The sequence below is a fragment of the Vidua chalybeata genome, chromosome 2, assembly GCF_026979565.1.
Source record: "Vidua chalybeata isolate OUT-0048 chromosome 2, bVidCha1 merged haplotype, whole genome shotgun sequence".
In the NCBI taxonomy this organism is placed as follows: Eukaryota; Metazoa; Chordata; class Aves; order Passeriformes; family Viduidae; genus Vidua; species Vidua chalybeata.
In genome coordinates this window covers 74,237,753-74,517,858 of record NC_071531.1, presented here as the reverse complement: position 1 = coordinate 74,517,858, position 280,106 = coordinate 74,237,753, and the positions used below count along the sequence as shown (strand labels likewise).

At 46.0% G+C, this 280,106-nt stretch overlaps 15 protein-coding genes across 28 annotated transcripts; 10 read left to right on the top strand and 5 right to left on the bottom strand.

The window, feature by feature from the left end:
* The first annotated feature begins 11,227 nt into the window (after positions 1-11,227).
* Positions 11,228-13,670, top strand: LOC128784551 (homeobox protein NANOG-like). The gene is made up of 4 exons (XM_053936262.1): positions 11,228-11,423; positions 11,787-12,061; positions 12,778-12,867; positions 13,248-13,670. The coding sequence occupies exons 1-4, from the start codon at positions 11,228-11,230 to the stop codon at positions 13,668-13,670; spliced, it is 984 nt and encodes a 327-aa protein (XP_053792237.1).
* Positions 13,671-18,722: 5,052 nt separating this feature from the next.
* LOC128784191 (homeobox protein NANOG-like) lies at positions 18,723-25,599 on the bottom strand. The gene is made up of 4 exons (XM_053935525.1): positions 25,437-25,599; positions 22,060-22,334; positions 20,662-20,751; positions 18,723-20,096 (listed from the first exon to the last, which is right to left on the bottom strand). Exons 1-4 carry the CDS (start codon positions 25,597-25,599, stop codon positions 19,734-19,736), a joined length of 891 nt encoding a protein of 296 aa, XP_053791500.1. The 3' UTR covers positions 18,723-19,733.
* Positions 25,600-45,026: 19,427 nt separating this feature from the next.
* LOC128784001 (solute carrier family 2, facilitated glucose transporter member 3) lies at positions 45,027-55,947 on the bottom strand. The gene is made up of 10 exons (XM_053935216.1): positions 55,768-55,947; positions 52,821-52,916; positions 51,373-51,533; positions 50,842-51,082; positions 50,511-50,673; positions 49,704-49,891; positions 49,238-49,342; positions 48,721-48,822; positions 48,284-48,487; positions 45,027-47,773 (listed from the first exon to the last, which is right to left on the bottom strand). The coding sequence occupies exons 1-10, from the start codon at positions 55,930-55,932 to the stop codon at positions 47,576-47,578; spliced, it is 1,623 nt and encodes a 540-aa protein (XP_053791191.1). The 5' UTR covers positions 55,933-55,947; the 3' UTR covers positions 45,027-47,575.
* Positions 55,948-86,302: 30,355 nt separating this feature from the next.
* On the top strand, positions 86,303-117,749 carry FOXJ2 (forkhead box J2). Of its 6 annotated transcripts, none has more exons than XM_053934508.1 (12): positions 86,304-86,782; positions 90,760-91,717; positions 106,280-106,632; positions 107,188-107,262; positions 109,169-109,237; positions 109,583-109,723; positions 110,142-110,340; positions 112,210-112,530; positions 112,918-113,019; positions 113,487-113,687; positions 114,439-114,537; positions 115,091-117,749. In XM_053934508.1, exons 3-12 carry the CDS (start codon positions 106,300-106,302, stop codon positions 115,177-115,179), a joined length of 1,629 nt encoding a protein of 542 aa, XP_053790483.1. In that variant the 5' UTR covers positions 86,304-86,782; positions 90,760-91,717; positions 106,280-106,299; the 3' UTR covers positions 115,180-117,749. The 6 variants fall into 6 exon arrangements, with proteins under 6 accessions (XP_053790484.1, XP_053790483.1, XP_053790479.1 ...); XM_053934504.1 differs by having other exon boundaries at positions 86,304-90,639; XM_053934506.1 differs by having other exon boundaries at positions 86,304-90,913; positions 91,593-91,717.
* Positions 117,750-118,736: 987 nt separating this feature from the next.
* On the bottom strand, positions 118,737-127,696 carry C3AR1 (complement C3a receptor 1). Of its 2 annotated transcripts, none has more exons than XM_053934332.1 (3): positions 127,628-127,696; positions 124,797-126,342; positions 118,737-120,259 (listed from the first exon to the last, which is right to left on the bottom strand). In XM_053934332.1, the coding sequence occupies exon 3, from the start codon at positions 120,250-120,252 to the stop codon at positions 119,146-119,148; it is 1,107 nt and encodes a 368-aa protein (XP_053790307.1). In that variant the 5' UTR covers positions 120,253-120,259; positions 124,797-126,342; positions 127,628-127,696; the 3' UTR covers positions 118,737-119,145. The 2 variants fall into 2 exon arrangements, with proteins under 2 accessions (XP_053790307.1, XP_053790308.1); XM_053934333.1 differs by lacking the exon at positions 127,628-127,696 and adding an exon at positions 127,357-127,444.
* A 2-nt stretch (positions 127,697-127,698) lies between these two features.
* On the top strand, positions 127,699-134,261 carry NECAP1 (NECAP endocytosis associated 1). Its single transcript, XM_053934334.1, has 8 exons — positions 127,699-127,882; positions 129,223-129,323; positions 129,474-129,578; positions 129,971-130,052; positions 130,451-130,559; positions 130,648-130,834; positions 131,975-132,068; positions 132,180-134,261. The coding sequence occupies exons 1-8, from the start codon at positions 127,785-127,787 to the stop codon at positions 132,226-132,228; spliced, it is 825 nt and encodes a 274-aa protein (XP_053790309.1). The 5' UTR covers positions 127,699-127,784; the 3' UTR covers positions 132,229-134,261.
* A 10,199-nt stretch (positions 134,262-144,460) lies between these two features.
* On the top strand, positions 144,461-152,784 carry LOC128783942 (C-type lectin domain family 4 member A-like). 2 transcript variants are annotated; one of them, XM_053935129.1, is made up of 6 exons: positions 144,461-144,818; positions 147,543-147,659; positions 150,255-150,347; positions 150,672-150,823; positions 151,034-151,155; positions 152,187-152,784. In XM_053935129.1, exons 1-6 carry the CDS (start codon positions 144,752-144,754, stop codon positions 152,329-152,331), a joined length of 696 nt encoding a protein of 231 aa, XP_053791104.1. In that variant the 5' UTR covers positions 144,461-144,751; the 3' UTR covers positions 152,332-152,784. The 2 variants fall into 2 exon arrangements, with proteins under 2 accessions (XP_053791104.1, XP_053791105.1); XM_053935130.1 differs by lacking the exon at positions 150,255-150,347.
* Positions 152,785-158,568: 5,784 nt separating this feature from the next.
* LOC128784098 (C-type lectin domain family 4 member E-like) lies at positions 158,569-163,160 on the top strand. Its single transcript, XM_053935393.1, has 6 exons — positions 158,569-158,608; positions 159,503-159,604; positions 160,976-161,068; positions 161,393-161,544; positions 161,757-161,884; positions 162,580-163,160. The coding sequence occupies exons 1-6, from the start codon at positions 158,569-158,571 to the stop codon at positions 162,725-162,727; spliced, it is 663 nt and encodes a 220-aa protein (XP_053791368.1). The 3' UTR covers positions 162,728-163,160.
* Positions 163,161-168,477: 5,317 nt separating this feature from the next.
* Positions 168,478-173,069, top strand: LOC128784102 (C-type lectin domain family 4 member E-like). Its single transcript, XM_053935401.1, has 6 exons — positions 168,478-168,517; positions 169,412-169,513; positions 170,885-170,977; positions 171,302-171,453; positions 171,666-171,793; positions 172,489-173,069. Exons 1-6 carry the CDS (start codon positions 168,478-168,480, stop codon positions 172,634-172,636), a joined length of 663 nt encoding a protein of 220 aa, XP_053791376.1. The 3' UTR covers positions 172,637-173,069.
* Positions 173,070-178,386: 5,317 nt separating this feature from the next.
* LOC128784079 (C-type lectin domain family 4 member E-like) lies at positions 178,387-182,978 on the top strand. The gene is made up of 6 exons (XM_053935356.1): positions 178,387-178,426; positions 179,321-179,422; positions 180,794-180,886; positions 181,211-181,362; positions 181,575-181,702; positions 182,398-182,978. Exons 1-6 carry the CDS (start codon positions 178,387-178,389, stop codon positions 182,543-182,545), a joined length of 663 nt encoding a protein of 220 aa, XP_053791331.1. The 3' UTR covers positions 182,546-182,978.
* A 5,290-nt stretch (positions 182,979-188,268) lies between these two features.
* On the top strand, positions 188,269-192,121 carry LOC128783733 (C-type lectin domain family 4 member E-like). The gene is made up of 6 exons (XM_053934761.1): positions 188,269-188,287; positions 189,182-189,271; positions 189,724-189,816; positions 190,865-191,016; positions 191,221-191,348; positions 191,622-192,121. Exons 1-6 carry the CDS (start codon positions 188,269-188,271, stop codon positions 191,779-191,781), a joined length of 642 nt encoding a protein of 213 aa, XP_053790736.1. The 3' UTR covers positions 191,782-192,121.
* Positions 192,122-200,936: 8,815 nt separating this feature from the next.
* TCAF2 (TRPM8 channel associated factor 2) lies at positions 200,937-214,997 on the bottom strand. The gene is made up of 7 exons (XM_053934373.1): positions 214,342-214,997; positions 210,905-211,875; positions 209,016-209,110; positions 207,847-208,060; positions 205,961-206,200; positions 203,716-204,053; positions 200,937-202,160 (listed from the first exon to the last, which is right to left on the bottom strand). Exons 1-7 carry the CDS (start codon positions 214,995-214,997, stop codon positions 201,915-201,917), a joined length of 2,760 nt encoding a protein of 919 aa, XP_053790348.1. The 3' UTR covers positions 200,937-201,914.
* A 9,484-nt stretch (positions 214,998-224,481) lies between these two features.
* On the top strand, positions 224,482-244,755 carry FKBP4 (FKBP prolyl isomerase 4). Its single transcript, XM_053934372.1, has 10 exons — positions 224,482-224,885; positions 228,326-228,470; positions 229,660-229,802; positions 233,601-233,721; positions 234,281-234,437; positions 235,479-235,569; positions 235,911-235,994; positions 236,662-236,847; positions 237,383-237,622; positions 240,840-244,755. Exons 1-10 carry the CDS (start codon positions 224,802-224,804, stop codon positions 240,936-240,938), a joined length of 1,350 nt encoding a protein of 449 aa, XP_053790347.1. The 5' UTR covers positions 224,482-224,801; the 3' UTR covers positions 240,939-244,755.
* Positions 244,756-244,877: 122 nt separating this feature from the next.
* ITFG2 (integrin alpha FG-GAP repeat containing 2) lies at positions 244,878-263,110 on the top strand. Of its 7 annotated transcripts, XR_008429382.1 has the most exons (14): positions 244,878-245,003; positions 246,272-246,367; positions 246,840-246,881; positions 247,718-247,895; positions 248,197-248,336; positions 248,750-248,898; positions 249,981-250,075; positions 251,847-251,897; positions 252,360-252,451; positions 252,957-253,074; positions 253,664-253,837; positions 253,987-254,966; positions 258,319-258,439; positions 260,926-263,110. XR_008429382.1 is itself a non-coding variant. In XM_053935482.1 (12 exons), the coding sequence occupies exons 1-12, from the start codon at positions 244,908-244,910 to the stop codon at positions 254,127-254,129; spliced, it is 1,374 nt and encodes a 457-aa protein (XP_053791457.1). In that variant the 5' UTR covers positions 244,878-244,907; the 3' UTR covers positions 254,130-258,123. The 7 variants fall into 7 exon arrangements, 1 of the variants encoding a protein (XP_053791457.1); XR_008429384.1 differs by lacking the exon at positions 258,319-258,439 and having other exon boundaries at positions 253,987-254,555; XR_008429381.1 differs by lacking the exon at positions 258,319-258,439.
* NRIP2 (nuclear receptor interacting protein 2) lies at positions 261,935-275,197 on the bottom strand. Its single transcript, XM_053935485.1, has 6 exons — positions 274,526-275,197; positions 269,777-269,953; positions 265,273-265,355; positions 264,717-264,844; positions 262,839-262,891; positions 261,935-262,027 (listed from the first exon to the last, which is right to left on the bottom strand). Exons 1-6 carry the CDS (start codon positions 274,754-274,756, stop codon positions 261,935-261,937), a joined length of 765 nt encoding a protein of 254 aa, XP_053791460.1. The 5' UTR covers positions 274,757-275,197.
* Between the last annotated feature and the right edge of the window lie 4,909 nt (positions 275,198-280,106).

Here is a 280,106-nt window from a genome sequence, read left to right as displayed (position 1 = left end):
TTGAGAATTTGAACGGCCTTCGGCAAAGCCAGGAGCTGGTAATGGTATCATACTGAAAGAAACACAAAAGGAGTGAATCTCAGCTGCCAGCGAGAACAGAACAGCCAAGACAACACCTGTACAAGATTCCTAGAGTCGTATTCAGTCTTTCCTTCGCAGAAAGGACAGTTGGAGCCTGGCTTGTCATGCTCGAAAGGATGCTAGTCCCTCCCACTGTGCAAACAGGCAAAGATGTGCATTTTGCAGCAATTAAGCTGGGCCAGCTTGCAGACAGTTACGTTGATGCCAGTTCATTTGCAGAGGCTGTGTCTGGGGTTTGCTGCCAGCAACAGGAAATCATGTCCCAAGCACAGGGGTGAGCTGTGAGCCTAAAGAAGGGAAGTCAAGGAAAAGGGCAGAAAGGCACAAGAAACATTTTGCTGGACAAGCTGCTGTGTTTTCAAGCTCTTATTTAGGGTGCAAAACTGTGTAAACACAAATTCCTGGATATAGGTGCTGTTGTGGCTGATATCACTGCACATCATGGTGGGGTTCACCACACCCCCTGCATGTCGTGTGACACGTCCTCAGCAACGATAATGTTATGAATGAGGTCCCATATGTCCAATTCCATAAACCACAAACTTAAAATTTAGCAGCACTTTTAATTGAGGTCAGCAATTTTAATTGAGATTAAATAATACAATCAGATATAATTCAATAGTTACAGAAAAGAAATTTGGCAGTGGTTCGGATAAAGCATAAGAAAAAACCAATCAATCAGGATACGGGAAGGGCTTCCCACCCTGCCTCCTGTACAAAGGCAAAAGGATCCAAACACAACTTATATACTCTTGAAATCTACGTCACCCTACTGCACAGTGCATGCTCCCATTGTTGCTATGGGGTCTTCTGGTCTCTTTGGGGGTCTTCCTGGAGGAAGGCCAAAGGTCTTCCTCACATGTCCTCTGGATAACCTGGCAGGAGGTGCATGCGCATTAAGCTTGGTGTTATATAAGTAAGCATTATGTTCCAATTAAACCTTATTTATTTTATAGATAAGACCACTGTTTTAGACTCCCTGCCTGGAATGGTCCCAACTTTATTCATATTCAAGGTCGATCCTGCTCTGGGAGCTGTCTTTTAACTCAGTTGATGTCAATTTTGGTTTGGGAGTCAGTTCCTGACTTCTTCCATTCCCAAGGCTGAATCCAACTCCTACTTCCCACATGTATTCTTGAAGAAACCCATCTGCTTCATAACACTAATCACATATACTTTTCCAATTATTTTCCCAATTTACTGGTATAATTACAATTTTGTTAGCACGAATCACATCCATTTATAACAATAAGGATGGCGCCGAAGCCGCTCGGGACCCACGGGGACTCGGGCAGGCAACGCTCCTGCTCTGCTGGCCGGCGCCGCCGGAGAGGCAGGAGCTGGGATGCGGGATGCGGGAGCCGGGATGCGGGAGCCATGATGCAGGACGCGGGATGCGGGAGCCTCTCGGCGCGGCTGTCTGCTGCCGCTCGGTGGCCGCCGCACGGTGAAGCACAGCAGGGCCGCGGCAGGGGGGATGATCCCCGGCCCTGCAGTTCGACCTTCCCGCCACCTGTCCCAGAAAGCGACCGTGCCATGCCGTGCCGTGCCGTGCCGTGCCGTGCCGAGCCGAGCCGAGCCGAGCCGAGCCGAGCCGAGCCGAGCCGGAGGACGCTCAGGTTTAGCAGAAGCGACCCGCCTGTGAAAGGCTGACCTCCTTCAGGGGCCCTTCTCCACCTGTTGCTGTGTCCCAGGAGCGGCTCTCCCTCACGCCAGGGTCACTGCCACCGAACCTGGATGGGCTCCCAGCCACGGGGTTGGGATGCAGACCCCTTTTCTTCTTTTTGGGTGTGGGATGGAGCTGATTGCATAACGCAGAACCCCCTGAGGAGCTGAGTACTCGGGTCACCGCCTTGCTTGGACTGATGTGAAGTGACTCATTCTCTGCCTGAAACGGCGCTCCCTCCGAGGATTTGAGGGTAACGCCAGGATGGCCCCTGTCCCCGGGCAGCAGCACAAGGCAGGAGCACACAATGAAAGCTCCACAGCTCCCTGAGGCTGTATTTTGGGATACGAACCAGCCAGCTGCCACACTGCCCTCCTGGCAGGGCATATCTGTCCCAGCAAGGGTCGGTGGGAGACGCTGTTTGTCCTTGTGACAGACCCAACCAGCCTCCTCTGTGCAGTGCCCAGGGCTGGGGCACAGAAAGCAGCAGTGTCAAAGCCTATACACTGCTTCCCTAAATACAAACGGCAGTCTGGCCAGGAAGTGATGCCATGGCAAATCCTCACTTTAGTAGAACAGGGATCTTCACTTCTGCTCAGCCTAAGAATGCAAGCTGTCAAAGACTTGTGAACCACCTAATGCTTGCTCCAGGCCTGGCAGGAGTGCTGGGCCATCACACAGCCTGGTGCCTCAGTTTCCTGGCATGTGGGTGGGGGAGAGGACTAACAAAGCAATTGCAGTTACACACTGCTATGTGCGCTGCTGAGGGTGGGGAGGTAGGCTGTGACCTGTTTCTGGGAAGCAATTAATTAAGCCTGTATTTTTCTTTTGTCAGTTATACTGAAGAGTTTCTGTGTTATTTTCAGTCCTTCCCCATACCCAATAATTTGACCATTTAGCTCACACCAGACCAGGCCAAGGATAGATCATTTTGCCACAGAACTACCCAATGTCAGCACACGGCATCTTCTTGCAGTTTAGATACCACTCTTTCAGATCACTGCCAGAGTGTTTACTTTTTTAGCTTCAAACTGTCCAAACTCCATCATTATCCATAACCAAACCAGAGAGTTAAGAGCTGGCTTGGAGATGTACCCTAGAATAGCAGTTCCTGATAAGGTAAGGTCTTTCTCTAATATGGAAAGTTCCCTGATGAACATGGGTTTGTGATGGACCCAGCACAGTGGAACAGCAGATATCCCTCAGTTATCTTGGACATTTATTGTATTCTAAGTACTCTACATCCCAAAATACTGGATCAGACCAGCTGGCCAGTTTTACTTCTGCTGACAATTAATATAAAGTGAAACTCTCCTCTCCTCCCAATATCAGCTGGCAAAGAGTGTAGGCAACCTCCTAAGTCAGTAGACTTCAGTGAGCACAAGGACAGAACTGGAGAGTGTTTCATCCATCCCTGTTGACCTGCTTTTTCTTGCAACTGAGCTGTGTTTTCTAACTGAGGCTGGCCCCTACTTGCCAGACTACCCAGCTCAACACCTTGATGTACCCAGTGGCCTCAGGCCAGTATGTTCCTTTATGTCTCTGAAGTTGACAGCTGACATCTACTGGTCTCAGCAGTTCCGCTGTACTGATAGCAGGGAGCTCCCTAACCCTGTGCAAATCTAGTCTAAGCAGGAAGCAGAGGTGTCTCAGGGATCATAATAAGCCCGTGCTACAGCATGCCCTGGTCTCACTGCTTCACCTCCGAGTAAAAGGTGCACATTTCCAACACACTTCTCAAATACAGGCAGCTGCAAGCATGTTATGAACAAGCCCCAGAACCAAGCCTGCTGAGCCAAAGTTAAATCTTCCACAACAAGTGCAGCTGTCTCCCTGAGGAGAGGATGAGAAAGAGACAAAGAACCACATGTGGCAGATCTGAGTCAGGCCACTGAATAATCCACCGGAAAATGCTCAGACACTATAACGATGAAGGCAATCTAGGAACCTGGACCTAATAAAATGGTTTTCTGTTCTCTTTTTCTCTTACCTCCCCTCTACTTATTGTGGCTCAGCTTTATCTCACTGTGTCTAGCTTTATTTCTTTATCCTGGAATGCATGTATTGCCACATGTAAATAAAGGGTCAGAGTGTGCCGTCAGGTGCACTCTTACAAGCACAGAAAAAAATCTTAAACTTCAGTGCTACCCAAGTCGATGTGTGTCCTTTGATTGTCATGGGACAGTCCCTCCCTGCTCCTGGTTACACAAAGGGAACAGAAATCAGCACCTGTCCCACTGGACGAACTCCCTCCTTTCTGGCCTTTATTTCAGGAGACTGAAACAAGATGTTCATGTGTTTCACCATAAGGGAAGTTTTAAAGCTACAAAGAGGATGTTACATAGAACAGCCTGATTCTGAGAATTTGCTTCTCCTCCTGTTCCCTGGTGCCATAGCAGATTGCTGTTAAGCAAGCTGCCAGCAGCCCTTGGCACTTCCATGCCTGCATCATTCAGCACCTCGAGGACAGCTCCAGGTGCTCCAAGCATCTCTCTCAAGACACAAGAAGGCCAATGAAGATGACAATGTTGAATCCCATGAGCAGTGTACATGTATTCTCTGGGGATCAAATCACAGGAAAAGAGTGCCAGCACATTGGTTCACAGAACAGGTGGATACTAATAGAAACTGAAATCTTTGGTGGTTTGTGTCAGTGTGCTGTCTGTGAACTGCAGTGGCTGAGGAGAGATGAATTACACCTCAGTTGACCATTTCTACTGGAGAATTGGTGAAGTTTGATGGATGCAGTGAGTGAAGAGAGACATCTGAGGCACTACCACATCAGAGGGCCCTGCTGGATCACAACTGACACCTGCATCTCTGCACCAAAGCCATTAAATACTATGCAAGATTACTTTGCATCTGCAAGCACTTTTGACACTATTATTAGGCTGTTTATAATTACAGCAAAACAATATGGTCGTGAGTGGGGTTAAGAGAAGTTGTTCTCAGGCTTGTCTTAACCCCAGAGTTTGCATGAAAGACACAACTGGGGTTAAACAAGGAATTTTTAGCAAAATGTTTTTCTCAACACAGTCATGGCTCCATCATGACTAAGCTCTGCTGGAGAAGCATTTTTATTTTTGTCACAGTAGTCTGGGGGTCTGGAGTTCTTCCACTGTATGATTCTGTGGCTTCTGACCTTGCACCTGGGGAGAGATGCACCTTGCAGCTGGGGAGAGATGCAGTTCATACTATTGTCTCTTTGTTTTGTTGCTGCCCCCACAAAATGTGCTTTCACAGCCTAATTTGAGCTCCATGGAATTTAAAGAAGATGAAGTACAGGTAATTTTAACCTTTACACCAATAATTGATGGCAGTGGTATGTTCCCCTACCCACTTCTCACCCTTCACTGGATTTAATTCCTACCTAGACAAATGACACCCAGTTTAAAAAGCTCCACTCTCTCACTGTTCGTCTCTTCTTTGTCTCTTTCTCTTTCCATCTCAGCCAAGTCGGCCATCTAAATATTGTCAGACAAAAGCAGGTAAATCTTTTTCTTCCGTCAGGCGGCTCAGACAACATCCACTTGCAGATCCCATTCCACAGCCCTGGGCTTACCCGGCTCTGCCATTGAGATGTAGAGCGGGTGCCAGCCAGGGAGCCTCAGGCTCTAACACTTGCTAATGGCTCATGAATGCATGTGCAAGAGCCCGTCTTGGAGAAAAGCAGAGGGTGCATAGGTGGGGACAAGGGCCAGGCAATGGGGGGATCCCTGTCTCAAGTCCTGACAGATTTGAAAACTGAGCACCGTTTTTCCTAATGCTAGCATTCGCTGTAATTAGACACTTGCACCACAGGTCATCTGCTCCTTTGAGGATTTCCTGGGACTTACAAAAACCCAGATAGCACAGATTTGGCACAGCGAGCTGCCTGAGAAGTATGTGCAAACTTGGAAGAATTTGGTTGTGGGATGTGTTAGAAGCACTTCCAGACTGTGTGCCCACTTATGGCCTGCACGAGTGTGATTACAGCCACCTACTTGGCACTAATCCTCATTAGCTCTGTCCTGACATTAATTTACCATGCGGACATACATGGGATCATCCTCAGATAAGAGATGTGGGAGAAAGCAGGTACCATAATACGTGGTGAACTTGACAGAGCACGAGACTCAGCCACCACGTCAGTGTCCTGCTTGAACTGAAGCTCTGGCAGCACTGGATTTTGTAGGAAGTAGGAAGGATACATAGGAAGGAACCCTATGAGAATGAGGAAGACAAAGATGTCTCAGTGGAGGGGAAAAAAAACCCTTCTGTGTAATTTCAGAGTTCACGAGTGGTGTGTGTTTGGAGAGCAAAAGACGAAGTGCTTGATATAGAGCAGCCTTTCGAGAAGAGTGGGGGAAGTGGCTCATGACACCCACAGGACCTTGGTACAGTGGGAAACACGGGATTTATCTTTCCCCCCTTAAGCTGGAAACAGCAGAAACCATTTGAAGACAGCTCTGTCTGTGCTCTTTGCTTTTAGTAAGAGGACTACTAACAGAGCCTGTGGGAACAACCACACCAGAGATAGCGGGGAGGGGGGAGGATTACAGCAGAGAGGGTGCTCGGAAGGTTTTTGCCCGATATGCACATGTCTCCATGTTCCCCAGGACTTCACATAACCCTGGCTCCAAGCTGCTTGCAAGACTGCTCCATATTCCAGCTGATGGGCACTCGTAGGAGAGGCTTCTTGAGATGAGTGCTTACAGCTACAGCACTCTGGCATCAAGGGCATGGCAGGCATGGATGAAGGACTGAGAAAGAAAGAACAGACCTATCATGAAAGAACAGACCTAGAAATTCATGTTCTCACTAGCCTACTTCCCACCTGCTTTTTGACAGGCAGCTTTCTTGCCTTTTCAGGGAGGCACTTGGCTTTGTGCCATGGATGTCCCGTGCCAGTCTGTCCCTGCACTACTAACAAAGGGCCACATCACCCAGTAATTCTCAGGGCATTCAGAGACTGGGCTGCCAGGGGGAGGGAGAAGATTTGTTCTTTTCTCTACCTACTCCCCTAAAGAGTCAAGAGAAAGAAAAACTGTATTTTAATATGAATGAGGACCTAATTTTTGTTATTCTTTCTTGATTCCCTTCTTTCTACAGTCTGTCATCTTGGGTCCAGACTGCAGGCTATGACCATGCTACCTGAGACAGGCTGTCCAGAGCCAAGGGCCTGGCAAGTACTGAAGTCTGCAGGACAAGAGTGTTTTCATATGCCTAGCTTGGGGAGTGTTTGCTTACAACATAAAATAAAATAATAAAATTTCACAAAAATAAATTAATAAAATTAAAGGTGCCTGCTTGGGATGAAAGCTCAGACAAGCTCAACAGAACACAAGGCAAGGATTTCTAGTTGCCCTCCCCAAGTGCTAGGGCTCACCCCCAGATTGGGGTGACCCTGAAAGATGGAAAAGTTTTTCTTCTAACCTATGCTTTCAAAGAAAGACTTAGTAGTTTTTAGTCGTCTGGTTTCAAGGTAGTTTATTGTATGTTATCTAAAATATTTTTTTTAACTGCTGTGGTCTATTCAGTAGGTCAGATAAAGGCACACATACACACTTTTTGACACACTTACTGACTCTGACTTTCTAGGGGGTTGGTGTCATCTTTTATATTATACATTACGTGTTAAATGTTTATGGTTTTTCTCTAATGCTTATTACTTATATTGAATGGAGATTTTCTACTCTAAACTAACTTGTGAGTGTCAACATTACTATGAACAGGGAGTTTAGGAAGGAGAAAGAAGGAGGACAGGGCACACTCAAATCTCTCTATCTTAGAACTTTTGACTCTTATGTATAAAACTTAGACTCCTCTGTACAAGGCCTAAACCCCCCCTGTAAAGCACTCAAAAATCCTTCCTTTCACTTTGTGACTACTTCTACTATAATATCTAAACTTTTGTGATTTCTTGTTCTTCCTGCAAGGTTGGTAAATTGTTCCATGGATCAGATTCAAAACCACAGGGGTTTCTGGCTGCATGCCAGGGTCTCAGATGCTTCTGACCTGGGCCCGGAACATCCAAGAGTGTCTGAGGGACATTCTGGGTTCCAACACCCAAGCACACACATCGCTGTCAGAGGATGGTGGTTCCCAGGAAAATCTCCGAGGCGCAGTGGGGCTCTGGCCGTGGTTCCCTGTGCAGTAATACCGAGCCAGCACCCTGCTGCCCCGCTGAGCACCTCCAACATGAGCAGAATGGCACAGCGACACGCAGTGGCACTTCACAACATTTACCAAAACACAGGCGACCCACATTACAGCCAGCTGCGGGAGGCAGGAGAGCACCTAATCTATGTAAAGTTTGAGACAATCTCTACCCCTACAGCATTATCCTGTTGATCAAAATTAGTTTAGCGATGTTCTGAGGTAGGAAAACCCCAGCATTTCTGAGCCAGTGGTGTGAGCTCCAGAGCCGGATTTACAGCATTAACCAGCTGGTGCTTCCCCAGCCTCCATCTATGTGAACTGGTGCTTTTGCATCACTTCAGAGCAAGCTTGAGCTCCAGCCCTCTGAAGGTAGGGACCCTACTGAGAATAATGGGAGATCCTTATAGGAGGAACATCCTGAATGAAACACATTCCAGGCACAGTCCCATCTCACTGTGCTTAGACAAAGAGGCCAAGACTGTGTTTGCACCTGAGCTTCTGTCTCTGCTGCTGAAGCACTACAGAAAGGGTTTGTTAGAGCATGCTACAAACCCAGTGGCTGCATTCAGTCCCATACACTTGATAGGAAAGATGTGTGCTGATGTCTTTACAATTTCATGGGTGAGGGGATGGGTGTCAAGAGTAAGCCAACTTATTACTCACCTAACTAATGTTCCACAGTACGTAATGAGTGCATAATGAGCTAAGAACTGAAAAAGAAGGGGGTAGCCACAGAATGAAGGGAGAGCGGGACACAACCCAGGGTCAAAACCCAAATTCTTCCTGCTATTTGGTCCTGTTGGAGAAAACAGGATTAGACTAGATCTGACCTGTGTTCCTGTTTCAGCTGAAAACAGTTCCAAAAGATACACAAGTGGATACTTGCATCTGCTCTGTGAGTCATTCCCAACACTTTTTAAAAGCACATAATCTCTAGAGATTTTAAAATTTTTAAAATTAAAAAAAAAATTCCCAACATTTTTTAAAAGCACATCACCTTTAGAGATTCATGGGCAGTATATCCAGTCTGAAGGCTGATGGTGCCACAGGCAGATGTTCCAGACCTGATCACCCCATGAGCTTCCCAAATGTCCACATCATATTTCCCATAGCATTCCCTGTGTCTGTATGACTTCTGGATTTACCTTTGCAATATGTTTCCATGTGTATCATTTATTTGAGGGAAAATAACTGGATTTCTTTTACTAAATAAATTCTGAGTTTAGATGGTATGGTTTTATACATTTACATGAGTCTTATTTCTCTCACAATTACATTAAAAATATGTTTGGTAAGCTGATTAGAAGTAATGTTGGGGTGAGGGAGCAAATTATCCTCACTGGAAGGGGATATGTGAAAAAGAGATTTAGTGGTTAAAGCATAAAACAAAGGGAATGGAGAATAAATGGGATGAGAAGACAAAAATATGAACAAAGACACAAGAAAAGGCGAGGGGGAACTAAATCAGCTGCATGCTCACTACAAAGCAGGTCTGACCCTGGGACAGAAGCTGATATATACGCAAAAAAACGATCTATGTATGAAAATTGCAGACTGTGAGCAGTCCTGCTGCCTTTCCAAACACACACACAGAGCTCTCCGAGGGAGGATTTGCTGGCAGAGGCGGTGTTACTCCGTCTGTAAAACTCTAATCCCTCTGCCGCGGTTCATCCTCCCCAGCCGTGTGTCCTCGGACGACTCGGGGGTTCCCGCAGCCTCTGGGGCCATGTAGAAACCCCGTGGGTTTTCCCGTCTTTGCAAGGGGCTGGTTTTGGGGAACTCGGGGAGCCCCCGCGGAGATCACGCGTGTCCCGGGGCAGCCGTGCCAGCAGGGGACACGGGGACCGGCGGCTCTCTGCCCCGCCAAGGGCAGCAGGACGGCTTCGCCTCCGAGGGAAAGTCCCTTTCCATTCGTGCATCTGCTCTGCGAGCACCGAGCGAGTGACCTGGCCGAAACCCACAGCCCGGCTACCTCTGCTTGCTTTGGGGCCAGAACCAGGCTGTGGCTCTAGCTCGGTCTTTTCATCCCTTACACTTCATTATAAGAGATTATAACCTCTTTCTCACACATTCCTAATAGTCCTGACTGGATCTTGTGCGGATTCTGAGAAACTGAATCATTATTTAGAAGGTGATCAATAGTAAGCCCGGCAAGGACCCTTCCTTGCTGGCTCAGGAGACCAGCTGGGGCTCATTTCTCATTAGGACTCAAGATGGGAGGCGGAGATAAATTGAAATCAAGGGAGCTATTCCACTGTCAGGTCCTAAAGGTGTTTAACAGTGCAGCGGGTAAGTAGCTACACCCCTGCCTGTGTTCTGTTTCCTTGCGCTGGTGGAGGTGGGGAATTTGCTTGGTGCGTCACGTGCCCTCGTTTGTACTTTTTCCGGGTGGTTTTCCAGGTTTTGTAACTGGCGGGTTTGAGATCCTACCGAGAAGTTTTTAATTTCCTTAAAGTAAGCAGTAATAGCTGGGGAAGGAGGTGGCAAAAGAAACAGTTTATTCCCGCCAAGAAGGCCGTAGGCCCTAACTTCAAATCCTTAAGATCTGTACAACTCTTTTACAGCTGCAGTGCTCGTCTCCTTTTGAATTTGGCCTGGTGATTCCCATCCCTCCCTGATGTGTAACTCTTTTTTTTTTTTTTTTTTTTTTTTTTTTTTTTTTTTTTTATTTTTTAAGACTTTTTAGAAAGCCTTAAATAGCGGGGAAAAGAAGCTTGGAATATGTGCAGAACAGGACTACCTGACTCAGCCTTGGGCGAGCCGCTGGGAGAAGCAGCCTGGCTTTCTTTGAGCCCTTTTCCCCGCCATACAAGACACGGCCATCCCCCCTTCCCCCCGTCCGGATTCACTTGCGGGGAGGTGAAGGGCTTATCTCTTTGCAATGATGGTTGCGATCTGCAATGCAGACGCACAAAGTCTCCTCATGCCCCGCGGCGGGCTCCTGGACCATTCTTTCTGTTTGGGTGGGGACCTGTGAAATGTGGGGGATGTCTGCCAAGCTCCGTCCAACCCAACGGGCGACTCTGCTCAGGCCTGCTGCCCCGAGGGGCGAGCAAGGACCTCCTTCCCACGCCCCAGCAGGGAGTGATGCACTCATCCCCACCGTGGCATCTACCAGCCAAGTTGGCAAGCGCAGCCCGGTGTCCCAGCCCTCCCCCGGTCCCTGAATACCGTCGAAATCCCTTCCCCCCAATCAACCAACTTTTAACATGACAATGGCCATGACAATACCCTCCAGCCAAGGCCAGGCCGGGGCGGACTTAAAGCATCCCCCCCATCTCCCCCGCACAGGAGTGCCTGTCCGCGGTCTGCCGGCAGTCCCGACGGTCACCTCGCGTCATGCTCGGGGCAGGGGGACCCGGCCCGGCCATGAGCACCCACCTAGCCACGCCGCAATATGTGCTCTACCCCGGCGCGGCCAGGTATGGGGACTATTACTGGTTCTCCGCAGGCAGCATGGACAGCGTGCCCACCGAGGAGGCTCCGGCGCCGGACGCGCTCCCGCTGCCCACGGCCAAGACGCCCAGTCCCTCAGGTAACGCGGCCGGCCGGCCGAGCGATCGGGCTGCCCCGGGCTGGCAGTGGCCATGTACCCCGGGGCCGGGAGGCGATGCCGTGCTGCGGACGGGAAGGGCGGCGGGAGCCAGGCGCCAGCGTGCCCGCTCTGCCCGGACGGGACGGGCCAAGCCAAAGGGGAGAGCAGGGGCGCATCGGTTGTGCCGCCATGAGGCGACCTGTGCCCTCCTCCCCGCGCTGCGCTGCGCTGCCCACGGCTGCGGAGCCCCTGCGAGTCCACAGGGCACCCGCAATCTTAAATTCTCCCGAGAAGCTGGGCTTTCAAGGTTTTTTGAGTCTTCCCTGACTTACTTTGCTCACCCCAGTTCTCTTTTCTCCTCAGTTGACTCTCCAGCTTCCTCCAGCTCTGGGACACTCACCCAGTACCACACCCCCGACTCCGCCACCAGCCCCACCGCAGCAGGGAGCCCGTCTCCCCACTCCTCTCTCCAGAAGGTCAAGGCGCAAGGCAAGGGTGCGGTGAAGACGGGCAAGAGCCGCACAGCCTTCTCGCAGGAGCAGCTGAAAGCCCTTCACCAGCGCTTCCAGAGCCAGAAGTACCTCAGCCCCCAGCAGATCCGGGAGCTGGCTGCTGCCCTTGAGCTCACCTACAAGCAGGTGAACATCTTGCTTTGAGCAGCAGCTGATTTGGGGTCTTTTTCTTTTTTTTGCGTGGTTTTCGTTTTTCTTGGACCCCAGAGAGAAATTTCTTTGATTATCTTGGAAGTGCTACCTCTTACGTTAGAGAGCAGAGGGTGTGAAAATCTATGACTCAGTCTTAGGTTTGGTTCCAGCACTATCCACCCACTCTGTGCAGGTGTTTCAAAGGGCCTGCAGAGCAGCAAAGCAGGGCTGTGCATAGTCAGGTTACTGTTCTGCAAGGACATGTGTTGTCTCTCAATGCAGAAAGGTACCGGCACTGCTATGCAAGTGGCCTTTCCTAGTCGGAGTGGCACCATGGTCTCTCCCTAGAGAGAGGGTCCTTGCTCCAGCAGCTGCTTGTGTCTGACTAAAGGAACGATTCGCTCCTGAGCCCTAACCATGGCACAGCAATGAGATGGTGCTGTACAGCCTGATTTCTGCAGTTGCCTTGGCCGCTGTTTTAGGTAGGGTTTCTGAAGTCAGGAAAGGTCTGGTGGTGATCTGAGGAGTAGGAATGTTAGTTTTCATGTCTTAGCTCTGTGATTTCACAGCCACCCGCATCTGCTGCACGTTGTTAGCTGCTGAAATTATTTACAGTATTAGAAAGGGGATTGTAGCAGAAACAAGGACGTGTAGTAAGCTCTTTAAAAATTAATTTCTAATTTCTTATGCCCTTTCTGCATCACTTCTAGGTGAAAACATGGTTTCAGAATCAACGGATGAAATTTAAGCGTTGCCAAAAGGAGAGCCAGTGGATGGATAAAGGGATGTATTTACCACAGGTGAGTAAACTTCCCCATCAGCACCAGTCATAGTTCCTCCAGTCTGCGGGGAGAAGTGTATCATGTCCAACCTGGTAATTCAAACAAACCACAGGACTCAATATTACCAAGCCAGTTGAATTCCTCGTAACAGGGCTTACAATGGCATTTCTTTTAAGCTTTTAAGTTTTCCCCCCAGCGTAGTTGTTCCTGGACACGTTGAGCTGGAGATTACTAACCGGTCATCTCTGAGATTACTGGTCTATTGGGAGGACAATGGGCCTGAAAAAGGCGCTATTGTTCGTCTTGGAGGGGGAGCTGGGGGAGAAAAGAGGACCCATCCAAAAGAATGGGCCGTTGGTGTGGTTCTGCACTGCTGAACGACTTTCTTTGTCTCCTAGAATGGGGTTCATCAGGCTGCCTACATGGATATGGCACCCACGTTCCACCAGGTCTTCCCTGCCGGTTCTGGCAGGAACTTTCAGGCTGTGCCCCACATGCACCAGGCTTACAGCAGCGGACAGACTTACGGGAATGGGCAGAACCTCTACTCGTTCTCATCTCTGGAGGATGAAGGGCTCTTTGGAAAAGGTGGGACAAGCTGCAATACCCAGCAAACCATGGGTTTATTAAGCCAGCAAATGAACTTCTATCACAGCTACTTTGACAATATAGATTATGTCAGCGTGGAGGTAGAAGACACCTTCAACTTCCAGAGCACCTCTGACACTGTTACACCATTTTCGAGCTCTCCTATACAGAATCAATGCCAGTTACCTTGGCACCCCATGGGGACCCAGAGTGGGTATGAGTCTCAGGTCTGAGTATATTTTTCTCCCACCTCTCGTGTTCACCCATGGGATTTCCAGGGTTTTGAATTCATGTTCTATTTGTTTTTCTCGCCTCTCCTCCACTACTGCTGTTTTAACTACTGGAGGGGCTCAGCACCCTGCTGCCTGGGGCTAGTTCCCTATTTAAGTGTGCCTGTCTGCTCATAGCTAACCCTTGGCAAAGATGCTTTGGGTATTGATGAGTTTGAACCTCATTCATTGAGGCCAGTGTGCAATGTTGCAGTTGTGAGCAGCAGAGGTTAAGTTCTGTTTGTTGTTCAAGTCTCACCTTCTTTGCTGCTTCTCTAGCAGGTGATCTCTGATCCTTGCCCTGTGTGTCTTGCAGCAGAGCTTCCACTGCAAAGGAGGTGAATATTTGTTGTTGCTGAATAATTTTTTCATAAAGTTTGTGTTTTGTAGTGTTACCAAGCATGTTTTATGTTATGTCCATGTTGTGTTTTATTGCTTTTTCTGGTTAATGTTCAATGTTCTTAATGTTAATGTTCTTACAAAGTTGTTTGAATTGAAAATAAATTACTTTATTTTAATGTTGTGATGCTGTCACCAGCTTGCATTTGAACAGCTGGCTACGAGAGTGGTTGTGCTACACAGGTTAGACCTGCAGTACTGAGGAAAGGGAGGAAAAAAATAACCCCTACTGTGTTTCTCCCAGGGTGGGATCAAGTAATTGTTAAGAAGGAGCAAGTCACAGAAGTCTATCAGTCTGTTTTTAATATGCAGGTGTATAGCCTACTGTAAGGAGGGCGGGGGAGGCTCTAGGACTAGGCAACTGGACAAGCTGCTGGCTTGAACTGATGTGCAGCCCTGTAACGTGCTTCTATTAGCCCTTGAACAGCAATGCTTTAAAAAAAAAAAAAAAAAAAAAAGTATTGATGAAGGAGGATGGAGCAAAAGAAAGTGTCCTGGAGATTGTGTGGCCTCCTGCTGGCGCTCCAGAAGGTCACAACTGGAGGTCTGGAATCCCGCTTAATTAAATATGCAGCTCTGTTGGGTTTCTTGTACTGACCTCAAATGGCACCAGAAGTCTGTGACTAAGTAACTAAATCTCCTGCCTCCAGCATTGAAACAAAACCAGAACCAAGTTGCTATTTAGTCGTACTCCAAACTAGCAGAAATTGTGTTTCGGTTTAATCCCAGGTACCCTACACCACTGAAGCCCTTCATCTGGAAGGGGTAATTCAATGGGTACTCGCACAGAGCGCAATTAGCTGAATTGGCAGCCGACTGCTCAGGCTCAAACTGCTGCAGGTCCTTTGCTGAACAGAACCTGCTTGTGTGGGTGCAAAAGCACATCCCCACTTTTCAGTTGCAATGCTGCAGTCCTCTGCTCACAAGGTGTAAGGTACAGTAGGTACAGGAAGGGAGAGAGGAGCAGAGGTTTGAGCCTGTGTAGAGAAGGACAAAAGAACGTGTCACTTCTGTATGGGCTACCAACCTTAACAGCAGAAAAAGGTACATCTGGCCTGTAAGAGAGGGAAATGCCAGGTTCACGTGGTTTTCTGTATTACATAACAAGAGCTCCCTTCTCATTTGGATGGGAGATTCATATCCCAGTAACATTGTATGAATTCTGGTTAATTCTCTAGCAACAGTATTAATTTCAACAATTACCTTGACAAAGTAAAGCTGAACCATATCAATCACCTATACAAGTCATACATACTATGCCTTGTCTTTCAGCTTTAAAATGAGCAGCTTATGATTTTTGGGGTTATTTCAAGATGCAGTCTTTAAAGAAGTAATATACAGATCTTTGCAGAACAATTGCAGAGGATGCCTGCTGCAGTTTACCTGTGCTGCTTCGTATGTTTTGTGTCTGCTGCAAGGGTAAGGAGGTAGCCAAAACTCTGCTGGCAGGTGTCCTTCTGAAAAAACAGATATTAGTGCTAAAACAGTCCTGGGGCTGAGAATGATTGCTCTGCATGTTATGGTTTGTTACTCCATGTACTATGGGAGTGTTCTGTGGAAATTGAGTGTTCCCTCATGGCTGTGTTATTCCCCTGGCTGCTCAGCTTGGGTTTTGTGCAGGTTTGGCAAGCATATGTAGCTGGAGGGAACATGTGGAGTTGCTGTTGTTCGAGTTTTGGAAGGTGGGCTGGAAAGAACTCACAGTTGCTCTAGTGTTTCTAGAACCTGTGGAATTAAAAAATCAGGACTCTGTCTTTCCACAGAGCTGGTGATCTCTTCTGTTACCCTCACGTGCCTGAATCACATCACCATGTGAAACAACTGCACAGGTAATTGGGCACTACCAAAACTGGTGGAGATGAAGATGCCTCCAGCCTCATACTTGCAGAAGTGTTGGCATTAGTTCCTTAGAGGAAGAAAGTGCATGCCAGAAACAGCTCTTTCTGCTAGGATGCATTACACCTCTGTTAGGACTGCTGCTTCCTGTAACTCTGCTGTGTACCAGTAAGTTCTGCACACTGCAAACATGATTTGCCTTGCCAGCAAATCTTTTTAAGATCAAGCTGTAAGATGATTTGGAGCACTTCATATGCATTACAGCTTGTGGGAATACACTCCTCGTTTACAATATCTGCAGTGACAAAAAAGGTGCAGATGTAGTTCCAGTGATGCAGAGAATACCACTTAAACAGAAGAAATTGGGTCTGGTACAGATTACGTAGACCAGGATTTTATTCCCTAGTTCACTGGGTTCCAGCTGTCCCACAGGTAAAATACCAAAATCAGTGGAAACCTCATTCCTTGCTCTCCATGTCAATGTGGCCTGCAGGGATTTTATAAGCTACATGTTTCTTCTGAGTGATCCATGAGCAAGGGCTCACAGCCCCAGTTGTCTCTCTAGCGCAGATAAAGGTGTAATAATCTTTGCTTTAATAGGCTCTTCCCTACGGGCATATGTAAGCATATTTAGCTATCTAACTGCATCGCATGACTCGAGGGCTGAGCTAACAGGGTTTCAGAAATTTTCAGTCAAGCATTGCCACACAGCATATTGGCTGATACTGAATAGTCATGAGGCATGAATGACTCTAAATCATTGCAATTGGACATTAAAATAAAAGGAAAAAAAAAAAAACAACTTAAAACCCCCAACAACAAAAAAACAATAACAAAAACCCGAGAAACCTCAGTCCTAAGTCTTTTCATACCTGTGAGGGCCATGTAGTCTTCATGCTGTCCAAACTTTTGAAGAGTATCCTCAGGTCCTATCTGAGAATCTCTTTCATAACCCAGCTAGAATTAATTTCTCATACTTGACAAAAGTCCATCTGCTGTCTAGCAGCTGGAGAGTGTCCAGACCATTAAATCTTTTACAAATTACAACACTGGGACTTCTGCTTTAGGGGAGCCCCAAGATCCAGCTAAGTCATTGCTTAGATACTAGAGAAAGACCAGAAAAGAAACTAAATCCCCAGTGTCCCTCTGGCTGCCTGGGGCTGAGGGACTCCCTCTAACAGTAGCTGCATTCCTGCTGTTTTTACATAGGACATCGGGAATGCAGCTCCTGATACAGCAGACATCAATGATCTCACTTCCTGGAAGCTGCTTACTTGCCTGTTTGGAATTGCTGCAGGTTTTTAGACACCAAACTGCCTGTGGCAATAAGGTCTGTCTTTGGATGATGACCTCTGAAAAATTATGTCTCTGAGGAAACCACAAGATTTGGTAGTGTTTGTTAGCACTACCTTGCTGAAGGTCAATAGCAGGGAGATCACAGCTGTTGCTCTTACAGACAGCAGCTTTCTGCAAGCCAGTCCCAGAGTCTCCACAGCAAAATCCTGCCTGTCCTAAAGCATCTCTGAAAGAGCAGGGCATGACACGTGACTCCTTTTCCAAAGAATTATTAGTGAGGACTGCCACAAGCTCAACTTTTTTCACCTACAGCAGCCTTTGATGGGTTGGCATGGAAAGGTTTTAGGTTATATTCAGGTAAGTAAACAGAACTGTTGAGTTGAGAAGAACTGAAAAATATCTTCATTCTGGTGTGAGAGCCCTGATAATTGCCACTATTATCCACCCTCCAATGTTAGCCAGCACCTTTTCAGTCGGCTTAATGGTTCCCCACCCCTCTGATGGTTTCAAGAACAGTCTTGCCCATCCTTAGCCACTTGATGGTTGCAAAAGGTGAGGGTGGGGGCTGTGCCAAGACTGTATGACTCACCATCCAAAAGGCCTTATCTTTCCCCAAATCATGCTGGCCACGTGATGTGGTTCAACGCCAGGCAGCAAAGAAGCACCATGCAGCCACTCAACTTGATCACTCACCACCAATGGGGGAGAGAATCAGAAGACCAAAAGTGAGAAAACTCGTGGATTGAAATAAAAACAGTTTAATAGGTAAAGCAAAAGCCGCACACACAAAGGAAAACAAGGAATTAATTCACCCCTTCCTATAGGCAGGCCACCTCCAGGACAACAGAGGCCCATGCTGTGTAATGATTATTAGGAAGACAAAGGCCATCACTTTGGATGTCCCCCTCTTCCTCCCCCCAGTTTTCTACACTGAGCCCAATGCCATATGATATGGAATATCCACTTGGTCGGTTGGGGTCAGTCGTCCCAGCTGTGTCTCCTCCTAACTCCTTGTACACCCCCAGGCTTCTCGCTGTCAGGGAGATAATGAGAAGCAGAAAAGGCCTTGACACTGTGCAAGCCCTGCTCAGCAGTAATGAAAATATCTCTGTATTATCAACTCCACTCTCAGCACAAATCCAAAACACAGCCCCATCCTAGATACTGTGAAGAAAATTGAACACCGCCAAAGTCAGCACACCATACAGTTTACAGTAGAGTCAAAGAGTGTCTGCATGAGTGGGAGAGGGAACAAACAGCTGTGAAGCACAGAGACATAAATCGGCTTTGTCAACAGAAGACCATGCCTCTTATTACTCTAGTCACAGAAATCACTGCCTTCATTTTATGCCCTTTTTTTTAACCATGGCAGCTACTTCATTGAATTAAGAGAAATTCGTTGTCATCATCAAAGAGTGATAGGAAACCTGTGACTCAGGGAACCGGAGGCCTGTTATTACATGTACTTTGCTACACACGTCTGGTTCTAGGTACTTAGGCACTTACATAGTCAAGTTTAGAAATTACAGTACCTCCATGACAGTCCCCATATTCAATACTGCTGGATATGGAAAATTCTTAAGGTAGGTAATAGTTACTCACCTGTTTCTTTGACTTATCTGGCATTGCCAAGGGCCATGAAGCTGATCCATTAATAATACAGAAAAATTTCCATTTATATTTTCAGCATCAAATAACAATGCATACGGCTGCTATGGCTATTTATGTTCCATCTGTTTTTTATATTGCAATGCTCTATTGCAGTGGGAAAAAAGAGATATATAAAAATACATAATGCATCTTAAAAAGTACTCTTTTTTTATTTGCCAGATTGAATGCACTGTTAGGTTTCCTCAGGGGGAAGCACAGAAAGATACAGACTACAAGGACGAGCTTATAAGATCATCTTACCAGCCTTTCTGCAAGCTACTTGTCACAATTCCCTTCATTAGACACTTCATCACTTCACCTCATGGCTGATATACAGAACTGATGGTTTACACTTCAAATGGATAACTGGCACGTGGCAGTAACTTCGCCAACTTCAGTTAAAGGTACGTGACCAGCACCTCTCCACACAGCCCCTGGCTTCATGTATTATGTGCACACAACTGTACAGCGATACATAAAAATGAGATTCCCAAAGGAATCTGTGCTTCCCCTTAAACAAGTTATAAGATCCAAAATTAAGAAGACCCAGGGCATAGGCTGGGTAGCCAGATCTTAGGCTTTGCTATAAGGGAGCTTGGTTATCTGTGCCAATCAAGAAAGGAATGTGTGTGTGCACGTGTACAGGCACAGAAATGAAGGGCTCTGTGTGCGTGTACCTGGGCAAACGGGTCTCTGCACAGCTGCATGTCTGCAGGCACACATCTGGATGCCAAAACAGGTTTTAGCTACAAGGTGTCCCTGAGGTGGCCAGCACACCAATAACAAAGGGAGAGATGAGAATAAGATTTGATTCCTGGCTGCCCAAGTACCCCACATCCACAGTGCTTAGGAATGATAAAGATGATGGCTGGCAGCAGTTGGGAAAGGAGCCCCCATAGTGGCTGAGTGGTGCAAATTACAGCCATCAGCTGTCTTTGAGCCTGGATATTCCACATTGCCAGGATAGCTGTGGTAAAAGTCTACTTTGTGCTGGGCAATGAAGCCCACTGTCTGCTGGACACTGCAGGTCCCCCCGCCTTTGCCAAAGACTCCTCCATCCTCGCTGGTCACAATTGTGTAAGCGTTCTGCCCAGCTCCATAGTGCTGACAGGGGGCAGGCATGGTTTGGATGTTGCCAGCTGTGGTGATGGGGTAGCCCTGGTGGAATTTGGGGTGCACATCCAGGTAAGTACCGCTCTGGAAGCCACTCTGAAAGGGAAAGGCCGAGAGTCAGAACACATAGCTTCTCCACTGGTGTCCACAGGCCTAACGTACTGGGGCTCTGTCCCTTCACATTTCATATTGTCTATGGACCAGCAGCAATGGCATGGAGGGCAAGAAGAACTATGTCTATTCCCATAGCTATGGGGTGGATACACAATCATATATATATTCATATATAAATAAGAGGAAAACAGCTTTTCCCTGGAAACATTTCTGCAGCAATGGCATGGAGGGGAAGAAGAACTATGTTCTCATAGCTCAGGGGTGGATACACAATCATATATATATATATATATATATATATATATATAATCATATATACATAAGAGGAAAAGAGCTTTTCCCTGGAAACACTTCTGTGGTATAGCCAGCCCACTGCTGGGCTACCACCAATACACATGGTGTGGTGCCAAGTCTGTGCCCCTGTGCTGAGCAAACCAGAAGGCCAGGTACACTCACACTCATATGCTCAAGTTGCCCCCATGGAGGAAATATGGGACTGATCTGCCCAGACAGAAGAGCCATGATGAGCCATGTGCTGTGTTCTTACTTGCGTGAGACACTGAGCACGTTCGCTCCACAGGCTCTGCTTCTGGCACCTTTTCAGCTTCATCCTCCGGTTCTGGAACCAAGTCTTCACCTGGGAGGGGAAGGGAAAGCAAAGAAAATGTCAGCAAAGGAGAGGGAAGAACAAATGTAACTAAATTCACAAGCAGGAAGAACCAGAGGGAGTGACCAGATGGCAGAGATACATGGGCAGCAGCAGATAAAAGCCTTTAAGAACTCCTGGGGGGGTGTTGCCAAGGGGAGAGGTCTGTCTAGCAGCCTCAGCAGGTGGCTAGTGCAACTGTGTGGTGGGGGAGGGGGTGGCTCGGTGTCAAGAGACAGTGATAGTTGGGACGAATTGACTCATTCCAAACATGGAGGTGAATGACTAATGTAAATCAGATCCACCGGCACCTCTACAAGCCCCTGCAACTACAGGCAAACTTCTAAGACGCCGTTTCTGCATACTTGCGAATAGAGAAGGGACAGATCTGCTCCTTGTCCCCAGCAGTTCCCAAATTCAAAGCTCCTTGCTGGGGCGAATTCCAGGGCCATTTACCCCCGGGCTGTGTCTGCACTGTGAAAGCAGCTTTTGCAGGGATGTGGATTGAAGAAAGAGCAGACTGTCCCACCTGCCTTGTTCCTGACAGAACCAGTTTAGTCTGTGCTGTACGTGTGGACTTACAATGCACATATAACCTTTTTAGTCCCAGGGCATCCCGGCCATCATGCCCAGCTCTGAGATTCAAATTTCAGGAAGATTTTGGACTTGTAACTGCGAGCTCTTGTGCCCATCGCCCAGCCTCCCCTGCTTTAGTAAGGCATCACTGGGTAAGGCATCATTTCACTACACACAACCTACCTGGAGATCAGCAGAGACCCTAAAGGGCAGTGATGTGTGAACCTAGCAGCACCCAGGGGGAGGAGGGAACGGTGTCAAGCAGCCAGGCAGTGCTGAGTGTGGAGCATTATTAGATACTGGACAAGATAAAACCCGGGAGACACTAGCAAGAGCTTTCAGCAAGTCGCAGCAGCCCTGTGATTCAGGGAACAGGGTTTCTGAGAAGTTTACAGCCCATGAAAAAAATCTGTGAAGTGCTGTCAAGCCCAGGGTAGAGACTGTTTGTGGCGAACAGCATATTCATCGCTGGGTTTGCAATTCTACTACGGGTGCTGGCAACAGAACCCTTAACTGACCCCCGACTTGGGAGGCCCAAATGAGGTGCCACTGACCCCTCTATCTGCAAAAGTGCTTCTGATCTCTGGGCATGAATAAGCAGGGGAGCAACTGTTAGCTTGCCTCAGTTCCTGCTGGGGACTCATCTTTCCATCCTGGCACTCCCTTAAGTGACCACTCAGCCACTGTGAGATCAATATACTGTGGGTCAAAGTCTGAGTTCACCTGCTTGTAGGTGAGCCCCAGGGCAACAGCCAGCTCCCGGATCTGCTGGGGGCTGAGGTACTTCTGGCTCTGGAAGCGCTGGTGCAGGGTTAGCAGCTGCTCCTTGGAGAAAGCTGTCCGGCTCTTGGTCTTCCTGATCCCCTCCACGCCATATTCTTTGCCCTTCTGAGACTTAGCTGTAGGCTGTGGGGATGAGGATGAGGAATGTGGACTGGTAGCTGAATCTGGTGTGAATTGGCTGAAATTCCCAGAACTGGATGAAGCTGGGGATACTTCTATAAATAAAAAGAAAATGAGAAGAGGTGTAAGAGACAAAATGTTTATCTGTAAGGGTATGAGCATGCTCCCTGCCTGCTGTAGAGCTCCTTGCCTACCAGACAGGAGCTTTCGCAAAGGCTCCTGTGACCCTCCTTTCTTCATGGATCTGAGAGCACAGACATGTGCACTGAGAGCGAGCAGCTTCCCAGCTCAGTCTCTTCTGGGATGTTTATGACTCCCTTTTGCCAGGCAGAAAAGGCAGGGCAGGGAGTGATGCTAGAGCTTGGTGCACATTGGTTCACAGTGAGCTCTCCTCCTCCAGATGGCCTCAGTAATATTTCAGTCTGACTGTGGTGTAAAAAGGCCTTGTCATGACTGCAAGCATAGCTCTGGGTGGCTGGGTGGGTTCCCCAGAACTGCCTGCCCAGCAATACCAAGGCACTCAAGAGAGACAAAAAAACCTCTGACCAGGGTGTGCGGTGGGACAGAGCAGCCAGTGCTCACAGTGAGGGCAGCAGGTGGAGAACATCAGGCATTGGATATTGGCTCAGTCCTGTTTGCCTTTGTCTCCCACCACAGGCCATGCCACTGCTGGAGACACTGTAGGTGGAAGGACCTATTTGTCTGAGAGAGGCTTTTAGTGAGAGAATGATGAAGGAGAGAAATTTCACATGAAAAAGGAGAGAGAGAGGAAAGGTGGATGTGTGAAACAGGTGAAAGGAGGCAGCAGTCCTGTACCAGAAACATAGGAGACAAAATACAGGAGTGCAGAGGAAGGCATTCAAGCCCTTTTCATTTGTCCTGGTACATGTCTTAAGGGATCTCTGTGGATGGCAAAGTTGAGATAAAGACCTAAGGGAAAAGTTTCCTGAACAATCTGGGCTCCTAGTGAAGACAAAACCTGCCAAGATGTAAAGTCACTCAGGCTGCAGCAATAAGAAAACGTGTCACATGCCAGATTACTGGGGTCTGAGAGAGGCTGAGACCTTCTCAGGGCAACCTGACTGGTCAAAGGGCTGTGATACCAGTCATTCCTCTTTCCCTTAACTATAATGATGAATCTGCCCATCCCTCCCTCCTCCAGCTACTCCTCTACAAACTATCCTGCATGGTCCATCCCCTCTCCTCCTACTGGAAGTGTAGTGAATGAGGCAGTGCCATTTCAGTACACACCTTCTGACTACTGAGCCCAACCAATGTCTCCCAACCTCCTTACCAGTCACCCTGAGAGCTGTGACACTGAGACACCCTCCTCAATCACCAGAACATATGTCCAGAGCAAAGTACTGATGTCCCCTGGAGGAATGAGCTTCCCAACCATCCTACAAAACCTTTCCTTCTTCTGTCCTAAGCTAAGAGTCTACTAAGCAATCACTCAAAAGCCTTCGACTCCTTTTGGACCTCAGAAAGGAGGCCACATCTGTGGTAGTGTTCCCCTTGTTATTCTCCTTACAGAGGCATTCCTGTCTCTGTGGTGCCTGCCACTGAAGGCCTGCCTGCTCTGGGCCATTTGCTATCCCTAGGAGACGACACCACCCAGAGCAGGGGCTGGGTGAACAGCCAGGGATGTAGTGGGGCAGGTTTCCAGCGCTGGGGAGCGAGGCCATGAGGATTGCAAAGGGATTCTGTCTGCAAGCAGAAAGAGGCTGTCAGCAATAGAGGTGCAAGGGCCTGCTGTGTTATGTGCATGGGGGTAGACTGCAGAGCCTTCAGGAAGCTGAACATCAGTGACCTGGCTGCATGGCAAGCTAAAACTTCGTGTGGTATCACAGGGTGCTTGGCCCCTACAGGCTGTGCAGTAAAAAGTTTATAGGGAGAAAATGAGTATGCTGGGAACATGGGCCTGGAAAACAGGAAAGTCTCCTGCTAGACAGGAACCACAGTGAGACACTGTAGAACTAAAGCTCCCCCAGGTTGCTGCTTGACCTGTCATCCCAAAGCCCCATGAAATGTATCATGTGCAGCTCAAGCTCAGGACAAAAGTGCTCCCTCTCCCATGAGAAGAGAGTAAAGGAGAGAGGAAGCGAGAAACAAACAACAGTGCAACAGACATGAACATGAAAGCCTGTGACAGACCCACTCCCACAAGGTCCTGACATCTGTAGGCTTTGACTTCCACAACAGGGCTCTCTCTGAGAGAGGTATGAGGGGAGACTCTTTGAAGATGGGGGTTAAAGTCTATATACCAAACCCAACAGGGGCGCACAAGAGTCCATCTGCCTGCTGCCTTTGTCAGGCAGGCAGCATGCAGAAGCCTACGTGGCAGGTAGCCACATGCCGAGTAGCCATAGGCACTCTGCCTGAGCCTGTAGCTTTCCATAGTAAATGACAGCTTGAAAGTGGCACCCCAAAACCTAGCTCTCCTCCCACCCATTTACCTTGCTAGGGTGTTGCCCTGCTGACCATAATGTGAGGCTGGGAGAAAACCTGCTCTTATCAGCTCTTCTATTGCCCCTCACTGGAGTGGGAGAGGAATGACAGGAACAGAAAATGTCACTGTGGTGAGGCCTGGGACTTTTTGGTTAAAAAGGGAAAGGTGAAACAACAAGAGCACACAAAGAAGAGGGAAAATAGAGGAAAATGGCAAAATGAAAGAAGCAGTGTGAGTAACAATGCTCGATTTAAAGGAGCATATCTCCCAGCACCCAGGCCTTGGCTCATGATTAACAAGCACATAAAATGTGCAAGGAGTTTGTAAGGGGACGAGGGATACCACAAGCAGTATCTCCAGGATCCGTTTTTCTCGATGGCACACATAACAGCAATTAACTAAAAGGAGACCCAGACATTCCCGAACCAAGAACCATGAACTTCCATAAGACCAAGTTGTCACTCTTCCCCTTCAGCCTGGAGCACAAACCTGACAGTGCCTCGACTCTTGAAGGCTCTTTTGAGGTTTAGGAAACCGGTTGGCAGTCACCCAAGAAAAGCAGCATGGAAGAGTGCTGTGACTGGCCAAGGTCACCCCTCCTCCTTGCCTACCACACCGCAGTTGCCTAGGTCACACACTAGGAAGCCAAGACAGGGAAAGAGAAAAATCCGCTACAAGTCGTTTGAGCCTGACCTGGGAGCAGAGTTATCCTGGGGATCAGCTCCAGGACTCAGCTGCAAGGCCTTACCTGCTGTGTGCCTCCTCCCCGCTGCCTCCGGAGAGTGCCTGGCCCCAGCCGCCGTGGGCGCTTGTCCTGCGTCCCCCGCCGCGTTCCAGTAGAGCTCCAGGTACCCCCTGGCAGCCCCGCCGGGGTACGCGGGGTACGGGGGCAGCGCCAAGTGCGCGCACATGGGGAGCGGCCGGAGGGGCGGATCGCCCCCCTCACACCAGCAGTCACCTCCACCTGGGGGGCAGGTCTCACCACCGAGCCGAGGCAGCCCCGGAGCGCAGACAGGCCTTTATAGCCGGCCATTCCCTGCCTGGGACCGCAATATTCACCGCGGCCCGCTCCTCCGGGCTCTTTGTCATGTTAAAGAGCCTGATCGGTGGGGTGGGGACGGAGCAGGGGGGAGGGAAAGCGGCACTTGGAATGGCATCAGAGCTGAAATATGTCCCCTCTGAATTCTTCCCATTCTGCAGGTTCCTCGGTCACACCTGAGTAGGGTCTGACCCAGAGCCCCAGGACAACTCCTCCTGTTTGCTTCTGTGGGCTCCGCTGAGCTTGTCGCGGCTCAAGATCCCGTGAGCGCGGATGTCCCGTACAAGACGGCCATTCACTGCATTGGGAGAGCACATCCCGGCCAGTCTCCACCACGGGGGAGTGCGCAGCAGCTAAATCTGGTGCTGAGCTGCTCCGTACCGTGCTGGCCAAACCCACACCCTGCCCTGGGGAGGGTTCTGAGACCTTTTACTTTGTGGCTTGTGTCACTCCGACACCTCCCCAAGACCCACAGACACCCCCTACTGACCTGGCAGCACTTCCCATACTCTTGCTACAGAGATGGGAGAGGGGGGAAATGAGTAAGAATTAGAGCTGGGGATAGAGCTTTTTTTTTTTTTTTCCCTTTTTTTTTTTCCTTTTTTAACTGAGAAGGGATTTCCTTCATACAGGCCTTCGAGGGAGCCAGCTGAAAATGTGTTTGGCCCATCTTCAACAAGCCTGTGCCAGAGCAAACTCAGAAATACTGGGCAAGTCACATCCAACACCAGATCTCACTTTGCAGAGCAGGCTCAGAAATCTCAGCTGGCTGGTCTCCAGGGGGACAACCAGCGAAGGCATTTTCCCTGTGGAGCTAGGAGAAGATCTGCTGTATGTAAGGTCCACAGCTAACAGATTTTCTTGCCCATGGCCTTTCAAAAACACATCCTTTTATTTGTGTAGCCTTGGCTGTGGCCTTTGCTAGGCTGCTGCATGATGTTGGTTGGAATAAAGGAGATTAAGAGTTTCCTTTAAGACAGGGTTAGCTGATGTTTCCTGACATATGGCCTACCCAAGGGGAACAGGCAGAGCTGTTCATTAAATAGCTAAAGGTAAGTGAGTGACATACAGAATTCAGCTGTCAGCCTGCAGATTGGGCTTGTTTCAGTCCCCTCTCATCAGCAGGTTTTGGTCTACCTGTATTTAGTAAATTTTATTGGTTCAATTTCAAAAGACATTGTCAGTTTTTCACTAATGTCCATTTCTCAATAGAGAGATAGGAGTCCCAGAGTTAATTAAAATACTTCTTGCTAGAACCAGCCCTGCTTTGGCACCAGGACACGTACATGCCTCCTGTCAGAAGCTCAGAGCTGAAGTGTACACAGAAGTGTAAAATTATTTCAAATGGACAGTCCTTTCACTCCTCTGTACCTCATTACTTCACAAATGCTTGTTGCTGCTTTCATCCCAAGCCTGTGCTCATCCCAAGCATCCCAGTACCTGCCAGGAGGACAGAGAGGGGCACCTGCTTGCTGTCAGTGCTCAAGTATCAGCAGGGAGAAGATACAGACAGGTGGGGGAAAGCAACAGAAATAGGAAGTAGAATTTAGATCAGTTTAAAAGGACATAGAGCACCACTTCTACCAGGACTTGTGCTGCTGCTCTGTGCCCCATGGCAGGTCACTAGTCCTGGCTTCCCTGTCTGTAGAGACACTTTCCTATGAGGTGCAGACTGGAGGGAGCTAGGGACCTGGCTAAAGTCGCTTTAACTTGGCACTGAGTTTTATGTTTTCTGTTTGCATGAAACATTTTTTACTTTACAAACTGCAGGGCTTGACATATCTCTGCACAAGAACAGCACGTTTTTATGTTAAATTTACTTGAAAAAAACTTAAAGCAAAAAAAGTGCTTTTAAGCATATCTGACTCAATAGAAACCCAAGAGCATCCTGAATATGTCAATCATGCTGCAGCAGCCTCTACAATTTGCTTTGGCTCATGTCTCCCTTCTGAATCATTCTACATTTCAGAGCTGCAGTGCCACAAGAGCTGAGATCACTGTCCCTCATATCTGCCCTCAAGCCCTAGCTAATTAAGCACCAGTTACATGTACAGAGCTTGGGGCCCCACTGGGCAGCTCTAGTGGCACCAGTCAAAGAGGATGTTATGCTCTCCTTCCTTATTACTCATGCCTTGCCTGTTACCGTATATTGGTGTTCAAATTTGCATGGCCTTAGGTGCTGTTAGGATATGAAACCAAGGTAGCAGCCCTGGAAGATATCAACATCTCTTTTAGGATTGTTGAACCTGAAGACCTGGCAGAAAACACGGTGTGGGTGCTGGTGTGGATGGCACTGGGGGTCTGTGTAGCTGCTGGGAGTTTCACTGGCTGAGCACTTCACACTTGATCTCATTGATTTCAGCTGCTTCTGAAGGTGTCTGCGATCTTTCCTACAAGGTGCCCAGAGGCCGTAATAAACCAGCTTAGTCACTTGCACTACAGAGTCCCTCTGAGCAGCAGCTGGGGAGAAGGGTGGTGTCACTCCTGCGGGCAGGAGGGGGACCGAGGGGCAGAGTTGAGGGAATCTCAGAGCCTCACTCCCTGTGGTTTCAGAGCAGCAGCACCTCTGAGGGAGCTCCTTATGTCGCCCACAAAACATGTGGCACAGATGTGGCTTGGCATCAAACCAAGCCTGGTTGGTCAGGAACTGTTTTGTTCCAGACCCGGCCCAAATACTCACTGTTATCTGACAATCCTGAGTATGGTTTCGGTTAATTATTCAAAGATTGTTAATATAGTTGTTTTAAGAAAAAGGCATTGATAGTACTGTTTCATAATATTTCTCCTTTTCTTTTTTTAAGCCTCAAACAAATGCCCTGCTTTGTTTAAACATTTGCAGGGTTGTTGTGATCGCTATTGATACTAATGGCTTAATCAAAAGACATTTTAAGAGCAAAATCCAGGAAAAATAATGCAGTTTGAAGGATAAGAAGCAAACTGGCTAAAACATTCCCAGATTGCACCATTACCTCTCTGTTCCCCCTTTAACCACTTCGTTCAGCATTTTAATTCTTTAATCATAAATTGAACTTGAATTTGCCTCTCTTAAAGCACCATACTTTTCTCAGAAGACTTTTCGTGACTTACGATTTTCTACATTTTTTCTTTGCTTTCTGTGAGACTGTGCTGTAATCTAGTTAGATCCATGTGCTTGCCTGGTGTCACAATGACCTTGTACTCTTTATAAATATTGTTAACAAGTCTGCAACAGAAAAGGGTTTTTTTTTCCCCTGCTAATACACATGGCTTTGCTGAACTGAGAGTGGGCAGGGGAAAGGAGAATTTATTCCAAAAAAATCATAAATGTGCTGCTACTTTCTAGGGGCTTTAGGTATGTCATACTGAGCTGAAAAATTCAGAAAAGGGTAAAATAACTTCCCATTGAGGGAATATAGCCAGATTTCATTTGGGTGATCATAAAAAGAAAAAAAAGGAAAAGGATTAATTTTTTCTTTTTCCACTGTTCTCAGCCTAAGGCTGGTCAGAACAGGTACTTTGCTGTACATAGCAGCCATCCAGAGCCAGAAAAAAAGTTAAGATCCCTCAGGGCAGAAAGTTGTAAGGGGATCTATGGTAACACCTACCTAAAAAGACTGGGGGAGGGTCTAGAAAGCCTGCAAACCTTAAATAACATTCTTAAGTGTTTCCTAGCTTCCTTCAATTTTTCCTTCTGTAAATGTAATTTAGGACACAACTTCACATGTTAAGTGGTTTTGGTTCATGAAGTAAGGGAACAGAAGGCTCCTTCTCTTAAATTACTCAGAGTAATAAAACTCCAACTTATTTTACTGTGCAAAATTTTTAGTAAGATCAGTGAAAGATAAAAATTAAAATCTATTCCACAGCCATAAATATGTGTATACATATACATTTAAACCCTCTTCCTCCCTCCCCTCCTCTTTTTTCTTCTTTTTTTTTTTTTTTTCTAGTTTTTTTCTTTTTATCTGTGCAGTTAAAAAAATATTAAGGGTCAAGAAATGAATGGGCTTAGTTTCCAACAAAACAGTTTAGGACAAGCTGTTGATCATTATTGTGAGATGGACTTTTCTGCTCATACATCCTTCCTGGAGTCCTTCACACAGTCAGACCCTCAAAGAGAAGTATAGTTTGACACTTACACCAGGAGGAAGATGAAACTGGAAAAAATGATCTGTCAGTGTTGCCAGCATTCCCACAGTCTCCTTGGTCTCATTTGTAGGCTTTTACTTCCCATTTGGCCAGAAAAAGGTGTGATCAGTGTAGGCAGAAGAGAAGGCCTGGACAATATTACCACATCTACCACTTTTAGTCTCATTTCAACATACATCTCTTGGAATGTAGTAGACTTGTCTGCTCTCACACATCCTTTATAAAGCCCAGTCTAGCTTCTCTCCCTTGTCTTCAGGTTTAAAAGGCACGTGTGGTTACTAGCCAAAGCAATTGCCCTGGCTGTATGGCTACAAGTTATGGCAGATACAACTAATTCTCATCCAGCCTGATGCTGCTGTGTGTTTCCCACTTCCCAAAGTGTCTGTCAGTGCCAGGCATGGGCCAGACATGAAATGGAAGGTGGAGTTTTCTCCCTATTCAATACGAGTTTTCACTTTGAAGAAATAAGTTTGCATATAAAATTACAGCAAGGCTTCACTCCAGATCCACCATGTCTAAATCCCCTGCAATAACGGATCTTAACTGCTGGTAATGTCATCTGTGGTATATTTTCTCCCAGAAAGGAGGGGAGGGTTTTTATAATGCTTACTTCTTTTTTGGTACTTGAACTGTTTCCCCTTCTCTTTAACAGAAGTCATGAGGATTTTTTTATGGTGGTTATTTCCACAGTACCAAGCTGTCTGAAGTCTTGAAATCTCAAATCATATTGAACCATTTTGCATCAAGCATAGCATTTTAATATAATTGTGCATATGGAGAAAACACTCCCCCACCACTGGAAAACTCATCTAGTTCTACAGAGAAGTGGTCCCTGCATGACATTCCCCATACTTGCTCCTAGGCAAATTTTCCAAAGAATTCCCACTTAAGTCTAATTTAGAAAACCGCAGGTCCCCATGGCTCCTCTGCCAGTTCAGCTGTCAATACCTGGGAGTACATCCCACTCATCCAACACTTTGATATTAGGTTTTGACCATAACATTTGAATTGGACTAGGCTCAAGATATGTTTTCTGTGTTCCTTCCATGGTTTTCACTCATCTTGCTCCACGACCAGTGGGTCGGTGCACAGTCTCAAAAGGGAATGGTGAAAGGGTCTTCAATATCTTGTGAGGATGTGGCAGACAAGTAGAGGGTGAGCTGGCAGGGAAAGCTGCCCACAGAACAAGGCATAAAGAAACTGTTGGGACACCTCTGTAAGGGTGTAAGTTATAGAGAGAGCAGGTGATGGATTTTGGTGGGGGCGGGGGAAGAAAGTTAGAGGTTTCTCAGTTGCATTAAATGCAGACAAAAGCTGCCTTAAGGGGGTTATAGGCCCTGGAGTACTAAACCTTGAAGACCCTTTGACATATCTAAGGCTGGAAGAAGAATGTAGTGGTCTCCTTTTCCAGTCACCGGCTCTGGTATCTGGGATTCCACCAGCCCAAATGTGCCAGGAATTAAGTCTCCCCAGACAGAGATAACATAGCAGAGCTCTGATCAAGGGACTGATATCAAAGGAACAAATCTTTCAGCCCCGGGGATGAATCATCAGAGCAGTTTATTCCAAGCTTTTCTCCTCCTTTCAAGTATCAGGTTCAATTGCAGCAAGGGCAGCACAAAAGGCTTCGTCATTCTAGGTGCTGAAAAGGCAGGGAAAACACAACCAGGAGGAATGGAATTCACAGGTGATACAAGGCTGGGAGGGTGTTGCAAATACCACAGAGAACAAACTGATGTAAAAGGAACCTATCTTGCTTGGCCAGGGAGAAAGAAGAAAAGATGGGGGCTGGTCATGCACCTGAGGAGAAAGGATCCCAAAGGTTAAGTATTCAAAGGGAGATGTCTAGAAAGCACAGCATGGGAGGAAATGAAAAAAAAAAAAGGTAGGCAAAAGAGTTTGCCAGCTGAGGTATACCAAATTTAAACAACAGCAGTATTATTTTGCAGACATTCAAGCACTTGACAAAAATCCTTGTAATCTTATTTTCCTGAATGGGCAGACTGAGGCTGCATGTGGGCTCAGAAAAGGGCCTGTAATTGTACAGCATTGGCCACTCCTTGGCTAAGCAGAAACAGCTTGTCATTGCAAGAAAACTGTGCTTAAAGCTAAAAGGCACTACTAATACCGCCCACAGTCATGGTGAGGTTACACAAAGAAGGTCACATTCTGTTTTGTATGCCCTGCAAAATGTGGGGATGAGGAGGAAAGAGAAGCCCCAGGGAAGAGCAGCAAGCACAGGAGTGTTATAAACCAGCTTCTCTCTGCCAAGCAAATATCAAACCAGAATTGCAGCATCTCAGCCTCTCTGCTTCTCAGCAATATGTGGATCTAATCTCTGTCACATGCAGGGGGAGATCTGTCTTGTCTGAAGGCATTCCCACTGCCTGTTCCACTCAAATTGTCCTACCTCCTACAAAGCAGGTGAGGACAAGTGGAAAGGGCTGAACTGAAAGGCACAATTCTGGGAACTCTGATGAGAGTAGATGAGGTTGTGTGTCACTTCAGCTCCACCAGTTATTCACAGTCATCTCACCTGAACAGAGATGAGCTGGAGGGCCAAACTAGGTCTGGTCCTCTGCCTCATCAGTGTTGGTTATGTCAGCTGATCCTTCAACAGGTTTTCCTGGGACATCAGTCACATCACTGCTGGATCTCAATAAACTATGTTGTCAATGGGTCTGCTTCCCTTATGAAGCTGAATTAGCTCTGCAGGGAAAACAGGACCATTGACTCTGCAGAAAGATCATTTATATCTGAAGCCTGTAGCTCAGGTGCATGCCAGGAGCCACAGAACTGCTGCTGAGCTGTAGTCTGGCTTGGGCTGTGGTTTGGTGCTTAGGGATTTGGGTGGGAGGGAAAGAATTGCATGTTTTGCGGGGTGGTGGCATGGCACTCATATTTCAGAGTGCCATGTGCTTTGGCATTACATGATTTACCCCTATGAGTTGTCAGGTGCCCTAAAAGATGCTTAGTGATAATTACATTGCAGATGGATCTAAGCTTTGCAAGAATTGTGGGTGCAGGAGTGAATATCAGTCATACATTATATGTATACATATATATGTATACACACACACATGGCCTCTTTCAACCTTGAGGCATCTGGGAAACACATGCTGCCAGTGTGTTGCCACATAACCAGGCACGTTTCTGTGCCTGGAAAACAGGGTAACACAGAGTCAGCACACTCCAGTAAAACTGCACTCCTTAGCTTGTCTTTCCCCCAGGGCACTGTGCTGTAGCAGGAATGAGGCACCTCAGGAGCAAGGAAGAAATTCATGGCCCAAAGGTAATCAGCTTGTGGGGATGTAATGTTAAACTCATTGGGAAGGCAATGGAGTGGGGGGGGGGGTTTGGGGTTGGTGGCCTGTGAAAATCTCAGCATGAAAAAAAGCAGGAAAGATTTTTAAAATGAAATTATGGTATTATTTTGGGAAAATACCACATAGTAGAAGGAAGGATCAAATGTGTTCAAGGGCACAAGAAATTTGTTGAGGTACAAGAGAGGACCCAGAGATGGCCGGGTAATGCGAGCCTGTCTTCATCCATACTTTCAGTTTCCACATCTCTGTGCTGTTTTGGCCCCTTTTTTTGTGATAACTGGGCCACTGATGTAGACAAATCACCCAAGACAGTGCTAGCAAGGAGCATTCAGTCTTTTCAACTCTAGTAATAGAGGCTTCCTTGGGCAAACACACGGCCTCAGGTCTCTGGCTGCTACTGGAAGAGACCTTGGTGCTGCATTGCACTCTTCCTGCAAGGCACCAAGTACATCAGAGGCAAATCACAGGCTCAGCAAGAATTTTGTGTTCCCTTTGCTACAGAGACCACTGAGAGTTTTGTGTAGAGACTAGGTCATTCAGGGGATCTGGGTGAAAACCTTGACTCTGTCTGTTGCAAAGCTGGGCTTGTGTGCATGGCTATATGGTTACAGTATTTCAGCTTTTGCCTTTAGTTTCCCTGCAGAAGAAAGGAATTTACAGATCTGTAAGCTGTGATCAAGGCTGCCAGAAGGCCTCCCTAGATGAGGCTGGGCATATGGACTCTTTGTACCTTTTCATGACACTACTGGCAAGAATCAAGCAAGCAGTGTTTGTACAACCAGAGTGCTCACACCCACAGCTCACACATCACACGTGTGTGATGGCTGTGCTCCAAAACCTTCCTGGAAGCCCCCAGTTCAGAGAGACTGGGAGCAGGGGCAATACAATTGCTTTAGCTCTCAGATCTTCCAGTCAGCTGGCCCTGAAGCTGCCCAGCACTTCCAGTCATGCAGTGCTTTGCACTGTGCAGGGAGACTATAACCCCTTTCCCTTGTGTCCCTCTTTCACCTTCTTTCCCTTTCATGTCAGGCATGATAAGGAGATGAGGAACCACAGTCTGTGTTTTGCCTCTGCAGTGTCCTCCATGTCAGGGCACTGCACAAGCCAAGGTACCCAGTACCCTGCACACCCAGTGTGCACCACAGCTTCCCAGGAGCTTTGCATTTCCAAGGTCTCTATTTTTAAAGTGTCACTAATGTGCCCTGACCTTGCCTTCAGCAGGACAAAGCGTACTCTCTCAGCTCAGTTTAGTTAATAAAAAGGTTAAGTCCCAAGAAAGGACTTTTTTCCCTTAAGTCAAGGAAAAAAAATGAAACTATCTTTTCAAGAACCAACACTGTGCACTAAATCTTTGCTAAAGCCTTATTTCTAGTCAGCCCTGGTGATTGTGCTTTGGCTACTCTGTCCTCACATACACAGTCAGTCAGGAAGTGAACTTTCCAGTCACAAGGAAAAACGTTTCTCTTCCCTTACTTCTACTTTTTTTCCCCCATTTTAATTTTCTTATTTATTTCCTATTTTTTCCCCAATTACATTTGGAAAAAGAAATCAGAACTTGCTCACAGAAAAAGATGGCTCTAAACAATCTGCTTGGAAACATCAAAACTTTACACTAATATGACACTTTTAATTTTTGTGTGTGTGTGACTACAATATTGCAACACACACCATTACCTGTGGTCTACATATGATCAGTGTGAATGTCACCCTTGCATCAGAATGAGAAAAAGGAGGAGCACAAAGATGGTGTGGTGCTGCTCCACAAAAGCTTTGCCTCTTTTACTAAATAAGGAAACATACTGGCAAGTATTTCTGTCAGCATTTCTGCATATCTTATGGATAAGTTTTTCTGAGATGGACAAGTCCCTGCAGGTTTCAGCACCAGTGGTGTCTGCCCACACTGGGCTTTGCTGACATTGGCCTTGGCCAATTCTGTTGGGATCTTGTCTTGCACTACCAAACACAGGTAGGAAGATACCTCTGCTTTGTGCTTATGGCCAGGCTGCTTCTGATTTGCCACTGTGAGAGCTTCAGTCCAGCTGAGCCAGCTGTATCTTGCATGCCCATCAGTTTTACCTGCCTGTGGCACTTAAAAGGTCCTGTGCATTTTATCAGTTTCCACTGAGCCCTTTATGCAGGTTGTTTTGAATGGCAGCTGTCAATAAATTCCAGCGGTTGATACTGTGTGTAAGATGTGTGGTTTGGTCATGTTTCTCTTTGGGTTCATGTGAAAAATCTCATTCTGCAGTCAGTTGTGCATACTATTTTCTGTTTTGCAGGATGTGAGTAACTTTCTGAAGATGTTGATTGCTCGCATCCTGTGGGGCAGTTGCAATCTAGTCTGTACAGATCTAAGACACAGACTTAAATGTGTTGCTTTCATAACCCAGAGAAAATATACCTATGGTGTGCTTAATTGAAAGTTTCAAAGGCTACCCGTCATCTCTCACCACACCCAGCTCCCTCATTGTGGTGGTTGTTACAACTTGACGGTGCTGAATTTACCAAATCAAGTGCAATCTCTGTGCCAATATGATGCAACTACATGGCTGAAAAACTGCTGTGATGCAGCTGGAGATAGCAGCAGGACAGGTCCCTACTGAAAAAAAAAAAAAAAAACACCCCACAGTTAATAAATACACGTGGGTGTAGAAACTTGGTAAGAAATAGCGAGGCAACATTTGTCCTTCCTGCTCTCCTCCAGCAGTGACTGTCAACCCGAGTGTAGCTCTGCACTTTTATTTGACAGTGTGAAGATCTCACTCAGATGGGCTTGAACTTTGCTCAACGACTTCCCTCGGGCCATCCCTTTGCTAATGAAAAAATCCAGGTGCAAGGAAGGGCAGTGTTTAGCCCAAGATCACCCAGCCGGTCAGCAGGAGAGTGGGATGCGAGCTGCTCCAAGTGCCTGCTCTGTCCAGGAGGTGGCACTGCCACCTTTGCTGCCTGGACCTGGCTCTTCTTGCACAAACACAGCCCGGCCACCAGTTCCTGTTCGAACCCCGCCTGCCAAGCACACCCCGTGATAAAACCTAAGTCATCTACCCTGTCTGTGTGCTCTGCTTTCACCCTGATTGTCCCTTCTTCCAACAAGATTGCCCAGGTCAAAAGCCCAGAGAAGACATTGCACACTGACACAACTTCTTGCTGCACTCAAAATGCCCAGCCACCTTTCCTTTCCTTATCTTGCCATCCCCCTTCCTTTCCTGTCTTTCCTTACCTCTTAGATCTGATCTGTCAGAAGTAAGTAGATGCTCCAAACATTTCCTGTGTTTTGTAGTATTGCTGTCTGTTTTTAACTTGCATATCCAAAATTTTTGCAAGTGCACTGGTGTTTTCCCAGCCTCCTCATCAGTGGCTATCAAGCTCTGCTTTATCCACAGGACAGAGAGACCCAGAGCACACCAAGTCCTATTTCTAGCTGCCGAAACAAGATTAGCCTTCAGCATGCCACTTATTCCAAAGCTGTCAGCATTTTTTGTTCATTCCCACCACCTCAGTGTGCTTGGCAGCCATCTCTGTATCCAGAGAACATTCTTGGATGGACATGAAAGAACTCTTTTGGAGGGAGCATGGTGACAAAAAGACAAAGGCTGCTGGGTGACAGCAAGTGCTGATCTGCACATTCTTGGTGGATATAGGCTAGAGTTTATTTACCTCATCTGCCTCATGGCTGCCTGTTCCCAGCCCACCTTGCAGTCATGATGCCATGACTAAAAAGTGGGGTCTCACACCAAGACACCTAAATAGTTAGCTAAAACTACCTGATGGCCACTCCACCTCACTTCAAACAGCTCCACTCATAGCCACACCACTTTCAAGGATTCTCCTATAAAATGTCTTTTCAACCACCATTGCCTTCAGAGATCTGACCACTCTTCTCTGCATCTCTCTCCTTATCACATACAGCTCTCTCCTGTCTCCTGCTTTAACTGCCAGACACACTGCCAGCAAGTGAGCCAATGCTCTGGGTATATGATAATCCTTCTGGCTACCTCACTACAAGGACCATTTCCTCACAGCCCTAGAACTCCATTCCAGAGTCACTCACTGTCTCTGCCACATCTTCTGCTGTGTTCATTGCTCAGTGCTTCACTCCATTCCATCCTTCCTTGGCTTCCTCTTACGCAGTTCCCTCAACATCATCTTCAGTATCAAATCAACCACCATCAAATCAATCCACCTGACTGCTGACTGCTCTGAGATGGCAGAAAGCACTTGCTGGGCTTTGGGAGTGTAGTAGCCTTCCGCATGGACAGCCTCCCTTGTGTCCACATTCATGTAGCACCAGAGAAGGAAGGTAGGCAACTATTTGTGTGCCAGAAATCCACAATTCCAGTTGTGCCATCAGTCACTCTTCCACTGATTTGCAGCATCAGAGCATTGTAAAAAGACAGTGGCACAGCACAACTGTTTGCCCTGGCCATTGTGCAAGACAGCATCTTCAAACCTTTTTTTTTTTTTTTTTTTTTTTTTTTTGGTGCAGGGAGTCATTTTGCTTTTTTTTTTTTTTTTTTTTTGTGCAGCAAGTCTGGTAATTTTGAATGAAACTCATCCTAACTAAGGAAGGAGCTTCACAATGAATTCATGAATTCAAGTGCAAAAAGCATGTGTGCAAGAGCTGGAAAAAAGATAGGCTGTGGAGAAGGAGGATGGAAGCATTGCTTGGGTACAGAAGGACAAAATCAGAAAGGCCTTAGAGGCCAGCTAGAGGAGAAACTTATATGGAATAGGATGGGTGACAAAGGGATTGTGTAACTATCCCAGTAACCAGTCCAGGAAAATACAGGTCTGCTGAGGAATGAGGAGACAAAGTAGTGACCAAGTGTCTCATCCTTAGATGAGGCTGAAGTAGCCAAAGCCTTCCTTGCTATAGTCTGTAGAAGCAAAGCCTGCTCCAAGATTTCCAAGCATATCATAATGGTTTGTAAAACTGAGGGACAGCAAGGAGTAGGGCAGGCTTGATACTACTTAGGGAAGTTAAATATATTACAGTGCATGAGATTGAATAGAATACATTTCAAGGGTGCTAGAACACTTCTGAAGCTGCTGAAAAAAATTGCCTGATCTGATTATGAGACCAGAGTCTTTCATGTGTCATCCCTGGCAATTGGAAAAGTGCTAATGTTGCACACAGCTCTGCAGACCAACTAGGATGAGTCAGTGAACCCCAGACCAACCATCCTTACCTCAGTGCTGTGTCCTCTTGTCACCCAGCGCCACATGCACCAAGGACAAGGATGTGGTTAGGAAAGGGTGGTGCTGATTTACCAAGGGCAAACTGACTGCCTTTTGAAATGAAAGGACTGGCTATGTGGATTAGGGGAGGGGGGGCTGATGTGATGCACTTTGACAGGAGTTACACTGTAGGCACAGCATTCTCCTTTGGAAGGAGCGGGAGGTATGGCAGCAAAACCACTACTCAGCATACTGGGAACTGGGAAGATGAAATATATCCCAGTGACTGTGAATGATGCCATCAGCAGCTCCTCTAAACTCCAGGCTGGTGTCGTCTGATATTGCCCAAAGGCTGCCCTGAGCACCCTGACACATGGTAGAACACATCAGAAAGAGTAAGTGTTGCACCTACACAGGCTGGTTGTCCAATAAAATATTCTGTAGCACTGAACGTTTCTCTGGAGACAGAGAAAAAGCTTGACAGACTATACCAAGGCATAATTAATTGACCAAATTTTAGCAAATTTCCCCCAACCTTTTCATGAGCAATAGCTGGAAACAAAAGAAGCATCCCTCATCTATTAACACCACATACTTCTGATGTTCTGCTGATATTCTACGTCCACGGAATGTTGCTTTACTTGAGCATGTAATTTATAGAGATGCACTTGCCCATGAAATATTTGGCACCTTCAAGAGGCCGGAGGAGATGTCAATGGAAAATGCATAACCAGGGAGACAGAGTGAGGAAGAAAGTTTTTACACTAGTTTCAGCTTATGCATAATGGTTATCAGCTATTCCTTACAAACTATCCAACAGTGCATCTATCTAGGCAGAAGCTGCTGGGCCCACATGGCCACTGTTCTGGCCATGCTGGGACAGCCAACAGGATGCTTCAGTGCTGAGGGCAGGAGCTAAGAGAGCAGGCCATACAGGTTGCCTAGCATTTTTCTGTCTACTGGGGCGTGGAAGTGGCTAGAGCGATACTGGGAGAGCTGGGTCAGACACTGTGAGGTAGAATGGCAAAGTGCATCATGCCAATATCTGCTGGTTAATATGGATCTGGAGTGGCTGGAGAAGAGACCCCACAGTAGCTATTCACCCATTTTCTGCCCCATGTGACAGGGTGCTTCAGAGAACGAGGCATTGTTGTTTCCTTACTGCAAAGAAGTGCCACATTCAGATTTCTGTCCCAGTCCACTGGGAATGAGGGCTTGGTATTACAAGCACAGACAGGAAAGATGGAAAGGAGGAAGCTTATGTCTCGGGTTCTCAGGTGATCAAGCTAGAATGGGAAAACCCAGGTAGCAGGACTATTTTGGAGGAACAGTTGATTTTAACAGGCAAATAGAGAGAAGGAGATGGGGTAGAGTCATAAGAAATTTCTCCAGTGTCAACACCTCCTCACAATTCACTCATAAAAACCCACCACCTGCCCCTCGTAAGCTTCCCTTAGAGACACCGCTTCTCTTCACAATAAGCACAAGCTCAGGTGCTAAGCACTCATGTTCAGTCCCTCATCACCACTCAGACTCTGGAGTTCTGTAAGAAAAGCAATAAAAACTGTTCTGAGGGTTTCATATCTGTCCATCAAGGTTTAAGTGTGAATTAAGGGAGCAGACATAGGGGACATAATTTCAGATGATGTTGTTTTTAACAATGGGAGTGATAGTCTGGCTTAATCATAGAAATATCTTCTATCCCAACTGCACTTTTAACACCGTACTACCTTGAGCAAGCAATGGTATCTGTGCAACCAAAGTGTTCGCGCCCACAAACCACACATCAGATAAATTTTTATTTCATAAGAAAGACGTGGACTCTAATATGAATCTCAGCTGGGGTTTGCAGTGTTGGTGGGAAGCCACTTCAAACATGGTTTTCATGGCTGTGCTCCAAAAACCTTCCCAGGAGCACCCAGTTCAGAGTCCAGCAGCAGAAGCAGCATAAACCCTTTGGATCCATCTAGATCTTCCAGTCCTGCAGTCCTTTGCATTAGTATCAGGAGGAGACCATCCCTTTCCTTTGTGCTCCTCTTTCCTCACCTTGTCCTTCCCAGTCAGGCAAGATAAGATGATGAGCCATGCTAGGCCTCCACAGTCTCCCTCAGAGGCCCGCACAAGCAAATGCACCCGGCGACTGCATATTGGGTACCAAGTGAGTGCATTTGGGACAATTCCCGTGTCCCTTTTGGCCTCCAGTCCAGAGAGGGCTGCCAGGGAACTGAGGCGTGTCCAGCCTGGCCAGTTCAAGTTGCAGTGGCTGGTTCTGGCTCCTAAGAGCTGTCAACATTTCCAGGCATGAGTCCCATCCTTTCCTCCCTGTCAACCCTCTCTGCAGAATTCACTCCTTTAAGTCTTCCCATGAGCTTTAGATTTCCTCAGTCTCTATTTTTAAAGTTTCACTAATTTGTTTTGAGCCTGCCTTCAGCAGAACAAAACCTGTTAATAAAAATTAAGTCGCAGTCAAGGAAAAAAAATGAAACTATCTTTTCAAGAGCCAACTGTGTGCACTAAATCTTTGTTAAAGCTTAATTTCTAGTCAGTCCTGGTGTTTGTTCCTTTGGCTGCTCTGTTCTCACACACACAGCCAGTCAGGAAGTGGATTTTCCAGTCACAAGGAAAAATGTTTCTCTCCCTTCATTTCTATTTTCCCCCCTATTTTTGGTTTTGCCTGGTTTTCTTTTGTTTGTGTGTTTGGAAACACCAAAACCTTACACTAATACAATGCTTTTAACTTTTTTGTGTATATGTGTGTGACCAGAGCATGACAACACACACCATTACCTGTGGTCTACATATGATCAGTGTGAATGTCACCCTTGCATCAGAATGAGAAAAAGGAGGAGCACAAAGGTGGTGTGGTGCTGCGCCATCACTCCAAAAAAATTTGGTCTCTGGCGCAAAATAAGGAAGCTGAACAGTATTCCTCTCAACACTTCGGCATGGATAAGTTTTTCTGAGATGGACAAGTCCCTGCAGGTTTCAGCACCAGTGGTGTCTGCCTACACTGGGCTTTGCTGACATTGGCCTTGGCCAATTCTGTTGGGATCTTGTCTTGCACTACCAAACACAGGTAGGAAGATACCTCTGCTTTGTGCTTATGGCCAGGCTGCTTCTGATTTGCCACTGTGAGAGCTTCAGTCCAGCTGAGCCAGCTGTATCTTGCATGCCCATCAGTTTTACCTGCCTGTGGCTCTCAAGAGGCATTTTTAGATCCATCTTTCAAGCAAGCCGAACCCAATCTTTGTGGACCGAGAGGTGAGGTTGTACTGCAAAGAACACTGTGACTCTGACATAGCTGCTTGTTTCAGCTGCAAAGATACTTCTGGACTCATGGTGGAGGTGACATCTCTATTTCTCTTTCTCTGAAGAACCAATGACCTCTTGCCTGTGATTCACAAGCTTCTGGAGTCCTATTGGGCTTTATTTTATTTTGTGTGCAGGTCAAGGGCCCATACTTTGGTTGTCTTCAGTCTTTCCTTCTTCAATCTCTCACCTGCTTCTTTTAAAGTTCATATTTCTCTTTTAGATCCTGTTCCATCTTTTCATACTTATAAACATCTTACCTTCCTTACAGATCTTGGGTATTATTTTGGGTTTTTTTCTCTTCCCTATTTCTCCTGCTACATGGCTGTGTTCGTGTCCCTCCACATTTTCACCTCTGCTCCTAGCTTTCACCCTCTCCTGGTTCTGCATCCTTATGCCTTCCTCAGTGGAAAATTATTCTGGTGACTTTCCTCTAAACCTTGAGAACTCTTTAGATCTTATACTGGACTCAAAGCAGAGTTATTAGCTTAAGACTTTCACTGTGGGTTTTGATCCATACCAGAGAAGAGAGCATTTTGCAAGAAATAAGCAGAGCAAAGGACTGGAAAAGCTAGTCCAGACCCCAAATAATTTAATGCAACAAGATAATATGCAGTCTGAGTGACAATGGCACTTGGTGACAGGAATATAAAGGAAGCAATAAACATCTGAGTTTGTTTGTGATGGAGAATCAAATTTACTAATGGAAGGCAAATTTGTTCACGATGGAGAAGACTGAAAACCAGGACAAAACAGAGACCAGAGATGGAAAACCAGGGTGCTGTTTGATCAGGTTGATCACTACATGACCAGTTGCTAGTTCAGAACAGGATCTGCAGTGGTCCCACAATGCATGTCACAGTGACTGGTGCACCAGTATGACTGCCTTACACAAATCCATGTGACCTCTTGCTAAACAGAAAATGGTTGTGCAACATGAGCAGAAAACAGACTTAGCAGGTCAGTCATGTGTCTATCAGGCCTGCTGAAGCTTATGGAAAAGGAAGAGACAGTTCTTGTAAACACTGTAATTTAGTGAGGTATAGCATAGAAACAAGATATATCACAGCAAGTGGATTGCTTTACAGCCTGCCTCCAGCAGAAATGGAATACTTTCAAGTAACACCATTTAAATTGTGGTAGCAATATATATTTTAGGAGACAAAATCATATTCTTTCCTTGTCTGACAGCCTGAGTGCTGCCTTTTCCCAGCAGCATATTACAAAGACAACTGTCTCTTGTCTGGTAACTCACATTGTAAAGACAGAGCCAGACTAAGTGACAAACCAGACCCCAGGTTTTCCAGCAAGCATCTCACATATCTTCAGAGTCCTTCTAAAAGTGAAGAAAATGTTAGAATTGTGTCCTTGGTCTGATCTGCAGGAAGTTTAAAAAAAAAAAAAAGCCAGAGAAACATAAATTTTCTGTGCAACAAAACGTGCATTTTATTTACCTGCTGGCAGGACCTTTCTCACAATGTGTACAGTGGGAGAAAAGGTTGTGGTGAGTCACTTCTTGATGCTGCTCCATTGTGGCCCATCACAATGACATTGGCAATGTGTCCACACTTTCTTTCCTCTCAAATGAAAGCAGTGATGGCACAGTCCCCCACCAAACTAGCAAATGTTCCTTCTTGAACCCTCAAAAAAGGGGTTAGTGACTTTGCATGGAGGTAAGACTGCAGTCTCCTGCTTGTGCTCTCACCCAGATAACTTCCCAAGGGAGAAGCTGCCCCATATCTCCCCAGTTACTGAAGTGTCTAGAATGTGTCCTCTTTTCAGAAATCAAAATCAAATAAAAAGATTTTTGCATTGGACATGGAGCAGGGAAATATACCTCCAATAAAATGTTGTTTGCTGGAGGTTTTTTTTCCCATATTTCTTCTCACAGAAATAAACTGCTGTTCTTGGCTATTATGCAAAGACATTCATCAGAAATAACACAAGCAGAAAGCGACAAATGTTGGCAGTGATGCTGTGTCCACTCAGCATCAGTTTCATTCCAAGAACTCCCCAGTGATGCATTTCTGTGGGGTATTGTGGTGGCCACAAGAACTGCCTACATGCTCACTTGGATGCGATAAGCACTTTCAGCTGAAAACAGCCCATCCTCAAACCATTAAATTGCATTCAAACCATTTAATTGGGAACAGGTTTTCCTTTTGAAGCTTCCTTATAATTTTAAGAACTAACCAGATCTAAACCAAAGCCTTGTTCCCTAACCCAAATTTTATCACAAACACTACACAAAAGACTAATTTAGTGCTCAGTGAATCACATGCTTTGGCCACAAATGATTTTGTTCTCTGCTTCCACTTTTGATGAAGAACACTGAAACGTTAACAGTTAAGTTTGAGCTGGATATGCTTATGAGTTTGGATAGCTGGGCTTTATTTTTATAGTTGAGCTAGAATTGAAAAACAATCCTAGACAGAGATTAGCCCAGGGCACTCCCCAGCTCCAAGGTTGGTTGCATACCAAGCTCAGCAAAACACAGGCATGAGCTAGGAAAACACAGCAGCCAGAAACAGCAGCTTTCAGAAAGGCTTCATGGGACCGCTGCTCTGCTGAGCTTTTTCAGACTTTACATTGCTCCCTATCTTTTCCTTGTTTTAGGCTTTGAGCAGCCTGCTGCATACTGGAGTTATATTAGCCATATTCCTGCTCTAAGGTACTCTGGGGTCTGCCATCTTTTCCTTCCTTTCACTTAATCCCATCCTCTTCCACTGAAGGATATTTTGTTCACATATTTTTTGAGAGCAGCCCAGAGACCTGAGAGTGCTCCAAGGAATGCTGTAGTCCCTGAGCTATGGGATCAGCTCCTGGGGCAGTGGGGTTTTCTCTCCATCCCCCTGCTCCTTTCCAATATCCACTACTGAGTGTACATGGGTACGATCTCACAGGAGGACATGAAGGTCACATCCCAAACAGGGAGGAAAGCATCAGCTACAGGGGAAAGGGGTCCTCCTCCTCCCTCCTAGCAGAGAAGTTGAGGAGTGCAGTGGGAACAGAGCAGGGGCAGAAGTCTCAGGATCTTTAGCTCTGGGCAGGATTCATAACTTCCAGCCACTTCTCTCCCTTCCTGTTACACTGGGAAAGTATTTGCACACAAACAAAAAGGATTTGGGCAAACAAGAATCAGAGAAGCACATTTTTTAGTTTAAGAATTGATGACAAATGGTAGTAAGGGAATTAAAGGTGATTTGCATAAAGGCTGAGCGGAATTATCACTTCCAGTAGGATAAACCAGCAAATCCAGTGTTCAGGTACCCAAAAAGGTTGCAGGGTAGATGGTGGTGACATTTGAGGGGGCAGTCCCAGTCTGTGATAAAGTAAGAGAACACCTACAGAATAAAGGTAAAATCCAAATCAGGTATTTATTTCATATTTTTTATTTCAAAACCAGGAAACAACCACATTAATAAGCATATAAAATCCATCCAAAATATTCACAATGCCGCTACAGAAAAAGAAAATAAAGATACCGTGTGAGAAAGGCCTACACATTTCGGTCCAAGCCAACACACATCTGATGCAAAGTATGGAATGCTCTTATGCACAGCTGTGGGGGGAAATTCCTAACATACAGATACCCATATAGAAATATCATGTCTGGATGTGCTGGAGGGTCAAAGGAAGGGCACAGAAATCTATGTAACTGAGCCAGAATATCAAAACTGGGAGAGACGTCTTACATAATACTTTCAAGAATAAATATCTGGAATGTAAGCCTAAATAAAAAGCTTGGGAAAACTGGATGTAATATGATTGCATTGTGCAAAGCTGGGGCATTTCAAATTTATTCACAGGAAGCATTTAACAGCAGCAAATTTAACTGATCTCTGCAACTGTTTCTCATTAGGGAAGGTAGAAATGCCATCACTAGTTACTGAAAATGTCAGACAGACCCCCCAGAAAATACATCAATGGGAATTTCTCTAACCTGCTCTGAAGCATTATGTTGGCAAGAAAGCTTGGGCTATCCATGCTACACAAGTCTTACTGTCATTTTAACCTTTCTAAGTCTTTCTTCCTTTTACCACCTCAGAATCCATGGGCCTGCCTCTCTTCTAGGCTATCCAGTAATGAATTCCAGCAGGTCGACCTGAGTTCAACCACATCCAAAAACTGCAGCTTGACCTCAGAAGAGCAGGAATTTAATTGGACATACCCTCTGTGCTACCTTTAGATATTTTGTGCAGGTCTGGACAGACACAGGCCTGGAGCCTGTCACAGAACACTGCAGTGATTAAAGCTGCCCCTCCTTGATTGCAAGTGCACCCTATGTTCAACTTTTTGCCTGCCTGACCTGAGCTGTGCTAGCTCGGCAGCAAGGCTGGGGGACACACAGACTCAATTGCCCAGCGGAATGACAAGCAAGGAGACCGACATTTACTGATGAACAATTACTGCCTGCCACATCCCTTTGAACAGAGGCACTGTAACAGAGCTGTACACATCTACAAAGCACACTGGTGAGCACCACAACATCATGCAGACCTTCCAGAGAGGATATATGGGGCAATAAACACCTGGCCTTCAACCAAGCAGGGGACTGAGCACTACAGACCTTTTGCACTGCTAAACCAGCAAATTCCAGTAGCTGTGGTGTCTAGTCCTGCATCTCTACTCTTATGAACTTACATGTACCACAACTGACCATGCCTGTGTCCAGAAGGGTCATGCTATATGCCTCTGTAATATTTATAGGAACAACTGCTAAGAAAATACAGCTTTGAAAAGTAATTTTTTATCCTTGCACTCTCCTTTGAATGACAATCGGCAAATTTCAGAATTTATGACAGACTATAACAGAGCAAGCCAAAAAGAAATAAGAGAAGGCAGGAAAAATTACCCTCTGGTTTGCAATCACCATCCTCAATCATCCATAGAATGCTTAAAACCATGTCTGAAAATATAATCCAACAAAACCCATTGTAAGATGCAACATCACACTCTCATCAACACTTGAGAACAATTATTTAAAATAGCCACCAAAAATCCCTAATAACAGAGATTTTAGTGCAGAAACATACCTCTTCCCACAAGTACACAACTCGTCAGATTTCTTTCCAGAGGGCACAAATAACTTCAAGGTGATGTGCATAATTGGCTCTGCTGTACATGCCACCTAAAATGCTCAATCTCCTTTTTAGTACATTTCTCCTTTACAGTCTTATTGCACCTCAAGTCTACAGCATCTTTTGTTAGATAGCTATTTCTCTTAAACGTCTCCAATTTCTTTATCTGTACATTTTTGTACACCATTAAAAAAATAAATATTTACAAAGTGACATACAAATAAATAAACGGAAGTAAAAGTATGCTTTCAGTATGTCTATACAAAAAATAAAAGAGCAGGAAAAAATATGCATGTGACTTGGTCCCCTTTTTCCTGAGGCTAAAAATAGTGTACACTGGATAGGAAAAACCAAGATGGCTTTTTGGTAAACTTGCTAAATTCCAGTGTAACACCATACACACGCACACAGAGTAGACTCAAAGGGCTGGGGACTTGTTTAGCAGGTCAACTTCAACTCACTACAAAAATAGTAATTAGATTCAAATACATAATGATCACTGTGTGCATAAGTATGTTAACCCCAAACAGCAATTTTATGGGAGAAAAGTAAAAATATTGCCAGCTCTTCTCTGTTCTCCTGATGTTTGCGGCAGGAAAGATGAGATTATTTTTGCAAGTGCCAGGTGCTTTCCAGTACAGCAGATCACCCGTATCTGATTTGCTTAATGCTGGCAAGCCTGGCAGAATGGGCGAGCATGTGGATAAAAAGGATATAGCAGCAATTGAGGAGGGGAAAAACGTCCCAGTTCTCATGGTTTTCTTTGCTCATTCCTTTAATGACTCTTTAAGCATGAACGAGTTAAAGAACGGGTGTGTCATGGATCTTAGGCAGCTGTTTTGTTCAGCTCCACCATGGGGGTCTTCTGGGGTGACGAGTCATTGTTTGCTCCTCGTCCTTCAAAGCCCCTAGAGATGTCTTCAAAAGTCCTGCCCTTGGTCTCTGGCACTTTGAAGAAGGTGAAGACAAAGAAGATGACCAAGAACACAAGGAAGATGAGGAAGACATAGGAGCCACATAGTTTCTGCAGGGAGGACAAACACAAAAGGTTTTATTTTTCAAATTACATGTAAGGTCATTTGCTGTTGAGAGGTTAAAATCCCAACACCTTTCTCCAACAGTGCCCTTACTGACTTTTTTCTCATCACAGCATTTTTAAAATTGAAATTACATTCCTATGGACTTCTAAAGGTCTTTAATCTTCCTGAGGGTGATCAAAATTAATGCTTTTAAAGCAAAAGCCCTGATGTGCTAACTAAGATGGCTCTTCCAAATATTTGCAAGCTGCAACCAGTTAAGACAGCAGAATATAAGGTAAGCAACAGCCTCCAGTAACAATAGTAACACTGACTCAGACCTCTGGAAGACTCACCAGCCCTCTTCTCAAAGCCAGGACAACTTCCAGGAGAGGGTGAGTTATTAAATGTCATATAGTCATGTGTCAAAGTCTTCAAATATGCAGATTCTACCACTTTTCTGGACACCTATTCCAATGCTGCAGTGCTCTCACAGTGCTTTATAAACCAGGACTTACCTCTGCATAAGGGAAGAGCATTCCCACCAAGAAATTGGAGGTCCAGTTGGAACAACCAGCCACTGCCATGGCTGCAGGTCGTGGGCCCTGGCTGAAGAGCTCTGCCACAATGAACCATGGGATAGGGCCAGGACCAATCTCAAAAAGAGCCACAAAGCCAAAAGTGGCAACAATGCTGATGTATCTGATCCAGTCCACAATGTCCTGCAAGGGAACAAAATATGATCAGCACAATGCCATCTCCAGCGCCACAATTTTCTCAGCTGCACTGCAAACACTGTAGCAGTTCCCAGAGTTATAAAATTGCTTTCTCCATTGCACACTTGGCTCTAGCCCTGGCTCTACCTGCCTACAGGGCAGCATTGCAGAGCAAAGCAGACGTGTTTTCTCATAGGTTCCTGCTGGGGTGAGCCTGGACAATAACACTGATCACTCACCTTCAGAGCTAAAGCCACAGTCATAATAGCAGCACAGACAGCCATGCCAGCCAAACCAACTAAATGGAGGGTCCGGCGCCCTGCACGCTCCACCAGGAACAGCTGGAAAGGAGAAGGCGGAAGGAAAAAAGTCCATCACTTTGGCAGCAAAAGTAGGACAGACTTCCTTGCTTACTATCTCCTGCATCTCTTCCTCATCTGCCTGTAAACCTCAGAGATCATGGTGATCCCAGTGCAGGTCACCAGGCTGCTCCACTGTCAGCACAAGTTCTTCCACTCTGGTTCTTGCTACTGCTTTCTCTCATCACTCTTTTCCTCACATGCACTCCTTTTCCACCTTCTCTTTCATCTAAGATAACAACAACATGTCCTTCTGCCCACCTCTCCTCCCACCATGCCTTTGATGCACTCTGGTCTTTGTTCCCACAGGTCAGTGCATTGCCACCACCTGGCTACTTGTCTGTAGTCCCATCTGCCAGGGGCATGACCAGGCAGACATCAGCCCTGTTCCACTCACCGACACCACAGTGAAGACTGTGTTTACCACACCAGCTCCAATGGTGGCATAGACAGGCTGTGTGATACCAGCTCTTTCAAAAATCCCCGTGGAATAATAGAATACCTGGGAAGAGAAGCGAAAGTTGGACACAATCACAATTCCATGTTTGAGAGCATGTCCCTCATCCTCTGCCTAACTGCTTGCACATTCAGCAGGGAGCTTCTAAGCAGCACTCCACGCTATAAAACAGCATGCTTCCAGTCAAGGTTCATTCACTTGGTGCAAGGCCAGGGTACATGTGGGGAAAGTGAAAGCCATAATATCCACTTTCCATTTCAGCATTTTTGCCAGATGACAAAACAGTGACCTCCAGTCAAGGCACAAAGATGTTTTGGGATTTAAGAGTTCTCTCCACAGCAGTAGCAAGTGCAAGTTTAGCCAAAGATAAGGGAGGCCCAGCAGATGGGACAGCAAGATAACTCACAGCATTGATGCCTGAGAGCTGCTGGGAGAGCTGCAGCATGATGGCGATGATAATGGCTTGGCGGTAGTTTGGAGAACGGAAGAGCTCTGGCACAGTTGCTTTCTTTTCCTGGGACATTTTAGCACTTTCTTCTTTCATCTCCTGGATGTCTTGAGACACATCTCGATCACCACGGAGCTTCTGGAGAACTGGAGGGAAGAATCCAAAGAAGTGAGGTATGAGACACACACCTACTGGCCACAGAGCTGTGTCTGTCCCATCTGCTACTGCAGGGAGGGCACAGGAGGAAGACTGAACACCCCCAGTTGGTGTTGAGGCCTGCTGCATGGGAAAGGCCAAACCTCTGCTGGCAGCCTTGCTCTTCTTTTCAACCTAGAGGTCAGGGTGCTGTGAACAGCACAGAAACCAGGCCCAGGTCCTGTTCACGTTGATTGAGCTCCACGCTTATGTTCACACTCTTGCCAGAGCTGACCCCAGCCCTCCAAGCTCCCTGTTAAATGCCAGCTATTTCCTGCCTTTCAAGAGGAGCTGGCAGAGTGGCAGCAGCTGGTCCTGCCACATCCCACCAGGCTAGGTGCCACTCCTCACATCTTGATCCCACCTGGAGCCTCTGTTGGGATGCCAGGTTTCTCATGCTTCCTGGCACTGGTGCAACCTAAAGGATGGGAAGGCAGGCCAGGCCTGATGCCCTCCGGGAGTCACACCCTAATTCACCACAGGCACCAGGATCAGTCCTGGCCTCCCACTCAAGTTCAGTGCAGGCTGGGAGCCAGAGCACTGCCCTGCCCCTTTGAGATGAGTTCTTACCTGCTTGGGCTTTCTCCTCCTCCATCTTGTTGATCAATAGGAAGCGGGGGCTTTCAGGGCAGAACAGAAGACCTATACACTGCACAATTGCTGGGAGGACCGTGAACCCCAAAAGCATTGGCCAAAGTCCTTCAGTGCCCATGATTGCCTCCAGTCCAAAGATCTACACCGAGAATAGAAGAGAAATAAGAGTGACTTCAAACCCCTCCTCACCCCCACCCCAGTATGACAGGAGCCACACTCTGCACCTGATGGCAAGTAAAGCCCTCCTTGCCCTTTCCCAGCCCTCCTTCCCCCACCTGAGGGCAGGATCAGGTTGTACCAGGCCTACCTGAGCCACCAGGATGCCCACAACAATGCCCAGCTGGTTGAGGGTGCCGAAGGCTCCACGGACGCTGGTGGGTGAGACCTCGCTGATGTACATGGGCACAAAGCCGGTGCAGAGGCCACAGAAAGCACCAATAACAAAGCGGCCAATAATCAACATCTCCACTGCCTTTGCTGCCTTAGAGAAGGCCATGAGAAGGCCACCGGTAAAGGCCAAGACATTCACCAGCAGCATGGAGTTCCTCCTGCCAGGGTAAAGATGTCAAGACTGAGCTTAAACTGGCAATACAGCAGGAAAATCACTGGGAGTGGGGGTAAAGGTAAACCTGCCCATGATCTTCCATCTCAGGGGTGGGAAGAGAATGGAATAATTCCCATTCAGCTCCTGCTTTGGCCTGCAATCCTTCTTTTTGCAGCCCACACATTCTTGTTTCCTCCCCAGACATCTCTTCCCACCTCTGCCCTCTTCCTCCCAGTGCTCCTTTGTAAAGGGAAAAGTTCCCCAACAGCTTGCATCCTCCTCTTCCCAACTTACCTGCCAAATCTGTTTACAAACAGACTGACTGAGAAGGAGCCAATCATGCCTCCTACTGAGAAGATGGCCACAGAAAGCGACCATAGAGAGGTGAGTAGTTCTTGGGAGACAGCCTTCCCACTCCTTTCTGACAGGGTTTTGTTGAAAAACTTCCGGATGATCTGCAAGAGTGATCAGGTAGCGAGAGTTACAATCCAGAGTGAGGCATTTTATGCTGGGGAGAGGGGAGACTACTGTCTTCCTTCTGCTGCCATGAAAACATAGAGAGACCCAAAAAGGCAACAACAAGCTAGACAAGGGGAAGAGAAGGGCACAGAAGGAGGAGAGCTTTCACTGAGAAGTAGCTCAGTATGATGAGGGAGAGAGCTTCACTGAGTGGAGGGGCAGGCAGGGTACCCACAGGACAGCAGTGTTTATTAAGGAAAACAGGCTTATCTTCTGAATATTTCAGATGATGTGAGTCACTGGTGGTTCCTGGGAGGAGGCGGGAGACAGTTGGGAATGAAAGGGAACAAGAAAACATGACCAGTGAGTGGATGGGAACATTTCTGGCAATACCAAAACACTGACAGCAGGGACAGGATTTCTGGTATAGAAATAGCTGGAGACACACAAGGCTTCATTGAAGTAAGCGTGAAAAATAGTTTATATTTTACATAATGCCATCCCAGGGGATGTGACAGGGCCACGTTGCTGATTTCCCAGGCATCCTCTTAGCTAGTGAGGTAAATTGTGGCATGGGCTGCAGGGGCAGGGGGACAGAGTGCCTGCCCCCAGCAGATGGCAGCAGGACATGAACTAGGGAGGACTGACCCCATCCCCCAGCCAGTCGTGAACATCTCTTCCCGGAGACAGGGTGGATGTGGTATTCGTGACTCAGTTCTTGACAGGAACCATCTTAAAGTTACATGAAAACCACATCTCTCATTTTCTTCAGCTCTTGTTTCTTAGGCTACAGTCCTAGGATTATTTGGTCAAATGTCCAAGTCACAACCCTTTTACAAGCACTGAATATAGACTTAACACAAGGAATGAATAAACAAGTAAAATAAACTTGAAATAAACTAAATTAGGGCAGCTGTAATTCCTACCAACCCTTAACTGTTTTCTGCACAATGCTCCCTACATTCCTTCTGCCATGGTTGGTTTATTCTGACTCAAAACTGAGGCAGCTCACATTCCTCCACACACCACATATGGCAGATAGAGCCCTTCTGCCCTTCCTGTGCTCCTAATTATGAGAATTAACCCATTTGCTCTCTCCCTTCCCCAAAACTTTATTTTTCCTATTCAATGTTGTATTTGAACGGGGGTTTTAAATGCCTTACTGACTTCATAAACCAAAACCAAATTACTGGGTGCTTGGGAGACAATCCCTCTCCTTTCTACATCACTGTCTTCCCATCAGCCCCTCACCCAATCCCACCTCCCCAGCTCATTCCTCTCACCTTCTCAGGTGCATTAATTACACCAGTGTTGTAACCAAACTGGAGAGATCCAATGGCAGCAATGCAAACAGCATAGACAAGAGGTGCTGTGATTTTCTGTGGGAAGAGAGGGAACAATTATTTAGCTAATTCGGCTTTCTACACAACTTCAGCTTCTCTTCAGCATAAACAGCAGCTGCAGCTCATAGGTGCCATGTGCAAGTGCTCTGAGGGCAGGGAATGGGCTTTTATCCAGCAAGGGTGAGTACCAGTTGCATCCCTTGGATCCCCCTCCCTGGAAAGGGAGATGCAACTGTACAGCAGGAAAAGTTCTGTGGCTACAAGTAGGAGGGCTTGTCAGGGCCTCCCTTTTATTATCGCCTGACCTTCAGCAACTATTCTCAGCTCATTAGTAATGAATACACTGCCTGCATTAGTGGCTGTTATTTTGGGTTGATCTGCTTTACAGGAGCTTTTGCTGATCTCTGGCATGTCATGAAAGAAGGGTCTAACTCTTCCCTGAGCCAGCTGACAAGTTCCCATAAATTGAGTCTCAGATCTGCCCATGAGCTACACTGGCAGTCACTCACAACAGTTACAACACGCACTCTCTTCGGCAACAGGCTTGTTTTTCCCATGCTAGGGCTTCCCAACCCTGCCCCAGGGCACTGGCACAGCAGCGTGCCTCAAGAGGTGGCAGCAGTAGCTCCCCGTCTATTTTTCTGTGGCAATAGTTGGTATCTTAAATGAAGCACACTCCCTGAAGTTTCAGTAGACCTGAATCTCCATTAAATTAAAATAAAAACAGCAGAGCCCTCAGAGCCATAGGGAAAGCTTAAAGGTCCAACCTCAGAAGTCCCACAGACTGAGAAATTTAAGTATCAGTGAAAAGCATCTGACATTTTGTTCATTTTTAAAGCTTGTGGCATTTAAGCCAGCTCCGAGTGAGGGAGGTGTGTGGGGGGGCAGGTGACTCAGGAGTTGGCACTTAGGCAGCCACTGCCTGAGTTGACTATTTGGAAAGATTGTGTTCCTTCCCATCTCAGGAGGTTTGGAAGCCTTTCCAAAAATATTAACAGTTCCTTTTCCAAGACTTTCCAATTATTGTACTTAAGCCTGGCAGAGTAAACTACTAGGTGGGGCCTACTATCACAGCTCTTCCAGTCTCTCACTTTCTAGCTCAGCACCAGGAGTAGTGGCTCTCAAAACTGCCCAAAGTCTTTCACAATAACCTTCTGTCAGTGCTCATTCCACCTCCACCAATCTTTCAAGCCCAGCACGAATGTGCTTCTGGCCTGAACAACCCTCAGACACGACCACTTCTGCCTCAATAAACAGAATTTGGGGAAAGGACTCCCAGGGATGGTTTCCTCCACCGACCTACATCATGTAAATGTCCTCCTGCCCATGTCAGTGGTGGAGACAAAATGGACAGGGGGTAGATGAGCACGGAGGTAGCATTCACACCTGAACACACCCTAGGTAGTCCAGACATTCTCCCTGGCACCCTGTGACTGCTCCCCTCATTTTTATCTCAAGGAAATTTGGCACAGAACCACAAGGACACAGCTCTTTCAAAGCATCTAAGCAGTTTTGGGACTCTAGGCCAGGTCATCTCTAGCCAGCAGGTATGGCAAAGCTGCAGATAAACCCTAGCTGTCCACATGGCTCACACAGGAGCACCTTTCCCCCAGGACTGTGCTTCGTCATGGCTTGCAGTGACCACAGCTGGCCTTTTCCTTCTGGGTGCTGCAGGGACAAGGTCCCTGCTATGTGGGCACCCCTCACTTCCATGGTACGTAAATGAGCTACAGGATTAGTTGTTCTACCCAGTTTCATACTTCCTTCTCCTGGCTGTTGCCTGCTATTCGTCTCCTGCCCAGCCTCCCACCACCTAGACATCACATGGCATGACCCATCCCCTCCAGTGAGCCAGACCGTGATCTAATGTATGGATCATTTGTCAGTACTGCAAGCGCCTCGCTTCCCAAAAGGCAAACAGGGAGCTCAGAAATAGTACAGCTACACCCACTCTATCCAAAGGCTCATGGCTGAGGTCTGTACACCAGCACGGAATTCAAACCGCTACCCCTCCCTCCGACCACAGGCGTCGGCAGCATTCATTTTCAGGAGATGCTCCGCACCCGCTCCCCTCCTTCACTGCCTCCAACCCCAGAGCTGTACAACTTGTTGAGCCCGGCAGGAGTGGCCTCTCCTCGCTTCTCTGAACGACCTTGACGAGACGCTCTCCTTTCCTCTGCCTCATCCTCTCACACTGCCCCCACATCCCATCAATATGGCGATGAGAGGCCCGGCCTTCTCCAATTCTGGCTGTTCCCGTGTAATTCCCCGGCATCCCGCCGCAGGTCCAGGTGGGTACGTGCTGGTCCCCCTTAGTACGTTCAAATACAGGCAGTCATGAGCTCACGCCACTGCTGCACACCTCACTCTCTGCTGCAGACGAGCAGATACCGACCAATATCCCCTGCTCTCCATATGAGAAGGACATGCTCTGCCACCTTCTTGAAATTTAAAAGTGCCTTTATAAGTCATATTACCACCACCTAAAAAAATGTCCTTAACATCAGTCCCCCGCTTAGCATCCTAAACCCTGGGACCAAGCGAGTGCGTCGCCGCCAGCGAAACAAACCTCGTGATCAATATCCTACAAGGCGGACAGCATCATGTGCATCATCAGGCCACGCGCACGAAACCAAAATCGATCGCGCGACCTGCGACAATCGCTCCCAAACTGCGCGGTCCGCCGCCCCCTCCCCCCCCTCCACAGACAGAGCCGCCAAAGGACGACCAGCGGCCCTGCCGGGGCCACCAGCGCATCCATCCCCACGGCGAGCCCCAGGCGAACGCCGGCCGCGACCGCAGCCCTCCGCCGAAGCGCCCGGGGACCCGAGCGGCGGCCGCAGCGGGGAGAAAGAGGGCGGGAAGGATGCCGCTTTCGCCTCCCTACCTTCTTGGTGTCCATGGCCAGTAGGTCCCGGTGCCCGACTGCCAGCGAACGGCCGCCCGCCGCACCTAACGGAACCCGCGAGAGGCGGCGGCTCCGCGCCCGCCCACACCCGAGACTGCTGCGAGCCCGCCCCGCGCACGCCTCCGCCCGCGCCCGCCCGCCCATTTATGCGCTCAGCCATGGGCGGGGAGACGGCGGGGCGGGGCAGCATGCGACCCAACACCAAAACACAGCAATCACGGAGGTCGAAGCTCACGCCCCTCCGTGACGGCAATCTGCGTGCGGGGCTGCAGGGCGGTGATGGAGCGGGCCGGGCGGGGACAACGGGGTGGCCGTGGGGCGGTGGCCCCGCTTCCCCCCGCCGCAGGGACCGCACAAGGACCCGCCACACCTCGGATGCCACGCGCGAAGCGTTGGCTAATGGCACAATCAGTGCTTTGGGCGGTTTGCAGCGGCTGCGTGACGTAAAGCGACGTCTTTATTTATTATTTGTTGTATATAAAAATAAATTTCTTTATTATTGGGTCAATAAGCTAAAGCAGCAAGGCGGGCAGTGACGGTGCAGAGGCAGGCACACAAACAGCACGGGCAGTGCTGCAACCGAATGCTGTGTTCTGCGGGTGCTCCCACCACCTCGCAAAGCTGTGGATGAAGTACAGTTCTGGGTAGCTGCGTTTCGGGAATTTTTTGTTTGTCTGGTTACCAAAAATATATTTTTCATACGATGCTAGAATCTGCGGGGGCAAAGCTGAAGCTGGATCTAGTCCCAGACTTAAACCCTTCCTTACAAGGGCATGTAGTGACAGGACACGGGGGAATGGCTTCAAAATGACAGAGGGCAGGTTTAGTTTAGATAATAGGAAGAAACTCTTTACTGTGAAGGTGGTAGGGCACTGGCAGAGATTGCCCAGAGAAACTGGGGATGCCCCATCCCTGGAAGTCCATAAGGCCAGGTTGGATGTGGCTTTGAGAAAAAAAAAAAAAATAGTAGAAAGTGTCACCACCACCGCATGGCAGGGAGATAGAAGCAAAATTATTTTTAAGGTCCTCTCCAACTCAAACCATTTATGAGTCTATAATTCAATCAAATGCTACTGTGCTCCACATTTACTATCCATCCTTCAGGTCAAACACTTGCCAAACTCCTGCAGGAGAATGATGAAGAGCTGTTCTTTGAATCAAACAAAAGTGCTGCCAAGCAATAAAAGTCTTCACTGAATTAAGAATCTGTCAAGGATTTTGACTTCAGAAAACAGCAGCAGCTGGGGGCAAGGACAGTGAGGGAAAAAAAGCTGACTTATCCTGTTTCTTATTGTTAGGCAAAATACCTTGAGACCAGGCACCACTTTTGCCGTCAAATTCTGGGGAACTGGAACAATCACATTTTAAATTCGATTCTGCTGTTTATTTGGTGTCGTCACCTGGCCACACATAACTGAAAATTAACAGGGCAAAGCTTTCCTTCACTCACTCTCAGAAATACCCGTTTATTTTATGGCATTCATGAGGGTGAGTGATAAATACCGTCACAGGGTGTTTGTATGTTATATTTATTTGATAAATATCTCATGGGTATTCTGTGTGTTGTTGTTAAAATATTATTGCCAGCAGAAAAAGCGTGTAAGGGCACGGGATGCCTGCACAGTCCTCCTCCTCCGGCTGTGTGACAAAAGCGCCACTTCACACCCACAGGACAGCACAGCACAGCACGGAGGGACAATGGCAGAGGGAGGGCCCCAGCTAACACTCTGCCCCAGCTACTCCCCGACCCCTCACGAGAGCCATTAGCACATCAAAGGTTCCATTTTCATACACCCGGAGGAAAACAGGAACACAATTGCCAGGTGACAACCCGGATTAAGGACACCCTGCCTGGGCCAGCAGCTCAGGAGAGCCATCAGCCCAGGTGTGAAATTCATCACAAAGCCAAAGCTGGAGCACCTTTCAAACTGTGAAAGAGGAGGTGCTGTGTACAGGGGCACAGACACCTTACAGGATGCACGGGAAGAGCATCTGGGGCTTGTACAAGACTTACTATGGGATGTTTAGGGGAGGAAACAAAGAGGGGAGAGATATGGGGGAAGAAGGGCCACTTGCATGAAAATTCTTGGTTGACCAGCAAAAGTGTCCAGCCTTGTCCTGCTCTTGGTTAGCACAGTTTGCCCTATCTCGTTATTAAATCCTATTTTTAGCTGTGAGGTGCTCTCTGTAGGGGTGAGTACCACTGGTGTCTGCTTGTCTCTAAGGGTGAGGCCATGCCAGGTTGGCTCTGGGGGGACCAGGAGTGCCCTGGCCATCCGTGCACACAGCTCTGTGTGTGTGTACCAGCAACGGGAGCGGGGCTGCAGCCTTGTGCCAGCGTCAGAGAGACTGGTCTCTGTAGTCAGACTGTGTGAGCCCAGCTCCTTGGAAGGATCCACCTTATCATATTTATATGTCTATTCCCCTCCAGGAGCTGGAGCTCCCTCCTGCTCCTCCTGAGAGGTCACTGGTGCTGTTTGTGTAGCTGCACCGTGTGGGTTTATGCACGTGCCTCCAGGGAATACAGGGTCATTCGTGCTACTGGGAGTAAGGAGCTGTGTCAGCCTCACCTCTGTCCAGCCTAATCCCCTAACACTTTGTTCGAGTAATTCTGGCTCGCATTTTTCTTTTTCCTAGCTTATTTTCCATTTATTTGCAAGCATAGCAAGCTCCACGTTGAATCTGATCACTCAGCTGTCCCAAACTCTGGCATTAGCTCTGGAAATATTAATTTACTTGTTAGTGTGAGAAGTTGCCGTATTTCTGGAGGCTTTAAGCATATTCACATTTCAGAGACAATCTTTGGACTGCATTCCTCTGAAATGTCCTCATTCGTTGTTTATTCTTAACACACATAAGTCTGTTGCAAATACTGAGCAATCCAAACTCCAAGATTAGATTAAATACATACATAGCTACCGGTTCAATTTAGAAGCAATAAAAGTTTAGCTGAAAATTAAATCTCACATAAACACATAATGCAGAACGTCATGGGTAGCACGTCTTTATTTAACCAGAGCTGAGAAAGTAATACAAAAGACTGTTTCTTTCTCAAGCTCAAAATGCATCACTGAAACCCCAATTTCCATAAGGAATGTGCGGGAAAATACCCATTTCAGTGAGTTTTGCCCCTGTGTGCTGATGCTCAAATATTTAGATTTGAAATTTGCATCACACCCTGTTCCTCCTAAATACCGGTTTTGTTTCTGTCCCAGGACACACACCTACCTCCCACATCACGGCTAATTCTTCTGAAGATCAGCTGCTGGGGGAAGTACCTTAACACCTCCTTAGCAGAGCTATCTGGTACTGCACCAAAACTATCCATCCATCCAGTCTTTTTGTGAATATAATAACCGTGTATTATGCAAAGTGCAGTAACTGTGCTAGGATGACGGTCCTTGGCATGTGGGCAGCCAGACCTAAGGTTGTTAGGGGAAGGGCCAGGCAGAACTGGTCCCAAACAAAACTTGATGCTGGCTGCCCCACATTAAACACCGGTATCCTAACCACAGAGCTGTGGGGATTGGGAAAGGCTTGTCTTTTGCTTAACAAGCTTTTTTCTTTTTAGCTTTGAGAACACTTGCATGTCTAAACTAGTACATGACAACTAGCATTTCACTTCCAGGGAGCTTACATTTTCTGAGGAAAGCTGGTTTAATCAGAGAATCTCTATCTAACATTAAGCAAGAGCTCCAACAATGAGCAAGCCTGTTTTTATTTTAATTTATCTCAGGGACTGGAGCTGGCATGTGACCCCACAGAAGCACCCTGCTGTGGCTTTTTGAAAACGTCAGTGGAGGTCCAGCAGGTACAGTTCTCTGGCAAACATATTCCATATACACAAGGCCTTGGCTCAAGGCACAAATGAGGAGAAGGTGCCAAAAATTAGGTAAAAAAAAAAAAAAAAAAAAAAAAAAAAAAACCAAAAAACACTAACATTTTTGTCCTGTCCATGGCTCTACAACCTAATAGGAGCACAGACAGATCCACAGGGATTGATGAACCACAGGATCATCACATTGCTGTCCAAAATCCTGGCAAGCTATATTTCACCTACTTTATTGAATCTGCCCAAGTTGCAGTTCAGTGGTGCTGCCCCATATAATGAGGCTCTTTCCATTCTCTTTCGCCTCCAAATTTGGCGAATCCTATCTCGTGTTTCTTCTTATTTTGCCTGGAGAACAAATTCTTCAGAGATAAGAGGAGCGGGGACAAGGAGGATTATTATGCAGTGTTTGCCTTGAGAGCTGATTTTGTGCTTTACTGTTTGTTGTGTTTATAACAAAAGAGCATTCAGAACAAAGGAGAGAGAATGAGAGCCAGCATGGGCCAGATGCTTCCCCCTCAAGCCATGAGTAACTTTTATTGTTGAGAGGAGGTTAGGAGGAGGGGGGGGAAGAAAAGGAGGAAAGATAAAAGAGAGAAACAAGATGATGGGTGGGATGTAGGTTGGCCTGTAAACAACAGGAGGTTAAGCGAGTGAGAAAAGAACCAATGGAGACACAGAAGCCAAAAACAAAAGGACATAATGAGGTGAAGAAAGAAAATACTAAAGCAGATTAGAAGGGCAAGGCAGAAGAATAGAAGAGAAAAGGAAGGAAAAGACAGCAGCAAAATATCAGATGGAAAAGGACAACTTGTGAATAGTCAGAAAAGATGAACAGAGAGGTACAGGAGGAAGCTACAAAATTACCCAGCTAAAAAAGCACAGACATAGCACTGGAGAGATCACAGCAGTAAACCCAAGGCACCTTTAAATTCTGCCCTCAACCATGGTGCAGTGTAGGCTGAAGCTACTGTCTGAAAACTTTGGTCATTAAGCTGGCTGGTTAATCTAAAGTAAAGCAAAGTTAAAAGTTTTAATACTTTCACAGTTGCTTTCAAAAAGGGAAGTATCTGTTGCTAAAAAAAAAAAAATCAGCGGAAACCAATATTTAATGCTTTAACAATGATTCACAAAGAGGAACTAACCTTATTAAAAGAATGAATAGTTCTGCAGAAACCCACATGCTGGAGAGGAAACCGGCATCCCCTTGAAAATTATATCCTGGTGTATATGAAAGACGTGACAACCCCCTGGAAGTCCTCAAAGGTTTCCTAGTCCCATTTCCTATAACACTTCAGGCCTTGTCCTTTTCTTTTGTTCTGACTGGAAGAAGACTCCTGGCCTGCATCTAGGCCACAAGCCTGCTTTTTTTCCTGATTGATTTTGCCTTGTGAAACCAGGCTTTCTAGCAAGAGAGGAGCTATATACCTGTACATTTGCCTTCCCTTGCACTATTTATTTATCTGATTTTATTCTAACACTGGTTCGTATCTCAGAATAGCAATAATTAAGTATGTGCATGTGACTCACAGAGAATGTTCTAAGTACACTTTTTTTTTACCACAAGCAAATACCCTTCTTATGATCTCTCTTTGTTTTTGCCTCCTTTCCTCTGGAATGTACAGGTGAACTACAACTGAAACTGCCCCAAAGCCCATGTCCCGGTCGTGAACTGGGATGCTGCAGCATCTGGGGTGGAGGAGACAGCAGCAGAGCTTTGATGGGAGCTCAGGGGTGACCTATCAGGAGGCTGCAGGGCTGCAAGAGCAAAAGGCTTTGGCCAAAACATATGTGCTGTGGGTTTTTTCTATATCAGTCACCTCATCACACTGTGTTTGTCTCCACCCTGAGCAAGAAACTAAATTTGAAGGGCAATGTAAGAAGCCAACCTGGCTAATGAAGTTCAATTAAAGCCCAGCAACATAAGCAGAGGAAAAAAAAAATTGTACCAAGGTGTGAAATTACAAAGGGAATTTCCTAGCAAAGTACTATAAGAAGATAAACCCAGCTCAGGAGAGTGGTTGGACTAGGGGTCAGTTCATGAGGATGTCTGGAGAGGACCAGAAGGTATAGGATAGAAGGAATTAGGGTTGCCAGTCATCATTCCCCCTTGCTTCCTTCCTTTCCCCAGGGGCTGAGCAGTATATGTGTAAGGACTGGGTTGTTTTTGCTGAGTCTTCACAAAACTAATCTTTACTTCATATTGGTCAAGAAGTGACTATATTCAGATGGTAAAATGTAATGTCTTAAGGAGGGTGGGAAACATTTTTCCTCTGAAGGCATAAGAAGAAACTCTCTTTGGTACGTGCGGGGCACTGTGCCAGCCTGAGGGAAGGATGATGGGAAGTTTGAGGAGTGCAGCTCAGCAATGTGCTCTAGCTGCTTAACCAGCTGCAGTGTTTCAGTCACATAGATACCGATCAGAAAGCACAGGCTTCCTCACAATTTATGCCCAGCCTGGTCAATCCAGCACCAGTGGAATGGGTGCTGGGGAATGCTGCCTGCTGGCACGCAGAGCCAGTCTGGGCCTGCACCCATGGCACGGAGTGGAGGCGTTTCATCAGGGTGAGCGGCTTTATCTCACGTCCCCTTTTCGGCGTATTTCTCACACCCCAACATTAGTAAGAGAAACCTACACGCAGGGCCAGCACATACACACACAGAGTGGGCAGAGCTGAACCCACCCACTAGACCTACACACGCCCCAGCAAACACACACATTAACACACGGATCTTGACACGGCAGCTCTGACATAAGAACACAGACACACCGGGCAAGCAGAGCTGCGGAGTCACAAACACCACTTCTGGAGGTGTTTCTCACCAAGCCATGTTCTGCTCCCAGGGAGCTGACCCGAATCACACTGCATTTTCCAGCAACAGAATGAAGGATTGTAGCCTGGGGTGGAGGGGAACAGAGACTAAAAATGGCTGAGATCACAAGTAATTACAGCAGCAGGATTCCCAGGAAAAGAACAAAGCCCCTGGCTAACCCTTCTCTACTGCCCTCACTATTGTAATCTAAAGTTAGCTGTAAACACTCAGCGGGACCTGAGCCTCACCCTTATCCCTTTGCGGGCTAACAAAGGCTAAACTGGACTAGCGCACCGGGGTTTATCATTCCTCTCGCAGCAGGAGATGCTCTCAGCTGCCCCGGGGCAATTCCCCTCTCCCCACAAGCACAGCACCCCTTGCTTGCTGCTCAGTCACCAGGAGCACAAGGAGCAGCCCATGCAGGTCAAAAAAGGGGGCGACGGGAAGAGTGTCCCAAAACCCCGCACACTGCTCCTGTGCTGAGATCCAGGCAGAGCAGATGAGGAAAGAGGAGATTAAACCGGTCCTCAGGAAGAGCTGCCTTATGCAGTCAGTCCTGCTCTCTATTGCCATCAGGGTCAACCACCAGAAAGGGAGCAGAAGGGATTCTAATATGCAGCCTCATCATCCCATCCCATCCCATCCCATCCCATCCCATCCCATCCCATCCCATCCCATCCCGGCAGTTCTGCCCACGCCCCCTCAAAAACAGGTGCCAGCAAAACAGGGTGGGTATCTCCCCTAAACTGTCCCCTCACACTTCTTCCTTTTCAGGGGAGTAGCACATTTCCTGATTCGTGCTCTCTTCTCTTCCCCAGCCTCCTTTCTCACCCTCCAGTGATGCTGCCCTGCTCATGTAAACCCATCTGGCTCTCCTATTGCTCCCTCTGGGTTCTCCACAAGCCCTTTGTCCTCCCCCAGGATCATTCCTTCACCCTTTCATAGCTCACTTGCACTCCCACACACGCGTGTCCCTGCTTGCCCGTGGCCCTCCTCACCCCTTTGAAAACTGGAGTGGTTGCATTCAGCCAGCCTAGCTGTGCAAGAATGCTGTGCACAGCTGCCCAAGTGTGTTTGGTGGGCAGGTGGAGGACTCTCTGGGGCCTGCTGCATTACACTTGCATTTCTATATAAAATGTTCATATCTAAGTAACTACGTTCTGATAGATAAACAGACACATAATGTGTGACGTTGCATATGTGTACAAACATTAGCATGCCTGAGATTACCAATGCATGAATTCATAATATTTATAATGTTACCATATTAAAATTTGTACATATTTCTTTATCTCCATATTTATGGACATACTTTTATTTCTGAGCTTACATTTAAATATCTGAAGATATTTGTATACATGCTACTTCGTACATACAAAGGTATGTAGATACACATATGATCATGAGTGTTTACATAATATATAGCTGTATTTTTGTTTCTGTTTGCATATGTCTGCTTGCATTCATATATATATATATATATTTGGTTTTATATATGCATCTCTGTGTACTAGTAGTCACCTGTTCCCTCTTTGAAAGCCTGCATTTTTATTGTTTATTTCTACTAGGCAAAGTTTACCCAAACTCCAGCTTTCACAGTCATAAAAATAAAAGCAAAATCCTACAGGGGAACTTCTGTAGGCAATGAAGAAGGGTTTTTTTTTCCTTCATATTTTGTTTTGCAAAAAATATCACTCCTTACAGTGATAAGGTCTCAAACCCGGAAAATGGGAGAGCTTGAACAGTAAAGATAAGATTTTGCTGAATGCATTAAGAAAGTTAATGCTATTGAACAAATCCTCAAAAGAAATCTGTACCTTTCCAACCAGATGTGAAGGGCAATACTTTTAATATTTTACATGACCATTTGCAAAGGGTGGGTCACAAGTGCTGCTCTGCACAGCTTTACAGTGAAGTGGAAGGAAAGCTCCTTTGTACTGTCCAGTGGCAGCTCCCTGCAGAGGTTCCTGGGGGACTCACACCGGAGCTATGGCTGCTCTGGCCCAGGCCTCTCCAGAGAAGGCTCTGGAAACTGGAGAGGTCACAGATCTGGCTGCATGGTCTCCTCCTTCCAATCCAAGTCACTGCAGCAAGTCCTCTTCCCATAATACTTTTGTTTGATCTGAAACAGCTCTCGCTGTGGCCCTGTTGCTCAGCAAGGTACAGGCCACTTGCTCAGAGCTCAGGGACCAAGAATAAGCTTTGACAAACATCTCCAGTACTGAGAAGCTTTGGACTCAAGTTCCCCAGAGACAAGACAGCTTGTAGGAAACAGGCTCAGCACCACTCCAAGGCTTTTGCTCTGTGAGAGCAACAGCATCCCCGAGAAAGCATGGATACCACTTGTTCCAGGAGAGGCTTCCTTCAGGCAGGCTGTACAGGGATGTACTGCATGGGAAACACCATCACAGTTGGTTCTGACCCCACTGCAGTCCGCCTGAGCAGACCGGCAGTGGCCAGGACAGCAGGGATGAGCTGCCCATCCCAGAGCTCCAAGTAGGGCTGAGGTGGTGTTCACAGGGGAAGTCACCACACATCTTTCCAGGAGGCAAAGTGCTTGGCCTCAGGTCAGTGCTTCTGCACAGATTTGTTCCAGTTTAATTGACCAGGTGGGAACAGGGTGCACTTTGAAAGACATTATACTGCTGAATTAGCTCTCCTGCCAAGTGCATTATCGTTCTACAAACAATGTGAGTATGGGGAAATGCACCTGGGAAAGCAGAGACTAGATGCATGAGGAAGAGTGTAGATTCCTCTGTTGATGACACAGATAAGTAGAACTGGCCATTGAAGTAAATTGAACTATTGAACTAAATTGAACTAAAGAAATGAGATGGCAGGTCTAAGATAGCAAGGAGCCACAAGGCAGGGACTACATAGTGGCCAATCCAAAATCTCTGGCAACTGACAGAGCTACAAGAATGGTAATCAGGGAACATATGGTGGAAATCACCCACATGGAAAGACTGAGGAACCCACACAGACTTTGAACTTTGCATCTTCAGCCAGTGGTCTTCTCCCCACTAAGCACCAAATTTAAACATCAGTAGTTCCCCTTCTACAAAAGTCTGCCCCAGGCAGGCCCAGATGTTTGTAGCCACTGTCCATGTGCCTTGGTTTCAGTATGTCCCATAACCCTCTTTTAGCCAGCTCTTGGCACACCTCCTGCATTTGTGCCTTCATCCTCTCAGGCTGACTGTCTTTTTTTTTTTCCCTTCTTTCTCTTTTGTCAAGTCTACTTCCATCTCTTTGTGGTTTCTCCATCTGTCCTTTCTGTCCTTTTGCCTACTCCTGTGCCTGTTTCCAAGCAGTGTGCATCTTTCTATATGCTCCCCCTCAACATGTATTTCCTCTTTGCCCTTCACATCAGTGGTCCCTCCTTTCCCCAGCCACACTCCCTCTCATCATTCCCCCCATCATTTTTCGTTGTGTGTGCATCCCTATTCCTCCTCCAGCCTTTGCTGCTGCGATCCCTCACTTGCATCCCAAGGTGAAAATACATCATGGTCCCCACAGGGTTAAAAGCACAAGTGGGGGTGGAGAGCTGCCCTTCTCTGTCCTTGATTAGTGCCATCAGCCTTTTGGGAGGCAGCAGGTGCCCCGAGGGCGCTGGGCTGCATCCTCATGCAGCCTCTCACGTCCTCAGCACTTAGGGGAGTGCAGCTGTGGTATCAACTGCACCAGTGCCAGGCTGGAGGGAAGGAGGGAGGCCATGTAAAGCAGACTTTTTGGCAGACACAGCCAGTACCACATGTGGAAACCTCAAACATGAGGTTTGATATGGTGAGTGACTGTACTTTATGCAGCTAGAGGATGTTAAGTGTAATTTTCCTTGTACTCAGCTGGTCTGCAGAGGCCCCTTGATCCCCCATGCTGCTTGTGTGTTCCTCTGGGGTGCAATGAGGCTCCTGGAGATCCTCCTAGTAATCCTCATTCTGACCCACCTATTCACACATCCGTATGTGCATATCTCAGATCCCCAAGCAGCTGAATTTCTAAAGAAGGGAACTACTCACAGCAGTCAGTCTGACAGACATCCGCCCTGGAAAACCCAATCTCCCTGGGAATGTGAGTGTGAAGAGACAGACAAAACAGAATAAGATTTTTCAGAAGTAAGAGCAAGGAGCAGGCATCTCCTGTAGAGACATTCACATACCCTCCACCCAGAAATACAGCAGAAGAATTTAGGGGGTAGAAATAAAACATGCCAAAAACAAAGGGGACCTGGCTGAGTGACACTAAGCCTTGACATTTAGGTGTGATACCAGAGACTATGCCTTTGAGCTAAAGTTCCCCAGCTGAAGGACTGCTGTGTTACTTCTACTTCTGGTACAGCCATTTGGAACCTGATATGGGATAGGGCAGCATCTTGCCAGATCCTCAGTCTTCAGGGGATGACAGAACAATATGTTAAGTGCTTCAAAATATGTCACTAATTGTACACCCTCTCCCATCCACAGTGCATATACTCATTACACCACTCCTGGAGCACTGAAAGATCTGGGCATCTGACAGTCTTGATTTTTCACAGCACCCCACTGAATGGAGGAAAGAGCCTTCATCAGATGTAGAAGTAAGACAAAGAGAAACAAAAAGCAGATCCCAGTCTCAGATGCCACAATGCTGAGCACTGCAGCATTGGGACTTTCTCAGTCTCTTAAATGGAAACCAAAAGCCCAGAAGGAGAAAAACTAAATGCCCTGGGGAGCCATAATACAAAATGACACAGAAGAAAATAGTAAATCCCAGCACTCTTCGGGTTACACTGCAGAAGTCAGAACTGCTGAGAGGTGCCTTCCTTCAGAGGGGCAGCCTGCAGCCTCTGCTTTCCTGAACCTGCACTCACCCCTCTCTGTACTTCTAAAAAAACCCACATTCTTAGTGGTTGCTTTTTCTCCACTGACAGGGTAGCTCTATGGTTAGTGCAATACCCCAGAACAAGAGACCAGTGTCCAGATTCTTCATTAAGGGAACCATTTTTTATATTCCTAGACACGGTGTTCATGGATCCACAAGTTGCTATGGAAGGACAAACCCATGCTGCTCTGATTGCGTGATTACATCTCAAAACCACCTGCTGTAGTCCTTAGAATATACCTGTGCTCTGTCTAATGAATTTGACTATGCTCATGGTGAAAAAAGACCAGGAGCCAAGATCACCTGCTTTCTGTACCTATGCCAGGTAAGGTAGGAATCAGGCTGCATCATACCCAATGCATGCTTAATTATCCTTTGTATGGGGAGATGTCCCACTGCTAGACTTAGAATTTACAATCACTAACTTCTTAGGGTCTCCACCATTCCAGCTGCCTCCAGTGGTGAGACAGGCTTCCTATGGAGGCTTTTTAAAATGAAAACACACTGATCACCACTGCATTTCATGTCTCTAGTAGGGATGCAGACAGTATTTTCAGAAATAAAGCAGTGACAAAAATTTGCCTCCAGCACATGAGAATCACTGAGTGTAGTTTTTTGGAACATGTTGTTTTAGGTGTAGTTGCCTAAATGCTGCCTCTATTCCCCTTCAGATCCAAAAACCACTGTATTGATGTCTGCCTTAACTAACAAGCACTGCAGTACCTGTCCAAAGAACAAGCAGTGGTGGACTGCAGCCTGTTTACACCAAACTCTTAGCTCCAGCCAGCATCCTGGCACTACAGCCACTGTTACACTTCTTTTCTGCAACTTTAACTCATCTGTTTTTCTAGACCTTGTGGCAGCACAGTGACTTGAGACAATAAAACAGAAAAAGAGATTAAGAAGAATTGAAGCAAAAAAAAGAGGAAGGAACTATCTGTCTTACAGAAAAAGAAAGAGAAAACCAAGGTGCAGATTAAGACAATGTAAGAAATAAATAGCTAGGCAAAATAAATATATTTGTGAAAGAAAGTACAAGGATGTAATAAAAATTAAGAAAAGGAGAAACAGAAAAAAAAAAAGGCTGATACAGAACCACATCTCTTTCTAGTAGGTGATACATATTCTTCTAATTCTCAGAAAGTTGCATTTCAGTATAAGGGAAGTATGTTCTTGCAGCATTTTTGTGTCCAGTGAAGCAACTAGTGCAGCACTGGGTGACAGGGACAGAATGTGTGCAGGATTCCTCCACTGCCCACAGAAGGATTTTCTTGTTGGGTGAAAGACCACTACATCAGCAAGTCAGTAATCTTCAGGTCTTCAAAGATTCTCTTGGTTAAGAACAATCTCCTGCACTATCCATGATGTTAAGTGCAGACTGTGCAGCTCTTCCTGTCACAAAGGCACAGGGCACATTCAGCTACCCTATGCCAAGAGTTCAGGTTTCCCTGGGAATTTGGGACCCTGAGCCAAACCACCTTTAACAGGTCCAAAGATTTATCAGATAACACATTCTTTAGCCTTTCAGAAGAATCACTGGATCAGACAGAGAAGACAATGTGCTTGTCACATGAGACCCTAAATCCTGAACTGACCTAAAAATGCAGTGAAGCTCAAAACTCTCTGAATAACATATTTATCTGCAACTGATTCCTAATCAAGCATTGATGCAAGATTTCTGGGAACACCTTAAACTGCAACGTGAAATGTAGTAGTAAAATAAATGTCTGACCACTGTTGCCATTATCTGATGTTCATACAACAGACCCAAGCCTCCCTAAATTCCATCCTATTCTGTGTCGGGCTCAGTGAAAGATCTGGAATTATTTTCCCATGGCAGCCACTCCTCTGATTCTTCCAGAGCTCACCCCACAGAGCTTAGGATACTGCAGAAACCAACAAATGAAACTACTGATGACATGATCTTCAGAGCTTGGAGCCAGCTAGAAATGCATTATTAATAGGATTAATTAGTCCTCCTAAAGGGTCCAACTTAAATCAGGATGACACTGTAGAAAGCACTGTATAAAAAGAGAGAAAGAGAGACTATATCCTGAAGACTTATCTCAAGGTCTATATACATAAGGCAACAGAAGAAGTATTAATTCTGTTTTGCTGGTGTGGAAACCTGACATGTAGTGACTACATTGTTTGGCCCAAGAGAAGATCTGTGATGGAGCCACAAATCAAACCCCAATATCCAGAGAACCAGACCAGTGCTTCACCAGCTAGGCAATCCACACTCTCCCTCTGGACTAAAAGCAGAGACCATGACACAGGCAGCTGCCAGGTCTGCTAAACAGAGCCACAAGTGCTGTATGTTCAGTGTTGTTTGTTTTCATTCTTGATTTCATGCTCCTTTACTTAGTTGAAGCCTCTGGCACCAACAAACAATTTTCTGGGATGCAAGAAAGTATAGTTATGGATCATAAACCCTCACTTGCCTGCTGGGAATGTGCATAGCTGATGCTATCGGGGAAATATACACATGTCAGATTCTGTCCATCTAGCCCAGACCAGAAACAAGAAAATGACCTTCAGAGTCACGTGTCAAAATTTTGTGGTTAGATGACTGAGAAACTGATGTTGCAGCATGACACTCTTCCTAAACTAGGAAGAAAAACAAAGCTACTCACTGGCTGGTATGATACACCAAAAGAAGTTAGGATACAGCCTTGGGAAATTGCTGCACACAGCATGAAAGTATTGTTGAGACAGCCTACGTGGGCCTAAGCATATTCTTACTTTTTACTGAGAGGAATAAGAGCTGCTGAGTACTGTGACATTGTTCCTAAAGAGACAGATTGCCTCCTCCCAACTAAGAGAGGACCAAGCTAACACTGAAGAAATCTACTCTTACAGCCCAATGGCCTATTCTCCCTCCTGGAATTTTCAAAATGCTAAACCAAACCTCAGTGGCTTGAAAGGCAGTAAAAGGCCTGCCAATCACAGAGACACAATATGACATGCTTCAATACTGTACAACCTTTTCAGTCTCTAATTTTGGCTCCCTAATCACCTAATATCTGGACCTGATGTAAATTGCTGTGGCAAAGCAGGTTTATACGATTTCAGTGTGCTCTGTGGAGATCAACTGTCTCCTCCTGCCAGGCAGCAGGTGTGGACATTAAACCTGCCCAGCCCTTTCTATCCATCAGTTTTCAAGGTGCCCAAAAGACAGCAAGGAGGTAATTTGGGGTCTTCTGTTTTCTTACAAAAAGGCTACAAAGATCCAGAGAGATGCAGATGACAAGCTCAAGTGGCTCTCAGGCAATTACTGGTGCCCATTATCCGCAACAGGTACCAACTTTTCCAGTTCCACTCTGTTTTCCTTCCCATCACAGGCTCAGCTGCTGGGCAGTTATATTTCAACTTCCCCAAACCAATGAAGGTCTTTGAGATACCTCAGTGGGGTAACTCTATAGGCAGAATCTCTGATGGGGAATACGAGGCTGATTTCCGTTATATAAGGTAGATAACTTATTCCCTATGCTTTACATAATGAAAAAGCTTATCCTCCTCTTCTGTTGCCTCTGCACCCCTTTCTGTCATCCTTCAAGCAGGAAGGCACAATCAGACTAGGAGCAAGTGCATATGTGCACCAGATGTGGGGGGCATGTTAAGCAATAGGAGTAGGACACATGGAGCAGAGGTGGATTTGATCCATGTAGGGAGGATCTTGCAATAGCCCTGACTTCACTCTGGCTCTTCCCCAGATGGAAAGGTGCTGGCACATCTGCCAGCAATGAAAGGCATTCAAGTACTACCAGAGCTGCCCCACTTTGTGACCCAACAATGGGAATCTGCCAGCTTCCACCAATGTGAAATTAAGACAGATCCACAACAATTTAAGTGAACAATAAATTAAACTCCCTTTCAACAAGAAGAGGAGATGTAACCTATCCCACCCAGTGCACAAATCCTGCAAACACAAGTTATCACAACCTGAAAAATTAGCTGGAGACTAAGCACAGCAATCCAACACAGGCAAGTCTGCATCTGCTCACTCCAGATACCACTTCTGTCATTCCTACCTTACAACAGATCTCCCACCAGCCTCTTTCCCTTGGGGCCCCCTCTGCCTGCAGCATCCCTCTCTTATGCACTCAGGTAATCTTCATGGAGGAGCTCTGTTACCATTTGAAATCTCTGCCCTCACCACTTGCCCGATGACATTTTCTTCCTCTGCCTTCCTAACTCCCTCACATGCAACTACCCTCCCATTTTCTAAGCACTTCCCTCAGGGCAACACCTCCCGCTCTGCTCCGGAGACTGGTATCTCCCAGGCTTCCAGTCTCACCTGACCTGGCTTGATCTCCAACCTCCACACAACCTGCCAGCCTCACTCACTGAGGAAAAGGTGAAAGGCAGCACAGCAAAAGGGAGAGCTACATCTGGATGAATGCACCAGCTGTGTCATCTCATCCTGTTTCCAGATCTTCTCCCCCATTGTAAGGAAGAAAGGGGCTAATTTATTTATACCTGTCCCCTGAGAAAGCTTCTGTTTGCTGCCCTCCCACAAGCACTGACCAAACAGGACTGCTCATCCTGGTGAAAAGAAGGCCAAGGAAGCTGGAATGAGGCTACCCTGAAGACAGTAACCCAGACTTTAGCACTGCTGCTTCTCAGATCCAGTCCAGGATCAGACCGTCAGGACCTCCTCTCATCTTCCCTCACCTATGCTCTCCCTCTTCCCCCAAGAGGCTGGGGTAGAAGTGCTTCCAAGGGGATCTCACTGTCACAGGGACAGAGCCAACATGCCAGCACTGACCTGAGACTAGCAATCCTGGATAGATGCAGTGTCTGCAAGGTTCCTTGGTTTGCTGTCCTTTCCTTTTTCCCCAGAGAGGCTGGAGGGACAAAATCCCTAAAGGGTTAGGCTGGCTCTTTAAACCCAATCGGGCTGCAAGGTTCCCCAGTGCCTCTGGGATTGCCAAAGGGCATGGTGAAATGCATCTAGGAAAATCTGGAAGCAGATAGGGTACTTCCTCCTCTTCAAAGCTTTCTAGTTGTCTTCTGTTCACAGCTGAAGCAGCCCAGATGTCCTGACTTGCTCCACCCGGGACAAGGAAAAGGACGCTGCCTCTATGTATATGCAACAAAAGTGACTACTTTGGCATTACTCTGGCTCATGACCTCTGTAAAAGACTGACAGTTTTCCTTCTTTTGGACGAGGTATCTGCAAGCATGATAAAGCTTCTGAGTTCTTCTGACTACACTTCTTTCCACCCCATCATGGGACAAACAAGCACAGAAAATGTGACTCTTCTGTTGTGCATAGGATAATTTTAGGCTTTTTATCTGAATTTGTTGAAGTGTAGGTCACAAATGGGCAGCTTTTGAGAAGGGTAAACAAATTCTTCTTGTAGTTTTTCATGTGAGTCACTTTGTCTCAGATCTGTTACAAAAATCTCTTATCAGCCAGTTTCACAGTGAATGGTTATTTTGATAGTTATATGATCTGGTTTTGGTGTGCATGTTGTTTCAAAGTTCCAAAATTTTTTCCCAGACTAAAAATTTTTTCCTTGGCTTTGAAAGTGTGTACTTATTACTGATTGAGGTAGTTTTTATTTTGTATAGAAACAAATGTAAGGATAATCATAGCAGAATAATTATGTCACTGAGATATACACCAGTTTATTTCCCTTCATAAGTTAGGTACAGCTGGGTTCAATGACAACGTGAGCCATTGTAGCCAGCAAGGCCTTAGAACGAGGGGATCTTCTTGGGCATGTTAATATCACTCTAGATAAAGTCAGCCTTGATTTGTCATTAAGTCCCTTACTAAGAACAGTGTGTTAAGGATTGCACAGAGAAACTTCCACAGCACAGCAACAAATATTCCCAACAAAGGTCAGAGTTATTTAATGCCCCTGCCATATGACATGGATCAGTCATGCTGGACCTGGAAATAGACTTCAAGCCTTCTAATTTTATAATCCCATTATCCTCTGCTCCCCACCTCTTGGCACTTCTGTTCTTTTGCACTTTAGCATCTTTGCAGTGAAAACTCCAAGGCAGGTAATGCAATGGAAATGTGTAACTGGATCCTCCAGCCTCCCCTGCTTACCTCATGCTCTTACCTCTGCCGCGTACTCGCTCACCTGTCCCCTTTCACCCCAAATGTTGTGCTCTGCTCTGTACCCAGCATTGTACATTACACATCTCTCTTGCCTTTGCAACCGTTATTTTATGCATAATCTCTTCTCCATCATCCTTCTTCTCTCTAGCCTCATTTCTTCCAATACCTACCTCCTCCTCTCTCTCTCTCTGAGTTAATCTAGTCTGAGCTTAAGGTGTGATGTTAACCACAAAGGTTAATGTGGTCATTTAACCAGCCTGATATGGACTCAGCAGACTGGCTTTAAGTGATGTCAACAATCCTAATTGAGGCAAGAAATCAGTGAAACACTGATTTACCACTTTGCATATTTATTAGGTTTAATCAGTTTCTGATAGCCTTTCCAAGAGTCCCTCCTCGTTTTTGAAACGTATCTCTTTTTCCTCCCTTTCTGACCAAAAAAAGGCTGCATTTCACAACTTCATCATCACCCTAAACAGGATACAAGCTGCTTCCCCTTCACATGTGTTTATGTTAATGTGCTTGCTTCTTATTCCAAGTTTATCGCTCCTGCTCAAAGCCAAATATGATTTTTTCTTTTTTTTCTGGAAGAACAAAGAACTTCTTTTCCGTCTTAGATATGCATAAGGTGAGGCCATGATCCAGGAAGGCTGTGGCTAATCATACAGGGAGGCAAAGAGAGAACAAAAGTGAGACTAGAAAATAAGGCTGAAGTGAAAGCATGAAGGCAAAAGGTTACAGATAGGGCTGAGTAGGAGCTAATATCAAGAACAAGGAGGAGGCCCAAGTCCACCTTCTCACTGGTGCCTTTGGTACCCAGGAACAGGAAGGTGCTGGCAAAAACCGGACTGTGCAACAGGATCCAGCTCACTCCAGCACCTCCCTCTGCTGGCCGGTGTGCAGAGCCCCAGGCAGGGCACCCAGTGTAGGGGAAGGAGGGCTCTGGATTGCCCCACTTTGTCCTGGGACACAAACCATGTCAGGGACCCGAGTGAGCACCTGAATCGCCTCTGTTTGCTGAACCACAGCGTTCTTCCACGACTGAGGATGGCTGAACCATTGGGGGAACTTTAGGTCAATTCTAGGTATCTATATTGTGTTCTTATTCAACTTTAAGGTCAATTAGTAGGTCTTTTATGTCTTGAAATGCACACAAATCTACTGCAATATCCTGCATCCTTATGGCATGTAACCATTTCCTCCCATGGCTTCTATTTTCTTACCTCACTGCAGTTGAAAGAGGGCAGAAGCTACAAGGAAATGCTAAACAGGAAGCCCCAAATTGCCAGATCATTTACAAAACAACATGTAGACACATGTATCCATAATATATGTGGATAACGCTAAATAGCATGGAAAAGAGTTATTTGTTTTGCTGTATTCTTTTGTACTTAAATACTGATGTATGATCTTGGTTTAACGGGCAGCACGAGCTTCTTGGCCTGCTCCCCAGATGTGCACAGATCTGTAAAATTTCCTAGAGCTTTTCTGTTGACAGTGCAATATAGAAGGCACTATTTGGCAATAGCAGAGATCTTGCTGTTTTGTTGCAGGGGTTCTGCAATGTATGTCATGGCTACTGTATGTGTATTGAAGAGTTTTTAGATTTCCTTCCTACACTGTAAGACTGCAGGCTTACAGCCAAGTCATATTTTTTTCCTAAGGTTCCCATCTCTACATCCTTTTGCATCTTCAAATTTCCCTTATCTTGTTTTTAGCTACAAGTTTCAGATGGTTTTTCTGGGGTACTTACATCCTAATAAGCGTTCATTTCAACATGTTAATTCCCCTCTCACCTCTGGCTGTGCCCCACCCTCCTCTCCGGTGCCCATCACGAAGCTTTCCAGCTGCCCTCCCAGTCGATCCATTCTGCTGTCTCTCCTCGCCACAGTTCTTCCAGACACACCATTTTTCCCTGTTTCCCTCACCAGTCTCCCCTCCTTCGCCCTTCTTCTTCCTTCTTTCCTTTCTCTTCCTTTTCTCTTTCTCTGAATGGCTGTAACGCTGCCAGGACTTGGCAGATGAGCCAGCCGCTGTCTTAGAATTAGCTAAATTAGCGCCATCAGCTGTGTGCGTGACAGGGAAACCCCTCTTTCTTTCGCAAGCTCAGCCCTGCCCATCCTGGACACGAGAGGGCCCTTTTTAGGGATTCTGTTTTCCTGCAGCCACTTATCTGTCTGACGCTGTTTGCTTCTGAGCCGAGGCTCTGAGGTGTGCAGTGATGTACCCTGACAGTTATTTATAGGATAGAAAACATGGGCCTGCTGCCCCAGGAAACAGCTCAGCGCTCAGGCAGGCAGGGTTTGCTAAGCGGTGTGTGCTCATGCTTGGGGGCAGGGGGAAGCAAAGCTGAGGTCGTGCAGCGCTTCCCTCACCTGTTGCAGAGACAGGCAGGACCACCCGCCGCTTAGCGGCAGAGGGCACGGGGGACGGCTGATGTATTGTAGTGTTTGACGAACATCTAGCTGCTTCTTAGAGACAAGGAATGGAGGGGATGGAGGGGACAGCAATGCAGTTCCCATGGCAACCGTGCTCAAGTCATCTGAGGTCAAAATGATGACCGAGGCTGCCAGAGAAAACGAATTTTGATGTGAGGATAAATCCCACATCAGTGACCGCATGGATCGGTCTGCCAGCTCTGGGTGCCCTAGCAGCCCTGCACTCCCCTTTGTCCACCGTCCCCCCTAAACTGGACTGCACTGCTCCCCGCTATGATGCTTCTGGGGGCCCTCTCAAAGCCTGATCATCTCTCTCAGTGCCTGCCCTGAATTCACCCCCAGCTATTTCTGTTTCTGGGTCACCGAGATCACATCTGCACAGCCACCAGAGGCTGACTGCAGTGTGGGCTGGCACATCCTCGTTCCTCTTGAACCGTGAGCTGCCCACAGCCGTGAGGCTCAGGCCACCAGCCCGCCACCGGCCAGCAGAGCCTCAGCTGGCCAGTCACCACCCCCTCGCTGTCCTCAAGGGTCCGACTTCATCGAAAGCCATCGCGTACGCGCCTAGTGACGACAAAATCACGTCAGCTTTCATCTTTTTTTGGAAAGCAGCTGGAACTGAGCAGCAGTCTCTGCAGGATGCTGCAGCGCTGAAACGGATTTCTGTTGCCATCTGGTGGCAACTGAAAAGTACTTGGAAGTACAGACAAATTACCAAGATCCACGCCCCTCTATTCTTAGAGAGGGGCTTGCTCTCTCCACTGGATTGGAGGGAGGTGCCCAGGGAGTCACCATCCCTGAAGGTATTCAAGGAACGGCTGGACGTAGCATTAGTGCCATGGTCTAGTTGACAAGGTGGTGATTGGTCAAAGGTTGGACCAGATGGTTTTGGAGATCCTTTCCAACCTAAATGAGGATGTGATTGTTTATTCCACAGGTCTTTACTTGGGCCGCATCAAAATTTCCTCACTTTAAAGGGGAACAGGGGAGAATGTTAACGCTATTAGATTTGATTTGATATATAGATTCCAGATTATAGCTGCCATTGCAAGTGTTCTCTACAGTTTTTAATTACACACTGGCAATTTTCTTGACTACTGCACGTACTGTAATCAAGACTCTCTCCTATTATCCCCTAAACCCTGAAGTTTAGCTCACCCTAAATTAGAAATCTTCCTTCTGCCTCTGAGAATTGTGGAATGAATCATCCACAGTTGGTCAGTTAATGAATGTACAATTACCAACCCCATCTGGCTATTGCAGAAATCTCCCTAAAGGATTGCACCCCTGCTTATTGAGGAACATATAAACCAGAAGGCAGACTCAGACTCCCTCTCTGTCTAGCCCAGGGCCCCATCCCATCTCTGGCTTAAGGGCAGAGGCCTCATGAAAGGCAGAGTTCTCTCATCAGATGGTTTGCCCTGACACATTCCTTTTGTGGGCACTATTGCAGCTTCTGCTGGAGCCTGGGTTACACTGCAGCACCAGCATTTCTCAAGGCAGCCATAGATTCGCCCTCTTGTCAATTCACTTTTATCTGGTAGAGAATAATTCCCTTCCTTTTTAAGGAGGGCACCAAACCATTGGACTGAATGGACAATGCCAAAGCAGGACATCCTAATGGTATTTGATTGTAGTCCTGCTTTGGTTTTTGCTCCTACTTATGCCTAGCCCTGCCTTTGTGCCTTCCCTCATGCCAGTCTTGCTCTTGCCCCGGTCCTCTGCTCCAGCCCAGCCACATCTGCCTGCTGGAACCAGCCAACTTCCTTCGTGATCATGTTGCCTAAACTCCAACAAACCGCCTTTACCAGTCAGGCAGAGAGCCCACAGAGAGTTTCCCACTCTGTTTTTCCCACAGGCAGGGGTGACTCACGACATCTTGTCACTCCCAAGTAACTGAGCTGATGAAATCTCAGGAGGAGCCAGCCACACTCCAGCTCCATACTGGTGCTCCAGCACCAGCTTCTCCTCCATGTGAAATAATCTGAGGAAGTGCAGTAGCTCCTTCACTAGCCCCATCTCAGAGCTGAACCCTCCCCTGCCACACAAAACGTACAATGGCCACTGATGTTGTGTTGGTGCCGTTAATCTTTCTCATAGGATGGTTTTAGCCCAGTCTCCTGTGTGTGCTCTTGCTTGCCAGACACAGGATGTGAGTGAGGGCCCCTCACCGCAGAAGGTGAGGCATTGCTTTTAATCCTTTATGTAGATCCCAGGAGAGAGCAGTGAGCAGAAGCAGCACTCACAACATTAAACCAAAAGCAGAAGATCTGTGTGGATATCTGGCAGCACTGTGATCCTCAGCATGGTCCCAGAAAGGAGTTATGCAATGGAGCCACCCCACTTCCAACAGGAGCCAATTGGAAAAGCCCTGGTGCAGCTGTAAACATCCTTCACATTTGTTAATTATTTTTTTTATTCTCTACATCAGTTCTGACATCCACTTTCAAGACAGGAAGGCTGAGTGTTTGAAGGGCTCGTAACTTGTGGTGATTTTCTAATCCAGTTCTCTACAGCTTCATGTTTCATCTTCATGTTCAGTGCATTCAGAACTGTTACCTCAGGCCACAGAGCAGAGGCAGGCACTAGAGAGTCACACCACAAATGTAGGCAGCCCAACCGACCTGCTCCGAAATGAGGAAACCTCATCCCACCACCACCACCACTGTATGGTGGCAGTGAAACACATAAATCTGAAAGACACAGGAACCTCTACAAACTTCATAGACACAGGATTTTATTGAGAATGTGAATGGTTTTTTACAATTTGGAACGGTCACTGTACCCTATTTTGTGAAAGAGATTAGTTGATTATACAACAGCACTAGTAAATGAAACGGTGGCTGGGAGTGTTCCCCACTAAAATTTGATGATTAAAGTTAGTTTGCAGCCCAATAGAATTGTCCTAACAGTTCTGTACACAGTTTAGAAGTCAGAACATGGGAAGGAATGTTCCAGAAGGAAGTCTGCCCACAGCCAGACTGTTATAGAAGGTAAGAATTTAACACTATGGCCACTCTATGTCCAGTAGCCTCAAAACCGAAGGAGTTTAATCTACTGCCAGAGTGAGCCTTACTCTCTGAGTGGGCATTGAATCAATTTCTCAACACTTTGTTCACTTTTCATGTGGCCCAATTACTTTAGGCTCTCTGCATGGTACCAAAATAATTTGAGTCAAGAGCCTAATGCAGTTTAGGTTCAAAGTCATCTTTCACTAACGTGTCTCTACATGTAATATTTGATTCACTATGATGACAGAGTCAAGTTTTTTTGTTTTTTTTTTTTTTTTTTTCTTTAGAAAATTAGAGCTTGTTGCTGGTTTTGAGGATCCAAGTTACTGGAAACACTGGTCAAGTGTATTGCTTTACCACATTTGTGCTCTTCCCCACAACTCCCATTGATTTGATCCCAGACATGAAGTCTCCCTAGAACCACCAAAGCCAATCCTGATTTGAAACAAAGCCATGTTACTCTCAATGCTTAACATAGGGATCCTTGTTCCCAGAGCTTCATCTACAGATATCCATGTTCTTTCACAGCTGGAAAGGAGAGCTTCCTTAAATCTTGTGCTGCCTACCAAGAACTGAAGAGGAAATACTGGGAAATACCTCTTGCATTGCATCCCTGACCTATTGGCTTGCATATTGCAAAAATCACCAGAAAGCTGGAGTCAGGAAAGCATAGTTGTTCTAAATCCAATATAATACAAATAGTAAACAAGTCTTCCAGGCCAGAACTGGTCATTTTGGGTATATGGCTACTCATCTTGTTGACAGTAACTTTTCCAGAAGCTGCAGACTAACTTACCTCTGAATATTTTGCATCATCCCAGGCTGCATGCCACAACCTCAGCAATGTCATTTTAAGCAACCCAGAGCAGAACTATTGGCTCATACAATTTTTAAAGAAGGACTAAGAATGATTCACATTAAGATTTCAAAGCTCATAGACTGAATCAAGCCTACTGCTGTTCAGGGACTCTGCAAATGCTTCTTATCAATTTGTTAGCAGGTATCAAGTAATCTCTCTTCCTGACACAGACTCCTTAAGAAGGGGACAGTATTTTTGGGACAGCAGCCATTCAGAAATGCACTGAAAGCCTTACAAAAGCCTTTATAAATAACTCTCCCCCCTTCTATTAATCCTGTGTTCCTCAAATACTTGAGACAAAAATCTTCTGATTATGCACAGGAATGTAGTTGTCCCAGATCCTCATTCCTTGGACAGAAAGACATCTGATCCTGGCTATTCCTATAAACCAACAACTTTCAAACATAATTAGCAATGCTGTCAAAAAAACCTGCAACAAATTAGGATCATGTCTGGCCAATGGTAAACACCACTTGAAGGAAAATGTTATGTTTTCAAATGTGGACTGATCAGAAAGCTTGAATAGTTCAGACAAGAAACTGAATTAAGTTAGAGTTAAATGGCTGTTTCCTTTTCCTGTTTCCACCTCAGGCTGAGTGAAAGAGTAGGACAGCAGATGACCGTCCATGAAAGGAAACATTAGTCAGTCCCCTTCTTGAGCTCTGTATCTTCATTTTAAATTCAGTTAAGTTTTAGTGTGACTCACATATCCTTGGGACATTCTTTGCTGTCGTCTCTCCTGGGCATCAGTAACCTAACAAATAATTAGGCATCTGTAACCAGGATGTTCCCCCTCAGAACCTCTCAACAGCTTGTGGGGACACAACCCTAACACATACTCCTGCCCCAATTCTATTGTCACCAATGACAGCACTAGACACTGATGAGAGCTGTATAAATTTCCAGTCCTTTCTGAAAGCTAGTGAAGCATTTGGCCCAACCACTTCCTTCAGCGATGAATTCTCCAGTGTAATCTCATGATATGGAAAAGTGATCCCCAGTTTTCACTTCCCAGTTTAAATGAATGGTCCTTTTGTTCTCATGTATATGATACAGGCAAAACAGAAGCTAAGTCTCTTTTCCTACTCTAGCAATTATTTTATAAACTAGCTGTCCACTTTTATATCTCTCCTTTTCAAAATAGCAATCTCAGTTTTTCCAATGTCTCAGAGTTTTTGCATGCCTTAGTTTCTCATGTCACCATTTCCTGAGGTCTCCTATTTGAGGGCAGACTTCTGTGTTGTCTCTAGAGCATTCATACAACATTGTCCTCAATGGTGATGAAATCTCATGCCTATAATTATTACAGAGTTAATTTAAACCCCACAAGGGTAACATCAGCCCTTGCAATTGCACTGTTGAGACTGAATTTCAAATATTTTTGTGTTGTCCAGTCACCTTCCATGTACGGGTCATTTTAGGGAAAGACTTCGCAGAAAGTCCTTAATTGACACTGGATTTTTTTTCTTGCTGGTCACCCTCACTTTGGGACTTATAAATTTTTAATTTGTAGCATCCTCCTGACTGAAAGCTCCTTTCTCTATCTGTTGATTACCATCAAGTGTGTCTCTGGAAAACCATCAGATCCTTTCCCAGCCTTAATTTTACTAGGCAAAGTTTTTAAAGCTAAAGTTCTAGGAATAGGTTCTTCATTCTCCGAAAGATCCTAAATGAAAACACCTGTTTTCATTTGCATGAATCTTTATTGAGAATGAATGATCAGAATTATTTGCAATATTCTCTATGAGACTTTTTACATAAAATATTCTCTTGACACTTTTCTGTATACCATTTACCTTTTAGCAGTCCATGATGTGTGACCACCTAATACTCAAAGATCCCTTTTTCTCCTTCTCTCTCATTTCCAGTTGCTGAGTTCCCAGGAACAAAAGTTATTAGTCTCTATATCCATGGTAGTAAATTTTGCATACTCAAATCTCGTCCAAGATTTCATTTCATCCATCTTTCAGTATTCATTTATAACATCCTGATCATTCTGTCCTTGTGCCATCAGCAAATTTCATCCAAATGCTCTTTTTATTTATGCCAAGGCCATGAATTCAAATATGAAACAAGATAAGGCCCCACAGTGACCTCCATTAGTAATCCCTTTTCCCTATCAAGATTCTGCCTTTGTGGAGCAGTCTCAAAGGCCTTTTAAAAATCTAAACTTATCAGATTAAATGTTTCTCTTTTATTAAGTTCTTTGTTGATGCATCCCGAAAACTGAGCTGAGGATTTATGAAATACTCTTTGCTTAAAGAATTAATCTCAGTTATCAGGATCTTCCAGGTGTTTTGACATATTTTTAATTACCATTCCAACCAGCTTTCAAGAAACAGATAAAAGCTTCACCATTCTACTTCCCTGATTCATCCCTAGCACCTTTTACAAAATCGTGGGTACAGTCTGTGTTGTGTTCCCTGAAGCTCTGGTGCCATGGCAGCTTTTCATGGCAGACCATATATTTTCCTAATCCAAGAAGCCCCACTACTACTCACTTGAAATTTTCTGGAATTCTCGGAGGTATAGCATATTATATTTTAAGATTATCAGTTTGGTCCAACATTTCTCATTATCCACCGTCAGTCCTTGAAAGCTGCTTCATTATAAAAAACAGAGTGCATGCAGGACAGGAATACAAAAGTCTCAAAACTGAAAGTGTATGTGAAAAAACACATTGATTGTTCTCTTTAACCACCCTTGATCCAACACATCCACTAATTGTTTCACAGGCTTCCCATTTCTCATTTATTTGTTTCATTCATTTCATTGCTTGCTCCACAACTCCCTGTTCTGTCTTCCCTCCTAATCATTAAATGCGGCAAATTCAAGCTTCTCCCTAGTGTATATTTTGAAGAACCTCTTGCATGACTCTGAAATTATAAGTTAAGTCACACAGGTATCCTATTTTCCTTTTGATCCATAGGAATGCTTGTCATCCAAGATGATTATTATTGCTGATATCATAGGTATCTGCCAGCACTTCTAAGGATTTTAATCTTTTACTATTAACTCTGATGTCTGCTTCTCAGTCAGAATGCAATGGCATGAACTGCTCATTAGTTTGAGTTATTGCGATCAAACTTTATATCCTGTCTGCATTTTCACACCATCTGCTTTTGAAGTGGCAGATAGGCTGTTAATCAGACTCACTGTGCTTCAGTGCCTGTGAAGTGTACTGGCTCTTTGAAAAGTGACTTCAGGTGGTTCTTCATTTACTGTTTCAAGCAACTTCTGTCCACACTTACAGGCAGCCAGAGCTTTCCTAGCTGCCAGTCCTGGGAATGTGTCCACAGCTTTCCTTTCCTGGTACCAATGTCCAATATGAAGACCCAAACTTTGATGCACAAAACAGGGTTTTCCTTAAAGGACAGCTACCAATTGATTTTTTGGTTTGTTCACTATAAGCATCCAAAACTTAGAATACAATTTTGTCAATACAATTCAAAAGGAAGGAGCAGTATCCAGCTTCCTCTTTCAGAGCTATTTTTATTCTGCAGGCCTAACAAGCAAGATAAACAGTAAAAATTACTTCTGCCTATCAAGTCGAAAGAGCCAAAATGCACCTAAGCATCTTAACTCGTGTGTAAGAAGGTACCTTTTCATGTAGGCATTTCAGAGAAGGCTCACTTTATAACTTTGCTGTACTTTGTATTCATTGAACCTGTGGTAATACGTGACAGTACCTCTGTGAGCTTTGGGGCCCTAGAATCTGACCTTCGATATCAATTTGTCTGTCTGTCCAACAACTGAAATGTTTCCCTTGTGAGTACTTCACAATTCTTATCATAGTAACATTATGCAAATCTTTTGAGTCAGGAAAGTGCAATTATCATGGAAATATTTTTTTTCATGGAAAACTCTTTAAATGATCTACACTGAAGGAAAAACAGCATGACTTGAAAATGTATGCAAAACAAATTTATTCACTGACACTCCTTTCTCTTCCTAAAAAAGTGCCTTTGTCTCACCCAAGTCTTCTAGAATAGAGCACAGCAGACCCTAAGCCACCAGAAAAACTTGTGAAGACCTCGACACCCTGGTCTGCCAGACGACAATGGCCAGGAGTCCCCTCCACAGGGGTCCCCAGTTCTCTATCCTTACAAGCACTGAGATCACACAGGAGTTTGCATTTAAGTACTACTTAGAATTGCATAGGCTCATGCAGACTCTGACAGCTCTGACTTTACCTTCCAGGTTTTTCAGTTTGAACAGAAGCTCTAGAACAAGACTCCTGTATATGATCTTCCTCCACGAACCTTTCCAGATGCCACTGTTCCCAGAGGCCCATTCACAGCACAACTCAGCCACAGGGAACCCATAGGAAGGGCTGGGGCAGACCAAGAACATCATGGTTAAAATATTTTCCCCAGTTTGTGTTAGATCTGTATCCTGACTCCTGCCTCACTGCTCTGATTTCTGTCAGAGATACCACAATCTGAACACATAGTTAAGCATTGTGCAGCAAGTATTTGTCATTTTGTATCTCCCTGGTATCTCCCATGTACTGACTGAATGTCCTAATGACTGGGGTTTGTAATCCACCTATTTTTGTCTCTCTGAATATTTAATCAATCATTCACACAAAGAGGATAAGCTTCAAGGGGAAAAAATGCATTAAAAACCAATTACCTCCAATTATCCAAAGCTGAATAAAAAGAGCATTTGCCTAGGATACACTGGCACATCTCTCTTTCAAACAGGGCATTTGACCTCTGGACACAGAAAGAGCAGTCTCCCTCTGCTCACGATCCTTGGGAATAAGCCCTACTCTGTTCCCGTGCCTACCTACAGCCACTGTGCCTGTCTGAAAGATCAAGGGAAAAATGGGTGAGCCAGGTTTAAACCTCTGCTAAAAAGCCATGAAAAGAATGAAGGTCCCTTGCAGAGATCTAAAAAACCAAGAACTCATGTAGGGTTCATGAAAATAAGAGACCAGATACAGGAGACAGACTTTATTTTTGTCCTTGCAGAGGGAAAGGTCACAGCACAAACTAAAGATTTAAAAGGCTTAAGAGAACCAGAATGAAAAGAGACATTACAAATGCACCAATTAGGGGAAAAGCTTCAGTTAGAACTTGTGCCTTGTCACTCATCAAAGAATCCAATTACAAGACCAAAACCAGGCTTTGTTAGTACTGCAATTCACAGCACTACCTGCTTCAAAGCACATTAAAGTGCAGCTGCTGCCTGAAAAGTGACTATCACAGCTACGTGGGATGGCATGGAGCCTGCACAGAATCTTGGAGGAAACAAAGACCCAACCTTCAGTCCCTAAGGAATGAACACAGCGACTTTCCTTGTTTCAACAAAGCCTCATTGTATTGGAAGTACAGCCAGTGGCCCTGTCTTGGACTTCTGAGGACTTCAGGGAGAGCCTGTACTGTTTGAGGTCCTATTTGAAAGCAGAGGTGGACCTGGAAGAGACGGGACAGTCCATGTGGAAACCATTTTTGTGGGTTGCAAGAGACAGAGGGGCTTCTGTCCACCTAAAATACTCCACTGCCTTTCCCAGTGACTAAACCTCTGGAGCACGACTGGTTTGGGTTTGGCTGGCATTCCTCAGGCAGGGAATGGCTGAAAGACAAAACACACCCCACTGCTGGAAGCCCGAGTGCAGTGTGTGGGAAGGGTGCAGGGCAAAGCTCTCTTCACCCTGAGAATTCTGTCCTACCCGCTGTGCGAGTAACTAAATTAAACTTAAAGGCTTCCAGGATGAAAGGACATACTCTCAAGATGTGCCAGGGGAAGTTTAAATTGGGTGAATCTAGGTTGGAGGAATTACTTCACCAAAAGGGTGTTTAGACATTGGAATGGGCCGCCCTCAGAGGTGGTGGAGTAACCACCCCTGGAGGCGTTTAAAGAACACTGGATGTGGCACTCAGTGCCATGAACCATTGCCACGGTGGTGTTCCGTCACAGGATGGACTCGGAGATCTCAGAGGTCTTTCCCAACATCACTGACTCCGCGTCTCCACCCGCAGCCAGAGGGGCGCACACGGGTGAGGGCAGCGCGCGGGGCGCGGCCCTCACGCACAACATGGACCCCCCGCTGCCATTTTGCGGGCGCCGCTCCCCACGTGCCCCGGACACGGGAGACGGCCCCGCCCGCGCCCTGACGTCACGCCAAGCGCGTGCGCCGAGCGGAGGCGGGAGGGGGCGCCACCGCCCGAGGCCGCGGGGCGGGCCAGCCGGAAGCCGCCGAGCCCCGCGCAGGAAGTGGCCCCCGCGCGCACGCCGCGACCAGCAGCCCCCGGCTGCGGCCGCTCGCGCGGCCCTTTGTGACTCATGTGACTGACGCGCGCGGCGCTGACCAATGGCAGCGGCTCCTCCCTTGCCCGCCCGGCCCCGCCTCCTCTCGGGCCTCACGACCAATCGGGAGGGCAAGTTCGCCTCCGCCGCCCTCTCCTCCTTGATGGATGGGTGCGAAACCCAATGAGACCGCTAGCCCCGCCCCCGCCTCCCGCCAATGGGCGCCGCGCAATGCGGCGCTAGCGGGCCGGGGGCAGCCAGGGAGGGCCCGGCCGGACGCCCCCGCCCCGGCGGAGTCGCCGCTGCTGCCGCCGGCCGCGTTCCTGCGCCGGGGCAGCCGCCCCGCCCTCCCCACCGCCACCGTGAGGGGCTGCGGCCGCCCCCGGCCCCGGGCAGCCCCGCCGCCCGCCACACGTTCCCTGGCTGGATGCGACACGGGGCGGGGAGGAGCCGCCCGGCTGCTGAGTGCGGGGGCTCTGCGCGCTCTTAAGGTGGCCCGAGAGCCCGACGGGAGCGGGACCGGAATAGCCCAGGGTGTCCCCGGTGGGGCGGAGGAGGGGCGCGGCAGCGGCGGTGGGAGCTGCCTGGTGTGGGGGCGGCGTGCGGGGGCGGCTGCTGGAGAATGCCCGCTCGGCCGTCAGGGTGAGAGAGCCGGGTGGAGGTTTATACCGGGAGATGAGAGCCTGTCACATGAGGATTCCCACTGCAGAGACGGGGGGCGGCGGCTGGAGACTGTGTGCTTTCCTGTGTGTCCGAGGCTAGGCCAGCAAACACGTTTCTCGACGATTGTCCAACCTTTGAAACTTCGGAGCTCCCGGCAGGTGCGGTTGGCACTGGTGGAGATATCAGGTACACTGGCTTTCTTGTAGTTAGGATCCTAAACGTCTAATTGGTGAGTTTTAAACCACCAGTTTTGGCTTCTCGATTGTGCAAGATGCATCATTACACGCATAGGTATGTCATTTACATAGAACACACCAAGAAATTATTCAAGATACACAACGTGAGGAGCCAGTAAATTTTTACATATGTATGTACATAATCACAGAATCTGTGAGGTGGCAAAAGACCTCTGAGAGCATCGAGTTGAACCTTTGACTGAATGCCACCATAGCAACTAGAGCATGGCACTGAGTGCTACATCCAGTCTTTCCTTAAACACTTACAGGGACATAGGCATCACTGCCTCCATGGGCAGTCCATTCCAGTGTCTAATCACCATTTTCTGTGAAGAAATTCCTCCTGAAGTCCAACCTAAACCACCTTAGGCTATGTCCTCCTGTCCTGTCACTTGTTACCTGGGAGAAGAGGCCAACCCCCACCCAGCTGCCCCCTCCTTTCAGGTGGTTGTAGAGTGAGAGGGTTACCTCTGGGCCTTTTCTACAGGCTAAACAACCCCTGTTCCCTCAGTCGTTCTTGTACTTGTGTGCAAGTACATAAACTAAGATTTTCCTGGCTAAGAAGGGTTTTTTTAAAAAAAAAACCCAAGCCAAACACCTAACCCTGCCCAGGGCAAAAACATGTTAGGATACCTGCATGTTACATAGGATTCCTGAGATGCCTGTTTATTACTAGTTGCAAATGGAAGGAACAGTCCTTCAGGCAGGATGTAGAAGAGAATTCCTTCACAAATGCTGAGACTTTCAGTGTCCCAACTGCCAAAAACCAAAGCCACCTCCTACACCTTCCTGGATGCAAGAAGCCCCAACTGCCCGCTACCCATCTGTCAAAATTTATAGATCTTAGACAAATATTAACAATTCAGTCATGCGCAAAGCCTGTGGCATATTGAAAAAATTGTGAGAAGGATAAAATACATTGAATGCAATGTAAAAATAAGCTACTTGGTGACTGGTTTACTCTTTTTCCTGTGTCTCCATCTGCTCTCCTCTGTCTATTTAGCTTTGAAAGGGTTTGGGATGTGTCTTTGTTCTCTGAATGCTGAATATGATGATGGATCACAATCCGTTTATCTCTCTGCATTTCTGCCACACTGATCCTTTGCCCTGCCTCCCTAGGGCACTTTTTGTGTTGGATGGTAATTTTTGCATTTACATTCTTACAAGCAGTGGAAGAAGCTTTTAATTGTCTATAAAAAGCAGGCAGTACTTCAGATACTCATGCGAGGAGAGGATCCTGAAAACCAAAAGGAAAAATAAGTAGGGAACACACATCGGATGCCTGGCACACGTCGAGTCCAACCACAGCTTTTTACCACCTCTGCATTTGGCTACAGATCAAACAACTTGCAGATACCACCCTTCTGCCTCCCAGCACAATGATGCTCCTGCCTTGTATCTCAGTAAAGAGTAGTCTGAGCACTGTATGGACACAAATCCTAGCTAGAGGGGGACTCGGGAACTTGGACTAGGAGTAGCAGACACCCAAAGACCACCTAGCCCAAAGAGAAGTCAAAAGAGAGGCAAAAGAATAAGGGAGCTGAAGCTAAGCTGTTCACACAGGACTTGAGTGAGGCTGGGAGAAATGAAAGAATAGGACAGAGCTTTGCTATGGCAGTGGGAGGAAAAGAGATGGTTGTTGGCCCTTGGTAATGATCAAGAACACCATAATGGGGATCTGTAGTGAGATAATGTGAATAATATGGGGAAAAAGGCAGGAAACCCTCCTTGACAGAACAGGTAGTAGCAGAGGGTGGAAAGTTGTGACTAGAGCTGCTGGCATAGTTGCAGAAGAAGGGGATAGTGTGGGAGAAGGAGGACACAGAGAATTCTGAGAGGATGGAGGATGATGACTGACTTCCTGAAATGAAGGCGTGGAACTATGGCACAGGTTTTGACCTGTTGAAGGAATGCAAGGAGTCATTGCAGGTGCAATGGTAAACTCAGCTCTGCAAAAGCAGCAAGTCTTAAAACACCCCCTCTGCTATCTCAATTTTCATATTACAGTTTCCAAAAGTAAAAAAAATATTTTCTCAGAAAATGCCATTTCCTCCTAGTATATGTGCTGTCCTCTACTTCAAGCCTTATAGCATTTGGAAGGATTCAGATGTGAAAGCACACACAAAAAGATGAAATGATGAAATAAAGGGCGACTTTCAGATAACTGGGATAGGGGCCCCGGGGGGCCTGTTTCGGTCATGCTTTTCAGATTGACACATCAAAATTATCTGTCTACCACACTGGCTGCAGGTGTATGGTATACCAGGCAGCAGCTGCTCCTCCTCACACACACATTTTAGAGTATTCTTATTTGGCATACTTTACTGCACAGTCCCTTTAATGTTATAATGAACTCCTGCCTTGGTCTGCGTCCCTTAGACTTCTAGTCAACAGGAGGCTCCTAGTTTTTGGCCTGCTGGGTCAGAGTGGGACAGCACTGAGTGTAATTCACAGAGTCACAGAATGAGTTAGGTTGGACGGGACCACAGTGGGTCATCTGGTCCATCTTCCTTCTTTTAGCAGGGTCCTCCCAGAGTGCATTGTGCAGGATTGCATTCGGGTGGTTCTTGAGTATCTCCAGTGAGGGAAACTCCACAACCTCTCTGGGCAGCCTTTTCCAGCTGACAGTCTGTATAGTGCAGTTTACCTGCACAGTAAAGTTCTTCCCCATTTTCAGGTGGACCTTTCTTTACATCAGCTTCTGCCTCTTCATCCTAGTAGTTGGCACCACTGAGAAAAGCCTCGTTGCATCTTCTTTGGGAGGACCCCCACTTTAGATATTTATACACATTAATGAGGTGAATTAATGGGGTTTCCTATATGGTTCTAGCTGGCTGTAACACATAGGAGAGATAGCAATGAGACTTTTAACAGTATTGTCGTAGAAACGCCTTTTAAAATCTGGTGATGTCTCTGCAATAGGTTGTGGATGCACACAATGCTTGAGGGAAAGCTACTAGAGACGGCTGCATTGTTTTGGGGTGGGAGTTGACTCGGAGCACTCAGGGCTGAAGCAGGGCACCACCACTGCATGGCTGGTGTGAGCAGCGCGGGTCGGCAGACCCCGACCCAGGGTGGCCATTTGTGAGCCTCCGTGCCGGGGCTATGGCCGGCTGTCGCAGGGTTGACCCCGCAGCCGCTGCCCCCCGTTTAGAGCGGCGAAAGGCGGCTGCTGGCAGCGGCCCGGGGGCGAGGGCCCCACGGTCACCTCCGCGGTGAATCGCGCCCCAGTGCGGGGATGGGCTCGGCCAGTCCCGGCGGGCGGGCAGCTCCTCCCCACTGCCTGCCAGAGCGGGCAGGCAGCCACTGCTCCCCCGGCCCGGCGCCTCCTTAACCCGGGGAGGCGGGGGCGGCCGCGGCCGGGGGGAGCCGGGGGAGGCGGAGCGGCGGCCGGGGAGGAGCCGGGGCCTGCAGTAGAGCCGCAGCCCGGAGCAGCAGCCGCGGGAGCGGCGGGGCCTGGAGAGAGTCAGCGCCGCCCGGGCCGGGCCCCCCACACCGGAGCCCGGGGAACCCCCCGGGGAACGAAGCCGCGGCCCGGCGGAAGGCGGCGGAGGCGCCGCGCAGCCCCGCGCAGGCCCGTGAGCCGCCGCGGCCTCCCGTGGTAGCCGAGCCCGGGCAGGAGGAGCTGGGGCCTGGGGGGAAGCCAGGGACAGCGGCCGGGGTGGGGGGACACCCCCGTAGCCTGCCGGGGTGGGGAAGAGACCCTGCCCGCCGCCCCCCGCCCCGTCCGCAGCCCCGTTAGGCAGCCCCGCGCCCGGTGTGGGGACACCCCGGCGCCCCCCCCGCCAGGCCCCTTCCCCGCAGCTGGTGAGGGAGCTTAACACTTTCCCCCTTCCCCACTAACGAGCCAAGGGTGTGCGGAGGCCCCCGGCACCCAGCCCTAGTAACTATCTAGAAGCAGGTCTGCTCTTTCTTGTTGTGGAACAGAGCCTTCTGGAGCTCCCTCGATACTTGTTACGGGGAGAGGTGTCCTCAGACCCCAGTTCCTGAGGATTGTGACAATAACCTTTACTGCCGACTCCCTCCTGCTGCTGAGGAAAGTCTTCTCTCAAGCAGAGCGGACAGCCCTTCCCCAGACCAGGTAGTAGTGGGTGCCTTTACAGGGGAATCCTGTACAATCCTGTATGCCCAGGAGAGGCAATTCCCAAGACAGAAATAAGCAGGAGCTCCAGATACTTACCTAGTAATTTTAATTATTTACATCTGCTCAGCAGGTGATAGAGCAAAACAAGGGAGAGAAAGCAGAGAGAGATTTAGCTAGTTTTTTCCAGTTGCTGTTAACTGGAGTTAAAGGTAATTTCCAATACTGATCTCATCCTCCTTCATCCCAAGGAAGATCCCTCATCCCCTAATCCCAAGAGGGTTTTCTTCAAATACCCCGTGCAAGGAGAGAAGACACACCTCCTAGTTACAGGGAGAGGAAAAAGCAGATTTCAGTGATCATATCCACAGAGATAGCAAGAATTGTTTTAGAGAAAGAGATTTTTTTTTTCCCCTTACAGGCAAGGTGTACCTAGAGAAACAAGATTTCTAGGCAGGCAGATTGGGGAAATTGATTTCTGAAATAATCTGACCATCAGTGAAAAGGCTGTTTCCCGGGGAACACCCCTTCAGTAGTTAGCTGCCAAAAGGGAGAGAGGATCTCCATCCCAGGATAAAACCAGCAGTTTTAGGGGACTGACAATCCAAACCAGATTGTTTTAATACTCAAGATCCTGATTTCATCCACGATCCTTCTGCCCTCGAAATATTTTTTGAAGAATCCATTGGAATAGCTGACAGCGACCGTCTGAGTATGGGTCTCAGAGAAGGAGTGTGAAGGGCAGCACCCCAACAACCAGCACTGAAGATAATCCACCTCCCTCCAGAAAATCTTCCAGACAGAGTGAGTGACCACATTATATCACCTCTCTATTCCTAGCTGTCTTCTCTCACCTTCTGTCCTTGTTTTCTGTGTCTCTTCTTCTCTCATTGTATCTGCATGCTTTTAATCTTTTAGCTCTTTCTGTTTCTGGACCTCTCCCCACCTTGTTTTTCTGTGTGTCTTTCTCACTCATTCATTTAGCTCCTTTATGGAGCTAAATGGAATTGACCTGATTATTTCCCTCACTATTTAGCTTATGGGAGACCTTAGCCCTATTTGATTGTAAGAAGCTTCTCTGCCCTTTCCCTTCTACTTTCTTTCCCTGGTTCATTCATCCTAGACTCAGCGTTAATCATCACTGGTGTGAATTAATTTCTGTCGTTTAGGGGTCACTGAGAATGATAACAGTGGCCAAAAAAAGCTTTGAGGAGACAAGAACAGTGATTTGTAGTACCAGTGTCCAAGGATGCACCCACGGGGTGGAGTGTCAGTTCTCCATGTGGGTCCTACTGTGTTTGTAACTGTGGGAATAAAATCGTTGTGCGGTGCAGACCTCGCTGTGCTTGGGGTCTGAACCTACAGATTCCCATGCAAATACTCTGAGATGTGTGTCCTAATGTACCTAAGGGACTGTGGGATGAATTCTGGAAAGAGTGCCCTTGAGAGTGGGTCCTGTGGTGCTCAGGGGCCTGGCAATGAAGGCTGTGGCAGTGCTGCTGGAACCTGCTCCGAAAGCCAAAAGAAGCTGCTTGGTTGCCACCAGTCTTCATCTGTGTTTTATGCTATGTTCAAGGGCTAGGAATGTGAATCCTAGGGCTGGTGCTTCATGAGCCAAGCTGCTGCTTTTTGTAAGTGAGGCAGTTAATTCCCAGCCACAAATGAGTATTCTGACACCACTGTAGTGATTTCCTGAGAAATCAAGTCTGAGGGAGACTCTGTCTCAAAGCCAAAGCAGATTCCAGTACCAGAAGAATCTTGGATATTTCACCTGAGGTATTGCTGGTTTTGGGGAGGTAGTAGTGAGGAAATCCAAGATCAAAGGGCCAGGACAGGGAGCCCTTTTGGAGAGCAATGGTTAAACAGGGAGTCCCTGAAGAAGGAACTCCTTAGTGTAATGTGCTTGCAAGATCAGACAAAAGATGCCAAAGTGATTCCCCATTTTGGCAGAGAATTTTGTCAGTTATCCACAGCTTCAAAAAGTGGCTCTTTCTAAGGGAAGACTGAACCATCAAGCATACATATGTTCTGGGGGTACTGTTAGATGCCCTCCTACCTGTTGCCCTATAGTTATGCAATCAGCCTGTTTTGAGTAGAGCTATGCTATCTAGCACAAAGGAAGAGATAACTGAGGCATTTTGGCCTTTGTACATTCAAGGGGGTAAACTGACTTTTCATGCTCGTGAGGTTAATTTACTTCACGCTGTCCCCTTCTTCACAGTCATGACTTGACATTTTTCAAGTGCTTTTGCCTCTGATGGATACCAGGGCACGTTACAGAATATATACACCAGCCTTAACAAAATTCTGCTCTTCCACAAAAATTACCTTTTTGCATATGAAACATTTCTTTTGTTCCATTAGTGATAAAGATTTGGTATTTGTTGCCTGAGCTTTAAATGTTCATTACACACATAAAAGACTGGAAGTGGTGTGCTATAGATTGTTATTTATTTGTTAATTGCTGACAAGGCATTCGGTACTGACTTGGACACCAAATTAAGACAATCTCTGCTCAAAAGATCTCATAATCTAAAACACAGCTATACAAAAGCTGGGACATACTAATGAATTTTAGGGAATAATTTTTCGTGAGCACAGCTCTTCAAAGTGATCATGGTATTCACATCAAATGTTTATCACAGGTGAAAATGCAGCTTCCTCTGAGATGGAATACTGCAGCTGCTCTGCACCATTTATTTTATACAAAAGTATTTATGCAAGAAAAAGGGAGGGTATTATTTATCTTCATTAAAGTGCAGGGTACTTTATAGACACATTTAAATGCAAGTGTTACGTCAATAAGAATGTGTTACGTCATTAAGAATGTTAAACCTGACCACCTAAAATTAGACTTTAAAAACCACATGAATGTACCTACGTAAATAGCCTAATTCTTATAGATGCCTAAGAATGTAGAGTTGGCTTCAACAGAAGCAATGAAGTCGTCTACATTTGAGGAAAAAGAGACTTGTGTGTGTATATGGGTTTGTAAATTTAAATTTGGACATTCATGCTTCCAAAAGTTGACTTTTTAAGTTGAAGGAGTCTGATCCTGTCCTATGGGCACTCAGCTCCCCTCTGAGAACTGATAGTGTGTCATTTCTCAGGTCAAGCCCTTAAGCAAAATGAAATTAGACGGTCTAAAGAGTTATGGGAAATGGATTATGTTACTGAAAGATCATGAGGTTATAATACTGTTTAAGTATGTGTTCTATAACTTCTTGGGTTTTATCTTGAAATGTGGTTTTGTAGGCAAGTTTCTAGGTTAGAATAAGGTGTCCAGAAAGTTGGAATAAAAGAATGAAGCAGTTTGAGGAGTTGGGATCTAAGTTTTCAGTCCGAGAGAGGGATTGTGACTACAGTAGTCCTTCTGGTTTGGGTTTTTTTGCTGAGGTTTTTTCCCCCCCCTCTAAAAATACAGCTGAATGTTGGTATCTCTGAAGAAGTTTATTCTTATCATAGAGGTACAGGTTACTACCTCTTTCCCTAAACTTCAAATGACCTTCATGTAGTGGGAAATTCAGTCTGCATCCCAGTTTGGATCTTTGGCTCTTTACTTCAAATGTCAGAAAGGAGGTGTGGTTAATGGCAACTGTGATATGGACAGCTGTCCCTCAAGAGCAGGACTGAGCTGATTATCTCATTTTACACAGCTGTCAGGCAGGAATTGGATCTCGGTCATTAGCAACCAAAAGATGAAAAATGCTTCTGGACTCATTTTTCCATTTGTTTCTCCCAACCTTGGGTAGAATAGTGATTTTCATGCAGAACCTTCTATGTTTTTGTAGTACTCCATTTGCAGAATCTGTTCCTGAGTGATGCATCAGAACTGAAACTTTAAAGGATACTGGTTTTAGTCTGGGAGGCATTTTAAAGATGAGTAGTCCCTAGATTGATGGGCAGCCTAATGTGATAGCTAACATGTTTGAACTCTCCAGTTGTGTTAACTCTGAGGCCTAAAGAAAAGCCTTTAATTTGCTGTTTTGTTGGCATTGGCACACATTATTTAAGCAAGAATATCCACTTGATGAGTTCAACCTCCAAATACTTATTGTCTTTGTAGGAGGCAGTATTGCTACTTGCTATCTGTTTTGCTGGTTTTGTTTCCTTCTTCCTTCTAAGGGATATATGATGAACATCAAAATCTATAACATATTTCTGCCCCGAACTCATGTTTTTAACTTTTTAAAGGCCGTCTGTGTATGTGTATTACTGAGAGCAAGCATGCAGCAGTATGTTTTCACAATTAATTAATTGCAAATTTTCATCTTAAGTTTGAAGTGCAAATGTAAAATTCTGTGAATGTTTCAAAATTTGGAGATCTCACAGCCAACTTTAAGACCAATTTAATGCTATATCCTCTGGTGCTTTGCCAAGATTTGGACTAGATCGTTGTTTTATCCATCTGTCTCTGACCTGCCCAGTCTTCCTATTATGAACCTGATACTTCCTTACGTAGGCAGCACAGATTTAAAGGTAGACAGCATAGATTTTGGTAGTGCCTGACCTTTCCTGTATCTCTGGGCTCCATAGCATCATGTGGCACTCATGTTCCTCTCCTGCACCTTTAAGGCCCAGCATGTTTCCAGCCTGCCTACTTCTTGACTCGCATTTCCTCCTACACCCACTCCTCCTCTTAGTTGTTCCTGCTCTTTATATCTCTTTTCTCTTGTGGTCCCTTTGGCATTCTGTCCTATGGTCCTAGAAGCCTAAAATGCTGCTTTTTTCTTTATCAAGCAAGCATCCCTCATCTCCCCACTAGGATTCTTCACTGGCAGGAGTCTTTGACTGTATCTCACAGGCTCTGGTCTTACTTCCAGACCTGCATTTTGACTCGCTCCTGGTTGCCTTTCATTAGATTAGATGCCTGTGGACATGTAGGATGTTTTGTTTGAGGTTATCTTAAGAAACTTCTTTTTTTAATCACTGAAAATATCCAGTTCTGCTTGGCTGGGGAATGGCACTTGGTCTCCATAGTCCAGCTCATTTTCATTCTCCCACCCTCCCTTCTTTCTGGCCCCTCTCCTTCCTCAGGAATAGCTATATTGTAGTTAGTTAGAATAAAAATCCCTTCCATTGCATTCTCCGGTTCCCTCTAGCAGTTGAGGATCGTGGTTTTCAGAACTGGGCTGAGCATTTTGTGTAAGGCCCAGTACCTCATTCCTCATCTTTCTGAGCTGGTCAGTTTATTTGATGTGAAATCAAGAACTAAGGGAATGTGTGTTCTTTTTTTGGCCTTTTTTATGTATAAGAGAGACTGAGTAATGAGGGACAGGGTGAGATGATGAGTGAGAGCTTTTATACCTCGAGGAAAAAAATATTTGCTTTTTTGTTTTTTACCATTAGCAATTCAAATTTTGTTTATGCTCTCTGCTCTATAAAGACTGTGGCTGATTATAGCAGAAATATGTAATTACTGTTAAAAGTTCAAATCTGAATAACTGGGAAAGAATCTGAGCACTTTGTGGTCACAAATTAAAGGAGCAAAGTTCCTGAATTCTCAGTTTCCCCTAAAAAAACTGTTGTTAAGTTAAACCAAGACAAATTCTCCCTCCCATCAGGAACTTGCAGAGAAAAATAAACAAGCTGCTAAGACAGTTATATCTGAAATTCTTTTTATCTGTACCTGAACAAAGCAGACAAGTTTTGAATGTAGAGAAGTGGTCTGGGTTTTGGGAGAGCAATGTTCTCTGCAAGGTTCTGCTATTACTTTGCTGGCTGACCTTGGGCTGCATGCTTCTCCATGCATGGCTTCCCATTTATCCTGGAATAGGTTATTGATCCTTTATAAGGGCTCCAAAGTATAAGGATGAAAACCACTTTATAATGGCTGCCTGCTCTTGCTGCTGATTGCCTTAATTACAATGTGATATTGAACTTAAAACCTTTATATGCCTTTTTTTTTTGGCATTAGGAAACAGTAAAACCCCAATGCGTTTTTGTTTCATTGAAGTGCCAGTCACTCCAAAATTGAAAGATTCTGTATGATTGTGTGCAGTCTAGAACTGTTTTATAAGTTGACTTCAGTATAGATATTCTCACTCCCTTGAAGCTTCTCCTGAGATCTCTAATGACCTTTTCTTGGCCAAGTCGCAGGGTCTCTATTCCATCTTCATCCTTCTTGGCTTCCCTGATGTTTTTGACACTTGATCATGTCCAGTCTTGAAATCTTGTCCTCCCTTGACTTTTGTGACAGTATTTTCCTGGTTTCCCTCCTAACTATTCTAGTCATTCATTCAGAGGCTTAGTAGCCTCTGCACTAAGCTGTTTACCTCTCTCCATTTTTTTTTTTTTTTTTTCATGACTTAGACACAATGACCTACTTCTAGTATCCTCTCTTTGCTTTTCTTTACCTCCTTCATGCCAGGAATATTAAATGATGCAACTTTGCATACCACCTTAACATATTTTTTAAAATTAATTGCTGCAAGTTTAAGACACCTGAGGCCAATATGGAACTTCAGAAAGCTCCTTTGAGATTTGCCTTTGTTTCCTGCTTTCCTCTGCTGCAAGCTTCCACAGCTGGGCTTATAACATGTTCTTGCTCTGAACACACAGTGTAGGACTCATCTTCCGGTTCATGGCCTGAATCTTTTGTTGCTTCTTTGAGTCTCTTTGGGTAACTCTTATGCTTCCTTCTTCATTTACCATCTCTTTTACTGTGAGCTGTTCTTGCTGGCCTCTGACAACTGTGTTACCTTCTCATCTTGTTAGCAGCACGATTGCTGAAGCTGTCCTCCTGGCATGTTTTCTCAACACGTTGCCATCTCCTCCTTGACAAGCCTGTGCTTTGGCTATCATCCATCACATAAGGTTCCATCTTGTTGTGCTCACTCTAAGGGGCCTTCACATTTCTGTTTCTTCCCTATCTGTCGCTGTCCCTTACTGCATTGTCCTTTCCTCTGCTAGCCACCAAGCATGACATTGTGCTTTTCCATTTTTTGCATGAGCATCTCTTTGCATTCTTCCTCAGCTGACTTATACCTTGATACATACAGGAACATTGCCAGCCAATAGAGGCCAGACATACTGGAAAGTACTTATTTCATAGAACCCTAGAATCATTAAGGTTGGAAAAGTCCTCTGAGATCATTGGGTCCCACTGTTAATTGCATATTTGCAATTAGCTGTTTTCAAATATGCAAATAGCCATTATTTGCATTTTTGAAAACTATTCAAAGGTCTAACTGATACTCAAATGTAGTTGTCTTACTGTATGTACCCCACTCTCCCTGACTTCTTTTGTAAAGAAGCATGATTGCAAAAGAAATAAAGGTTGTTACAAGCAAAGACACAATATTTTGAAGACTGGAATGTTCAAGGTTAGAGCAGAATAGTATTTACTTGCAGCTGCAAGGTGACAACTGTGGCAAGCATGTGTATGGAAGAAAGGGACTTCTTTCAGTGTCTGTAAAGAGATGAACAGAAGATTTAGTTTCAGGATGATACACAAAATGGAGCATTTTGTGAGTAGGATGCCAAGCAGCAGTACTAGTGTTTTAAGCAAAAAGAAGCCATTAATTGGTGTGTGTTCTGTGGTAGTTTGGTTCTGAATCCTCTTGAATTTCAAGTCTGGTACAAATATTTTAGAGTTGTGAGCCAGGCAGGGATTGTCAGGTGTTTTCTCTACTGGAAGAGAGTTCTGTCAGTTTGAGAATAACAGCTAACAGAATAGTGAAAAGGAATTATGTTAAAACAGTGGTTGAGACTTAATTTATGAGCCTCACACAGCATTATTTGATTCTTCTGATCATTCTTGAACTTCATGCAGTGCTTTGGTAACCTCAACCCTGGGAGCATGTGCTCTATGTACATTTTGGACGCATGGTATTCAACTAATCTGCACTTGATACTGATTTCCTTTTTTCCTGTGAATTCAGTACGGAGTTCTTGCTACTGCTTGATACCCATTTCCACGAGCGGGTTGTGGTTTGTTTCAGCAACTATTGCAGAGTTCATATTGACTAATCTGATTTCAGTGGTTCAGCCTTTGGTGAACAAGTTCTGACCACTTGCAGTCAGATTTTCATTTTCCCTGTATGTGGCTGACGTTCCTTTCTCTACCATAGAAGCTTTTCACTATTGCTATCATTAAAATGCAAGGCTAACAGTAATGTTTCACTGAGAGACAAATTTTTTAATGTGAATAAAAATACAGTTTTAGTTTATAAACATGTTGCATTCTTTTAACTTGTGTTTCTGTATATATCTTTGCAATGCTCTGCAGATCTTCTGAGCAAGATAGTCTGCACGCTGATCTACTTCTGATGTTGTCTCTAATTTCAGAGACAATCTGGGTATTAAATCAGTGTTTACATATCTTCTGCTGCAGGTTTATTACTGCATGTGATTCTGATAGGCAGGTGAAATCTTTCAGCTTGGGGGCTCTCATAGGGCTAGGGGAAATACCTGCTGTTACCTACTGTTTCTCTACCACAGACTTCCCAGTTTCCAGGGGAAAATTTCATTTCAGATATGTGCTCATAAATTTGACTTATTCCAAAACCAGTTCCCTATACCTTTCTGAGTGTAAGAGTAATTGTTCTGTTAATATTCTTAAAGCAAATGTCAAAGATTTCTCTCCTGCCTTGGCATATGCTTGGAATTACAGCTGCTACTTCCAATGGTGAAATATTGCATAGTGGTACTGACGGTGGAGGGATGCTGCAGAGACACTTCTGCTGTGGTGATGTATTTTCATTGCACTTATTCAAAGTGCTTGGTTTACTTTTTACTTCAGATCTGTTATTGGGAGAGTTGTCATGGGACATTTGGCTTATTATCAGAATAAATCTTTTCTAGTAGTCTTATTACAAAGGAAATAATTTCCAGCTCAAACATATTTTATGTATACCAGTATTCTCAGTATAATTTACTGGTTTTTGACAGGTGTTACACATTTCCCACTTTACCTTACACAGCATCATAAATAAACAAACTGGTCCTAACTTTGAACACATATTTTCAGACTGTCTTAGGAGTGTCTGCAATGTTTGTGTAGTATTTATCAATGCTTTTTTTCCCTGTATGTTTATATAGCAGACAACAAAAACATTTGATTAGTTGGTCTTATTAAAATCTGGCAAAGCCCTAGCTATGCTCAATCCTAGCCTGTTATGCCCATAAAGATACTGCCTCCCTTGACATGAGCATATTTCAGACTTTGGCTATAATGCCATCTGTTGATAAGTTTAAATAAGCGGGTCAGGTTTTGTAAACTATACCATTTGTCAGTTTCAAACGAAACTAGGGCATAATTGCCTTTGGAATTGAATCCTGATGCACTTCCAACACGAGGGTTTGGGTGACTGCATAGTTCTCACAAGACTTCATGCTTCATTAGTACCAAAAATGCCTGCACAGTCAGTGCTGTTCATTTACTAAATTCAAAATACGAATTTGTAGCCTGCTTGTGCACCTTTCACAAAATGGAGGGAATTGAAAGGTCCTATGATAAATGTGCTATCATGATATTTATCTAATCTGTAGTGACAGTGAAAACATTTTTTTTCATTTTTGAGACTTAATATGAATCTTATTTTGTTGAGATTTCTGTTTATTAAAGGAAAATAATATCTGCATAACAGTTTAATTATAACAAAACAATTAGTCCAGCAATTTATATTAAGCTATACATGATCTAAAAGTTTGCATCTTCCTCTAACTGGTAATTTTCAGCACCATCTCAGTGTTTTGTGTGACTTGGAGCAAATTTTCCATTCAGGATACCATAGTCACAGTACTTACTGCCTGTGTTCCATGAAATAGCACTGAGCATTCAGAGCCGTGCTGCCTTGCACACGCAGCAGTTTTGAGCAGGGCTGTGGGGTCAGAGCCTGGTGCATGGACAGGCGCACAAGGTGACAGTTCATACTCAGGCAATACCACACCCTGTGCTCTTAGGTGACGGTAGCTTCCTTTGGTTGGGTCTCTTTTCCCTTTGTGGCTCATGACTAGTGAGTGCCATGTGCCTCCCGTTGCCGCACCTGCAAGCCTATAGTTAATTGGGAAGACATTATTTGGCTTGTTCTACTGCTCCCCAAAAAGGGAAGCATGGTTCTAGGGAATGAGAATTTCTCTTACCTCCTTGCCCCCAGGGATGGGTTTTCCTCCTTTCATATGGCACTGCAGACAGAAAGGTGCTGTCAAACTGCAATGCCTTTCTTTTGTCTGTAGCATGACACCTCTCATTCCTTCCAGGTTAAGTTTCGTTTTATGAGCTATAGCCACCAGCCTCTCTTCCTTTATTTGATTCCAGAAATATAAACATTTCCTGAAGGCTTCTCACAAGTAGTTACCAAGATGATGGATAGCAATTTCAGTCTGGGCAGATAATCAGTATCCTCTTTTCTTATTTCTTGCATGAAACAAGTATTTCTGTGAAAATGTTTGCTTAGAGAAGGTCACATTTTTAAGTGTTTTATTCCTGCTGTCTTAGTTCACACCACCTTCTTTGTGAGGAAAAGCACATATCTTAAAATGGCAAATTTCTCTTCCTTCTAGACTCAGCAAAATTGATTATTTTCCCCTTTTTATATTGGACGAGGACACAGGTGTCCTTGAGTATGTAATTTACACTAGTACGTCAGAACTGCCTGTTTTCACCAAAGTAGAGGCTCTTCATTTCTTCATGCATGCTTTACTTTTACTCCTCACAATGTGACATTATTTCAGAAAGGTTGTAGTCAAATAGTCATTTTTTGACAGTTTTTTTAATCTGCTAAATACCTTAGAGACTAGGGGTCTCTCTGAGTATATTAAATGGATATTGTTAGTTAGATCACTGGATCTGTGTTTCAGGCACCTAAATACAAGTGGTCACCTGTTTATAGGTGTTTCACAGCAATGTCTGTCATTGCTTGCTAGTCTGTTGTGCATTTTTTCCCTCAAAGTTCATGTTAAGAAACTTGAGTCTCCTTTAAATCTGTTTGTCATAGTGTTTTGTTGGATCAGAATACTAGCAAATAAAGCAACAGTGAATTTAAACACAGAAAAATGTAAATGTAGAGATTTATTCTAGAATAGGCATCTTCTGTAGGCAGTACGCAGCATCCTGCCGTTAATTGTATGGCTCCCTGACCAGCCTTTGAATCCAGCCTTAGAGAAGGCTTCAGGCTATAAATGTTTATTAACTGTGTGTTCAGTGTGACCCTTAGTGTGTTGTTCCCCACATTTCATATGTTTCTCTGTCCTGATAGGCAGGTAGCAGTGATCCTGGGTAAGGTCTGACTGGCTTAGAGTGAGCATTTGCAAAGTAGCAAAGTACAGATTTCTTCAGTGCTGCTAAGGGATGGCCTTTACTGCTCCATCGACAGGAGCCTGGCTTGCATTTGCAGCAGGAGCTTCCATTTGCTAGTTGCAAAGATTCAAAGTAAGGCAGTAGTTTTCCTGGAAAGCTGTAGGTCTAGTCCCAAGCAAATTAGTTAAAAGGTTATTAGTTAAAGGTTATTAAAAGGTATTCAATGCAGGGATTTTCTTTAATACATTTTTCTTATGAATTGGACAGATTCTTGTCCCAAACTGTAGTTCGGGATCAGTGCTTGGCTGGACTTTTTGCATCTCTCTGACCTGTCTGAATTGGGATTGTACAGTACAGTACTGTAACTGTTTAGTGCTTGAGACATGAAGATTCTGCAGTACCTTCCAGCTGTTGATGGTGATTATGACCTTGGCTACCCTACCCTTGTTTTTTAAATTCAGCCAAATACATAAACAGATAGCATTTACCTTGTAAAGTGGGAGATTATGAATTCTGCTCTTTGACTTTCTTTTTACTTCTTGAAAATAAATTCTGATGTGCCAGTGTGGTAGGATTTTTAAAGCACCCTTGATTTCAGTTCAGTGTGTTTATTAGTTATTACTGTTTTTTTCTTTGTTTGAGTGGGATCATAAGAGAAGAGTTCAAAAGATTTGCCAGGCAATAAGCTAGGAAAAGAAAGTTGGAAGAATTATTAGCTGCTCTGGTTTGGCAGCAGTCTTGTTTTATCATGCCATTTAGTAGTGTCAAGCTGATGCGCCAAACACTTGGGTCAGGTGAATGATAAATGCAACATAAATTAACAGTAATATTTACTGCATAGCAAGTATTCTTTTAAATAATTTAGTAGCAAATTACACTGGATTAGTTGCTCTGAAAGTGTTCTGGAATTGCCACCTTACCTAATGTTTGACTATGCCTGATTATTACAGATCCCATATTGCCAGCAAATCCAGTAACATGATCAAGAATTGCAAACTTGGAAAAAAAGGTCTTATTCCACTGCTTTGAAATTTCCTATGTGATTGCTGTTTGGTCTGACTCTTCGCTTTCTGTCCTAAATTACTGTCTAGTGTGTATGTTCTTAAAAAGCTGCTGTGTTTTACTGAAAAGTGATTGTTTCAGTACTGGGTGACAAGTGCATATATAGACAGAGGGTTTGTTTTGGTGGTAAGTTTTTTTTTAATTTTTGGATTTTGTTTTCTTGTCAAAGATTTTTATAAGCCAAGGAATGAAAATATTAAATTTCTCAGTGTGGGTGTAATCTGACCCAATTCTAATTTTGCTTATCTCCCTGACAAGTGTATTTTATACAAATGCACAAAAGCTTGTGTACTTGATGATGAGGATATTGCATATCAGCCTTACATTTTACTGCATAGCCAATCATCCCAGATGCTCTACTAACATAATGTGGACAAACCTGAAGCTCTGTGAAAAGAACAGTGCTTTCTTCTGTTTCTTGAATTTCTGGTGTTTCAGTTTGGTATCTTAAACTGCCATAGGCTTTTCTAACCTAATTTTCTTGATTTATGTGCTTGTCTTAAAAAAACAAAAAGGGGGGAGGGGGTGAAACAGAGAAATTTGTGTTTATTTTACTTTGGAGCTGTATTGTTAATGCAACTGATCTTTCATAATGGTTTAACAAGAAGCAGTAATTTTTTTCTGCTTGCACCATAGAAATTAAAATTTATATGAGACAAAAATTTTTATGAGGCTCTCTTACAAAATGAAGCTTTCAACTTAACATTTAGTTCATATTTGTTTTCTTCCAAGTGGGATTCTACTTTTAATGAGGGCTTTTCCTGTGAAGTTATCATGTAAATGTAGCTGTGTTTTGGTTGCTCTGTCCATCCCTACTGGATAAAAATATATTGTTGCTTTTCCCTTGTATTATTCACAAAAGAATAGTCCTGCTCTTTTTTAAAATTAGTGTAAATTTCAAATATTTGATACTAGATTAATCCAGTCAAAAGGAGTTATTCAGTAAAGCACAACTTGAGGGAGCTGGATAATAGAAAGTCTTTTGCAGCTTGGATCAGTTAGCTGTGCAGCTGGTAGTAATGCCTGTCCTAAGTGATAGTGTGGCACATGAGTAGATAGGTAAGTTGGAGCTGATGGGCTTTTCCTTTCCTCCACAGACATAAAAATGTTTCCACTCGCCATAGATGCTGTGGTGCTGCAATTGTACTTCTCAGTCTGGGTGCCTAAGAGTGTGAGTGACAATGTTAGCTGTGCAATTAGGACGTGTTTCCTGAGGCCAGGGCTGTGAAGCCACTGCCTGTGAGGGCTGAGGGATGGATTTTGTTGGGGTATTGTGTAGGTGTTTGAACCCTAAGAGGTGTGGTGAGCACATGCATGGAAATGAAAGGTTTAGTGCATATGAATGCGTTGGAGTATGAACTTCATTGCTTTAGTGATGTGAGAGCACTGGAGTGCAGAAGTGAAAGGTATAGTGCATATGGGTGTGGGGGAAGAACGGATAGCTTCAGTGTCAAAATGCTGGGTGCATCTGTCCCTGGATCTGTGCATCCACACCGTGTTATTGTCAAATGCCTATTTTTAGAACGAGTATCTAATTGGTATTCATGCAGATGGGTGTCTCCCTGTCTCATCTGATCCACTCATCTGAGTGATGCACTCAGTGGGAGGTGTCTGCTGACAAATCTTTCCTAAGCAGAGTGTGTTCGTGTCAGTCTCTTCTCTCTTATATGTATGCAAGCATTTAATTTGCTATACATACATAAGTGTGTTTGTGTGCTTGCCTGTGTATGCTCCAGCATGCTCAAAGACAATACCATTTAATCTTCCGGAAAGACTAATTTCTGAAATGAAAGGTGTAGAATTTGCATGCCTTCAAGACATGATTCTTCTCTTTATGCAAAGAGCAGTGCAAGTCGTGGCCTCGGAAAATTAGCTACCTCAGTCCAGACTTCAAGGGATTGCTCCCAGTATAGTAATGCAGCCAGTTGTGAGTAGGAATGATGAACTTCCTGCTGCCTTGTCTACTGCAACAGACTACAGAAAACTTAGTGTGCTAAGTGTGCAAGTTCTTGCAAGTTCACGCTGCAAAATGTTCTCTTCTTACAAAATAATTGTTATGTAGAAATCCCTGTATACAACTGCTAGCCAGGTGTGGTTTATAATAGGGAAAGTATATAATGGGAAGTACAGGGAAGTATATAATGTTTATGAATTAAAAGATTCTGAGTCTCTTCCTGCAGCAAACTTGTGTGATTTCAGACAAGTAAGTTTTTTCTGTGTCTCAGAATTGGAGAAGATACTTGCCTGCTATATTGTGAATTAAGTGGGAGATATATATATATATATATATATATATATATATTTTTTTTTTTTTTCCTTTTTTTTTAGGAAAAACTGGTTATGGCAGGCAAAGCTTTAACTATTATGAGCTTAATATAGTCTGTTCCAACTTGACATGGTAGATGTAATTATCTATATATAGTATTACGCATGATCTTGGTGTTTTAAATTGAGATGTGTAATCCTAGCTCTAAGGAATAGGATTTATTATAATGTCACATAATGCAAAAAGAGAGACTAGGCCTCAGAGAGAAATTAATTTCCCCTCAAATTAAGATAGTCCTGACTTCACAGATGATCTAATTAAATTGTGGTTTGTGTATGGCATGAGTGAGTATTCCCTTTTAGCTATGATCTTCCTCTTACCTGACACTGTAGACCTACTGGATTGCACGTCATTTTGGTGAAGAGCACCAAGGTTATATGGATTATGCAGTAAAGGAGTGAATGTGATATACCTGCTGAAAGAGCTCCACTTCCCTTAAACAGATCTTAGCTTTTTACCTGGGAACAGTGCCCTGGGTAAGACTGCACTAGCAATGTTACCATCAGTGTGGAAAGGCACTGTCCCAGTGGCTCTCAGTAGGGATGGTCCTCTCTGAGGCACAGTCATAGGCCTTTTGGAATTATTCTGGCTAGCTGTGAATAAGATACATGAAGTAGGATGATCTTCATACAGATGTTTGTGATAGCAGAAGAAGAATGCAAATGGATGTTTCTGTTCTTAGGCTTCACCTTGTTTGTGTCTCAAGGGTTTGCTTTCCTCTCCTTTCTCCTCACAGATATTCCTGCTTCCAGCACCATGGCCTCTGACCTGGAAAGCAGCCTCACTTCCATAGACTGGCTCCCACAGCTTACTTTAAGGGCTACTATTGAAAAATTAGGGGGTTCCTCACAAGCAGGACCTCCAGGCTCTGCCCGAAAGTGTCCCCCAGGCTCACCAACAGATCCCAATGCCACACTGAGTAAGGATGAAGCAGCAGTGCACCAAGATGGGAAGCCACGTTACAGCTATGCCACTTTGATCACATATGCCATCAACTCATCACCTGCCAAGAAGATGACACTTAGTGAGATCTACCGTTGGATCTGCGACAACTTTCCCTACTACAAAAATGCTGGTATTGGTTGGAAGGTGAGGGCTTGCATCACTGAAGTACCCTTTTTTGCCTAATTATAAGACTTTCTTAATTCTATGCAAAATAGCCTCACTGATTAAAATAAGTGATGTAAAACTAAGTTGATCAACTGGAGAAAATGCAGAGCCAGCAGTCCCATTTTCTCTGAGAATTTTGTTGAATGTATGTGGTGGTCCATTAAGAAGGCGTGTGCACAAAACCTACCACCACCAACCAAGAAAAACAACAACAAAACCACCAACCACAAAAAAAAAAAAAAAAAAAAAAAAAAAAAAAAAAAAAAACACCCACAAAACACACATCACTACCATCCTCTGCATCACACTAATACTATTTTCATTGCACCTTCTGTAGGTGTAGAGGTGGTTCAGCCCCATATTACCATCTTAATCCATCCCTTTCCACAGCTTCTGTTCTGCCCCATTCCAGCAATATGTACTGTGCTTTGGCTTTTAAGTATGTACCATCCTATTTTCTCTGCCCCAGTGCATACCTAGAAGACTGTATGTTTTTGTTGTAGCACTTACCTGTATCTCTTACTCTCTCATCAGAATTCTATTCGTCATAACCTCTCTCTGAATAAATGTTTTCGAAAGGTGCCTCGACCAAGAGATGATCCTGGAAAGGTAAGAAATCTGCATGCTCCTGGGCAAGCAATTTAAAACTGCAGGGAAATAAGCTGGGGTTGCCCTTTCTAACTCATGGTTGGAATTTGAAACCTAAAGTGTAGGCAAAAATGGAAGCAGTAGTAAGATTTACTGCAGCCCTTTGGCTACAGAAGCATTTACTTAAAGGGAACCTGTAAAGGAACTTTAAGGGTTTTAATAATTATTTTTCTTATCTGTGATCCTCAGTTGACTTTAAAGATACTGGCAGAGGTTAAAAGTGTGATTGAATGTACTTTATTAGTTTTGTTTCTTTTTCTTCTTTATCTTTGTGTGTAAAATGTGGATATAGTCCAACCTTCTGTTATGAGAGAGCATAGTGGCTGATGAACAGTAGGACTATGATGTGACATCATGGATTTCATGGAGGCAAGGTCCATGGAAATGAGAGCAGAATTGCTACCTATATAGATTGCAAAGTATTTGGTGTTGGGAAAATATGTCATCACATTGTTTAAATCTGTAGAAATTATTTACGAGTAAAACTCAAGAATTTAGGAATATGTTGGCTAACTAAAGACTGGTAAAGCTCTGATAGTAGGCATAGGTTGTAAGGGGGAATTGCTAGCAAAACCAAGACTTGGCATCTTGGCATGCAGATCTTACTGTCTGAAAAAACCCACAACCAAACAAGCAGGAGGAGATGGTAGGGGCAAGAAGCTATGTATTTAGACACAAGGAGTGTCTCTTCCCCCTCATCCTAATGTTACAAGAAAGGACCATTTGCTCAGGCCTTTATTTCAGGTTATATTTAAAGGACTCTCTGGTGCTCAGTTGGCATCTATAAATGGAAATAGTAGATCTTTGAGGATCACAGCTCAAAAATACCATTAATTATGTGGCTTATTCCAGGAAATCCTAACTAACTTAAGGATATATGTTTGCAGGTGTTCATTGGCATGTTGGGCTGGGTTTATAATGAAAACCTGTGCTTGTTGCTTATTCAGATTATTCAGATCTCAATGGGAGGTTAAAACAAGCTAAATCCACTTCAGAGTTTTTATACTTAGTGAGAAGACAACACACATAATTATACACTGTTTTATGTTGAAAGGGAGGTCTAGGGATTGACATGTACCCGTATCCTTTTCCAGACAGGAACAGTCACATTAGGCTGATGAGATTTGTCAAATTTTGAATATCTCCAGGGATGAGGTAGCAATCTACTAGTGCTGCAACACCATCATTGTGAAGAAAGTTTTGTTTATATCTAACTGTACTTTCCCTTGCTGCAACTTGTATTTGTTGCTTCTTCCTGTGCTGTACATTTTTGAGAAGAATTTGATTCTATTGTCTTTTATAATATGCTTGCACAGTTGAAGACAGTGGTTTGATCCCTGTAGCTTTTTCTTATCCAAGCTAAACAGACCTCTCTGTACATAATTTGGTTTAGTTCTTAACCATGGTTTATTTCTTAGCCATCATGGGCCCTCTGCGGATGCTTGAAGTGGAGTCTGACAATCATGAAAAAAGAGCAGTCCTTCTGGCTGTCTCTGCCAAATACCAACGTTGAGTTGGTTCTCCTGAGTTAATCGTAAATTCAAGTCGTGAGGAAGCCACTGAAAGGAGTGTGCAGGCCCAAAAGAGTTCACTTAGCTTGGCTCAAACCATCCTTTTGTGTCCTGTCTCAAGAGTGATGGAAAGTAGAGGATTCTGCCTTCCACCAGTAGCATTGTTCCTCGTAGTTCAATGCAACCCAGTGCAAGAAAGGAATCTCTTGGCAACACCCGAGTCTCAGTTGTCTGAGGTTATAGAGGATGGTCCTTGTGGTCCTAATGTTTAGTTGGTGCTGCCTTGAGTCAGCAGCCCCCTACTTCAGGAAGCTCTGTGATTTCATCATTCATTCACCAGTGGGTCTTTTTTCCAGGGCTCTTATTGGACAATAGATACATGTCCAGATATATCTCGCAAGAGGCGGCATCCTCCAGATGATGACGTGAGTGTTTTTCTTTCCACACAGCATGGAGCTGGGAATTCCCTTCCAGCACCAGACCATGATAAAGTTTTGGGGTCAGGGTGTACAGATGGGCAGACAAAGGCCAGGACTGAATGAACTAGTGTGTATGTCCTGTTGGTTGTCTGTTGTCGCTGCTATTCAGTAGCAAAGTTGATCTTGTTTGAAGTCCTTTATCCTGACTTTTCAGTGACTAAGGCCCAGTCCTCCTCTTTTTTAAGCCATGAACTTCTACAGCGGGGGAGCTGGCTTCCCATCTGCAGTTTCACTTCTCCATCTGTTTTTGATTTCTGCTCCTTTCCTTTTCTCTTTCTTCCCCATCCACAGATACCACAAGACTCCCCAGAGCAAGAGGCAAGTAAAAGCCCCCGAGGGGCTGTTCCAGTCAGCACAGAAGCTTCTTTGCCACCTGAGGCCACCCCTCAGATGTCGATCCAGAGCACTACCCCCATTGCTAACTACAGTCAGGTGAGCCGCAGAGAAAAGGATAGAAGTGGGAGGAAAAGGAGAGTGGGAGGAGTGCATGAATGGAAAAGCGAAGTGGTGAGAAGAGGGAATTGTGAAAATTGAGATACGGAGGCAAAAATAAAAAGAAGGGAAGAAGCTGAAATTGCAGAGATAGAAAATAAGGAGGAAGTGAATTTTAGCAAAGGGTTGGATGGGGATAAGGATAAAGGCATAATGGTATTAGCTGAAGAAAAGGCTGGAGCCATTGTGCTGTGGTTGGTTGGTGTTCCTCAAGAAAAATGGTGTTTGGGAAGATGTGTTGGAAGATGAGCTAACTGATATGGAATATCAGTGCATGTTCTATGTGTATCTAGTCTCATCTCTGTCTCAAGCTGAAAATCCTAGTACAGGCTAAAGGCCTTATTTCTGCCTCCCCTAGCAGGGTGCAGGGCCTGTGGATGTTGCCTCTACTGTAGCAGGGGGGCAGGGCCGTGAAGGGGCCGATGTGCCACCTCCGCTGTACAGTGCCAACCATGACTTCAAGTTCTCCTACTCCGAGATCAACTTCCAGGATCTTAGCTGGTCCTTCCGAAATCTCTACAAATCCATGCTGGAGAAATCATCTTCCTCTCAGCACGGTGAGTAACTACATGCGTCATGTGGGGTGGGCAGGTATCTGCCCACACAGTCTTGTCCATTTGGCATCTCTAAGATCTTTCCTCGTTTAGGAGCCTGTGCAAACAGACTTTCCTTCTTTGGCATGCTGTAATTACTTCTGCCGGGAGCTGATAAGAAATCTGCACATTCTTTCATGCATTGCTCCCCCTAGTTCTCTCAGAATAAAAAAGCACAATGATTTAAAAATGCCTTGTGTTGATACAAATGCAAATACTAAAATGGCAGAAGCTGAGAAAAATGAAGTCCTGAAGAAAAGCATGTCAGAGAAACATTCGCAGTCTGTCAGACTAGAAACTCTTAAGAGGGAGGGGATTGTTGCATCTGGAGTTTCTCAAAAGGAGAGTGGAAAATCGTCATTGCTCAGATCAGATGTTAAAAGTAGGACTGTACAAGGCCTTGGAAAATTGAGCTTTGTGGGTTGAGAGCAGAGAAGAGAGGGCCTCCAACTCCATTCATGTCTTGCATTTCTGGGAGTGAATAAGCAGCCAGAAGAGGGCAGAATCACTTCAGGGATGAGATGTCCATGGAAAATACTTCAGAAGAACTTTCTTTCTCCCTTTAAACAGTCTTCTAAATATTAATCTGCTGTAAAAAAGAATATGTTGTTACATGAGCTTTTCACCTGTGCTATCAGCCATCACACAGTGCAGGCAAAGTTTGCCACTCCAGAAAGGGCCTCCTGAACTTGAAGCTTCAGTGAAATAAAAATGTATATATTTTCACTGCTTTCATCATGCTGGCACTCCTAATAGGAGCCTGTCATGTAAGGTGGTGTAGTATGAGCAAGCTAGAAAAATGTAGAGAAGAACCTTGACTTGGTGTGTTCCTCTGATTTTACAATCTTAGCAGCTGTCTGTTGTTCTTTTCCCTCCAAGCTGTAAGCTGCATGGCAGTGTAGGAAAACTTGCAGTTTTGGAAAAAAATTTTGTTGGCAACTTTTGAGTCAGGATGGCAGTATTCATCCTTTTGCCTCAGGACAGTAGTAGGATACTCAAAGGGTTGATGTTGAATCTAGTGAAAATGTGAGGCATCTCACATTTTTTTGGTCAAGTAAGGGTACTCAAAGGAAGAAGTGAGTTGCTCAGGTTAATGGCATGCAGTGCCCCTGACTGTGGTTTTCCACAGAGGTCTGCAGTGTAAGGAGAGATTGAACAGAGGAAGCAGATAGAAGAGATATGCTGAGCTCCTGGTGTTGAGGAAGGATGGAAAATATCTGATGCTCTCACATGTAGGGGTTGCCTGAAATACAGGAGGATAGAAATGACACACCCAGTGAGTCAGGAGGAACGAAACTAATAAAGGAGCCCTGGTGTGTGCAGTGTGCTCTTTGTACAAAAGCAGAGTCTTTTATGACTTCTTATGATCGGTGTGAGAAAAATTGTGAAGATTCCTGACCAAGCTGCTTGTAAGAAGGGAACTTGAAGGGAGTCTTTGGAAACGAGCAAGTCAGATACATGAAGTTATCGATTTTCTAAATGTTCTACTGTTTAAGTATGCTTAATGGTCATTTATAGGAAAGCAGTGTGTGCTTGACATTTCAGGAGAGGTTGGGTTACTTTGGTAAGTCTAGGAAAAAATTCAGGGAGGAACTTAAGTGCCTAATGCTGTACTGAAATCCTCCTGGGTCTTTGTCGTAGAGCCTTTTGTTTTGTGTCTGGAGCACAGCAAGGGCATAACTGCACAGGTGATGGTTGCTGGCAGCCTGTAGAGGGCACTCCTAAAGTTTCATAAATAGCGGGATGAGCAGTGTGAAATTAGAGCTGGATAATGTAAGCATAGGTCTGATCCAGGCTTTCTTAAAGCTCCCTCCTCTTTCATTTACTCGGCAGGTTTCTCTTCACTCCTTGGTGACATGCAGCCCTCCAACCACAATTACTACATGTACCAGCAGCAGCAGCAGCAAGGCCCCTCCTCAGTAGGTGCTGCTCCCCCACTCCACACTCCAACCCCAGAGGGCTGCCCATCCCAAGGAGGAAAGCAGCAGGGTGGTGAAGGTTATGGCCCTCCACCAGTGATGTCCATGCACCCACCCCCGATGCAGCATGGAGGTTACCACCAGCATCAACAACATCACCCACACTCCCACCCACAGCAGCAGCCACACCAGCAGCAGCAGCAGTCACAGGCTTCAATCAACAATGCTGGCTTTGGTGAGTCAGGGGTCATGGAAGGGGAGCAGGGAGGAGCCCCCAGACAGAAATCCCACAAGTGAGCTTTCCCTAAGGAGTGCCTACTTGTGTGTAGAAAATGGGGGAAAGCCAGATATGGTTGAAATTGGAGAAGGAAATTTCTTTCTTACCTGGAGAATGGAAGGTATATCTACCCTGGGTTTGGGATTCTGTTAAGGGATGGGATGCAGCATAAAGTTAAGGCCTTAGTGAAAAGGGATATACTGCCCCTGGTTTTCCAAGGGAGAAAGGATTTCTAGCTGCTGTAGCATCAGGCTCTTTGGTGAAGAGGGGCCAATCTTTTTAAATTAAGAGGTGGAGAGAGAGGGTGATCTATATTGTATTAATCTTGTCCCCGTTTCATTCCAGCATTTCCCCCTGATTGGTGCTCCAACATTGATTCCCTGAAGGAAAGCTTCAAGATGGTAAACCGGCTGAACTGGTCTAGTATTGAGCACTCTCAATTCTCAGGTCAGTGTTGGCCTAGTGACTAAGGCTAGTGACTCAATGACTAGAGCTGTAGTCTAGAATATGCAAGTGCTGTGCAGGGATCTTTTTTTCAATGTAACTGTGGCAAGTGCCTGGATTTCTCAGTGATTCACCTCATTTTAAAAAAGAGGTGTCCTACTTCATGGGTTCTGTTAAAGATCCTGAAACACTTGAATGAATACTGCAGGACTTGGGGCAGGGAGAATTAAGTCATAAATATATGTCAGAAAGCTGACTGAGATTTTTCCTTTCAACTCTTCTTTGCCCTGCCTGAATCAGTGTGACAGTATCTTAGATGTGGAACTGTTCAGGAATCTGGTGACAGATTTGAAACTATAAAGTTTGGTTTGTGAGGAGGAGGTAGGATTTAGGGACAGAAGACAGAAATTCTTTGCAGGGAAGATCACATTGTGACTACTGTCTTTGACACTCTCCTCTGTCCCCTGTAGAGCTCATGGAGAGTTTGCGCCAGGCTGAGCGGAAGAACTGGACGCTGGATCAACACCATATTGCCAACCTCTGTGACTCCCTTAATCACTTCCTTACCCAGACTGGTCAGCTGCCTCATCTGGTTGGCCCACAGCAGCCCCCTCGAATCTCTGATTCTTGTGCCCTGAACAGTGGCAAACAGGAGCAATCCATGAACCAAGGTAATTAGGAGGCGACTAAAATGACGTACAAATGAAGGCCCAGTTCTGTGAGTATCCTGAATTACTTGCAGCCTTACCAGGCAATGCAGCACTGAGCAGCCCAGAGCTAGGCTGTCAGAGCTGTTTATACCAACTCAGCCTTCTCTGGCTTTAAAGATCTGGGATGTCCTATACCTGTGGTCTGGACAGACTGCTGTTATGTGATGCATACTATTGACAGGCAACCTCCAGGCAGGAATATATTTAAAAGGCAAACCTGGAAGAGGAGAAGAGGATGGTATTTTTTAGGTGACCATCAGAGGAATGCCAAGGTAGAGAGTTTGCTATTCCAGATGGCAGGAACAGTAAAGGAAAAAGCTCCTGCACCGTTGCTGGAGAAATACTGTACAAGGAGTAGGGGATGCATTCTGAGGAGGGGATATGGTGGTCTTGATAGAACTGTAATGTTGTGTGTCATCTAGTACTGAACTAAATGGATGGATGATATTGAGCCAGCTTGTAGTGTTTCTGGATGAAAATTTTCTTCTCTTACAATAATAGAGAAACTCCTGCTGGTTTCAAGAGCAAGATCCCTGACCAAGCCATAGCTTGGAGTTAGGACTCAACAGCTGAACATCTCCTCAGTATCCTGTGGGTCTGAGTGAGTTGCTCTGTGGCTGAGCTGCCGCCCAGTCTGGGCCAAGACTTCTGACCTGAACATTAACCATTGTTTTGTTTTTTTTTTTTTCCCTTAATTAATTTCCTTTCTCAGTGAACTCCTATGGTCAGCCCCAGCCTCCCCATCTCTTCTCCGGGCCATCTCCTATGTACCAGATTTCTACCCAGGACTCTCCTGGATATAATCGCCCAGGTAAGGGCATTAAGGCATATTACACCAATGAATATTAAAGAACTGGTTCCCAACCCCTTTGTGCATTTCTCCCAAAGCATTTAGTAATCAAATGGAGCACTGTGGGTAGAGAGGGAGCGTGGACTGCAAGGGGCCCTCCATTTAGGGCTCTGTGATACTCTGGGAACGTTTAGGATTTCAAAGGCCTGATTTCTTTCACTTCACATAAACAGTCTTCTAGCTTAGCCTCACCCTCAGTTAAGTTGTTTGAAGACAGCTGTACATGAGAAGCTTCTGTTGATAAAGTCATTTGTGCTCTATCAGCAGTCAATTATGAGGTAAGTAAAGGAGGCTGAAACTTCTGTAGAAGCTACTGTGGAGAATTTCACAACAGAACATTCCCAGACACTGGTAGATACTGACAGAGATTAATGCCAGTAGTGTTCTTGCTTGTTAGAGTGTTGGAAAGAAGGCCCAAATTTGATTTCTTTTGCCCAAGGCCCCACTGTGAAAAAGCATGTAGTTTTAGAATCTAACTCTTCTCTTTCCTTCTTCTTTCTTGTTTTTGGCTCAGCTCATCATCTGGTCCCTCGGCCTCCAGGACCTCCTCCAGGCGCCAATGAGGAAATCCCCGATGATTTTGACTGGGACTTAATCACCTAGCGAGTTACAGACTTGATAGTCCGTCCTTTATGAAGGACGTGAGAGGGGAGGGGGACATGGGGTCAATGGTGTCAGCACCACCCTCCCCAGCCTCCCTGCCTTGCCTGTATATAGATATATATTCTCTATCTCCGCCAGAGAAGCCACCGCAAGATGCTGCCGAAGATAATCCTTCCTTGCGTCCTGTTTTATCTTCTTTTCTTCTTTTGTTTATTATTATTATTGTTATTATTATTATTATTACCAATAATTGAGCACAGCCCTCCCCCTCCTCCGGTGGCCTCAGACGCATCGGATCGGCTCTTTCATGTTGCGCAGTGCCCTGTGGAGGGCGGGAAGATGGGTCCTTGGTGCCATGAAAAGACCTTGGAAGGTTGAATCCTCGAGTGCATCTTTCTCTGCCTCCGTTATTTTGCGTTTAACAATCCCTCTTTCCCTTCAAGGTGGCCGGTGAATCTGTCGTATTGGCTACTGGAGTGAGAGAGCTAGTGGACCCTGGGAGCCTGTAGTTATGTTGTTTCGTAAATGTTGTAAAGGTCAGGGGGCTGAAGGGGCACTGGAGGGGTGATCTTAGCTCTGTTAACTTTGTTGCACCAGCAGGAACAGCAAGAAAAGAAGTGGTGTTCCCAAGTACAGAGAGATGGTAATCCCTGAGGTAGGGAGAGCTGAGCTGAGCTGGGAGGGCAGACCTGAGTTTGGAGAAAGGAGAATGTAGCAGAGATGGTATTTCAGCTGAGAAGTTGGGTTTCAGAATGTGGTGCCATCTGTGAAGACTGAGAGATTTTGAGGGAATCCTGACCCATTTCCTACACTGCCTTTTGCAGTCTCTAGGTGAAGCCTACATACCCATCAGGTAAAGAAGCAGTCAGGGGTGTCATGCGTGATTGAGCAAATTCTGTTCCCCAGAGCTTTTAATTTCACCCCACACCCCTTCAAGCCCTTTTTCAAAATATGTAGTGAGGCTCTCCCTTTTATATGCAAATTTGGAAGTTTTCTCCCATCAGTATTTGTCCAATTGTTATTTGGTCCTCCACCCCTCATATTTCTTTGGAGGCTGTCTTTGCCTATGGTTGAGAGTGCCAGCAACAGGAGTCTGGCTATGTAGGTGCACGTCCTCCATCAGTGGTTCCCACTTGGTGAATGGGCTCGTGGTGGGCAGAGGAAGCTGCTGTGCAGAGTGGGGCTGAACTGGGGGGCTGCTGGTCAAGGGCTTTACCCTCTGGTCAGGGACCAAGAGGCCCTTGGAAGCAGTTTTTGTAAGAGGGGCATGAGGGGAGAGAGGAAGCAGGGCAGGGTTTTGAACCAACCAGCCAAAGAGTGTAGTATGAAAGGGAGGAGGGTGTCTCAGACCCCTTGCATTTCAGCTGGGGAGATGATGTAACCTAGTGTAAATCCTGAAGGATGAACTTTGTCAGCACGTGCAAATCAGGAAGGTGGAAAAGGTGCAGGAACGGGAGTGAGCATTGAGATGCTTCCTCCCCCAAGTTGTGTCCTGTGTTCCCCTTCATTTCTCATAGGACTCTGTTCTGTCAAACATCTTGTTTCTTCTTAATATTTTGTAAAGCCTCCCCCAGCCCTTATTCCGTATTTACCAGTGAAGGGAATAAATGTGGAAAGAGACTATCATGGCTGCTTGACAGACCTAGAGCACAGGAGTAAAGTAATAAACTGTATTCTGACTGCAGGAAGGTGGAGAACTAGCACTGCTTTTTAAATTTGCTGTAGGGATAAACAAATTGGAAATTGGATTGTTGCCAGGGAAGTGGACAGTGTCTCATTGCATTGGAAGGGGAGAACAGCACTTTTTTTTCTTTTTTTTTCCTTTTTTTAATTTTTTTTGTTGGGTGTTTTTTGGTTTTTTTTTTTTTTTTGTTTTGGTTTTTTTTGTTTTGTTTTTGTTTTGTTTTAAATGTGTGTTTGGGGGGGCGTTCATCATTGAACATTTCCAAGAGAAATGAGGAATCCCAGACAGCTTCAACATGGAGTCAGCTGTTATCTCTGCTGCCTCAGGATGGGAATGATACAGATTTGGAAGCATGTGTGATAGGTTTCTGTGGAAAGTGGCACTGGAGACAACAATGAGAGACAACTTACGGCAGGTGCCAGTTAGTGTTTTGCAGTGGACATTACTGAGAGCTGGCCCCGTGGAAGTCTGAAAACACCACCGGAAGAAAAAACAAACCAAGATGGCTCCTTCTGCGTATCCAAGTGCTCCTCATTTGCATATTTGCCTCATTTGCGTATTAAGTTGTGCCTCATTTGCATATGTAAATACATGCCGGTCAGTGTGCAAATTAGCCTCGTTCCTCTGCCCCTGAAATCAATGTGTGGTGTTAGTGAGTGGTAAGACATCGATGGGTGGGTGTGGAGCTCTGCGGGTGCACTGGCACCGGCCTGCAGGCAGGGCAGGGGGGCCAGCCTGGCCCACAGAGGGGTCTTGCAGGCCCCTCCAGCCTGATGTGGCCCCAATGCCTCGTGTCAGTGGTCAGGGAGAGAGGGGCGTGGTCTCACGAGTTTATTTTTGTGCATGCTTTCTTAATAAAAAGAAAAAGTGAATGTTTATGGTTTAACTGTTTTGGTGCCAGTATTGATTTTTTTCTTTCAGCGGCGCCTGTCAGGATGGCTTGATTCCCACCTTAAAATTTGGGTGTGGACATGGCTAAATGGACAGCCCCACACCTGGCTCTTCTTTAGATGGAGACTTTTTAGGATTTTAAGAGCTGAAGGTTCTTATAGCTGGCTGTTCTCAGGGCAGTGAGATCTGAGAGTCTTTCAATTCATGCTCACCAGAAAGGCAGAGTGAAAGCTCTACCAATGCTTAGTGTCTATTTGTCTTAATATTTGCTGACCTTTCTCTTTTAAGGAAGAACACTAAAAGCAGATTTTAAACTGCTTCTTTAGAGTACCTAGTAAATATATTTCTGCTTTTCAAGAGCGGGGAACATTCAAACTTGGAAACACCCCAAATAGCCTGACTGGATGAAACTTTTTCTCCACTGGAAGGACATAAGAAGCACATCTCTCTTGTAAAGAGAGCTCAACATGATTGAGCCACAACATGGTTTTTCCCTACCTTCTTAGGGTCAGATTGGAGGTTATCACTTCTCAGTTCCAGGGTTTTGCCAAATGGCTGATAGTCCAGCAGTCACCTAATCTTGGGTCATCAGTGACTGCATGCTCAAATTCTGCTCACGTGCCATCTCAAAATACAGTAGGTACATTTGGATAATCTCAAACTGCTTCCTAAAAGGAAGATTTGGGACTCTGGTGGAGGAAGTGTTTGGGAGACGGCGAGTGTGCACATGCTAATGAACATAGGTTCAGCATGTGCATTTACCGGTTACTACCATACAGTGATGTATTTGCCAGGACAAGCAGATTACCTACCAAGGCACAAAAGTCAGTTCAGTGCAGCTGACTGGGGCAAGTGCTCTTCTAGTGCATGGCTATAAGGAAATGTAGCAGTACCCTCTAGGGAATCTCCAGATACTCCTACACACACCTCAGAGCCCTGGTAGAGTCAGAGGAAAGCTGTGATGACCTTTTGAGGACCAATATCCAAGTTAGTTTTAGCTGCACTTTATCAGAGACAGGAGAACACAGATATATGCAAATAACATTCTTATCTCAGTTGAGAGGTTCAACTTCATGATTCCCACCACAAATCTGTAGCCAGTCCCACTTTCTTAAAATAGTCTGTGTAGGTTAAAATACTGTGTCTTCTGCTTCACCAGTCATCCCTCAAATTATTACTCTGTAATAATTACTCTGTGCTTCCAACTTCCCATGTCTCCAGTGTAGGATATAAAGAGGGTTATCTGTCACGAGCTGAATGCTTGCAGTGTCCTGGGTTGGAGCGGCAGATTAATCAAATATATTGGAGCAAAACCACCTGCTAAAGCAGAGAGTGATTGATGTGCAGCGCTATAGCTTGTTCTTTCTACAGTTGTGATAGGAAGTCCTGCATTACAAGGTGCTGCTCAGGTTCTTGTCAGCTGAAGTCTGGCTTCTGTGAAGGGCTGAAGATGTGAGTTCCTCGCTAAAGGTACCTTCCAAGATTCTTTGCACTGATTGCCGTACCTTTGCCCTGAAGTCCCGTCCCACAAAAACATAAAGCAGGGGGTTGATGCAGCTGTTGGCATATGCAAGTGCTGTAGAGAGGTGATCCCACAGGATCAGTGACTCCATCAGTCTTGTTCGAAGACTAGGTACAATGGTGAGCATCCCAACTACATGGTATGGAGCCCAGCAGATGAAGAATGCAGCTACCACAAACACAATTGTTCGCAGTGTCCTGTTGTGTGACTTGTGAAACTGATTTGCATGTGTTCTGAAAACAATGAGGGCGTAGCAAACTGCCATTATGCCAAAAGGGAGCACAAAGCCAAAGACAGCCCTAGTGCTGTTTATTACCACTGAGGCAAGGGGTACAGAATCATTACCTTCATTGGTATCTCCCCACAAGTCACTACCATTGTAGGTTGAGTATTCTTCCCATAACTCATTTACAGATACATTTACAGGATCATCTATGTAATCTTCAACTCCAGAATTGTACCCACACTCCGTTTTGCCATCATAAGTGCTTGTCTCACGGTAGTAGAAGACAGGGCAGCAGAAAATGAAGGCCAGCAGCCAAATGCCACTGCATATTACCGATGTAAATTTCACTGTTCGGTGGTTCTGACACCAGACAGGTTTCATCACCAGGAGGCACCGATCAATGCTGATGGCCACAAGTAGGAAGACACTAGCAAACATGGTGAAGATTATGACTGATGGAATGACTTTGCAGAGGAACCAGCCATAGGGCCAGTGTTCATGAAGGGCCAGGTGAACAATGAAAAATGGCAAGGACAAGCAGCACATGACATCAGCCACAGCAAGGTTTAGGAACCAGACAGTGTTCACAGACCTTTTCATTTTCAGACCAGCTACCCAGATCACCAACCCATTGCCGGGGATACCTATGATGAAAACGATGGTGAAGATTGCAATGCAGACAATTGATTCTGATGCATAATATACAGCAGCCCGTTCCTGTGAACTGCTGTTGTCCAGAACTTGAGACATTCTGCAACTGTAAAACAGACAGCAAATTAGCAGCAATTCACGTCCTTGGTTCTCGTTAGCCACGCAAGCGCAGGGCGGGGCTTGCCTCCGGCGAGCGGCGGGTGATTAAAAGAGGGCTCTAGGGAGCGCGGCGAACAGCAGCGGGCAGACAGGGGCGTGGCACGGCTGTTCGCGCAGTAGGGCAAGCAGGCAGGGGCGCAGGTTTCTTCCTGCTAGTGGCGTTTTTTGTTTGTTGTGTTTTTGTTGGTTGGTTGGTTGGTTTCGTTTCGTTTTTTGTGGAGTGTTTGAGCCTATCAGTGGCTCCAGAGGCCATTGCAGAAGAAGCCTGCCTGCGGTGTGAACAGGCGAACGATCTCCTTTCGCTGGTGGCCGAGCTTAGGGAGGAAGTAGAAAGGCTAAGGAGTATTAGGGAAGGTGAAAGGGAAATAAATTGGTAGAGTTCTGCCCTTCCATGCTTGAGGGAGGCCCACCGGGAGCCAGAAGACTCCTATGCCTCCCACTGTCAGACAATAGGAGGACACCTGGTGGATGAAGGGGAGTGGAAATGGGTCCCTACTCAGAGAGGTAATAATAATAAAAATTCCTCCCGACTCCCATCCCCTAGCCAGGTGCCACTTCAGAATAGGTGTGAGGCCCTGGATCTAGAGGGTCAGCCAGAGGACATAGAAGAAAGTGATCTCTCCAGTGAGCCTCCTAATTATGCTTCATCTGCCAGAGGGATCAGCACCTCTAACGTTAAAAAGGAAAGAAGGGTAGTCGTAGTGGGTGACTCCCTTCTGAGGGGAACAGAGGGCCCCATATGCCAACCAGACCCCAGAGAGATCTGCTGCCTCCCTGGGGCCTGGGTCTGGGATGTCACTGAGAGACTTCCTGGGTTGATTCGGCTCTCTCATTATTACCCACTGCCTGCAGTGGTAAAATATTCCAAGCTGACAGTGGTGAAAAGAGGAGTGTCAGGGCAATTAAAAGGGGCTTTAGGGCACTGGGTCAAGTGGTTGATAGGGCAGGAGAACAGGTCCTTTTGGTGGCAGAGAAAAATGATGAAAGGAATAGGAGAGCCCACATTATCAGCAAGTGGTTTAAGGATTGGTGTCATCAGCAGAATTTTGGATTCTTTGATCATGGGGCAACTTTGTTGGCACCTGGCCTGCTGGAACTGGATGGGCTCCATCTTTCTGTTAAGGGCAGAAGGGTTTTAGCTCATTGAACTGGCAGACCTCATTGAGAGGGCTTTAAACTAGGTCTGAAGGGGGAAGGGGATGCAGCTGGGCTGTCTGGAAGCAGGCCCAAGGGTGGTAAGCCTGAGATATGGGTGAAATCAGCAGCCCAGCTGAGGTGCATGTATATTAATGCACACAGCGTGGGTAACAAGAGCTGGAGGCCATGGTGCAACAGCAAAGCTGTGATGTAATTGCAAACACAGAAACGTGGTGGGATGATTCACATGGCTCGAGCACTGCACTGGATGGCTACAAGCTCTTCAGAGAGACAGGAAAAGGAAAATAGGTGGAGGGATGGCCCTTTATATTAGGGAGGCTTTTGATGCCGTGGGTATTGAAACTAATGATGACAAAGTTGAATGCCTGTGGGTAAGAATTAGGGGGAAGGCCAACAAGGCTGGCATCCTGCTGGGAGTCTGTTATCATCCACCCAGCCAGGAAGAAGTGGACAACTTATTCTATAAGTGGCTGGAGAATGTTTCAGGATCACCAGCCCTTGTTCTTGTAGGTGACTTTAACCTACCAGATATCTGCTGGAAGCTTAGTACAGCAGAAAAGAGGCATTCTAGGAAGTTCTTAGAGTGTGTGGAGGACAACTTTTTGTCATAGCTGCTGAGTGAGCACACCAGGGGAGGGACTATGTTAGACCTGCTGTTTGCAAAGAGAGATGGGCTGGTGGGAGATGTGGTGGTTGGAGGCCGCTTGGGGCAGAGTGATCATGAAATTAGAGAGTTCTCGCTATTTGGTGAAATGAGGAGGAACATCGATAAGACTCTTAACACTGGACTTCCAGAGGGCAGACTTTGGCCTATTTAGGAGACTTATTAAGAGAGTTCCTTGAGAAGCAGCCCTTAAAAACAAAGGAGTCCAGGAAAGTACTTCAAAACAGAGATCTTGAGGGCACAAGAACAGACCTGTGTGTCCCTGTGTGGCGAAAGATGAGTCAATGAGGCAAACGTCCAGCCTGGATGGGCAATGAGGTTTTGAAGGAACTTAGGAATAAAACGGAAGGTCATTCTTCCCCTGTACTTGGCACTAGTGAGGCCACACCTTAAGTGCTGTGTCCAGTTCTGGCCCCTCAGTTTGGGAAGGACATAAGACTCTAGAGCGTGTCCAGAGAAGTGCAACGAGTCTGGTGAGGGGCTTGGAACACAAGTCCTACAAAGAATAACTGGGGGAGCTGGGGCTGTTTAGCCTGGAGAAAAGGAGACTCAGGGGTGACCTTACCACTCTCTACAATTTCCTGAAAGGTTGTTGTATTCAGGTGGGGGTCACTCTCTTTCTCTAGGCAGCAGCTGACAGAACGAGAGGACACAGGCTTAAGCTGCACCAACGGAAATATAGGTTGGATATTAGGAACAGGTTTTTTACAGAAAGAGTGATGAAGTACTGGAATGGTCTGCCTGGGGAGGTGATGGAGTCACCATGCCTGGATGTGTTTAAAAACAAATTGGATGTAGCACTCAGTGCCATGGTTTAGTTGAGGTGTTAGGGCATGGGTTGGACTTGATCTTGAAGGTCTCTTCCAACCTAGTCATTCTGTGATCCTCCTCCCCAAATTCTTCTCTTAACCTTTGCTGAAGCATCCCCCCTGAGTCAGGTGACAGTACAGAGCTGTTGGGATACAAAGGCATTGGCCTACACAAAATTGTTACTAGTGTACCTGTTGTACATCTTCATCATTTTCATAGTGGCTAAACCTATACGTAAGCTTGCTATTCAAACAGGGGGTTCTATACAGTTATGTTCTCCTATCTCTGTCATCCCTTTGATTTCATCTGATTCTTCTTAGTCTCTAAAGTGGAGCTCTCTATTCATATGGCCATGCTGTGCCCAGGTGTGTTTCCTGGTTGACTTCCCGCTTCAGAAAGGCAAATCAGCATTTTTAGTTCCTCTTTCCTTTAAAATGAGCAATTTCTTTTGGCATAACTGGTGAAGTACATTTAAGTTAAGAAAGCAATGCCTGTCTTTCTGAAATAACCCTGCTCCACTTTCTGAACATTACAAATAGAACAGACAGGACATAAATTCTGTTGGCTAAGTGGTATTTTAGGGAAGTGCCAGTGACCACTTCCTTTTCTTATACATGTGTTCTGAGCTGTCTGGTGGTTCCTTGGAAAGCTTATCTTGACCAGGAGAAAGACAAGACCTTAACGGTTTAAGATTCTATGAAAGACAAGAAATTAATATTTAAGAAGAACAGACAGATATTTACTTGTAGAAATAAAAATGAAAATACAGAGTAATGTTCTTCAGCCATTTTAGATATGAGGTGTCTTACTGCAAGACAATGAAGCTGACCTACAGCATACTTAAGTGACATTTTAAAACTATGACCATAGTAGAGGAAAAATGTTAATTGCTCAATTATTCTTGGACTTCATAAATTTAGAAAGGAGAAAACCAGCAAAGCTAAGATAGAATTGCAAAAAAAAACCCCAATCTTCATTCTTTAGGCATTAATAGAATTGTCTAAAAAATTCCTGCTAACTAAACCCTTGCTGAATTGATGACAGCAGTTGTATTACTGAAAGGTCCCAAAAAATGTTACCAAAATGCAAGGAAACTGAATAGGGAAGAGGTAAATACAGCCTGCAGAAGCAACTGAGAAGACATAAATAAGACAACTGACCCTTTTTTAACCTCTGTTATGCCAGTACTTAAATACCAGTCAGAGATTGTTGTATGCAGGACTAAATATAAATATTATTAAACAAAATTCAAATCATTAATCTCACTCTTGCATAACATGCAGTCAGAAAGTGGAGTGATGCATAAGTGTTCAAACTGCTTCACTAAGAAGAAAATGAGATAAACAATTGTAACAAACATCGTCATTTATCAGGTTTTGGTAATATCTGCCAATAGACTTGTAAGTGAGGGTGACCTGCAAGGAAAGCTATGAAAGACATTACTGGAAGGCTTAACTTAAAGCTGGAGGCTTAATTTAAAATTCTCCCAAGTTTGTTACATTTCTTGTGGTCTTGCTGATCCATGTAGAAGCAACTTTCAGAAGGACAACTGGCAAACAGTGCTGCAAGAATTGAACCCTGCTGCCTCCCCATATAGCTACAGAAAATGGTATGAAGAAGACAGGGAAACAAGGAATGCTGTAAAATAGTAATGCAAGTCCTACTCCAAAGTAAACTGATGAATCAATTAGAAGATACTGCCCACACTATATTTTCTAGAGTGCTAGAAGGGCTGCAATGTGGTTTGAAAATGAAAGGGGGAACTGGAGGAGGGAGAGGGGTTTTCAGGAGTAAAGAATAATAAATGGCAAGTAGATGAGGATAGCAAAATTCTCCAGTTTATGATACCTACCTGAGCAAAGCAGTGATTTCAGCGTGTTGGAGCAAGTACCATCAATTCTGTCTCTGGAGTGACTGAGAAAACCCTCACGTGACATTTTAGGAACTGCATTTTTTTTCCTGCATGCATCCTGTGTGTGCCAAGGGTGTTCTTTCACCCTGATAAAATGACTCATTTTAATGTAATTTCAAGATTTAGATATCATCTGCTCATAAAATAAAGAGTCAAACCACAGGAAGTTTCTCAAAACTGTCAAAATAAAATAGTGCTTGAAATAAAATATTAATAGAGTTATATTCAAAGACATATACTTTACTATATTCTGTAAAACAACTGAATGACATCTTGCCTGTTGACACAGTGTGACCTTTGCTGGAAGTAATTCCTAAGTCCAAACCCTGCCACGTCACTGTAAAATGTTTGATCTGTTATTGTCTTGTAGCCACTTCTATGTCTTACCAGGTGAGCACGTTCATCTAGCTAATCTCATTTCTAGGATTCTTACCAATCCAGAGCAGCTTCTGTCCCAGCTTGAGACAGTTTGCTTCATCAAATACAGAACACTGTACTCACCAAACCGTGACTGGTCATGACAAAAGGATTTTAATCTGCTTTTTACTTTTCAGGGTATTAAAAGTCTTGTTTTTAAAAAGGAACTTGACTGACAAAAAGAAGTGGTTAACTGAAACGGGTGATTTGCACAAAATGTGGCAAGACAATAAAAATGGAAGACTTCCAGGGCAAGGCATTTCTAATGTTTAACAAGGGGGTTCCCCCTTGCCCTTCACAATTTGGGAAATCAAGACTGCTAGCAGAAATGACAGAGCCCAGACAAACAAGAAACAGCCTCAGTATTTTCGTTTTGGCCTGAAAAATGAACTGTGACAGAGTAGACTTCTGCTCCTGAGTGTGTCTGTTAAAGACACAGATGCTGCCTCCAACACAAAACCAGAAAAAGGAAGACAGGCCAGGGCTGAGCTCTACCCACAAAGATAGACAGGTTGTCAGCAGCCTGCCAGGAAAATTCCTGTAGCTTCATCTCATTCTCAGCTGCCATCCTGCCAGGGGGACTCCTCGAGCCCAGACAGGCAGTGCTGATAGGAGCTTACTCCTATGGGCTCCTTTTGGCTGAGGGACACAGAGCCTGGTTATCACCATGGACCTGCCAGCCAAGCCCTGCTTTGCAGGAAGGTTCTTAACCAGTTCTATCCTCCAGGTTAAATGTTCTATTTCAAGATTTCAACCTCTCTGCTGAATCCTTAAAAAAAAAAAAAAAAGTAAATAATAAAAATAAAAATTTAAACTTCAGTAGTTATTGGCAGTGCTTTGTATTTTTTTGGTCCAGAGATGCTTGTTTGAACCAAGCTGAAGAATGTTATGTTCTCTGCTGGTTAAGTCTCAATGGAATTGAATGGGAGATGCATTCCTGGCGTTCTGGTGGTGCTTGTGAGTCTTTGCTCACATGCCTCATAATAGTTGGCCCTTTGCCACTCCCTCATCCGAGATGCTCTCCTTCTAGAGGGACCGTAGGAGGACTGTGGCACGCTGAATGACAGCACTGTGAAGAGGGAGGTAAAATTTAATACTGCTAATTGTGAATCACTGAACTTGGAAAAGCAGCCATAACTATGCACATGGAGGGGTGTACTCCCAGTAAGTTATTAGTGCCCAATGAAAAAACTTAGCAGTCACTGCAGGAAGTTCTAATGAAAAATTAGGTCAACAAGCAACTCTATCCAAAAGGTAAATGTAAGTTTCTTCTTGAATTCTGAATGCTGTACTGGTCCTTGATCTTAAGAAGTTATAGAACAAGAAAAAACATAAGAGAATGGTGACTAGACAGCCATGGCTGGGAATGGCTCTGTCTGCATTAACTAATGCTATTTCCCTACTGGGAAAACAAGCAAACAAACAAAACAACAACAACAACAAAAAAAACCCAACAAAAAGCAACCAAAAAAGCCAAAACCAAAACAAACAAAAATCAACAAAACCAGTAAAAAAAACCCACAAAAAACCAAAAACCAAACAAAAAAACCAAAACAAAACAAAAAAAAAAAAAAACAAAAACAAAAACAAAAAAACAAACCAAAACCTCAAACTTAGTGATGTTTCAGTGATTATTTTTGTCTCAGTGCCTCCAGGGATGATGACTCCACCAACGCCCTAGGCAGCCCGTTCCAATGCTTGACATGGAATGCTCAGACATGGCTCTATGTAATTTTTAAACTTCTCTTATGCCTTTTCTTCCACTTTTCAGAGTAAACACTGGTACGTTTTGAGACTCAGTCACAGGACGCTGCACAGCACTAAACTTCAACACCAGTCTCCTCTGAGAAGCCACCTCTAAAAGAGTGGTTTAAATGCTGCCAGCCTTATCATTATTGACAAATAAACTAGTATGTACACCCTTTTTAGGGAAAGACCCACTCCTGAAACTAAGCTTTCCACAGCTGCCATTTCAATCACTTCCAGCAGCAAACCCTGCCGTGCTCTGCGTCGCATTTCCTTTTTGGCTTGCTCTTTTACCAAAAAAGCCACCTAATCCCCGCACCACAGAAAGAACACTGACACTGAACCCCTCAGGGCGGCAGGGAGCAGCCCCCGGGGGATCCACACGAGCAGGTCGACACCGTGTGGCGGCACAACCACCCGCGCCGCTCCCGCCATCCCGCGGGGCCCTGCCCGCTGCCCGGCGCGCCCTAGGGCTGCCCCTAACAGACATGGCCGCGCCAGCCCCGCCGCGGGACCTGCCAGGCCCCAAGATGGCGCGGGCCGCCGCTGCTGTGTCAGGGGCGGCTCCAAGATGGCGCCCTCCCGCCCCCGCTCCCCGCTGCCAGCACCCAAGATGGCTCCATCCGCTTCAAGGACGCGGCCCGCGTCTGGCGCGGCCGCGCCGGCGCCCCCAGGCGGTGTCTGCCCTCATCAAAGATGTCGGTGGGCAGCGCCGTTGGTCACTAGGCTCCCGCCGCTCGCTCCTCGCCGGGCTTCGCGGCCGACATGGCGGCGGCCGAGCTGGAGTACGAGTCCGTTCTCTGCGTGAAGCCCGATGTCAACGTCTACCGCATCCCGCCGCGCACCTCCAACCGCGGGTACAGGTGAGGGAGCGTGCGGCGCCCGCAATCGCCCCGGCGCGGCTCGGCTTGCCTCAGGCCCTGCCCGGAGGGCAGCCGGGGGCTGGGCTGTGCCATGCCGTGGCCCGGCCTCGTCCCTTGGGAAAGCCGTGTCCTGTGGCCGCGAGCAGGTCTGCCCATCCCCGTAGCCCCCTCCAGCCGAGCTCTGGAGGAGCCGCCGGCTGGAAGTGCCTCTTGTGGGCAGGTGGTCAGCGCCTGAAGGTAGGGGAGCCTCCGCTCCGTGCTGTGGACGAGCAGGGGCTGCTCTGTTAATCAGGGGCAGGAGGCGAGGGGGCAGCTTGCTGTTCCAGGCAGAGCTGATGTCTGCTCCCGGTTTCTGGGTTCTCTGCGATGTGACGCTGATGTGCTATAACGGCACGTTGCATTTGGCCTGGTGGCTCTCGCAGTGGTGGGGAGGAAAGCAGGCGGAATTCGGAGTGAGTTTTAAGAAGAGGCTGCAGAACCAGCAGTTAGAAATGCCTTCTCTGGTCAGCCAAAAGCAGCAGAGGGTGACTTTGTAAGGTGTGCCCACAGGCCTGCTGGAGGAGTGGGTTTGTGAACTCCCTGAACCTGACAGACTGTAGGCGGATGTTGTGCCTGGCCAAGGATGTTTGTTTCCAGTTATAAAATCCTGTAGATTTTACAGCACCAAGCCTGCCAGAGTCCAGGAAGTGTTTGGACAATGCTCTCAGGCACATGGTGTCATTTTGGGGTGTCCTCTGCAGGGCCAGGAGCTGGATTCAGTGATCCTTGTGGGTCCCTTCCAACTCAGAATATTCTGTGATGCTATAGGTTGGGTTTTTTCTCTCTTTCCTTTTTTCTTCCTTCACAAGAGCCTGTGGCAGAGTGTGATGGATCGGTCAAAATGTCTGTGTGTGTATTTTGCCTGGTGTAAGTCAGCTGCCTCTAGGCTATGAAGTACTCAGTGTTATTTTACAGCCATAGGGTAGTATAATGGAGTGTCTTTTCAGCATGTTACTAATTAATTTTTGGGGTCTTCCCAATGCTCACAAGTCACTTTTGTGGATTTCCTGTTGAAGTGAGTTTTTGTGCTTCTGTCTCCCCTCTTTGGCAAACTTACACAGGTGAGGAGTTGATGTTCTCTGGACTGTGTCTCTTTCCCTTTGCCCAGAGATGCCAGTCAGAGTCGTGTGTCAGTTGGCCGCAGCATGAGAGGAGCTGAGACCCCATGTCTTATTTGGGGAGGGAAGTGGAATGAGGCAGCTGCAGGGCTTGAGGGTTTGGGAGCAGAGACTTCTGCTGAGGTGGCTGGGCAGAATTGGAGAGGTTGACTATGGTCAGTGTTCAGCTGCTCTTCCTTTCAGGGCATCTGACTGGAAACTGGACCATCCAGACTGGACAGGACGGCTTCGTGTCACCTCCAAAGGCAAAACTGCTTACATAAAACTGGAGGATAAGGTTTCAGGTAGGGGAAAGGCTGTGCCTTGCCAAGGCTGTGACTGTGATTGCTGCCCCCGAGCCTGTGTTTCTAAGCCTGCCCAGAGATGTGCATGGCAGCCCTGGGCACACTTTAGGAAGGGGTTGTTCTTCTTAACACCTGATTATCTGTCTGCAGGAGAACTTTTTGCCCAGGCTCCTATAGATCAATACCCTGGCATTGCAGTGGAGACTGTGGCAGATTCCAGCCGCTACTTTGTCATTCGAATTCAGGATGGGACTGGTGAGTTGGGAGCTGACGTAGGTGCCAAGTGTTAGGGGTGGAGGAGACTCAGGTAGAGCTGGGAGTGTGCCAGGAGGATGAAAATTACTTTGGGAATGCTGAAAAGGCCAGGTGGTGTGCCTGGAGGGATCTGAGGACAAGGTAAACAGAAGAGGTTCTCTACATTGCACATAGTCCAGGGGCTGGGCTGGGAAGGGACATTTGGTTTCCAAGGACGCCCCGTGGGAAGAAAGGTGCATCCTGAAGGCTGGGGACAATGAACTGCTGTGAGCTGCTGGCATCCAGCTGCAGGTGTATCAAAGAGAGGTAGCACAGAGTGGTTTAGGACAAGCAGAGGGATTTGTGGCCCAGTTGCAGGGCACGTCCAGTGACTACTCCTGTCTCCTTGCTAGGACGAAGTGCTTTTATAGGCATTGGCTTCACAGATCGGGGTGATGCCTTTGACTTCAACGTCTCTTTGCAGGATCACTTCAAGTGAGTTTTGCTTTTCTGGAATGCTATTTTTCCTCTGGCCTGTAGAACATGGTGGGTGGTGGTGCATGTTCATTTAGCACAGGTTTCCTTGGGGTGGCCCTGAAGCCTTGCTCTGGCAAGGGACACTTGTGTGTGCTGCCAGCGTGCAAGCTGAGAACCCCTGCAGGGTCAGATCTGTAAGTCTTAAGCTTAGGTCTTGTGATGCTCCAAGTTCAGTGTTAAACAGCTTCATGGGTTTGTGGTGGTCCTAGCTTTGTGCTGTGTGACATCGGGAGTAGGGAGGTAGCTGGTTTGACAAGGCAAAGTAGTTTGGTGGGATGGATGGAGAAACCACACATTTTTCTAAAACACTTTTCCTTTTTGACACAGGGTCTCATGTTTTCCTCTCTTCTTTTTAGGTGGGTGAAGCAGGAGACTGAAATCTCCAAGGAGTCCCAGGAAGCTGACACACGTCCCAAATTAGACTTAGGGTTTAAGGAAGGGCAGACCATCAAACTAAACATTGGGGTAAGCAGACCAGTTTACCCTGCTTCTTCCTCTAGATGTGGCAATGCAGACTCTTCTTTACGCTTCCTTTTTTTTTTTTTTAACACAGAACATGACGTCAAAGAAAGGAGGAGCAGCCAAGCCCCGTGTGTCTGGATCAGGGGGCCTAAGCCTGCTGCCACCCCCACCGGGAGGCAAAATTGCAGTCCCTCCTATACCTCCCCCTTCTTCCACAGCCATTGCCAACCATGTCACACCACCACCTGTGCAGAAATCCAGTGATGCAAACAATGCAGGTAAACCTTAGCACTGAGCCATCAGTTTGTCAGACACTGGCAGGTGCTGCTTCAGCAAACTGTGTTCAACCTAGTGCCCTCTGAGACATGGTCTGTTCCAAGGACTTTGGTCTCTTTGGCAGCTCCAGTGTCCCCAGTGCAAGAAAGATGTGGATCTGTTATACTGGGTCCAGAGGAAGGCCATGGGAATGGTCAGAAACTCTCCTGTGAAGAAAGACTGAGAGGATTGGGGTTGTTTATCCTGGACAGGACAAGGCTCTGGGGGGATGTTTCACTATGTAAAGAGAGCTTGTAAGAAAGATGAAGAAAGACTTCTTACCAGGGCTTGTAGTGACAGGGCAAAGGGTAGAGGCTTAAACTGAAAGAGGGTAGATTACGCTGGATATAAAGAAGAAATTTTTACCATGAGGGTGGTGAAGCCCTGGAACAGGTTGCCCAGAGAAGCAGTGGATACCCCTTCATTAGAAGTGTTCAAGACCAGATTGGATGGGACTTTGAGTAACCTGATTTAGTGCAACGTGTCCCTGCTCATGGCATGGCAGTGGGACTAGATGAGATGATCGTTGGAGGTCCCTTCCAACATAAATCATCCTGTGATACTGTAACAAAGAGGTTGCTGCAGTCTTCTGGATGCTGTGTTAAAAGTGTGACCGTGCAGAGGTGTCTGGAGAGTTGATGATCCCTTTGTGAAGGCTGACTTCAGCAGTGCTGTCCACAGGTTTGAGTGAGAAGAAAACACGAGCTTCTGAGTAGGGCCCATGTGGTCCCAGTGTGTGGTTTGTACTGTTAAGGTGGTGCCTGTTTGGCAGCTGTTACGATTGCTGAGCTTGGGTTGAGTCTGAGCCTTATGTCTGCTGGGAGAGATAATAATGTGTCCGGTGGTGTGCTGAGTGGAGACTGAATAGTTCTTGAAGACAATGTACCCTTGCAGTGCAAGCTGGAGGTGTGCACATTCAGCAAAAGGAGATGCTGTTACAACAAGCCCCTCAAAAAGTCTGACTTCTGCAGGGAAAGCTGGAGTCCCTTCAAAGATTTTCTGCCCTGCATCTAGGAGTTTGTTTAAGGTGACAGTTAAAATGCCTGTAGGGTTTTCTAGATAAGCTGATGTATTTTTCTCTCTCTCTCTCTCTTCTGCTTTAGATATTCTTTTAGATTTAGATGCTCCTGCAGCTGCATCCAAGGCACCAGTATCAGCTACCACGGATCTCTGGGGAGACTTCAGCACTGCATCCAGGTAAACTGTAATGAATGGAACACAAGAAGGGTAGTGTCTTGATGGGTTGGGAAGAACCAGAAGTTAAGTCTTACTGCTTCTGCTCATTTGATTTTCCTTTTTTTGTTTCAGTGCTGTTCCCAATCAGGCTCCTCAGCAGTCCAACTGGGTCCAGTTCTGAATGATCAAAGCAGTGGAATGGGACAAATCGATGACCTAGAAGCACCAAATGGGATCAGAGGGGGCACAAACCTCTCTAGTCTTCAATCAAATTGGGACAATCCTTCATTTTTAAATCAGACCTTCACTTAAACTTACTATTTTCGATCCCACTGAACGTAAAGAGAACATACTGACTCCTCCCAAGATGGGCGAGGAGAAAAGGGGTAGCCTTATCGCCTCCATCTGGCCAGTCCATGGTACATCCTAGCTCTTTTTCCCTGTCTTTCCATACAGGGAAAGCAAGAATCTTGAAGAAAGTGGGTACAGGAGGAGGCTGGGTAGGTGCCTCTGGGTTCCTTGTCCTTCAAATTTTGTCTGGCTAAGCTGTTGCTTTTTGTGGCTGCTTTCAGTAGTGACTGCAGCCCCTGCAGTGCTGAGGACAGCTGCATTTGGCTACACTTGCTAAATGGAGCCTCTAAGGAGATAGGTCTTTTCTCAACACAAAACCTTCTTGGATTAATGACATCTGTGGTGAGGAGTGACTCTCCCCATGCATGCACTACTCTTCCATCTTTGGTGCAATTCTTGGTAGTGCTGCATGTCCTTGTGCTCCTGTGGGAGGAGTCATGCAAGTCCTTGAGTAGGCCTGCTGCTGTTGCGCTGTAGTTCCAGGTGGGCACCCCATCTCAAGGCTCCTGATTTGGATTGCAGGTTCACTGGAGGAACTTCTCTCATTTTAACTCCTTTCTCCCCAGGCAAAGGCCTCGCTGTCACTGAGCTGTTTTAACTGGAAATAGCTTTAAGGGAAAAAAAGCGCCTATTTTTACAATTTGGTAGTTACTTGCACTAGATGACAACCAGGTGATTCCCACCACTCAGCATTTCATGTTCCTGCATCACTATCCTGAGCCCTGGCCTTGTGTAGTGACTTGGCACTGTGTTACAAGTATTGCATAGCTACAGTAAGAATTATGGTGGGACAATAGATTATTCTCTGATGGACAGTCTTCTTCCCCTTTTTAACTCACTCATTTGAGCAAGAAGTGTATAGTAGACTCAATCCTGAGATCTGTGGGAGCAAAATTTTCCCACCTCTATTCCTTATTTTGACTTTTCTTCTGAATCCAACTTTTAGGGATGTGAGCTAGTTATTGAACTTATGTTTTTATTTTTAATGTGTCCAAGCCCCCTCTATTTCCTGTGTGGTTAAGGGAGTTAGAGAGAGATAAAAAGCCATGACTTCCTACTTTTTTATTTGGGAGAGTTTCCTGAGGCAGCGTGGACACTATTTCATCTTCCACAGCTGTGGATGTGATCTGGGATATTAGGATATTAGTCTGTTGGTTACTGTGGGCAAACTCACAGGGCAGGCTGGAAACCTCACGCTGCTGAATTGCTACCCTTCATGCTGGCACAGAAGCCCAAACACTAGCTGGGAAGTTGGTCTCAGTAACTCTTGTCTGTACCCAGTTACTGGGACACTAGGGCATTGATGCTTTGCTGGAAGGCTTCTTCCTGTTTTGAACACTCAACACAGCAACACTTCCGTGTCTCTAGCACACCTTTACCAGGAAATGTTTCCCTTTGGGCAAAAATTTTCTGGGGAGGCTTTTAGAAGAGTAGTTACATGTATGCACCTTGTATTGGCAAAGGTCTTTTGTCATTTTTTTCTGGCTACAGTGAGGGCATTTTGGAGACAGTTTCACTTAGACCATCCCTCTGGGGAGGAACATTCTTGAAATAGCTCTAAAAGCTGCTGCAGTTCCACTTATGGAAGTGGGGACCAGACTGCTCTTGGATGTATTTTAAGTAGTCATTTAACCCTGATTCCCTGGCTCTCTTGGTGTTTCCCCCTGCCAGCCCTCCCTGCCTTTATAGTCACTGCTGCAGTCTCACTATACTTCAACTCCTTGCCTCCTGAACTTGTGGATGGCTGTAGTCTGCAAGCAACAACAGAGACTCCTGGGTTGGCATTTTGTTTTCTTTGTCGTCTTTTTGTTTGCTCACGTCCTTGTGAGGTCCTGTCATTTCAACTACGTATCAATTCCCCAACCAAGGAAGTTGATGGCACCAATTAACAACTAACTAGGAGCCTCTTCTGTATTGTCTTAGTATTCTGGAGATAATATATTATGTATTTGAAAAGCTGAAGAAGCAAAAATTAAAGATATATGTATATAAAGCATAAGATGTACTGGTGCAAATGGTAATTAAACAAGTATTATTGGGGAAAAAATATGAGTCTTTTAAGTTGTCAAATTGTTTTTACTTTGGAAGCCTCTAGGTTGAAGGTCTTCATGTCTCCAGCAAGATCCTCACAGCCTGCTTATCCTTCTGCATATCTGTTGTGGCCTGCAGACTGAACAAGAGCAAGTCCAGGAGTGATGGGTTCAGGGTCTGTCTGGGCAAAGAGGTAGGAGCGTGGAGAAAGGACACAAAAATGACATGGCTGTTCTACATACGGCAAAAAAACTCACACAATACCAAACACAGATCAACAACATGGAAATGGGCCTGAGTGTAGGTTCCTGTGGGACTTGGTAAGAGTGTGGAGAAAACAAGCAAGTGAGAAGACTTAGTTGCCCTGATATTTAGCATCTCAGACATTAAAGGCTTTTACAGCCTGCAGATATTTTCAGAAATTATTCTTTCCATGCTGGTAGATGGGAAACAGTCTCTGCCTACTAGAGAGATGGTCAAGGTGAGCCAAGTGGGCCCTTTGTTAGGGGCAGCAAGGACAGACTGCCTGGAAAGAGAGGAAGCAAGAAGATGAGTCACAGCAGAGCAGGCGGGGGCAGTGGCCTCACCAGCAGAGGAGCAGTCCTGAAGTACCTAAGCACAAAGATAGAGCAGATCAAAGATAGATAAGGATTTAGATAGTAGGGTACGTGGCCAGACAAGGACATGGCCAGGCATGGCTATGCTAGCTCAGGCAGGGTCCAAGGGTGAGACACTTATCTATGATAAGGCCAATGTTGCTGAGGTTTCTCAAAGCCAAACACCTCTATTACTTAAGCTGGACCTGAGTCCAGCCAGTCCCCCAGGAGGTGAAGAATATGTTCAGGGCCCTGACATTGTTCTATCAAGCCTGCTTGCAGCCATCTTGCACAGCATGCTTGCTCCATGTTCCTCTGCCAGACAGCAAAGCTGTGTATATGGCTGTGTTGGAAGTACAACACAAGTCTTGTGGCCTGGGTAAAGATAAGAAATCTTAAACTTTGAAGACAGCTATTTGAATTGTCAAGCATTCTAGTATCTGTAGCGTCTGGGAAAAAAAAAAAAAAAAAAAAAAAGGACATTTTTTCAGCTCTAGGACTAAAGCTTTTACCTTATTTTCGTAAATAGGATGGGCATGTGGTATAGGTCCTGGCAGGGAGAAGATGTAGCATTTTACCCATAAGCTATGGTAGAGCTTCTCAGACCTTTCAGTAGGTACTTGCAGCAGAAAGAGTTGAAAAGTCTAAAAGGGTCTTTTATCTCCAGAGCAGAAGAATTTTCAGATGAAGTTCACCTAAGGGGAAGTGCTGAGAGATATTCCTGTTTGTGCATAAAGAAGCACAGAAGACTGGGAAACAGTTAATGAGGGAGAGCTTAGTCATGTGTGGAGATCTTCCCAGGCCCCATGCCTTTCCTCACAGCAAGACCTGCTAGGATGCACAGCTTGGTGAGTCCTGTGCAAGTTTTCCCTTTCTTCCAATTGGGAGACAGACTGTAGCACATAGAAAGAATCAGGAAACAAGTGTCAAAGGGAAGATCCCAGTTTTGTCTGGTTTTTGGTTGTCAATTCTTCTGTGGGAGCTGTAGTTGAGGTGGGATGTGCGTATTTCCGTGCCCCTTCTCCCATTAATTATGTTCTATGTTCTGTGACTTTGTGTCTCAGAGCCATGCAGCAACTGTTCTTACCACAGCCACACCATATGGATTGCAGACACAAACCTGCCAGATTTCCCAAAGTCTTGATGCTGTGTTTGGACTCCTGAAGAAATGGAGAAGAAGGGCTGTATGTTGGAGGAAATCAAACAAAAACCAAACGGGGCTGTTAATGTATATAAAGCAGAGTACTATGGCACAAGTGGTTAACACACATGCCGCCAGGTCTAGGTAGTCTGATGAGTGCTCATTACATTATGTGAACAATAGACTCTCACTCTGGAGACTGTTACTGGTCTTTTTCTTCCAAGACAATAGCTCTGTCCATGCTGATAGTCAGGGAAAGCACATTGCAGGATGACAGCTTAATTTTGCCACCTGCCATTACCTATAGCTGGATGTCCCCATCCAGAGCTGGGGCTATGATGGACATTCCTTGAAGCTGAGCATAGGAAGATCAGCCAGCAACAGCTGGACCCGTAGTGGCTCCTGACCAGAGCTATGTTTTCCAGTCACTGCTGGGATCCTGGGGTGCACTTCTTGCATCACTTGTGTTTGGGGCAGGCCAGGCAGGTGACATGCAATGAATGGCCTGCTCTCTTTTCTTTCCCAGGCACTGTAGGACGGCAGCTCCTGCGTGTTGAGGTAGAGGCAGCTGCCTTGCTTAGTCGACTGGCTTTTGAAGCCTTGAAGCAGTCTGAAGAGACATTCCCTAAAGGAGGGAGCCGCTTGTAACTTGCAGCCTTTGTGTTGAGCCTTGTGTGTTAGGCATGTACAGGTAGGAGTTGCACTCCCTGCCCCCGCAAGCCTGGTCTGCGAGCCTGGCTGGGCTGGTGACACCCGCGACCAGGAGTTGAGTTCAGTCTCACCCGCGACCGTGTGCTGCCATCTGCTGCCGAATCCCTTTGTTGCGGGCTTTCCCACAATCCCTGGGCTCCGTCTCCAGGGTCTGGCTGAGCGCCCGGCAGTCGAGGGGTGGCAGGTGGTATGCAAGCAGACATCACCTGAGACCTGGCTAGCACTGGTGGGGTGCACTCTGAAAAGAAATCGCAGCTGCTAATTTGTAGTATGATAGTTTAGCAGTGACGGAACTGGTGCTTCCAAATGTAGCTGTGTCCTGCTATGCTATTGCCCTTTGTGCTTCAGTGCCCTCATTCACAAACACGGTATTGTAGGGCTTGGAACTGAGCTGTGCCAGGGCAGGAACACATCCACTCTTGTGGTCAGTGTGCATACAGGTATGGATGTCTGTTATCTTAAAAAAAAACTAGGAGGAGTTCCATTCCTTTGGGCCTAACTTTAAAGTGGTGGCTAAGCACTTATTTATGAGTCCATGTTTATGGTGTTAAGCAAAATGTTCAAAGATGTGGAAGATGCTATGTTGGTAGTGCTACACAAACCATCCTTTTGGTTAGCTGGCAGGGACAAGGATCTGGGTTCAAGTGAGAGGGAAGGGGTAGGAGAGCATTTTCTTTGGAGAATATATGCTAATTGGGTATAGATACAGCTGTGTGTCTGGCCCAGAGCTAGGGGCTGCTGTCACCAGTACATAAAGCTGAAGTCAATACCATGGGTGCAAGTACAAAGTGTGCTTGGAAATCACTCTTTTTGGGTGGAAAAGCCCTTAAGTGATACATTCTATACAGAAACAGGGTTACTGTAAGCAGATAACCTGCCCTGGGTACCCTGGTCTAGCTCTAAAAGTTGTCCTGATTTGAGCAAGGTTTGAACAAGATACCTCCAGTCTGAAGTATTTCCTAGCACAACTTTTGTGCTCAGCTGTGCTGTGGTAGATCCCACACTGGGCCAGCAGTGTGGTGAGATGTCTGATGTGGGGGGTTGGTCAGTGAAAGCAAACACTGAGATCTGACAGTCATCCTTCCCCACAGAAAGGGCAGAGGCTCTGCGAAGAGCGGGATGGCATGCTGAGCTTGTCCTATCCAGTCTTAAAATGCTAAATAGGCAAATAACTGTGATCTGGAGGCAGAGTCTTAAGACACATCGAGGAGCACTTTGTCCTCTATGTCAATCCCAGCTGTCAGAAAGTCAGCAGCATGAGCCCTTTGGCCTCTGGATCAGTGCCAGCTCTGTGCTTGAGGCTGGCACCCTGGAGTGCCATTTGCCCACTCTTTGCTTCCTTGTGCTGACTTCAGTGTCCTGGCATGGTAAAAGTGGGTGACACAGGCACCTGGAGAGTGTGCTCTTCAAAAAAAAATTGCCTTTCCCCCTCTGATGGTGTTGCCATCTGTGTCATGAGGAGGTTCCTGCATATGGTTGAACCCCAAAGCTTGGAGCCTCCCTGCCTGGCATTAAATCTTTCCCATTATGTTTCATTGATGAGGTGCCAAGAAGTGTTTGGTTGAGCTGACTGTACTCCCTGGATTTAGTTCAGCTTTCTATGGCTATTTCCAGATGGCTTTGGCTTTGTCCCATCTTGACTGGACACATGGGATGGCTGCTCTGGAGGCAGATGATGTCCCATCACCTCGCTGCTGGCTGTAACAAGTTGGGCTGGGACGCTGCAAATGGCCTGCAGGGCCAACCTTGGCTGCAGGGTAAGGGGCAGCACAGGCCACTTGCAGTCTTCCTGATAAATCCACCCTTGAAGATAGGAGGGGGTGAGGGAGTTCTGCAGGGCCAGGAAGGTTTGTGCTGCTATTCCAGTACCACCTGCTGGGACAGCCTAACCAGTACAGCTCACCCCAGAACCTCCCTATGAGAATGTTTTTTTATTGCATTCCACTTACATGCATGCAGAGGATGTGGAGGGAAACAGTTTAAGTTCCAATAAGAGTGGCCCGAAGCTTACAGCATGACTCTGGGTGAACTTATGTGACAGCCCGATACTTGCTTGGTGACTGTGGTTGTTTTCCACTGTTTTCCATTTTTTTTGCTTTTCTTTCCACTCCCCCTATTCCCCCTTCAAGAGAGGGAGATCATGTGCATTCACCTCACTGGGCAGAGAGCAGCCAAACAGAATTCAAGGCACTGAAGATCTCTGTGTGATCCTTCGAACTGGAAATGAAGCATGAAGAATTGCTTCTGTGGAGAGGTGTTATGTGGCCACAACTTGTGTGTGTGAATTCCATATGCCCACTCTAAGAAGATAAACTCTGCAGCCCCACCTCTGAAAACAGGCCACTGGGGTCTGACCAGGATTTAGATCTAGCCCAGGTTTGAAGCCAGATATGGTGCTGTGGCAAGCAATTGCAGTATCTGGTTCTGATCTCCAACATAGCCTTGAGACTTGTGACTCAGATCCAAAAGAGGAAGGATACAAAGGTGCAATGTTCCCATGAATGGCATAAAACAAAGCTCTGAGGTAACTGCATCTGAATGTGCCCTCTTTTGGCTTTGATTTGGTAATATGTTAATCGGGGGAAATAAATAAATAAAACATATCTTTGCTCTTCTGAAGAAAATCCTCTGTTAATGCTACATGTAAAGAGGCAGGTTGAGGCTTCTTGTCTCTTTGAAAATTCTCTGGATCATGTCCTTCCTTCTCTTATTCCTTCCCTTACACCTGAGGAATTTTGGTAACCTGTCATCACACTAGAGTGAGCACATGACTTTCCCTTTGCAGTTCACACTGAGTTTGAGCTCCCTCAGCTCAGGTAACTTTGGGACATGATCTCTTCTGCTTGGAACCCTCAGCACTTACTAAAACTTGGCAGGGATGTGGCCAGAGGAGAAATGCACAAGCTGTTTTGGGGAGGAACATTTCTTTTTATCTCTCCTACTTTTCTTTTGTTCCCCTGTGTTCTGCATGGTACTATAACCATAGTGTTTTGGGGAGCTGCTGATCTCTGGCAGTGTATTCGTGTCACGCTGGGTGGTTCTGCTCAGGATTCCGTGTCTTTCTGCCGACTCAGGTCTGCCTGTGGTGAAGTGCTGCCACCTGCCAGAAACTTGTGTGGCTTTACAGTGCTACCTTCTGTTTAATCCATCCCACTCATTGCTCTCACTCCCCTTTCCCACTGTCCATTAAGTACTTCCCTGTTTCCTCTTCACCCCGGATGCTCAAATGTATTTTTCCTGTTCTTTCACAGATCCATAGAAGCCATTTTTTTGCTTTATCTCTTAGCAACCTGTATGGAACCCTGGTTCACTTTCTGTCATTCCAGAAGAGGTCTCTTCTCCCTGCAGCTCTGGCCAGTGTCAGCCTTTGCTGAGAAGGGCATAGGGTGCCTTTCTCTCAGATCCCAAGAGGCTGCTGTGCTCCCACACTGTCCCCTGGAGCAGTATGAACTGGAGCATCCTACCCCTCCCCTCCCTTCCCTAACCAGTTCCATGCAGCAAGGTACACAATGGGATCACCTATTGCTAGATTCTCTCTAACCAGCCAAATCCTTCAGGAGCTCTCAAGCAGCTCTGGGCTGCCTGAATCTCTTTGATTTGTTATCTGATATCCCTTATTAACTGCTCAATGTCAGGCCTTGGGTCCCCATTCTCTGTGTTCCAGTGCCTTTTTAACTCTTCCCTTGGCTGCTCTGCTCCATAGCCTTAATCCCTGAAAAGAAGCAAGGTGATGTGGAGAGAGAAGACCAAGAAGGTGGCATATATTCACTTCTGATGCTCTTCTCACCCAGGTCCAGGGATATAAAGCCTGGATTTGGTTTAGGTTTTTATCTAAGTGACTTGGAAGTCTGTGCTAACTACAAGTGCCATAAGAGTAGGTGATGCCAGGACTGTAGGCAAAGACCCACAAGAGGTAGGATTTCCTTACAAGAGTTATACTGACACTCCCCAAAGTACATCATACTTATACACATGTCCATCTATTAATTCTTGTGTTATATTAACCTGACCACTAGAGATGTCAAATCTTTAACTTCCTAAGTCTCCCTGAGACTTCTCCCCTTCTCCTTCTTTGATATGTTCCCTGCCAGTGTGGGATTTGCTGATTAAAAGATAGTTTAAGGCAAAAGATGACCCATTGCTATTAGCAACTCTTTCACCTTTGAGTTTCCTGAGAATCCCTGGAACCATCTTGCCCAGGCCTGCTAATTCCATACATTTTGCACAATCACTTTTATTTTGGACAGATCCTTTGGTTTAGTTCTCCACAAACCAGGGTTCTTGTGTGTGAATTTCACCAATTTATTCCACTGTGACAAATAATTAATTTAGCTTTGTTTTGATGTGCTTGTTCTCTCTGACTGCTTATTTTATACCCTCCTCTTCAGTATATCAAATATAAAGGATTCGAGGAAGTTCTGACACCTTTGCTTTGTTATGGTTTTGCACTTACCGGAGGTCATGCTCATTTCAATTTTCCTCATTTGGCTGCAAGGTCAGCTTGTTGAAAAATGCATTTTGATAATCCCTTTGGGAAATTATTTTCGCCATGTCAGCTTCATTTTGCCTTTTGTCAAATCTTCTAAAGAGGGTCTAGGTATTTGGGTGGCCAATGTGATGTCCCTGTGTAACCTCCATGTCACTTGTGATGACTCACAGCCTTCAGCTCAATTCTCTCAGCTGCCCCTCTGTATTCAAACTGGCTTGTAAGAAGTGTGTCACTTCCCTGCAGCTTCCACCACAGCTGTGGTCAATTTAAAAATGGGATTTCTTTTGGAATGTGTGGGGTCACAGCTTTAGGATTCCAGTCCTACTCTTTGCCTATAAATTTGAATTTGATTCCTCAGGTTCAGCTGGATTTTCAAAAGAAGTAAGGCATGTGCAATGGCACAGTTTCATCTGCTCACATGGACCTGCTTGCTAAATTGGGGGATGCTGGCTGTGGGGTGAAAGGCTTGCAGGTATCACCTTATTCAAACCTCGCTGACAGGTAGAGGAGAAATAGCATTAGTGCCTCTGCTGCCTTCTCTTTGGGTCAGGGAGAAAGGGTGCCCATGGATCTTACGGAGCAACCAGCTGCTTTTCTGAGGGAAAGCAGAACTCTGAGAGTCCCACAAAGGAGCTGGAGCTTGTGAGGCACATGGGAGCTGAGAGAATGGGAGGCATCTGGCAATGTGCGGTAGGGCTGAGCTGAAAGAGATCTGTGGGGAAACACAAGTGTTGTGGGAGGACAAGGGAGTGAGCAGAACACAGGAAGAGGGGGAATGGAGTTACTGAGGAAGAGCAGTAAGAATGCAAGGAAGCAAAGCATGAGTTTTGGGGGGTTTTAAGCAAAATTTTTTTTATTATTATTTTTTCAGCACCACAACTAACTGCAGGGTCCAGTTGTTTCTATCTCTCACTCATTTACATGCCATCAGTGTATATGAAATTCAAATGACAAATTTTTTCCCTCAGGAATATCACGTGATTGTTGTTACATGTTGGCTCAGCACTGCATCCCGTGGAAGTATGATTCAGGGTTGAATTTTGATGACAAGCAACAACTCTGATGGCTGACAAAGAAGAATTGAACTGTCTACTGATATTTAAGTGCAGTCTAACGTCATCTAATAAAAAAAAAAAACAGCTAGAGCCTGAATTTGCATTTGAACTGCCTCGGCTGTGTTTGGAGATGTGTTTCAGTGGAAAAAGCGGATGAATCTGCTCTGTAGCTTCCTTCTCTGTCTGCTGATTGTGTTTCCTCTTTCTTCACAGTGGAAATCTTGAAACCCTGCAAGGAAGTAAGCCTTTTTCCCATAAGACTTGGTCTGCTGAGGCTTGGTTGGGTGGGGACAGGGGGAAGCATGCAGATTGCTCTGAATTTTCAACAAGAAATTTGAGAGCTTGACTAGATTTCAGCAGAGATTTAGGGAGGCTTAATTTCAGTGAGAGGGCCAAGACTGAAGACAAAGGATAGTGCTGAAAGACTGGAAAAGAGAAGCAGGCAGCATGCTTGCTTGAGGGACCAGATTTCTCTCCTTTAGGTGTTCTTATTCTTGGGTGAAAGTCATCCTCTTTGCACACAATACATAAAGGAGAAGTAAAGTTAGCTCAGGATACACAAGACACAAAGAGAATCCTTGGTAAAGACATCCAGTTACTGCCTCACTCTGCTTAGGGGCAGTTCTCCATAAACTATGTTCAGATTCCATTTACCTTCTGCCACATTGTTCTTCTCTGTTGTCTGGTTCAGGTTCTTCCTTCTACTGCCTTAGCTCAGCTCCAACTCTGCTCTGGTTACCCTCTGTGCTCTCTGGATGTCCTGTGATCATCTCATTCTGCTCTGCCTTAAGGGAATTCCAGCTAGCCAAACTAACTAGCTTCTTCTTTCTGGTCATTTTGGAGACCTTCTTGTGGCTTTTCAGTACTTACAGGGGGCTTATAAGAAAGATGGAGAGAGGCCTTTTGATGGAACCTGTAGTGGTAGGATAAGGGGTCATAGGTTTAAACTGAAAAAGCCAGATCTAGATCAGATATAAGGAAGAAATTCTTTACAATGAGGGTGCTGAGGCACTGAAACAGATTGCCCTGAGAAGTTGCAGATTCCCCTTAACTGAAAATGTTTAGGGCCAGGTTGGAAGGGGCTTTGAGCAGCCTGATGTAATAAAAGATGTCCTTGCCCATGACAGGTGAGCTGGAGAAGATAGTCTTTGAAGGTCCCTTCCAACCCAAACCTTAGTCCTATCTGCTAACTAAACCCTCCTCACCCTGCCTGACTTATTGGCATCTGTTCTCAGAAGTCTTTCTGATTTAGAATGTATCTCAGCAGCTATTTCCCTTGTCTCCTTTCAAGATCTGCTCCAGCTTGAAATCAGACTAAGCACATTTTGCTCAAGGTGGTATCAGAGGTTTTTACCAGAAAGCAGATAAGGGAGATAAATGACAGTGTTGGAAAAGTAGCAGAAAAATGTAAACCATCCCTTTTCAGCCTCTGAAATGGAGCCTGAAGCAAGCACTGCTCTGAACTTCACAGGCTGTGAATCAGGTTTTAATTAGAAAAGTTTCTGTGTGTACTCTTCCCAATAATCTCTCAGACCATCAACATACGTTTTTAAAAATTCCACTTTGCTTGTTCTCCTCTCTGACTCCAGCCTGATCCTTCTGTTTCTTCATGGATATATCAATATTCTGATTATTTTTATTGCTCTGTCTAAGGCTGCAACTCCCCAGTCTCACTTCTACAGGAACATTTCCTAGTCTGAGATTTTTCTAGTGCTAGCTTCCAGCTGGAGCTGACTTTGAAGAATGAGACATAGCTGCAACATGCAAGCTATGCATTAAGCAAATGCAGCTTAACCACAAGGGCCAAACAGGGCAGAATGCATTTTGTTCTGGACTGCAGGTTAAACTGGGCTAGGACCTGTGATAGGTGCAAATGTGAGAGTAATGGTAGAATTACTAACAGACAAAGAAACGTGTGAAAATATGGGGAGATAATAAAAGATAAGAGAATTAAAAAGAGGGAAAAAAACTATAAATGTCTTGAAAAGGAAGCCTATCAGCTGAGAATCTGATATGGGGAAGCAGTGCAACTTCCTTTTCAGTTGTTAGGTTCTCATTTTTCTTTTATGTCTCAAAATCTTCCATGGTGCCAGGGCTGATTTCCTGGTCTGAGAAACTGAAGATCTCTTTGGGGCATTTCTGAGCTCCCAGGAATTCTTGGGTTATCACCAGTGCTTCCAGTGTTCAGCACAGCCTTCATTGATGGGTAGAGGGTGAATGAACAGATGGGAAAGGCTCAGTAACCTATTCGTGTCACCCTCTGGAAACAAGGAGCTAGAAGGACCACCTTTTACGTGGCAAAACTAAGGACAGGGTCACACTGTGATTAAATGGCATCAGAAATCACCTATGCTGAGGTGAAGTTCAAAAATGAATTGCCGGCTCCAGTGGTCAAAGGTAAGGAATGAATGGGTTATTTGGGAGAAAGGGAGCTGGAGGGAGCAGGGCTGAAGTAGAGGGAATGAAGATTTTTCCTTCTATGACTTTGGTTCCTACCTGATCTTGATGGATTGGTGAGAAAAAGGAGCTAAATGATCAGGAGACTGAAAGAGTTTTGAAATAAGAGTCTTGAGGAACGTCTCCAAGAGGAAAGGTGAATGAGAGTTGCAACATGAACAGGAATGACTACCGGGAGCACAAACATTCATTAAGGAACCTGTTTGGGCTCCCTCAGTACCCTACATGTTATGTAGTCTTAAAAGAGTCATTTTTGGACCATGCTGAGTATCAACAGTAGAGGCTGTGGTTTATTACAAACAATCTGATCTGTCACAAAGGTGGAGGGGCTCCCAAAGCAGCAAATAAGCCCAAGTCCTGGCTGCTCTTGCCTCTGAGTGAGACTACAGATTGCTGCTTGTGGAGAGGGTAGGAGAATCTACATGCCTGCTTATAGTAGAGCAGTCAGTTGTACTCTGCAGCTTCATGAGAAGTGGTACTGGCTGCAGAAACACAGCCCCATTGTTCATGGCTGATTGGGAAATGGTCCTTGGAGAAGAGAGACCCAAAACTTAAACACTCTGAAATATACAGAAGAAGAATGATTTAAGATCTGGAGGGAGATCCAAATCTGTAACTGATGTCTGCGACTCCTAAAAACATTTAACACACCAAACAAACAAAGTTTTTTTCCTATTAAAAATTACAGTGGTAAAATTGTTGTTTTACTAGACTTCGTGCAAATTTAAGGCATATTCTGGTTAATAGGTACTCTGTAGTCATTATTCCACAAGTAGGAACCCATAGAGGTGTTCTGTGTATGGCTCACTGCTTCTGCCTGACATGCAGGACCCTATACAACAGCAGGTTCCAGAGCAGGAAAAGTAAGTGTGCATAAATCAATGAATAAAAATTTTTAAAAATTAAATAAATAATTACTGCTGCCTAAGGATATATAATAGCTTGCCTATTTACAGCTTTATCTCAGTTTTACAATCCCAAACAGAGCAGGTATCACCTCCAGGTTATTCCTTGCTTGCTCGGAGGCATGAGTCATGGAAATAAATAGTGTATATAGTCCTGTCTGTCTTGAAAGCTCACTGTTTTCAGTGCACCAAGATTAGTTGGTTCTGGATGTAGTTAACATTTCCACTGTGGTGAGGTGGGGGTGGTGGAAGTTCCCCCTTGTGCTCCAAATGATTATTCCAAAGACATCAAGTCTATTGTGTTGTGATCATGCTGCACATGTTACAGAGCACAGACCAGCTGTGGAAAGCATTTTGCAGGGAGTTCAACCCACTGAGTGTGCACAAGATTACTGCACTTCAGTTGTGTTGCTGAGGTGCACAGCATGCAGTGCTCCCTGTACCACCTGGGTGTGAGTGTGGGATGCTCAGGTCTGACTGGGCACAGGTTGAACAATCTCTGGATGTATCAAAAAAAACAGTTAGATTGGTTAGAGCTATTTCTGAACTCCAGATCTTGAGGGGGCTCCTTGTTTTCACTAAGGCAAAAGCTCTGGCTAGAAAAACATTATTTGACTGGGGAAACCTGGACCTTGTCTGTCCACACATGTTTTATCTCCAGATGATGAAAAATGATGCCTTTTCCCCTGCTGTAGCAGTCTCTCCCAAGCCTTTGGGAAGTAGTCAGAAGGCTTCCACAAAGAGCAGGTTTCTTACAGTCTTGCTTACTAGGCATGTCTGGCAGGCACACTTGGCTGCTGACAGACCTGGGAGCTTCATGCTGAACAATGAATGAAAGCTCTCTAAATCTAATCTTTAATAGTAGTCTCTCCCAAAGTTTCTTTACTCCTGTCCTGCAGTGAGTGCTGCTGTCTCTTTACCCTCCTATTTGCCCTGGCTTGTGTACCTGCCACAAGCTAGAACAATCCCCTAACGCGTGTTTGCTTCTCCTTCCCTGTAACCCACTCTCCTGCCTGCTCCCAAACCTCCTCAGTACTGGCAATATCCCTCTAGACAAAAGTGAGGTCCTGGCAAATCTTAATCTGAGTACTTTACTCAGGCTGCTGGACACAGCCCCCTCTTCTCCCTAGATATCCAGCCTAGCACAACCTAGTTTTATTACAGCAAGTCTTTGAATCCTGACTTGGAAAACAGAGATGGGAGGAAAAATATATCTTTCAATCTCCCAATGATGATGTGCCATCATAGCCTTGCACATTTTTTGACTCCCATCCTCACTCAGATTACACCAATCTTCTGCACTGGGAATTCAAAAAGCTAAGGGTACTGAAGGAGGCAGAAAAAGCTTTCTGGGAATAAGTCAACATGAAATCTTCCCTTGTATGTCTTAAGTATCATGGTTTGAGCAATGTTACATTTAGCCACTTTGGGCTCAATCTAGAAAGACATTGTTTCACTGTAGTTTTTGAGGCCCTGTGAAGGCTCACCCCCAAACACCAACAATTACCATTGTTGGCTCACTGGCTGGGTAGTGAACACACTTACTGAATTTGACTTTTCTCCAGAAACCACAGACATTCCCTGCTCTGCCCCAGTCTACTCTTCTCCCAAACCTTGTAACTTCCATGTCAGAAATGATTTTTTTTTTTCTTTTGAGGAGCCCTCCCTTGAGTAGTACATCCTTGGTAATGTCGACTGTGGACTGACAGACCCATAGTTGACTGTAGTGTTTTGTTTGATGTGTTTCTGTCACTTTTAGGACTTCCCAAGAAAAAGAAGCCTGAGCAACATCCCCAGAAGTACCCACTGTGGCTGCCATGGTTGATCTCACTGCTGCTTCTCTTGGTGTGCATTGCCCTTGTTGTTGTCCTCCTTGGTGAGTATGTGCAAGGAGATTACAAGGAAGAGGTCTGGGGGGAGTGCTGGGAGAAAAGTAGAGAAACCATGCTTCATGGCTGTCTGGGCTTTGTGTAAGGTCTCAGGTTTTCCTGCCCTGACTTTGTATATGTCTGCATACATCCCCAAATCTTCCACTGTTTACCCTGAGGCCTCAACAGTGTGCCCAGATTGCACATTCCAATCTTGCATGGCCTTTTTGGAGCTGTGGAACAATTCTCTACCTTCATTCCCCACAAAAAGAACTCAGTTACCTTTGACAGATGGGGAAAAGTGGAGACAGAAGCACAAGTGTCTATACAGGCAGCTAAATCTGCACTTAGGCTCTCTAAGGTACTTGGATATGCTTTGTGTCCTAGTGGAAAAAATGACTTCTCACAGTCCTGGCATCTCCAGAATTAACTGCATAGTGCACTTAATTAATAGTGCAGTTAATTAATATTCTCACAACTTTTTAGGGTTGATTGCAGAATAATTCATTAGCGGTTATACCTGGACATGCTGTTTGTGAAGATTGTGATGACTGTTTCATTCTCATTTTCTATTAAGATAATTCATGGTATGTTTGCACAAGTTGTCAATAACCATGCTGGATTCTGGAAGAGGCATCTTATTACGATAAATCACTGCCTTTCCTTTTGCTACCCTTAGCATCTGAGTCCCAGACATTTGTATTCCTTTGTTCCCAAATATATAACCTTTCATGGTACTCAGGCGAATGGTTGGGGAGTTTTAGGCTGGGATGTTAGCATCTGATACCTTCTGAGACACATGGAAGGTTTAATTTTTAGTGAAATTTTACTTACCCAAGTTAATTGACGCTACGCAAGATTTTGGTTTAGCATAGCAATACAGCATTTAAGTGAAAAAACAGTACAAATTGCATGTAGCAGAGAGCAGCCACTGCAATGCACAGGTGGATCACAATACAAACATGATTTTAATTGCTGGTCATACAAGCATGGAATCATAGAATCATTAATGTTGGAAAAGACAGCTCAGGTCATGTAGTTAAACCACTAACCAACCACTGCCATGTAGCCCACCACTAAACCATGTATCCAGGTGCCACATCTACTTGTCTTCTGACCACTACTGGGAATGGTGACTCCACCACTTCTCTGGGCAGCCTCTTCCAATGCTTGTCCACCTTTCAGTGAAGAAGCTTTTACTAATATCCAATCTAAATCTTTCCTGGCACAACTTCAGACCATTTCCTCTTGTCCTGTTGGTTGTTATCTGGGAGAAAAGGCTGACCCCCACCTGGCTACAACGTCCTTTCAGGGAGAGGTAGAGAGCAATAAGGTCAACCATAAGCCTCCTTTTCTTCAGGATAAATACCACCAGGTCCTTTAGCTGCTCCTCATAGGACTTGTGCTCCAGACCCATCTGCAGTTTCACTGCCCTTCTCTGGACATGCTCCAACACTTCAATATCCTTCTCGTTATGAGGGCCCCAAACAGGACATAGTTCTGCAGTATGTTCCACATCAAGACATTGAATGCCCCCAAGTACCAAGACAAAGTAGGGGAGTTAAAGCCAGCTCAGGCCCATTGCTTTCTTCAGGTATGTTTTTGTTAGCCATTCTGTTTCTTACACTATTTTGGACTTAGGTACCCACTCATCCTGTGCTGGTTTGGCTAACTGAGGAAGACGCTGCCCTCTTTTTCATCTCTGAGGGAACAAACACTTCCACAGCTGCTCAATTCCCTCAGCTGAACAAAACTAAAAGTCAAATTTCTTCTCATCCTTTATTTTTGTGTAGGGATAAGGACACCTTTATTGGCAATGGGGGTGGTCAGCCAGGCATTGCCCTTGCCCATCGCCTCTGAGCCTTCTTCCATTACAGCAATTCACTAATCAGGCACTGGAACCACTAGGATTGTTTTGCTCATAAGTAAAAACACTTCTAAATTAAATGACTGATGATGAATCTGGATTGTTAAGCATCAGGATCCAGGCATCTGGATTGTTCCGCACACCCTGATCAGCTCCTAATCCATCCTCCTGTATGTTTGAGTTACTACTAAGTCCTTGGGATTGTGTCTGTGGCCTGTCACCAAGAGTGCATTATTCCCCACAAACTGGAGCTAGGAAGTCCTAGGGATTTATGCTGCACCTTGGTTTCAGCAGCTCCAGCTGTCAGTGATTCCCTTCACCTGGACTGGGTGTTGCTGATGGAACAGGCCCAGCTGGAGGTAACTCCTCCAAATGCCTGTTGATGTGTAGCTGAGGAAGAGACAAAGTGTGAGAATGAGAGGCTGCTTTGTAGACTGGCAGCTGGGCTGTGGGTATGTGCATGGCAGAGTGGCTGTGGTTGGGAGGGATCACTCCTGCCCTGTGTGTGGCATGTCCCCAGTGGGATGTGCTTCCAGGGGTCCCTCTGCTGTCTGACTTGGAAGACGGTCCCTTTCTGGCTGGGAAGGCAGCTGTGCCACTGGTGTGGGCCAGGAGAGGTGACAGCTGGGACAATGCTTGCTGGGGAAATGGTGGAAGGAGAGTCAAGGGGCCAGAGATGCTGGGTGAGGAGCTGGGAGGAAGGGGTAATCCTGCTGCCTTTCCTCTCCCTCTGCAGTGGTTCCCTTCAGCCACAGCAGTGACCAGCCCTCGGCCCTGCAGCAGCAGTTCTCGGAGTGGGAGTGCGACTCAGCGCTGCCACAAGGCACAGGTCAGTACTCACAGTGTCCCCTCTTCCCTGGGGCTAAGGGCCTCAAGGAGGCTGTACCAGGGCAAGTCAAACCACATCCCCAGGAGAACTTTGGAGACACCTGAGATCCCCTTACAAGGATTGCCACGGCTTTGGATACACAAACCTCACTGGTCATAGTCAAAAGCAATGGGGAGAAATGTCTGTACTATCCCTGTGTTTTCAAGCACTTTCTGTCAGGAAATGTCACTGAGGAGGACATGAGCACTGTCCCTGGAAAATCTGGATCTCTGCAATCACCCTCTCTTGTTAGTAGCCTTCATCTCTCTGCCTCTCCCTGCACAGAGAGAGGCTGGACGTGCTGCCCAAAGGGCTGGAGAAGGTTTCAAGGAAGCTGCTATTTCCTGTCCCCTGACACGATGTCATGGTCTGAGAGTGCACAGAACTGCACTGGGATGGGCTCCCAGCTGGTGGTGATCAACAGCAAGGCAGAGCAGGTAAGTGCACAGGGCTGAGAGAGGGACCCAGCAGGCAGAGACACAGTGCTGGCCCTGGAGGGGACTCAGAGCCCCTGAGTGTCCTGCAGGGGAGGGGGAAGGTCCTGTCTGCACCTCTGCAGCACCAGCCCCAGCCCACAGGGACTCCTGATGCCTCTCTGTGCTCAGTCCTGCCCCTCATGGACATTGCACTCTCTCTCTGATTGCCAGGAATTCCTGTCTGTGCAGATAGGTCAACTCATGAGAAGAGACAATTTCTACATTGGTCTGTTTTTGGAGAAGGTGGGCCAGTGGCAGTGGGTGGACAAGACTCCATATAATGGGACACCAATGTGAGTATCTCTGGGGGAAGAGTGTTTGGTGTGACTGCTGGTAGGGAAAGAAAGTAGGAGAGATGTGAGAGGTTCAGCTGGTGCATGAGAGGGGGTTATGACCCCTCTGCTTTGTGAGAGATCAAAGATAGAGCAGGAGAGGGCTGTGTAGGACACCAGGTTCACATGGCCCCATCTGTGCTGGATTTTGGTTATGAATTATCTACCTGTGACCTAGAAATTGTCACTGTTGAGTCAGGGATGGAAAGAAAGACTCCAGTCTTCAGAAGGTGAAAGAAGGCATTTAATAAAATGTAGCATGTCTTTTATAACTCTACTCACTAAGCTGAGACTTGATTGGTCTCAAAGTGAAAACTTCTCACACTATTGGTGAACTATGAACAGCACACTCTGGAGAATCATATCTATAAACAACAGGTGCAAAGAGAAAGATAATAATTGTTTTAATTCTTTCTCTGAGCTTTCTCACAGCTTTCTCACAGCTTCCACAGGAGAGCTATGTCTCTCTCTGTTCAGAGGATATGTGATTACCACAAGAAATCATTGCTGTAGGCATAGAAAAGCTGCATCTTGCCATCAGCAAGAACACTTAATAATTGACAGGCCTTGCTTGGCCTGCACAGCACTTAAATACACAAAATGGCCTGTGCTGAAATGAATGGAAAGAGATGGGACACAGGGAGAGAGCACCAAGGCTGTCCTTGATGTGCCTTCTTCTGGAGAACACACTTGCCCTGGAGGCCAACACTGGCCTCTGCTGGGAGTGAGGTGCGTGGGGTGAGTGGTGGTGATCAGTTCCCCCCAGCAGGATGGAGCAGGGCCCTGTTGTGCTGGAAGGCTGTAGGAAGGAGGCAGGTTTCCATGTGTCACTGGTGCCCGTGGGATATGGAGTGGGAGGAAGAGCACTTCTGTTCATGAATCAGCATTGGGAATGTCTGTCTCTTGTCTTCAAGTCTTGCATCCCATTGTGGCCTTTTCCAGCAGTGCTTTTCAGTGGACACTGGGGAGTAACAAGCCTGTCTCTGTCCCAGGTTCTGGCGTGAAGGAGAACCAAGTCCAGGCCATGAGAACTGCACTGTAATGCATGCGCCTGAAAAAGCTCTCTACAACTGGAATAACGTCAAACCAGATACGATGCATCATCGAATTTGTGAAGTTGCAGCAGTAATTGTGTGATGGAAATATCCCTGTCCTGAGTAAAGCTGGGAGCTGAGCAGGGAGCTGGGAACATTGCTGGGAGGGGTCAGGAGCTCTGGCACATCTTCACTGTGTGGGGTAGGACCATGTGTGTGGAAGTGCAATGAGCTTTGTCCAGCATCCCCAGTGCATGTAGTGGCTCAGGGAACACAGGGAGGTTCAAGCTCTTTGAAGCAGGTCCTGTGTTCTTGTGTCCTCTTCTCTCTGAATGGGTCCACCAGCCTCTGGCAGAAAAGAGATGGACTTCTCTAGGAGGAAGACACAGGAATGGAAGGCAGTTATCCAGAGATTCAATGTCCTTTGCCTCCTTGAGCAGAGCTGTTTGCTTTTTGTTGAGTCACACGCAAAATGTTCTCTAGCTGTACTGGTTTTGCTGAACAAATTCTGAAATCTTAGACCAGAGAAAATACAATATCACACCAATTAAGAATATCTTTGTACTCTGTCTCTGTATGTCTTTTTTTTCCCCATATCTAAGCTGTGGAGGTAAAGTCCTAGAATCACGGAATGGTTTGGGTTGTATGGATCCTTTAAGGATCAAGTTTTCAAGGTCTTGAGCAGGGACACCTTCCACTAGACCAGTCTGCTCAAAGCCCCATGCTGCCTGGCCTTGAACACTTCCAGGGAGGGGCTATGCACAGCTTCTCTGGGCAGCGTGTGCCAGTGCCTCACAACACTTACAGAAAAGAATTTTTTCCCAATACCTACTCTAAACCTGCCCTCTTTCAGTTTAAAGCCATTCCCCTTTGCCTTATGCACTAACTGCCCTTGTAAAAACTCCCTCTCCAGCCATCTTGGAATCCTCCTGGAAGGCTGCTGTAAGACCAACATGGAATCTCCTCTTTCCCATGCTGAACAATCCCAATTCTTTTAGCTTGTGCTCCAACCCTCTGTCTCTGTCCTCATTGCCTTCATCTTTGTGGTCCTCCATTTGGACTTGCTGCCATGGGAGAAACAATCCACAGTGGGCCTTCAGATCCACCTGGAGGAAAAAGACCTCTTCTTGACTCAGAGCTGATTCCAGGCTCACCTGAGGCAGCAGCAGTCCTGGAAAGCCAAATACTCAGTGGTGCCTGGAATGGCATGCCTGCCCAGGCCAGATCATGCTGCAGAGGAGGCTGAAGAGACAGGACTCCTGCTGCACATGACATCCCATCCAGAACATCACTGCCTATTGAATTGCCTTCGTGTCCTACTGTAGACCATTGGTCACCATGGATCTTCCTTTGCTCCATCTCTTCCCACTTCCTGCCTCCTGTGTCCTCTCTTCTCTTTCCTCAGGAAACACCAAGTGCCTAAGCCACCCTGACTGAACAGTGTCACTATAGGACACGAGAAAGCATGACGTGAGCCACTGCTATTGTCAAGGTAAAAAGGCAAGTTTATTTTTCTGACTCCAGCATTTATAGTTTTCCAAAGGTGACAGCGGATTGGAGGGTGAAAGTGCCACCTCTCCAATGACACTGGACAAACTACTAGTCCATCAAATTTCTCTGCCTCTATGAAGGAATGCTAAAATAATAAATTATTTACAGAAAGTGTGTGAGAAAGTTTGCTACAAGAATGTAAACTCAGAAGGCTTTAGAAAATCTTAAAAAATCAGGGCGACAGAATAGTGCTGGCTCCCCACAGGGAATGCAATTGGGTGTACAGCTCCTGTCTGTACACCTCTCTCCTACCTATGGAAGTGATTCCTCTTTCTGTGTCCCAGAGAGAGAGGGGAATTAATTCTGGAGACAAGGTGCCCAGGAGATTTGGCTTCCTAATCCAGTGGGAGCACTTGTATGAACAGCAGTGCAGGTGCTGCACGTGGCTGCAGGTGCACGTGCACAGCTCAAGGCAGCAGCGAGACACAGCACGTAGGGACAGTAGGTCCTACATAACTTTCTTCCTACATATGGAAGAAAGAGGAAGTATATATGCAAAAAATCCACACAAATCAGCACAGACAGTAAGCAGCAGGATGAAATCCTGTTGGCAGAGAAAATGTCTGTTTACACCTGTACAATGTGGCCCTGCAAGTGAGGGCCCCTCCATCTACACCTAGAAACCACACCCTGCAGTGGCACAACTTCTCCCAACACCAGCCTGGGGTGCTGGGCTTGCCACTGGCTGGAAAGGCCTGCTTTGTCTGGGGTCTTTAGCACCATTCCCACGTGTTTCTGGCTTTTGCCATGCAGGATCCCCCTTAGGCCTCCCTTCTGCCATAACTCTTAGCACACAAGCAGGACAGGGAGCACATTTCCTCTCTTCCCTCCTCCACACAAGAGCCAGCCCAGCACAGGAGGGTCAGGCCTGCTGTGGTGCAGTCAGCTGAAGGTGCACAGTCCCTGAAGGACAGAGCTGACCAGCAGGTTCCTCTGCTGGGTGTCCACTCCTGGGGTCAGCCTGCGGTGAGCAGCAGCCCCTGCCAGTCTGGACATGGCCCCTTCCCATTGGCTGTAGGAAGAAGGTAGGATTCCATTCATCATGGATTGATGCCCATGGGAAGAGGGTAGGAGGAGAACAAGGGTGAGTCGTCCTGGGAATTTGGGATGAATCAGGATCTGGAAGAGTCTGTCTCCATGTCCCTCTGAGCCCTGAGAGCCCAGGTCCTGGAGCTCATCATTCTCTGCAACATCCTGAATCCCAACATGTCAGTCTCTGCACACAAAGTGGACCTCAGCCTCTACATGCTCAACAGTTCTGCCTCTGGGGAGCGTGAGATCCAGCAGAGCCCATCTCATCCTTGGGTCCTCCATAATCTGTCTCACAAAGATCCATGAAAAGGAGCCTCCAGTGTCCTCCTGAATTGTTTGTACTTTACTGCTGAAAACAAAGCTCAGAATGTGCAGCACAAGTTGCAGAGCCTGACAGCTTCCTCTGTGAGCTGCCCTCACACACTGCTGGAGCTCAGGGCGATTGTGATAAGTTAGAAAAGACTCTTTGTTCATCAAGACAGAAAGGAGAAGCCTTGTGTAGATAACAGAAAATCAAAGGAGAAGCCTTGTGTAGATAACAGAAAATCAAAGGAGAAGCCTTGTGTAGATAACAGAAAACCGCCAGACAGAAACTAGCTAGTATGTTGATTACTTAAGCTGGTTGTGTAATTAGAACTTAGGCGCATATAACATATAACCTTATATGGAAAAGACCATTACAGGGCCGTGGACTTTCGCCAAGGAAGAAGAGAGGAGCCTTCCTCAAACGAACACCAGAAAGTAGAAGAAGACCCCCTAGCAACAGAGGGCGCAAGCGCAGAGTACACCCAGAGATACCGCGGCCCCGGAAGAAAAAGAGTATAAAAAGACTGTGGGAAGGGGGAAACGGTGTGAGCCGTTTGTGGCGCGGTAACTCCCCGGCTACACCCAACGCTGTTTGCTTGCCATCGCTTGCTGTAATCAATAAATTTCTGATTGACTCTTGAAAGGCTGAACAAATTATTTGCCTCAATTTATAACACTCTGGGGCTGGTTTTCAGGCTGTGAGAAGGCAAAGCACCAGGCACAGTTGCAGCAGCTTTCTCTGGGATTAATTCTCTCTTCCTATGTTGTCCCTGCTGCTAGCACTTCTGCTGTGTTTTCTGCCTTTTGCTTTGTTAGTATTTCCTTCCAGGCTACTTGCCAGTATGTCATTGTTGCAGATAAGTCTTTCCCTTCAAGTCATTTGGAATTCCAGAAAACTGGATAGCAGGACTGCTCAGGGGATTCAGGTTGATGGAGAGACTGCCATCAACCACTGAGAAAGAGAAAATGTCCTTCACCAAGTTCTTTTCTGAACAGGAGCACACTTGCTGTTCTTTGTACTTGGAATTCTCTCTCGCCTTACCCATCCGACTTCATGCTGCTCAGATGGCCTGGACAACAGTAAGTGATGAAAATAGGAGTATGACTGCAAAGAGCTGTGTGAATTCAATAGCTGCCACTATTTGAGGGGTCATTGGCCCCAAACCGCTGCTGTGAAAGAAGAATATGACCACCAGCTTAACAGTAAAATCAGTCATCAGCAGAGACTTGTGGGGGTATCAGGGAACTGGAGAATTGCAGTGCTGCAAATATCCTCCCTTCCCTTTCCTGGTGTCCCAGTCCTCTCCAGCTTCCCAGTGCAGATGTGTATCTCATGCAGAACTATCTCCTTCTCTGATGCCATTTGAGTTAATGTCCCTTGGTGTCTTGTGGTGGGAACACAACCACCGTGGTCTCTGCGGCTGAGATGCTCCTCCACTCTTCCAGTGGCCCAGACAGCAGCAAGTGATAAAGATAGGAGTGTGAATGCAAACAGCTGTGTGAATTCAATAGCTGCAACTATGTGAGTTTCTTTGTCCCCCAAACCATGGCTGTTATAGAAGAACATGACCACCAGCTTAACAGTAACCAGGGCATTAGAGAAAGACTTCTGAGGCACAGAAGAAACATTACGAAAAAATGTTTAGATGAAGCAAGAACATTGAAAAAGAGAGAGGAGAGAGGAGTGGGATGGAAGTGGCCATCAAGCCCAGGGTGTTCTGCAACTTGGCCACCTCTGTCTGTAAGAAGCTCCCTGACAGCTGAGTGCTGTGGGTGCCCTCTCTCGTGGCTCTGATGGGTGCAGCTGGCACAGACCCACAGTTCTGCAGGGTGACAGTGTGACCCTGTGTATCGGTGCTGGGATCCCCAACTCAGGAAGAATGATGTGTAGGACTCCAATGATTTCAGAAGGCTAATTAATTACTTGATTATAATATACTATACTATAACTATATTAGACGATATTACACTAACAAGAACTATCACTAAGTAATTAACTAGAAAACTCCTGACTCTCTCCTGAGAGTCTCGACACACACACATGGATCCAACTGGTCAATGAATCCAAAACACCTTCACCAGAATCCAATCAAGCAATCACCTTGGGTAAACAATCTCCATACCACATTCCACATGGGCACAAACACAGGCGCAGCGAATGAGATAAGAATTGTTTTGATTCTTTTTTCTCTGTTTCTCTCACAGCTTCTCTCAGGAGAAATCCTAAGAAAGCTAAGTTTCTCTCTGTTCAGAGGACTTGTGAATACCACATCCTGTGCTTTCACCTGTGGTTCACAGGCTGCTGGAAGAGGTGTGGATACTCACGAACCCTACATCTCCAGTGGGAAGTGTGTGGGACCAGGGGAACCCCTGCTTCCACAAAGGGGATGTGTTCTTGCAGCTGCACTTCCTGGGCGGCTGATGGGAGACTGGAGGGTGCACAAGTCTTGTTAATGTGGTTCCATGTGGTGTGAGAGCTTGTGAACATTGGTTACATAAAGATGGTTAGAAATGTAGGCTCTGATCCTGCCTGCAACCTGTTGTAAACAAGATAACAGAATCAGAGGATGTCTTCTACAGAGAGCTCAGGCTTGTCCTCACTTGTAAGCAGTTCCGTGCCCTGATCTTCTGATGCTTCAGCTGAAATTCCTGAACTATTGCTATGAGCTCTCCTATTCCTGTGTCTCTGCACCCATGAATCCCTCTCCACAGGGAGAAACCAGCTGATGGAACATCTCAGTCAGTTCCATATATGTCCTGCAGCTTTTGCAGTCACAACCAAGTGAGACTTCATGATCTGTCATGCACATGGACTCTGGCACTGCCTAGCGATCCTTCTGCCCCACAATGCCAGGTCATATTGAACCCCTTTGCTCAAAGCCCCAGCCTCCCTTCCAATGGAATTAGCTCAAAACAGTGTTGGCAAGTTCTTTGTTGTGCTCAGGATGCACATGGACACTGCTGAGACTCAGTCACAGATATGCTTTCCTCTCATTTTTGGCTCCCATCTGCAGTGCTCAGTGGGATTAGCCCTTTGCTAGCAAATGCCAAATATATCTGCCTGTGCATGTATTTCCACACACATGGACCCTCAGCAGGAGAGAGCAGGCACCAGAGAGGGAAGGCCATGTATGACCTGAGAAACTGCCTGAGGCTGAGCAAAGGGAGATTGTGTGAGCTGCAGAGATGCTCCTCTTTATTTGTTTTCCCTTCTCTTGGTCAAATTCTGGGTTGCAGTGAGTATTGTGTGAAATGTCCTGCCACGGCAATGATGGAAGTTCCTCAATTCCCATGTGCTGTGGGGTACACCCAGGGTATGGCTTTTAGAGGCCACCAGATTAAAACCTATGAAGGCTCCTCACCAGTGTGGGAGGTGGCCTGTGCAGGAGGAAGGCTCTTTTGGCCACACTGGTAACAAAGACCCTTGGAGAAGTGTGATCCTCTTGTAGAGATGATGAATGGCCAAGGGAGAATGAGTCCTGGAAGTGCAGGTAACCCCCATATTTTCCTTCCTTTCTGTCCTCCTGTCAAAGGAGTTGGGGGAAAGACAGAGCTGGGATGGATCCGGGGCATGGGGCGGTGGCTGGATTTCCTACCAGGAGATGGGGCTTAGGGCAAGAGCAAAGTAACGGATGGGGGAAGTGGGCAGTGCCCAGGCTGGCAGAATGACCTTTTCCTAGAGCCAGGGGAAATGGAAGTCCAGGCAGAGCATGCTCTGCTATTCCCTTCAGTGATGTGTCTGTAAACAATGGGGCTGAAGGGTGCTATCCTTCTGTGATTGCCCTGCTAAAGCTCTCTGCATCCTGCTGAGCACAAGTCCCTGCTCCCATCTCTGGTGTCTCCAAGGACAACCAGCCAGGGCTCTCCCAAGTGCCTCTTCGCCATGTGGAAACAATCCCTCTGTGTGTCTGGCTGTGCACACCCTGAGCTGGGCAGTCACTCCTTTGGGGGATTGTGCCAATGCAGAAAGGGGCTCACGGTACAGAGGCAAAATCCAGGTAGTGAGAGAAAGAAGCTCTAAAGAGAGAGGAAGAGGAGGGAGATGCAGAAAGACTGTTCAGTGACTGACAGGGTAATGGAAGGCAACAAGGAAGATGTGTTGAGGAGAAAGGAGTCTGACAGGACAAAGGGGGAGTGAGGTTTGGGCAGAATACAGGCACATCTTGTGATAAACAAGGAAATAAAAAAACAGCCTCATGGCAGCCCCTGTGCTACTGTACTCTGTGAGTCTGAGCCTCTGGTAGGGACAGCCTGCAGGACCTGCTTCCAGCACCTGTGGGGCTCTCCAGTCCCCGGCAGTAAGTTGTTGGGGAACAGAGCCCCCTGGATTATCCTGCTCCTAACTCTGGCCTGGGGCATGCTCACTCTTGCTTTGTGTTTTTCAGCCCCCACAGAAGAGAGAAGCTGCTCCTGGCTGAACATCTGGGTCTTCCTAATTTTTGCCCTTTTAATCAAAGCTGCCTTTGTGTCCTTGTGCCTCTACCTTGGTGAGTTCCAGGTGTATTATTCCCTCAGGATGAAGGGCTCAGGTGACTTCCTTTGGTCAGGTGGAAAACCCATATCCTAGACCCTCTGCCAGCAGGAAAATGCCCTTCACCAAAACACAGGTCAGAGGTCCCTTCTCATGCAGCCTGGCTCTTTGTGAGAACATATCTGAAGCTTTTCATCCACCATTTGAATCTCTGGCCATAAGACAGACCTCGTATCCAAGAGATCTGGCTGTGTAATGAACTGCCTGTGGAGGCAGCAAGGCTGTCAGAGCAGTTTGCTCTAAGTCTCTCTCAGTCTGCATGAGCTGGGGGCTTGGACAGCTCTTCTCTGATGGAAGTGTTTCCAGAGGACTGTGAGCCAATGATTTCCTATCCTGCTTTCCCAGGAAGGCTAAGGCAGTACCAGTGTCTCTCAGCCAAGAGAAGTTTCATGGCTAACTGAGGAATACACTGACCCTTTTTGATCCCTACAGGGATGAACAGCTCCACAGCAGGTCAAAGCCCTCAGCTGAACAAAACTAAAAGTCAACTTTCTTCTCATCCTTTATCTTTGTGTAGGGATAAGGACACCTTTATTGGCAATGGGGGTGGTCAGCCAGGCATTGCCCTTGCCCACCGCCTCTGAGCCTTCTTCCATTACAGCAATTCACTAATCAGGCACTGGAGCCACTAGGATTGTTCTGCTCATAAGTAAAAACACTTCTAAATTAAATGACTGATGATGAATCTGGATTGTTAAGCATCAGGATCCAGGCATCTGGATTGTTCAGCACACCCTGATCAGCTCCTAATCCATCCTCCTGTGTGTTTGAGTTACTAGTAAGTCCTTGGGATTGTGGCTGTGGCCTGTCACCAAGAGTGCATTATTCCCCACAAACTGGAGCTAGTAAGTCCTAGGGATTTATGCTGCACCTTGGTTTCAGCAGCTCCAGCTGTCAGTGGTTCCCTTCACCTGGACTGGGTGTTGCTGATGGAACAGGCCCAGCTGGAGGTAACTCCTCCAAATGCCTGTTGATGTGTAGCTGAGGAAGAGACAAAGTGTGAGAATGAGAGGCTGCTTTGTAGACTGGCAGCTGGGCTGTGGGTATGTGCATGGCAGAGTGGCTGTGGTTGGGAGGGATCACTCCTGCCCTGTGTGTGGCATGTCCCCAGTGGGATGTGCTTCCAGGGGTCCCTCTGCTGTCTGACTTGGAAGACGGTCCCTTTCTGGCTGGGAAGGCAGCTGTGCCACTGGTGTGGGCCAGGAGAGGTGACAGCTGGGACAATGCTTGCTGGGGAAATGGTGGAAGGAGAGTCAAGGGGCCAGAGATGCTGGGTGAGGAGCTGGGAGGAAGGGGTAATCCTGCTGCCTTTCCTCTCCCTCTGCAGTGGTTCCCTTCAGCCACAGCAGTGACCAGCCCTCGGCCCTGCAGCAGCAGTTCTCGGAGTGGGAGTGCGACTCAGCGCTGCCACAAGGCACAGGTCAGTACTCACAGTGTCCCCTCTTCCCTGGGGCTAAGGGCCTCAAGGAGGCTGTACCAGGGCAAGTCAAACCACATCCCCAGGAGAACTTTGGAGACACCTGAGATCCCCTTACAAGGATTGCCACGGCTTTGGATACACAAACCTCACTGGTCATAGTCAAAAGCAATGGGGAGAAATGTCTGTACTATCCCTGTGTTTTCAAGCACTTTCTGTCAGGAAATGTCACTGAGGAGGACATGAGCACTGTCCCTGGAAAATCTGGATCTCTGCAATCACCCTCTCTTGTTAGTAGCCTTCATCTCTCTGCCTCTCCCTGCACAGAGAGAGGCTGGACGTGCTGCCCAAAGGGCTGGAGAAGGTTTCAAGGAAGCTGCTATTTCCTGTCCCCTGACACGATGTCATGGTCTGAGAGTGCACAGAACTGCACTGGGATGGGCTCCCAGCTGGTGGTGATCAACAGCAAGGCAGAGCAGGTAAGTGCACAGGGCTGAGAGAGGGACCCAGCAGGCAGAGACACAGTGCTGGCCCTGGAGGGGACTCAGAGCCCCTGAGTGTCCTGCAGGGGAGGGGGAAGGTCCTGTCTGCACCTCTGCAGCACCAGCCCCAGCCCACAGGGACTCCTGATGCCTCTCTGTGCTCAGTCCTGCCCCTCATGGACATTGCACTCTCTCTCTCTGATTGCCAGGAATTCCTGTCTGTGCAGATAAGACAATCTAAAGAACCTAAACCAGACAATTTCTACATTGGTCTGTTTTTGGAGAAGGTGGGCCAGTGGCAGTGGGTGGACAAGACTCCATATAATGGGACACCAATGTGAGTATCTCTGGGAGAAGAGTGTTTGGTGTGACTGCTGGTAGGGAAAGAAAGTAGGAGAGATGTGAGAGGTTCAGCTGGTGCATGAGAGGGAGTTATGACCCCTCTGCCTTGTGAGAGATCAAAGATAGAGCAGGAGAGGGCTGTGTAGGACACCAGGTTCACATGGCCCCATCTGTGCTGAATTAACTACCTGAGAGATGGAAGTCAATGCTATAGGCATGGAAAGAACTAAAACTTGCTGGCAGCAAGAGCCCTTCAAAACCCTGATGACCAGCGTGGCCTGACCTCTATTCACTGCACCTGTATGTACAAAATGGCCTGTGCTGAAATGAATGGAAAGAGATGGGACACAGGGAGAGAGCACCAAGGCTGTCCCTGATGTGCCTTCTTCTGGAGAACACACTTGCCCTGGAGGCCAACACTGGCCTCTGCTGGGAGTGAGGTGCGTGGGGTGAGTGGTGGTGATCAGTTCCCCCCAGCAGGATGGAGCAGGGCCCTGTTGTGCTGGAAGGCTGTAGGAAGGAGGCAGGTTTCCATGTGTCACTGGTGCCCGTGGGATATGGAGTGGGAGGAAGAGCACTTCTGTTCATGAATCAGCATTGGGAATGTCTGTCTCTTGTTTTCAAGTCTTGCATCCCATTGTGGCCTTTTCCAGTGGACACTGGGGAGTAACAAGCCTGTCTCTGTCCCAGGTTCTGGCGCAAAGGAGAACCAAATAATTTCACTGGTGAAAATTGCGCTGTAATGCATGTGCCTACACAACCTCCTAACAACTGGAATGACGTCAGTTCAAGTTTGGAGAATCATCGAATTTGTGAAGTTGCAGCAGTAATTGTGTGATGGAAATATCCCTGTCCTGAGTAAAGCTGGGAGCTGAGCAGGGAGCTGGGAACATTGCTGGGAGGGGTCAGGAGCTCTGGCACATCTTCACTGTGTGGGGTAGGACCATGTGTGTGGAAGTGCAATGAGCTTTGTCCAGCATCCCCAGTGCATGTGGTGGCTCAGAGAACACAGGGAGGCTCAGGCTCTTTGAAGCAGGTCCTGTGTTCTTGTGTCCTCTTCTCTCTGAATGGGTCCAGCAGCCTCTGGCAGAAAAGAGATGGACTTCTCTAGGAGGAAGGCACAGGAATGGAAGGCAGTTATCCAGAGATTCAATGTCCTTTGCCTCCTTGAGCAGAGCTGTTTGCTTTTTGTTGAGTCACACGCAAAATGTTCTCTAGCTGTACTGGTTTTGCTGAACAAATTCTGAAATCTTAGACCAGAGAAAATACAATATCACATTAACGAAAAAAGGTCCTGGGTTCTGTGTGCATATCTCTCTTTCCTTTTCCATCTCTAAGCTGTGGGGATATAATCTGCAAATCATGGAATAATTTGGGTTAAAAGGGACTTTAGAGGGTATTCTAGTTTCAAGGCCCCTAGGTCAAGGGCAGGGACACCTTCTGCTAGACCAGGTTGCTCATATCCCCATCCAGCCAGGTGTCTTGAACATATTAGAGGTGGGACATGTCTCCTGTGGGCAACTGGTTCCAGTGCCTCACCACCTCACCTTCCTAAATATTAGGAAGGAAGCACTGTTCCTCCCTAGTATTTAATCAGAACCTGCCCTATGTCAGTCTAAAGCCATTTCCCTTTGTCCTATCACAACATTCTTGTGTACAAAGTCCCTCTCAGCAAGGCTATTTCCACTGCTGTAGCATTGACACTTGTAGGAATTTGACTTCATTCCATGGGATGCAGTTAATAACACAAGCAGATGTGAAGAAGTGTCACAGGCAGCTGTGAGAAAACAGTTGTCACCAGAGACCTGTGGTGGTACCAGGGAACTGGAGAAGTGCTGTGCTGCAAATATCCTCCCTTCCCTTTCCTGGTGTCCCAGTCCTCTCCAGCTTCCCAGTGCAGATGTGTATCTCATGCAGAACGAAATCCTTCTCTGATGCCATTTGAGGTAATGTCCCTTGGTGTCCTGTGCTGGGAACATGACCACCATGCTCTTCAGGGCCTCTTTAGGGCTGAGATGCTTCTCCCCTCTTCCATTGCTTTCTTCCCAATTCCAAGCCTTACCTTTCCTCACAACTCCTACTTAACCTATTTCTTTACACCATTTTTGTCTCTTTGCCTCAGCCTACTCTCATTCCCTGCTGGCTCTGCCTAAGCCCAGTTCTCTGCCTGTGAGCACAATACAACTTTCTTCAGTCCCCCTAAGTCCCACATCTAGACCCAGAGTCAATGTGCCTCCCCTGGTGACCCACTGCCAGACAGGTCTTCTGGTTTGGGGACTTTTATGGGGGTCAAGCTCATCCTTGCGAAGCAGCATTTTAACCACTTCCCTCAGAGTTTATTTGCATGGTGACTTTCTTCTCCACTGTGTATTTGCATGCATCTGCCTTTCAGGGATGTATTCTTCCCTGGTTTTGAGTTAAGTTTTCTAGTTCCCAAATCACTTGTCCTCCCAGCTTGTCTCCTGGCATCTTGGCTTGTCCCTTCTCAAGTTTTTATGGCAATTTCTGCTCTTTGACTTGTTGTTACCTTTTCCTCCCCAGAGGGCTCTGTCTTTGCATTAGTGGAATGAAATAGTCCATGCTTTGCCTCCTTCTGAACACAGCCTGAAAAACAGGATAGGGAGCAAAAGAAAAGCAGTGGTGCTCCTCCTCAGTGATCTGACTGTATCCTCTCACTTCATAGAATGCCTCTCCATCTTCCTTGAGAGTTCTTCCTGCACAGGAGTCCTGGGGTGAGACTTTCTTCCTGAAACATGCAGGAGATGAGCCCTCATGGAGCCAGCTCCTGCCTGGCCTACCAGGCTGTCATTTCAAGAATGAGAAGCAGTGACAGCACATCCTCCTGGCCCTGCAAGTGAGGGCCTCTCCATCTGCAGCCTAGAAGCCATGCTCTGCAGTGCACAGATTCTCCCAACACCAGCCTGGGGTGCTGGGCTTGGGTCTGCCCAGAGGGGACCTCCTTATCCAGGGTCTTTAGCACCATTCCCACGTGTTTCTGGCTTTTGCCATGCAGGATCCCCCTTAGGCCTCCCTTCTGCCATAACTCTTAGCACACAAGCAGGACAGGGAGCACATTTCCTCTCTTCCCTCCTCCACACAAGAGCCAGCCCAGCACAGGAGGGTCAGGCCTGCTGTGGTGCAGTCAGCTGAAGGTGCACAGTCCCTGAAGGACAGAGCTGACCAGCAGGTTCCTCTGCTGGGTGTCCACTCCTGGGGTCAGCCTGCGGTGAGCAGCAGCCCCTGCCAGTCTGGACATGGCCCCTTCCCATTGGCTGTAGGAAGAAGGTAGGATTCCATTCATCATGGACTGATGCCCATGAGAAGAGGGTAGGAGGAGAACAAGGGTGAGTCATCCTGGGAATTTGGGATGAATCAGGATCTGGAAGAGTCTGTCTCCATGTCCCTCTGAGCCCTGAGAGCCCAGGTCCTGGAGCTCATCCCTCCCTGCAAGAGCTGATGAGGCCATGTTGGGGGGGTAACACTTCTCTGCTTTGGAAGCCCTGGGGAGCTGACTAAAATGGAAGGTGGAGCCTGTATTGTAATTCTCCAGAAGGCAGCAGGAGAGCAGGGCTGGAACAATCTCCCACAGCAATGAGAGCCATTGTCTCCAAATATCTGAAGCTGAAGCATAAAATGCCTGATGAAGGAAACCTCATCCTGAGAACAACAGGAAGGCCAGCAGTTACACACAGAGGGTTTTTGAAATGGGTATGAATGCTGCAGCCTGCGTCCCTACCTGGCTGAGAGGGAATATTGTGTGGAAGACAGATAGTCAGGCAGTTGGTACCATCCCTCCCTCCTCTGGTCTGAACACTTCAAACTCAGTCTCTCTTCATGTGAAGGAGGTCCATCTCAAAGATGCTCCATTTGCCTTGTCGAGGCCTAGGAACCTTCTCTCCTGCCTGGTAAAGATTGGCTTTGCAATGAGATTGGCTATTTCCTGTCAGTTACTCAGACACGTGGTCAGTGATATGGTCAGCTGCCTGAGGTACAACCTGCAGAGAACAATCAGTGTTGTCCCCATGCCGTTGGGGACTCTCCAGAGAAAAGGCCATATTCCCTCTCTGTCTTGGGCACGTTCACCCTGTGTCCTGCTATTGCTGCTCCCGTGAGACTAGAGGTGCTGCACAATGGGCTGGAGAGGCTCTGTAAGTTGTTGCTCCCACATATTGGCTGAAGATGTCTTGGAAAGCAAGGACACAGGCTCCCAAAGGGTGGGGATCAGTGCAGAAGCACATCATCAAAGTGTGAGTCTTCCCAAGGGAGTCTTGCAAACAAATGCTCAAATTGGCCAGTGTTTGCCATCCTGAAGCCTCTGGCTGTGATCCTGGCTTTTGCTTTTTGCCTTCTCACATGATCCTGGCATCCCAAGATCTCAGACTTACTGCAGATAAGCTGACACCCAACCTCTACTTCCCCAACAGTTCTGCCTCACTGGGGAGCATGAGAGCCAGCAGAGCCCATCTCATCCTTGGGTCCTCCATAACCTCTCTCAGAAAGATCCATGATAATGAACCCCCAGTGTCCTCCTGGATTTATTTCATTTTTCATGCTAAAACAAAGCTCAGAAAGTGCAGCACAAGTTGCAGAGCCTGACAGCTGCCTCTGTGAGCTGCCCTCACACACTGCTGGGGCTCAGGGCTCTGGGGCTGGTTTTCAGGCTGTGAGAAGGCAAAGCACAGTTGCAGCAGCTTTCTCTGGGATTAATTCTCTCTTCCTATGTTGTCCCTGCTGCTAGCACTTCTGCTGTGTTTTCTGCCTTTTGCTTTGTTAGTATTTCCTTCCAGGCTACTTGCCAGTATGTCATTGTTGCAGATAAGTCTTTCCCTTCAAGTCATTTGGAATTCCAGAAAACTGGATAGCAGGACTGCTCAGGGGATTCAGGTTGATGGAGAGACTGCCATCAACCACTGAGAAAGAGAAAATGTCCTTCACCAAGTTCTTTTCTGAACAGGAGCACACTTGCTGTTCTTTGTACTTGGAATTCTCTCTCGCCTTACCCATCCGACTTCATGCTGCTCAGATGGCCTGGACAACAGTAAGTGATAAAAATAGGAGTATGACTGCAAAGAGCTGTGTGAATTCAATAGCTGCCACTATTTGAGGGGTCATTTTACTCAAACCACTGCTGTGAAAGAAGAACATGACCACCAGCTTGACAGTAACCAGGGCAATAGGGAAAGGTTCCTGAGGCAGAGAAGAAACAGTCTGTAAACAGATTTTAGATGAAGCAAGAACAGTTTAAGAGAGAGGGGAGAGGGAAGTGGGAAGGATGTGGCCATCGAGCTCAAGGTACTCTGCAACTTGGCCGCCTCTGTCTTTAAGAAGCTCTCTGGCAGCTGAGTGCTGTGGTGACCTCAATCGGTGCAGCTGGCACAGACCCACAGTTCTGCAGGGTGACAACGTGACCCTGTGCTTTCACCTGTGGTTCACAGGCTGCTGGAAGAGGTGTGGATACTCACGAACCCTACATCTCCAGTGGGAAGTGTGTGGGACCAGGGGAACCCCTGCTTCCACAAAGGGGATGTGTTCTTGCAGCTGCACTTCCTGGGCGGCTGATGGGAGACTGGAGGGTGCACAAGTCTTGTTAATGTGGTTCCATGTGGTGTGAGAGCTTGTGAACATTGGTTACATAAAGATGGTTAGAAATGTAGGCTCTGATCCTGCCTGCAACCTGTTGTAAACAAGATAACAGAATCAGAGGATGTCTTCTACAGAGAGCTCAGGCTTGTCCTCACTTGTAAGCAGTTCCGTGCCCTGATCTTCTGATGCTTCAGCTGAAATGCCTGAGCTATTGCTATGAGCTCTCCTATTCCTGTGTCTCTGCACCCATGAATCCCTCTCCACAGGGAGAAACCAGCTGATGGAACATCTCAGTCAGTTCCATATATGTCCTGCAGCTTTTGCAGTCACAACCAAGTGAGACTTCATGATCTGTCATGCACATGGACTCTGGCACTGCCTAGCGATCCTTCTGCCCCACAATGCCAGGTCATATTGAACCCCTTTGCTCAAAGCCCCAGCCTCCCTTCCAATGGAATTAGCTCAAAACAGTGTTGGCAAGTTCTTTGTTGTGCTCAGGATGCACATGGACACTGCTGAGACTCAGTCACAGATATGCTTTCCTCTCATTTTTGGCTCCCATCTGCAGTGCTCAGTGGGATTAGCCCTTTGCTAGCAAATGCCAAATATATCTGCCTGTGCATGTATTTCCACACACATGGACCCTCAGCAGGAGAGAGCAGGCACCAGAGAGGGAAGGCCATGTATGACCTGAGAAACTGCCTGAGGCTGAGCAAAGGGAGATTGTGTGAGCTGCAGAGATGCTCCTCTTTATTTGTTTTCCCTTCTCTTGGTCAAATTCTGGGTTGCAGTGAGTATTGTGTGAAATGTCCTGCCACGGCAATGATGGAAGTTCCTCAATTCCCATGTGCTGTGGGGTACACCCAGGGTATGGCTTTTAGAGGCCACCAGATTAAAACCTATGAAGGCTCCTCACCAGTGTGGGAGGTGGCCTGTGCAGGAGGAAGGCTCTTTTGGCCACACTGGTAACAAAGACCCTTGGAGAAGTGTGATCCTCTTGTAGAGATGATGAATGGCCAAGGGAGAATGAGTCCTGGAAGTGCAGGTAACCCCCATATTTTCCTTCCTTTCTGTCCTCCTGTCAAAGGAGTTGGGGGAAAGACAGAGCTGGGATGGATCCGGGGCATGGGGCGGTGGCTGGATTTCCTACCAGGAGATGGGGCTTAGGGCAAGAGCAAAGTAACGGATGGGGGAAGTGGGCAGTGCCCAGGCTGGCAGAATGACCTTTTCCTAGAGCCAGGGGAAATGGAAGTCCAGGCAGAGCATGCTCTGCTATTCCCTTCAGTGATGTGTCTGTAAACAATGGGGCTGAAGGGTGCTATCCTTCTGTGATTGCCCTGCTAAAGCTCTCTGCATCCTGCTGAGCACAAGTCCCTGCTCCCATCTCTGGTGTCTCCAAGGACAACCAGCCAGGGCTCTCCCAAGTGCCTCTTCGCCATGTGGAAACAATCCCTCTGTGTGTCTGGCTGTGCACACCCTGAGCTGGGCAGTCACTCCTTTGGGGGATTGTGCCAATGCAGAAAGGGGCTCACGGTACAGAGGCAAAATCCAGGTAGTGAGAGAAAGAAGCTCTAAAGAGAGAGGAAGAGGAGGGAGATGCAGAAAGACTGTTCAGTGACTGACAGGGTAATGGAAGGCAACAAGGAAGATGTGTTGAGGAGAAAGGAGTCTGACAGGACAAAGGGGGAGTGAGGTTTGGGCAGAATACAGGCACATCTTGTGATAAACAAGGAAATAAAAAAACAGCCTCATGGCAGCCCCTGTGCTACTGTACTCTGTGAGTCTGAGCCTCTGGTAGGGACAGCCTGCAGGACCTGCTTCCAGCACCTGTGGGGCTCTCCAGTCCCCGGCAGTAAGTTGTTGGGGAACAGAGCCCCCTGGATTATCCTGCTCCTAACTCTGGCCTGGGGCATGCTCACTCTTGCTTTGTGTTTTTCAGCCCCCACAGAAGAGAGAAGCTGCTCCTGGCTGAACATCTGGGTCTTCCTAATTTTTGCCCTTTTAATCAAAGCTGCCTTTGTGTCCTTGTGCCTCTACCTTGGTGAGTTCCAGGTGTATTATTCCCTCAGGATGAAGGGCTCAGGTGACTTCCTTTGGTCAGGTGGAAAACCCATATCCTAGACCCTCTGCCAGCAGGAAAATGCCCTTCACCAAAACACAGGTCAGAGGTCCCTTCTCATGCAGCCTGGCTCTTTGTGAGAACATATCTGAAGCTTTTCATCCACCATTTGAATCTCTGGCCATAAGACAGACCTCGTATCCAAGAGATCTGGCTGTGTAATGAACTGCCTGTGGAGGCAGCAAGGCTGTCAGAGCAGTTTGCTCTAAGTCTCTCTCAGTCTGCATGAGCTGGGGGCTTGGACAGCTCTTCTCTGATGGAAGTGTTTCCAGAGGACTGTGAGCCAATGATTTCCTATCCTGCTTTCCCAGGAAGGCTAAGGCAGTACCAGTGTCTCTCAGCCAAGAGAAGTTTCATGGCTAACTGAGGAATACACTGACCCTTTTTGATCCCTACAGGGATGAACAGCTCCACAGCAGGTCAAAGCCCTCAGCTGAACAAAACTAAAAGTCAACTTTCTTCTCATCCTTTATCTTTGTGTAGGGATAAGGACACCTTTATTGGCAATGGGGGTGGTCAGCCAGGCATTGCCCTTGCCCATCGCCTCTGAGCCTTCTTCCATTACAGCAATTCACTAATCAGGCACTGGAGCCACTAGGATTGTTCTGCTCATAAGTAAAAACACTTCTAAATTAAATGACTGATGATGAATCTGGATTGTTAAGCATCAGGATCCAGGCATCTGGATTGTTCAGCACACCCTGATCAGCTCCTAATCCATCCTCCTGTGTGTTTGAGTTACTAGTAAGTCCTTGGGATTGTGGCTGTGGCCTGTCACCAAGAGTGCATTATTCCCCACAAACTGGAGCTAGTAAGTCCTAGGGATTTATGCTGCACCTTGGTTTCAGCAGCTCCAGCTGTCAGTGGTTCCCTTCACCTGGACTGGGTGTTGCTGATGGAACAGGCCCAGCTGGAGGTAACTCCTCCAAATGCCTGTTGATGTGTAGCTGAGGAAGAGACAAAGTGTGAGAATGAGAGGCTGCTTTGTAGACTGGCAGCTGGGCTGTGGGTATGTGCATGGCAGAGTGGCTGTGGTTGGGAGGGATCACTCCTGCCCTGTGTGTGGCATGTCCCCAGTGGGATGTGCTTCCAGGGGTCCCTCTGCTGTCTGACTTGGAAGACGGTCCCTTTCTGGCTGGGAAGGCAGCTGTGCCACTGGTGTGGGCCAGGAGAGGTGACAGCTGGGACAATGCTTGCTGGGGAAATGGTGGAAGGAGAGTCAAGGGGCCAGAGATGCTGGGTGAGGAGCTGGGAGGAAGGGGTAATCCTGCTGCCTTTCCTCTCCCTCTGCAGTGGTTCCCTTCAGCCACAGCAGTGACCAGCCCTCGGCCCTGCAGCAGCAGTTCTCGGAGTGGGAGTGCGACTCAGCGCTGCCACAAGGCACAGGTCAGTACTCACAGTGTCCCCTCTTCCCTGGGGCTAAGGGCCTCAAGGAGGCTGTACCAGGGCAAGTCAAACCACATCCCCAGGAGAACTTTGGAGACACCTGAGATCCCCTTACAAGGATTGCCACGGCTTTGGATACACAAACCTCACTGGTCATAGTCAAAAGCAATGGGGAGAAATGTCTGTACTATCCCTGTGTTTTCAAGCACTTTCTGTCAGGAAATGTCACTGAGGAGGACATGAGCACTGTCCCTGGAAAATCTGGATCTCTGCAATCACCCTCTCTTGTTAGTAGCCTTCATCTCTCTGCCTCTCCCTGCACAGAGAGAGGCTGGACGTGCTGCCCAAAGGGCTGGAGAAGGTTTCAAGGAAGCTGCTATTTCCTGTCCCCTGACACGATGTCATGGTCTGAGAGTGCACAGAACTGCACTGGGATGGGCTCCCAGCTGGTGGTGATCAACAGCAAGGCAGAGCAGGTAAGTGCACAGGGCTGAGAGAGGGACCCAGCAGGCAGAGACACAGTGCTGGCCCTGGAGGGGACTCAGAGCCCCTGAGTGTCCTGCAGGGGAGGGGGAAGGTCCTGTCTGCACCTCTGCAGCACCAGCCCCAGCCCACAGGGACTCCTGATGCCTCTCTGTGCTCAGTCCTGCCCCTCATGGACATTGCACTCTCTCTCTCTGATTGCCAGGAATTCCTGTCTGTGCAGATAAGACAATCTAAAGAACCTAAACCAGACAATTTCTACATTGGTCTGTTTTTGGAGAAGGTGGGCCAGTGGCAGTGGGTGGACAAGACTCCATATAATGGGACACCAATGTGAGTATCTCTGGGAGAAGAGTGTTTGGTGTGACTGCTGGTAGGGAAAGAAAGTAGGAGAGATGTGAGAGGTTCAGCTGGTGCATGAGAGGGAGTTATGACCCCTCTGCCTTGTGAGAGATCAAAGATAGAGCAGGAGAGGGCTGTGTAGGACACCAGGTTCACATGGCCCCATCTGTGCTGAATTAACTACCTGAGAGATGGAAGTCAATGCTATAGGCATGGAAAGAACTAAAACTTGCTGGCAGCAAGAGCCCTTCAAAACCCTGATGACCAGCGTGGCCTGACCTCTATTCACTGCACCTGTATGTACAAAATGGCCTGTGCTGAAATGAATGGAAAGAGATGGGACACAGGGAGAGAGCACCAAGGCTGTCCCTGATGTGCCTTCTTCTGGAGAACACACTTGCCCTGGAGGCCAACACTGGCCTCTGCTGGGAGTGAGGTGCGTGGGGTGAGTGGTGGTGATCAGTTCCCCCCAGCAGGATGGAGCAGGGCCCTGTTGTGCTGGAAGGCTGTAGGAAGGAGGCAGGTTTCCATGTGTCACTGGTGCCCGTGGGATATGGAGTGGGAGGAAGAGCACTTCTGTTCATGAATCAGCATTGGGAATGTCTGTCTCTTGTTTTCAAGTCTTGCATCCCATTGTGGCCTTTTCCAGTGGACACTGGGGAGTAACAAGCCTGTCTCTGTCCCAGGTTCTGGCGCAAAGGAGAACCAAATAATTTCACTGGTGAAAATTGCGCTGTAATGCATGTGCCTACACAACCTCCTAACAACTGGAATGACGTCAGTTCAAGTTTGGAGAATCATCGAATTTGTGAAGTTGCAGCAGTAATTGTGTGATGGAAATATCCCTGTCCTGAGTAAAGCTGGGAGCTGAGCAGGGAGCTGGGAACATTGCTGGGAGGGGTCAGGAGCTCTGGCACATCTTCACTGTGTGGGGTAGGACCATGTGTGTGGAAGTGCAATGAGCTTTGTCCAGCATCCCCAGTGCATGTGGTGGCTCAGAGAACACAGGGAGGCTCAGGCTCTTTGAAGCAGGTCCTGTGTTCTTGTGTCCTCTTCTCTCTGAATGGGTCCAGCAGCCTCTGGCAGAAAAGAGATGGACTTCTCTAGGAGGAAGGCACAGGAATGGAAGGCAGTTATCCAGAGATTCAATGTCCTTTGCCTCCTTGAGCAGAGCTGTTTGCTTTTTGTTGAGTCACACGCAAAATGTTCTCTAGCTGTACTGGTTTTGCTGAACAAATTCTGAAATCTTAGACCAGAGAAAATACAATATCACATTAACGAAAAAAGGTCCTGGGTTCTGTGTGCATATCTCTCTTTCCTTTTCCATCTCTAAGCTGTGGGGATATAATCTGCAAATCATGGAATAATTTGGGTTAAAAGGGACTTTAGAGGGTATTCTAGTTTCAAGGCCCCTAGGTCAAGGGCAGGGACACCTTCTGCTAGACCAGGTTGCTCATATCCCCATCCAGCCAGGTGTCTTGAACATATTAGAGGTGGGACATGTCTCCTGTGGGCAACTGGTTCCAGTGCCTCACCACCTCACCTTCCTAAATATTAGGAAGGAAGCACTGTTCCTCCCTAGTATTTAATCAGAACCTGCCCTATGTCAGTCTAAAGCCATTTCCCTTTGTCCTATCACAACATTCTTGTGTACAAAGTCCCTCTCAGCAAGGCTATTTCCACTGCTGTAGCATTGACACTTGTAGGAATTTGACTTCATTCCATGGGATGCAGTTAATAACACAAGCAGATGTGAAGAAGTGTCACAGGCAGCTGTGAGAAAACAGTTGTCACCAGAGACCTGTGGTGGTACCAGGGAACTGGAGAAGTGCTGTGCTGCAAATATCCTCCCTTCCCTTTCCTGGTGTCCCAGTCCTCTCCAGCTTCCCAGTGCAGATGTGTATCTCATGCAGAACGAAATCCTTCTCTGATGCCATTTGAGGTAATGTCCCTTGGTGTCCTGTGCTGGGAACATGACCACCATGCTCTTCAGGGCCTCTTTAGGGCTGAGATGCTTCTCCCCTCTTCCATTGCTTTCTTCCCAATTCCAAGCCTTACCTTTCCTCACAACTCCTACTTAACCTATTTCTTTACACCATTTTTGTCTCTTTGCCTCAGCCTACTCTCATTCCCTGCTGGCTCTGCCTAAGCCCAGTTCTCTGCCTGTGAGCACAATACAACTTTCTTCAGTCCCCCTAAGTCCCACATCTAGACCCAGAGTCAATGTGCCTCCCCTGGTGACCCACTGCCAGACAGGTCTTCTGGTTTGGGGACTTTTATGGGGGTCAAGCTCATCCTTGCGAAGCAGCATTTTAACCACTTCCCTCAGAGTTTATTTGCATGGTGACTTTCTTCTCCACTGTGTATTTGCATGCATCTGCCTTTCAGGGATGTATTCTTCCCTGGTTTTGAGTTAAGTTTTCTAGTTCCCAAATCACTTGTCCTCCCAGCTTGTCTCCTGGCATCTTGGCTTGTCCCTTCTCAAGTTTTTATGGCAATTTCTGCTCTTTGACTTGTTGTTACCTTTTCCTCCCCAGAGGGCTCTGTCTTTGCATTAGTGGAATGAAATAGTCCATGCTTTGCCTCCTTCTGAACACAGCCTGAAAAACAGGATAGGGAGCAAAAGAAAAGCAGTGGTGCTCCTCCTCAGTGATCTGACTGTATCCTCTCACTTCATAGAATGCCTCTCCATCTTCCTTGAGAGTTCTTCCTGCACAGGAGTCCTGGGGTGAGACTTTCTTCCTGAAACATGCAGGAGATGAGCCCTCATGGAGCCAGCTCCTGCCTGGCCTACCAGGCTGTCATTTCAAGAATGAGAAGCAGTGACAGCACATCCTCCTGGCCCTGCAAGTGAGGGCCTCTCCATCTGCAGCCTAGAAGCCATGCTCTGCAGTGCACAGATTCTCCCAACACCAGCCTGGGGTGCTGGGCTTGGGTCTGCCCAGAGGGGACCTCCTTATCCAGGGTCTTTAGCACCATTCCCACGTGTTTCTGGCTTTTGCCATGCAGGATCCCCCTTAGGCCTCCCTTCTGCCATAACTCTTAGCACACAAGCAGGACAGGGAGCACATTTCCTCTCTTCCCTCCTCCACACAAGAGCCAGCCCAGCACAGGAGGGTCAGGCCTGCTGTGGTGCAGTCAGCTGAAGGTGCACAGTCCCTGAAGGACAGAGCTGACCAGCAGGTTCCTCTGCTGGGTGTCCACTCCTGGGGTCAGCCTGCGGTGAGCAGCAGCCCCTGCCAGTCTGGACATGGCCCCTTCCCATTGGCTGTAGGAAGAAGGTAGGATTCCATTCATCATGGACTGATGCCCATGAGAAGAGGGTAGGAGGAGAACAAGGGTGAGTCATCCTGGGAATTTGGGATGAATCAGGATCTGGAAGAGTCTGTCTCCATGTCCCTCTGAGCCCTGAGAGCCCAGGTCCTGGAGCTCATCCCTCCCTGCAAGAGCTGATGAGGCCATGTTGGGGGGGTAACACTTCTCTGCTTTGGAAGCCCTGGGGAGCTGACTAAAATGGAAGGTGGAGCCTGTATTGTAATTCTCCAGAAGGCAGCAGGAGAGCAGGGCTGGAACAATCTCCCACAGCAATGAGAGCCATTGTCTCCAAATATCTGAAGCTGAAGCATAAAATGCCTGATGAAGGAAACCTCATCCTGAGAACAACAGGAAGGCCAGCAGTTACACACAGAGGGTTTTTGAAATGGGTATGAATGCTGCAGCCTGCGTCCCTACCTGGCTGAGAGGGAATATTGTGTGGAAGACAGATAGTCAGGCAGTTGGTACCATCCCTCCCTCCTCTGGTCTGAACACTTCAAACTCAGTCTCTCTTCATGTGAAGGAGGTCCATCTCAAAGATGCTCCATTTGCCTTGTCGAGGCCTAGGAACCTTCTCTCCTGCCTGGTAAAGATTGGCTTTGCAATGAGATTGGCTATTTCCTGTCAGTTACTCAGACACGTGGTCAGTGATATGGTCAGCTGCCTGAGGTACAACCTGCAGAGAACAATCAGTGTTGTCCCCATGCCGTTGGGGACTCTCCAGAGAAAAGGCCATATTCCCTCTCTGTCTTGGGCACGTTCACCCTGTGTCCTGCTATTGCTGCTCCCGTGAGACTAGAGGTGCTGCACAATGGGCTGGAGAGGCTCTGTAAGTTGTTGCTCCCACATATTGGCTGAAGATGTCTTGGAAAGCAAGGACACAGGCTCCCAAAGGGTGGGGATCAGTGCAGAAGCACATCATCAAAGTGTGAGTCTTCCCAAGGGAGTCTTGCAAACAAATGCTCAAATTGGCCAGTGTTTGCCATCCTGAAGCCTCTGGCTGTGATCCTGGCTTTTGCTTTTTGCCTTCTCACATGATCCTGGCATCCCAAGATCTCAGACTTACTGCAGATAAGCTGACACCCAACCTCTACTTCCCCAACAGTTCTGCCTCACTGGGGAGCATGAGAGCCAGCAGAGCCCATCTCATCCTTGGGTCCTCCATAACCTCTCTCAGAAAGATCCATGATAATGAACCCCCAGTGTCCTCCTGGATTTATTTCATTTTTCATGCTAAAACAAAGCTCAGAAAGTGCAGCACAAGTTGCAGAGCCTGACAGCTGCCTCTGTGAGCTGCCCTCACACACTGCTGGGGCTCAGGGCTCTGGGGCTGGTTTTCAGGCTGTGAGAAGGCAAAGCACAGTTGCAGCAGCTTTCTCTGGGATTAATTCTCTCTTCCTATGTTGTCCCTGCTGCTAGCACTTCTGCTGTGTTTTCTGCCTTTTGCTTTGTTAGTATTTCCTTCCAGGCTACTTGCCAGTATGTCATTGTTGCAGATAAGTCTTTCCCTTCAAGTCATTTGGAATTCCAGAAAACTGGATAGCAGGACTGCTCAGGGGATTCAGGTTGATGGAGAGACTGCCATCAACCACTGAGAAAGAGAAAATGTCCTTCACCAAGTTCTTTTCTGAACAGGAGCACACTTGCTGTTCTTTGTACTTGGAATTCTCTCTCGCCTTACCCATCCGACTTCATGCTGCTCAGATGGCCTGGACAACAGTAAGTGATAAAAATAGGAGTATGACTGCAAAGAGCTGTGTGAATTCAATAGCTGCCACTATTTGAGGGGTCATTTTACTCAAACCACTGCTGTGAAAGAAGAACATGACCACCAGCTTGACAGTAACCAGGGCAATAGGGAAAGGTTCCTGAGGCAGAGAAGAAACAGTCTGTAAACAGATTTTAGATGAAGCAAGAACAGTTTAAGAGAGAGGGGAGAGGGAAGTGGGAAGGATGTGGCCATCGAGCTCAAGGTACTCTGCAACTTGGCCGCCTCTGTCTTTAAGAAGCTCTCTGGCAGCTGAGTGCTGTGGTGACCTCAATCGGTGCAGCTGGCACAGACCCACAGTTCTGCAGGGTGACAACGTGACCCTGTGCTTTCACCTGTGGTTCACAGGCTGCTGGAAGAGGTGTGGATACTCACGAACCCTACATCTCCAGTGGGAAGTGTGTGGGACCAGGGGAACCCCTGCTTCCACAAAGGGGATGTGTTCTTGCAGCTGCACTTCCTGGGCGGCTGATGGGAGACTGGAGGGTGCACAAGTCTTGTTAATGTGGTTCCATGTGGTGTGAGAGCTTGTGAACATTGGTTACATAAAGATGGTTAGAAATGTAGGCTCTGATCCTGCCTGCAACCTGTTGTAAACAAGATAACAGAATCAGAGGATGTCTTCTACAGAGAGCTCAGGCTTGTCCTCACTTGTAAGCAGTTCCGTGCCCTGATCTTCTGATGCTTCAGCTGAAATTCCTGAACTATTGCTATGAGCTCTCCTATTCCTGTGTCTCTGCACCCATGAATCCCTCTCCACAGGGAGAAACCAGCTGATGGAACATCTCAGTCAGTTCCATATATGTCCTGCAGCTTTTGCAGTCACAACCAAGTGAGACTTCATGATCTGTCATGCACATGGACTCTGGCACTGCCTAGCGATCCTTCTGCCCCACAATGCCAGGTCATATTGAACCCCTTTGCTCAAAGCCCCAGCCTCCCTTCCAATGGAATTAGCTCAAAACAGTGTTGGCAAGTTCTTTGTTGTGCTCAGGATGCACATGGACACTGCTGAGACTCAGTCACAGATATGCTTTCCTCTCATTTTTGGCTCCCATCTGCAGTGCTCAGTGGGATTAGCCCTTTGCTAGCAAATGCCAAATATATCTGCCTGTGCATGTATTTCCACACACATGGACCCTCAGCAGGAGAGAGCAGGCACCAGAGAGGGAAGGCCATGTATGACCTGAGAAACTGCCTGAGGCTGAGCAAAGGGAGATTGTGTGAGCTGCAGAGATGCTCCTCTTTATTTGTTTTCCCTTCTCTTGGTCAAATTCTGGGTTGCAGTGAGTATTGTGTGAAATGTCCTGCCACGGCAATGATGGAAGTTCCTCAATTCCCATGTGCTGTGGGGTACACCCAGGGTATGGCTTTTAGAGGCCACCAGATTAAAACCTATGAAGGCTCCTCACCAGTGTGGGAGGTGGCCTGTGCAGGAGGAAGGCTCTTTTGGCCACACTGGTAACAAAGACCCTTGGAGAAGTGTGATCCTCTTGTAGAGATGATGAATGGCCAAGGGAGAATGAGTCCTGGAAGTGCAGGTAACCCCCATATTTTCCTTCCTTTCTGTCCTCCTGTCAAAGGAGTTGGGGGAAAGACAGAGCTGGGATGGATCCGGGGCATGGGGCGGTGGCTGGATTTCCTACCAGGAGATGGGGCTTAGGGCAAGAGCAAAGTAACGGATGGGGGAAGTGGGCAGTGCCCAGGCTGGCAGAATGACCTTTTCCTAGAGCCAGGGGAAATGGAAGTCCAGGCAGAGCATGCTCTGCTATTCCCTTCAGTGATGTGTCTGTAAACAATGGGGCTGAAGGGTGCTATCCTTCTGTGATTGCCCTGCTAAAGCTCTCTGCATCCTGCTGAGCACAAGTCCCTGCTCCCATCTCTGGTGTCTCCAAGGACAACCAGCCAGGGCTCTCCCAAGTGCCTCTTCGCCATGTGGAAACAATCCCTCTGTGTGTCTGGCTGTGCACACCCTGAGCTGGGCAGTCACTCCTTTGGGGGATTGTGCCAATGCAGAAAGGGGCTCACGGTACAGAGGCAAAATCCAGGTAGTGAGAGAAAGAAGCTCTAAAGAGAGAGGAAGAGGAGGGAGATGCAGAAAGACTGTTCAGTGACTGACAGGGTAATGGAAGGCAACAAGGAAGATGTGTTGAGGAGAAAGGAGTCTGACAGGACAAAGGGGGAGTGAGGTTTGGGCAGAATACAGGCACATCTTGTGATAAACAAGGAAATAAAAAAACAGCCTCATGGCAGCCCCTGTGCTACTGTACTCTGTGAGTCTGAGCCTCTGGTAGGGACAGCCTGCAGGACCTGCTTCCAGCACCTGTGGGGCTCTCCAGTCCCCGGCAGTAAGTTGTTGGGGAACAGAGCCCCCTGGATTATCCTGCTCCTAACTCTGGCCTGGGGCATGCTCACTCTTGCTTTGTGTTTTTCAGCCCCCACAGAAGAGAGAAGCTGCTCCTGGCTGAACATCTGGGTCTTCCTAATTTTTGCCCTTTTAATCAAAGCTGCCTTTGTGTCCTTGTGCCTCTACCTTGGTGAGTTCCAGGTGTATTATTCCCTCAGGATGAAGGGCTCAGGTGACTTCCTTTGGTCAGGTGGAAAACCCATATCCTAGACCCTCTGCCAGCAGGAAAATGCCCTTCACCAAAACACAGGTCAGAGGTCCCTTCTCATGCAGCCTGGCTCTTTGTGAGAACATATCTGAAGCTTTTCATCCACCATTTGAATCTCTGGCCATAAGACAGACCTCGTATCCAAGAGATCTGGCTGTGTAATGAACTGCCTGTGGAGGCAGCAAGGCTGTCAGAGCAGTTTGCTCTAAGTCTCTCTCAGTCTGCATGAGCTGGGGGCTTGGACAGCTCTTCTCTGATGGAAGTGTTTCCAGAGGACTGTGAGCCAATGATTTCCTATCCTGCTTTCCCAGGAAGGCTAAGGCAGTACCAGTGTCTCTCAGCCAAGAGAAGTTTCATGGCTAACTGAGGAATACACTGACCCTTTTTGATCCCTACAGGGATGAACAGCTCCACAGCAGGTCAAAGCCCTCAGCTGAACAAAACTAAAAGTCAACTTTCTTCTCATCCTTTATCTTTGTGTAGGGATAAGGACACCTTTATTGGCAATGGGGGTGGTCAGCCAGGCATTGCCCTTGCCCACCGCCTCTGAGCCTTCTTCCATTACAGCAATTCACTAATCAGGCACTGGAGCCACTAGGATTGTTCTGCTCATAAGTAAAAACACTTCTAAATTAAATGACTGATGATGAATCTGGATTGTTAAGCATCAGGATCCAGGCATCTGGATTGTTCAGCACACCCTGATCAGCTCCTAATCCATCCTCCTGTGTGTTTGAGTTACTAGTAAGTCCTTGGGATTGTGGCTGTGGCCTGTCACCAAGAGTGCATTATTCCCCACAAACTGGAGCTAGTAAGTCCTAGGGATTTATGCTGCACCTTGGTTTCAGCAGCTCCAGCTGTCAGTGGTTCCCTTCACCTGGACTGGGTGTTGCTGATGGAACAGGCCCAGCTGGAGGTAACTCCTCCAAATGCCTGTTGATGTGTAGCTGAGGAAGAGACAAAGTGTGAGAATGAGAGGCTGCTTTGTAGACTGGCAGCTGGGCTGTGGGTATGTGCATGGCAGAGTGGCTGTGGTTGGGAGGGATCACTCCTGCCCTGTGTGTGGCATGTCCCCAGTGGGATGTGCTTCCAGGGGTCCCTCTGCTGTCTGACTTGGAAGACGGTCCCTTTCTGGCTGGGAAGGCAGCTGTGCCACTGGTGTGGGCCAGGAGAGGTGACAGCTGGGACAATGCTTGCTGGGGAAATGGTGGAAGGAGAGTCAAGGGGCCAGAGATGCTGGGTGAGGAGCTGGGAGGAAGGGGTAATCCTGCTGCCTTTCCTCTCCCTCTGCAGTGGTTCCCTTCAGCCACAGCAGTGACCAGCCCTCGGCCCTGCAGCAGCAGTTCTCGGAGTGGGAGTGCGACTCAGCGCTGCCACAAGGCACAGGTCAGTACTCACAGTGTCCCCTCTTCCCTGGGGCTAAGGGCCTCAAGGAGGCTGTACCAGGGCAAGTCAAACCACATCCCCAGGAGAACTTTGGAGACACCTGAGATCCCCTTACAAGGATTGCCACGGCTTTGGATACACAAACCTCACTGGTCATAGTCAAAAGCAATGGGGAGAAATGTCTGTACTATCCCTGTGTTTTCAAGCACTTTCTGTCAGGAAATGTCACTGAGGAGGACATGAGCACTGTCCCTGGAAAATCTGGATCTCTGCAATCACCCTCTCTTGTTAGTAGCCTTCATCTCTCTGCCTCTCCCTGCACAGAGAGAGGCTGGACGTGCTGCCCAAAGGGCTGGAGAAGGTTTCAAGGAAGCTGCTATTTCCTGTCCCCTGACACGATGTCATGGTCTGAGAGTGCACAGAACTGCACTGGGATGGGCTCCCAGCTGGTGGTGATCAACAGCAAGGCAGAGCAGGTAAGTGCACAGGGCTGAGAGAGGGACCCAGCAGGCAGAGACACAGTGCTGGCCCTGGAGGGGACTCAGAGCCCCTGAGTGTCCTGCAGGGGAGGGGGAAGGTCCTGTCTGCACCTCTGCAGCACCAGCCCCAGCCCACAGGGACTCCTGATGCCTCTCTGTGCTCAGTCCTGCCCCTCATGGACATTGCACTCTCTCTCTCTGATTGCCAGGAATTCCTGTCTGTGCAGATAAGACAATCTAAAGAACCTAAACCAGACAATTTCTACATTGGTCTGTTTTTGGAGAAGGTGGGCCAGTGGCAGTGGGTGGACAAGACTCCATATAATGGGACACCAATGTGAGTATCTCTGGGAGAAGAGTGTTTGGTGTGACTGCTGGTAGGGAAAGAAAGTAGGAGAGATGTGAGAGGTTCAGCTGGTGCATGAGAGGGAGTTATGACCCCTCTGCCTTGTGAGAGATCAAAGATAGAGCAGGAGAGGGCTGTGTAGGACACCAGGTTCACATGGCCCCATCTGTGCTGAATTAACTACCTGAGAGATGGAAGTCAATGCTATAGGCATGGAAAGAACTAAAACTTGCTGGCAGCAAGAGCCCTTCAAAACCCTGATGACCAGCGTGGCCTGACCTCTATTCACTGCACCTGTATGTACAAAATGGCCTGTGCTGAAATGAATGGAAAGAGATGGGACACAGGGAGAGAGCACCAAGGCTGTCCCTGATGTGCCTTCTTCTGGAGAACACACTTGCCCTGGAGGCCAACACTGGCCTCTGCTGGGAGTGAGGTGCGTGGGGTGAGTGGTGGTGATCAGTTCCCCCCAGCAGGATGGAGCAGGGCCCTGTTGTGCTGGAAGGCTGTAGGAAGGAGGCAGGTTTCCATGTGTCACTGGTGCCCGTGGGATATGGAGTGGGAGGAAGAGCACTTCTGTTCATGAATCAGCATTGGGAATGTCTGTCTCTTGTTTTCAAGTCTTGCATCCCATTGTGGCCTTTTCCAGTGGACACTGGGGAGTAACAAGCCTGTCTCTGTCCCAGGTTCTGGCGCAAAGGAGAACCAAATAATTTCACTGGTGAAAATTGCGCTGTAATGCATGTGCCTACACAACCTCCTAACAACTGGAATGACGTCAGTTCAAGTTTGGAGAATCATCGAATTTGTGAAGTTGCAGCAGTAATTGTGTGATGGAAATATCCCTGTCCTGAGTAAAGCTGGGAGCTGAGCAGGGAGCTGGGAACATTGCTGGGAGGGGTCAGGAGCTCTGGCACATCTTCACTGTGTGGGGTAGGACCATGTGTGTGGAAGTGCAATGAGCTTTGTCCAGCATCCCCAGTGCATGTGGTGGCTCAGAGAACACAGGGAGGCTCAGGCTCTTTGAAGCAGGTCCTGTGTTCTTGTGTCCTCTTCTCTCTGAATGGGTCCAGCAGCCTCTGGCAGAAAAGAGATGGACTTCTCTAGGAGGAAGGCACAGGAATGGAAGGCAGTTATCCAGAGATTCAATGTCCTTTGCCTCCTTGAGCAGAGCTGTTTGCTTTTTGTTGAGTCACACGCAAAATGTTCTCTAGCTGTACTGGTTTTGCTGAACAAATTCTGAAATCTTAGACCAGAGAAAATACAATATCACATTAACGAAAAAAGGTCCTGGGTTCTGTGTGCATATCTCTCTTTCCTTTTCCATCTCTAAGCTGTGGGGATATAATCTGCAAATCATGGAATAATTTGGGTTAAAAGGGACTTTAGAGGGTATTCTAGTTTCAAGGCCCCTAGGTCAAGGGCAGGGACACCTTCTGCTAGACCAGGTTGCTCATATCCCCATCCAGCCAGGTGTCTTGAACATATTAGAGGTGGGACATGTCTCCTGTGGGCAACTGGTTCCAGTGCCTCACCACCTCACCTTCCTAAATATTAGGAAGGAAGCACTGTTCCTCCCTAGTATTTAATCAGAACCTGCCCTATGTCAGTCTAAAGCCATTTCCCTTTGTCCTATCACAACATTCTTGTGTACAAAGTCCCTCTCAGCAAGGCTATTTCCACTGCTGTAGCATTGACACTTGTAGGAATTTGACTTCATTCCATGGGATGCAGTTAATAACACAAGCAGATGTGAAGAAGTGTCACAGGCAGCTGTGAGAAAACAGTTGTCACCAGAGACCTGTGGTGGTACCAGGGAACTGGAGAAGTGCTGTGCTGCAAATATCCTCCCTTCCCTTTCCTGGTGTCCCAGTCCTCTCCAGCTTCCCAGTGCAGATGTGTATCTCATGCAGAACGAAATCCTTCTCTGATGCCATTTGAGGTAATGTCCCTTGGTGTCCTGTGCTGGGAACATGACCACCATGCTCTTCAGGGCCTCTTTAGGGCTGAGATGCTTCTCCCCTCTTCCATTGCTTTCTTCCCAATTCCAAGCCTTACCTTTCCTCACAACTCCTACTTAACCTATTTCTTTACACCATTTTTGTCTCTTTGCCTCAGCCTACTCTCATTCCCTGCTGGCTCTGCCTAAGCCCAGTTCTCTGCCTGTGAGCACAATACAACTTTCTTCAGTCCCCCTAAGTCCCACATCTAGACCCAGAGTCAATGTGCCTCCCCTGGTGACCCACTGCCAGACAGGTCTTCTGGTTTGGGGACTTTTATGGGGGTCAAGCTCATCCTTGCGAAGCAGCATTTTAACCACTTCCCTCAGAGTTTATTTGCATGGTGACTTTCTTCTCCACTGTGTATTTGCATGCATCTGCCTTTCAGGGATGTATTCTTCCCTGGTTTTGAGTTAAGTTTTCTAGTTCCCAAATCACTTGTCCTCCCAGCTTGTCTCCTGGCATCTTGGCTTGTCCCTTCTCAAGTTTTTATGGCAATTTCTGCTCTTTGACTTGTTGTTACCTTTTCCTCCCCAGAGGGCTCTGTCTTTGCATTAGTGGAATGAAATAGTCCATGCTTTGCCTCCTTCTGAACACAGCCTGAAAAACAGGATAGGGAGCAAAAGAAAAGCAGTGGTGCTCCTCCTCAGTGATCTGACTGTATCCTCTCACTTCATAGAATGCCTCTCCATCTTCCTTGAGAGTTCTTCCTGCACAGGAGTCCTGGGGTGAGACTTTCTTCCTGAAACATGCAGGAGATGAGCCCTCATGGAGCCAGCTCCTGCCTGGCCTACCAGGCTGTCATTTCAAGAATGAGAAGCAGTGACAGCACATCCTCCTGGCCCTGCAAGTGAGGGCCTCTCCATCTGCAGCCTAGAAGCCATGCTCTGCAGTGCACAGATTCTCCCAACACCAGCCTGGGGTGCTGGGCTTGGGTCTGCCCAGAGGGGACCTCCTTATCCAGGGTCTTTAGCACCATTCCCACGTGTTTCTGGCTTTTGCCATGCAGGATCCCCCTTAGGCCTCCCTTCTGCCATAACTCTTAGCACACAAGCAGGACAGGGAGCACATTTCCTCTCTTCCCTCCTCCACACAAGAGCCAGCCCAGCACAGGAGGGTCAGGCCTGCTGTGGTGCAGTCAGCTGAAGGTGCACAGTCCCTGAAGGACAGAGCTGACCAGCAGGTTCCTCTGCTGGGTGTCCACTCCTGGGGTCAGCCTGCGGTGAGCAGCAGCCCCTGCCAGTCTGGACATGGCCCCTTCCCATTGGCTGTAGGAAGAAGGTAGGATTCCATTCATCATGGACTGATGCCCATGAGAAGAGGGTAGGAGGAGAACAAGGGTGAGTCATCCTGGGAATTTGGGATGAATCAGGATCTGGAAGAGTCTGTCTCCATGTCCCTCTGAGCCCTGAGAGCCCAGGTCCTGGAGCTCATCCCTCCCTGCAAGAGCTGATGAGGCCATGTTGGGGGGGTAACACTTCTCTGCTTTGGAAGCCCTGGGGAGCTGACTAAAATGGAAGGTGGAGCCTGTATTGTAATTCTCCAGAAGGCAGCAGGAGAGCAGGGCTGGAACAATCTCCCACAGCAATGAGAGCCATTGTCTCCAAATATCTGAAGCTGAAGCATAAAATGCCTGATGAAGGAAACCTCATCCTGAGAACAACAGGAAGGCCAGCAGTTACACACAGAGGGTTTTTGAAATGGGTATGAATGCTGCAGCCTGCGTCCCTACCTGGCTGAGAGGGAATATTGTGTGGAAGACAGATAGTCAGGCAGTTGGTACCATCCCTCCCTCCTCTGGTCTGAACACTTCAAACTCAGTCTCTCTTCATGTGAAGGAGGTCCATCTCAAAGATGCTCCATTTGCCTTGTCGAGGCCTAGGAACCTTCTCTCCTGCCTGGTAAAGATTGGCTTTGCAATGAGATTGGCTATTTCCTGTCAGTTACTCAGACACGTGGTCAGTGATATGGTCAGCTGCCTGAGGTACAACCTGCAGAGAACAATCAGTGTTGTCCCCATGCCGTTGGGGACTCTCCAGAGAAAAGGCCATATTCCCTCTCTGTCTTGGGCACGTTCACCCTGTGTCCTGCTATTGCTGCTCCCGTGAGACTAGAGGTGCTGCACAATGGGCTGGAGAGGCTCTGTAAGTTGTTGCTCCCACATATTGGCTGAAGATGTCTTGGAAAGCAAGGACACAGGCTCCCAAAGGGTGGGGATCAGTGCAGAAGCACATCATCAAAGTGTGAGTCTTCCCAAGGGAGTCTTGCAAACAAATGCTCAAATTGGCCAGTGTTTGCCATCCTGAAGCCTCTGGCTGTGATCCTGGCTTTTGCTTTTTGCCTTCTCACATGATCCTGGCATCCCAAGATCTCAGACTTACTGCAGATAAGCTGACACCCAACCTCTACTTCCCCAACAGTTCTGCCTCACTGGGGAGCATGAGAGCCAGCAGAGCCCATCTCATCCTTGGGTCCTCCATAACCTCTCTCAGAAAGATCCATGATAATGAACCCCCAGTGTCCTCCTGGATTTATTTCATTTTTCATGCTAAAAACAAAGCTCAGAAAGTGCAGCACAAGTTGCAGAGCCTGACAGCTGCCTCTGTGAGCTGCCCTCACACACTGCTGGGGCTCAGGGCTCTGGGGCTGGTTTTCAGGCTGTGAGAAGGCAAAGCACAGTTGCAGCAGCTTTCTCTGGGATTAATTCTCTCTTCCTATGTTGTCCCTGCTGCTAGCACTTCTGCTGTGTTTTCTGCCTTTTGCTTTGTTAGTATTTCCTTCCAGGCCACTTGCCAGTATGTCATTGTTGCAGATAAGTCTTTCCCTTCAAGTCATTTGGAATTCCAGAAAACTGGATAGCAGGACTGCTCAGGGGATTCAGGTTGATGGAGAGACTGCCATCAACCACTGAGAAAGAGAAAATGTCCTTCACCAAGTTCTTTTCTGAACAGGAGCACACTTGCTGTTCTTTGTACTTGGAATTCTCTCTCGCCTTACCCATCCGACTTCATGCTGCTCAGATGGCCTGGACAACAGTAAGTGATAAAAATAGGAGTATGACTGCAAAGAGCTGTGTGAATTCAATAGCTGCCACTATTTGAGGGGTCATTTTACTCAAACCACTGCTGTGAAAGAAGAACATGACCACCAGCTTGACAGTAACCAGGGCATTAGGGAAAGGTTCCTGAGGCAGAGAAGAAACAGTCTGTAAACAGATTTTAGATGAAGCAAGAACAGTTTAAGAGAGAGGGGAGAGGGAAGTGGGAAGGATGTGGCCATCGAGCTCAAGGTACTCTGCAACTTGGCCGCCTCTGTCTTTAAGAAGCTCTCTGGCAGCTGAGTGCTGTGGTGACCTCAATCGGTGCAGCTGGCACAGACCCACAGTTCTGCAGGGTGACAACATGACCCTGTGCTTTCACCTGTGGTTCACAGGCTGCTGGAAGAGGTGTGGATACTCACGAACCCTACATCTCCAGTGGGAAGTGTGTGGGACCAGGGGAACCCCTGCTTCCACAAAGGGGATGTGTTCTTGCAGCTGCACTTCCTGGGCGGCTGATGGGAGACTGGAGGGTGCACAAGTCTTGTTAATGTGGTTCCATGTGGTGTGAGAGCTTGTGAACATTGGTTACATAAAGATGGTTAGAAATGTAGGCTCTGATCCTGCCTGCAACCTGTTGTAAACAAGATAACAGAATCAGAGGATGTCTTCTACAGAGAGCTCAGGCTTGTCCTCACTTGTAAGCAGTTCCGTGCCCTGATCTTCTGATGCTTCAGCTGAAATGCCTGAGCTATTGCTATGAGCTCTCCTATTCCTGTGTCTCTGCACCCATGAATCCCTCTCCACAGGGAGAAACCAGCTGATGGAACATCTCAGTCAGTTCCATATATGTCCTGCAGCTTTTGCAGTCACAACCAAGTGAGACTTCATGATCTGTCATGCACATGGACTCTGGCACTGCCTAGCGATCCTTCTGCCCCACAATGCCAGGTCATATTGAACCCCTTTGCTCAAAGCCCCAGCCTCCCTTCCAATGGAATTAGCTCAAAACAGTGTTGGCAAGTTCTTTGTTGTGCTCAGGATGCACATGGACACTGCTGAGACTCAGTCACAGATATGCTTTCCTCTCATTTTTGGCTCCCATCTGCAGTGCTCAGTGGGATTAGCCCTTTGCTAGCAAATGCCAAATATATCTGCCTGTGCATGTATTTCCACACACATGGACCCTCAGCAGGAGAGAGCAGGCACCAGAGAGGGAAGGCCATGTATGACCTGAAAAACTGCCTGAGGCTGAGCAAAGGGAGATTGTGTGAGCTGCAGAGATCCTCCTCTTCATTTGTTTTCCTTTGCCTCGGTGGTGACTTTCTGTGTTGCAATGAGCATCTTGTGAAATGTCCTGGCCGGGAAATGATGAAAAATTCCCCAATTCCCATGTGCTGTGGGGTACACCAGTGTGGGAGGTGGCCTGTGCAGGAGGAAGGCTCTTTTGGCCACACTGGTAACAAAGACCCTTGGAGAAGTGTGATCCTCTTGTAGAGATGATGAATGGCCAAGGGAGAATGAGTCCTGGAAGTGCAGGTAACCCCCATATTTTCCTTCCTTTCTGTCCTCCTGTCAAAGGAGTTGGGGGAAAGACAGAGCTGGGATGGATCCGGGGCATGGGGCGGTGGCTGGATTTCCTACCAGGAGATGGGGCTTAGGGCAAGAGCAAAGTAACGGATGGGGGAAGTGGGCAGTGCCCAGGCTGGCAGAATGACCTTTTCCTAGAGCCAGGGGAAATGGAAGTCCAGGCAGAGCATGCTCTGCTATTCCCTTCAGTGATGTGTCTGTAAACAATGGGGCTGAAGGGTGCTATCCTTCTGTGATTGCCCTGCTAAAGCTCTCTGCATCCTGCTGAGCACAAGTCCCTGCTCCCATCTCTGGTGTCTCCAAGGACAACCAGCCAGGGCTCTCCCAAGTGCCTCTTCGCCATGTGGAAACAATCCCTCTGTGTGTCTGGCTGTGCACACCCTGAGCTGGGCAGTCACTCCTTTGGGGGACTGTGCCAATGCAGAAAGGGGCTCACGGTACAGAGGCAAAATCCAGGTAGTGAGAGAAAGAAGCTCTAAAGAGAGAGGAAGAGGAGGGAGATCCAGAAAGACTGTTCAGTGACTGACAGGGTAATGGAAGGCAACAAGGAAGATGTGTTGAGGAGAAAGGAGGTCTGACAGGACAAAGGGGGAGTGAGGTTTGGGCAGAATACAGGCACATCTTGTGATAAACAAGGAAATAAAAAAACAGCCTCATGGCAGCCCCTGTGCTACTGTACTCTGTGAGTCTGAGCCTCTGGTAGGGACAGCCTGCAGGACCTGCTTCCAGCACCTGTGGGGCTTTCCAGTCCCCGGCAGTAAGTTGTTGGGGAACAGAGCCCCCTGGATTATCCTGCTCCTAACTCTGGCCTGGGACATTTCCACTCTTGTTTTTCATCTCCAGCAGAAGAGAGAAGCTGCTCCTGGCTGAACATCTGGGTCTTCCTTATTTTTGCCCTTTTAATCAAAGCTGCTTTTGTGACCATCTGCCTTGGTAAGTTCCAGGGTGTCTTAATTCCCTTGGGATGAAGGGCTCAGGTGACTGCTTTTTGTCAGGTGAAAATCCATATGCTAGTCCCTCTTCCAGGCAGGCAAATGCCCTTCACCAAAACAGACCTCTCCACTCTTATTAGCTTATCCCATGATTTCTTTTTCCCTTTCCTCGCCTCATCCTCAGAGGATTTCTAATCCAGATTTGTCAGCTGGGCAAGTGAGTCTCTCAGCAATCTGAGGTGAGAGAAGCTCTTCCAAGGGAAGGAATGACTGGTAGTGGGAGAAGTTGCCTGCTGTTCTCACCTCATTTCTCTATCCAGATTTCATCACTTGTTAACATAACAGAGTCTCTTTTGGGGCTCCAAAGCAGGAGGGTTAGGATAGCACAGGTTGCTCCTGCACAAGGTGAAAAGGACGACAGTAGCCCTTTGCTTTGGTTTCCTCTCTTCTCAGTGGTTTTACTTGATGGAAGCTATGGCCCATACAAGACTCTCTTCCAGAACTCTACAGAGTGGTACTGTGTCCCCAGCAGTTCTGCAGAGAAAGGTAAGTGATTCTGAGAGCCTCAGAAGTAACAAAAGGACTTCATCAAAATTTTGTCTGGTTCCTCCCCAAACTTTGAGGTGGGGAATAGTACTGTCAGTCACAATGGGTTGTTTTAAGGAAGGAATCTGGGGAATTGAGGTAAGAAGACACTCTATTGTACATCTTTACTAAGAATGCTAGGAAAACATGCTCCAGGACAGTGAAAGAGGGTGGGTCATTCCATACCTGCATTTGACCAACCTTCCTACTCTTCCCCTCACACAACCCCTCTATTGCAAGTCTAGTCTACTGATCTAGATGAAAGTGCTTTTATACTGGCTGGCTCAATCCAGCTCCACTCCCTGTGCTGGCTCACTGCCTGTTCACACAAGCATGATGGTCAGTGTGAGGGACAGTGGAGGGAGGATGATGTTTAGTTCAGAATAGCTGGGGAGCTGAGCTACAGTCACACATGAAATGATGGTAATATGGAGTGCTGGAATGCTGGTAGTGCAAGTTCTCAAACTCAGGTCAGAGATCCCTTCTCATGCAGCCTCAACCATTGTGAGAACATATCTGTAGCTTTTAATCCACCATTTGAATCTCTGGGCATAAGGCAGATCTCTTGGATAAGCTGCCTGTGTAAGGAACTGCCTGTGGTGGCAGCAAGGCCATCAGAGTAGTTTGCTGTAAGGCTCTGAATCTGCATGAGCTGAGAGCTTGGACAACTCTTCTCTGATGGAAGTGTTTCTAGAAAAGTGCAAGCCAACTACTTCCCATCTTGCTTCCTCAAGAAGGGTAAGGCAGAAACCATGTCTCTCATCAAAAAGAGGTTGCATAGACATGGCAGGACAGAGAGAGAAAGGGAAGAGGCCCCTTCAGGCAGGGGCTTTGTGACAGGAGCCTGCCAGGCTGCTGACAGCTTTACTTGTGGAGAGCAGAAGAGATCATTTATCTCCATCCAGGCTTTGGGTTCAAACCCCACACCTAACACCTGGGAGCCTATTTTGAACTCACAGCCATGAAGGACAGCACATCTTGTTCAAAAGCAGGATTTTTTCCCCCACAGTGGATGTCTGGATGTGCTGCCCAAAGGGCTGGAGAAGGTTTCAAGGAAGCTGCTATTTCCTGTCCCCTGACACGATGTCATGGTCTGAGAGTGCACAGAACTGCACTGGGATGGGCTCCCAGCTGGTGGTGATCAACAGCAAGGCAGAGCAGGTAAGTGCACAGGGCTGAGAGAGGGACCCAGCAGGCAGAGACACAGTGCTGGCCCTGGAGGGGACTCAGAGCCCCTGAGTGTCCTGCAGGGGAGGGGGAAGGTCCTGTCTGCACCTCTGCAGCACCAGCCCCAGCCCACGGGGACTCCTGATGCCTCTCTGTGCTCAGTCCTGCCCCTCATGGATATTGTGCTTTTTTTTCCAGGAGTTCCTCTTCAACTTGACAAAAGAAAAAGTTACTAACATCTATGAAACAAAATACTACATAGGCTTAGCTGCTTACAAAAATGGGTGGCAGTGGGTGGATCACACTCCATATGAAAATACAGCCACGTGAGTATCCTGGTGGAGTGAGGAGAGCCCTAAAATTCATGCCCTCAGTCTAAGTGACCAATACATTGTATAAGGCAGGTATTTGTCAGAGGTGGATTTCTGTCTTCAGCTGCTCTGCAAGTCAGAAAACTTACATAATTTTCTATTCAAAACTATGGCTCCTGATTTCTGTCACAGTGACTTTTCTTTTCTCTTCCACAACTGTTTGAGGTGACTCCACATGCACTGTCAGGCATGCTAGTGCATTTCCAATAAAGGAACTTTCTTTTACAGGTTCTGGAAGCCTGGGGAGCCTAATTTACTCTTTGCAGAAAAATGTGCTGCAATTCATGTCAAGGGAAACAGAGACCCCAACACTTACAGTAACTGGAATAATGTCCTTTGCATCACAAGTTGCTATCGAATTTGTGAGCAGGCAGTCAAGCTTCTCTGAGGAAGGACATAAAATCAGAGCTTCAAATACCTCAGTTCCCAGCCTGTGCCCCTCCATCCTTTACAAACTGGAGATCAGTCCTGACGAAATAGTTCAGGCTGATGTTAAAGACCTACTGTGAACCTTTCCACTTTCCTCTTCAAAAACAAGGGTCTTAATTCTCCATCACTTCCCTTGCCTCCTGGTCCAGCCAATATCTCAATGACGTGGAAAAGGCCATCACTATTTAATGAAAGGATACTTGTCCTTCAAATCACTGGAGCAGAATTTGAAAGAAGAGCACTCAGTGGAGTGTCCTTGTCCCTCCTCTGAAAGGAAAAATTATTCATGGCTGTAGTGTTTCCTTCTCCTTCAGCACATGGTGTGTTAATTCGTTTTTAAAAAAAAATTAATAAATGTTGATTCTGCTCCTTGCATGAGGATGTCTTCTGAGTGACGTGTCTCAGATTCCCACAGTCCAGCTTCCCAACACAGAGGTTTTTACTTTTCAGTGTACAGCAGCCGTAGATGAGAATATTGCTGAGTGTGCTGGACTGGCTGGGAGCAGGAACAATGCAATGTTCATCTGTAGAACGTGTGAGGAAGGTCCTGAACACTCTGGAGAATCATTTGTGAAGACAGAAACAGAGCAGGCTGTGTAGTATTCAGTGCCAGCCAGTTTGCCCACGATGTAGCAGAAAAAATGATAGATGTTGCAGATTCTGCTGAGATGTGGCAGGATGAGGCATGGCAATGAAGGGGAGAGAAAGCAATTAAATGTAACAAGAACGAAAAAAGCCAGAGTCTCCTAAGGAGAAATTTCTAATGAGAGAGAAGGGTGAAGGACCCCTATCAGAGGCATCACTGCAATTCAGATACACAGACGTCTTGAGCAATGTTCTACTTCCCTAAAATTTCCCTAACTCCAGTCTGTATGTTTCTCCTTTCATCAATGATATCCATATTCTTTGAAGAACTGGGAATTTCCAGTTTGGGACTAAAAATACAACCTAAAAATCAGTTCTGGGTGATTTTTTTTTTTCCCATGAGAAATGTGAGTACAAATTTTTGTAATTTCTGCCTGAAGAAGTGTATTTTCCCGGCTTCTGGTTTAGCCACTGGACCAAAAGGTTGGCTGTTGCAAAGTAGTTGCTTCCTAGTTTCTAAAGTTGCTGGATACTTTCACAACAGAGAAAACTATTTTTTGCGCAACATGACCACAAACCCAAACATTGCAATGGACTTCTTGATTTCCCCCAGCTCAGTTCTGGAACTTACAGCAACAAGGTTTTGAAGAAGAAAAAGAGGCAGATAAGACATGCAGAGAGTGACCAACGTTTTACAAGTGGTTTTAGGGGTGCTGCAGTTCTGCCTCCTGGAAGGTTGAAAGGGCAGAGCAAAACCCACACCAGGAGATTGGTTTGCAAGAAAATGCACGTAACTTGCTAGAAACAGTCTCCCTGTCCCAAATGTGGACAACAAAGTTTTTCTTGAGAGTCACGACAAAAGAGAGATCTTGGGAGATGATGCTGGGTTTGCCTACAGAATTGCTGAAGGGAGGTTCCTGATCCCCTCCTCAATATGGATTTGGCTGATGGAGGTGCCTATCTCCAACAGATAAGAATCAGTCTTTACCCCTCAAGTCTGTCTTGATTCAGGAGGCAGCAGATGCCACAGCAAGAGGCAGAGGTGATGATAGACAGGTACAGCATTTTCGGAAAGCTTCAAAAGGACATTCCTTCATACTGAACCCAGGGCTTGGGTGGGAAGGACAAAAAGTTTATCAGAATAGAATTCTTCATGATGACACTTGCAGTCCTTGCTTTCAGGTGGACATCTTGGCTACATCCCAGCTGCCTCTCAGAACAAGACCTGGATGCTTACCACTCCTTGGCACATTAACTTTTGCTTTGGAATGGAACTTGGGTCTGAGGAAAGGAGCCACAGTGACATTCACTTCTGAGAATACACACAGCATTGAGTGCAGGTACTCCGACTGCTGCAGCAAAATTCTCTCGTGGTTCAAACCTGAGCTAGCTTCTGGTTTTCCTCCTCATGATGCCCAGTCTTTGAGATGCTGTCTTCAGCTGGAAAAACATAATTAGAGCCATGTTGGAAGGACATCCAGCATTGATTCTTATGGTCAGACTTATTAATTTCACTTGTACACTGAGCATGCTGCTCTCTTTTATGTTTAGCTCTGACAGCTGAGTCTTCCTTTATAGAATATGCCTGACTTTCTCTAATAAATTATGATCTCTGCCAAGCCAAGTGATGAAATAAAGTGAAATGTAAGTGTTTTTCTTGGAAGACACTATTTTTTATAATGATTTAAATTTTCCTCCAAGGGTGTCTGTTCTTTTTTTAGACAAAGCAGAGAATTACACCTCTACTCCTTCTCTTTTTCTATTTTATCCCACCTCAGATTCTTTCATGTTCCTTTACAACATTTATTTCTCCATGTCTTTAATTTCTTTGCACTCCTGCTGTCTCTCATACTGTTTCCCCCTTTATTCCTTTTTTTTTGCCTTTTAAATTTTGTTCCCTTTTACCTTTTCTTGCTAGACCACAGATGAAGAGCATACATTGTTGTTTGGGAGAAATAAAAGAGAGAAATGGCGGACACATGTCTGTTCTGTCTTTTAAAATTTAGTGTTTCTGAAATGATTTCCTAACCAGTCTTGTGTAAGGTATTAGTACTAACCCAGGTACTGTTTGCCTTGCAAGGTTCTTGTTATCCAAGAGATCCACAACCCCCAGCTGTTCACTTGTCCAGTTCATGCTGGTTAACTTTTGTTTATCTCAAGTTGTCCAAGACAAATCCTATGATTTTAACCTTTATGTCTCTACCTGGTTACGAGGGAATAAAACCACTTTTTTATTTTATATGGAATCAGTTTATATACCTGAGCAAGCTTTTTCACATCCTGCTGCTTAAGTATAAATCATTTATCTTGACAGGCTTTTGGGCAATCTGCTGGTTTCCTGGAAATGCCTCAGCTGATCATGAGGTCCAGCACTTCAGCACCATCTTCTGCTCACAGCAAGTCACCTGCACTCTCTCAGTGCCACTGTGATCTACATTCATGAGATCAGGAGGAAATGCAGAGTGCCCCTGACTCTGTCACTGCAGTCCCTTGTGGTGCATCAATGGCTCTACAGCAAGGTAAGAATTCTGTAACATTTACTAGAAAAAGAAAACATAGCCAAAAGACAAGGAATTGCTTCGCTCAGGATGTCAAAATGCACCATAAAAAATGGCTTGTGCTATAGTCCTTGTTTTAACATAGGGGAACTTCAGTGTAGCATTTAAGAACTGGACATGGATCTGGTTGTTTAGACTGGAGATCAAAAGAGACCACTGTAAATACACTCCAGTGCTGTGTTCCTCCCATGACATTCAATCCTGCTAGGTGAGGCACCTGCTGTCTTAGATCCTCATGCAGACTGAGTTGCCACAATTTTGCATGCATTAGATGTCTGCAAATTTACTCTAGCTAAGGATCAAGGAGGTAAGTTCACTGCCTGAGCACTCTTCTGCTTCTGACATGAGCTAAAGCAGCTGTTTCTCACTACACAGTTGGCAACTCTGAAGGCAGAGCATGAAGGCAACCTCTTTCAGAGCAATTAAACACCCATCAACACAGGCCTCTCCTGTGCAGTGCATCAAGGTTTTCCTTTAAATGATCATCCTCATTTCTCATGGCTATAGCCATAATTTCACCTGAGTGCTTACTTTTATTTCCAGCTTTATTATCTCCTAACATGTCTCTGCTTTTAAAGTTACATTTTCCCCCTGTTCCAACTCTTCTCCTAATGATTATAATCAACAAACTTTGCATACCTGAAATCAGAGTAAGTCTGTGTTCTGGTTTGAAAGCAAAACCAGTGAGAGACTCCAAGTCAGAAATACAATTTATTGGGAAAAGGGAAAAAAAGACAAAAATACATGCAATGATACAAAAGGAAGACCACTGACAAAGTCAGAATACAACCTGACACCCCTTTGGCCAGCATGCTGGTAGCAGTCCAAATTGGAGTGGCTGCAGTCCTCCTGGAGTGGCAGATGTGGTTGCTGTGTCTTCTCAGAAACCTGTGGAAAGGCTGCTTTTCTGTCTAGAAATGTCTGGATTTATCCAGGTGGGAATGCCTAGCTCCTCCCCCTGGGCAGAGCATCTCACAATGGGCTGATGTTATTTTGAGTCACGAGGTGTGTTCTTAATCACCTGTTAAACAGAACTGGCTCCTGGAGAGTGTTATCTCTGAGTCATGAGGCAAGACAATGATGGGCCCATTAACAGGAGATAAGGAAAACTGTCCAGATGCAACTTCTACGCGGATGGTAATAGGAAACATCTTGGTGCTCAGTCTTGGACAGTCTGGAACAGAGAACATTTTGGAGACAAAGAAACAGAGAAAGTAAAAAATGGAAAGGGGTTGATTGGTTTCATTGGTAATAAGAGCACCAATGTTTCCCCTTCCGTGGTTAAAATTACTCCTGTTGGGAAAGGAAGTAGTGGGACCCACATAGAAAAAGGCAGATTTGGGAGGAAGCCAAGAATGAACTCTTTTATCACATGTACAATGCAGAGATGCTTCTCAGATTCATTAGATCACCACACTATTCAGACAACATTTAGAACTACTGCAGAGCACTGGCTTTAGGTCAGACAATCACATTTTCATTAGTCAAAACCTGCTTAGGAGATAGATTGCTTCATGGGATCATCTGACCAGATGGGAAAAGAAACAGCCAGCTGCTGGAAAGGGTTTGCCCAGACTGGATATCCCCAGGCCTTAAAGAAATGAATCAAATTCCTCCTGACCACATTTGAAAAGGTTTCTGCCTGCAGATTCATTTTTGAGTCATCATCATCTGGGAGCTCAGTCATATTTTGGTGTTTAGAAAATATCTTGGTGAAGGCTTCCTATCCAAAGGCCTCTTGTAACTATGAATCACAAGTGATACAGTAAAAAATACATGCATGGAAGCTTAGAATTATTCTACCTGCATTCTTAACAAAATCTTGTATTAAATTCAGTTATTGATCTTTTCACAGGGCATTTTTCTTTTCTTTTTTTTTTTTTTTAAGTGTAGCTGCCCCCAACATTTTAAATGCCTACTGAAGAACCGAAGCAGCCTTTTAACAACATCAGATTATTCAACAAACTCATCTGTCCACTATTCACACAAAACCAAAAATCAAGTACTTATATAAGTGCTCTTCATCCTGAAGGGCAGGACTGTGCTCACAGGTTTGATCCCTACTTCTTTTTTTTTTTCCCAACTGTTACCAGTGTTCAAAACAAGACTGATAAAAAATATCAACCCACCTCTCCATGCTTGTAAGTATGCATATTTCAAATATTTCTTCATACTTACAATACATAAGACTCTTCTCACAGCATGAAATGCAGGCCCCCTGCCTAGAGACTCTGCACAGTTGATGTTTGTACTGTCAGTTAACCCTGGTTGCTACTGAGTAGAGTATTGCACCACAACACTGAAAGACCGGCTCAAATGTAGTATTAGGGAAAAAAAAAACAAAAAGAGAAAGAAAAAAAAAATTCAGTGATCAGATGTCATCTTTTGTACTGCCCAAAGGCTGTGGTTCACTATTATATCTCAAACCAATGCATTTCTCAGACCAATGAGCCTTGCACTGTGCTGTGATCACAAATGACTCAAAACAAGCACATTTTTTGAGGACTGCTTCAAAAACTTTTCCCTGAAGCTCTGGTTCTCCTGCTGAAGTGTGCTACTCGGAGACAGATCAGGACTGACTCATTTGGATTTGTGGAATCCTGTGAGCTGGCACACATACACAATGCTGGAGACTAAGAGTCAACAGACAAGATGATCTGGGGTAGGGATCAAATGGTTGCAGGAAGTGAGGAAAGGAAAGAAGCTTCCCTGGATTAAAATAATAAATTTGTAAATGTGTTGCAAGCTTAATTTACCTGCAGATCCATGGTCTTCCTCACTTGATTTCAGATGTGCCTCATCACAATGGGCCTGCCTGGCAACCAGTGGAATATGTCTGACCTTGGTCACCATCACTGGAGCCAACACTGACCTGAGGACTGATTGCCATGCCTGACCTCGCATCTTCGTCATCCCTGAAGACTTGCCTAACAATCTAGACCGTGGATGTTGTGCCAGGTGTGTCCTGCTTGCCTCATTCAGGTGTTGTGGCTGGTCCCCAGCTGTCCTGCTGGCTGTGTTACTGCAGCTGGCTCCTGGCCACCAACCCTAGGGGAGCAGTCACCTCCACTGTGCCCTCACAGTGTCTGTTGTACCACAAAGCAAGTTGTGAACTGGGATTCATTTTATTTTGTTGTTTTTTTGGGGGGAAGGCAGATTCTTGTTTGTTTCAGTGAAGTAGCTCTTTACTATTGAGTATTATGGAAATATTGAATATTATTCCACAGCTCACTTGAGCTTTGGGTAGAATTTGCTGCTGATGGCCACCATTACTTCTTCACTGTATTTGTCATCACTTTGGTTCCAATTTTGCTGGTTTTTATGCTATTTGTGAAAAGCTGCTTTTTTCAGAAAAGACAAATTTACTGTACTCCTTAACATCTTCCGTGAGCTCCTCAGTATTGCTGACAACCATAACCAGCTTTAAAAGTCATGTTCCAGTAGCTTTTCATAGGATTTCGATATCTTTGGTTGTTTTTCTTTCAGGGACAATTCAACAGGCTGAACTGGTTCCTTATAGCTCCAAAGTAGTGCAGGAAGGATACAGAGCCATTCACATCTTTGAGGTTGTGCTACACTCCCCTTATTTTAGCAGGTCTGAGAGAAGCAGAAAGAGTTTTATATGTTGGGTTCCACCAGAGGCCACACAGTGCTGCCTGGATCTGTGCACAGGATCCGCAGTGTCTGTGCAAAGGGCTGGTTATCTTATGAGAAGGAGCAACGTAAATCAATCCAGAGGCAACTGATATGTAATCTCAACACAATTGCTGCAGAGCCACTGACAGATTACAACTTTAGTGTTGGATTCGGAGCCATATGAAGCCAGATGTAATGATGGATTAATAAAATCCTTCTAACATAAAGACATGCTTGGAGAAGCAAATGCAATATGGAAACATGACATCACTTTTCATGGAATCATGGGATGGTTTGGGTTGAAAGGGACCTTCAGTGTCATCTAGTCCAACTCCCCTGCATTGAGCAGGAACATCTTCATCAGATCAGGTTGCTCAGAGTCCCATCCAAACAGATCTTGAATGTTGCCAGGGATGGGGCATCAACCAGCTCTGGCTGGTGTGCCAGTGTTTACACTTGGGCCAGCATCTCTTGAATCAGTTCTACTTGACAGCAGATATACCACGTGAGTAAAGCTGCTGTGAGTTATTGAGTGGTGGCCTGGGCAGCTGATGAATTTATCAATTCAAGTCGTAGAAAACATCTCTAGTGCTGCAGTCAAGTAGAGCTGAAAGAACCTGCCAATCCTACTGAGAAAGGTGCAATACCTGGACAAAGATTAATTGTAAATAATGCTGAGACTTGGCCTTTAGGAGCCTCCTCATCACCCATAACAAACTTCAGTTCCACTGGCCTACTGAATTGTCTTTAAACAGCAGATTTCTTAAATGACAGACAACAAAATGCTGCTTACAATCAACTCTTCCCCCTACCATTGCCCTCACTTTCCCACTAATGGAAGCAATCCTATGCCTGCTAACACCAGGGTCTTATTACACAGCAGGCTGCTTATGTGTCTGTTGCATGCCTTAATTCAAGTTTTGAAACCTCCTTTGTCCTGCCTAAACCAGCTACCTGTGTCTCCCTTCTTTCTGCTGCAATTAGCACAAATTCAGTCCCACAGCAACAAGATCAACATAACATGGTACACGTCATTTGGTGGCCAGCCTCCCTTCACTGGGTTTTACAGTGTCAAATTCAGCAGCAGAATATGCTACTTTTGCATACAAGCTCTTGACATTCACAGAAGATTCTTACTCTCTCCAGCAGTCTTCTTGGATATGGTGGAATTGATCTGCTGATTTGAGCATCTGCATGGCCTCATGATAGTGTTACTGCCTTGTGTAGTGCCTTGTGTTGTGCCTCCCTTACAAATATCCATCACAGATACAGACAAAATGTCCTGGTTATTATACTTGCCATGAGATTATCTGGACATCTGCCACCATCCTTTCTGGCCTTGGAAAATGTTGCTGGGATGGCTGCTGGCCTGGCAATTGCATCCATCTCCTTGATGCAGATGGGAAGCAGACTCTCTGGGTTGCCCACGTGGTTTACATCAGCAGCTGGTACTGTCAGGATGACGTTCCAGTGGCCAGGTCAGCCCAGGGGGCCGCTACTGACAGATGGTTCAGAACCAGGCAGAAATGTCAGTTCCCCCTAATCCAACATTCAGGTGAAAAAAGGCAGCTAATTTAAAAAGAACTTTTAAATGTGAAGAAAGAGGACAATCACCACAGGTAAACCCCTTTGCATGGCCTCAGAAACATAATTAATTAATTAATTAATTAAATTAAAATTAATTAAATTAATCTGGATGTAACTGTGTTTTACTGAATCACAGGGAGATCTTGGGATGCTGGCAAGGGCTCCAGTCGTCTTTGGTGACCCCATGTCTGCTGCTGCTGGAAGTTGATGATATTCAGTTTTTAATATCAAGCCACTTTAAATGTGTCTCAGACATGCTTATACTGAGAACATGGAAAGAGATTAATTCCTAAATGAAGGTCTTATCAGTATACTTTCTGGGCTAAGAAATGCGAAGCTTAATGCAAAGACTTTCCTAGGACATTATGTATTTTGACATTTTCTACACACATGACCACAAAAAGAAAACCCCCAGAAAATCAGGAAAATATGGGTAAGCCATAAATGCGGAAATGCCTCTTTACTACAGTTAGGTTTTGGGACCACTTACCAAGCCTGAAGAATGGAGGCTGCACAGCCTCTTTAATTGTGACTGATATTTGGCCTAATGTGCTCTCCTTTGGCAATATGATATATATGAGGCCACACCACAGACCAGAGACTTCCATGGTGGTTTTTTTCAAATTTGAACAACTTTATCACCAAGGCCATGTCTATCTAGGTCATTTCTATTTAGGCCTTTTTTTTTTACTGGGCATGGAGACATGAAAATAGGATCACATGCAAAACCTGCAAGTCTACAGTGACTTTTTTTATTTATTACTGATACATAAGGAATAGGCTGGGACTAGTGAGCTCTTAGGCTAAGCATTAACATGCTTGCCAAAACCCACAATAGCTGAGCAATTGTGAAAGAACTGGGAGTAACATGAACTTTTGTTGCACCTTGAAAAGTGTGGTCCTCTGTCTTGATGAACTGTTGTCTTCCTTCTCTCTGCTCCCTCAGGCTGTCAGGTCAGTGCCTGTATTTTAACCTTTGACGAGTCCACAAGTAAAACCATTACTGACTACAATCAAGTCACCTCCCTGTTTCCACTCTCTCATCTTCATTGGCATGTATCATGTCAGGCTATGGTTGAAGGACAGCTAAAACTTATAATTGACTTGTTCACATAAAGATGGATGCTGGATCACACTATCATAGAATGTAGGAAGAAAGCTACAGCATTTCAGTATCACCTATGCATTATATAGCCTGTATGTATGCATTATAAGGCCACTTTCACAACGGGTGCTGTGAAATTCTGCATAATAAGAGGAATTAAAAATTAGGGATTTTAGGGTAACAAAAATAATTGTGAAAATCTCATGTTACTGAGATTATAACTTAAGAATACAACTGTGTTGTGGAGACTACTATTTGCTTTAAAGATCTCTATTCCCATGGTAAAGTCCTTGAAACTGGTCCAGGAATTGCTTCACCCAGAAAACTTCCATTTCATCAGAGAAAGGTTCTGTAGGAACTAAATCAACTGAGAATTACATTCTTCCTGAGGTGAAGCACCTGGAACAAAGCTCACTGATTATTTAACCCTTCAGATGATAGCTTAGGTGGTTGCTGATCTGCTGATCCCTGTTGAATTTCTGTTGGGGTTGGCCTCCACTGGCAGCAAGAAGCTGAAGAATCTAGCATAAATCCAAGCACATAGTGAGCTATCATGTAGCACACAAGGAGAAAAAGATAGGCCATAGCTAGTATAAGAACCAACATTTAGGCAGTTTTCCTTTACGGTCTATAGGATCTCATTGGATCCTGTTCCCAGCTGGGTAGAGAGGACAGTTCCACAGACAGCTCTTTCTTGATAGGCCATCCCCAGGCTGTAAAGAATGGAGCCAAATTCTTATTCACCTGCTGAGAAAACTTCTGTGCCCACAAGTTCATCTTAGAAGTGTTGTCTTTTGGGATCCTGGACATTTTCTGGTAGTCAGAGAAGATGTGGATGAAGGGGTCCCAACCAAACCCTTCCTGCAACTGATGAAAAAGAATACAGTGTACAAACAGTTAAGTTATGATTTCACTGGCATTATTCCTGTGTTACAAACAGCAGAATATTCCATGAGTCTCTGCAGTGTCTTTTAGAATGAATGTAAATTTAGATAAAAGCATCTAGGCTTTTCAGGCTTCAGAACATAACTAGCAGCACTGAAGTACAGGAAAATACCTCCCCATTACACTGATCTCCCAAAACAGCGATCAAAGATACATTGGGAGTAGCCAGAAGTCTCAGCAACCTATTATACAAGCTGCTGCTTTGGAGACAATGAAAACAGTATCAGAGGGTACACTGACAGAATAGCTGGAAAGAAGGGGCACAGGAGAACAAGGAGTATTGAGAAAATGGGAAGGAGAGATTATGAACAGGGCATGCTTTGCCTAAGAATAAGAACAAAAGGAGCTCATACAGAAAAACTGCTGCTGCAGAATTAGAACTGTTCCTCCATGCCACATTTATTTCAGCAGTCCTGTTAGTAATCAGGCAGGAGATGAGACATCCCAGCCTAATAGCACAGGTGAGGCAGTGGCTAAACTGGTAAGGTATTTTGGGAAAATTTCTCCCCTCAAAACTGTTCCCTCTGTATAAATATTTTGTTATTCGTTGCACCAAAAATCCCCAGAGGATGACTCTTCAGCTTGACAATGCAGATGCTTCTCTGGGATGTAGAGAAGTCAGGATCAATACTCCTCCAGTAAATATTCTTTTCCTCATATGAAGTGTGAGAGCTCTCAGACAATGGAGCTGAGGAACACTCATCTCACAACAGTCAATAGGTTAAGCCATCATTATGGACATCTGCTTTGCAGTTCCCAGCTAAAATCAGTCTGAGTGCTCTCTCCATTAGGCTAATAGTTTCTAGGAGGATTAAGGGAAAGGGGGAAATCTCTCTCACATGCTTCCCAAGAGGATGCACTTTAATCTAGGATAGGGTTCATGTTTTAGAGTCTCGACCACAGTGAGGGATCCAGTTCTGTGTGCAGGAGGATGGGCTGAGCCCATCCTCTTGCCACTTGATGGACTACACTGGCTCCACTCAGTGCACTGGATAGTATGAACACCCTCCTCTCTGTAAGTTTTCTTAAAGGCCATGTAACTCACCAGGAGACTGTTCAAAGCCTGGCTCTTCTAGACACTTTACAGTGCCAAGGTTTTTTGACAACTAGCCCACCGCCCCACAGGAAATCTGCTGTGGATTAAAGAGCTGTGCCCAAATTTGATCCTCCTTTTCCCATGCTGTATAGCAAGCAGCAGTTCCTGTTTCTCTTCCAGGGAGAAAGATTAGTACATTGCACTCAGCTATCTCCCTGAGTGGCTAAGGCTAAGCCCAAGTCTGACAAAGGAAGATTTTCAGGAGATATCAACTTTAGGCACTCTGCCTGTTTACCTCTGAGGTGCTTTCTGGGCCCAAGATAAACCCTGACAGTAATCAAACACTTACAAGGCTTCACAGCTACAGTCACCAGGCTGCAGACATCCCTCTGACACCAGCTTCAGTGACTGCACTACGAACACACACATTTTCCCTGTTACCTGCAGGTATGTCTCCAGAGCAGTCCACACATTCCAGTCCTTTAGCTGAGCACCTTTCTTCAGATAGCCTTTTATCCTTTCCTTCCGGCACTGTGGCCCGAGTGCCTGATGGGCCTGGTGCCTGGGAATGCCCAGCACTTCCTCATGAACATAGACAGACCAGAGGTTGCACGTGGCCTCTGTGGTGTGAGGGGGAAACTCCCATGCCTGCTGCTGTTGATTGTGTCCCAGCTCATGGATAGGACCCCAAAGACCAGTAGTTTGCATGTGCTTCACGTCTAACATCTCCTTCACTGAATCCAGGTGGCCCATGATGGGGTAGCCAGAATGCATCCAGCCTGCAGGAGAGACAGGTAGCAACACACGTCATTATGTGCTCACCTCAGTGCTTCTTAGATGTATATGATTACTGTATTTTTTTTCATTTCTCTAGTGCCTTTCCTCCATCTCACAAATAACACTTTTTTTATTACCATGAATGACCAACTTTTCCCAGTGTGCCATAAGGAAATACATCACGTTTCACCCTAACAGATAGTCACCCTTACAAAAGTCAAACAAGTAAAGGTAGGACTGAACCACCAGTTAAGTGCAGTTTTGCCTGCTTTCCCTTTTTATATATAAATGTACACTCATGGTTGGACTGAAGTTGAGGTTTTAGGATGAGGAGAAAAGCCTGACCATTGCCCAGAACACACCTGAACTCCCACCTGCTGAGCATGCTCGGCACCAACACAAACATGCAATAATGTGAGTGAGCACCATGGCACTCCTTAAGGGCTCCTATGTAGAGTGTGGACACTGCAGACCTGCACTCCAGTGGTCACTGGTGTGGATGAGACACATGGAAAACACAGTTTGTCATGCTTAAGGGCTACAAAGCCTGTCATACTTAAGCCTGTTCTTTACCTTGCAGGATAGCTATTCCATAAACAACTTCCCAGCAGGTTGCTAGGCAAGAAACATGCACTGCAAGGGATTTTATTTATGCCTTTTTGGTGTCTTCTTCCCTAATTGGTCCTCCTGGAAGATTTCCAAAACTTCATGCAAGAGCAATGCCCCCAAATTCAGATACCTGTTGTAGCAGGGTATAAGCAGCCCTTTACACGGAGAGAGACTGGTGAATGAACAAGAATGGCAATCCCCTTTCTGCAGGAACTAGTGAACATAGAACGTGAATGGCCTGGAACTAGTTTCTTCAGGAATTAGTGAAGATTTTGAGCTTCCTCTTTTTAAATAAGAGGGATATATGCAATTAGCAATCACTAGCACCCAAAAAGTTCACATCCAGAAATGTGAGTGAAACCATTTAGTCCACCCAAGCCAAAAGAAATTTTATGTCTGTAGACGATGATATTTTTAACTGGCATTTGCTCAGCATAGCAGAACCTAACACTCCCAAGATGTGCCACAAATCCTTTACATTGTAGCTTAGTTTAGGGCATCAGGGTTCATGCCAAGCCCTTGTCTCATTGTGGGATGATGAATTTAACCATTAAAAACAAACAAACAAAAAACAAACAAAAACACCAAAAACAAACAAACAAACGAACAAAACTAAGCAAATTTTTTATTGCAAAGTTCCATGTTTACTATATAATTTGATCCTTGATTGACAGCACTCAGTTCATAACTGGAAAAGCTGGAATGGGGGAACATCAGCTGCAAAAATACACACTCTGGGGCTTTGACAGCAATGCTGGATCTGCTTCCACACTTCCACACTTCATCTCAGGCTCACATCGTTAAGCTTTGCCCACAATAACCTTTGTGGAGTCCACCTCCAGCCAGTAGGCGCACAGAGGTTTAAAAGTTATCACTGAACACATGAGAACAGTCCTGTGGCTGAGCCAGAGAGAAAATAGAAATCAGGTCACTGCTTCCCAGCTGTACTGGCTCTGCAGTGCCAGTTCAGGAGGGAGAATGGGTAACTGCATGTGAGCTAAAGCCACTGCAGTCAGCAGCTCTGCATCTTAGCACACCCCGGCAGGAGAACAGCTGAGGAGACACCACCAGTTTTGAGAGCAGGGAGGCATCTGGAAAGGTCAGTATGTTTTTCAAGCCCTGCCTTACCACATTTCCACCCTGACAGTGTAGCTCACAAATATGCAAGGGTCACAGTCATTTAACATTTCACATGTGTTCCCAGTCTGGTTTTAGCAAAATCACCTTGAAGGAACAGACACTGCTGCTAGAGGCCACTTGCTTCGTAGCCCTGGAGAAGGCCATATGGCATTGTACCTACCGCATGAGATCTGGACATCTGTTACAATCCTCTCTGGCCTTGGGAATTTTGCTGGTACGGCTGCCAACTTGCTTATCGCCACCATGATCTCGTTCCACAGGGTCAGCAGCGGCCGTGGGTTCTCCATGTGGCGGATGCTGTCAGAAGGCACAGTCAGGATGAGATTCTCAACAGCCAGCTCTGCCCAGGGAGCAGGGTAGTGCCGGATACAGGCCTCCCACTGCCTTTCACAGGTCTCCCCTACAGTAGCAACACAGAAAATCAGTTAAGCACAATCCGGACTTTTGAGCATGCTCACAGATGTCTAGCTCAGAGAAAGAGACCAGGTCATGAAAATTTCTTGGAAAAGAATATGTGGTAGTTGCCTGACTGCGGGTGGTGGCTGTTAAATAGCCAGTCCTCAATCTGCTCTTGGGAAGACTCCTCAGGCTCTTTTATAGGTAGGAAATAGAAAACGACTGACATATAACAGAGTAGCATATCAAGAACAGATTCCTGTTTTGTATCAGAGAACAAGAATTGTCAAGTTTCTCTGATGCTTCATTTCTTTTTGTCCAGCAGAGCTGCTTTTTCACATAACAATGCTGGCTCTGTTCAGGAAGAGAGGGAGAGGGAGAGGGAGAGGGAGAGGGAGAGGGAGAGGGAGAGGGAGAGGGAGAGGGAGAGGGAGAGGGAGAGGGAGAGGGAGAGGGAGAGGGAGAGGGAGAGGGAGAGGGAGAGGGAGAGGGAGAGGGAGAGGGAGAGGGAGAGGGAGAGGGAGAGGGAGAGGGAGAGGGAGAGGGAGAGGGAGAGGGAGAAGAGAAGAGAAGAGAAGAGAAGAGAAGAGAAGAGAAGAGAAGAGAAGAGAAGAGAAGAGAAGAGAAGAGAAGAGAAGAGAAGAGAAGAGAAGAGAAGAGAAGAGAAGAGAAGAGAAGAGAAGAGAAGAGAAGAGAAGAGAAGAGAAGAGAACTGCTGGGAACATGGGAAAATCAGTAGAGATGTCTTGTAGGATCTATAGATGGCCATATGAGGGCACAGTAAAGCAGGCAGAGCACAAAGCATGCTTTGCCATGGCAGTAATCAGTTTCCCTCTTCCAAGCACAACAGTTTCCATCAGAAATAACAACTCCAGCTCCAAGAAATGTTGGGTGTGGACAAACCCTGTCCATTTTGTGAAAGCTCTTTCACCTACCCCCAGACACGTAGCAGGCTCAGAGAGACTAAGTGGCTTACCCAGAAGCAGAGATTCATAAATTGTAGAATAATTTGGATGGAAGTGGTCTTAAAGGTCATCTGTTTTAACCCTCTTGCTATGAGCAGGGGGAACATCTTCAACTAGATCAGGTTGCTCAGAGCCTTGCCCAATTTGACCTTGAATGTTTCCAGGAATTAAGCATCCATCATCACTTCTTTGAGCAAGTTGTTTCAGTGTTCCACCATCCTCATTGTAAAAAATTTCTTCCTTATAAATAGTCTGAATCGATCCTCTTTTAGTTTAAAACCATTGCCCCTTGTACTACTGCAACAGGTCCTGCTAAAGGGTCTGTCCTCATCTTCCTTGGACTTGCCCTTGGTGAAGCTGTGCTGGCTGTTCCAAATCAGCTCCCTATCCTCCACGTGCCTTAGTATAGCATCTAGGAGGGTTTGTTCCATGATCCTCCAGGCACAGAGCTGAGGCGGACAGGTTGGTGATTCTTAGGGAACCTCCCTTCCACCCTTCTTAAAAATTAGTAGAAAAATGGGAATCCCAGAGGAAGATAATAGTAAGGAAAATAAATCTGGATATTCCTAAATCCAAGTATTTCTAAGACCTTCCTAAGCACAGGACCATCTTTCCATTCAGTCACTGGGACAATTACATCTGTGAAGAGCCCTCGGGCAAAAAGCACCAAGGTAAACAAACCTACCAAGCTTGAAGAAAGGAGCTTTGACTGCCCCTTCCACTGTGATGGGCACGTTCCCCAGGACACTCTTGGCTGGTACTACGATGTAAATGAGGCCGCCCCAGAGGCAGGAAATGGATTGTTTCTCGCAGGCAACATCACAGGTGCGGATTACCACTGGTGCCCGTTTCAGCTCCTTGGCTTTAGAGAGGTCATCCGTGTGACACCCAACCTGCACCTGGCAAGCAGAAGTGTAGGAAACAGCTGGTCAAAGGTGTGCCAGTGTGACCTGGCAGACTGACCTCAGCACCCACTGAGCTCTCCACTGCAGCACTCTCCCTACAGAGGATGCACAGAGAAGCACCTTCTAACTCCAGCCTAGTCCCTATCTCAGTCTTACAGCTCTTCTCCCAGTATTCCTGGCTCAAGTGCATCCTTCACCAGCAGATCAGAGTCCTGCAGTGACTTCTTCCGCTGCACTTGCATTGATCATTCCTCCACCCTTCCCCAGCATCAGAGTCACTTCCTATAACATCATTTGGAGAGATGTGGTCATGACTGGCTTCTTTTATTGTGCCTCCTCCTTAGAGCTCTTATAATAAAACAGACAGCACGTGGCTGCAGGACCAGACAGAAGCATCTGAGTTAACTTTGCATTTCAGCTGCAAAAAATATCCAAGCAGGTAAGCATTTGCTTCTGTTGTATTTTGCAGAGAACAGGATCCCAAGTAACAGTTCCTATCTCATCTGGATACATCTCCGTGAGCAGTAGTGACAGCATTGTCAAAGGTATTTATGAGAGATCTGGAGAGACGGAATCACGTTTGGTTCATAGACGTACCCAAGTACTTATCCTGGACCTGAAAATCATCTTGATCAGTTTTTTTTTGCACCATAACAGAACAAAAACCAACAGCCCTCAAGCAGCAGCCACACTCAATTATCCACACACTCAAGTATCTGTGTACTGGGATCGCCAGTACACAGAATGGGAGGAATGAAAAAGAAAAGCGTGAGGACATAAGGTGAAGAAATTATGACAAAGCATTTAAAGTGCCACAGGGTGGCAGCAGTAGGAAAGGGCGGGAAAGGTAGAAAAAGCCATAAAGGAGAAAACCCTTCCCCGTGCTATTTTTAAGCACTCATCCGACAAATACACTGGTGTAAACCAACGTCAAGCAGAGAGATTTTACCTTCAGACCAGCACCGACCACCAGGCAAGGGCACGTTATCACTGCTGTGTGCCCTTCGGGGAGGTAGAGTCCTGTGCTCCTCCAGGCTGTCTCTCCTAAAACGTAAGAAAACACAGTCCTGAACAGTCAAGGACTTCTTTGTCCAGACCATTAGAGATCCTGGAGATTTCAAGTTGCAACAGGAGAATAATCTTCCATCCTTTCCTTTTCCCATGTCTCATTTACCCAACTTGTCAGAAATACAGTTTCAAATAAATGAACAAAATCGTGTGCTTAGTAGTATGTTCTAAAAATGAGAAGGAGAAAAAAAAAAAAAAAGAAAATAAGCCAAAACCCCAACACTTCCTACACTCAGACCCTCTTATCCTAAGAGCTATGGTGGGATTACACAATTGAAGTTGTAATGGTCATAAAACATTTCCCAAATAACAGACTGACAGTGGCATCACATTTTTCCTTAGTGATTGGTCCAGCACAAACTGGAGCCACAGGAATTGTCATTTCTAGCTGACTGAAGTGATGAGAAAGCCTCAACAGATCATTCTGTGCTAGGTGTACCTGTAAGAAGGATACCACTACAATTCAACATGTTTCTAGACAGTCTTCCCATGGAAATGCAAGTCTCCTCAGCATAAATATCTTTTAAACACTTGCAATTTACAGAATTTACAGTGCAAAACTGATCCATCTCTACTGTACTGATCAGGCAGATTCCACTACCTAGTTCTGACATGAAGTTTACTTAGGCGTATTTCAATCCAAACACCAGAAGTCCTAAAAAGAGCTGAACTGTCATTAAGCACCCAACTTACAACCTTTCCTGTCATCCAAGAAAGCAGAACCAGTTTTGTCAAGCAAAACCTAATCCAATGAAAAATGCAAATTAGACTATATCACATTGTGTTACCAGTTCATTTCAGTTTTACTAAATTTGTACCAAAGGCAGTTTTGAAATGGTGCTCAGTTTGTGAGGTTTTCTTTCTTTTTCGTTTATGTGAAATGACACAAATTCTGAGTATTTTCTGCTTTTGTCCTGACTCATTAGTGTTAAAACCAGTGAGAAGTTATTCTACAACTTTTCTCTCTGCACAGCCACTGCACTCAGACATTGCCATTCCAGAACAGTCTCCTTTATCTCATTAGAACAATTTGGAAACAAGTCCTCTAAATCATATTCTAATACCAAAAAAATCTGTCCAGGGGACAAAAGTTACTAGTGGAATTTAACCCAGAGTTTAAACATATCAGTTGTGAGCAGGAATCTCAGCAAGCTGGTACAGATACAAGCATTTAACAAGCTTTGACAAATAATTTATGGTGTATTTACCCAGTACTTTGGCTTCAGTGGCGGTGTCACCTAAGAAGTTCCCACAATACTTCCAGCCTCTTTCACTCCCAAAACCAGATCTTCCCTCCATTGTGGTGATACACCAAGCTATGGGACTGTGCTATAACTCAGGCTGAAATTACCTAGATAACAAATAAACTTTTTGTTTCTTACTCCCACCTCTCTGTAGGATGTATCAGCACAACTATGGGAACGGCAACATGCAGTGTAGAATCCAGGGTTTCTCAGAGAAGCTTTCTTGCCAAAACCACTGTGCCATGCAAATGCCCTGTGGTACTACTTGTTGGAGGTTCTTCTCCTGACAGTGCCTGTGCACCAACAAAGCAGGAATTCCATGGGGTTTTTCAGGTGCTAAAATCAGGGCTAGCCACAAAAGGAGCCTGTCTGCCACTGCACTGAGCTCAGTCTCCTCTCAAGCCCATGGTGAAATTGCACATCTATGCCCATGTTCAGGCATACATAGACACAGGCACACTGAGGGTGGGCACCCCAGTGATCCCAGCAACAGGATGCCTTGAGAGAAAGAGAGATAAGTCCTCACCTGGGTTTGTGCCATCGATTTCCACAGTGACAGGGAAGGCACAGACCCCAGCAGCAGATTTCTGCACCAGGGCCGCGCTGTCTGTCATGGTGAGGGACAGCTCGGTGGCCATGCAGAGAAGCACTGCCTCTTTGGAGCTGCTCTTGACTGGGCAGTGCCTGCTGACCTGCGGGATCCCAGTCCTTTTGAGCACTTTGGTCAGGATGCGGTGGAGCGAGGCATATGCCGGGCAGTCGTGGGCTGGGATGTGCAGGAAGGCAGTGCAGTCCCGTGCCAGGGGGTGCAGCCAGCCCTTCAGGGGCTCCGTGAGCTCCTGATGCCCCTGCAGCTGCGTGCTGAAGAGCAAGAGCGCCTTGCGGAAGTGGTAGTGCTCCCCCAGCCCCACGGGTGGGTACTTGGCTGCCTGGCCGCTCTGCCCCAGGATGCTCAGCCCAAAGCGGTTCAGGATCCTGTTGCCAGGATATTTTGCCACAGCGGCTTTGCCACAGTTCTGGGAAGCCCAGTACCAGGCCTGGCCCCCCACCAGCAGGCCGCCTCCCTCTGCCACGAAAGCGTGGATCCTCTCAGCTTCTCTGTCATTGTAAGAAGTGCAGCAGTACACGCTGATGTCACCTGCCAGCTGTGACACCTGTGACTTCACCCCTGCCTGAGACAGCAGGCTACACAGCTTCGTCAGGCTGGGATCCACCCCCACCAGCCCCTTCCTCCCGGCATCCAGCCAGGAGACAGCATTGAGCAGGAATCTGGCCAGCTTTGGGGAGAACAGCTGGCTCTCATGGGTCGCCACCACCACACGGCCGCGGCCGTAGCGTGCGGCAGCCAAGAGGCAGCGCCGGGAGCTGTCCAGGCACAGTGGGAAGGAGAGGGATCCGTGCACCAGCAAGGTGGAGGGTATGCCCCCCGTCGCCAAATCCAGCTCCGACACACCGCGCAGGAGAAACTCGGTGTCAAGGCTCAGGTTGGCCTGATGTCTGCAGAACCAAGAGAGGTCCAGGTTAGCCCCCAGCCCAGAATCCTTGGAACAAAACAACTGGTGTCATAGCTGAAACTTAAGGAGTTGATTTCTCAGAATATTCTGAATTGGAAGGACCACTGAGTCCAACTCTTAAGTGAATGGTTCATATAGGCATCAAACCCACCTCCTTGAGACTATTAGGACTATTAGGAGCACCATGTTCTAACCAACTGAGCTATTCTCAGTGGCTATCCTTGTCTCTTCTTTCTCCTTCATCCCAGAACATCATGCTGTCAGTTATTTTGTTAAAAAATAAAAAATGCATCAATGCCTCATTTTTCTCCTTTTAAAGCCTCAGTTGTTACAGCCAAGCAAATCTGTAGGAATCTCAGCCCTTATTTAAAAATTGGAATAAATAGGTCAAAAGGAAGGTTCTAGACCTCTGTCTTTGAAGAGCCACTTAAAAATCTAAATACATTGCAGAAATTAAAAAAACAGACCCTTCATAGTTTTTTAAACTGCAGATTTAAACTGCACATAATGTGGGAATTGGCATTATCTCCTTTAAGAGAAACGTTCTCTATTTGCCCCACCCTAGGCTCAATTAACGAGGTGAGCCCAAAAGATTTCTGTGCCTTTTCCCAAACTCTGCCACTGTTGAGAACTGAAGAAAGGAGTGCTAAGACAGATGGGCTACACAGACAGGCAGACACACAGCCAGAAAAATTGTGAGTGACTGGAAGTTGAATTAGAGCCTTAACACATACACCTCACATTACCTCACACTGTTGGTCTCCACAATAGAAAGAGATTAGGCTGTGCAAGGCTCTCTTATCTCTATTTTCATATAACTCCTATATGTCACTGCGGAGAAAGACACGCTGAATCATTCTTGTATGCTCTGTGTACACTTTCCCCTGGTTCTGCCAAGCAGTTTTCCCCCAACATCTGTGAAGGGTCTGTTGTTACGTGGCCATTGCTGCCAACTCAGTGAGAATAAATAACGTTGCCCTTCTTCATGCCCGTAGGACGGGAATTAAATCTGCAGCTCTTCTTTGGTTATTACTTCACTGAGACCCTTTGTCACACAGAGCATGTGTCCAGGCATATGGCACAGCCCGTCTCAGACTGAAGCCTGATTCTCTGCACACAAATCTGGCAAGAAGACCCAGATGTACAGAGCTGTTGTGTTACACAGAAACTGGAGACCTAAATTTCTCTGTGGCTCTGGATTCAAACAAAACCCCCACAAAAACAACCTAAACAAGGTGTAATTCACCTTTAGTTACCATTTGAAGTCTTGTTAATTGTGATGTAATTTTTCTCTTCTGAATTCCCCACCCCTTTCCCTCTTCCATGCCCTGTGCATGAAGCAGTGGGAACATGCTTGTGCAGTGCAGGTTGTAACAAGAAGCAACCAGCAAATTTTAATTAAGCAACCTAATTTGTTAGCTGTGCCCTAAGCATTTCACTGAATTAACTGAATTAACAGCAGAGCTCTCTACTACCTTTACTGGAAAACAGCAGAAAATATCAAATTCCATTAACTGTTTGAAAATATAAGAAATTTAGCATTCTACATCCACAAGGAAAAGAAGGAAGGAAAGACTTGCAGGGAGTTTTACTGTAATTGCTGTGGCTGTCATTACAGTGAAATTAAGCTGCCACACAGAGGAAGTGCAGCAGCACTAATGCTTCTTGGAGAACCTGCTGTGCCTTATGTAACTTAGCAGGAAGTGGCAGGAGAAACAGCCAGGCATAGCCACTGGCAAGGGGAGGAAGAGAGCAAGGCAACAGGTCTCCAATGCCTGGTCACTTGTGCAATATGAGTCATAACAGCCCTGAGTTTTACACCTGATAATCCAGAACCTAAAGAGCCAGGCTGGAATCCCAAGCAAACTGGGAGCACTGAGATTTCTTGCCCACAGCCTGTTTCAGAAGCTGAGAAGGGAGGCAGCACCCAGCCTCAGCTCTGGCCAGCTCCAGGGGCTTACCTGCAAAAGCAAATTCCTGCAAGGAACAGGCTCAACAGGTTTAGCAGCTGTCAGCCAGAGCCTGGCCCAGAGAGCTGTCCTGCTGCTTCATCTCCAACCTGGTTTACAGCTGTGGAAAGTTGTCCTGAATGTAGGGATGTGTGGGGAGACGGAGAGGAGTTCCTCCTCCTGTCCCTGTTTTGCTGCATTTCACCCAGGTACCCTTGATCAGGCAGGCTGCTTTAAAAGATGCCTCCTCTCATTTCCTTCTCTTAGAATGGGTTCCCTGGGCCTGGTCCTGCTGCCCTGGAAGTAGTTGAAGATAGCATTCTTTCCAATTGCAAAGAATGGGAAAGTCCCCTTTAAATTGGAAGGAAACAATTCCATGCTGGTTATGAAAGAACCAGCATTCACCTTCACCCTCACCTCTCATCTCCCAAATCTTCTACAAACATCTCAGCCGCATAACCTAATTGGTGGATTAAAGAGAGGGCAATTCAGGTACTCACGGGACAACTAATGGGATCTTGGGAATCTTCTTGGCGACTTTGAAGACGCCTTTTTCCACGGCATTTCCTGTGAAGTACACGCCAGCCACGCTGGTCACCTGGTTCCCAGGGAATTCGAACAGCACCTTCTCCTTGCCGTGCTGGCTCGCCCAGTACCAGGCTTGGCCTCCAACAAGCAGCCCTCCACCCCCTTTGACAAAGTCCACGATGCCTTTGGCCTGGGAGCTGTCATAGGCATCCATACAGAACACCCCCATGGACGGGCTGGGCTCTGCCCCCACCTGCACTTGGGTGCCAGCCTCGAGCAGCACCTGGGACAGGGAATCCAGCCGAGGATGAACCCCAACCAGGGCCTCTGGGCAAGGCTTGAGCCACTCCATGGCATTTCTGAGGAACTGGGAGAACTTGGGGCCCTTCAGGATTCCTTCATGGGAAACGACCACCATTCGGCCCTTCCCATACTGTGAAACAGCAATCAGGACCTGCTTCTTAGCGCTCAGGAGCACAGGGTAGGCGTCCTCTCCAACAAGGAGCAGCTCACAGGGAACAAAACCTCCAGAGAAGTCCCATGGCCCAACACCATCCACTAACCGCTCGTAGGTGGCACAGGGTTTCATCTCCAGGACACTCCTGTCTGGTGGAGAGAAGAACGACATCCACTACAGTAAAGTTAAGCAATAGGGAACAGCTGTAACAACCCTAAGGAGCAATTTTTTTGTTGGCTAGTAGGAACTCTAAACAAAGAAGAGTCATATTTGTGGTTACAGCTTTTCCGGAATTTGGTTTGTTTGTTGGTTTTTTTTGTTTGCTTGTTTAGCTTTGTTATCATGCTATTGACACATTTAAATAGAAGTGACAAGTATACCATGATTATGGAGACAAAATGACTGTTTCAACAAATTCTGCTATGCACCATGGAGGAAAATAGGGAAATAAAGGTATTCACTGTCCCATTAACAATTTATTTGAAGAGGGGAAGTGCCAGAGGCTCCAGGAAATCTACTAGGAACTTGTATGGTAGAGGTGGTTTACACAGGAACAGCCAGAAAATGAAAAGGCTGTATCAACACAATGCACAATATAATTCAAACATGCAGTTCACATTTAGCTCCTACTTGGATATGTACAGAGCTACATGCTGTTGCTGCAACATGTTGTACTTTTCTACCTCCATTTAGGCACTATAAGCCTGTGCTTAATATTAGGAGGGCTGTGAGGGAGAGGAAAGTCAGCAAAAATTAATTCAAACATGCAGTTCACATTTAGCTCCTACTTGGATATGTACAGAGCTACATGCTGTTGCTGCAACATGTTGTACTTTTCTACCTCCATTTAGGCACTATAAGCCTGTGCTTAATATTAGGAGGGCTGTGAGGGAGAGGAAAGTCAGCAAAAATTATGGAGATGACCAGCTTCCCTGCAATAACTGTGAGTTTAAAGCACATAGTACCCATGAGAGCATGTCTGGGCACAGGAGATTAATGACCTAGTTCCCTGATCCAAACTGTTAATCTCAATAAAATAATTTCTCTTTCCCATAGCTTTGTTTCATCTGTTTTCCCACCTGTGAAGTAAGGAGAGTGTACTGACCTCGATTGCCAAGCCCTTTGAGGTCTGTGAGTGACACTGTTCTGTTAAGGCTCCCTTGGTTTGAAAGTTTGGCTCAGCTTTTTCCTGAAGCTGTCTTCTGCTGATCTGGGGCAGCTGTGGCTGTGCAAACAGGAAGGCTTTGAGGTATGAGACTCTGACCCAGTACCACCCAGTTTGTGTCGTTCAGGATTCAGATGAGTGACTGAGCACAACACCTATGGCAATGGAAGGAGCTGCTCTGAAGGGGCGTGGACCTTTCCCTGGCAGCATCCCGTGCCAAACACCAGGCTTCACACACACCTCGTATTTGGCTACCCTGAAAGCAAACCCTTGTCATCCAAACACAGGAAAATGGCAAGTCCTGGAGAAGCTGCATCCTTGATCTGGATTTGTCACAAGCCCCAGGGTGCTTAGAAACAGCAACCTGATCTAGAATGACAGTATTGCTTATCCTCTCTGGTCATCTGGTCTGGAAGCGCTGTTTTTCACCAAAACTACCATGGGACTCCACTATTGTCTTGCATATGAGTCATGAGTCAAAGCTGCTGATTAACATAGGATAAAAACTACAATGCTCAATAACCAAGTGCTTGATTGCTGGCTTAGTCTGAACCCCAGCTTTGTGTCCCTGGGTTTGAAGAAGCCCTACATGTACAAGGTCTAAGTGCTTTAGGGTGTTTTACTACGAAACATGCAGCCTTGGAAAATACGGAAGGTTTTTTGGTGGTTTCTGTGGATTTGATATTAATGTGCCTATACTGACACACTGACCATGGTAAAGGAAGAGGAAAAGCAGGTGGATAGTTTCAGCAACTCATATTAAGCTATAGAATCACAACTATTGAATGGTTTGGGTTGGAAAGGGATTTAAGGATTTAAAAGAACATATAGTTTCAAACCTTTTGCCATGGGCAGGGACACTTTCCACTAGACCAGGTGCTCAAAGCTCCATTCAACCTGGCCTTGACTCTTCCAGGGATGGGGCACCCACATTTTCTTTAGGCAACCTGTGCCAGTGTCTTATAATCATCAGTAGAGAATTTCTTCCTAACATCTAATCTAAACCTGCCCTCTTTCAAGCCATTCCCCCTTGTCCTGTCACTCATTACATTCCCTTGCAAAAAGTCCCTCTCCAGCTCTCTTGTAGCCCCCTTTAGGTACTGGAAGGGGTTCTAAGGTCCACCTGGAGCCTTCTCCAGGCTGAACAACCCCAACTCTCTCTGCCTGTCTCCACAGGAGATGTGCTCCTCTGATCATCTTGGTGGCCTCCTCTGGACTTGTTCCAAGAGCTCTCTGTTTTCCTTCTACTAGGAACCCCAGAGCTAGATGCATCACCCCAGGTAGGGTCTCACAAGAGCAGAGGGGTAGAATCCCCTCCCTTGCCCAGCTATTCATGCTGCTTTGGATGCAGTCCAGGGCACGGTTGGTTTTCTAGGCTGTGAATGTACATTGCCAGGTCATGTCGGACTTCTGGTCAAACCAACACCCTCAAGTCCTCCTTGGCAGGGCTACTCTCAATTAATTCTCCACCCAGCCTGTATTTGTGCTTGGGATTGTCCCTCAGTTATTCTACATGGGGACAAACCACAGGACTAGGTTTGATGTAAGATCAGCAAACTTCTTAGCCCCCACCTTTCTTCTTATCACAGGATCTGAAAGCTAACTCTACACTCTCGACCTAGGAACACTCCTGCTCCCTGGCATTTATCCAGAACAAGGAGTGGCTGTTTTGGAAAGGATGTTAACTCTTGACTGAAAGCAACTGTGAGCATATAACAGAATTCCCAATTCCTATGTAATAACAATTTTTCCATTTCAATGGTATGAAGCATTTCAGAGTGGAGAGAAGTGCACACATTATACCCCGAGCAGGCACAACTACAGATGATTTCCTCTTTCTAGAGAGAGAAGGGAGAAAACTCAGCAGGAACAGAGAACATACATGTCTAATAAGAATTGAAGGAAGCTGCAGAAGACTGAGCTGGCTGTCTCTCACATCAGTTAGGAGGAAACAACCACTAGACCTGGGCCTATACAGAAGGAAGATTTTGGCTTTTAGCTGCCTCCCCTCTTAACGTGGAAGTAAAAATTCTCCGTGACAATATCTCAAGACAAAGATTCTGAATTCCTTGTCTTCCCTCCTGCACTTTCCACCTCTCATCTCCAGAGAGTTCCTACTCCCTGCAGAGCTGAGAATACTGTGAGAGTAGGTATTGGAGCAAACATTTATAAACCCTGCCAGATGACTAAATCTGTCCTAGTCTTTCTTCTGTCTCTGGAAAAGGGAAAAAAATGTGATGGGAGGGTAATTGAGTTTCATTAAATGCAGACTTAAGATTCCATCATCTGCTGTCCAAAAGCTATCCACACACAGGCAAAAGAGGTATGATTCAAAGGAAGGAACACCCTTTGGTCCACTCAGGAAGAGAATCTGTGAGACAGAGGACCTGGGCAAGTTCTGAGGGTAAATATGGCAATAGATTTTGTGTGTTAAGTAGTCAGTCACTTTTGGGAGAGTCTTTAAGGTTTCAGGCGAGTCTTTAAGGTTCCCACAAAATATGGGAGGACTTCCATGAGTAAAAATTATGGGATTGTGCAGTATCTGTGAAGTATAGGACAAAAGAGGCAAGACAGACACTGAGATGTCTCACCTGTTAAGAACTCAGGCAGCCAAAGTGAGTGAGACACACCATTTATAGGAATTTGGCTGTTCTTCCTCATTAGGGTGGTCTCATGTGTTTTCCAGTCTTTCCTCTCTTTCAGATTTGCAATCTGGCTGTCTGCACCGTAACTAAGAATCAAGAATGCTGCAAAATCTGTAAGCAGTAAGGAATTGATGGACTCTTGCTTCTTCCCATGTTTATCAACAAATTGAGCAAGGAGAGGAATTTGCTGAAGAGATGGCATTTGCTGAAGACACAAAAATACTTATTTTCATTGTCTGTTGATCAGCAACAAGGTTTTAAACTGAAATAGGGTAGATTTGGATTTCATAGATTTGGCTGTAAGGAAGAAATTTTTTATGGTAACAGTAATGAGACACTGTAACAATCCAAACGTCCAATCTGACCTTCCGGCACAGCCAGAGAAAAGGGATGGGGAAGCAGGAGGAAGCCAAGCAAGAAAGCTTGCATGGGAAACACAAAATTAGGAAAAAATATATTAAGAAAACCCTTCCAGAGTTACATAATAAAAGTAGAAAAAACAAAGTTAAATACGTCTAAAGGAAGGAGAGCCAAAGAAAAAGTAGATTAGGTTGCAAATTAATGAGAACTCTAAAATTAGATCAAGATAGCAATTACAAAGGAAGATACTGCAATTATTTATTTATTTTTAGCAATGACAGTCCTAAGAGTTATTAGGAAACATACTGAAAATTGATAAAACCTAAAAAAATATATATTTTTTTAGTAAAAGTGCAGCAGAATCAATTAGGCAATTACCATGTGTAATTACTATTATTGGCGTTATTTTCACGTGGCACTTACAGCAATAGATTATAAAACATTACAATTTCCAAGCCTAGTAAAATGTTCCAGTGCTTTAAGGAAAAAACAACATGAATTGCCCATCCTTTCTGGTGGTGTTACCATGCACACATTAGGGTACACTCGCTGGCTAATGAGATGCAAAGAAATAGAAAATCTGAATGTCTAAACATACATTTGTCCAGTAATCTTAATTGCTTTCAAGGCAAGGAAAGAACAAAATGAAAGCAACTGATGAAACGTGATCAGGTATGTTTAAATTAATTTTGCATTTGGAAAGGTAAATAACGTCTTAATTATAATTCATTCTACTAAATTTCTGTAAGTTGAAAGTTGAAAGTTAGCTAATGAGCTATAATTGGTAAATACAGGGATACACTGAATCAGAAGAGATGCCTATACAAACAAGTGCTTTTTGAAAATCTTTACCTGGGATCTAAAAAGGACAGCAAATACCACATAAATGAAATCACTAAATCAATGTACAGAAGCACAGAAGAAATCATAACCTAACTAGAAAACAATTTTTAAAAAATGAGACCTTGCCTAATTATAAGTCCTATGGTCTGTAATTTTAGAAAAGCGTTGACATCTGTTGGTGAACAGGGAGCTGAGCAGTGCAGAAATCCCTGGGAAATGCAGACACAGAGCCCGTTTCCAGTCTGGCGCTGGAAGGGTTGAGTCTCATTTGCATGCCTGCTGTGTAACGGCTCAGATCACTTCCCTGTAAATGCTGCTCGGTTTTAAAGCAGGGGATGAGTGAACACCGCTTTCGTTTGAAAAGGAGCAGAAAAGAGGTCTGATGGTCTTTGTGTGTGGGCCATGCCAATCTACTGCAGTCTGCAGTGACGCAGTCATGAATATGGAAAAACAATAACTTTATCCCTCCCAAACCAAAAGGATGGCATGGAATTTAATTTGCTATATCCTGTTGAGGAGCAAGGGAAAGCAGGGATACTTGGACAGCTCAGTGTAGCTGAGACTGAAGAACAGGCAGGGCATAACTCAGGTGATGGGCAGCTTAATAATCTATCACTGACAAGTCACACAAAATACGAGTGTAAGGTGAGACTGATGAAGGTTTGTACAGACTTCAATGGCAGCACTGCTTATTGCAGTGAAGAGACAGCATTTGCTGAAGAGACAAAAATACTTATTTTCATTGTCTGTTGATCAGCAACAAGGTTTTAAACTGAAAGAGGGTAGATTTGGATTTCATAGATTTGGCTATAAGGAAGAAATTTTTTATGGTAACAAAAAAAATTGCACAAAAAAAGTGCAATTCCATAAACTGAGCATTGCTTCCTCCTTATCACCACTATTTTTTATAATACAGCAAATAGAAATAATTAAAGCTGTCCCTGATCTATTAAGTCACATTCTTTTCCAGTTCAGTATAAGTGTGACACACCAACAGATGAACATCTGGGGTTTCTTTGGGATTTCGACCGTAACCAAACAATCCCTTAGAAGAAAGGTATGCCAAGTAAACAAACAAACAAACAAACAAACCAAAAACGAAAAAACCCCACAACTAACAAGTTTACGTAACCCTTTGCTACAATCAATCAATGTTTAAAAGCCTTACTTCAAATAACATGGCTGCACAAATTATCGCTGTTGCCCATGGTGTATGAGCTATCTTATTTGTACTAGTTTCCCCAGGAAGGTCTTCACCACACTCAAGCTATGCTGGCTTGGATTTTGTGTTCCCTGGCAGCTGGCACCAGGGTGTCCCTGCTGATGTCTGGCTGTCTGTATACCTGCCAGCTGGTGGCCAGTGCCAGTCAACACAGAGTGTGTGGCTTCTGCCTTTATTCCTTTCTTACACCCTGTGCTCGGCCCTTTCAAGCCAATCAAGCATGAACCCAGTGCTCTTGATGAGTGTGGCTTCAGTTCCTGTTCCAATCACTAAGTAATAGTCAGGGTCATTCCTTTTTTGGTTACTCAGTTTGCCGTTATCTCGAAATGCCATCTTTGAGCATGTACAGACACGCATTCCTCAGCTCTTTTCCCAGTTCCGGGAGTCTGCCATGCCAGCATGATCAACACAGCCGGGCAAGTGAACTTCCAGGCCACAGTGTGCCACAGTGGGGCTTTGGTCAACCCACACAGCGCAGTAACTCCAGCCATGGCACACCTGGGAAGCCAACCCTTTGACAGGTCCTCCCTTCCTGATGAGCTTTAAGCCACCTTGAGTCCTGCCCTTGTTACCTGTGTAGGACCTGTTGATAAAGCTGTGTTTGAGCTGTGTTGCCCTGTGCTGTCTTTTATGTTTTAAGTCCAAGCCTTGTTATCTTTAGCAAGTCTTTATATAAACCCATTCCTAAATCTAGCATGTTGCTGACCAGCTTTAGGTTGGCTTCATGTCCTGGGAGGCCATTCCAGACTCCTGCAGGAAATTATTTTTTCAGGACATTTTACTGCTCAGAATGTTCTCTGCTGCCTTAGGCAATCATCTCACTTGTCTTCTGCTCTGCCTGAAAGCTGTAGCCAAAATTTTCATTTTTTCTTCACCTAAGCATACCCATCAAGTTCTGAAATCTTTCCTTTGTGTCTGCAATGTATCTTCTGGGAACAGGCCTGACATGACGTGCCTTTACAATGCTGTGGTACTATAAGCAAGCCTTAGAAGAGGCTTAAAAAAGAGACTGTTCTGACCTGCCTTCCCTCCATCCACATCCTACTGGAAGCATTATGGCATTGACATCAACCCAGACACTCACTGCTGTTTTGCTGCTGTCTCTGTTCCCTTTTCCATAAAGCCCTGCACATACAGCCCTTCAGGGAGGCCCTCAAATAGTGTCTAAACAGTCTTTGAAAAATTACTAAGGAACATAACTTGCAGTACTTGGTTTAAATTACTTATGTAAGAGCTTGCACTGCTATGTTGAAAACTAGGGGATGGCTGGAAATATGAGCCGTGTAACATCTGTAAATGATCTCCACCAAAAGATCTCCTTTCCTTTCTACTACTTATCAATTTATTAAACTTGCTTCTAGAATGTTTGGCAGTTGTAGATAATTTAGCACCAATTACACATACTGCAATTTTCAAATGCTGGATTATGAAGTAGAAAACATGCAGCTGAAAAAGTACCAGTACTAAAGAAAAACTTCATTGCCAAACATAAGACAGAGTGACCTGCAAAGATTTATTTTAAACCAACATATAGTTGGTTTATTATTAGAATTTGATGAAAAAAAGGTGTCAGATGAATTGAGAGCGTAGGAGAACTTGTGTGGTAATGCTGACTGGAGATTGTAAATTTAGCACCCTACAGAATCATTTGATGAAGAATTATCTCCTGTGTTTCTACTGAGCCTCCCCCAACAAGACCTGCTAGACCTGTGGGACCAGAACCAACTTAGATGGTTCTCTCCATGTTCCTCAGTGTATCAAGGTCTAGAGTCTATGCACAGAACCAGCTTTGTACCTCCTACTGATCTAATCTGCAATCAAGTAACTCGTCCATGTTAAATTGCAAATTGTGAGCAGCTAAAAGTTTCTAGACCAAATGCACGCAGAAACCACAACTCTCTCCTTCTCCGTCTTCTCCCTTCTTACTCAGATTGAAAGTAAACTAAAGTGTACGTTTGCGTGGGGTTGAAAATCGTGTTCTTTCTCATGGGAAACCTGTAGATTTTGCAGTTTACACCCAGCTGCCAGAGTAACTACAGGTTCTTTCAGTCTCTTTTGCTACTCCTCTCCTTTGGCACCGGCAGAGCCCACCTCAGGCTGCTGGAGTCGTTGTGCACCAGGCACAGATGCAGTTTTATGTTGGCACAGAGCAGCCCCGGTCAGGTCAAATGCAGCCTGTACCCTCCTCATAGCGCAAGCCCCCACTCCAGGGATTTGCATTGGAAGCGCCGCGAGACGGCAATGCGGCTTGGAAAGGCAGCTCCGGGACATTGCGCGCCCGCCTGCGAGCCTCCTATCTCTGTCAGTCACCGCTTTTGTTACTGAAGGCTCAAGCATCACGCTGCACAGCAAGCATCAGGCGCGGCGGGCGCGGCAGAGGCGAGCGGCTCCGCACTGCTCCCGCTGCCCGGCGCCTGCGGGGGCGCGGCCCCGGCGCTGTTCCGGAGCCGCGGGCGGAGCTGCGCTGCGCCGGCCCTGCGCCCAGCACCCACCGGGAAAGCAGAGGGAGCGGGCGGGAAGGAAAGTTCAAGAACAGCCGGGAAAGGTGCCGCCCTATGCGAGGAGTGGGCAAAACTGCAGCTGCATGGCCGGGGGGCGGGTGTTCAAGGCTTGCAGTGGAAGGTTGAGCCTATTTAACACTTTTGCTTTCCTTATTTATAGTGTAGGTGATGGATACTCTTCTAGCCTGATTTTATATTATTGGATTTTGCAAATGATTTGTCTGAATGTACCATACCATCCGGGAGGCATGTACAGATGCTGAGTAGCCCAGAAATAGGTCTGCTAATTCCTGCATATTTGTACTAATGTTCTTCATATTAAGAGGGAGCACCTATTTCTATTTATGCATCCCTAAATACTCCAACAGCAGGTTGATGCACAAATCGGTGCTACTTTTTCTGGATGGATACAGACGGGCAAGGCACAGAGCTTACACTCTTGTGTCCTAAGCATGTCTTTACCTTTCCTGGTCCTGGGTAACAAATGGCTTTCAAGCACACGGCTCCTAATAAGACCCCAACCAAGGGATGCCCGAACTCCTCCGGCTGCACGCTTACTGTCGGCACGGTGTTTCTGTGCCCACTTGTACTACCTTTCCTGGGGACCACCTAGTGCCGCGTGGTGGGCAAAAAGATTATAAGCCATGCATCTGCACAGGGTTGCTAAAACTAAGGAGTCAGACGGATTACTTTTATTGCAAGTGCAGCTTACAATAAAGCTTCCCCAGGGCAGGACGCAGCAGCTCCTCCTCGCTGCTGGGCCGGGCTCCCCTGCATCACCAGCGAGAGGTGGGCGCACCTGCCCGGCAAGCTCAGCGCTGTAAAAGCGAGCCCTCCCTCCTGCCATAAATAAGCTCTTCTTCCTCCTCCTCCTCTTCTCTTGCGCCCCCATCACCCCGGAGTATAACGCGGCCAGGCGGCTGCCTTACCCCCGCCGTCCTCTCCGCCCCCGGGGGCGACGCACACTTTCACCCCGGCCCCTGGCACAGCCGGGCGCTTTGCGGCAGCCGCTCTAGAAACTTCTCGGTCCCTCCCTCTCCCCTCCCCTTCCTCCTCCTCGCCGAGCAGGGGCCGGCGCTGCGGCGAGAGCAGCAGGGAAGGAGGCGTGCGGCGCCCGCCCCCACCCGCGCTGCCCGGAGCCGGAGGCGCAGCCAGTCGCTATCCCAGGCGCTTTCCCAGCCGCAGCACCGAGCCCGTGAGGCGGCCCTTCCCTGCGCAGAGGTGGCAGCGGCAGGCGGCATGACGGCGGAGGAGATGAAAGCGGACGGGGCTCCCCTGGAAGGGGTGGACATCACTCCCAAGCAGGATGAGGGCGTCCTCAAGGTACTGGGCGGCTGTTCCCCATCCCCACCCTCCGCGCTACCTCGGAGGGCTCCCCGCGCCGGCGGGGAGCGGGGGCATTCCTCCTGGCCTGCGAGTGAGTGCTCCCCGGGCGCCCTGGCCCTACCGGGCCCATTGTGTGCCCCGCGGGCAAGGGGACGAGGCGGTCCCCGGGCATCTAGGCAGAGCTGGCGCAGCGCGGGCGATTAAACAACAGCGGCGGAGGGCGGGAGCGCGCCCCGGCTGCGCAAGCGCTTCCCGGCTGGCTGCGGGGGCTCCCCGCTCCTCCTGGCGGCTCCCCGCTCCTCCCGGGGCGAGCCGGAGCCCGGTCTGCCCGCCGGGAGAGCTCGGGGTCACGGGGGGGCTGTGCAGCGAAAAGGCTCTTCCCCCTGCGTTTGGGCTTTCCTCCGTCGTTTAGGAGAAGATGCGGGAGGGGGAGGCGGGCCGGGCTCTCCGTCCGGCTCGCAGCGCGGGTTGTGAGGGTCCGGGTCCATCCCCGCCCCCCCAGCACGTGTCCGCGGCTGGGAATTAAAGATGGAGCCCCGGCAGGGCACGTGCGCTCGGTGCCCGTCCCCGCCATGCCCGGCGGTGCCTCCCCTCAGGCCCCGGGCGCGGGCTCCGGGCAGCCCCCGGGCCCGGGGTGCGCGGTCCGGGGGCCGGAGCGGCCCGGCCGCCCCTCGGTGCCGCTGGGCCGGCGGCCGGGCAGGTCCCCGGCGCGGCCGCGGCGGAGCGGCTGCTCTCCTTTGTACTGGGAAGGCTGGCGATAAGGGCAGCGGGATTTATACCGTGAGGGGGAGTTGCGCGAACTTCCTCTGTCAGACGTTGCCTATTTCCATATCTCTAGAAACTTCCTTAGTCTCTGCTAAAAACTTCAGCGATTATTTAGAAGTGTTATTCAACCGCAGTAAAATTTCGAAGTTACGGTGGTCAGGAGGAGAAAGGGGCACTACGGCAAAGGCAAAATTCTGGGTTTAACCTTTAGAGCCTTCTAAATTCTGGGTTCATTACAGAGGCGCTGTCTCCCGTTCAGGAGGGGTACCAGGGAGCAGATTAAAGATGTTGGCTGCTATATTTCTGCTTTTCCATGTTTCCTGCTAGCATGTTTAGGTGAGACATTTTGGGTTTTGCACATCGTAGAGTATCAGGTCAGAGTTCTCATCTGCATGGCTGCCCAGGTCTCTCGCAGCCCAGGTCCTTTGAGCGTTGTAGAAGGGCAGTGCGGGTCTGCCTGATTCATGCAGTGCCTACTTTTTGATGATGGAGAAGCAGCAGGTGTTTTTTGGGTTGTTTGTTTGGTGGTTTTTTTTTTAGAGAAGGGGGAAGAAAACACTAGCAAACGAAGTGAGGTTATGAAAATCACAAAAATTGAGATTGTGACATGATAAGTAAAATACCATGGAGGTCACAAAGTCCAGCCTTCATGGATTTTCTTTTTACGTAATTGCTGGAGTGCAAAAGGCATCTATTGAGATCAAGCGTCTAGCTCTGAACTAACCTACACCAGTTTTGTACTGGCATTGTTGCAGTGATTGCAGAAGCGTGTTTATTTGTTCATTAGCTGTATATCAGAATAGTATCCACAGTTTTTTACCAGATATTGCTGAATATACTTGCACAATTCCTAGAATAAGTAATTAAGTTTGGAAATAAACCATTTGTAAGACATATGAACTGAAAAATCCTGTTTCTTCATCTGAAAAGGAAATGTAAACCTTACAGAAAATAAGATTGCCATATTCAGAAGTGAAACTTCAGTCTCTTCAAAATGGAACAAATGCAAAAGAATAAACTGTATAAATAATGAAAATTAGATATTTGTTACTCTAGAATACCTTGCTATGACACTACAAGAATATGGCATTTGGTAAAATTTAGTAAATTTCTATTAAATGCAGTTAGTTTTTCAAAACTACATTAGACTGGCTGCTTTAAAGTGCTACTTTGCATCTGCTTTATGCAGATTGGCAAATTGCATCTGCTAAGCATGATGTAGGTCAGGTTGCTTACCTGATTCATGTGTTTTTCTCATACTTCTCTATTTCCTTATCTCTGAGAATGCTTGCTTGAACTTTTGCCTTCCTTGGGGAGACATCAATAGATTAGTTTTGTAATGCTAATAACTGCCCGGGGTGCTGGTTCGGGGTTAAAGGGATGGTGTGCTCTGTGAGGTCAGGCATCCCTTTTCACGTTGAGCATCCTTTCCTGAGAAAAGAAGTAGCCAGGATTTTTTCTAGGTTTTGTTTGTTTGTGGGGGTACTTTTTGTTCTATGCTTTCAGCTTGTTAGTCTGACAGAAGCTGTCAGTAGTGAAGCTTTGGTTTTGGATGGAGAGTCCAAATATGGTCAGTTGGATAGTCAGTCACAGGGATGGTGGGAGGCCAGGTGGGAGATTGACTGTGGTGGGTTGCAGGAAACTGAAATTTGTGAAGGAGACTCCCAAAAGTCTACCTCGTTCAGTGAAAAACATGATTGATATAGAAACATGAAATTGAAAGGAGGGATTCCCTGCAACTGCTCTCGAATAGATGTTTATCTTCCATAACAGAATGTTTTCCAGGTCTCCATGATGCAAGCAAATAGGGTCCTCCATTGGTCCCCTTTTGCCTGGCTAAGATAATGCAGAACTTTGGCTTAGGGCTAGCTGGTTTCATTCTATATTGGGAAAAATTCAAATCTGAACTTCAGGAATCCTGTTACGGGCAAAGCCTCACATCCTTGCCTGTGAGATATGTCACTATTCTCTAATTTTATATAAGCTTCAAGTGAACACCAGAGAGATTGTCCCCATTTTCTGAATAGTCTAGATTTATTTTAAACTTGTCTTGCTGGGCAGGCTGGGGAACACCCTGAGAAGAAAATTAAATCCTTGCAGCTGTATGTGAGACGAGGGTGCTGGCCATCCATGTCAGAATTGTGAGGAGACAAAATTATTGCGATAAATAATTTTCAGGTGTTACTCTGTAGGCTGATAGAACTAACCTGCTTGGGGTGAGACACTGCTAACCTTCCTTAAACTGCCTGGTTTAACTCGAATAATTTCAGATTACATGTTGGAATAGATTTTTCATGGAAAGAACTACCTCGTTCTCTTGTTTAAGTGCTTTGCCTAGAGCACTGAACTCAGACGTGATGATAGAGAGGTGATGAGGTAAATACTTGAATAAAGGAGAAAAAACCCTGCCTAACGCAGAGATCTGTAAGCTGCTGCCAACTGTTGCCTGTTAAATTCTTGTATCACAGCACAGCCATCTTGAGGTTCTGCATTTGCAGTGCTGCTAATCTGCAGAAAGAACAGCCAGTCCATTTCCAGGTGACTGAAAGAAACCTGCAAATCCTTTGTCTGCTAAGGATGATAACATGCATATCTAGGTGTTTGTGATTCATGTCCAGTGGACAGGCAGACTTGATTTCTGTGATGTTAATATTAATTGCTGTTTTCCTCAGGTTGTCAAGAGAGAAGGCAGTGGGACAGAGTCTCCGATGATAGGTGATAAGGTGACCGTCCATTACACGGGGTGGCTTCTTGATGGCACAAAATTTGACTCCAGTCTGGACAGAAGAGACAAATTCTCATTTGACTTGGGAAAAGGTAATATCTTGTTTGGTGCTGATCAGTTTTGTTAATAATTGAGATAGGATTCCCTTGTGTGACTCCTTTGCTTTTCAAAATTGCTACTTATACTTCCTTTCAGAGTTTATTCTCTTAGAATGGTCCCATCAGAATGTGAGATTTTTCTGAATGAGAGAACTGTGTAGCCTCTTAAAAGGCCTGCTGAAGAATTCACAGGCCTCAGACAAAGCACTCCAGGGGAGCAAATCTGTCTCAAAATGTAGAGATAAAGGGTAGTTAAATAGCCAGAGTATGCATTTTTTTGGGGGCCAGACCTCAGTTCAGGAGTGCTTAATTGTGAAAGGGTACACAGAGGCAGCTGTCAGCTGTCTAATGATGAAACATACTCTCTTTTCCATAAAATTCTCAAGTTAACCCAAATATGAGTCCTTGAGCAGTGCATCTCTTCATTATCAAAATATTTTCATTTTTTTGAAAATTTGAGCATCGCTGTTCCTGCAAATCTTATTATTCAATCTTGTATTCTTCCCTGGAAGTTCTTTACCTTCTGCTTTTAAAAAATAGATAATACCTCCTTTTTAAAAAGAGGTAAATTAATTGTACTGCAATTTGAGATGATATTAAATGTGCCTATTAATACAAGACTAATAGAAAGTGTGCTTGATGAGTCAAGAGGAGCAGCAATTAGAACAGTTTGAGTAAGAGAGGGGATGTTTTTTATTACAGCTTTTCTTCCCTTTCAAAGCAATGCTACTACTTTCTTCTCTCTTTCTGTTACAAATGTGTGTAACTTTTAGTTACCACTGGTGCTGTTCTTTGCCAGCTGATAAAGTATGAACAGAAAAGGCTGCTGGTTTGGATTGTTTTCAAAACAGGAGCAGACAATCTCTCACCCTAAGGCCTTCCTCTCAGAAGAGTTTATTGTTACTTCCTCACACTTGGGACTGTGCCAAGCACTTCAGTTGGCATCTGTGTTCTGTTATTCTATAAAAAGAATTGTTACACCTGGAATGAAGAAATGTTTGGGCCTAATTTGGGTCCTTGGGAAACTTCAGAATTTGATTAGGCTTAAAACTGATGTATGTAGTGAGAGTGAGAACAAGTTCTTCAGTATTTCTGCTGCCTTACCTTTTGTATACTAAAAGTGATGATGCTCAGTTTCACCTGATCATGTCTTTCATGTGTGATTGGCGTTTGACTTGTACAGGTGAGGTGATCAAAGCATGGGACATTGCTGTGGCCACTATGAAGATTGGTGAAATCTGTCGGATTACGTGTAAACCAGAATATGCCTATGGCTCAGCTGGGAGTCCCCCAAAGATACCTCCCAATGCTACACTGATTTTTGAGGTAAGTGAGAGATGGTCACTAAAACTACATGCTTGAAAAAATGTGTGATGCAATTTCCTTTTAAAACAGGATTGTTAACGTTTCCTAAGGAAAATAATATGGTCCGTTTTGGGTAGTGTGTACAAAATTTTAGTCTGGCTGCTTCTCTTCTGTAATGGCTTGGGTTCCATTCTCTGAGTTTTTAAAACACTTTAATGATCTTCAGTGTTCAGTTGTAATTCTGCCGTTACTGAGTGATTTGCAGCAGTAAAGTGCAGGCTGGGAGGGCAGACTATTTCAGTGATAGACTGAAGTAGTTAAAATGAAATCTTTAATCCACTTAATAACATTCAGAGTAATGATATATTAAATGTTGTGAGGTTTTCAACAACAGGAAGAGCAATCAATGCCCTCAGTAATACATTTTTTATACTTACTTGTGTTTTCTTTACAACATTAACATTACCTCTTATGAGCTCTTTCAGGGAGAAGAGAGGTAATTGCCCCTTGGGAACTGCTAGAATACAATATTTGAACAGCCCTGCAATTACAAACTCTTTTCTTTAGAACTGAGCTTTTCAGTCAGCCTTAAAGCACCATAAAACCAGTTTGGATTCAGGTTGCTGGTTCATTACCAAAGTCTCTCTGTGCGTCCAGGCTACACTGATCAATCTTGCCCCCATAGATGAAGTCCTGTGCACTCACTCAGTGCCTGTGACAGATTCAGCAGTCTTGAGTTTGGCAGCTGGGTAACCCAGTTTGACAACTCACATGGCCAACTGCTCTCCTGGAGATGAGCTGCGTGTCTTAGTAAGAATGGAGCCAGTTATCCTTGGTGTCTCTCAGCCTCACCAGGAGAGGAGAGATTTTATTTCCTACTGACCTTAAAAGTAATTTTCCTCCACATCTTCCCCCTCCTTTCCCAAAGGGGGTGGAAACAGCAGCTGTCTCTTGTGTGTTATTTCAGAAGTGAGAATGGTTACTCAGAATGCTGAGACTTGTATTTGATTTTTCCATGTAGGATGACATAAAAGTTGTTTCTGGAGCATACCCTGACAGTCTCAACAGGGTTTGGAGGGGATGTATTTTCCTTACTGTAGAAACAGTTCAATTTGCTAACAATTGCATCAAAATAAATTCTACCTGAGAGAAGGCAGACTCTTAAGTGTAATTTTTAAAATTACTTTGCTCTAAAGCACTTAATTAATGGAATGGAATCCTACAATTGGGGGCATAAGGAAAGCTTTAAAACTGATGATTGCTCTGAGATGGAATGTTTTATCTAATATCTGAAAAAGGTGAAAATAGCTCATGGAGTTATTCAAAGACTGAAAGTCTGTTTAGATTTTATTGGAAACAACAAGCATGTGTTAAGAAGGGTAAATTATACATAGAGTAATTTAGGTTGGAAAAAACTTTAAAGACCATTGAGTCCAATCATAAATCTGACACTGCCAAGTCCATCACTAAACCATTAACCCAACCCAGTGCCACATCTACACCTAAATACCTCCGGGGAGGGTGAGCCTGTTCTAATACTAATATCCATTCTAAACCTCCCCTGGTGCACCTTGAGGCCATTTCTTCTTGTTCTGTGACTTGTTACTTGGAAGAAGGGACTGACCCCATCTGGCAACAGCCTCCTTTCAGGGAGTTGTAGAAAGTGAGAAGGTTCCCCCCAAGACCCCTCTTTCTCTCCAGGCTAAACATCTCCAGCTCTCTCAAGCAGCTCCTCATGGGACTTGTGCTCCAGACCCTTCACCAGCTCTGTTGCCCTTCTCTGGACACACTCCAGCACCTCAATGTCTCTTCCTGAACTGAAAGGCCCAAAACTGAACACAGGATTTGAGGTGTCTAGTATAGGGTGACAATCACTGCCCTGATCTTCCTGGCCACACCATTGCTCTTACAGGCCAGGTGCCATTGGCCTTAACATAATTGGATATTGAATTTGCTTTGCATTTGGATAGTGTATTTGCATTTTTTTTTCACATAGACTTCTGAGATATATTAGATATATTCTGTGTAGAAAGATTAAAAAAAAATATTGCTAGCAGGTAGTGTCCACTAAGGGATGTACTCACTTTGAGTACACCAAAATTAATACCATTATTTCTGAAAAATATTGTCATGTAGAGCTGTTCATAAACAGCATTTTCTTACATAGAAATCTGATGTTATTCATGGCTTAGTTGTATTGGATCAAACTACACATGTTGGAGTGCTGCGTGCTTCTATGCAAGTGATACCAAGTGTAATCAGGGCTGAGTTGATGATTGAAATGCAAGCTAAAAGCTCAGGGCCTTCTACCTTGGCAGCACAGTGGGGCATTCTTAAGGGCTTAGCACTACTGCAGAGGATGCACATGGACAGCAGAAAGCAGAGAAGCTTTCACTGTCTTTCAACAAGAGGTAATATGTAACACTGGGATAAATAAAAGCATGAACTGCAAGATGGGATTTGGTCCATCAGGCTACTCCTGAGTCTGTCCCATGCAGTCACCCAGGTTATTCACTTCCCACTGGACTTTTCTTGATGCTGCCAGTTTGGCCCCTCCATTTTCTGGGTATGCATTTAGGTAAAAGCAGTGTTTCATTCATGAGTTGTGATATCCCCTAATGCCTGCCTGAGCAGTTATGTTGAGGGGAAGAGGGGGGAGAAAGAAAAGCACCAAAGCTGCCTATGATGGTTTTGTGCTTCCCTAATAAAATAGCCTGGGGCTTACTGGCTGCAACAAGTCAGCAGTGCTGGGTGTGTCCTGATCAGGGGTTTGGGTTGGAACTTAGATCCAGAAAATTTCCCCAAGTTTATTAGATTGAAGTAGTTTCTGGCTACTATGACTGTCAAGCAGCTAAAGTATCTTTAAGTTTTCACTCTTTTAGTTTTACCTAGGTTTACATTTTATTACTTAACACAGTATCAGCAGGGTTCTTTTGGAAGTGCCTATCCCCATTCCAAAATTTTGTACAAGTTGCTTTACAAAAGACCCTCTAGAATTTACATTAAGAGATTTTGTACCTGTGTCATCACGTCAGCATTTCTTTATGACAAGAAATAATGCATGTCCTATGATTTGGAAGTTCTTTTCTTTTATGATCTGGTGTTGGTTTTGGTTTTTTTTCCTCATGATTACTTTTACTGAGGAATATAAACAGCTAGGTTATTCCATAGAATAGTATTGTTCAGGCTGGGAAAAAAAAAAAAGGAGAGGTACTCACCTGTATGGTCATCAGTAGGATGTTCAGGAGTTACTTTTTTCAGACTGACTGAAAGACCAGGATATTATTTGTTGCTAGATAGCAATTAAAATAAAAAGTGGAAGTACTGGTGGATATTCATTCCTTTTGCATTCCAGTTATCTTAAGTCCAGTGTCAGGACTGTCTGCAGCATTAGCTCTGAACTTTTTTTTTTTTTTTTTTTTTTTTTTTTAATGGGATAGTTTAAACAATGCTGATTATAATGGCATGCTTTTTTGTGCTTAGGAATAGTTTTCACTATGGTTTTACTCAAAAATAGGATATGATTTTTTTTTTCACTTCGTAGCAGCAATGACAAATACCTTTTGTAACTAGACTCTTTTTCTATGTCATTGTGGTACTCCCACTTGAAACTATGATTTATATTTATTTGTGAGGGCATGTGAAGATTCAGAGATTCAGACTGGTACCTGTCTCCTACATTAACACTAACTCTTAAAAATCCTAAACAGTTTGCTGCAGCAGTGAGTTTAAAGTTTCAAAGATCTCTGGAGAATAAATCCTGTGAGTTACTAAATTGGTCTAATGAGAATAAATGCAAGGCTTTTCTTCCCTCCACAGATAGAACTTTTTGAGTTCAAGGGGGAGGACCTCACTGATGAAGAAGATGGTGGCATCATCCGAAGAATTCGTAAAAAAGGGGAGGGCTACTCCAGGCCCAATGAGGATGCACTTGTAGAGAGTAAGTGTGTTGTTACACAAATAGTGAATGGATTTGCAATGAGGGATGGCAGAACCTTTTCACAATCTACAACTGCATGTCCTGAGGGAGAGGAATATGTGGCTTCTCTGTTCTGTACCAAGTAACTTAACAACCTAGAGCAAGCTTTCCTTCTCTTTCTAGCAAGGTTTACATTTTCCAGCAGCAACTGTGTTTTCTGGTGATACTGAATCTGTTGAAGTGCTTATCTGATCACAAAAGGTGATTGAGTCTCATAGAGTATTTCCATGTGCTGTGGAACAAAAAATTCTAGCACTTGTCAGAGTGGCAAAAACAAACACTTAAATGAACAACAAAAAAGGGGCTGTTAAATTGAAAGCAGAAATTCTGTTTGCTGCCAGTAGCTGCTATGCCATAGGTAGCTGCTAAAAGAGAAAAGACTCTTCAGAAGGAGGCTTTGGCACTTCTGTGTGTGCTGCCTGCCTGTATAGAGCTTCCTGTGCACTCCTGGGTACCTGCCCACTGCCATTCATAGATACCTTCTGATTTCTCTCTCTGTTGTTCTGGTTTTTGTTACCAGTCCAGTTTGAAGGCCGACACGGAGATCGTGTTTTTGACAAGCGGGAATTGCGGTTTGAGATTGGAGAAGGTGAAAACTTCGATATTCCTCATGGTCTGGAGAAAGCAATTCAAAAAATGGAGAAATCAGAGGAATCTGTGTTCTATCTCAAGCCCAGGTATGCTGTTTCTGGTGTTTGATACAGGAAGGGCTTATACTAATCATCTGGCAGGAAAGAAATATTTTGTTATAATGCCTTTCAGCTTTTTTCAGTGCTGTGGTAAAAACTTGGATAAGCCCCAAAAACTGATGTACGAGAAGTATCGTGCTTTGCCACTTCATAGTGAAGCAGTAGCAGTCCAGAAAAAATTTACTTAAATCTCTGTAATGTTGACTTCTGAATATTTTTTAAAAAATTTGTTGCTCTCTTAGATTTTTGTGATTCCTCTTCATGACTGATCACTGTAAAACAGTCCATATGTAGACTTGGATATAGGCAAAATTTTCTGTTTACAGTGAGAACACATCTGAAACAAGTGGGGTTGCACAGATAGTTTTCATCAAACTTTAATTTATTTCAGTTTTTATTGAGATTTTTTTTTTTAACTGTAACTGGGCCTGATGAGAGCAGAAAACTGGAAGCAATCTGATCTAGAGGGTTTTCCTGCTAATATGCAGCTCTTACTGGAGTTGTATTGCAGTACCTTTCTGTAGGCATTTCCTGTTTACCAGCTGGTTAGCAGTGTGTTAAGTGTACAGCTGCTCACCTAATCTTGGTATTTATTCTCTTTGCTTTTCTAAGAATAGAACTAAATACAGGTGCTCTGAATGCAACACTCAGTTTCAGACATGAATATTAAATATGATAGTTGTAATTTGAAAGTTGGTTGGTTTTGTTTGGGTTTTTTTTTTTTTGATGAAGGGATTACTTGCTTTTCCTTAAAGTAAACTAAAAAGCTAATAAAATAATAGGAGCTGCTGAAAGATTAATGAAGTCAATACTAGGTTTCTCTTATTTTCTTCTACGTTGTACTTGCTAATTTTAGAATTGTACCTAGAATTCTTCAAACCTTTGTCTTGTAATAATAATTTATGCGCATCCCAGATTTGCGTGAGGTTTTTGTCTCCATCTTCCTATGTAGCAAATATACCTGAATGGATAGTTTTGAACTCTCTTCTTTATAATTTTTGTTTCTCCTTCCCCACCCCCATTTTACAGCTATGGTTTTGGAAGTGCTGGGAATGAGAAATTTAAAATCCCTCCAGATGCAGAGCTGCAGTATGAAGTGAAACTCAAAAGCTTTGAAAAGGTGAGAGCAAGAGATGAAATCCCAAAGAGATTCAGGACTGGGGGAAGAAGTGGGAGTGCAGCTTAAACAATGACAATGGAGTCCTTGAATGGTGATGTGAAACAAGGAGGCCACTGTTGCCAGAGATGATGGTGACATGCTGGGAGCTCTTGGCTGAAATGGTCCTTATTCTTCCTGTATCCCTGTCTGTTGCAATCTCTCATGCTCCAGGCTAGTTTCCATGAGCAGTGCAAAGCTTTGCCAGACTTACCTCAACCATACTGTTAGTAGGAAACAACATAGCTACTTGATTTCCCTAAAAGTTGTATTGAAATTGACTGGAACTGGTCCTGTTTGGGTAGGCTAAAGAGTCCTGGGAAATGAACACGGATGAGAAGCTGGAACAGAGCTGCATTGTGAAGGAGAGAGGCACTCAGTACTTCAAGGTAAGTTTCATTCCCCAAGTAATAATAGCATTTCTTGGTCCATGTCATGAGTTGATAATGATGTTTACAGCTTCTGTAATTTCTGAGTGGTGTTCACGGTATTCTGTGAGATTTTACAGGGAGAATTGGAGGGGAATGTGTCTTAAAAAAGAAACTCAGTTGGATTATCCAAAGAGCGAACTCTGCAGGGAGCTCTCTGTTAGAGCTGTTTGCTGTATCTGCCGATAACACTATGGGGTGTTCAGTATTTCAGTTCCTGCTGTAGGACAGTGTAATGAGTTGAACAATATTCATTTGGGTAGACATGGAGAAGCTGTTTAAAATAATTTCAGTAGCTAAAGGAAGAGTTTCCTATTATCTTTGTATTGCATTTTGAGAATGCCCCATCTTCCCTTATTTTTGTATCAAAAGTTGAATATAAAGGTAGGAGTTCAGTGAAGTATCAATGCTGGCGTATACCCCTAGCTCTAATGGGGAACCAGGTAAGTTCCTAAAGATTTTCTGATCCTGTGCAGGAATGGCTATCAGAAGTATTTTTGATGATAGAAGTTACTTTTTGATCAGATGGGGTTTTTTAGATGTATTGCTCAAGGCAGGCAAAAGGGACAACAGGGAGATAAAATTTCCTGTGGTGAGCTGTGTGATAATTTAACTGCCTTGTTTACAGGAGGGGAAATACAAGCGGGCAGCATTACAGTATAAGAAGATTGTGTCATGGCTGGAGCACGAGTCAGGACTCTCCGAGGAGGAGGAATCAAAAGCCAAAAGCCTGAGGCTTGCTGCCCACCTTAACTTAGCTATGTGCCATCTCAAGCTCAAGGAATACTCCCAGGCCTTGGAGAACTGCAACAAGGTAGTAGGAGTTTTTTTATTCTTAAACTGCCCAAGCAGTCTGACAGTTTGTCTTGCTTTAAACATTTTAGGGACAACAGGCCAATGTACTGTTCGGTTTTTCTTACCAGCTGTCATTTAGCTAGTATGGAATTATTAGTGCGTTAAAAATATCCAACAGATTATTTTCATAATTAGTGCCCTTTGAACATCTTTTACTAACTTGTTGCTACATTAAGAATATTAAAGTATTTAGAAATAAGAAACACTTGAGATGTGGTGAAGGTAGTCATGTTGGCAAAGGCCTTTCAAAGAGCACGATTACTCCCTGACTAAATCTTAGACTTGCTGGTTCTCTTGTCAAATAGCCTACTGTATTCATTCCTCTTTGTACTTACTTCTGTTGTATTCCACTGACTTTATTAGTAAGCCCTGACAAGACTCCTAAGTCTACATCAGAAGGCACAGTTCCTAGCAGTTGCTGGTGTTCTGACTGCATATCATTTTTATAAAAGAAAAATAGTTGCTGAAGATGATTTTGGTTTTTTTGAATGCAGGCACTTGAATTGGATAGCAACAATGAGAAAGGCCTTTTCCGGCGTGGAGAAGCTCACTTGGCTGTCAATGACTTTGAATTGGCCCGAGCAGATTTCCAGAAAGTGATACAGCTTTATCCGAGTAACAAAGCTGCCAAAGTGCAACTGGTGACTTGTCAGCAAAAAATACGGGAGCAGCATGAGAAGGAGAAAAAGATGTACGCCAACATGTTCCAAAGGCTGGCAGACAAAGACTTAAAGGTAAGTAACACTACTCTGAACATTACAGCAGGTGGTGTCATGTGTTACACAAGGAACAGTGGTTTAGTTACTCACCTTGCTTCTTATTACAGATAATTATAGCAGGAGATCACTTAAGTAGTCTCCTTTGGGGAGCAGGGATGGAACTCAAAATACCAACAGTCAAAATTATTAGGCCATTTTGCTTGAACAGGAAAACCAGCAGTATCAACCATTGCACAGAAAGCTTTCACCTATTTCAACTGAATTTGCCACAGACCAGTGTTAATCAGAAGGCAGTTGAAGTGATGAGTTGCAAACATGAAGTTCTAGAAGTGGAAAAAGCACCTATCCCTCTAGAGCCTAGAACAAAGAACAGGCTTTAGTTGCAAAGAACAGGCTGTTCTGGTGCCTGGGGTGCCCATCTAGTGAGAACTTGTGTCTGTCATACAGAGGGTGCTGAGCACCATCTTGCTTCTCACAGAGACATTAGGATGTGGTTGATGGTCTCCATTACAAATGTCACAGATAGATTATGAAGTGTCAGAAGATTGATTATTCTGCTGTATGCATGGTTTTCCTAATAAGCTTTCACTAGAATTTTAGTAAATACTAGTTCAGTTAATAATGGCAGTATGTGAATACAGGTTATTACAAGATTGTATTAGCTACCAAGAAATATTTCAGGTTACTGGTGAGAATCAGATATCCTAAGAAAACCTTCTAGTTATTTTCCTTAAATCTGATGGTCTAGAAGGACAAGATGGACCTGTAACTTCTCAGACAAATCTGGGATTTATGTCAGACTCATAAATTTCCTCAGTAACTGGGGGGATTACAAAAGCTTGTATCTTGGGAGGTTATTTTCACCTTTCCAGAATATGCATGAAGAACATTAAAAATTGCCAGATATTGGTACATTAATCTCTTTTGGTTAACTGTGTCCTTGAGTCTTTCCAGAGGCGTGATGTCCTTAGATGAGTATATACTGACAGTTCAGCCGTTTCAGATTGTCAGCTGACAATTTCCTACATGAAATGCTTCTCTCTGTCTCTTCTCTTTTTGGCTAAAGCAGCCTGATGTCAGCAATCCTTGTGTATTGGAGCTTAAAAGAAAGTATTCTGTCCTTCTAGACACAGTGATGTAAAGTCACACAGTATCTTAATTTTGGTAGGCTTCAATAAAAAATTTCAGGAATATAAAGATACAGCAACTAAAGTAGAATTATTTCACTGTTGGGCATCTTCACTTCTGAAATGGCAAAATTTAGTTGCCAGCTGTCAGGCTCTGTTGTGAAGGATCCTTTCTGCTAGCACAGCTGCTGGGAATCTGGCTTCCTCCACTAGGTGTGGGATACAGCAAGATCTGTTGAGATAGGAAGAGTGGATTGCTGAAACAAGCTATACCCACTAAAACTTCAAAAGCCTTGAGCTTTCTTCAGCTCCTCCTGAGACAGATAATTGGTAGAGTAATATTCTTGGCAAAAGGCAGACTCATAGTCTTTGCACTGCAGACTGTTTAGGATGTTGGAAAAACATGGCACTTAGTCACAGTTTCCCTATCTGCTTGGGATAGCATCAGTTTAAAGTTGTAGAATCTTTTAGGTTGGACTCCAACCAAATGTAAATTAAAGGTTATCATTTGGCATCTAACAGTGGACACAGGATTTGAGGTGTGGCCTCACCATTGCCAAGTGCAAGAGGACAATCCCTGCCCTGATCCTGCTGGACACACTATTGCTGATACAGGCCTGGATTCCACTGGCCTGGTGAATTCTGCCCGACAAGTTAGATGATCTTGGGAATGTGCAATGTGCTGGGTTTTTTTTCTGTGAGCCATCTGGCCTGCCTTAAATGGATATGGTTTTATATGAAATGGGTTTGATGGAACTATAAACTGTAAAGGATGCTTACTCCTATGCCAGTCTTGAGGTAGTTTTCTTTCAAGAAAAGCTTGTTTTCCTCTTACTGCATTTATAATGTTGCTTTACTCTAGCCCCAACAGTGTCTGTTAGTGGTGGTGTAATAGAAGTTCAAAGTTCTGGAGAAGAGAGTTTGTTTACTAAATGTCTTCTGATTGCTAAGAAAATAGCTTGGACTGCAGTTCTGATGTTCCTGACACAGAGTGTTAAATTCAACAGCCACTCTTGCATCAGTAGTTCGTTTCATTAATTTGAAAAGTTCACATATGTAAAGTGTGAATTTTTGAAGGTCAGGATGTTTATCACCTTACCTTAAGCCCAGGATTGGTAGCTAACACATCTTCTGTGGAGAGAAGACTTAACTCTTGGAATGCTTCTAAGGATGAAAACTTGACTTTCATGCATGAATGTTCTTTTAAATGTGGGTTTTTGTTGCAGCCAAATTGGTGTAAGATTTTAAGGATTCTGCCCCTTTCTCCCCCCCCCAATTCCGCTCTCCTAGCATTGCATGCTTAAGACTTTGCTTGTTTTTGTCTGGTTCTCGTCTTAAGATCATCATAAAACAGATAGCTCAAGATGTTGGGCTGACAGGTAGAATAGCAATTTCATTGCACTAGGTTTTGAGATGAGCAAGCCAAGGTATTTTCACCTCCCCTTACTGTGCTTGAAAATCATTGCAAGATCAGGATGTGCTGGTTATGTTCTATTGTAAAAGCTGACCTTGGAGCCCTACCTCATGGCTCTCTGCCTTGCACACCTTTTTATGAGGAAGATGCACAAGGAGAGAGCTTTAGAGCAGCCACATTGTCAGATCATATCTTCTTCCATCTAAGCTCTTGCACAGGACATCCAAATCAGTGTTGCTGAGTTTGAAGCGTCCCTTGACAAAACCAGTTGTCCAACAAAGATACTTATGCTGAATGCAAGTGTGCTTCATACAAGTTGGGTCAGGGTAGGCCATGGGAATGACTGAAAATTTATGACATTAATATTGAAGCAGGGCAAAAGCAGTTCCTGGAGATGCTTGGTAAATGAATTTCCATTAAAAGACTTCTAAGAAATTATTGTGTGGCAAGTGTGTGCAGGCCACATTAAGAATCATAACCACCTAATACCAGAATTATATTTCGGCCTCCTCTACACTGCTTCTGGTTTCTTAGATGCATGAAAATTTTTGGTTTCTTTTGGCTGAAGATCCTAATATCTTAATTCAGTCTGGCAGGGTAGACAAGCTTTCCAAGTAGTAAGAATCAAACAATGTTTGTGCTAGCAATTTTGTATAATGTATTAATATATTTTCTTTGTCTCTCTATTTAGTCATCTGCTACTCTTCAGACAAGCCACGCTGAAGATGCAGAAATGAAAGATGCGCAGAATGGAGTTGAAGATAAATCAGAAGTTGAAGCAGAAGCATAAGAAAACCCCTATTCCATTAGTTTTGTAAATGAAAGAATTTCCAGTGAATTAGACCTTTATTTTTCTACCTGGTTGGATAGTGGCTTCAAGGGAGCAGAGGCTGAAGCCACCATGCCACAGTCAGTTTCAGCTTTATGTGGCTGTTCAAGAAGCTGAGTGGCACCATAAATCTGGTTTAATCCTAGTGACTTTATTTATTCATTCAGCCTCTGTTACTGTTGGGTTCTGTCTGGATTTACTCTGCTTGGTTTATTTGCATTTTCATAGAATCATAGAATGGCTTGAGTTGGAAGGGACCTCAAAAATCTAGTTCCACACCCCCCTGCCATGGACAGGGACACTCTTCACTAGACCAGGTTGTTCAGAGTTCCATCCAGCCTGGTCTGGGATACTTCAAGGGATGGAGCATCTACAGCTTCTCTGGGCAGCCTGTTCCCGTGCCTCACCACCCTCAGAGCAGAGAATTTCATTCTAATACCTAATCTTAATCTAGCCTCTTTCAGTTTGAAGTCACCTACCTTTGTGCTGTTACTACTTGCCCTTGTAAATAGTCTCTCTCCATGTTTCTTGTAGGTTCCCTTTAAGGTACTCGAATGCCACAGTTTGGTCACCCCACAGCCTTCTTTTTTCCAGGCTGAACAATTCCAGTTCTCTCAACCTTGTCTCATAAGGAGAGGTGCTTCGTCCCTCTAATCATCTTGGTGGGCCTCCTTCTGGACTTGCTCCAAAAGGTCTATGTCCTTCCTGTGCTGGGGACCCCAGAGAGGTGTTCCAGCTGGGGTCTCACCAGAGTACAGGGTCAAAATCCTCTCCCTCCCCTGCTGCCCACGCTGCTTTGGATGCAGCCCAGGTTACAATTGGCTTCTGGGCTGTGAGTGCACATTGCCAGCTCATGTCCAGCCTCATCCAACAGCAGCCCCAAATCCTTCTTGGCAGGGCTGCTCTGGATCTGTTCATCCCCCAGCCTTTATTGACACCAAGGGTTGCCCCAGCCGCCCAGGTGCAGCACCTTGCACTTGGCCTTATTGAAGCCTCATGAGTTTCACAGGGGCTCACTTCTCAGGCTTATCCCGGTTGCTCTGAGTGCCATCCTGTCCTTCAGGGGACTGCTCAGCTTGGTGTCACTTGCAAATTTGCTGAGGGTGCACTCTGCCCCTTCATCCGTGTCATTAATGAAGATGATGGTAACACTGGTCCCAGTACAGACCCCTGAGGGATACAACTTGTCCCTGGTGTCCATTGGGACGCTGAGCCATTGACCATTAGCCTGTAGATGTGACCATGCAACCAATTTCTTATCCATCAAACAGTCCACCCACTGCATCCATATCTGTCCCAATTTAGAGAGAAGGATGTTGTGGGGAACTGTGTCTAAGGCAGAAAATTACAGAAATGAAGGTAAATGACACCTGTAGCCCTTCCCTTGTCCACTGGTGGAGTCACTCCATCATTGAAGGCTGCTAGGCTGCTCAGATGGGACTTGCCCTTGGTGAAGCCGTGCTGGTGGCTGTCCCTGGTCACTTCCCTGTCCTCCATGTGCCTTAGCATAGCATCTGGGAGGATCTGTTCCATGATCTTCCTAGGCACAGAGCTGAGGCTGACAGGTCACTAGTCCCTGTTCTGTCATCAGGGTTTTTCTTTCTGGTTCCAGCTTACTTTAATCCCAGGTTCTGCTTTCTAAATTTAATTTCCTTGATTTGCTTCAAGTAATCAGCTTTTTTCAGGAGTCCTCGTGCAAGACTTAAGAACAAATTGGCGCTCCCAGTTCTTCTGCCTTGGGATTGCCCTCTTTCCCCCTGTTCAGCAGGGAGTCCCTTCCATTAAGTATTATAGTCTTTTATGCCTCCTCTTTGCAAATTGCTGAAGGTGAAGACTGTGAAGTCACAGCTTAAGTAATAAAGCTCCAATTAAACTCAAGAAAACAGAACTTTTCGTGGGTTTTTATTGGAATTTGCACAGAATTGAGAGAATATACTGTCCTTTGGTCAGTGTTTTCTTGTCCACGTAGCCAGTGTCCTGATTATTTTTTATGTTGTTTGTTTGTTACCATAGTAAATTCCCACAATATTTGATACAGTATTTACCCATATATTTTCAAAAGGGAAAAATTAAGTTGCTGGAAACTGTGCATAAAGCAAGTCTGTAACCTATGCATAGAGGTTGTTCTATGTTCAAATTGCTACCTTCTTCTTCACCCCATTACATTGTAGAACTGGACCAGAGGGGGAAAAAACCCAAACCAATACATCTGAAAGTGACTGGCTTTGAAATGGAAGTGATAATGGCTTACATATTGCAAATACTTTTAGTGAACTACAAACTCCTGAGTGATTCTAATGCCTGCTTACCCAGATTTCACAAGAAAGCTATTACTCAGTATTCTGCTTCTTTCTGCAGTTTGTGTGTCTTGTTTGGGGGTGGGTGTGCTTTTAAATTTTGTGGGAGCTTTTGGTTGGGGTGGGCTTTTTTTGTCTGAAGGCATGGAACATAATACTCAATCTCAACTGTTGTTTATCCTATCACGTGGTGTTAAATTCAGCAACTCCAGTGTCCTATTTAGAGACAGGGGCAGAAGGGGCAATTTTTTGCTTGCTCTGCAGAAGAGAGGTAGAAAATCTGTTTCTCTCAGATTAAAATAAATGGACTTCTTCATGTTGAGAAAGATGTCTTTGCATGGCATGCCACGGGCTGGAATTTGTGTTTATGTTGCAGAGTGTATCCCTGTTTTAACATGTAATACAATGTGAATTCCTGGTCTCCTTTGCTGAAACAGAAGTACTGTGTAACCACTTAAACTCGTGGGGTCTGGGGAAGTGCTAGTACCTGTCCTGCAGCAGTGCCAGCCCAGCTTGGGCCCTGGAACTGTCACCAAGCAAGGGCTGCTTGGAGTGCTGTCCTGCCCCAGACACCAAATTCAGCACCTGCTGCTGGGGTTGGAGCTTGGTTAGAGTGCTGGGAGCTGCAGTGCTCTGAATCTCATGGGGTGGGTGGGATAGGACAGAGGCAAGGACCTCCCTGCCTGGGAGGTCACTTCACTTAAGGAAATGCTGATTTCATTTGCCTAATAAAACCTTAGGGTTGCCAGGTAATGGAGGTGATTTTCATGAGCTCTGACTATAGTAACAGCCCTATGTATGTGAAAAACTTACACCAAAGCACTACCCCTTCTTGTGGGAAACAACACTGTGAATGTCAGCTGGGGTTAAAAGAAGGGATTTATAGACCTAGAAAAACAGTTAAGGGGGACAGGAATGCCAAGCCAGAGTACTTATTCTTCACCAAGTTAATACCTTGATTTGTTGCTAATTATTCCTGGAAATACAACCCTCTATGGCTGAAACCTTTTTGCTGCTAAAGTAAAGGGCCAAGTCCTAGTGATAATTTTCTAATTGTTGAACAGCAATTTTCAAAAATCTCCTACAGGCATGATAGTTGTACATGTTTCTGAAAGCAAAAAGTGATTTCTGTGGCACATCTAAAAAAGTCTAGTCAATGGTGCATCTGTTGTTAAGTGTGAGCAGTCTTGAAAGTACCACTGTGCCCTTGTTGTTACTACATAAAACTATGAAATGTTTGAGAATGTAAATCTGTTAAGGACACTAAACATGCCCTATTCAAGCAGCTGAGCGGATGTTCCGTGCTGTCTTTAAAAGTGGGTCTGGTTGCCGGCAGAAGGTGGCAATACTGGTATTTGTGAGTGAGGTCATGCATGTAAATTTCAACTATAAACTTCGTTATGTATGTCCTTATAGAGGAAAGAGAAAAAACAAAACAATGCTTAAAATAAACAGTTACAGTCCTGACTTTGTAAAGCCCACCCGTGTGTCTCTGAGTGCATAAATCCTTTCCGGTGCGCGGCTTTTGTCGGTGCGGGGGCAGCGGGCGGGCCCTGCCGCCGCCCCGCCCCGCGCTCCCGCCATTCCCGGCGCGCCTGCGCTCGGGCCCCGCGGAGCCCCCGCTGGCGCCGGGATGCGCTCCGTCAGCTACGTGCAGTGCGTGGCGCTGGACTTCGCCGGCAGCCTCTTCCCGCACGCCATCTGCCTGGGGGACGCCGACAACGACACGGTCCGAGCCAGGAGCCCGGGGTGGGGTGGGGCCGGGCTGGGGCAGCGGGCCCGGCTGGGGGAGCCCGCGGGGCCGCCTCGGAGATAGAGCCGGCACGGGGCTGGGGGGAAGCGGCGAGCGGCTGGTGCGGCCCCAGGGCTGGGGCTACTAGCCCCGGGGACACACACGGGGCTTGGCGGGCGCCCGGGCGGCGCCAGGGACGCGGGGCTTTGGACACCCCCCCCCCCCCCCCCCCCTCCCCAGGAGTTCTCCTGCAAAGGGAATGTTTGCTGGGCTGCAGCGGGTCAGGGCTTCCCTCGCCATTACACGTGCCCTGGCTGGTGCACAGCCAGAGGGGAGCTTAACATCTGCTTAATAGACACTCACCTGTCACAGCGGTGCGGATGTAGGAGTGCTCTGCAGGGCACAGCAGATCACAAACAGGGTAGAGCCAAGTCTCGGTTTCTCTTGACACGTGTGATGGATGGATGTGCATTGGGAGTGTTGCTGTGAGCCCCTGAAGTGGTTGGTTTTGATTTGTCTGTAACTAGGAAGAGGTTAGCTTAGCCAACTGCTGTTTCTCCTCAACAGTCAAGGTGTGTTACAGCCTTATCCTGGAAAGTGTCATGGCTAGCAATGCAGTAGATGATTAAAGAGATTTCCCTATAAAAAGCTTTTCTGTAGGGTAAGGTGTGCAGGGGGTTATGAAATGCACACCATTTAAATACACAGAAGCATGATGCAGGAGATGGGATAATGGGAGTTGGCTCATCAGCATGGGTAGTTGATGATTTTTAGAAATCTTCTTTAAAGAAATAATCACCATTCTGAAATCCCTTTACCCCTTCAGCAGTGAGATTGAACATCCTGTGTAAATCTGTCGAGTTCTTGCACTCTCTTCCTGGATGGTTATATTTTTGTCATTGTCATCATCTTCCTTAGGTGATTCAAGTCACTCTAGATTGAAGGATGGAAAATGTAGTAATGATGATTGTTTTAACATCCAAGCAGGATGTTAAAACAGTCAGTGACACAGCTCTGAAACAATAAGTGGAGAAGCAGTGGGTAATAGGATGTTGCTCTAAGGAGCCATTCCCCATCTCTTTTATTTGCAAGAATAAAATTAAGGCTTTTATATTTTCCCAGACCTTCCATTTTGATTCAAGATTGTATAACTCATTTTGTTTTGCTGCTTCTTCCCACAGAGTGATTTTTAGATATGAATTCTGAAATTTTTGCTGTTAATCTAATTGTGGATTTCTCCCTACTAACCCAATTTTCTTGTACAGCTGAATGAACTCGTGGTGGGAGACACCAGTGGAAAGCTCTATGTTTACAAGAATGATGATAGCAAGCCCTGGGCTGTGCGATCTTGCCAAGGAATGGTCAGTTCTTGACAAATTTTCTAAATGGTTGGGCCATTTCATGTATGTGCAGCCAGCTATCCTTGTCCTTTACCTAGGAATATGTAGGCTGGAAAGGAATGGCAGCCAGAACTGATTCTGATGTCTTTTGTGTAATTATTCAAGACCCCGCTTTTGCCTACAGTCCCTTGGGCTGGAAGCAATGAGCAAATTAATGGACAAACAGATTGGAAATTATTAATTGGACATTAATGCACAAACATAGAAACTGGGTTTCTGTCCCACCTTTACCCTGCCCTGTGTGCTGTGGGGTTTGCCCCAGGGCTCTGGCCAGTTGTGTTTCTGTCCCTTGGCTCTGCTGTCTTTGTCCTTCACAAGGCTGTTAGGAGTTCAAAAGATTCCTTATGGGAGAGGAGGGGGTAGGGCAGAGGTGTATCCCAGGGTGCTGGGTTGGCTTGCCTTTTCTCATGGATGGCCTTGTTTTCTTTTGCAGCTCACATGTGTCCGTGTGGGAGATGTGTGCAATAAAGGAAAGGTGAGAGGAGCCAAACTCTTCACAGCTGTGTCTGTAGGGCATGTGGGAGGTGTTCAGGAGATTAGGGTCATGTCATGTGCTGAGTGTGGAGGAGGACAGATTGTAGGTGCTGTCTCTCCAGGGTCTGCCTTTGCTCATAGAGTTTTAGCACCACTGTTTTTAAACTGTTCCTCTGTTTATATATAACTGGTATTTTTCTGTGAGCCTTATGTGGTTTTTAGAGAGCAAGGAAATCCATCCTATCTTCAGAGAACACTTTTGATTTCCATGTGCCCTTGTGAGAGCACCACAAGACTTTGGTGGTTTGAAGGTTACTCCATTTGCTCAGTGGCTTTTGCCTTTCTTGGGCTGATGTCTGCTGTGGGCCATGGTCCTTTTTCCACTTGGCTGTGTGCATTTAAGGTCATCTAAACAAGACTGAGACATGGAATAGTCTGGACTCCCAAGCAAATTCCACTGGGTCTACTATGACTCCTTTTGTTGGATTGCCGTTTCTGGGGGTTAAGCCAGGACCAATGAGTCCAAAGGTCCCAGTTCAGGCACCCTGCCCGAAATACTGTAGCTGTTTTTCCTCTAGTGGGGAGCAGAGCTGACGTGGGCATTGAGAAAGCCACACATTGTTTGAAGATTGCACACATATCTGCTTGATACTATAGTCTGACAAAGATGAAGGAGTTTGGACCCTGCCGTAGCAGAGAAGTTCATATGCTGGCCAAAAACCTCCTGTTCTCTCTGTAGCAGTCACTGATCTTGATCAATCTACCCTTGTGTCTTCCTTTGCCCTTCTGCAGTTTCTAAAAGAGGAAGAAACAAAAGGTCTTTCTCTTCTGTTACAGAATTTTGTGGTGGCTGTGAGTGCAGAAGGCTGGTTTCATCTTTTTGACCTGACTTCTCTGAATTCAAAACACCCAGATGCTTCAGGCCACCATGAGTTGGCAGGGGCAGAAGAGCAGAAGCCAGTGTTCAAGCAGCACATTCCTGCCAACACCAAGGTCATGCTCATCAATGACATTGGTGAGCCACAGAGCTGGTGTGGGAATGCAGGGTGAAGGAGTTTGTGTGTGAGGCAGTGGGAAGAGAAGGTGGGGGGGACATGCAGATGGAAATTACTGTCTTGCTGAAGCTGACACTCCAACAAACCACAGCCAAGTCATGGAAGGGAGAAACAAGAACTTCAGAATTTTTCTGAAGTGCAAGCTCTCATTATGGTTGGGGTCCTCAGGGATGCTAACTATAGAAACCAGCAGAGTGGTTTCTGCATTTTTGGGCTCTTAGGGCTTGAGAGAGTCCAGCTGTCTTTTGCTCTTCCCTGCAGATGGAGATGGAAAGTGTGAGTTGGTTGTGGGTTACACTGACAGGGTGGTCCGTGCCTTCCGCTGGGAGGACTCATCAGAGAATCCAGACCATGTCTCTGGGCAGTTGATCCTGTTGAAGAAATGGCTTCTAGAAGGTCAGGTAAGGAAAAAGGATGTTCAGAGCAGTACTTGTCATACAGTCTTCGAGAGGTGGCTTTTTCAAGAGAAGAAGCAGAGAATCTCAGTCCTATGAATAAAACAATTGTCATGTCGATCAATGACTTGAGAGGAGATTTGCCCAGTGATTTTTCTGTACAGCTGGTAGTTGGTCTGAGAAGCAGGTGCTCTTGCCCCATGGGACAGCATTAGTGGGAAGTACCAGTGTTGTTTTAAAGTGGCTTTTGGTAGGGAACCAACCTTTTACTGAACTTGGATGTTTTGCTTCCAGCTGAATTTGTTCAGCTGCTGCTCAGCTCTGTCAGAGGATTTGCCATATTCAAATTTAGTTGCAGGGAGCACTGTAAACCTTTTGGAGTTCTTGACTCTATCCATGTTTTCCCTCTGCCACTGTAGGTGGACAGCCTATCTGTGAACCCAGGCCCTGATGGGTCACCAGAGCTGATGGTGTCACAGCCAGGCTGTGGCTATGCCATCCTGCTGTGCACCTGGGACACGGAGCAGCGGGACACAGCCGCGGGAAGGGACGGATCTGCACCGAGCAGGTGAGGGTGTTCCTGCAGGGGTACATGAGCACATGCCACTGTGGATGCCTGTTAAAAGGGAGTGCCACCATGTCACTCTTGCAAAGCAAGGGGTCCTGTCACTGTCCTTGCTTCAGTGGCCTGCTGTGCTGCTGGCACCTCATCACTTAAGCCCACCTACACCCGAGCTTCCATGAACACTCTTTATGTCTCTGTCACAAAGATGATTACTGCTGCTTTCCTTGCATCCCACTCTCTTCTTGAATTGGGCAAGGAGAGTGGCAAAACCAACTCTCTGAGGGTTCCTCACTACTGGGAGCTAAGGTAGAGAAATGAGTGACCTAGATTTCCAGAGAAAGGTCATCAGATTGCAGGTTAGCAGCTGAGAGACTGGGCCAAACCAAATACATCTGAAGCCCAGCATAAGACTGGGCTCATTCTCTTGTTTTCTGCAGATGAGGCAATTAGAAGTTTTCCTAATGAGACTCCTGGCAGCCAGTGCTGTAAATCACAACCACAGCAACCAGGATGAGCAGTGAGGTGCTTATTACTGTCTTGGTGCTGGAAGGACTCTGGTGGGGAATTTGGGTGCTTCTGTGGTGTTCTGTGAGACTTCAAGGCAGACACAAAAAATTGCAGCAGGAGGGGACCTAGGCAAGTTTCCTTGATGTCTTAGAGAACTTAGTGGAATGGTACCTTGTTAGCCAGAAGCCAGGCCCAGATATAGTCTCTCACCAACCTGTTCAGTCTGGGCAGATATTTTGTGAGAGAAAAGCAGCCAGGCTTTTGTAACAGTCATGACAAAAATTGTCCTTTTATTTCTTCATTGGAATACAGGCCTTACTAACTTTTTTTTTTTTTTAGCTTCTTTTTTTTTTATGCATCAAATCATACTGGGTTTCTGTTTTTAAAAATTGCTACTTTTTTAATACCTGGGGTGGCATGCGTCTTCTTCCTTTACCATTAAAGAGCTCAGCCTGTTCACAAACTCTGTCACTGTCTGGATTTGTAGAACTTTGGAATATACTGCTCCTGAAATTGTTCTGAGATAGTCCCAGGTGTGGTTCCCTAACTTTTCTCTGTTGTCTTTTTCTTTTCCCCAGTGAGGCCCCTGTTCGAGATGTGATTCTACACCAAACATCTGGGCGGATTCACAACAAGAATGTCTCCACTCATCTGATTGGTAGCATTGCCCGAGGTGAGAGATCAGCAGCTTGGGGTCTCCAGCCCAGCAGTTGCCCCTGATGGTTTTTCAGCACAGAATGAAATCAGATTTCCTGTGGTGGAAAAAAAACTGAAAGGCTGCTGCAAGAACACAGGGATCTCAGTTTCTCTGAGCCAGCTCCCAGAGAAAGACAGTTGGATATTTCTATGTGAGCTTTTTATAGCCTTTGTCCTTCCCTAGGTAGCCCTTATCTTTCACTCAGCACAAGAGTTTTTCCGCAGCCTCTGCTGACCTGCATTTAGTTGGTTTGAATGGCTGCCATGCCATGCTCCTACAGATGTCCTTGATCCTTGCTTCTGCATGGCTGCAGCTTATGCCTCCTTCTTAATCCCTAGATGCATCTCTTCCTTCCCACAGCCTCATCTTCGTTCTTGCTTCTCAGCATTTGAATCTCAATTCCTGGTGGCTCTGTGCTGCTCCTCCTCCTCCTGTGCAGCCCCAACCTCTCCACAGCTGCTTCCATATTTAATCTGTATTATTGTCCTCTTTTTCCACTGTGTTGTGTTCATGTCTTGTATCTAAAATCTGCACAGCTGCCAGCTCCTCTCAGCCTTGACACACTACTCTTGTGTCCAAACTCTTTTTGCATGCTACCACTGCTTCCCTCCTGTAACTCCTTGTTCTCTGACCTGTGCCTGGTGCACCTGCTGGGCCCTCCTTTGGTACCTATGGAGAATAAGCTTCCACTCTCCTTTGGAGTGTGTGGGCATAATAGAAGGAAGAAAACTCCCAGCCGAGATCACTTTCTCTTGTATTGCTCTGCCCAAGTATTGCCTCCTGCAGCGGTGGCTGAGAATGATTCAGCCTGTCTAGTGTAATTAGAGGTTTTGGACAAGAGCAATCCACTGAACCCCACCCTCTTCCCATTCCTCAGAGGACCTTTCCTGCCCAGTTCCTAAGCTTGTTATGTTTTCAGCATCTCTGATGCTGCTGTGAGCAACATGGTCAACAGAGCATGAAATCAATTATTTCACTGCATATGAAGTCTTGCATCTATTGAGAGATGTCTCTGAAAAATGAAGGCACACAGAATAAGGGATGAAGAGCAGACTGTAAAAAATCCCATTGATGCTGGACCGTCAATAAAGGAACAGCTGAAGAGTGCCATGCTGACCAGTTTCCAAGGGGGGACACAGCAGATCTCTTGGATCAGAGCCTGTCTGGGTTCTTATCACTAGGTGCAGTTGAGCACCCAAGCAGCTGGCTTTGCTTTAGGCTGATCTGCAGAAACGGGGTTGTTTGCAGCCTGGGAGTGTGCAGGGGGTTGTAGCTTAGAGCTACAGTGTCTACAGGCACTGGAGATAGGCTCGGGTTGTGAACCGACTCTGGGGAAACTGCCTGCTTGCTCTCAGCTCTGCTGGCTTGCCCCTGACTGCCAGGTTTCCTGAGTTCCTCCTTGGGGAGCCAGTGCCTCTCTTACTTTGTTACTGGAAGGGTTAAATGCAGCTTTAGTTGAATACAGCTCCAGTCCTCGCTCTGAGAGTGTCATATTTTTAAAACTTGACCTTGCATGTCTTTTCTTTTTTTAGTAGCTAGGTAGAGAGTTTACTGAAGGGCTGAAACAGCCTGGTGGTCAGGGGACTCTCCTCTTCTGATTTAATTAGTGACATTTGTCACTGCTGTCCTGCACACAACTGGGCAAGGAAAGGAGGCAATTTGGATCTTTTTTATTGTTTTCAGAAGAGGGAGGGGATGATGTTTACAAAATGGCATAAACACCAGTAATTTTCTTTTGCCCTTACAGGCTCCAGTGAGAATAATGGCTCAGGTCTCTTTGCCCTCTGTACTCTGGATGGTAAGTCCTGCCACTGTCCTGGAGGAAGACCTGTGGGGCAGCCAAGGCCTGTCACTAATTCAAAGCAGAGATCCAGGGGCTCAGTGCTTTTGATTTTTAAAAGAAAGGGAAGCTGGGCTTCAGAAACCCTTCAAGGGTCAGGCAAGAGAGTTTGATTCCAAGACTCCTTCTGCTGACATATTTTATATGAAGGCACAGAGGGCACTGTGAGGATAGATGCTTGTTTATGTTCCACTCTCTCATGGCCAGTGCCCCCTACCCAGTACTGCCACAGTATATCTGGATTATAGGAGCCTGGTAGGTGGAGTCAAGTGTCCGGTATGGATTTAGCAGCCAAGTCCATACCTGTGCTATTAGCAGCTAGCTCTCAGCAACCCTGAGTGTTGAAGGAGTACGGCCTAGCATTAGCAAACATCTTGCTCTTTTATTGTTTTCAAAACAGTTGTTTGTTTCTTTCTTCAGGAACACTGAAACTGATGGAGGGAGCAGACAAGCTGCTCTGGTCTGTTCAGGTTGATCACCAGCTCTTTGCTCTGGAAAAGCTGGATGTTACAGTGAGTATCTGAGCAAGGCTGGGAGAGATGAAGACAAAAACTCAGCATGGCTTTGTGTATGTGAACTTAGGAAGGGCAGAAGGAGTATGACTCAGTTGGAAAAGGCTGGGATTATCTCAGGACGACACAGAGTATTCTGGCTGTAGCAGTACATTCTGCACTCAGGTCAGTCTACCCAGCTGCAAGAGGTTGAGCTGTGTCAGCCTGTTAGACCCAGCATCCATTCATCCATTCGTAAACTTTTGTCCCCGAGCTGTTCTTCAATCCTACTGCAAAGCTGAATGGTTTTGCTCTCTGCTAATACCCCGATTGTCTAAAAGTTCTTACAGTATGTAAGGATTGCCATATAGAAGAGAGATGAGCTCCAAGTGCAAAACATCTAGATGAGATGTCCAGAAGTGACATCTAGACATTAGTGTTGTGTCTCTGAACCAGCAAGAAAGATTGTTGACTGTCCTGGGAGTTGGTGATACCTGTGTAATATGCAGTCCTCTGGTTCCTGCAGGGCAATGGGCACGAGGAGGTGATTGCCTGTGCGTGGGATGGCCAGACATACATCATCGACCACAATCGGACTGTGGCCAGATTCCAAGCAGATGAGAATGTCAGTGCCTTCTGTGCAGGTGGGAAGCCTGACTGCAAAGCCAGCCCTCACAGCATTTTCCCCTCAAAGCTACTGCTCCCATCTAGGAGACCCAGAATCCTTTGTCTGCCTGCAGTGGGGAATAATTTCCCTGTGTGCATGTTGCAGAAGGCCCAGCTAGTCTTTCCTCTGGTGGCATCTGGGAAAACTAATGGTGAGAGAAAGTGATGCTGAGGCTTGTCTATGGTGGCTTGGGGTTTTTTTCTTGTCCCTTTGGACCACTGTCCAACAGTGGTCTCTTGTCCTCCACACTGCTTTTTTTAATTTGCAGACTTCTTAATTGTTCTTAAGTGGAGATAAGGAGTCCATGGAGCCAGTCTGAATTTTGGCTCTGCTCAATCCCTTCTCTCAGACCTGCAAGAAGCAGCTTGCAAATCCCCCAAGCTTCATGTGGTTCAGAGACAGCTTCTTGGATTGTCTCAAAGGGACTTTGTATACCCAGGCCCATATCTCTGCCCAGGTGCTTGTTGTTTTCTGTAACAGCTTGGTACCTCCTCGTGAAATGTCAATTATTTGCTTTCTCTTTCCTTTTGGAGGTAGTCAGATCTCCACACTTCTGCTTTCTGCAGGCCTCTATGCATGCAAAGAAGGGAGCAACAGTCCCTGCCTTGTTTATGTCAGCTTCAGCCAGAAGATCTACATCTACTGGGATGTGCAGCTGGAGAGAATGGAGTCCACCAACCTGTTGAAAATCCTGGATGGTGACCCAGAGTTTGAAAGTCTCCTGGAGCAGCTGGATATAGGTGAGTTCAGAAAGAGTGGAGGATGTACAAAAAGAAAGAGAGGATGAGATGGCAGATGATGTGCTGGAAACCAGAGTATTTCTTGAGGAAGAGGCTTTCACACTGCCTGGTGAGAATGCCTAACAACCGGTTTTCTCTCTTTTCCTTAGACAAAAACGATGTTTCTGCTGTCAGAAACTTGATTCACAAAACACTCTATTTTCCTGAGAAATACCATCTCAGCAGCCCCTCGCAGGATCCTGCTGGAACAGATTCTTCTGCCCACTGCAGTGGCATCCAGGATCCCCTGTAACAAGAAGGCTGACATCTTTAATGCCAGCAGAAGCTCTTCTGCAGTCGGAATTGGGCATCTGATGAAGATGACTATTCTTTCCCTATCTGGTGGAAACTTGCAAACAGGAAAGGGTCTACAGGCTGGGAAGGGATGTTCTTGGATATAAGTTTGTCTGTATGTGGCAGGATGGTTTGCCTTTACATGAGGCAGCTACAAGAACAGAAAGGGCCAAGGATCCTGCACGTAGGCCTTCTGTTGCCAGTTTCCGTATTCCTCGCTAACTAAAGTGCTCCACTGGTCACTGTGAAGGAGCAGTGAGGTCACAGATGGAGAGAACAGCTAAGCCAAGTCTCCATTTTGACCTATTCTTACAAGTACTTCAGTGAATACTTTTCAGTTCTTAGCAGGATCACAGTGCAGGAATTGGAGATGGAGGAACTGAAGGTGCAGGCATGGGCCGTCTCTACCACTTAGCTGTATTTAAAGTAGAGCCATGCATTGTTTGTCTTTGCTTTGCTGCCGCTCTTCTACCAAGCAGTTTCTCACAAATTGCCTGTTCTGAGTAGCTGGAGACATGCACAACTTGCACTAATAAGGTGTGGAGAGATAGCAGCTCCAGCAAACCCAGCTCTAGTCAAGAGTCGTTGCTTGTCTCCATCTTCTTGGGCAGGGTGATCCCAGAGAAGACTGTGACTTAACAAGGCAGCTGTGAAGCAGTCAGTAAGACCAGTCTGACTTAACTGTGGATCTGTGGTGCTATGAGAGCTTGGCCATCCCACAATAAGCAGTGGAAATGCCACTCTTGTGTCTTGTTGTGGAGAGCGTCATGCTTTGAGTCCTGCAGAACTGAAAGAGGTGGGCTGGAAGTGATGTTCCACGGGCTGGCATGAGGAGTCTGGTAAAGGGGAGCTCATTTGCAAAAGCCCAGGCAAGAACCTTTCCACATGCTGTTGTTACTGTGCTTTTCCCTCTCTTAGCTTGTCTCTTTCCTAACTCAGCTTGTTAGGAAAGGGGCAGCATGCTTACCTGCTGGCTTGCATTGATTATCCCCTCTCACTTGTGTGATGTTTTATTGGACACATGTGATGGATGAAGCTGTCCCCTTTGCCCTTCCAGCAGCCTGAGTCACAGCAAATACAATTCATTGACCTGGAGCAAGTGGCAGCATTTAAAGATCCTGCAGGCAGTTGAAAACCTGCTGTGCTTTACTCTGCAAAATACCCAAGGGCAGCCCTAACTGGGAGAAAATGCTTTGTATACAGAAAAGGAGTGTCTTGCCCTTGGGTGAAAGTGACTATTGCTGAAGCAGCCCTGTGTGGTAGAAGGGCAGGATCTTTATATAATAAGCCTTAGCTGTTCTTTGCAGTTTCCCTCTGTAGATTTATGTAAGCTTTTCAGAGGACAGTGCTGTCCTCTGCCTTTGGTAGCAGTGGAAGTTGGAGCTTGGAGCAATGAAATGGTGTGACCTGCTCTGTACCTGCTAGCTTGCTTCTCAGGCCACTGTATCTTCTGACTCTCTAACTGCAGTAGAAGTTTCTCTCCATTTTAATGGCCTTGCTGAGAAGCATTTTTAAATGTTCTCCTAAGTGCTTGTGTAAAACTGGACCCTTCAGGCAGGACCTTTCAAGTAATAAAAAAGCTTATTAACAGTGGTGTTGAGAGCAGCAAGGCTGGAGTCTGTGAGCTGTGGAGAGCTAATACCACAGGGACCATTTACTCGTGGGCTAAAGCAAAGAGTTTGTCTTGAAGCTATTCGGACCTAGACTGTAACCTCAACATTGTCAGCTCTTGTGACACTGAGATGTGCAGCCACCCATCCCAACAGGAATCATCACCATTGCTTCTGGCAAATAGGGCCTGGCAGGGAAACAGGATGGCCTACACTTGTAACAGAACAACTAAGTGCTGTCTGTCCATGCCAAATATAAACCTTTATTAGCAACACCAAATATAAACCTTTATTAGCAGCACAAGCACAAGGGGTGTACAAACGGGTGCATATGGCTGGAACTGTTTTATGCAAAACAAACTTTGCTGTGCAGGTTGAATGATTTCCAAGAAAGGAAGGTCAAACTGTTGGACTGTTAATTGTTGAGAAAGAATGGGAAATGGTTGCTGAGGAAGAGATGACATTTTTCTAAGAGCCATCTTTAAAAGAAAATAGGGCAAAAGCCTTGCAAATATTGTGCACCCCAACCCTCTTTTGCTGGCCTGAGGATAAAATTGCTGTGCAAGCCCAGGCAATGCACACTATGAAAAGCAGAGGTGAGAAAATACAGACTCTACAAAAACATCTGTTCCCCAAAACTTTTCAGCTCTTAAAAACCATTGGAGAGGAAAAATACTAACATTTGAGGGCTTTCCCTGACAGTTTTATATTGCATGCAGCACATAATAACTTGCAGATGCATTTTGCTCCTGTGCCTCTTGTGCACAAGACAAAATGAAAAGTGTCTACAGAAGAATTAACTGAACATCTGTACCATTCCTTGGCCAAAAGATGGCTTTCCTTAGTTTTTCCTGCCTTGAACTCCTAAGTGCCAAATGCTTCTTGAAGTCTGTTATTCAGGCTACTTCCACTGGCAACAGTTTTTCTGTGAAGTGTCCATCTTCTCAGGAAATGAGCCACTTAAGGCCCTGTCTCTGGAGCGATGGAGTTACATTTTACTTTCTTTGTAACTAATTGTCTCTTTGTCCTTGCCAGCCAACACAAGCCACAGAGTTGGAATTAGAAGTGGTTCCTTCCCACACAGCAGAAAATGTTTGCTGTATCCTACTCTAGCAGATTGGCAAAACTTGCTGGTGCTGGGAAACTTTTCAACAGGGCAGCATTTGCAGGACACCTTTGTATGTCCCAGTGCCAGCACACAGCAAGTGAGGAGTCTGACAGTATTCTCAGGCACTGGGGGTATTTGCAGATAAATGATTCATGGCTTTGGTTCTGATGCTCAATTTGCTAGCAAAACAATAAAGGGAGAGGGTTGCCTTATTTTCCTGAGACGTAATAAACCTGCTCTCCATCCCTGCCCTCATTTTTATGATCTTTCTGCTATAATTTAGTTATTTCTATAACTCTTCAGGTGTATCCTGGCATGTGCCAGTGGAGTCTCTTGAAAAGAGGATTGAATGCAAATGTACGTATGTGGTTCAATGGTCTTCAATGCCATAGCTCACCTGCTGGGAGTGAAAGAAGGAGCAAGCCTCTGGGAATATGGATCCTGCAGCTCCCATTCTGTTCAAAACCAAGTGACCCCAAGCTCCTGGAAGTGGTCCTGATTATGGCTTTGGCAGAGTGCATGTTCTCAGGAAGGACAGAAGTCCTTCTCCTCACCCTGAGTGTATTGCACACTGTTCCAGAGATTTGCCATGGCAGGTGTTTCCCCGCAGACTTTGCCACAACTGCTGTGCCCACTCTATTAGAAAGCAGCCCTGATAGGAGCTGAGCACCAAGGTGGTTCAGAGAGATTATCCCTAAAATAATAACATTCCATTTTTTTGTATTGAAGGGAAAGGCCTCATCATGAGGAAGCCAGTGTTGGACACGTGCCGAATGTGCAATGTCCTGCTCTGAGCTGGCAGTTTGTACTGAACTTCTGCTTTCTGTATGAAAGTGTTAGCATTTTTTGATCTTCAGTGAAAAAGACCTTTAGATTATTCCTTTGTTCCCTTTATCTCCCAGAAGCAATAGAGATGACTGGAATTGGGAGTAGGGAAGTATATCTGTATAATAGGCTTTTTCCAAGAGAAACTACAATTAAGACAGTCTTCAGCCTTGCAAGCCCACTCAAAAATTACTCACTGTGCTTCCCAGTATTGGAAGACGTAAAAATTACCATGTTTGTAGATGGGAGTTGTGTTGGCTTCTTTTAGATGTTATAAGTCCTATTTTACAATCACATATTAAAGCCAAGACTTCCTTCTTTCACAATGGAGGCTGTGCTTCCGATGTAATGACATTTGGAGAAAGGAAAATGTTTGTGGGCTAGAATTCAGAATACACATGTCAAATGCAGTAACAGTGTGTTGTTTTATGCCAAGTAACTTGGGGAGATGAAAACCCACCAGGGGCTATGTTGGTGAGGAAAGCAGGTACTGACCCTGCAGGATTAGACTGTGATTTAGTGAGTGGGTTGAAATGAGGTGTCTGCCATGGCATCATGACCTGCAGTTCTCATTTGGTCATATAAATGGTTTTTTTTTCTGGAAGTTCTGCCTGCAGCAAAGTTTGATGGGGAGGTTCCAAGATAACTGTTGGCAACAGATTCCTCAATGTCTGGACAAAAGAGACTTCTACTGAGTGGATCTGTGTGTCCAACTGAAGGAGGAAGGTGAGGAGCATGTCTTCTGCCCTGGAGCTGATTTCAGAGCTGCAAAAAGAACTCACACTGATTTAGTGCTTTCTTGGAAACATCCTCTCTGTGACTGAGAATTTATACATGCAGTTGTTTACAACAAAGAGAAAAGGCTGGCAAGATTGTGGCACAATGTGGGAACATATTAGCAACCAGGGTACAAGGCAAGTGTTAAAAGGATTCTCTAAAAAGGAAAGAATTCCTTTTTGAAGGAAATTTGTCACTTACCAGTGTGAGCAGAAGGAGAGGAGGATGCAAAGAAGGAATCACTAAGCAGAGAAAAGAGGAATAGATAGGGCTGGACATTTTCACCTAGTGTAGCATGTTAATTCAAAGATGAGCCTGAACTGTTAGTGGTTTAGGATATGAGGCATGTGAACCACAGAAAGGCTTCAGAAAGGCTGGAGGATGTTCTGAATGTGAGCAAAAGCAGTTATTCCAAGATAGACATGTAGGAACAGCACTTGGTGAATTCCAGCAGCGGCTAGTGTGCAGTATCTGCAGGGCTGCAAGTGACAGGCAGTAGTCCAAACAGAATTGTCATGGCAGTTTTCTGTAGGATACCATCCAACACTCCTTTTAAATCATGGGAAAGATTCCTGTTGGCTTCAGTCTGAAGGCTCCTACTCACCTACACCCTTGCCCTAGCCAGGACCCAGCTGCAAAACTGTCACCGGGCACTGCTCTCATGAGGAAGTGGCCAGGACTTAGAGCTGTTGGTGGCCCTCCCCTTCCCATGCATTTGTGGGCATCAGCAAAGCCCAGCAAAAGCTGTCAGACACTCTGGAAGGCAGCAGAGACCTGCCTGGGCATCAGCAAAGCCCTATGGTGATCCCACAGGGAAGCAGGGCCCCATATGGGCTTTGCAAAGCCTGGCAAAAGCCCTGAGACACTCTGAAAGGCAGCAGGGCAAAGCAAAACTCAGCAAAAGCCCCAGGGCACTCTGGAGGGAAGCAAAGCCCCTTGTGGGAATGACAAAAGCCATCAGATAGGGTTAGGTGGTTGTGGTTAGGTGTAGGGTTAGGGATATGTTTGGAGTTGGGGTTAGGGGTTAGGTTTTGTTATATGGTTTGGGGTTTAGAGTTAGGCGTTAGGTTTAGGCCTTGGAGTTTGGGTTTAGAGGCTGGGGTTAACTTCATGGTTAGAGTTTAGGGTTGGGGATTATGGTTAGCTTTTGGGATTAGGGTTTATAGTTAATGTCTTTATGCTTAGGTTTCTGTCTTGGGTTTAAAGTCACATGGTAAATGTTGGGGTTATGATGTTAAATTTAGGGGGTTATTTTTAATGTTATGTTTTATAGTTAGGAGATCGAGATTTGATTTAGGTGTTAAAATTAGCATTAAGTTTTAGAGTTTGTTTTAGGTGTTAAATTTAGGATTAGGATTTAGTGCCTTACATCTTAGATTTAGGGTCATTGTTAGGGTTTATTGTTTGGATTAGGGCCAAAGTCAGCTTTTGGGTTGTGATTTAGAGGGTTTTTTAAATGGATCATAGAAATTAATAAGATTTGTAATGGACATGGTATCTCTATGTATAGATTATTTGCCCTTTTTCTACATGCTGTTTTTAGAGGGCAGTGAGAGTTGGAAACTGGGTGAGTTAATGCATATAGCAACAGGTGTTTCATCTATCACAAGCAGGATTTTGTCAGCAGAATTGGCCCAGGCACCACATAGACTGCAGCTAGAATACAAGATGGTTTAGTACAAGTGTGAGCTATCTAGACTCCTTGAGAGAGATTTGAGAAGCCAGTCAGGCATGCAAGTGATACAAATCCAGGAGGAATTACTGCTACTTTGGAAGACAGGCTCATCGAGCAGGCATGTTTTCCTGACTGTATGAGAGAACCATTGGTGTCACTCAAGAGATTCATGGAAAGCAGTTCATGCAGCCAGAAATAGATGCACAAGTAAAAGAGAAGTCAAGGAATGTATCAGAGGCTGCAAGATATGATGACTAACAGTAAAAGTCTGCTGCTCCTTGTCGGAGCAGCAGATGTCAGGCATGCCAACTGTTCGCTGGTAAGTGAATCCCAAATCATATCAGCCAGGCTTTACTCTGATGTGTTAAACTACAGCATACAGCTGTAGAGAAAAGAAGTAACAAAAAAAAAAAAAATCAAAAATGCACATACACTTGTTTTTGAGAAGCACAACAGGGACAATGACCAGTTTGATAGGAAAGGAAGAGAGTCAGGGGTGTTTAATCCAGGAAAATAGGTAAAATGGGGTTGTCATAGCATTTTAAAGGTGGATAAAGGTATATTTTGCAGTTTGGATAGTGAATCAGTAGCCATGAGGCATGGAACAAGCCCTGATCTAGTGCATTTTTCCTAGAGCTAGTTAAGAATATATGATACATTTTTAACACAGCCACACTTTAGTATGGAAATTAAAAAGAAAAGAAAGAAATTAAATAAACCAAATTTTTAAGTGACTTAATAATCACCTTTAACATTTCAGATGAGTTCACAGCTCTCTAACCTGAGCTGATACTACAAATTCTCATTTTGTGCAAGAGAAGCAAAGTTGATGGGCTGTGTGATGCCAGGACTCAAGGCTGATGATGTGTCTGTGTTTAATCACTGGATTTCAAGTTGGAAGAAAGGAGCTGACAGAGCAGAAGACTTGGTGCTGTAATTCATTGCAGCATTTAAACTGAGTGGCGGCAGAGGAAACAGGGATGCAGCTCTAGCAGCTGGAGTGCAGAGAGGAGTGGCCTGGCCAGAATAACAGGGTGTGCAAACCTGGTTACAGGGTATACACCAAGAGATGGTAAGCATTGCCATTCATATAATATAGCTTAGTGCCCAGAGATGCAATGGCAAAGCCCAAGCCCCTGTCAGTGCTTTAGGCATCTGCACTCAACATTTCTGCGAAGGTTTCTTAGAACTGAGAACTCTAAAACTGTTTTTGCCATCTTTCCCAATAAAATACTTCTGTTCTGCTCTGAGCCAGCAAAAAGCAGCAAAATCCAGCTTCCCAGATTACAGACAAAGGGAACAGAGCCTTCAGACAAAGAAACAGAACTGGTGTATGCTGGCATTGAGACAACAAGAAGGGAAACATTTGTGGTAATCTTTGGAGGTCTTTGAAGAAAACGCTGTTCTCCTATCAATAGAACAACTGGAGATTGTTCACAGAGACTCTCATGTGAGCAGAGTGTGTTGTAAAGTCATTAAAGGGGAAGCATAAATTTATCACAGAACCAGAAATTGGAGTGACTAGGGCCAAATAGCAGAACAAGAACGAAATGCCCACTCGGTACATCAGGACAAGCAAGAGGGTTCACTGAAAGGAGAGATATCTCAAGTTGAGGCACTCCCAGTGACAGCTTCCAGCACCCACTTGCCTTTTTCTCACTCCCTATTGAATGCCTCAGCCTAGAACTCAGCAAGGTTAGGGGCATGGGAGCCTCACCCTCATCTCTCTCTCATGGCAGCAAGTCTCCAGAGATGGGGAATGTAGCCAGTCACTGACCAGGCTCTTCAGAGGCATGTAGAAAAGGCAGCTCCTCACTCAGTGCTTTAAATCTCAGGACTCCTTCCTCCAAGTCGATGCAACACTAAAGAAGGAGAGAGACAGTTATTTGCTGGACATTTCAGATAGCAAATCTCATGATGTCTATGACCAGGGAGAACCTGTAACACCTCTCTGGGTTTGTAGAGACCTTACAGTTTTCTGTCCCTGTCCCACATGCTGCCTCCTTGCTCCAGTTCCCTGTAGTGGGGTTCATCTCCAAACCCTTCACACATTTCCCTCCCTTCTTCCTCTGACCCTCTCTTGAGTTGATGTCCTCACATCACTCAGCCATTCAACCCATTGTTTTTCCTGTTTTATGAGCCTGGCATGTGGCCACAAACGTGTGGCAGGCAGGAGCCAGCTTGCTGCAGCCATATCCTGAGCCACTCAGGAGCCAGGCTCAGCAGAGCACTGACCCTGGGCCAAGCTGACAAAAAGACTGTTTCCACTCATGGCCAGCAAGTGTTGGACACTGAGTGTGATCATGGAGCTGCATTTGGCTTAAAGCAAGGGCACATCTTGTTCTCATCTGCCTTCAAAGGGCAGCACAGGTCCAACTCGTGCCTTTTCTTGTCTCCTCTTCAGTTTCTTCTTGCTGCTTGCAGCTTGTACAGTCAGGAATACAGAGAAGGGGAGATGTGATAGTATCCTACTGAGTGTTTTCTTTCTTAAAACCTTTGAGAAGGACTGGAAAGGAATCAGTGACTCAGAGCATACTGCACCCAGTCAGGCAGCTGTGCGACAAGCGTTGCCCTGAGAGACCAGGACATTAAGTAATTCTGATGCTTACAACAACCAGATCTTGGAGAGCTTCCTGAGAGGAGCCCTGCAATAAGGAAGGAGCTGTTCCTTACCTTGAGAGACAACAGAGTCTGGAGGCCAATGCAAAACTCCAGCATTTCATCATCTGCGAAGAGAGAAGAGACTGATCAGACTTTAGAGTATGTAATATTGCCTCATTAAAGAAAGTGTGTCTCTCCTATAAATGGATATGAAATACAAGAACATCTGATTCATAAATTTTTATGAATCAATATAAAGCAGATAAAAAATAACAAGGAAAAGGATGAGTTAAACACACCAACATTAACAAGCAGATGGTAGCAGTGACAATAATAAATCTCTCTTTTCTGCCACTCACTCATGATTCTTTAAAGGGGCTATTTAGGCACAGTCCTAATGTCAAAGATGTCAAAATGAACTTTGCAGCTGATAAGAGAAGGAAACCATGATTATCATGACTACTGTGAGTTAAATTTGAGGGAGTTTGTATGATTGTTTGAAACTTAATATATCAGAAGGGGCTTGTGAGATCCCATGAAACTTACTGTGGGCTGTGTAAGGGAAGGACAAAAGGCAGAAGGCAAGCAGCAGGGTGAATCAGGGGAGAACAAGCATGGAAAAATGGAGAGGAGAGGGGATATGGGTCACATGCAAGTAGGCTATTGGTTCAGTTGTCTGACCAAAGCCTGCACCTAATGGCTGCAGTCTAGCCGATCTTATGAAATAATTTTATTAAGGTTTTTTTTTTTTTTTTCCATGTAACTTGTCTGTCCTACTCGTAACTGCTGCAAGTCTTCAGTGTCAGCAAACATAGAAGATGCCAGGGGTTAAAGCTAAAGAGGAATTCCCAGGTCCTGGAGTCTGCAGGAATCAGCAGCCACTTGTAATGTCATTAACACTTCTACTTGCCCTGTAACCAGAGGCTGTAATTTACAATTTATTTATAATCACATAAGTGAGAGTACTGTGTGCACAGGGAGATGTAAGACACAGGTGTAGCAATTCTGCTCCTTCCAGGCAGCCATTTCCATGGTCCAACTAAATGGGGTAAATTCACCTGTGCTGGTACTAATACAGATTCCCCGTGAAGGGCAAGAACAAGCAGAGTGGAAACCAGGAAAGAAGAGCAAGCTGGAGTGTGTAAGAGGAGGAAGCTCTTTCTAGATAACTTAGGAATGTGGGAAGAATGTACATGAGAAGAGGGAGCAGGGGAGGCCTTGGGAGATGAGCAGGACTCATCGAAGATGGGGAAACAGATTAAAACAAGAAGGTCAAGCTGGAAGACTAATAGGGAGAAAGAACAGGGTTAAAAAGACAACCACGTTGTTTTCAGCATATGCACAGCTTGATGTAAGTGCAGAACATGCAGCCTTTCTGCCATTTTCTGGGCCTGCCTTGTCTCCTATGGCTGCTTCCTTCAAAGGGTCCTGCTTCAGGACACTGAAGGAGGCTCAGCACTCTGGGGCTTCCAGGTTCTTTCAGGGTGCTCCCTGCAGTAGAGGCAGAGGAGCACACAGAGAAGTACTCTAGGAAATAAGCTGTACCCTCTGTTACTTTCTCTGATGACTTCCAGCCAGCAGAAATACAAGTGCCCAGTCCATAGGAGAACATAAGGCACCAGAGGATTAATCAAGCCATCTGCAGAATTTTATGAAAAGTCCATTTTAGAATCGAAATGAGAATTTTTCACATCCTTGATTAAGACTGGAAAAACACCTAATTTCTCCCTACTTTCAATGTCTTCTGTCTTCTCTGTACTCTAACTATGTCCTTTGCCTTTGGTTACATTGAGGGTATTCACTGTGTATGGTGATGTTGGCCTGCAGTGGAGGTGGCCACATCACCAACCTTCCACCATGTTATGCTTTTTCCAAAGGTCCTTTAAATGCCCTTGGCCGGGCAAGAGGGACACAGGAGAAACAAGGGAGAGGAGGGGCTGGCACTCTCACCTACAACCAGTGCTGAGCACAGCACTGTCTCCTGGCCAAATTGCAATTCCAAATGTTCTACTCGGCCAACAACGCTGGGGATGGGAAGAGAGAGGTCTCCACAGTCCATGGCAGACACTTCTTCCAGCCTGTGGGACACAAGAGGTGTTACTGCCTCAAGAGGAGGAAGAGGAGGAAAACCAGGACTTCTCACTGATGGCAGTTCTTCTGGGTCTCACTGGGAACAGGCCCACAAGAGGGGGAATCTCTTTCATACCGTATGTCCGGAGGCAGATTCAACCAGCAAAACCTCAGCACCAGCCACCAGCTGGGCAGCTTTGCAGTACATGCAGACAGAATTGCACAGCTTTGCCTCAGAGTCTGGGGTCTGCACACACCTTTGCCAGTGCTCTAATGCCTTTCTCTGTAGCCCACCCTCTGCATCTTCCCCACAATAGCCATGTGCACATGCAGAACTGCCAGTCATTATCACTGGGGCTGGGAATCCAGAGTGCCTGGGTTCTTGCCATGTTTTTTCCTTTAGCCATCCCTCCTTTTATACTGTGCAAAGACTTACCCCAGCTGGTTTAAACACCTCTTGGAGATGAGGTTTGGTAGACACCCAGTGTTAACAGTCGCTTTCAATACCTGACCTTGGCACTAGAAAAAACAACAGATAATTACTGTAGGCTCAAAATCAGCATATTCTCCCCTCCAACTGTGTGACTTGGACTTTCTGAACAACATAGCCAAGTTGTGGTGCTTTAGGCAGTAGTCAGAAGGCAAGAGTTTCATCCAAGACAATGGTGGTTTCCCCAGTGCTCTGCAAATTGCTCTCAAACACTTCTTTTTGAATTTGTCTTCCTTCATTTGTATTTGATTGCCCAGACACTTATCTTAGTGACTTTAACTTAACAGTCAAGAGATGCACAGTTAGAGAATTTGTTCATAAAACCAACATGGACTTTGTTAGCAGAGCAGTAATATGCAAAGATTTCTAAAGGAATACAAGCATGTGCTAGTTTTTCTGGGTTTCATCTTTCCATTTCTTCTGGTGTTGCAGGGAACAATGTCCCAGAGCTAAACGTTTGTTCTCAGTAGAAAAGCTGCCAGAGGGAGAAGTCTGAAGGAGAAGCAGGAGCACCCAGGACAAACACACCTGAAATGAGCTTGAATTTAAGGCAGTTCCCAAGATAACTGCCAAATCCATGTGACTCCTGAATCCAAGACACAACCTAATCAAGAGACGACTATTTTGTGTAGGGCTTACATCATATCCCTATATAGCTCTTTAAGGATATAAGACATGATGTTACAATAGTCACAGCTGGTGTCATTTAGCAAAGGGGCCTGCACCCTTCCCTGCACCCAAGTAACCTGTGCATGATTTTACTGGAATTGTTCCCAGTGCTTTGCTCATTTCATTTCTTTACCCCTTTGAACATGAAAGGGAAAAGAAGATGTGGCTGCCATCTGTTTTGTGTCCCCTCTGCAGAGAGGTCCTTAATGGCAGGCCTGAGGTGATGAAGTAACAGGAGGTTACATTTATTTTAGGGGTTTGAAAACATAGGGTCATCAAGGACATCAATAAAAATTAGGTTGAGGGAAAAAAAAGAGGAACAGGACTTAGTAAAGGAACTGGAAAAGATGGAGGAATTGTCATCTACAAAACACATCTTCACCTATGGTACCTAATCATACCTATTCTTGATGGCTTAGTTCTTCAAGGCTCTGTCTTACACCACCACCCAAAAAAAAAACCCCACCAATAAAACCCCATTCACAAAATTTTCCTGTTGGGAGGCTCATTGTATTCCTACTATCATTTGTGTTTTTCCTGTGATTCCTTCTCTTCCATCCACTATGGGACTGTGTGACATGAACTACTCAGAAGCAGCAACAGATCTGCCACTTCTCTACTCTTATGCTCAGTCCCGACCAGTTTAAATGCTTGAACACCTTAAGCAGATCAGCATGGCTATGAGGGACTCAGTGCAGCATCAGCAGGGTCAAGGAAAATGTCTCAATTTCCTGATTTCTTATCTAAGCCTGTGTCTGATTATTAATCATCACTGAGAGCTACATCCAGTATTTCCAAGATTTCATTTTCAAAATTGTGTTATCTGTGAGCAGTTATAAAAAAGATAACAACTCCTGTGAGAAATACTGGAGTGCTGCAAACAGACAATACCAACAGGGTCCCTTTCCGCCCAAACCATTCTGTGATTCTATGGCAAAATGTCTCCCTTCTGATTTTAGAGCTCTGCACTGTCTGTGCTGCCTGGTCCTCTCTGGCACATCAGCCCTGCCTGAAAAGGCTGTGGCCAGACTAAGCAGAGAGGCAAGATAAAGCACAGAGTGCAGGTGCATGCCAAACATCTCCCTCCAGATCCTCTCTGCTCAGAAATAAGACCTGGAGCATGGATAGCAATTGCTAAGGAATCACATGGGAGCAGAGCAGCAGGCTTGAAATGCATGAGCTGCTGTTGTTACAATAAGCCTAAGCTGTATCACTAGGCAGATTACTGAGTTTTGTTTCAGAGCAGGCTGGGAAATCTGCAAGTTAGAGACTTGAGAGGATATAATAGGACAGTGATTATTCTGTAGAAAACAACATTTAATCTCATTGAGTGTACACAGCTCTTCACCACTAACCATTTCCCTAGAGAACTCACCAGGAGCCTGAGGGAAGTCCTTGGTCCAGCGTACCAAAAATACAATGCAGCTCATAAGCACTGCAAGGCTTCTTGGAAGAGGAGGACTTTTCGTCACTTTACCCACTCTCATCTCTACTCCAGAATTTTCAGTCTGTTACTACCAGTTACATTTATTTTTTATCTAAATGTCAATTATGGGAATTTCCAAGAAAGTGGGGAAGGGGCATCAGTAAGGATCACTATAAAGAGCTGTGTTTTCTGAAATGATGTCAGTTCCAAAGTCAAGAAGCTGCTTTAGCAAACAAAAAGCTGATCAATCCCAGGTTGCTTTGGCATAGAGGAAAACTGGTCTTCTGCAGCAGTGAAGTTTTTCAGCATCTATTTGCAAGTCAACAAGAGACAAGCCCCACCACAAAAAATAATGGCTTGATTTTATGTTGCAGATGCCAGTCGTGACTAGTTTTCCAAAGTGCTTTTCAAAAACTGTCACAAAAAGGGGCATTTCTGCTCAAGTAGCATCTGGCAATCCACCTAAGCAAATAGGAGGGTGTGTGACTGCAGTACAACTGTTATAGACTAGGTCTGTCTGTGATCTCTGGGACTTAAAAGACCTTAGACATAGGGCAACTAAAACTTGCTAGAGTGAAACCACTTACTGCCTGAATCTCCATCTACTACTGAAGTCTACATATATTTGGGTTTATTCCTTAGTCAAATTCAGTTACAAGTCAGGTGATTCGTTTGTTACCACTTTGGGATTTTCAGCATACTTGCCTGTGTGTAAATGGTAGATTATCTTTTCTCAGGAGTCAGGGGAAAAAAAGACTTCTCTGGGGCTGTGCTCCATTTCTAATAAAAACTGCACTATAATCAAGCAGTTCTCGAAAAGGTACCAGCTCACCACTCTGGTTCAAATAAACTGGCAGCCTGAGTCCTATTTCCTGCCACAGCTCTGTTACTGACAGGAGAGGCTTTTTGAAGTTCACAAGTGTGAACATCAAAAGCAGCAAGACAAAAAGAAGGGGAGGAGAGCTTCCCTTCTTTCAGTGTAAGATCAAGTGTGACAAACAGTGACTGGCTCCTAAGAAGGGCAGAAAAAGACAGAAACACCTGTGCAGAAGTCAGGGAGTGTTACATGCAGTGTTAGGTCTATTTCCTTGCTTGTGATGCTCATTAGCCTTCCTCTGCGAGGGTAAGTAAAATGTGGGTGACAGCTGGGGTTCAGTGCATTAGAAACACAAAAGGGAATGACTGGTGGACTGTAATGCTGACTTAGCTACTGCCCCTGGGATACAACACCTGTACATGCCTGTCTTTGTTCAGTGTGCATACCTGGCAAAAACCCCACCCTTTATCACTAAATTTCCTCCTGCAGAACAATAAGGAGAGGCTATTAAAGAAAAAGAAACACCTTTATTTGCTCAAAACCAGGCTCCAAGTAATTGGAGAAATTACCCTGAGAGCCATTCATCCTACTGGTCTGTGCCCAGGTGTGGTTATGTTAACCGAGCTGTATTCAAGTCTAAAATGCAGGGTAAGCAATGCCTACCTGCAGCAGTGAAGGCTACAAAACAAACCAGACAGTGGCTTTGCTTGGTACTGAGATAACTGATCTAAGCCTTTCAGAAACTTACTACCAGGCTGTGTTCCTATCATAATTCATTGTACTAAATGAATTTTCAAAGGTATATATGTTTTTCTTGGAAGTGTAGCCTTTACAGTTGGATATGGGAGATGTTCTTTAGGACAGGTAACTGAACTAAAACCAGCTTTAAAATGGGTTTTGTACAACAGGTCTGTATCTTGGTGAGTCTCATATCTGCATGTTACTGTGCAGCTCTAACCATCCAGCTCTTATCCATGGGCCACAGCTTTTGGATGTGCTTTCTCTAACTGTAGGGGCCAGGGAGTCGTGTGCTCTGCTGTATAGGAGGATATAAGAAGAAAAGGAAGCTAAACATACTGCTTCCATCAAGAGATGCAGCTGTGCTAATTTGGAGCACAGTTAGCCACTTTCTGAGGAGCTCCTTTGACACCTGAGAGAATCAGACTGGACTGGAATTAGTTAAATGTAAATCAGCTAGAGGCACCTGTCTTCAAGTGATAAGGAGACATTCCTTGCTTCTACATACAGTTATAAAATACCTCATATCATGGGAAAGCTGGCCTTCAAAGGAAGGAGATGTAATTAAGGTAATTTATGTTCAAATATGGGCAACTAGAAGGCATGTAGCAGAAAGGCTTTCCTCTGGCTTTTGGAAAACCTGCATCCAGACTCTAGGAGAGGCCATGTATGAAATCTCTTCTATTTGGCTGCAGCTGGCTTTGCAATTTATAACGCAGCATGGCCCTTGGGAAGCAAGCAGCTGGAACTCTGAGCATTTGCCACCACTTGAAATCAGCAGCACTGTGTTGTTGCCTTACCTGGCACTGTATTAGCAGGGGTGAAATCTCTTTTCTCCTGTCCTCTCCCTTTTCCATCTTTTCATCCCGGTCTTTTGCCAGCGGAGATTGAACTCGTGCAGACTGACCCCTGGCCTCGCCCCGCAGCTTGTTCAGGTTGCCTTCCAAGAGGCGCCGCTGGACGACACTATGAGGCTGCTGTCTCCATCACAAAGAAAGAGAAATCCCAGCTAAGTGTGGAGGTAAGGACAAGGATATTTGCTAGCTCAGGGATGCAGGTTGGAAATGCTTGACCCAACTGATTGTCCCGATGAAAGACATGCTTATTGAAAAAAACTTTCTTTAAATCCCAAGATTGTTTTTTTTTTTTTTGGTAGCTGCTAATTTGGTGTTAAAGTGTTGGAATGTCTGTGACAGTCAGGTCTCTGGTAGGAGAATTATTGGAGGAGAAGAACATGCCTGATGCATGCTCTCCCTACACATATCTGTTCCTTCAGTTAAACATGCACTGGAGAGACTCATTCCTGTTCAGCATAATGCAGTGCCCTGCCTGCTGGGTGCGTGCTGACATCCCACCAGGCACACTCACACCTTCCAATGTGGGAGGGCACGAGGAGAGGAACGTAGCATGTGTGTGATGTACATGTGGGCAAGAAGGAAGGACTGCAGATATTTTAGGTGTACAAGCAATTATTTGTAGTGAAGCAGAAAGCTCCTCGAGGAGAAAACTAAAATGAGCTTCTAATGTTCCTTGGAGTCTGTCTCTGCTCCTCACCATCAGATGCTCTAGATTTTTGCCCGGTATTGATCCATCCAGTCCCTGCACAGCTACTGAATCAACAATGGCAACACCAATGAAACAGGTGCCTGTTGGAGGTAGCTTTATTCTTTCTCCATGTACTTAGCTCCACTGTCCTTCTGCCAGAGAGCAGCTGCTCTGAGCTGGCCATGGCATTCCCAGTAACAACAGTCTGTTTGAAGAAAGGCAAACAATCTAGAGGGGTTAATGTGCTACAGCTTAAAATGTTGTCTTTCTCTCTCTAAAGAAAAAATGAAGTCATCTCCCAGGTGGTGCAGCAGTTTGATGCAGGATCTTGTCAATGGGCAGGCCAAACACCTGAACTAGACCAGACCTGCCAATGAGCTGGGCTGCATTAGCCCCACAGGTTACTTGTGTTTCAGACTAGCTTCATGTGTGGCCAGAGACCTGAGGCCAGAAAAGTGTGCAAGCTGCAATTGGAAACACCCTGATTTGTCAGACTTGCCCAGTGGTTGGTGCAGGATGGCTGTCACTGGCTCTTTGGTCACACTCATCACTGCTCTTTGCAAGATGCTACATCCCTCATGCCTCTGCTTCCTTGCCACTCAAGGGGTGAGAGTCAGATCGTTCACATGCTGCATGAGAAACATTGCAGCAGTTGAAAAAATGGGGTAAAAATATCCCTCTGTTCCTGGTCTTTTCCCAGCCTACTGTGCCGGCCCACAGCACAGCTGGCCCTTGTGCTTAGCTCCCTAAATACTCTGAGCACAGTGCCAGTTTGGCTGCCAGCTAACATCTGGGCCATGGGAAAAGGGCAGGGAACAAACAGCAGGTCTCCAAATTCCCATCCTCCCTCCTGCCTCTCACAATCCGGCATGCAAAGGACCTTTCCCCCTTCCTGCAACGTTTCCCACAGAACCAGCAAGCTCTTTGCAGATGCCACCTCTGTCCCCTTCTTGTCACTCAGGCTGGGAAGAGGCCAAGTGCTGGTGGGGATTAGCTGAGCTTTGGGATTTTGGAGGCATCTGATTCAAGAGCAGACTGCCAGGGCCCTGCCTATCTTCTCTCTCACCAGTGAGACGGAGAAGTGGAGAGAGTGTTGTAGCTCTTGGACCGGTCAGAAACAATTAGATTTAGAGGATGGTAAGGGAGGGTGTCGTGAGTGTTATGGACAGGAGCTGGAAAGGATGCCCTCTCAGGGCACTTAGAGGGATCAAAGAAGATTCCCAGTGCAATTTAGGGAAGGCTCAGGTTCTCCAATGTGAAACCTCCAGGCCTTGCTATGATTAGTGACATTGTATGAGCTGAGAATCCTGATTTCTGGGAGTTGAGAAGCCAGATCATCAGACCTTCTTAGTACTTCCAGAATATTTTAGCTCATGTAACTACTTTTTTTTTTTTAATTAAAAAAAAAAAAATCTGATCATGCTTTTTGTTGCAAAGGTGGAAACATGAGATCTCCACAGAAATATAGAATTACTCATTATTGGAGACATGATGGGCCCATCAAATTGCAGGCACTTCTGGATGCATTGCATAAGCTGAGTGCACACCTAGAATACACAGAAAAGAGTGGCAAAAAGTAACTGTGACTGCAAAAGAAAGGAGATATTTTATTTTAAATTATATGAGGCCTTGCTCTAATTTTAGGACATGGAGCTGTCACAGCTGGAGTCTCTGGCACTGTCAATGGAGACCTGTTTTGGGGAATTAATTAAACTTTCCTCCCAGTGTAAATGCTATAGGAATCAGGGGTGTTTTACTCTCTCTCTCCAAATCAAACTCTCCAGCACATCCTACTCCTGCTTAATTTCAGTACATTCCTTTTTTGTATTCCTGTCCTCCAGGAGGGAGCAAGCTCAACTTAGGAAAAAGAGATGGAGTTTTCATCGTGCTGGAGAAATGTCTAGAAAAATAAGCCAAAAGCATATTTGGGACTCTGATTTGCCGTGCCCAAAGCATCGCAGCAATATCACAGTGTCCCATTGAGTTACAGGAACTGCTGAATCCCACTTGGAAATCTAAGACCTGGTTCTTCTTTTGCTCCAAGTTAAAGCAGAAACAGAGGTACCACATTGACCCCAGGTATGGCACTGTGTGTTGAACTTGGCACAGTGGGTACACTTTATTTTCTAATACCGGAGCAAAATGTCCATGTGAGAAAAACACATCATGCTTTGTTCACTGCTCCCTAGGTCCATGGTAAAAAAGTTTCAGCTGTTCTGTTATGGACCAAACACGAAGTTTGCAGTGGGTTGCAGTGACCGAACGCTGTTGGCATACAATGAGTTCCCCTGCCTGGAATGGTTAATTCCAGCAGGAGAGCTCCCTGTGGCATGTGATTTAGACAAGGACTGTCTCGCTCAAGGAACCCCTTAGGGCTTCAGGGTACCAGTTGTCGCTTTGAGGCATGGTGTGACAGGAGACAATCCCAAAGCAAAGCTGGCAGATGTGTTTCTGCCTGCCTTTGTGGCTGGGGTTAGCAAACACGCACTAGAAGCCTCAGAAGTGGCTCATCCCCATACCCTGCCCAGGGACGGGCCCGGGGTCACACCTGGCTGTGCTCCAGAGGGGATGCTGGAGCTGCAGTGCTGCAGCGCTGGCTCTCCAGGCTCCAGCATGGCCAGAGCTCCTTCCCCACTGGGAGGAGAGTCCCTGCTCCTCGCTAAGACAGCACTGATGTGACACGGCTCTCGCCCTCCAGCCATGACTGTGCGCAGGGCCTGAGGGACAGTCCACACCGGTCCCTGCTGACAGCCATGAGTGCGGCTGCAGAACATGAGGCGACAGCTCAGGGCGACTTGGAGGAGCCACCCTTGACCCTGCCATGCCAGAGACTCCCAGCAGCTGCTGAGGGAGCTGAGGGAGCTGCGGGGAGAGTGGTGGGAGCAGCAGGATGTGCCAGCACAGGAACGTGGCACTGACCCCTCGTCTGCAAGCCGCTGCACCCCAAGGTTTCAGCAAGGAGGATTAGGTCCCATTCAGTGCCAGGGACCTGCCGGTCCCAGACACGTGTGGCCCTGTGCCACTGCCTTGGGAGCTGGGAAATGACTGGAGGCACACGCATGAGAGCATCTGTGGTGTTGCTGCGATTGTCTGAGGATACAAAGGGAAGCACAGACTGCAGGGAGGGACAAGATCTTTTATGACACCCACTGCCACAGATGGAACAAGTGATTGTGCCCCCATCACAACCAGATGTGAGCACTCTTTTGGGAAAATGGCTTAGACCTCCACATCCTTGAGCAGTTTAACTCTACAGTGGAATGAAGTTAGACAGCAAAACTGCCAGAGGAAGGAGAATATGTGTGCAGTTGAGCCAGTAATAGATCCTGAGGGAATCTGCTTCCAGCCTCGGGGAAGCCCTTCCAGACTGCCAAGGCTGCTGGAACAGACCTCCCTCCCTGATGCTCCCTGATCCACGTCACCACAAGGAGATGCCCACAGGCCTCGCTCCGGTGGCCTCCCCAAAGGAGTCATCCAGAGTGCCAGGTACTGCATCTGCCTGCCTGCCTGGTTTGCAGTCCTGCCTTTGCTTGCCCCTCCATAAATCCAGAGAGTGGGGGAAAGAGAGAAAAATGCAAAAAGGTGACAAGGTCAAACATAAGTTTCTCAGAATTTCATGAATTGTATTTCCCTCCCTGCTGAGTCCAGGAAGCATTCTGCTTTTGAGCTGGATCATGCAGGAATACATGGGGGCTTTCAGAGATGTCCCACATGGAAATATACATATCACATGAACATACATAGGTATTGGGTGAATGGAAATTTGGGTTCTGGACAGTGCTACCAGTCCATGTCTGCCTGAGGAGTTTGGTTCCTATGGGGAGGCACAAGAAGATGGAGGGATTAATTCTTTCCCCTTACCCTGACCTGCTCCTAGATCATCCTGAAGGGAAGTTTCATTTTTGCTGAACCTATGATCCTTTCATAAAGCCTGACAGCAGCTCCCAACTGGAATGAAGGCTATCAGGAAGACCCCCTCCCAAACGTGGTCCCACTGGACTCACCAGATCCTTGGAGGTGCCAAGCCTTGTCAAGCCGTCCAGGGGCAGCAGATCAGCAGAGTCCTTGTGCACAAACTGGGTGGCCTGTTTGAGGCGCCTCTTCTGTTGCAGAATAGCTTTGTTCCTCAGCTCCACCTCACACTCCTGTCGCTCCAGGTCGGGAGTACCCTCGCTCTGCTTCTCCTCCTGGTCTCCTTGCCCCAGAGGCAGGGGGCAGCTCTTCCTTGTGCTCATCGTGAAGATTCAGACAGAACAGGTCCTTCTTGGTGTGCTGGGGTGTTCCCTGAACTCGTCTCCTGGTGTTTGCCCTCTGGAAGCTGACTCAGTCTCTGATCTCCTTTCCCTTTCTCTTCCTCACGGCTCTCCTTCTCTTCCTTTCTCTGCCTTTCCTCCTGCTCTCTTAGTTATAACTCACCCATCTCTGAAGTGTCTCGGTGCCTGCTTCTCCCTCTGTCCTCTCCACTCCTCCGTATCCCTCTGCTCCCGCCTCTTCCCCTCCCTCACTTCTCCTGCCCTGACTGCAGCTTTGCCTCCTCCAGTCCGTGGGTCCGTGTCGTAATAGAAAAAGCCCCGCGTCAGAAACCGCTTTCCATAAATCACGGCAGAGCCGGCAGGATGCTCCGGCTGGAAAAATCCAGCAGCAGAAGGATGGCCCCGCTGGATGCTGGGGGCCGGACTTACCTCGGCGGGCTGCGCGCACGCACCGAGCGTGTCCGTGTCCGTGTCCGTGTCCGTGTCCGTGTCCGTGTCCGTGTCCGTGTCCGTGTCCGTGTCCGTGCCCGTGTGTGTGCCCGCCTGTACCCGGCTCCCGGGGACACGCTACAGCTGCCGGCAGCAGCCTGCGCGCTCCACTGCCTCTGCCGGGGAGCTTTCACCCTTCTCGGTGTCTCTGTAAATACTGGCAGCAACTCGGGTCAGCCTGGAAGATGATGCAGTGCCTTGGTAAATGGGAGAGTATCCTCCTCAAGGCTCCTGGCAGGCATGCCCAGTCTCATTTCTACAGTCATGCCTTTGCAATAGGCTGCGCTGAAGGATTTTTCTGTGTAGCTTGAATGAAATGCTGAAGGTCTGGTTTCTGCTTCCAGCCAAGACAAATGTGTTGTGCCTGACTCTGTCCTCATTCTCATCCCACTCTATCGAAAGCAATCCCCTCTGATGTTGCAGGAGCCTAAAATCACTGGCTCATTGATACCAGCAGACTTGGCTCCCTGTTTATACCAGTGCTGATGCTGCTGCAGTGTGGGATGTCTGGACCAGAGCAGACATCCCTTCTCTCAGGGGAGACAGGACATGGTAGAGCTCCCTTTTTCAACTTTCTGTCTCCATATTGTGGTGCTTGAAACTATGAATTTTAACCTGAACTGATGCTGTCTCATTTTGATCCCTTTTCTCTGGTCAATGCACTGCCCCGTTAAGCACCAGGTCTGATATCAGGTACAGGGGAGAAACCAAAACTTTACTCAGCTGTGAAGCTAAGGACAGCATTACATTTCCAGGAAAGCCAGCAAGGGGTGAAACAGCTTTCATGCACATCACAGAAGGAATAGCAGCAACTGACTACGAAAGTTACAGCAAAAGGACACTTTCTGTTGCTCCTTTTTTGTTTTCTATCTTAGTAGTATGTAACATTCCAGTATTACTGATACCAATTATTTCCGTGTTCTAGATTGTGTTTTAAAAAGTGAATATTGAATACTAAGAAGCAAATCCAATACAAGGTATCATGGTTTCCACCAAATCACAGCACTAGATTTTTCAGGAGTGGGAGTGGAAGTACATTCTAACTGCTTCATACTCCAAGGCCAAACTTCAGTACCATAATGCAGGCAGAGTCCCAACAACAGCTCAGAGGTGTTTTGAGCTGCCCTTATCTATCTGTGAGTCAAATTAAAAAGAGAATTTAAGTAATGGATATTTCCAGGGAACCTGTGTTCCTACAGTCTTGTTTTCTTACCTGTGGGTTGCTCTGATTCCTGATTTACACACACTTTTGACCTCCTGTGGCCCCACTGAGTATCCTCTGAGTCTTGCCATCAGGTCCTTTAACCATCTATGTAAACCAGTACTGAATCATGCACCTCTGCTCTCACACAGGGCCAAGAGGTGCTTCCCCTCCTGCTGACTGTGAATACCTCAGCAGGCCAGCCACAACAAGGCAGATGATGGTAGCAAGGGCACTGCCAATTTTCTTAAAGCCTCAGAATGGACTGTAAAGTGCTACAGAACATCTTAGGACCAGATCACCTACAGTCCCTGCCTTGAAGTCTATGGGCAGACTTACACAATTTCTGATGAGATCACCTCCCACCCTGGATGTGTGTGTGGAAATGGAGAGGAGGGAGCTCTCCTAGTTCCCAGTCCCAGCACCTCCTTGTAGCTAGCCATCCTTTATTTTGTTTATTTTGCATGACATTTTGGCAAATCCTAATCAAATTTGGTTTGTCTTGCAGCTGGGCTGGAGCCATTGCTTGAGCAGTTCTGCTTTCAGGTCTCACCAGTTAGTCCTGGTCCCTAATTCATCAAGTATTTCTCTCTTTGTGCTTCAAAGGGGAGGAATCTTCAAGTCTTGTTTAAAGCTTTCTCTCCTTCTGCATCACTTCTGCTTCTACATGTAGGTCACTTAGCTCTTTATATGCTGTGATGTGTTAATTCCTTGATCTGACAAAAACCCCCAGCATTTTTACGGGGGGGAAGTCAGCTAAGGCACTATCTTCTCCCATCAGAGGCATGCTAGGTTCTAGGTCACTGGTTCTTTTTCTATACAGCTATTACTTTTTCCACCCTGTTCTTCTTAAACAGAGCCCATTTACTAAGTAAATGGTTAGGTGATTTCTGGTTTTGGGTTTTTGGGGTTTTTTTGTGGGTTTTTTTTTTGTTGTTGTTTTTTGTTTTTTTAATGGATACTCCTATAGGTTTTCTAATGAGAAATCAGACCACAGTGCAGTAAATTTAAGGGAATTTTGCAGCAGTTATGCCTTTCCAGTCATCTTTTGCAGGCCCTGAAAAATAATGTATGACTCACCAGTAACCTGTATTAGAAAAATAAAACTGATTTTGATGAAAATATTCATACACAATCCCATACACACCAATAAACTATTTTCTGATGCAGTCATATCAAATAATCATAACCCATTATAGCTCAATATTCTGCACCCTTCATACAGAAATCTTTACAGGATGTGTAACACTGCTATTTAGACAATAGAAGAAACACACTGCCTCCACAGAATATAAAAGCCCCTTGCTGCTCCAGCAAGGAGAGAATACACCGTGGAAAAGGTGCCAGCTTGGCCTTCCAGCTCAAGCAGTTACAGATCAGTGAGAGCTCTGGGGCAAAAGGTTCCAGGTTCTAAGCACTTTAGCTGTGTTTGTGGGTGTTGGTCCCTGGACCTGATCACCTCCATGCCTGAGAAACCCTGAAGAAATCAGAAGTGGTGCCCATACTTCTAAGGAAAGGCACTGAAGAGCAGCATTTCCCAGTAGCCAGTTTGCCCAGCCAAGAAGCAAGAGAGGATCAATATATTCCAGTCAGCTACTCCTCTGTTGGAAGAAATTCATTAATAGTACCTGGAATAGTAAAGGGGAGTTGAAGGAAGCAACTGGCAGATTAAAGAACATGAGACAAAGGTTTTACTTGCTTCTGCCAGGAGCACTAGAGAGTATCCCAGCTGTTAGAGAAGCTGCTCTGTTGAGGGTTTTCACTGGTTTGGCTTTAAATTTCATGGACTGAGGTCCTTCTGCCAGAGATTTTCCCTGTATCACACTTCTGGGAAGCTTTACCTAGCCTAATAATTCTTCTTTAAAATATTATCCTGCTACTTTTGCTACTTCTAATGGTTGTTTCTCATTCTTAGACATTTCTTTTCAGCTTTGAATTTTTCTCTTTTAACAGTTTGGAAAGTATTATTTTGTTCTCCTGAGATTTTACACAGTGCAGGTGGGAGGGTAGATTGTAGATGGAGAGCTTTACATTTCTGTTGTGACAAGCTGGGTTCTCAGCAGTAACCCCCACATAACGTAACCAGCACAGAGGTTGTTTTTACAGTACACCAGTTTCCAATGCACTGTCTCAGTAGTAGTGTAAGCTTCAAGTGGGTGTAAAAGTGACCCTGAGTGTAGCAACTATGTCAAAGCCAGGAGATTCCTTGTGGTGGATACTGCAGGATAACAATGAGGCAACTTTCTGCTCATTCTCCTGCATTCTCACAGCCTGCGCAGTCTGTGGATGCACAGATGGTGCAGAGGAGGAATGAGAGGACAAACCTTACTCAGGCAAACCATGCATGCTTCTCTCTCCCTTCCATCTCTGAAAAAGATTCTTTGAAAAAGAAAAGGTTCCTCTGCTTTGAATTCCCTCCAGTTTGTCTATTTGTATAATAAAATACCTTTGTATTCTTGAAATAATAAGTAAAAGGTTGCAGTATTTATATCTGTGAGTATGTCTGGCAAGTTTCCTTGAGATAAATGTCATCTCAGATGTACATAATGTTTAGCTCGGCTGCTGGACAGCAAAGTGTGTCCTGCAAGCAAGGTCAATCAGAAGGAGAATAGTTTGCTTAGTTAGGTAATTTAGGGTCAAGTCTCTGTAGTTATCTGCCCTATGGGATAGATTTATGGTTGCACCGTTGCAAACTTGGAACAGTGTTGTCTAATATAAAATTCTTCTGCTGTATAAATATTTCTTGATAATTATAAATATAATTATTAATATAATATCGTTTGAAATATAATTAATTCTGTCCTCTCTGTATTGATTTTCTTCTTGGGGCTAAACTGCATTAAAAAGGGGCCTTTTCTGTTTGGTTGGAATAGTTATCATTGCCACAGAACAGTTGCTGATCGTGCAGCAGGCAATACAAAATTTCCCCTTCCATTACACAAATCACACTAGAAGACTTTGCCTTTGTTTTCAGGAGGGGAAAGAATCTCCACTGGTGTGCATCTCCACTGATGCACATAGCAATGGCAAGTGTGTTACTCATACTAGAGCTTCTCTGTGGTTAGCATGAGGTTTAAAGTAGAGAATAATTCCTGGTAGGAATTTGTTTACCCATAAAAGTGTGCAAGAGCCTGAGATGAAGGATAGTTATGCGTTTAAGGTCAATAGCACAGAACTTGGAAATGTGTAGTTTCAAAGATGTCTCTCCTCTGTGTGTCTCTGTGTAGTTGTTTCATTTCGCTTCCCCTCTACTTCCCACCTGTAGGGAGAACAACATTTCCATTATTCACTTAGCTTGAGGCTAAGAATGCACTTGACACTAACACAGGCAATTTTTTCTAAGTCTCTACATACTGCCATAAAAATAATAAAGAAAACTTTACACCATTAAGGCTCCTTCCAGAGGATGTCCCTAGAGCTGAATACTTGAACAGTAAAAGCCAGCACAGTTAGAGTTGCCTGGTAAAGCTTAATTTGGTATGCATATGTGTGGGCTTATTACTAAAACCACCTACGGAGTCTTTGCAAGGTGCTTTGAGTAGCTGTTTATGGGCTTCTATAACAACTTTTTTTTACCCATGTGAAACGACAAGAGGAAAGAAAAAAGACAATCTCCTATACACATTTTGCCTGTGCCCAGCT

Bases quoted from the DNA above. Each gene is read 5' to 3' on its own strand.
- LOC128784551 (XM_053936262.1), top strand. From the start codon at position 11,228: ATGCTCGGGGCAGGGGGACCCGGCCCGGCCATGAGCACCCACCTAGCC. The intron at 11,424-11,786 runs GTAACGCGGCCG...TTTTCTCCTCAG, and splicing joins CAAGACGCCCAGTCCCTCAG to TTGACTCTCCAGCTTCCTCC. The intron at 12,868-13,247 runs GTGAGTAAACTT...TTTGTCTCCTAG, and splicing joins AAGGGATGTATTTACCACAG to AATGGGGTTCATCAGGCTGC.
- LOC128784191 (XM_053935525.1), bottom strand. From the start codon at position 25,599: ATGTGCGCGCACTTGGCGCTGCCCCCGTACCCCGCGTACCCCGGCGGG. The intron at 22,335-25,436 runs GTAAGGCCTTGC...TTTTATTTATAG, and splicing joins GGGGAGGAGGCACACAGCAG to AAGTATCCCCAGCTTCATCC. The intron at 20,752-22,059 runs GTGAACTCAGAC...TTCCCCTCCCAG, and splicing joins TGGGGCTCACCTACAAGCAG to GTGAAGACTTGGTTCCAGAA.
- LOC128784001 (XM_053935216.1), bottom strand. From the start codon at position 55,932: ATGGGCGGGCGGGCGCGGGCGGAGGCGTGCGCGGGGCGGGCTCGCAGC. The intron at 51,083-51,372 runs GTAAGTTGGGAA...TTACCCTGGCAG, and splicing joins TTTGTAAACAGATTTGGCAG to GAGGAACTCCATGCTGCTGG. The intron at 47,774-48,283 runs GTAAGTCCTGGT...TCCTCCCTGCAG, and splicing joins TGCTCTTCCCTTATGCAGAG to AAACTATGTGGCTCCTATGT.
- FOXJ2 (XM_053934508.1), top strand. From the start codon at position 106,300: ATGGCCTCTGACCTGGAAAGCAGCCTCACTTCCATAGACTGGCTCCCA. The intron at 107,263-109,168 runs GTAAGAAATCTG...TCTTTTTTCCAG, and splicing joins CAAGAGATGATCCTGGAAAG to GGCTCTTATTGGACAATAGA. The intron at 112,531-112,917 runs GTGAGTCAGGGG...GTTTCATTCCAG, and splicing joins AATCAACAATGCTGGCTTTG to CATTTCCCCCTGATTGGTGC.
- C3AR1 (XM_053934332.1), bottom strand. From the start codon at position 120,252: ATGTCTCAAGTTCTGGACAACAGCAGTTCACAGGAACGGGCTGCTGTA.
- NECAP1 (XM_053934334.1), top strand. From the start codon at position 127,785: ATGGCGGCGGCCGAGCTGGAGTACGAGTCCGTTCTCTGCGTGAAGCCC. The intron at 130,053-130,450 runs GTGAGTTTTGCT...TCTTCTTTTTAG, and splicing joins TCTTTGCAGGATCACTTCAA to GTGGGTGAAGCAGGAGACTG. The intron at 130,835-131,974 runs GTAAACCTTAGC...CTTCTGCTTTAG, and splicing joins CAGTGATGCAAACAATGCAG to ATATTCTTTTAGATTTAGAT.
- LOC128783942 (XM_053935129.1), top strand. From the start codon at position 144,752: ATGGCATCAGAAATCACCTATGCTGAGGTGAAGTTCAAAAATGAATTG. The intron at 150,348-150,671 runs GTCAGTACTCAC...CTCCCTGCACAG, and splicing joins AGCGCTGCCACAAGGCACAG to AGAGAGGCTGGACGTGCTGC. The intron at 151,156-152,186 runs GTGAGTATCTCT...TCTCTGTCCCAG, and splicing joins CCATATAATGGGACACCAAT to GTTCTGGCGTGAAGGAGAAC.
- LOC128784098 (XM_053935393.1), top strand. From the start codon at position 158,569: ATGATGAATGGCCAAGGGAGAATGAGTCCTGGAAGTGCAG. The intron at 159,605-160,975 runs GTGAGTTCCAGG...CTCCCTCTGCAG, and splicing joins GTCCTTGTGCCTCTACCTTG to TGGTTCCCTTCAGCCACAGC. The intron at 161,885-162,579 runs GTGAGTATCTCT...TCTCTGTCCCAG, and splicing joins CCATATAATGGGACACCAAT to GTTCTGGCGCAAAGGAGAAC.
- LOC128784102 (XM_053935401.1), top strand. From the start codon at position 168,478: ATGATGAATGGCCAAGGGAGAATGAGTCCTGGAAGTGCAG. The intron at 169,514-170,884 runs GTGAGTTCCAGG...CTCCCTCTGCAG, and splicing joins GTCCTTGTGCCTCTACCTTG to TGGTTCCCTTCAGCCACAGC. The intron at 171,794-172,488 runs GTGAGTATCTCT...TCTCTGTCCCAG, and splicing joins CCATATAATGGGACACCAAT to GTTCTGGCGCAAAGGAGAAC.
- LOC128784079 (XM_053935356.1), top strand. From the start codon at position 178,387: ATGATGAATGGCCAAGGGAGAATGAGTCCTGGAAGTGCAG. The intron at 181,363-181,574 runs GTAAGTGCACAG...TCTGATTGCCAG, and splicing joins TCAACAGCAAGGCAGAGCAG to GAATTCCTGTCTGTGCAGAT. The intron at 181,703-182,397 runs GTGAGTATCTCT...TCTCTGTCCCAG, and splicing joins CCATATAATGGGACACCAAT to GTTCTGGCGCAAAGGAGAAC.
- LOC128783733 (XM_053934761.1), top strand. The intron at 189,817-190,864 runs GTAAGTGATTCT...TTTCCCCCACAG, and splicing joins CAGCAGTTCTGCAGAGAAAG to TGGATGTCTGGATGTGCTGC. The intron at 191,349-191,621 runs GTGAGTATCCTG...TTTCTTTTACAG, and splicing joins CCATATGAAAATACAGCCAC to GTTCTGGAAGCCTGGGGAGC.
- TCAF2 (XM_053934373.1), bottom strand. From the start codon at position 214,997: ATGTCGTTCTTCTCTCCACCAGACAGGAGTGTCCTGGAGATGAAACCC. The intron at 211,876-214,341 runs GTGAGTACCTGA...TTGGTTCTGCAG, and splicing joins AAGATCCCATTAGTTGTCCC to ACATCAGGCCAACCTGAGCC. The intron at 202,161-203,715 runs GTAACAGGGAAA...CTTTTTCATCAG, and splicing joins CTCTGGAGACATACCTGCAG to TTGCAGGAAGGGTTTGGTTG.
- FKBP4 (XM_053934372.1), top strand. From the start codon at position 224,802: ATGACGGCGGAGGAGATGAAAGCGGACGGGGCTCCCCTGGAAGGGGTG. The intron at 228,471-229,659 runs GTAATATCTTGT...TGACTTGTACAG, and splicing joins CTCATTTGACTTGGGAAAAG to GTGAGGTGATCAAAGCATGG. The intron at 229,803-233,600 runs GTAAGTGAGAGA...TTCCCTCCACAG, and splicing joins ATGCTACACTGATTTTTGAG to ATAGAACTTTTTGAGTTCAA.
- ITFG2 (XM_053935482.1), top strand. From the start codon at position 244,908: ATGCGCTCCGTCAGCTACGTGCAGTGCGTGGCGCTGGACTTCGCCGGC. The intron at 246,368-246,839 runs GTCAGTTCTTGA...TTTCTTTTGCAG, and splicing joins TGCGATCTTGCCAAGGAATG to CTCACATGTGTCCGTGTGGG. The intron at 253,075-253,663 runs GTGGGAAGCCTG...TGCTTTCTGCAG, and splicing joins TGTCAGTGCCTTCTGTGCAG to GCCTCTATGCATGCAAAGAA.
- NRIP2 (XM_053935485.1), bottom strand. From the start codon at position 274,756: ATGAGCACAAGGAAGAGCTGCCCCCTGCCTCTGGGGCAAGGAGACCAG. The intron at 264,845-265,272 runs GTAAGTCTTTGC...TGTGTCCCACAG, and splicing joins AGGTGTTTAAACCAGCTGGG to GCTGGAAGAAGTGTCTGCCA. The intron at 262,892-264,716 runs GTGAGAGTGCCA...CTCTCTTCGCAG, and splicing joins GTGCTCAGCACTGGTTGTAG to ATGATGAAATGCTGGAGTTT.